General features: G+C 35.7%; 7 protein-coding genes and 1 pseudogene across 10 annotated transcripts; 4 read left to right on the plus strand and 4 right to left on the minus strand.

Moving 5' to 3' along the window:
• Positions 1-4,520: 4,520 nt before the first annotated feature.
• Positions 4,521-43,307, minus strand: LOC137399412 (ras guanyl-releasing protein 3-like). The gene is made up of 16 exons (XM_068085512.1): positions 43,201-43,307; positions 29,374-29,546; positions 24,501-24,763; positions 20,750-20,871; positions 19,925-20,091; positions 17,311-17,484; positions 16,886-17,002; positions 13,294-13,397; positions 12,047-12,317; positions 10,223-10,342; positions 9,575-9,693; positions 9,218-9,356; positions 8,305-8,479; positions 6,610-6,752; positions 6,059-6,226; positions 4,521-5,047 (listed from the first exon to the last, which is right to left on the minus strand). The coding sequence occupies exons 1-16, from the start codon at positions 43,304-43,306 to the stop codon at positions 4,925-4,927; spliced, it is 2,484 nt and encodes an 827-aa protein (XP_067941613.1). The 5' UTR covers position 43,307; the 3' UTR covers positions 4,521-4,924.
• A 5,767-nt stretch (positions 43,308-49,074) lies between these two features.
• Positions 49,075-100,170, minus strand: LOC137399820 (centrosomal protein POC5-like). Its single transcript, XM_068086054.1, has 10 exons — positions 100,033-100,170; positions 99,755-99,912; positions 98,947-99,066; positions 89,575-89,840; positions 87,485-87,555; positions 82,238-82,436; positions 80,881-81,060; positions 78,197-78,389; positions 65,364-65,541; positions 49,075-49,732 (listed from the first exon to the last, which is right to left on the minus strand). Exons 1-10 carry the CDS (start codon positions 100,107-100,109, stop codon positions 49,582-49,584), a joined length of 1,593 nt encoding a protein of 530 aa, XP_067942155.1. The 5' UTR covers positions 100,110-100,170; the 3' UTR covers positions 49,075-49,581.
• A 639-nt stretch (positions 100,171-100,809) lies between these two features.
• On the plus strand, positions 100,810-133,840 carry LOC137400720 (mirror-image polydactyly gene 1 protein-like). The gene is made up of 13 exons (XM_068087054.1): positions 100,810-101,000; positions 105,530-105,697; positions 106,320-106,456; positions 112,052-112,273; positions 113,456-113,583; positions 115,157-115,262; positions 116,545-116,674; positions 120,643-120,685; positions 120,970-121,116; positions 122,689-122,775; positions 131,371-131,465; positions 131,978-132,208; positions 133,343-133,840. Exons 1-13 carry the CDS (start codon positions 100,810-100,812, stop codon positions 133,413-133,415), a joined length of 1,758 nt encoding a protein of 585 aa, XP_067943155.1. The 3' UTR covers positions 133,416-133,840.
• A 14,490-nt stretch (positions 133,841-148,330) lies between these two features.
• LOC137399313 (forkhead box protein A2-like) lies at positions 148,331-153,774 on the minus strand. Of its 2 annotated transcripts, XM_068085370.1 has the most exons (4): positions 153,595-153,774; positions 152,165-152,363; positions 151,525-151,545; positions 148,331-150,088 (listed from the first exon to the last, which is right to left on the minus strand). In XM_068085370.1, exons 2-4 carry the CDS (start codon positions 152,361-152,363, stop codon positions 149,067-149,069), a joined length of 1,242 nt encoding a protein of 413 aa, XP_067941471.1. In that variant the 5' UTR covers positions 153,595-153,774; the 3' UTR covers positions 148,331-149,066. The 2 variants fall into 2 exon arrangements, with proteins under 2 accessions (XP_067941471.1, XP_067941472.1); XM_068085371.1 differs by lacking the exons at positions 151,525-151,545; positions 153,595-153,774 and having other exon boundaries at positions 152,165-152,460.
• A 5,539-nt stretch (positions 153,775-159,313) lies between these two features.
• Positions 159,314-164,565, minus strand: LOC137400056 (forkhead box protein A2-like; annotated as a pseudogene).
• A 4,483-nt stretch (positions 164,566-169,048) lies between these two features.
• Positions 169,049-189,877, plus strand: LOC137400207 (uncharacterized). Of its 3 annotated transcripts, XM_068086531.1 has the most exons (6): positions 169,049-169,226; positions 172,915-173,025; positions 174,283-174,357; positions 174,654-174,806; positions 181,738-181,895; positions 189,216-189,877. In XM_068086531.1, exons 1-6 carry the CDS (start codon positions 169,133-169,135, stop codon positions 189,651-189,653), a joined length of 1,029 nt encoding a protein of 342 aa, XP_067942632.1. In that variant the 5' UTR covers positions 169,049-169,132; the 3' UTR covers positions 189,654-189,877. The 3 variants fall into 3 exon arrangements, with proteins under 3 accessions (XP_067942632.1, XP_067942634.1, XP_067942633.1); XM_068086533.1 differs by lacking the exon at positions 181,738-181,895; XM_068086532.1 differs by lacking the exons at positions 172,915-173,025; positions 174,283-174,357.
• An 8,785-nt stretch (positions 189,878-198,662) lies between these two features.
• On the plus strand, positions 198,663-199,459 carry LOC137400721 (germ cell nuclear acidic protein-like). Its single transcript, XM_068087055.1, has 2 exons — positions 198,663-198,692; positions 199,133-199,459. Exons 1-2 carry the CDS (start codon positions 198,663-198,665, stop codon positions 199,457-199,459), a joined length of 357 nt encoding a protein of 118 aa, XP_067943156.1.
• Positions 199,460-218,733: 19,274 nt separating this feature from the next.
• Positions 218,734-245,329, plus strand: LOC137399571 (homeobox protein prospero homolog 1-like). Its single transcript, XM_068085749.1, has 11 exons — positions 218,734-218,864; positions 220,309-220,505; positions 221,867-222,063; positions 230,870-231,136; positions 231,593-231,800; positions 237,198-237,467; positions 239,104-239,305; positions 239,981-240,201; positions 241,151-241,305; positions 243,640-243,781; positions 244,595-245,329. Exons 2-11 carry the CDS (start codon positions 220,353-220,355, stop codon positions 244,775-244,777), a joined length of 1,998 nt encoding a protein of 665 aa, XP_067941850.1. The 5' UTR covers positions 218,734-218,864; positions 220,309-220,352; the 3' UTR covers positions 244,778-245,329.
• Positions 245,330-263,667: the final 18,338 nt, after the last annotated feature.

A 263,667-nucleotide genomic window follows, 5' to 3' on the forward strand; every position in this document is an offset into this window, starting at 1 on the left:
ACGGTCCCTTTCAATTGACCTTACTAGGAGCTTCCCACCAGTATTGTGGTTTATATATATATATATATATATATATATATATATATATATATATATATATATATATATATATATATATATATATACTCATGCTACAGACAGTACTGTTTCGGCTATTGAAGCCTCATCAGTGCAGCTCAGAGCTTAGGCAAGGGACAAAAATCCCATTACCAATGAGAGTTGACTTCCTGCCACGAAACAACTAAGTTGCCTCGCAGACTTTAAGAAAGTCAATGTGTTGCCACCTGCCATTCTACACCATCATGGCAGAGATATGATAAGGGCAGGATGAAAAACTGACAGCATTCAGTTTACTGGAGAACATATACATATGTATATATATGTATATATGTATATATATGTATATATGTATATATATATATATATATATATATATAAAAAATTGTTTCCTCACCCCGGATACCCCGTATGGGTGGTAAATTCTGCTCTAACTCGGGTCTCCTACCAGAGACCTGGGAGTTTGAGCACTCGTCTCAAGATCTTAGCTGTTCCCAATAGCGCACTTTTCTGCAACTCACCTGAGTTGATTGTTGTTGGTATTTGGGCAAGCCACATTTTATGCGCCGGTGTTATTGCGCCCAGTGCCCCAATGACTACTGGGATTACGGTTGTTCTTACATTCCAGCATTTTTCAATTTCTTCTCCAAGAGGGAGATATTTTTCTACCTTTTCTTTTTCTTTGCTGGCTATATTGTAGTCATTGGGTACTGCTATATCTATTATAGTAGCCCTCTTGTTCTCCTTGTCTACCACCACTATATCTGGTTGGTTTGCTAGGACATGCTTGTCAGTTTGGATGTAGAAGTCCCAGAGGATCTTAGCGCGGTCATTTTCATTGACCTTACCAGGAGCTTCCCACCAGTGTTGTGGTTTATTAAGGCCATACTCATCACATAGACTTCTATACACAATACCTGCGACATGATTATGCCGCTCAGTGTATGCGTTCCCTGCTAGCTGTCTGCATCCACTGATGATGTGTTGGATGGTCTCAGGGGCATCTTTGCACATATATATATACATATATATGTATATATATATATATATATATATATATATATACGTTTTTAAAGTTAAAGTTCAATATCAGAAAGCCTCGTTTAACCACAAAAACAAACAACACCACACAGAATTGAGCAAACACATTTGGAAGTTGAAAGAAAACAACTCAACATACAACATAACATGGAAAATATTAGCTCAAGCACAACCATATACAAACAAAACAAAACGGTGCAAATTATGTTTACTTGAAAAATACTTCATAATATGCAAACCACACTTAGGCACATTAAATAAAAGAAATGAATTGACTTCTAATTGCAGACATGCTAGGAGTTATCTTCTCGGTTACACTTAGCACTAAATTACATGATTAACACAGCGAGCCCATTTCTGATATTTTGGCACTTTCGGTAAAGCTTTTCATTTTAGTACTATTGCGTCTGAGGAGTGCTCGCACGAAACAAATTTGTAACGCAAATACTAAAAGTTTACTTTTTTCGCAATAATTTTTCAAATATTTCATACTCCACTAATAATCTCTTAGATTTTTAGTGTAGAGTTCTCTTTTTATATGCTTTTGCACTTGCTTTTAGTTAATATATATATATACATACATATGTGTATATATGTATATATATATATATATATATATATATATACATAAATATATATACATAAATATATATACATATATATATATACATATATACATATATATATACATGTATACATATATACATATATATATACATATGTATATGTTCTCCAGTAAACTGAATGCTGTCAGTTTTTCATCCTGCCCTTATCATATCTCTGCCATAATGGTGTAGAATGGCAGGTGGCTATCTATAGATAACAAAGTGAATGAGGAGCACCATGATATGTCATGTCTTATATCATGATGACATACATTTACATGAGAAAGCAAACAGTTCACACGTGTTGAGGGGTGTGTCACGATCTCAGCTAGTTTTAACTGCCAGAACATTGGACTATCACCTCTGACTAGCAATTAGATTCTTTATGAAGCCTCAGCAGTAAAACATCCGCCATGTGTTTTAGAGAGCTGCGAGTAACCCACACAAATACTTCACTGACCATGGGTTAATATCAGCTGCCAATCACCATATCCTGGTGGGGAAGATGAATACATGCTTTAAGTAACTGATTTATTGAAGACAGGATGAACATGAGTGGTGGGCAACCAACAACTGCTTCTGGCTCTTTACCATCAGGGACAATTACCGAGCTAATGAGTGGGCGCATGATAAAGCAACCAACATATGAACTGTAGATTCGGTGACCATGGGTTAAGAGATTTGTGTCTGTCTGTCAGCAGTAGTTCAGTGTCTTTCTAGCGGTGAATTGTTTCAGATGTCAACGTATTACCCGATCCATAAGACTTTGTAGGTCAAATGCAGTTTGTGTTTACGTTAAGCTATGATGATCATGCAAAAAAAAGTAAAAAATGATATTTAACAGATTAAAGATGTTGTTGTGACTTACAATTCAATGATAATTTACAAAGGATGTGTGCAATTTTCTACCGTTTGAACTATTAAAGAAGCTTTGAACCAACCTTATTGACAAGTTGTTCTATGTTGACCTATGTTGTTCTATGACCGCAGTCACCTGCAGTCATAGAACAACTTTGGGATATCTATGTTTTGTGTTATCACGTTTTGTGATATCACCCATATGATGAGGACTTATAGACAAAAAAAGTCTTTTGGATGCCACAAAACATCTTACTGCGCCCCTATCCTTTTATTCACTGTCAGCATTGATATACGCACTGTAAAACTTCTAATTGAATGTCAACTTTATATAAACGCCACTGCTATTTGACCGTCACTATAGGAGAAGGGTTGAAAAATAAAGCGCCCCCTTGAATTGACCGCACCCTCCATTTGACCGCCAAATTGACATTCTTTGATCTTTACGAACCCATAATATCAAGTGACCAGTAAAAAAGTGTCCACAAAATAATAAAAATAATACAGAATAATAGAATAATGACTTGGTTACATCAATAGCAATCGATTCTTTCATTGTTTCTGTTCATTGAATTCCATTTTCCAACTCTAAAGATCTTGTTTTTTTTTGTTAAAACTGTGAAAGCAACGCTGTAGAAATAATTAATAACTGTATTAGGCTAATACGGTAGTAGTTTGTTTGTTTGACGCTGTCTTGATACTTTGATGTATGTGAAAAAATGGTTCACATTTATGATGGTACATTAATGACTAGTTTAGGCTAAAAGTTATGCTTAGCTCACACGAGGCTAAAAGTTAATCATTATTTGTGTGAATGCCACTCGTAAAAGTTTTGCTCTGTTAAAAGAATTGTTTGGATGATGATATTGACTAGATCAGCGATACAGAAAAGGAGTTGAGGTCAGAAGGCATTGTGGGAGGTAATGAACAATCAGAAAATGTTCGTTTCATCGAAAGCAGCATTCAGAAGGCAACTGGCTGAGCAAATGATGCAAATATTTTTGTTTCTAAAATGTTAATTTTGGTTTTTGCATGTATTATAAGTATGGGTTGAGTCTTTGTTTTTGAATATATGTTTGTAGCATTTGATAAATTATTACATAGCTTATAAATTTGCGGATTTATAGCATATTATTTAATAGCATCATTGTCGTAATCCTAACTCGGCTTACAATGGATTGACGCTCATTAACTCTTCTATTGCACATGAAGAGACAGTTTTGGCTGCAAACTCTAGCAAACATATCAAAGAGTGCAATGAGCTGTTATGCAACATTGTTAAATATAGTTATAAAATAAAAATGTACCTTCAAATTAAAAATGAAATAAAAAATTGAAAGCTCCAACAAATTGCAAAGCAGGGCACAGGCTATAATATCATCACTGATTTATTAGAGCAATATAACTAGTAGAAATATTTTTTGGCTTCCCAATACATATTTATTTAGAAATCTACAACAAGTTAGAAGTAAGTTAGCAGATTTCCTGTATCTAAAATGGTTAATGTCGCTCTGATCGAAGGAAAGAGCAAAACATAGGCAACATCTGCTTCGCCTGTAGGTGGGTTAAATTTATCTTCCTAAAATTCTGATGAGCTATTTGAAAAATACAACACCAGCCTCTATTTAAATGTCACCTCCAATTGACTGTCACTAGAGAGGAAGGGTTGAAAAATTGAGCGCCATGGCGTTCAAATAGAAATTTTATGGTAGCTTGTTTTAAAATAATGCCTCGACATTAGTCCTTGGTTAACTACAAAATTGACAGCTGCAAAGATATCGGGCTGACAACTCCAACATAAAAACTCGAGGTTCCTATAATATGGTCCTGTGCAATTAGTATTTTGTTATTTTAAGCATAGCTTAGCTTGTAAAGGTTATGGTAGTCAAATTGGAGTTTGCGAAATGCACCCAAATGCAACTGAATATCTCATGAACACCGAGAATGCCCAGATTTCTAATGAATAAAAACTGCAGCGTGTTTAATGAATTTCGATAAGTAGGATTTACTGCTCATATAAATCAGTGCATGGGTAAGCGATTTGCACTAAAGAGGTAAAAATATCTACACTCATTCCTTGTTCAGTAGCAGGCACCTAGTTTGGTAAGGTAATTGCATCTGAAAAAGGAAAGCAGCATCCATTCGCAGAAAAAACAGGAAAAAAAACTAGGAAACCATAATACAAAAAACATACTCAGAAAAAACATAATAAATGCTTTATTAAATTCTCTAACTTCACCACTAGATAGTCGTCTCATTGCCGCAAAAATGACTCCAACAGGAAGCATGTGCCACGGATACTTTACGACAACTAGCACTGCTAAGGTCATGGGCAAAAAAGGTCACTCAATCCTCAGTTCCCTTCACGATTTAGCAGCGATTGTTTTCATTTCTGAAAGCTGTCGCTTTAAAGCCAGAATTTCATGACTTTGGTTGAGGCAGCGATCTTGCAAAAGCCGTTTCTCTTCTAGTTCTTTGTGAAGTTCCTGTGAAACGTTAATGGATACGTGTTAGAAAAAGGCATGCTGACTTGCTGTAATAGTTGGATAAAAACAGGCACACACAACCCAAGCTAAATGTTAACTGGTTTTGTATTCATAGTAAGCTGGTTTGAGAGTACGATGAAAGTAAAAGTGAAAACATTGTAACACAAAAATAAGCGCATGATGAGAGAACTACAAGCTTAGCTAATTACTTACTCGCTCAGCCAAAATGATAATTATTTAAACTTAATATATTTCCATCTTTTGAGCCTACTTTGTTTAGAATAAATAGGTTTTTTCTATAATGTAATAAAATAGCCGTTAATAGCACAGTTTATAAGTATACTGTTTATACGTATACTGTTTACACATATAACAAATGAGCAATTCAAAAACATATTTTTTGTAACATTTTCAGTTATTTTTTTTGCAATTTTAAAAGCATTTCATTTCCTAACTCACAAAACATTAAATTTTAATCAAAATCTGTTTAATTTTCCCCCAAAATAAAATCAATAAAGTTCACTAACAAAAATATTGTGTTGCTCTCCATTGTTATAAAAAATCACTCCCACTTGTTTCGAATAATCATTCAGGAAATCATTTTTTACTACTGTTTGTAGTACATTATACACTGGCAGTACACGCGCTGCGGGAGATTATCAGGCATGTCTATAAGGTGCAGAGATTAAGTATAATCTAACACAACAATTCTAAAATCCTGAACTGCAAGCAATTAGGGCAGTTGGTAGTGTGCCAGTCTGTCAATTCAAATGACATGAGCTCAAATATTTTTTCTCAATCTCCAACTGCAGTTTTGGACAGCTGGACGGACAGATGAACGAACAGATGGACGAACAGCCGGACGGACAGATGGACGAACAGCCGGACAGAGAGCCGAATGGACCGACGGAAAGAAAGCCGAATTCACAGCCGGATGAACAGACAGAGCTTTTCCTATAGTGAAGATTCTGGTATTGTCCAATCACACTTAACAAGACCATCAACTCCTACCTTATCCTTGGCAAAAAGCAAATGTTGGTATTCTGAAAGTTTCATTGTGAGAAGCTGAGAATCTGTTGCCATATCACTGCCAAGCTGTTGCAAATAGCTTTGAGACAATGAAGGTGTGGCAAACTCTGAAGTAGCTGTAGATCTATAAGTGCCACAGGATTCATCATTCTGGAAGATAAGGACAGTGGTTGCATGATCAGACACTATATCAACATTGCAATAATATCATTCTTATCATCATTAGTATTATTGTAATAGGAATTAGGAACATTTTATGTAATGGAGCAGCATACTAAATAATTGAACATCAATTTTACCTAGTAGAAATGCACATTTCTTAAATCTTTGTATGTGCTTGATTACGCCAAAATTGCTCTTATAGATTAATTTGTAATGAGTTGTTTTACTACAAAGAACAACACAATAAAGCAACACAAATAAAAGATGTGGTAATGTTAAACAATGAAATGAATGGTTTATATGATGCTGAAAGTAGTTGGCTGTAAAACATCATAAAACTGCTAATGAAACTGTCTTTTGCCAATACTTACCATGAGTGAAAAACAACTCTCGTCAGAAATTGGAGTAGCTGTAGCTTTGCAAGGTGAGACACCCTTAGTACTTAGTCTACTGAAAGTAAACCTTGGCTCAAGGTGGACAAGTTCTGGCGTAGAAGGAGTTTGCGGTGAAGAGGCTGTGAAAATGCATCCGGATGAATATTATATCAATATTTAGGTTTCCTTTAATCTAGACATGAAGCATCTGATTGGTGTATAACTTTGAATGCTAAGCCAATCAAGCAAGAGAGCAAACTGTTCCAGTTATTCATAGAGCTATCACTGTCTATCGCAATTCATCATCTATGAATAGTGTATCGAAAACCCCTACCTTTTAGCCAATGAACTCACTGGTCGCTGTTATTTGTCGACTGTTTAAACCTGCTAAGAATGAAATCGGCTGACTAACTTTTTTATATCACCAACGTAGTCTCTTCCGATTAACCTGCACTGCTGTACAATCAGTACACAACAAATAAAAAGTAACTCTCTTAGTAAAATTAGATATTTTGCATGATTCAGATGGTCTTTAATTATATGTAGGGTAGACTCATGCCTGTGTAGTTTGATCTTGCATGTGAGCTACTCTATATTTGCAACAATGCTAACGAAGTTAAACATCACCAACAGCCAAAGATTTTTTGCCTCGTAAACAGTCTTTTTCACTGCTACGTCTAATCCTTGGTGAGACTCCACTGAATCAACAAAAAATACTTGTTCATGTCTCAAGAAGAGCATAAGCTATGGTGAGAGGCAGTACACTACTAGCAGACTTGTTCATGTCTCAAGCAAAGCATAACCCATGATGGGACATGGTCGACTACCAACGGACTTGTTCATGTCTCAAGCAAAGCATAACCCATGATGGAACACGGTAGACTACTAACAGACTTGTTCATGTCTCAAGCAAAGCATAACCCATAGTGGGACACAGTAGACTACCAACAGAACTGTTCATGTCTCAAGCAAAGCATAACCCATGGTGACACACGGTAGACTACTAACAGACTTGTTCATGTCTCAAGCAAAGCATAGCCCACAGTGGGACACAGTAGACTACTAACATACTTGTTCATGTCTCAAGCAAAGCATAACCCATAGTGGGACACAGTAGACTACCAACAGAACTGTTCATGTCTCAAGCAAAGCATAACCCATAGTGGGACACGGTAGACTACCAACAGACTTGTTCATGTCTCAAGCAAAGCATAACCCATAGTGGGACACGGTAGACTACCAACCGAATTGTTCATGTCTCAAGCAAAGCATAACCCATGGTGGAACACGGTAGACTACTAACAGACTTGTTCATGTCTCAAGCAAAGCATAGCCCATAATGGGATACAGTAGACTACCAACAGACTTGTTCATGTCTCAAGCAAGGCAAAAGCTATGGTGGGCCACGGTAGACTACCAACAGACTTGCTCATGTCTCAAGCAAATCATAAGCTCTGGTGGGACACGGTAGACTACCAACAGAATTGTTCATGTCTCAAGCAAAGCATAACCCATAGTGGGACACAGTAGACTACCAATAGAACTGTTCATGTCTCAAGCAAAGCATAGCACATAGTGGGACACCGTAGACTACCAACAGACTTGTTCATGTCTCGAGGAGAGCATGCGTCATGGTGGGACACGGTAGACTACCAAAGGCTTGCTATTGACATAACAGGACTACCTACATACGTAAGGATAGAGTGGAATTCGATGCGCTGTTACAAATAAGAGCTGATGTGTTCTTTGGCTGCCCATTATTAACAGCCTTGGGTTTGCAATCCATAACGACTCTATCTTTGCAGGATTTGTGGGCATTTATCCCACAATCGCGACACTTCCAACCTTGTTTGATGAGTCCCCAAAGCTATAACAGCATTAAAAGATATGGTAGGAGTGAAATATACATGCAACTTTGCATGTGCCTCCATATTCTGTCTTCAAAAAGGAGGTGGAAGTTTTAAAAGGATTTGAAAATAGTTAAGAAAAAGTTATTAGTCTATGATTGTTTGTCATCTACACCTAGTTCATAATAAGGAATACTTTTGGGTAAGGCACAAAATACTGCATTCTTGCTAACTTTTGAATAATTATAAAAATATGCAACATCAAGTAATATCATTTAATGTTATTTAATCTCGTCTAACCTAAGTTTTTTGTCAATAAGCTCATGCATCTCACAGACCGAACCAAAAAAAAATTGCCACTACATAATGAATATGTCAGTGGAGAAATCTCTAGTTCTTGAGCATCCTCGTTAGTAAGCTACTCAAATTAAAGGCTTCCCATCCGACATTCAAACCACTTTTCTAAAGACAAGTACTACCAGACCTCTGCTAAGATGTAAGGTAGAGTTTTCCTCATAGGTTTTTACAGATTTACAGACAAGTTGAGATTTCTGCTTTCCTTTACATTTACAAACAACTGTTGTTAGACTAGCTGAAATTTAACTTGATCTTCCAAACGTATAATCACCTCAGTTGCTTCCGACAGTGTTTGAAAATAGATGATTGTACAAGTACATGTATAATAAGTTTTAATAAAGAAAGCTTGTAAATTATAATTACAATAGTAAAAGTATATGATAAAGGTGGTAAAAACTTACCAGACCTGAGCAGTGCTCACAGTATGTCAACTTAAAGTATGTTGTTTCAGCGAAATTATGTTTGAATGATCTCTTTAAAGAGCTGCATTTGGCTAGAATAAAGTATTTCTTGATCTCTCCTTCACTTAGCAGACCATTGCTAGTAAAGTAAGACAGCTTTACAAGTTGATGTGATCAAAACAGAATAAAATGCCTTACTAATAGGTTAAAGAGCTACTATCATAGTAGCTCCCATAAATAGTTTGTGCTGATACAAGCAAGTGAACACGATTCTAAATATAGTATCACAAATAGTAAAATAAATAACAAGAACCAACTTTTTAGGAATATCAAACAATAGAACAAAAAATAACTTACTCGCTGACATCCAAAATGCAAAAGGAAGATTCTATGAAAGGAAAGTTGCTGGAAATTGTCTCAAACTCTTCTACTGAGATGTAGCCGTCTCTGTCTAAGTCATAGTTTTTAAATATTGCCTGAGAAACATAACAATATGTGTTTCCTAATAACATTCACATGTATGTCGTGCTTTCATTTTTTCATCTAAAAAAAACTAATGCTGAAATTTTCTTTGATCAACAGATGCTACCATAAGTTGGGCTGTTTCCATCTCTTCCATAGTTTGCTAACGAAATTCATTAAAAAGCTACAATTCAAAACTTATACACAACAATAATTGAGGAGAATAGCTACTTCTTGTTTAAATAGAATATATTGAAGTAAATTCATTTAATAAATTTGAAGCACCAAAAAATTAACGTTATTCTGCATTTTTCCACTTAGTTTTTTTCACTCGTTATTTGTTCATTCACACATTCATTCATTCATTCATTCATTCATTGATAGGGCTATTATCTGTGTATTCATTCATCAATTCATTGTTAGGGCTATTATCTGTGTATTCATAAATCTATACATTTATTCATTCATCAACTCCTTCACTGGAATCTTTGAAGCAGAAAGTTTAAATCCTAAATTAGATACAAAAAGAATAGATAAACCTACTGTGACCATGTTGGACACATGCTTGCTGACTGTGTCTTTGTCAGGAGGTTTCAACCCTGTCTGCCATTCAGATAAGAGATTTTGCTGATCCACAGATTTGAGGTCTTCGCTCCCTCCAGCCTGTAATTGCAATATCACTTACATAAGTGGACATGTATACGTATATACATATATATATGTATATATATATGTATATATATATACATATATATACATATATATGTATATATATGTATAGATATACATATATATACATATATATATATACATATATATATATATATATACATATATATGTATATATATAGTCTGTGAGACAACCTAGTTGTTTCATGGCAGGAAGTCAACTCTCATTGGTAATGGGATTTGTGTCCCTTGCCTAAGCTCTGAGCTGCACTGATGAGGCTTCAATAGCCGAAACAGTACTGTCTGTAGCATGAGTATATATATATATATATATATATATATATATATATATATATATATATATATATATATATATATATATATATATATATATATATATAGATAGTAGAGTATTTCTACTGCATACATATACTGCTATATATATATATATATATATATATATATATATATATATATATATATATATATATATATATATATATATATATATTGAGCAAAGATGATATCCTGATGTTTCTCCTTTAAAGCTACCTGAGGCATCGACTATTTGTAGATGCTATTTATAGTATTCATCTTCAAAAACCTCCAATCAGCTGATGGACTAGATTCTGAATAGTAAGTTCACCAATTAGCTTATGAGCTTATTCCAGTCGTAGAAATTTTCCTTAGTATCGACATTTCTTACAGAACATCTAATCAGCACTGGCCTGTCGTCTAGAATTTAACTTCTTGCAAACAGTTTTGGATGTTATAACATTTGACATTGGTTGATTATTGCTTCTAGCTTTGAACTATTACCAGCTGCTGTTTAATCGAGTCTATTGCGATACAGGGACTGACTATCAGCTCTGTCTGATCGAGTCTATTGCGATACAGGGACTGACTATCAGCTCTGTCTGATCGAGTCTATTGCGATACAGGCACTGACTATCAGCTCTGTCTGATCGAGTCTATTTCGATACAGGGACTGACTATCAGCTCTGTCTGATCGGGTCTATTCCGATACAGGGACTGACTATCAGCTCTGTCTGATCGAGTCTATTGCAATACAGGGACTGAATATCAGCTCTGTCTGATCGAGTCTATTGCGATACAGGGACTGACTATCAGCTCTGTCTGATCGAGTCTATTGCGATACAGGGACTGACTATCAGCTCTGTCTGATCGAGTCTATTGCGATACAGGGACTGACTATCAGCTCTGTCTGATCGAGTCTATTGCGATACAGGGACTGACTATCAGCTCTGTCTGATCGAGTCTATTGCGATACAGGGACTGACTATCAGCTCTGTCTGATCGAGTCTATTGCGATACAGGGACTGACTATCAGCTCTGTCTGATCGAGTCTATTGCGATACAGGGACTGATTATTATAAGGTGTAGACAAATCTTCAACATTTAAAGTGAGTGTAAACGTAACAATTTTATTTTAATAACTCCACTTGCCTTGAGCGGTTATGTATTTTTGCTGAATATAGTATTTTTTATTTTTTGAATGTTCACGCAGACACTAAACATGAAAAAGATTCTCAGCTATAGATAGGTGTTGAACCTTTAGTCTACAGCTCCTGAAAATTATTACTAACTACTAGAACACACACTTTACCACACCTATTGCAATTCTTATAACAGATCATCGATCATGCGATATGAACACACTAATCATTTAACACTAACCGCTGTTATTCCAACATTAACTCTCGGCTCTCGGGCTAAGGAAAGCTCAAAGATCTCTTCTTCTGAGTAAAAGATGTCTAAGGCTAGCTTGAGGGTTGCTATAAGATCAGAGTTGATGCTGTAGTCAGGCAGGTTATCATGTAGCTTCGTCAAGCAGGAAATGACATTAGAAAGCTGCACAAACTTTGGAAAATTAATTAGCTGTGGCTCTCCTTCTACTGTATCTGGGTGCCCTGTGTGTATAGCTACTAAGTCTTTGAGGTGAACTCCTCTACAAAAATAACTTATGGTAGAAGCATCAGCAGCATACAATCAAGTTGTTTGACGGAATTCTTGTTATAAGTTTTAACTCACAACGACGCCAGGCTACACAATTTGAAAAGATTCAAAAACCATTTTGGTTTTTAACTAAATAATAAAATGCATTTGTGATTTTTAAATCAATATTTAAAAGTAAGCTGATGAATCTTAGAATTTTATAAAAATTTAACATAACAATTTTCTCCGTCATATATGTCGAAAAACATAAGTTCTATACTTGTCCAGGCAAAAAACAACTCAACCCTAACAGAGATTTGGAAAGATCTTTTACTAAATAAATGAGTTAACATGCGCTTTTGCCCTTGGGTAGGTGAAAACAACATTAATATAGTAATTAAGAATATAAACTTTACTAAACAGAGAGCACATATTCACAAAGTTTCCCGACAGCGATAGTGTGACAACTGGGCGCGTTGGTGCCGCAGCGTTACGCTGAACTGACAAGCAGATCATAATCCCAGATGGCCCTATAGTAGAGCAATGGGTGTACAACTTCATTTAAAACCTATGTGCGCTCATATGTGCAGCGACGCTGGTTGCTACGGCCATTTCCATCGCACAAAGATGGCGCATCACACCGGTGATTTACTTCCAAACAGTGTAACTGAATCACAACAGAATGAGCCACGACTGTTACCATGACAACAGAATGGGCCACGACTGTTACCATGACAACAGAATGAGCCATGACTGTTACCATGACAACAAAATGAGCCACGACTGTTACCATGATGGCATTGCAGCTCCATATGGGGGTGTGTGGCTATACTATCGTTGTATGGAAACTTAATACTTGTTACCTCTGAGCCATTGATAGCTGGTTTGGAAAAATTATTTCGCTTCAACTCAACTAATCTATCGACAAGCATAGATAGATCAGTGGTCTTAAATATCATAAAAGTCTCTCATTTATAAGAAGGACTTACATTATAGGAAGGCTGTAGGAATCATTTTCAACTTGACTAGCAGCTCTCCTGTAATTCTGGTAGTTATTCCTGGCAGATATCAGATTTGTCAGCTCTTCTAGTGTCTAAAGTATATATAACTAAGGTTATTCTGTTGGACTTGTCTAAGGTATATATAACTAAGGTTATTCTGTTGGATTTGTCTAAAGTATATATAACTAGGGCTATTCTGAGAGACTCGTCTAAAGTATATATAACTAAAGCTATTCTGTTGTACTTGTCTAAAGTATATATAACTAAAGTTATTCTGTTGGACTTGTCTAAAGTATATATAACTAGGGTTATTCTGTTGGACTTGCCTAAAGTATATATAACTAGGGCTATTCTGATGGACTTGTCTAAAGTATATATAACTAGGGTTATTCTGTTGGACTTGTCTAAAATATATATAACTAAGGTTATTCTGTTGGACTTGTCTAAAGTATATATAACTAGGGCTATTCTGAGAGACTCGTCTAAAGTATATATAACTAAAGCTATTCTGTTGTACTTGTCTAAAGTATATATAACTAAAGTTATTCTGTTGGACTTGTCTAAAGTATATATAACTAGGGTTATTCTGTTGGACTTGCCTAAAGTATATATAACTAGGGCTATTCTGATGGACTTGTCTAAAGTATATATAACTAGGGTTATTCTGTTGGACTTGTCTAAAATATATATAACTAAGGTTATTCTGTTGGACTTGTCTAAAGTATATATAACTAGGGCGATTCTGAGAGACTTGTCTAAAGTATATATAACTAAAGCTATTCTGTTGTACTTGTCTAAAGTATATATAACTAAAGTTATTCTGTTAGACTTGTCTAAAGTATATATAACTAGGGTTATTCTGTTGGACTTGTCTAAAGTATATATAACTAGGGCTATTCTGATGAACTTGTCTAAAGTATATATAACTAGGGTTATTCTGTTGGACTTGTCTAAAATATATATAACTAAGGTTATTCTGTTAGACTTGCCTAAAGTATATATAACTAAGGTTGTTCTGTTGGACTTGTCTAAAGTATATATAACTAAGGTTAATCTGTTGGACTTGTCTAAAGTATATATAACTAGGGTTATTCTGTTGGACTTGTCTAAAGTGTATACTGTATAACTGGGCTTATTCTGTTGGACTTGTCTAAAGTATATATATCTAGGGTTATTCCTGAGGCAGATGTGATGTTTTAGCTCTAATGATATGTGTATACCACATGAGAATGCAGTTAATAGATATGTGATGTTTTAGCTCTAATGATATGAGTATACCACATGAGTGTGCAATTCATAGAGATGTGATGTTTTAGCTCTAACGATATGAGTATACCACATGAGTGTGCAATTAATAGAGATGTGATGTTTTAGCTCTAATGATATGAGTATACCACATGAGAGTGCAATTCATAGAGATGTGATGTTTTAGCTCTAACGATATGAGTATACCACATGAGAGTGCAATTAATAGAGATGGGATGTTTTAGCTCTAATTATATGAGTATACCACATGAGTGTGCAATTAATAGAGATGTGATGTTTTAGCTGTAATGATATGAGTATATCACATGAGAGTGCAATTAATAGAGATGTGATGTTTTAGCTCTAATGATATGAGTATACCACATGAGAGTGCAATTAATAGAGATGTGATGTTTTAGCTCTAATGATATGAGTATACCACATGAGAGTGCAATTAATAGAGATGTGATGTTTTAGCTGTAATGATATGAGTATACCACATGAGAGTGCAATTAATAGAGATGTGATGTTTTAGCTCTAATGATATGAGTATACCACATGAGCGTGCAATTAATAGAGATGTGATGCTTTAGCTCTAATGATATGAGTATACCACATGAGAGTGCAATTAATAGAGATGTGATGTTTTAGCTGTAATGATATGAGTATATCACATGAGAGTGCAATTAATAGAGATGTGATGTTTGAGCTCTAATGATATGAGTTTACCACATGAGAGTGCAATTAATAGAGATGTGATGTTTTAGCTGTAATGATATGAGTATACCACATGAGCGTGCAATTAATAGAGATGTGATGCTTTAGCTCTAATGATATGAGTATACCACATGAGAGTGCAATTAATAGAGATGTGATGTTTTAGCTCTAATGATATGAGTATACCACATGAGAGTGCAATTAATAGAGATGTGATGTTTTAGCTGTAATGATATGAGTATACCACATGAGAGTGCAATTAATAGAAATGTGATGTTTTAGCTGTAATGATATGAGTATACCACATGAGTGTGCAATTAATAGAGATGTGATGTTTTAGCTGTAATGATATGAGTATACAACATGGGTAAAAAATTTTCTGATTCTCCAGGACATCTTTTTATTTCAAATGACGGCAAAAACCTTTGCAAACTAGTTTTACTTCACTTATTATCTACTTTAATAAGTAAAGTAAAACGTAAATAAGTGTAGTAAAATAAGTAAAAGTAAGTATATTTGTTTACTTATTTGTTTACTTTTTATAACAGGTCATATTTATTTGTTTATATATTATAATAGGTCATAATTGTTTATTTATTTCTCTATGTAAATCTCAGTTTTTGTGTATTAATCTTTCTGTTTTCATCTGTGTTTAAAGCTAGTGTATAAGATATAGGCCTAAAATACGCATACTAATGGTGAGTTACACGCACCGTCACTCAACCTAGCTTTCACTAAGCTTAGCAATACGTATACTAGATTACTCAAATTAGCTAATGGCAGCTATATTACTCGCCACTGTTTATGAGCTGTTTTTTATTACCCGTGCAACGTCGGACACTCATGTAGTATATTATAATAGGCCATCTTTTGTTTTACTTCCTTTTGAGTTGTAACCATCCCTAAAGACCGACGAAGCAAATCCACAACTTATTATTATTTTATCTCAGCTCAACGGACTCACTCAGTCATTTTGTGTATCAAATCATTACTTGAAAAGCTAGATTTATTCTACAATGCAGAATTGGCTAACAATGTGCATGCACTCATGGGATGACAACTCTTTACTGACATCCAAATACCGATAATCACTGCTAGAGGCAACCATTCAATGTTGTGGACCTATCCAGAATTAACGCCTGAGCAATAATATACATTGTAAATCTACTGCCTGGTTAGTTCATTTTCCCTGATACTACTGGTTAGAATTGTTACAATATGTTTGTCATAGTTGAGCTGGATAATGAATTAAAGAAGAATGTTGACTAACAGACACCCAGAGGCAAAGGTTTTCATAAGGTATAATTGGCTACTAGCAGATGGGGTTTACATGATCTTATTAGAGATACTAGGTGTTGCTGAAAATTCTAACATCTCCTACGAACTACAGCAGCTTCATTAATAAAGATGCACAGAATCGCAACATGGCTTAATCTAATACAGCTGGTACCATCCATATTCTAGCCTGTAAAAAATGTGAATCTATAGCGAGGCAGCAATTAATCTCTATTTCATTGTCAATTTGCTGACAGAAAATTATAGCAGGAAATTAAAGTGTAAAAAAGGCAAGAGGTAAGTAATTAAGTTGTAATTATCTACCTACTTACTGACAACTCACCTTGAGGGAATCGACGCTAATACAGCTGTAAGTCTTATGTAGTCTGGCTATACTGCTGTGACCGATGCCCCCAACCACAGCCATGCACGTGTTGAAAGATTTCAGGTTTACCAAGTGCTGTAACAGTTATAGTAGTATGGTAATAAAATACTACCTTCATCCGTGAAATGCAGTCAGCTAGCGACGCTGTTTTTAGTGATGCTTAAACTAACGTTGTCAGCTAATCTATTTCAGTGAGTCAACTTTCACACAGGTTAAGATCATTGCTAATAGCGAGTCAATTTTCACACAGGTTAAGATCATTGCTAGAGGAAAAACCTGTTTTAAAAATAGACAAATTAAAGCTTTCATTTGATTTTCCCAACAGGTCTGTAAACTCTTTAGAAAGTATTTTTGGAAAATCTTACAATCTTGCAAAATCTCACCTGAGAGACCTGAATAAACTTTGAGATTACGGCAGCACGCTGCCGAGGGTGTGTTTTGGACAGCACCATGAGCTGAACCCATTGGGTGAGACCATTGAGTATGGTGACAGACCTTTCGAGCTGGCTGCAGCCGGACATAAAGCCAGAATGAGCATACCGCTTGTATTCAGCCAACTTGAAATAAAACATCATTTACTCACCAACTATGAACTATGCAATATAGGTACTAGAAATTCCCCTGTCATACAGCCCACGACCAAAGTGATATTGGAAAAAAGAAAGGGTACTGCTGGTTGAGAAATGCAATATTAGCAGTCAAATGGCACTGCAGTGCAATAGGAGAACTGCAATGGTAGCTGCAATGGTAGCTGTAATGTACTGGGTGTTATTATGTACAACAAACAGCAATAATGAAAAGAAAAGATTATATGTTTATATCTTTCCCCTGCAATAGGAGAAATACAATAATATAAGTTTATATATAATTGTGTCAAAGCTTGTGTCAAATTATATATAGCTTGTGTCAAAGTGCAGACATTCAAATAAGCACTTAATTTGCAATGCTGTGACATGAACCAATTAAATTGTTGTATTACCATATATGTAGCTGGCCTTTATTGTTAAGCTACTCGATGTGTTTTTACGTACAGTCATATGAGCTTCAAATCATTTTAATTTTACCTGATGAATGGTAGCAACCATGAAACTTTAAGTTGTAAAATGTTTTAAAAGTTTTCAGTTCTTAATATAGTTTATATAAATGCTCTATTTTAATATTGAGCACTCTCTTCTAGTGAACTGCAACCTTCTTCTTCATCAGTATAATTATATATATATATATATTATGTAGCATTAGCATTCATGTGTGTCTGAAAGTTTTTTGCAAACTGGAGCAAAATGAAAAAATGGGTCATGATCACAGAAACCATGGTCAATTCGGATGTGTGAGATTTAGAGTTATCTACACTAGCAAAAGGAGAAAATTGTCAGTTATTTTGCAAACAAATTTTTTATTCCAGCTTAATTACAGCAGATTTTATGGTCAATATACTAAATGCATGTTTACCATTAGTGCGAAAACATAGTTATGAGAAAACTGGTGTTAAAGTTTGAGAAACAAAAACCAATGCACAATTTTGTTTACATTTCAAAACGTCATAGCAACCAATATCAAGAAGTTGTGATATTTGTCTAGATTTCAGTATTTATATCCAAAAAATTTTGCTGAATTTAAAAATCTATACAGATTTTAGCTGGTTGTCATAAAAATAGTTGTATATCTATAAGAAAATGTAGGCCTATAACTTAATTTTGCAGATATTAAAAACGGCTTGGCAGTTACTGCGATATTGGGCACAGCCGTAGTATCATCAACAAAATCTTTAGAAAAATAATAATAGTAACATATTGCCCAACATCGGTCACTATATACTTTGATTACATAAATTCAAATGATATAGTAGCGCTTAATTCATATAATTAAATCTTATAATAATCCCATTAAATCGAACAATTATTTTTATAATTAAATATTGTAATAATCTTATAAGAATCAATAAACAAATATCATCGTCATTTCTTTCACTTTCACTGCTTTGGACATCAGTTGGAATACCAAAGTACTTATTATAAGTGTCCAAAATGTCAGAGATAATTTTATAATTGGCAAAAAAGAAACGATTACTTTTCAGTACTTCTACATTAATTACAGAAACCTTCGGCAATTGGACAATGCCATAGACTGGTGAGAAGTCCACGTTTTTCTCGTGAAATGCACACTGCATAATAGTTCTACTATCTGTCGCACAGCTTTATTGGCATTTTGTTGGCCGGTCTTAATTTTGATTAGAAGAGGCTTGTCAGGCTTGTCAGCAATAATCTCACGACCAAACACTCGCTTCGCTCGTGTTTGGTCGTGAGATTATTGCTTTACAGACTGCTGGAGTTATGTGCTCATTATTAATTTGTATTCTACTTGGGAGTCTATAAAAGACATTTATAAAATATTATTTTATTAGTACAGCAGCACAGCAGTATACATTATGCAATAGTACAATACTATGCTATATAATATCAAAGACTAAATCAAAAATTTTAAAAAAGTTCTTCAAAATGTTTACATGTTTTTGTCATTCTCAGTTGCTTAACGTTTTATGATACTTTAAGTAGATGAGAAAAAACTAGAAGATATTTTTAAAGCAATTTTATATGTTTTATGTATACGTAAAGCGTTTACATATGTCGTATGCGTATGTCGTATGCGTATACGTACATATGCACTTCCATATGTATAGCACTCTTATTGTAGTATAAAACTAGTAACTCTTCAAGCACAGCTGAACAGATAAAGACAGAAGTTGGCACTCGCTTCGCTATTCGAAAAGACAAAGGGTATACCTGTCACGTTATTTTGAGAACAATACTTGAACAGTAAAAAGTATATCAGGTCCGTTATTTAATGAAATACTAAAAAAAATAAAGATATACCAAAAATAATCTCTCAGTGAAATATGAAAAGGTAGAAGAATGAAAGATATGTTGGTAAGGTTATGTAGAAATAATAAGTAAACAACTGAGAGGACAACTCCCAATTAAGACGATGCAAACAACTTACCGGGATGCGGCGACAGGCTTTATAATCTATATAACTGAGGTGCTTAGCTAGCTCCTCAGAGCTCAGATGATGAAACACCAAAGATATCTTATTTTGAGAATCTGTTCTCTGAGTACCAGAAATCTTTGCAGTTATCTTCCTCATCCAATCATATGACGGGATATCATCTACAGTAAAATGGTAAAGTCGAGTGTGTCATGTAATGTTGGTAAAATATTTTTAGGGCAAAAATTGAATATAGTAAGCATTGACCTTAAGCCAGTAAGAAGCAATTAAAATTGTCAATCTACATGTATTACTGTCATATTCACAGATATTAGGAATGCATTGAACAATTCAAACTATTTCTCCATAACAGATGTTATTTGATTAACGTGCAAACAGAAACTAACTCCTTGGTAGTCGGTTAGTTGAAGATCAATTGTAAAGGCAAAGAGAAAACTTCAAGAGTATCTTAGGAGTGAGTTGCGAAGAAACACGAAGGTTAAATCTTTAGAGCTATCTAATCATATAAACCTGGCTATCAATCTAGCCTTGGAGCAAACACATCTTCATCAATTCTATAACTTCACTTAAATTGCTCAAATTCTTGTTCGAAAGTCAAAGCTAGGAATTTCTTAGCAGTTCTGGAACCCATCAAACCCCTCAAGTATTCTTCCTGGACGCCTTTGGTCAGGTGACCTTCCAGGGTTCACCCAGCGATGTGGCCTCTGTAAACTACTCCGATCTAATTATGTCCAATATAATCAAATAGAAGAGCAAAGAACGAGGTCTAGACTCGAAGCTTTTTGCAAAACATAAACTATGCCTGGCTTCAAATAGTACCTGATGATACGAGCTTGTATAACTCAGATGATTCTTTTTGTAGTGTCTTTCGAAATCTCCTGGCCGCTTCAGAGAGTTCTGTTCCTGGCTCAAAGTGAACTGGAAACTTTTGCATCCAGTATCTAGAGATTGGAGAAGCAGAGACTGTCTTATACATCGATCGACAGACCACATAGTTTTTAAAGAACAAAAGCCTGTTCTCTGGTATTGATGTATCTTACAATAGGTTTCATTATGAAAGCGCAAGAGTTGGGCCCGCTCACTCATGCTTTTCATCACAGCAAAAAAACTGTTTTTAGATACCAAATGTAATGCCATGAACTTATAGCTGGTAAGGGAAGTTTAAGGGGGGAGGGTCATTCTGTTACATTGTATAATACAGCCACTGTTATATCTGTTACATTGCATAACACAGCCACTGTTATGTCTGTTACATTGCTTAACACAGCCACTGTTATGTCTGTTACGTCGCATAACACAGCCACTGTTATGTCTGGTACATTGTATAACACTGCCACTGTTATGTCTGTTACATTGTATAATACAGCCACTGTTATATCTGTTACGTTGTATAACACAGCCACTGTTATGTCTGTTACATTGTATAACACAGCCACTGTTATGTCTGTTACATTGCTTAACACAGCCATTGTTTATTCTGTTACATTGCTTAACACAGCTACTGTCATATCTGTTACATTGTATAACACAGCCACTGTTATATCTGTTAAATTGCTTAACACAGCCACTGTTATGTCTGTTACATTGCTTAACACAGCCACTGTTTATTCTGTTACATTGTATAACACAACTACTGTTAAGTCTGTTACATTGTATAACACAGCCACTGTTATGTTGAGTCCCTTAAAAAGCCTCACAATAAAATGGCAAAATATGTGATGTTTTCATATAAATAGTAAATTTGTAAGTCAGTAAAATAACCTGAATCAACAGTTCAGTTTAGTTCGGATGAATGCCTTTCAATTACTCATCTGAACCTCCCTCCGTTTTCAGCCACGAATCTTATTTGATATCTCTACTGGTAACTTGTCTATAAAAGCCTGCACTTTGTGTGTGATATCTCTACTGGTAGCTTGTCTATAAAAGCCTGCACCTTATGTGTGATATATCTACTGGTAGCTTGTCTATAAAAGCCTGTACTTTATGTGTGATATCTCTACTGATAGCTTGTCTATAAAAGCCTGCACCTTATTTGCGATATATCCACTGGTAGCTTGTCTATAAAAGCCTGCGCTTTGTGACAGTTTCTCAATAGTTTTTATGTGGACTGCTTATGATGCTGAGTTATAGCCAATTGAGTCACACCGTTTACTCATTACCCTTTCTTTTTTTCATTATTATTATTTCAATTAGCATTATTTTAGCATCATAAGAGATTTTTTGAGGCCAAAAGGGTTGAATTCTATCTAGAAACTGGAATTCGGTTGCAATTTTCTCGATTGCAATTTCTGTCAGTTGTCAGGGTAACACTTTGCAAGGCTTGATCGTTGACTCCCATAATCCTGATCGGCCAAGAAATTACAGCAGGCGTGTGGTAAACCAAACCTGCTACATTCACTGCCCGTAAACAAGACTGGAGGCTACATGCCCGACTTGTACAATTATACACTTCATTACACCGATTGCATTCAATTTCAGTTTTTAAGGAAGAGCTGATCTTTTCTACTAATGGTTTAAGCAATCAATATCAACTGTGTAGTCATTACCTAGTAGTATAGAATCCCTGACCAGCAAACAACACAACACAAGCAAGAGTACAACAGCAATTGCAATCAAAGTGTTAGCACAAAATGTTTCAAGGATATTTAGGAACAAAATTTAAGTGCAAAAACACTATGAATATAAAATACCGCTCAGAGTTTAAATTGTGAATACAAAAAATCGGTTTCCATTGCGAAGTTAAATTTTTCAAATACCAACACAAATTTAAAAAAGTTTTTTATGTAAAGTTAACAAATTTACAAAACAAGTTAAAAGTAAAATTGTGAAAACAACACTGCTACCAAGCGTCAGTCATTAAGCATATTACATAAGTATTCAAAGGAATATTGCCACCAGCAACTATGTTGTTATCAGGGTCGGAGTGACGGCAGAAATTTCTATTAAATTATATTAATAACTAGCTGTGCTACTTGGCGTTGCCCGGGTAATAAAAAAGTCTTTGCATAGAAAATTGATTTGTATTTAACATATAACAGCATTTGCCATTCTAACTTTCAAACTACATATCATGGGAAAAGTGTTTTGTCTTATAAACAATAAAAAGTAGTGAGAGTTGCTCGCTATTAGCCAGCGCGCTAAGCGCCAGTACGTTTAATAATGTGAGCGAACAGCTTCTCGTGACGTCATGCTATGACCTGCATCCATCGTATGCGAAGCCGTTAGTTATTTACTCTCGTATAATGACTTATATTGACAAGCTAGCAATTCAGTCTTTGTAGTACTGGGTAGGGTGTCGGACTAACAAATGGCAGGGTCCGTGTTCGAATCATCTTCGCTTTATGGAATCTTTATTCCAAGATTTTAAGATCTATATCCGGACAATCATACCTATGAATACACATACGACGACCAACTTTGAGAAATGTAAATATATATATTATTCGGTAGTTTTTAAATGAATTATTACTTTAATTAATTAATTTTGGGTTTGCAAATTTGCATTATTAATTGAATTAACAAATTATTTTGTTTAAATTCAATTAATAATTAGATTAGCAAATAAGCACAATCATGATTGAGTTAGTGAATTAACTTTTCTAAAAGCTTAATTACCTGCTAAATTATAAAATAAGTGTTTGAGTAAACTTTATTGAAAATTGATTTAATAATGTATTTGCAGGAAAAACCGCATGAATTATTAAATTTTGAATTAACACACCTAAGAATTCAGCATTAACTTAAATTAAACTGCTAATTGATAATTTAATGAATAACTTGATGCAATTATTATTGCTCCTTATTAATTGACCAGAAACCTGGTTGTCATATCTTTTGACTGTTTAGCAGCGCCTAAAGGTTTTACAAAGATGTCAAAAATATAGTTCCTAAAGAAACACAAATCAAAATCTGGTTGTATATAATAAACAGAATTTGAGTTATATGCCAATATAAGTAAGACTTGTGCTTTGACTTGAGCTTAATAAGGGCTGTTTTGCCTTAAATTAGGAAATTATTGGCATCACCTTGTAACGAGTTTTATCCTCTATCAACTCGTGTATAATAAAGCAACCAATTATAAAGCTGCTGCAAATGGAATGTATTTTTGTTTGTCAACATTGTGGTCTTTCCAGTCAAGATTATAAAAATGACCTGTTTTATTGGAAACTACCATATTGCTAGTCATATAGCTTGTTTGGTTCACGAGACCCTCTCATACACAGCACTGTGACTGGGCATGCTGTCAGTTGCTGAGGTTCTCTTGGCACATGTAACAGTTGAAAGGCAATACATTATTTGTGCAACAATACAGGGCTCTCTCAGGGATTGCCCATGCGTCAACTCTTCTATGACAATCAGAAACCATGCCCGCCATAACTGCAGTGTTGTTGTTATGTCCAGTTACCTTTCAAACGCAATTTACTGTGTGAATATCCGAGAAGTGCAATCATTTTCTAGTAACCTTTTATCCTGCTAATGTTTATGACCCGCTTGAAATCTGACTTTCTAGAAATTTGAAGTTGTATCACGTTAACCAGTATGCTCTGTAAAAATATCTTGTCGTACTCACTTTAAGGCAAAGCACACCTTGCGACAATTTGCTGGGTGTAGAGCGGAGCAGTATGCGGGACCACAGGTTAATGCTCCATTCGCAACACAATCATTGGCTGTCAGCAATAACTCAAAATTGTTCACCTCTGATGCCTTACTAAGAGTTCCAGTTGATGAGCCTAATGATGGTTCATCAGACATGATCCTGGACAAGTACTTGTTATTTCGTCTCCTTAGTTGGAGATCACTGCAAGTGCAGCGGATGCAGCTGCTGTCTGCCACCTAAAACATCATAAGCTGTGTTAAAGTACATAGATAGAGACTGTGTTAAAGTACATAGATAGAGACTGTGTTAAAGTACATAGATAGAGACTGTGTTAAAGTACATAGATAGAGACTGTGTTAAAGTACATAGATAGAGACTGTGTTAAAGTACATAGATAGAGACTGTGTTAAAGTACATAGATAGAGACTGTGTTAAAGTACATAGATAGAGACTGTGTTAAAGTACATAGATAGAGACTGTGTTAAAGTACATAGATAGAGACTGTGTTAAAGTACATAGATAGAGACTGTGTTAAAGTACATAGATAGAGACTGTGTTAAAGTACATAGATAGAGACTGTGTTAAAGTACATAGATAGAGACTGTGTTAAAGTACATAGATAGAGACTTTGTTAAAGTACATAGATAGAGACTGTGTTAAAGTACATAGATAGAGACTGTGTTAAAGTACATAGATAGAGACTGTGTTAAAGTACATAGATAGAGACTGTGTTAAAGTACATAGATAGAGACTGTGTTAAAGTACATAGATAGAGACTGTGTTAAAGTACATAGATAGAGACTGTGTTAAAGTACATAGATAGAGACTGTGTTAAAGTACATAGATAGAGACTGTGTTAAAGTACATAGATAGAGACTTTGTTAAAGTACATAGATAGAGACTGTGTTAAAGTACATAGATAGAGACTGTGTTAAAGTACATAGATAGAGACTGTGTTAAAGTACATAGATAGAGACCTTTCATAAAACCCTATCAACAGCTTATCTGTTTTTTTATTCACATCTTTTTTATTTGATGTATTCAGAAGATCAGTCTGATGTCTATTTCCTTGATGCTTTAATAACCCCCTCCTTAAGTCTTTAATAACCTCCTCCTTAAGTCTTTAATAACCCCCTCTTTAAGTCTTTAATAAACCCCTCCTTCCCTCTACTTAATGATTTAGTAACCTCCTCCCTCCCTCTCCTTAATACTTTAATAACCCCTCCTTAGGGCTTTTATAACCCCCTCCTAAAGTCTTTAATAACCCCCTCCCTCCCTCTCCTTAAAATGCTTTAATAACCCCCTCCCTCTCCTTAAAATGCTTTAATAACCCCCTCACTCTCCTTAAAACGCTTTAATAAACCCCTCCCTCCCCTTAAAATGCTTTAATAAACCCCTCCCTCTCCTTAAAATGCTTTAATAAACCTCTCCCTCTCCTTAAAATGCTTTAATAAACCTCTCACTCCCCTTAAAATGCTTTAATAAACCCTCCCTCCCCTTAAAATGCTTTAATAAACCCCTCCCTCCCCTTAAAATGCTTTAATAAACCCCTCCCTCCCCTTAAAATGCTTTAATAAACCTCTCCCTCTCCTTAAAATGCTTTAATAAACCCCTCCCTCTCCTTAAAATGCTTTAATAACTTTCTCCCTCCCCTTAAAATGCTTTAATAACCCCCTCCCTCTCCTTAAAATGCTTTAATAACCCCTCCCTCTCCTTAAAATGCTTTAATAACTTTCTCCCTCCCCTTAAAATGCTTTAATAAACCCTCCCTCTCCTTAAAATGCTTTAATAACTTTCTCCCTCCCCTTAAAATGCTTTAATAACCCCCTCCCTCTCCTTAAAATGCTTTAATAACCCCCTCACTCTCCTTAAAATGCTTTAATAACTTTCTCCCTCCCCTTAAAATGCTTTAATAACCACCTCCCTCCCCTTAAAATGCTTTAATAACCCCCTCACTCTCCTTAAAACGCTTTAATAAACCCCTCCCTCCCCTTAAAATGCTTTAATAAACCCCTCCCTCTCCTTAAAATGCTTTAATAAACCCCTCCCTCTCCTTAAAATGCTTTAATAAACCTCTCCCTCTCCTTAAAATGCTTTAATAAACCTCTCACTCCCCTTAAAATGCTTTAATAAACCCCTCCCTCTCCTTAAAATGCTTTAATAAACCCTCCCTCTCCTTAAAATGCTTTAATAACCCCTCCCTCTCCTTAAAATGCTTTAATAAACCCCTCCCTCCCCTTAAAATGCTTTAATAACTCCTTCCCTCTCCTTAAAACGCTTTAATAAACCCCTCCCTCCCCTTAAAATGCTTTAATAAACCCCTCCCTCTCCTTAAAATGCTTTAATAAACCTCTCCCTCTCCTTAAAATGCTTTAATAAACCTCTCACTCCCCTTAAAATGCTTTAATAAACCCTCCCTCCCCTTAAAATGCTTTAATAAACCCCTCCCTCCCCTTAAAATGCTTTAATAAACCCCTCCCTCCCCTTAAAATGCTTTAATAAACCTCTCCCTCTCCTTAAAATGCTTTAATAAACCCCTCCCTCCCCTTAAAATGCTTTAATAAACCCCTCCCTCTCCTTAAAATGCTTTAATAACCCCTCCCTCTCCTTAAAATGCTTTAATAACTTTCTCCCTCCCCTTAAAATGCTTTAATAAACCCTCCCTCTCCTTAAAATGCTTTAATAACTTTCTCCCTCCCCTTAAAATGCTTTAATAACCCCCTCCCTCTCCTTAAAATGCTTTAATAACCCCCTCACTCTCCTTAAAATGCTTTAATAACTTTCTCCCTCCCCTTAAAATGCTTTAATAACCACCTCCCTCCCCTTAAAATGCTTTAATAACCCCCTCACTCTCCTTAAAACGCTTTAATAAACCCCTCCCTCCCCTTAAAATGCTTTAATAAACCCCTCCCTCTCCTTAAAATGCTTTAATAAACCCCTCCCTCTCCTTAAAATGCTTTAATAACCCCTCCCTCTCCTTAAAATGCTTTAATAACTTTCTCCCTCCCCTTAAAATGCTTTAATAAACCCCTCCCTCCCCTTAAAATGCTTTAATAAACCCCTCCCTCCCCATAAAATGCTTTGATAACTCCTTCCCTCTCCATAATGCTTTAATAAACATGCAGATGCTGATGTCCTCAATCACTCTGATTGTTCTTCAGTCACTGTATCGATCTTTAAAGATTTGGTTGCGTCAAATTTGAGTTGATCGTAAATGAGAGCATTTTTTTCCTCTATCAGCTGATACATTGTTTGTTGTGTTAGGCGATTTCATTGCCAAGATATTTGAAGATTAAAATCGAAAAAATCTGATCGCGGTGAAAACGCTCAGACCAAAAAACATGCCCAGACTTGCCCAAAATGATGTCACGCTTGATATATCTGTCAATATATCTCGTATTCACATCGGCTATTTGCGATAAAAGTCTAGTCCTACGCGGCTCTATTGGCTTATATTTAATTTTGTATTTGCTCATGTTGGCTAGAATAAAATTTTAAACCCCGCTACAGATGCTAGTCTATTGATAACCTAAGCACTCGGCCACATTTGTATTCGATGAAAGATTTTTTTACAGACTTTTGGATTCTTCTGGCTATCTGGCGTATGTGAAACGAACACGGCTCCAGTCGCTTCAGGAAAAGTGATTTTTAGTCATAACCTCAATAGAAATTGTGGATTTTAGTAACATAAAGAAATAGTAAAAAGAACAGTACTTTAATATTATGATAGAAAGTGAGCAAAGGTGTGAAGACAAACGATACATCAGCTCTCCTATAACATATAGAACATATACTCTCCTATAACATATATAACATATACTCTCCTATAACATATATAACATACACTCTCTTATAACATATATAACATATACTCTCCTATAACATGTATAACATATACTCTCCTATAACATATATAACATATATAACATATATAACATACACTCTCCTATAACATTACAGGTGAGGGAAAGACTCTAATAAGTATTACAGCCTAAGAAATTACCAATGAGTATCCGGGCAATACAGTGCATACAGTGCAGGACAATACAGTCCATACAGTGCTTACAGTGCTTACAGTGCAGGGCAATACAGTGCATACAGTGTAGGGAAATACAGTGCATACAGTGCAGGACAATACATTCCATACAGTGCATACAGTGCAGGACAATACAGTCCATACAGTCTATACAGTGTATACAGTGTAGGGAAATACAGTGCAGGGCAATACAGTGCATACAGTACATACAGTTCAGAGCAAAACAGTGCATACAGTACATACAGTTCAAAGCAATACAGTGCATCGCGCAAAGCAATACTACAAATCTACACTTGATTACAATAACTTTGGTTTTAGGCGCAATGACTAAAAATGAAGGCTACAAACGATCTAGACGATTTGTTATCCGTGTTCCGTAATTATTTAACAGGCCCTGTCAGATAACTGTCAGATAACTGTCAGATAATTGTCAGATAACTGTCAGATAACTGTCAGATAACTGTCAGATAACTGTCAGATAACTGTCAGATAACTGTCAGATAACTGTCAGATAACTGTCAGATAACTGTCAGATAACTGTCAGATAACTGTCAGATAACTGTCAAATAACTGTCAGATAACTGTCAGATAACTGTCAGATAATTGTCAGATAACTGTCAGATAACTGTCAGATAACTGTCAGATAACTGTCAGATAACTGTCAGATAACTGTCAGATAACTGTGAGGTTTTTTACAAACATGATGTAAGAGTATAAGCATTGCAAGTTAAATGGAGAAAAGTTGAGAAGACCCTAGATTATGACGAGTCTAAGGATGATACCGATAGTAGCTTCACTAGTAGCTGTTACCTCAAAATTCTGTGCTGTTCCTATCCTTTTCTCATCCAAGTCAAACATAGCTAGCTGTGCATTTTGGGTGATGGTTTGGAAAAACTCCAGAGAAGTGGTAAACCAAGGGTGCATTTGCAGGATTATCATAACAAACGAAGCTTGGCTCGAATTTACTTGTCCGTTAACAGCATCTTTGGGTGAATAAAACAGAGCTTTTTATATCATGTTGAAGTTTTATAAAGGCAAAACAAAATCTGAAACAAAAGTATTTAGCTTGTATAGACATTTGGTAGCTCCAATTTGAACTACTCGTACAATATGTATAGTACTTAGTTTGTATAGACATTTGGTAGCTCCAGGTCGAACTACTCATAATATATGTACAGTACTTAATTTGTATAGACATTTGGTAGCTCCAAGTCGAACTACTCATAATATATGCCCAGGGCTGATACTCTGAAAGAAACACCCATCTGGATAGGCCCAGACTTAGATATTGTAACCCAATCCCCTGGTTGGTCAATTTGAATTTGGATATTGTACCCCCAATCACCCAGTTGGTCAATTTGAAACGCATCCCCTAAACACTGAGAGTTCCCTAGAAGGCGCCCAGGTTCCACACACCGCTAAACACCCAATATGATTCATGCATTAATAAAGCAGAAAAAAGCTAAAAACAAAATTCCTAATTTTATTTAAATACGTTTTTATTTCGGATTTTTCGTTTGTTTAATATTGCAAAAACGATCGTTTATTCTTCTGCAAACGGCTTATTTCTTTGTTGCTAACAGAGACCAATGTATTGTAGTTTACTATTGGTGAAAAAATTAAACAAAAAAGGCAATTAGCTAACCATAAATCAATTTTGTGTTGGTTCCTGCGACCAACACGTAGAGGCGACTGGGTCGGCTTACTCTACCGGTCTGCATTCACCCTTCACAGGGGCTGTGTACTGGTTTCCCGTGACCAACACGCAGAGGCGACTAGGTCGGCTTACTCCACCGGTCAACATTAACCACCTTACACAAGAGATTTGCACCAAAGAGGTTTTATACTAGGTCGACCGGAGGTCGACGAGGTCGACAGTGTTCTTATGAGTCTATCCCCACAGCACAGTCCATAGACTAGGTCTTTGGAGATAGCTATATGCCGGGGTGGTTCTGGTAGCGCTTAAGGTAGCAGAAAGAGTATGATTCAATTGTACTGCATGTATTGAACGAACATAAAGAGCCGAGGCCCTGCCTTAAGTACATCAAATTATGCAAATTAGATGCTAAGACCAGCCTCCCTTAGGGGCGTGGCTACAAAAGGATAAAAAGGGAACATAACTCCAGTTAGAAACTGTACAAGAAGGATAGAAACTTTGTGTTCCACCACACACGCCGCCCCTATAGACAGCAATCGGCTATAATAAAAAAACAAAAAAAAATAAAAATAATAAAAAAAACACAAACGAACTAGAATATACTACAAGATAGGGATGTGTAAATAATGGTTGCTAGGGATAGTCAATGTTTTTAACGGGATTCGTGTCGCAATCTTTCACTTGGTCGACATCTGGTTAGCCAACTCTTCCAGGCGACGGGCCATTCGTCTGAGGCTAGAGGCCTCCTCTCGAAGGGCGTCCACCGTGGCTCGGGGTCGGACATCTCCCAGTCGACTTTGGATGCTCCCCACCGTCGTTAGCGACTTCCTGGGAGCAGGTATGGGCTTCCCCTTCTTGAGCGGACTACCTTTCCGATCTATCCGCTTTTCCTTCGGGGGAGAGGGAAAGGGTGCCTGCGGTCCTCTCCTCACAGGTGGCTTCATCTTAACCGGACCATAAGGCATAGGTTTCTCGAAGGCCGGTGGGTTGATTAATTGGACCCTCCTGATCCATGTGGGATAGCTGGCGCGGTCGACCTCGTAGATCTTAACGCCCGTTCTGCCGTGGTTTTTTCCGGTTCTCCACGCCCTTCATCCTCGATTGGTGCTTGGCTATCGTATCTCTCGAGGTAGAATTTCTCCCACATTTGCAGAAGAACCTCGTGAAGTGTTGTGCAATGTGAATCCGGCGCCTTCAGGGGGTGGATAATGACTGCTGGCACAACGGACAGTGGACACCGTCTTTCTGACATAGCTTCATTATTTTCCTGGTCGTCTCCTCTGAGACCCACTTGGTCGGTAGTCGAGAGCTCGGGGAGGAATCTTCCTTTGTCGAGTCGGAATCCATACCATCCAACGTTTCATTGGGAGCCGGGTGTAGTTCTAATGGAATCACTAGCTCCGATAGCAAGGGTAGAGCTCCGGTAATTGGAGAAGCTTCCTTAATGGTCTCTTTAATCACTTCTATGGCTGGAGGGTGTAAATATGCGTGTGTGTGCATGTCGAGCTGATAACAAACAGTGAGAGAGCTTTCTTTGGTTTCCAAAATGCCCGCCCTTCGGCCTTGACCCCTTCTGGCCTCTCCTGATTGGACAGTATTGGTGTCGTAATCCGCTAGATACGCAGGGGGCTTTCTTATTCGTTGGGGCCGCGTGGTGTTTCCGGTCCCAGTGGTACTAGCCTGGACTCCTTCATTCCCCGTAGCTCTTGCTTCTTCGGTCGCCAATTCGCAGCCAGTGTCGAGGCCAGCCCTCGAGTCAGAGTTGTGTTCACCTGGAGAGACCAAAAAATCTTCGCTGGGGAGCCGAGGTGGTTCCAATCTTCCTGGCGATTGTGGTATTGGTAAATCTATTAATCGACTAGGCAGAAGTGATTCGGAAATAACAGCATCTGGATTACCGTTTTTCTGTGATACTCGTCTCCGGGGATAACCTCTCATGTTGGGACGTCGGGCAGGTTCGACTTCAGTTGGGGCTCGACCTTGTTGCACAGGGCTAGGGCGACAGAGCCTTAATCTTCCTTCGGCCTGAGTGGATCGCTGTCCATATCTTTCTACTTCGTACGTATGATTTTCGTGACTCCTTAGTACGCGATAGGGCCCCACATACTTGGCCGCTAATTTCGGATTTTCCCCTTTTTTTCGCCGCTTGCTTAGCAACCATACGAGGTCACCCTCATTGAACAGCGGAGGCTCTCTCACATCGGTTGATACAATTTCCTTCTGTCTATCTCGGAGGAGAGTATGAGCTTGTATCAACCGGTCGTGAACAGTCTGGACATACTCGTGTGTGCTCGTAAACGACTCCAACCTATTTCCATGCAGCAATTGGTCAGGAAGACGAAGCTCTCGACCCAACATCAAATAATTGGGTGTTTCCTTAGTGGCGGAGTGCAGTAGCCCTCGCAGCGTCCGCATGATCTGTGGCAATAGTTGATCCCAGTCCTCTTGTCCTCTGCCCAGTAAAAGTGCTCGTAGGGAGTCACCCAATACTCGATTGTTTCTTTCAACCACACCATTTCCTTCGGGGTGGTACGGAGTGGTCCTAGATTTGTCGACTCCCCACAAGTCACATAGCTCTTGAAGCAAAGAGGACTCGAATTGGCTCCCCTGGTCGGTGTGGATAATTTCGGGCAGACCGAAGTAACTGAATACTCTTTCATCCAAGACTTGGGCCACCGTTGGAGCTGTAGCGTCAGGGATAGCCAAGGCATCCGACCACCGAGTGAAATGGTCAGTGAGTACCAACACCCAGCTATTTCCTCGAGGTGTCTGAGGTAGGGGTCCCACTAAATCTACTGCTAGACGTTGCCATGGCCTCCCAGCGTACAACCGTTGTCGATTCCCGGAGGTTCGGGCCTTTCCCGTCTTAGCCCGCTGGCAAACTTCACAGGAGAGAACTGCCCTCCTGATATCTCCAGTCATACCCGGCCAGTACCAATCCAACTGGACGCGCTTCAGGGTCCTTTCCACACCGCAGTGAGTTTGTTCGTGGGCCTTCCACAGGATCTCCTGTCGCAGAGTTTGGGGGCATACCACCACCACCCTTTCTCGCCCATTCTGAATGAGATGAAGGGTCAATACACCTGATTCGTCAATCTGGAGCTGATGGAACATCCGGGCCAACCGCTGCAACTCGGAGCTGCCTACTTGCAATTCTGCCTCTTCGACTCTTTTCCGGTTCCTGACGGCCTGGTAAATTATCCCTAGGTCGGTAGCGGGTCTCTGTTGCAATGCTCGTACTTCATCTAGTGAAGTTTGTACTACTGTCAACAATTCTGGGACATTTGGGGCAGCTGGCGGTGAGATATCTAAACTCGTGGCTCTAGCGTCTGATCGTACTGTAACTTGGTCAGTCTCCACAACGAGTCCTGGCTCACCTGCCACCTTGATGGCCCGTAACCGAGGGTTTTGAGACTTTCTGAGGGGGTTGTCCAACACTCTGGGTGAACCCGCACCGCATGGCAGCCGTACTGGAACTAGGCTGGCTGGTGTGGGAGTCGGGAGGCTGGGCCCTGATGTATGTCTGCTGCTGGGTAGTCGAGGCCATTCGTCTTCGTCCAACTGGTGGGCGCTAGGACTGGGTCCTCCTGTACCTCTTGGTGGCTGTACTGGAACTTGGTCCACTGGTACGGTAGTTTCCCAATTAGTCCCTGGGGGTACTAGAGAGTCACACACTTGTGACCTAGTTGGCCCCCGATCCCGCTTCTCAATGGCAGCACACTGCCGGCAGTCGATGCACTGTTGTCGACTCAACCCATCGGCGTTACCGTGCTTAACGCCTTTTTGATGGATGATTCGATACTTGTGCTCGGCTAGGCTCTCTAGCCACCGGGCCACCTGGCAAGAGGGTTCCTTTCTCCGGTGCAGCCAAACCAAGGAGGCATGATCTGTCCGGATAGTAAACTCTCTGCCATATAGGTATGGCCGGAAATGTCGGACAGCTAGCACGACTGCCAGCAGCTCTCTTCTAGTCACGCAGTAGTTGCGTTCGGCAGAGGAGAGGGTCTTGCTATAGTAGGCTATAGGTCGCTCCTTGCCTTGCTGGACCTGGGATAACACAGCTTCGGTCCCTACGTTACTAGCATCAGTATCGAGTACGTAGGGTAAAGAGGGATCAGGATATGCCAGTACTGGAGCGTGCGTCAGTGACCACTTGAGCTTAAGGAAAGCTTCCTGTTCATCTTCTCCCCACTTCCAGGGGACCCCCTCGCTTGTCAACAGGGTGAGAGGTTTGGCGATCGAGGCGTAGGCAGGTACGTATCGGTGGTAGTACCCAGTGTAACCCAAGTACGATCTTAATTGAGTCACATCCTGTGGTGCTGCCCATTCACTGATGGCCTGAATCTTCTCAGGGTCGGTAGCCACTCCAGTGTCGCTGACTATGTGGCCCAGGTACTTGACTTGGGTCTGGAACAGACTGCATTTAGAGGGCTTCAATTTTAATCCTGCCTGCCTCAATCGTTCCAACACCTCTGCCAGCCTAGTTACATGACTAGAGAAGTCTGCCGACATGACGATGATGTCGTCTAGGTATAGCAGCAAAGTTTTCCAGTGTAGCCCTTGGAGGACGCGTTCCATTAGCCGCTGGAAGGTAGCCGGAGCGGAGGTCAGCCCAAAGGGGAGCACCTTCCATCTCCATAATCCACTGCGTGTGGTGAATGCTGACCGTTCCGGGGCCTCGGCAGAGAGAGGTACCTGCCAATACCCGCTCATCATATCCAGGGTACTGAAAAACTTGCTGCCGGACAAGGCATCTAAACTCTCGTCAATCCGGGGAAGGGGTAGGCGTCCTGGCGAGTGACACTATTGAGCTTTCTATAGTCCACACATAATCGCCACGCCCCGTCCTTCTTCCTCACCAAGACCACCGGAGAGCTCCAGGCCCCGTGAGCGGGCTCAATCATGCCTTGTTTCTCAAGAGCCGAAACCTGTCGCTCGATTTCGGCTTCTTTCTCATGTCCTACTCGATATGGGGGTTGACGGATGGGTTGTGGCTTTGGGAGAAGGGGGATTTCATGTTGTACCAGAGTGGTACGCCCCACGTCTTCGCTTCCTTGGCTGAACACATCCGCATAACAAACCAAAAGGTCTTCCATCCTTCTGTGCTCGGTAGGGGACGAGCAATGCGGCGCCGCTTGTTGGAGCAAGTCCTGCATGTGGGGGGGCACGCCTGAAGGAGAAGGGGGATGTTCCTTAGGAGTCTCGACATCCTCCTTTGCTGTCCAGGGAACCCCTATTTCGTCCGGCCCTACTCCAGTGTATTGTCCCACAATCGTCCCTGCCGTCACGCGGACTGGATGGTCGGTAGGATTCATACAGCGGATGGCCACTCTCCCCTTTTTACCAGGTTGATGTAGGCTGGCGGCCACCATATAACTGCTTCTTACTCCTTCGATTAACCCTACTGGCTGATAGGATGAGGACATGAGACGCCCAGCAACTAGGACCTTGGCTCGAGGGGGAAGCGTTGTGGCTCGCATTATCTGAACTCCACTTGTCAGGGGTCGACCCTCTCTGTCAGTGCAAGTCAATTTCTGCCCATTTAACACCAACGTGGGTTGCTGAAAATTCATCTCACAGTGGTGGTCGACCAAGAATGGCATGCCCAGGATGGCATCCTCCTTCAGGGCACACACCACTAGAGATACAGTGACTTGGACACTCCTGACTCTGACTGGGAGAGTGATGAGTCCGTGAAATTGCAGCCGTGTACCATCTGCCATCCGCCCATAGTCTTCTCGAACCTCTAATCGGCTCTTGACATCCTTGGGTAAGCGCTCAAAAACATGCCGTCCCAACAGATTAGACGTGCATCCGGTGTCCACGAGAAACTGGACAAGCTGCCCTCCGATGCGACCTGGCAAGAAATAGCTGCTATTATGTGGCTTCCACAATTCATCTCCATGAGTTCGTCCGGCTTCGCTCATTCTCTGGAGGCCTTTTTTGGAAGGCCGAGACGGCTTTGGCCAGACGTATGTTTCTTCCTTGGTTTCTGAGGGTGGGAGACCTGCACACTCAGGTAAGGGCTGATACTGGTTATGCAAGGGGACCGGTGGCGACCAGGGGGGAGCCTGTGTCGCCTAGTCCGTCGCGGCCGTTGCCACTGGTCTTGCATTGGTATAGTAGATCCACAGTCAGCACTTCCCCCTACTGCTGTGGATGGGAACCGTTTCCCGACCTCGTGGCTTGAGGTGGTTGTCTTTGGATAGCTTGAGGGCACCGGCGCTGTACGTGCCCTGTCTGGCCGCAGCCCCAACAGTTAGGGTCCTTTTTCTCCGCTCCTCGTCGCCCCAATCGGTTTCCTTCTTTTAGTCCATCTGTTAACCCTTTTATAGCCAGTAGGACGTCATTCAGGGTGGCTGATGGAGGATCTGAGTGGATGGGGGCAACTGTAGCAGGGGTAGTCTCTTCCTCCTCCACTGTCATTACTAGGGGTCGAGCACCAGGCCGAGGAATAGTGGGCTGAATTTGCAGGAACTCATTCCCTGTCTGCACCGCTTCCTCTAAGCTCTGGGCTCTTATTGCCAAAAGATGGCGTTGGAGGTGCGTGTTTCCTAGAGTCAGGGAAAACGCATCCATGGCCATGTTAGCTTGGTAGGAGTCCGGAAGGTCAGCGTATGCTATCTTCACTAGACGCTCCATCTCCGTTGCGTGTTCTTGGAGGCTAGTCTTTGGCTCCCTCTTGAGGTGGAGCCTACTCTTAGCCTCTCTCGGGGAGAGCCCGTACTTGGTGCGTAAGGCCGAGAAGATGGAGGCAGGTGAATCTCCTCGACTGCAACCTCTGGCCTCCTCTTTCAATGTCTCACGCAGGTGGAGGAGAGTGGCCTTCTCATTCCACTCATTAGCTTCTGCAACCTCTTCGAACTGGGAGATGAATAGTTCCACATCTTCACTCCCATCGAATTTTGGTGGCTTGAAGCTAGCCTCCCTCCTAGGCATTTGTAAGGCTCTAGTAATAGCCTCTGTCATCTGACCAATCTGGTCGACCTGTTGTAGCTCTGCCTCAGCCAGATGTCTGGTAGCATTCCGTCGGCTGCTTGGCATGGTTACAAAGGTTGTCTTAGAAGTCCGTGTTACAGCAGTCAGATCCCACTGCTGCCACCAGTGTGTTGGTTCCTGCGACCAACACGTAGAGGCGACTGGGTCGGCTTACTCTACCGGTCTGCATTCACCCTTCACAGGGGCTGTGTACTGGTTTCCCGTGACCAATACGCAGAGGCGACTAGGTCGGCTTACTCCACCGGTCAACATTAACCACCTTACACAAGAGATTTGCACCAAAGAGGTTTTATACTAGGTCGACCGGAGGTCGACGAGGTCGACAGTGTTCTTATGAGTCTATCCCCACAGCACAGTCCATAGACTAGGTCTTTGGAGATAGCTATATGCCGGGGTGGTTCTGGTAGCGCTTAAGGTAGCAGAAAGAGTATGATTCAATTGTACTGCATGTATTGAACGAACATAAAGAGCCGAGGCCCTGCCTTAAGTACATCAAATTATGCAAATTAGATGCTAAGACCAGCCTCCCTTAGGGGCGTGGCTACAAAAGGATAAAAAGAGAACATAACTCCAGTTAGAAACTGTACAAGAAGGATAGAAACTTTGTGTTCCACCACAATTTACAAAAACATTTGTGTGGCGACATAATAGTCGCGCTGCCCACTAACGTCAGTATCGCAAAACGACAAAATGTCGCCTATGCCTGCAAAAGGGTTAATAAAACTGATTCCACACATCAACCATCAAATCATCATTTTCATTTACAAAGGAAAACATAGTGAATATCAATGAAAGAAATATCATATCATTCGTTCTGAGTATATTGATAAAGGGTTGCTAAGATGATGCACTGTCGACTGTCTCTTTTCCCTTCCTTTTCCATCAGCAAGCAAGCAGCAATCTGCATTAAAATGAAGACTGGAATTTCGGTGAAATTTCTTGGTATTACTTTGGCTGAATAAAACCTTAATGAGCATGAGCCCTTTTACTAGCTTGGTTGTAGAAACCACCCCTAAAGGAGCAAATTCACTGACAGTGCCCCATGGTCTGAAACCCCCCCCCTAAAACGTGATTTTGGGCCGAACCTAAAGGGTCTTTTAGGGGGGAGTATCAGCCCTGGGAATATATGTACAGTACTTAATTTATATAAACATTTGGTAGCCCAAGTTGAACTGCTCGTACAATATGTACAGTACTCAGTTTGTATAGACATTTGGTAGCTCCAGGTCGAACTACTCATAATATATGTACAGTACTTAATTTGTATAGACATTTGGTAGCTCCAAGTAGAGCTACTCATAATATATGTGCAGTACTTAATTTGTATAAACATTTGGTAGCCCAAGTTGAACTGCTCGTACAATATGTACAGTACTTAACTTGTATAGACATTTGGTAGCTCCAAGTCGAACTACTCATAATATATGTACAGTACTTAGTTTGTATAAACATTTGGTAGCCCAAGTTGAACTGCTCGTACAATATGTACAGTACTCAGTTTGTATAGACATTTGGTAGCTCCAAGTCGAACTACTCATACAATATGTACATACTCAGTTTGTATAGACATTTGGTAGCTCCAAGTCGAACTAATCATACAATATGTACAGTACTCAGTTTGTATAGACAATCGGTAGCTCCAAGTCAAACTACTCATACACTGATCACTGATGCTACTGCATATTTCAGTAAAGTGCTATATGATCACTGACGCCGCTACATAACATAAAACCTCTAATTGAACGCCACCTTTATTTGAACACCACCTTCAATTGACCACCACCCAGAGAAAAGGGTTGAAAAATAGACCACCACTCTCCAATTGAACGCCACCTCCATTTGACCGCCACTTTGACATTATTTGATCTTTACAAGCCTATAATATCAAGTGATTAGCAGAAAAGTTTCCACAAAATCGTATTACCCTAGGACACTTATACACTTATATTTCGCTAGTATTTAGTTTCGTGATTAGCATACAGAGTAAAATTTTGCTGCAACTTAATTTCGCATCTTTGATGAGTGCAAAAATATAGTGATGTGAAAATAAATGCAGTGGAACAAACATAATTAGATTCCTCAGGTTCGGTTCACTGGTAAGAAAATTTTTTCAATTTGGAACTAGCTTGTAATTGTGAACCGCAGGTAGAATTGTGTGGACGAGATTGATAATGCAATTTGATCGCTTGCTGCCATTTGTTTCTTGGACTAACAATGAACAAAGCTATTTAATTCTGCGTTTTCGCTCGTTCGTTATGAAAGTTTAGTTTCGCTGATGAAATTTTCGCGAGAGGATGACTCCGTGAAAACGCGAAAGTTAGATGAGGCGAATACATTAACGTTCTAGGGTAATAATGAATTGCTTATATTAATATCAGCTAATTCTTTCATTGTCCAATTCCAAAGCTTTTTCTTTTTTTCGTTAAAACTTTGAAAGCAACACCGTACCAATAATCAATAACGGTCTCAGGCTAGTGGTAGCTCTCTGTTTAACTCGGTCTTTCTACTTCGAAGTATCCTACGTTTACTAAAAAAAGGCTCAAATTAACGATGTTAGATGAACTTTCACAGCAACGCTATAGAAATAATTACTGTCTCAAGCTAATAGTGGTTCCTTGTTTAACGCGGCCCCGATACTTCGAAGTAATGTTATAAAAAGTACAAACAAACGGTTTAAATTTACGATGGTAGATGTAACTTTAAAAGCAACGTCATAGAAATTACTACTAACTGTCTTAGGCTAATAGTAGATTTTTGTTTAATGTGGTCCTAATACTTCGAAGGACATGCATATAACACCGGTTCCAAAGTTTTTGACCAGAGGTTATGTTTATTGCGAGTAAAACTTTTGCGCTTTGCATTAGTGCTTAATGTAGTGCGTAAAAGTTTGCTCTCCCAAAAATAGTTTGTACGCTAATATCGACTAGTTCAGGTGTGCAGAAGAAGAGTTGAGGTCAGAAGATATTGTGGAAGGTATTGGACAACCACTGTAGAAGATGTTCGTTCCATCGAAAGCAACAATCAGAACGCAGCTATCCGAGCACATGATGGAAATATTTCTGTTTTAAAAACGTTAATTTTTGTTTCTGCATGTAATATAAGTATGGTTCTTTTATGTCACTTGTTCATAAATATATATTTGTATCATTTGATAGATTATTGCTGTATACCTTCTAAATATGCAAATATAGCGTTTTTGCATCCTTGTGGCTATCTTAACACCGCTTACAATGAATCGATGCTCATAACTCCACTTCCATTGCACATAAAAAGCTAGTTTTGGCAGCAAACTGTAGCAAACATATCAGTGAGTGCAATGAGCTTTTATTCAGCAATGTTAAACATGTAGAGAAATAAAAATGTCTTTAAATTTAGAATGAAATAAATTCTGAAAATGCCAACAAATAGCAAAGAAGGACACAGGCTATAATATCATCGCAGGTAAATTGCGAGCAGCAGATATCATCTGGTAGAGATATTTTTTGGTTTTTGATGCACATTTATTATGAGATCTTTGACAAGTTAAAGGTAAGTTAGCAGATTTATTGCAGTCAAAATGTCTAATATCAGTCGCCCGGAAAAGTGAGCAAAATATGGGCGACATTCGCTTCGCCCGTAATAGGGCTAAATTTATCTTCCAAAAATTCTGCCAAGCTTGTTGAAAAATAGACGGTCAGCCTCTATTTGAGCACCGTCTCTAATTGACCGCCACTATAAAAAAGGTTGAAAAATAGAGCGCCATGGCGTTCCATTAGAAGTTTTACGGTATCTCAGTAAAGTGGTGTATGATCACTGATGTTACTATATGTCTCAGTAAAGCCTGTTTACCCCTTGCCTAGCACAGCTAATGTTAGTAGTTAACACTGTGTATAGGTATGCTGTAGTTAACACTGTGTATAGGATACTGTAGTTAACACTGTGTATAGGATGCTGTAGTTCACACTGTGTATAGGATACTGTAGTTAACACTGTGTATAGGATGCTGTAGTTCACACTGTGTATAGGATACTGAAGTTAACACTGTGCATAGGATGCTGTAGTTCACACTGTGTATAGGATAATGTAGGTAACACTGTGTATAGGATGCTGTAGATAACACTGTTTATAGGATGCTGTAGTTAACACTGTGTATAGGATACTGTAGTTAACACTGTGTATAGGATGTTGTAGTTACCACTGTGTATAGGATACTGTAGTTAACACTGTGTATAGGATACTGTAGTTAACACTGTGCATAGGATGCTGTAGTTAACACTGTGTATAGGACACTGTAGTTAACACTTGTGTATAGGATGCTGTAGTTCACACTGTGTATAGGATACTGAAGTTAACACTGTGCATAGGATGCTGTAGTTCACACTGTGTATAGGATAATGTAGGTAACACTGTGTATAGGATGCTGTAGATAACACTGTTTATAGGATGCTGTAGTTCACACTGTGTATAGGATACTGAAGTTAACACTGTGCATAGGATGCTGTAGTTCACACTGTGTATAGGATAATGTAGGTAACACTGTGTATAGGATGCTGTAGATAATACTGTTTATAGGATGTTGTAGTTCACACTGTGTATAGGATGCTGTAGTTAACACTGTGTATAGGATGCTGTAGTTCACACTGTGTATAGGATGCTGTAGTTAACACTGTGTATAGGACACTGTAGTTAACACTTGTGTATAGGATGCTGTAGTTCACACTGTGTATAGGATACTGAAGTTAACACTGTGCATAGGATGCTGTAGTTCACACTGTGTATAGGATAATGTAGGTAACACTGTGTATAGGATGCTGTAGATAACACTGTTTATAGGATGCTGTAGTTCACACTGTGTATAGGATACTGAAGTTAACACTGTGTATAGGATGCTGTAGTTCACACTGTGTATAGGATAATGTAGGTAACACTGTGTATAGGATGCTGTAGTTAACACTGTGTATAGGATGCTGTAGTTAACACTGTGTATAGGATGTTGTAGTTCACACTGTGTATAGGATACTGTAATTAACACTGTGTATGGGAGAGTGTAGGTAGATTTGAATTGTCTATAACGGCACTAAATTTTTAGCCAATAGAATACACAAAGTTAAAGGTTGACTTGCAACAAAACTCACATTACCGTTATTTGATATGAAAAGATTCACCATGTCTTACTCTGTTGTGTTGTAGATGCAAAATATGTGGAAAGGCGATTACAAGCTCTTAAAAGCTAAAAAACGAACAGAAAATCGCAGCCATACGAGACTGCCGTAGTTTGGATTCCCTTTCCAAAACGGCTCAAATGTGATGTAGTTGTGAGAGATGGTTTCTGTTTACACTTTCATGCAACCTCATTCGTCGAAATATTTTCACAAATATACTTCACGCATTCAATAAAACCATGTCTAGTGTTCTTACAGGTCTGTTTTATCGTCATTGTAATGCTGTCACTTTTAGCGCTGATATCTTATAACTAAAAATAAATCTTAGAACTATAAAAATTCGTTTAATTTTTAAAATTTAGCTCGAAGGAGTAGGCTACATATCATTGTCTGATAATCATGACGAGCCTGTCGGTCACCTGTGATAATCGAAAAGTGCTGCAGAAATCATTTGCGAAGTAGTGAGTCACATTATCAGATTACGACTTGACTATTAGATCAAGCCGAAACAAAACTGTAAAGTAGCGAGCATCTATATTTGATACGGGGTCTTTGGTAAAACCCGAAGTGTTTGTCATAAACTAGTGCTACGATAAGTTTTATATCAGCTTTTTAATGGCCTTTCAACTTGCGTGAGAATGGTGAATCTTTTGATACCAAATAACTGTAATGTGAATTTTGTTGCAAGTCATCCTTTTAGCGTTAAATCATCAAGCTGGAACAATCAGGTACACGACTGAATGAGTCATAGAAATCGCTGTAGTTTTACATCCTCGCACACCATTAACTAACATAACAGTCCACTATACTTTGGGCAATCAGGTTAACTGATTAACTTACCAAATGAGTTTATCAATCGTTGTGCATAGAAATCTAGAGTTGCGGCTCCACCAATTGTTCCATAGACGCCCTGTAAACTATCCTGGAAGTCCGTGCTGTTGGGCATCCTTTGCTGGCTCAATGATCTTTAAGAGAGATGCTCTTCAGCAGTAAACTGTAAATACAATACGAAGACTTAGAGAGCACTTTTATACTCTCGGCATCAATATCATCAGAAGTCTAAACTGATACATGGCCCAACTGTTTAAAGCTTGCACACAGGCCTCTTAGTTGTGCATACACCTAATATAAAAAGTGTTTGCCTTGTTACAGCTTATAAGTTCTTCATACCATATAAGTAACGAAAGCCTCCCAGGCACTTGTTTCTCTACAGAGACTGTAGACACAACAGTCAAAATCATGACCTGCCAGCTCAACAACATGTTTGGTCGTATTTTAGTTGTTGCTCATGCCATAGCCTGAGATCTTAGCTAGCTTGAAGACAGCAAAATGAGGGAATATGTCTCTAGCTGTTACTAGTGGGAAACGCTTTAGATGTAAGCTTATAGTTCAAAGCATGGCAAGAAAGCAATGAGGTATAATTTGTAGTGTGGCACCTCATTTTATGAGTCAAGCAACTAATAATAAAGGCTAATAGACTAATAAAGGCTTGTAGACAATGCAAATAATTATTGTTGATGCAAAGAGCCTCTGGTCCCTCGACAATATAGAAACTTTAGCCTCTAGTCCCTTGACTATATAGAAACTTTAGCCTCTAGTTCCTCGACTATATAGAAACTTTAGCCTCTAGTCCCTCGACAATATAGAAACTTTAGCCTGTAGTTCCTCGACTATATAGAAACTTTAGCCTCTAGTCCCTCGACAATATAGAAACTTTAGCCTCTAGTCCCTCGACAGTATAGAAACTTTAGCCTCTAGTCCCTCGACAATATAGAAACCTTAGCCTCTAGTCCCTAGACTATTCAGGTGGAAGCCATGAAGATAAGATGAGACACTAAGACACAAACTTCATGTATCTGAAAACTGAATCAGCACTTGGATATGTATGCTTCTAGTCATAATATGTACATACTACAATCACTCCTGTACATAACATATACTTTAGTTGTCAGGGTTTACTCAATGGCTCTGATGCCAAGTTATGAAGGTTCAAATGATTGGCTAGATTTGTTTAACCAGATTACTTGCTCAAGGCAAAAACGCTACTAACTGAACAGTTACAGTTTAGACCAATTTAATCAGCACTTGAAATAGAATGAACAGCAAACTACGGGTAGATTGATTTTCCCAGAAGGTTTATGAGTAATCTAAAACCTAAATACACGGTTATTTGTCACAAAAACCAACTCGCTTCTGTCTGCCATCTTTGTCTAAGTAAATGTCCAACCAGACTGACAGCAAATCTTACATAATTAAGGAATTGCAGACACAAGACAAATCAACTTGCAATAAAGATCCATGCGAAGAGGATGAGTTTATCTGGCTGTCATTGAAGGCAGCTCTTTTATGTATATCCAGAGCTGCCACTCGGTAGGCTATTAGTATGTCTCATTTGTTAAAATGAGACCAAGGAGTTTATAACAATTACTGAGTAAAGGGTGTAGGCTTTACTTAATGATTAGAAACTATTGTTGGCACTTAGGAACTGCATGAACTAAACAGTGCGAAACTGGAAACAAATGAGAAAGACTTGACGTAAAGCAATACTTTCAATTTTCTCTTGCCGAAAAATTCTTGCAAATGAAAAAGAATGTTTATGGTAATATAAAATAATTACCAGTGCCAGGGCACAGGGTTAAAACTTGACTTAGGGTATTATCAGAAACAACTTAGGGTTGACGATTGCTATTTTTATCAGCAAAAAAACTTTTTTTTGTATTTTGTTTTATTATATAATGCGATGAACATGTGTCTCTTAGTATCTTATATGAGACACGTGTTCATTCATAAAGTGATGAACAAGTTTCTCCTGATATCTTATATTAATTCATAAAGTGATGAACACGTGTCTCTTAATATCTTATATTAATTCATAGAGTGATGAACACGTATCTCTTAATATCCTATATTAATTCATAGAGTGACGAGCAAGTTTCTCCTGTTAGTTTATATTAATACATAAAATGATGAATACATATCTGCTGCTATCTGATACTATTACATAAAGTGATGAACATGGCCATATATGGCTTTTGCATTATTACATAGAGTTGTCAAATTTAATCTTATCATTGCACCTCCAGAATATCTCCCTAGCAGAGCTTCAACACACTAAACTAGCAGCACTGATATTAGATACAGTCTCTAAATTATGTGGTATAGCACTTCCCATGAGACTTCTTATTACTGGTGCTCTATTACTGTAACGACCTTGACAGTTTGAAGTGCTTTTAAATGATAGCACACAGTTTAACTAAGCTTAGCTTAAACCGCTTGCTGTAAAATTATAGCTGACTTTATTGAACTGACAGCAGCACTACTGAAGAGTATTGGCAGCAGAGCAACGCTGCCTCCCGAGTGTAAAGAGAAACAAGTTACAGCATGAATAAAATTTACTTCAAGCCTCATAACAGTCTTTCTACAACTGATGCCATTTGTTCATAATAAGGGATAAGAAAGGCTGAAAATGACTACGAAACAATTCATCAAAATAAGCGTGGTTTACAAAAAGTACCTTTAAATATATTAAATTATATACAAATAAACTAAATCAAATATTAAAGAAGCAGAATAGATAAAGGGTGAAACATACTTGGAAAAATACTTACTTGTGTTTGTCTTAATGACTTAGCACATGCAAACCTATATGATTCTAATTATAAAATGATGTAGTTTTTCAATTGACTATTACAAGTATACATGTTCATATAAACCTGGATATCTCTAGAATTCTTATGTTATGAGTTTTTCGAGAAACACAAAAGAATTGTAGTTTTGGCAGGTTTTTTCTGTTAAATCCAAAACAAACTCAGCGACTTTTACTTGAGAGAAAGAGAATCATATGAACACCGATATGCTGCCAGTATTGAAAGTATTACCAGTTTAGGCAGTCACTCACAAATCAAATAACAGAATGTTTTATTCTAGTGAGCTTACCTACTATACAATACACAGCCCTATTCTCACAGCAGAAAACAAGGAGACTAGTTGAGATAAATGCGTGTGAGATGGGTGACCAGCACTCTTTGTTATTGCCTATTCGCCTCTCCAGTAACAGAATTATTTAAAGATTTAATGCAATTAATGGGATGAGCCTGAGGAACCAGGCACAATTTAGCTTGAGGAACCAGGCACAATTGAGAAGCCACAGCTTGCGTATCCATGAAGTGTATCCATGAACACGCTTATCTTGGTAAGAGGGGTGTTCTGTTGATGGACTGAAAGTGACCCAAGGGATCCAGGCCCACTGTCTAAAGATGCTGTAACACGGCCTCGTATTGAAGTTGAGAGTTCATACACGTAACCCAGTTGAGAGTACATATGCGGGCCTCCTGCGTGTGTATGAACTCTCAACTGAGTTCTGTTGACACGTACTATAAAATAATACAAAACATGATTGCTCAGTGATAGCGGCATTGAAGTCATAGCACAAAACTTTAAGCAGTGGTCTACAGTTTACACACATAATTAGCAGAGTGGTACTGATGCAGGTTACACAGGAGGCTAGTGTATCATACCCGCAATATAGCTTTCGTTTCAGTAGCTACCACACTTGTGGGGCTAATGTATTATACCCCCAATATAGCCCTTGTTTCAGTAGCTACCACACTCGTGGGGCTAATGTATCATACCCCCAATATAGCCCTTGTTTCAGTAGCTACCACACTCGTGGGGCTAATGTATCATGCCCCCAATATAGCTTTTGTTTCAGTAGCTACCACACTTGTGGGGCTAATGTATCATACCCCCAATATAGCCCTTGTTTCAGTAGCTACCACACTTGTGGGGCTATTGTATCATACCCACAATATAGCTTTCGTTTCACTAGCTACCACACTTGTGGGGCTAATGTATCATACCCCCAATATAGCCCTTATTTCAGTAGCTACCACACTTGTGGGGCTAATGTATCATACCCCCAATATAGCCCTTGTTTCAGTAGCTACCACACTTGTGGGGCTAGTGTATCATACCCGCAATATAGCTTTCATTTCAGTAGCTACCACAATTGTGGGGCTAATGTATCATTCCCCCAATATAGCTTTTGTTTCAGTAGCTACCACACTTGTGGGGCTAATGTATCATACCCCCAATATAGCCCTTGTTTCAGTAGCTACCACACTTGTGAGGCTAATGTATCATGCCCCCAATATAGCTTTTGTTTCAGTAGCTACCACACTTGTGGGGCTAGTGTATCATACCCGCAATATAGCTTTCATTTCAGTAGCTACCACAATTGCGGGGCTAATCTATCATTCCCCCAATATAGCTTTTGTTTCAGTAGCTACCACACTTGTGGGGCTCATGTATTATACCCTCTTGTTTCAGTAGCTACCACATTTGTGGCTGGCTCGTTTTATAGTGTTTCCATATAAAGTATGTGAACTCTAGGGCACAATAACTCAACTTCAAAATTGTCTTCTCCTTGCTTCCACACAATGCATCTTATGTTGATCTTATTAGATTCGTGCATCTAGCCTATAATAATTCAGTATGCAATATTTGCTTCTATTTCTCTCCTTGTCCTGTGAACTCCTTACCAAACCTGTACTCAAGTTTTGTTGCCTTCACATGAAGCTGTTGTGAAGGAGTATACACGAGATGCACAAAATGAAAAGTATTCTTTTAATTCATTCGACTCTGAACATTCCTATAACAGCATGAAATGAGGATATTTCAGGCCTCAAAGCATCATTTGCATTTGTTGCCCACTACGTATAATGCTGTTTCAGGGTTTGGCTGTTGCCCACTACGTATAATGCTGTTTTAGGGTCTGACTGTTGCCCACTACTTATAATGCTGTTTCAGGGTTTGGCTGTTGCCCACTACTTATAATGCTGTTTCAGGGTTTGGCTGTTGCCCACTACGTATAATGATATTTTAGGGTTTGGCTGTTGCCCACTACTTATAATGCTGTTTCAGGGTTTGGCTGTTGCCCACTACTTATAATGCTGTTTTAGGGTCTGACTGTTGCCCACTACGTATAATGCTGTTTCAGGGTTTGGCTGTTGCCCACTACGTATAATGCTGTTTCAGGGTCTGACTGTTGCCCACTACTTATAATGCTGTTTCAGGGTCTGACTGTTGCCCACTACTTATAATGCTGTTTCAGGGTTTGGCTGTTGCCCACTACGTATAATGCTGTTTCAGGGTTTGGCTGTTGCCCACTACGTATAATGCTGTTTCAGGGTCTGACTGTTGCCCACTACTTATAATGCTGTTTCAGGGTCTGACTGTTGCCCACTACTTATAATGCTGTTTCAGGGTTTGGCTGTTGCCCACTACTTATAATGCTGTTTTAGGGTCTGACTGTTGCCCACTACTTATAATGCTGTTTCAGGGTTTGGCTGTTGCCCACTACTTATAATGCTGTTTTAGGGTCTGACTGTTGCCCACTACGTATAATGCTGTTTCAGGGTTTGGCTGATTTAACTGCAGTTTGGCAGGTGGACATCGAACAACCAACTTGGTAACATACCATCTCCAGCAACCACCTGAATCTTGCTCAAATGATTTACCCTCGATGAAGAAACGACAAGAGTAAGGCAAGGCTGCCAGGGTAGGTGAGACAAATGAGTATTACGCACAAACGTGATTACAGTGAAGGCAGCTCTCTTACATCACACTGACCAATCACAGCAACATTATATGCTGACCCTTTAAATTGCATTACAAGCTGACGCAAAAAGGAAGCAAGGAAATTAGCTTATCATGACTAGCTGACTAGCTTTATTGTAACACCCAAACAGCAAGCTGAAATATCACAGTGAGAATATGACACAATCATTCAAAAAAGAATTGCCAAGCCCCATCCAATTTATCTGTACAAAATTTCTTTGTACAGATAAACAACCAATTGAAATAGCAAACACTTCACTAGTCTGTTACTAATCCAGTGTAAAATGTTTGTATTTGAGAATACATGAAACGTCAAAAACTGGAAGCTGCATCTCTGAAGGCGACTACCAAACAGATATCAGATATACAACTACTGTAAAAAAAAGCATCACCAAAAGCAGACACATGGGACAAGCACAAAAGGCGAACAATGCGAGAAAAAATCTTATCCGCTCACTATGAGATTTCTATGTTAAAAGTATGTTGACATCTAAAAATCTAAAATGGTAGCGAATGTTCGACATAACTCGACATAAATATGATAAAGCAGTTGACCTAAATAAATTCTAAGGGAGTCAAGTTTAGAGGAAAGAAGAGCTGTCTCTAGGTATCGCCGCTACCATTGTCATGTCTCTGTACTAAAATTCGTGGCTGACTCATCATTCGTGCCGTGTTTGGCTTGCCAGGCTTGCTGCCAGTTGCTGTCACTGTAGCTGACAGTTTCTTGGGAAGACGTCCGATATCCGCTCGTGCTCTGAAAAACCATCAAAAATAATTTTCTGAGAATACACTCCTTGTAATTTTCATAACAACGTATGACTGTGTCACAACAGGTGGTGACAAAACATAAGGATCTATGTAAACACCACATGTCTATGGAATTTACGGCCAGCAAAAGTGAATACTACAGAGGCCTCACTTTCATATTTCTTAAGCCAACGACCTAAGCTAAATTTGTGAAACCCCCCTTTCTTCAGCCTCCTCGAGTTCAACTGAATCAACCTTGACCTGTTACTGTGGCCACTTAACCTTGCTCTATCATTAAAATTTATCCGGAGCACGAGAAGGTGCTCTATCCTCAGATTACAGCCTTTGGACAGTGTTATAACCCTGCCAAAATAGCCTTAGAACACTGCCGTAACCCTGGTCTGATACTGATACTCTGGCCTGAGAACAGTTCTCTAATCCTCACAGAATAGCCCCAAAACAGTGTGTTATCCCTCTCTGTTTCAGCACACCGACGAAGGTAACTTCCAGAACACTGGCAGCGATCAACATACAGAGATATGAGCAATGTAGAGCAATTAACAGGCAAAACTATGCACTGTCATTCAGTTGGACAGCTCAGCAAGAGAACAGACCAGTGTTTGCAACAAGAGTGTTTATTTTTATTAACTCTGATTGGCAGATAAGAGTGCAGTCAAATACGATTATACACTTCAAATGCCTGGCCATGGAAAAACGTAATGGAATATGCAAGCTATTTCTGAGCAGCAAATGCAGAAGTGATACAAGCAACACCAGACGAGCTGGCGCCACGGAGCAAGTCAGGCGCATGTCATATCAAAGACTGGCGACAGCTATAAATAGGAATACGCTTCTCAGATCTGATTGGATCCAGTGAACCAGAGATGGAAAGCAACTGAAACGGTATAGCATAATCACAGTCGGGACAAAACATTCTGAGTGGAAAATATTATTAGTGTCACATCCTCAGACAAAACTGAAAGCATAAATCATAATAAAAATTTCTGAGCTTAACATGTATATAAACAAATATTTAGTGTTCATTAAAGCTGAAAACACATAAAAATTGTTAATTTGCTGTTGCACTCTGTGTATCTATGTCTGCCGAAATTAATAGGCCCTATAGGTATATTATAAGTATATAACATATATATATTGTATATAAACCAAAGCAGTAGTATTCTTTCCATAACATATTTTGAACACACTTTTATTAAAAAAGACATGTTCAAATGCTTTGAACCGATGTTTGACCCAATTTGGTGTATATATATATCTACTAGCTGTGCTACCAGGCGTTGCCCGGGTAATGAAACTGGGCTTATAAACAACGAGAAGTAATGAGAGTTGCCTGCCACTTGCTATTAGCCTGGCACATTGCCAATGCATATTTGACTAAACGTACTAATAGGAGCTACCCTCTCCGTGACGTTACGCAATCACCCTGTGTAGTACGCAAAGCCATTTGCTCCAATATAGTGACATATATCGCCTAGTTAAATTATCGAGCTCATGTGGCTGAGTTGGTACGCGTCTGACTGACGATTCGGAAAGTTCAAGATCAAATCTTCTGCAATATGGAATTGTTATTCCAAGATTTCAATAGCTATAGCTGAACATACAAACTTTGAGAGATATATATATATATATAGATATATATATATATATATATATATAATGTGTGTCTTCGGTTCGTCCAGCTATAGCTATTAAAATCTTGGAGTAAAAGCTTGCTGCGTGCTGGATTTGAACTCACAGAGATTGCATTAGACCGCTGAGCTACACAGCTTTTGCATTTCTTATTTTTTTAAATTGTTCAAAAACTAATGTTTTATTACTATTACCTATTTTTCAATTTGTAATTTTTAAATGAGCAGTTTTAATTCCAAATGTGCCGTTACACTATTATTTCTAGTTTTTCGTAAGTTTCGATTGCTAAATCGGTGAAGGCTAATACTTTTCACGCAGACAATCGCATTATCTTGAGTAGGAATAGCCTTTACATTCTCTCTCCGTTCGGTCAGACAAAGTACCAGACAAAGACAGTCTGATATCTAACTGATAGTTTGATAACTATCGAGATATACCAGTATCGTCGTATTCAAAGTTTTGACGGATAGCTTCCACTGGAATAGTAACTTTTTTACACACGCACACACGCACTTCTGTGCACGATTTGTTATTATTAATTCAACACATTCAGGATTTTTATTGTTTTCTCAGTTCATAATAATTGTATCATTACCAAATCATCTGTTATTGTAATCGTAACAAAACAGACTTAATTTAGCTATTCCTTGCTAATTATTTCACATTTACATTTAAACACTTTTATAGTTGTTTTATTTTGTTTCTTAATTTATTTGACCTGCACAAAGCATTTTCCTAATGGTATGAAGTGGGAAAGTTACAGTTGTTTGACAAAGTTTGAAAACCTTCACAGTTGTTTTATTTTTTCCCTTAATTTATTTTAATAGCACAAAAGCATTTTTTTCATGACATGAAGTTTGAAAGTTAGAATGGCAACTGTTGCTATATGTTAAATATGTTATGTTATAATTATGTTATATATATGTTAAAAAAAATTTTCTTGTGCAAAGACTTATATTATCCAGGAAATGCCTGGCATTCATCTAATATATATATACAGTACATTTTTTTTATACATATATACCGGAATGGGAAAACATCAGTTTTAACCATAGGATTTTAACATGCCTTTCTTGATAAAAGCATATTCAAAATATGCTCAAAATATGGAAAGAATACTACTGTACTGGTTCTAAATTGTAATTTTGATGAGGGAGTCTCCCAACCCTCCCTTACGTGGCTGGCGAGGAGGAATAGGCTTTAATAAATACTATGACAGTTTTACCAACAAAATTCCTACCAAAATTAGAAAAAGTGTTGCAGATGCTTGAAATTGACTATATTTAAAACTATTGTTATAAAAAAAAGATACAGAGGGTCACAAGCGGCCAGTGAGAATTAAACTTTTGTGTATACACAGATTCTTTGGAAAAGTTAAGGATAGAGGATTTAAACTCAACATCACACTTCTTCCCGAGTCTTGTGGAATTACGTAGCCTAAAAATACCAATAATAATAATACTAGGTCAGCTGCATCCGTTTAGACAAGTACTCTTTCACGTTGGGAAATTACAACAAGCAGCCGGAGCAACTGCAGCTCTAAATCTGACAAGTGAACTGGTTAGGTCATGCTCAATTAACTAGTGTTTAATTGGAAGACGTATCTTTAGCGAATAAAATATTCACTTTATTTTATAAAATAAAGTAGTAAATGAAACACTAAGCCTATTGTCATTCATGATTGCGCGTCGGCAGGAGGGTTAAAGTCAAAGAAATAGCGGGAACAACGCTTATTTATAGAGTTCGATTCCCGTGTGACTGTGCTTTACGACCAACGTTAAAGCGGTCGATCCAGCCCCGAGTGACAGTGCTTTATGACCTTCGCTTATTTATAGTGTTCGATCCATCCCCGCGTGACAGTGCTTTACGACCAACGCCTATTTATAGAATTCGATCCATCCCTGCGTGTCAGTGCTTTACGACCAACGCCTATTTATAGAGTTCAATATATCCATAAATTATATCAGTACTGTTTCAGCTTATTCAGGTTCTTCAATATCTTGGCTTTCAAATGAGCCATTGTTTGACATGGTGAGACAGACATTGGTTGGTGTTTATAGGATTTCCCCAGAGCTCTACCGCAGAAATGTTCAATGGTAAAGGCTCGCTTATTGTGATGTCACAATTTTTATATTCGGTGTTGTGCACTCTTACCGCTTATTTATCAACTACGATAATGACGCTAGTGGCAGGCGAAGGTAGGACAAATCCAGAAAACCAATGAAGATGACAAAGGAGTCAGTGTCATTAGCTCTTCCTGTACAGATTACTTCTATGATAAGTAGCCCAGATTCCAAGCACCATACTATATTTTCCTGATGATATTATGCACTAGCCCTCTCTTTTTATTGTGATGTTGACGCGCACGACTGAGGCTAATTAATTTCAAGCATTGGGTGATCTCGCAAGAGTGCAATTTACATATAGTCCTAGGGCCACGCCACAGCAGGTCACAATTGAGGTGATTTCATTACCTTTATCAATGACAGTATATTTATTAAGCATAATCATATTTAGAATGCAACTTGGAAAGCGATACAAATTCTTCAGATGATAATAATACTACTACTGCATTTCTGTATGGGACAAACGATGCCATCATATAAAACGATGTGATAATAATTACTATGTTTAAAATGAACGAAAGGATGAAAAAAGCAAACTTTAACAATCACCCGAAATTAATTAACCCAGACCATGTCTTAGTATTGGTCGGGCGTTAGCACAATCCCCGGGTATTGTTGATTATCTAGAATCCTAGTTTATTATTAGCGCTCTCTGAGTTTAAGAGCACCGATTGTCACAGAAAAGTGCAGCCTCAATGGCAGCAAAGGGATCGACGACCTAAGGCTAAATGATAATACGACATCACATTGTGGGCACCACAACCAAGTGTTTTTTATATTGCAGGACATACTTTTGACACCCTGTTGTTCATAGTTCTATTATTCTTTGTGTATTGAATATAGGTTCATTCGAAAGCCAATACTCTGAAGTACTAAAATATATGATAAAAGTACTGAAATAATTGACGTGCTTTAAATGTTTCTAGTTTTGGAAAAATTTGTAAGACTGAGCTACTAACTTTAGTTTAACATTTCTACTAATTTGAAAACGAATTTTGACTAAATATATTGTCGCCTTTAAATGTGTTGTCGTTGTTAGCCAAAGCTTTGAAGTTGCACGTATTATGTATCAAACTGAAGATCAGTCTCCTCTATTCAAATATGTTATCAAAACAGTCTTACTAATCAAAAAATTGCTGTTTTTTGTACTAATAAGCAACACAAGTTTGCACTTTGAGTAACAAACTAATTCAAATGTGTTTTTAATAACATATTTGAAGAGAGAAGACTCATTTTGATATATAATAGATGCAACTTCAAAGCATTGCCTAGCAACTACGACAACCTATTTACGAAAACTAGTCTAAATTCTAGGGCGGTCCATTTATTTTTCACACGACCGTAAATTGATGGTTGATAAATTGCTAAATTTCAATTTTAGTTATGCAAATATTTATGATAGCAACTACTCTTATCAAACTTACCGTCATTCAAGCTCCTTACAACAGTGCTTTATATTATGAGTGGTAAGACATTGCTGATGCCAATAAAACCGAACTCTACCAACTTTTCATAATGTTTATGGCCTTACAGCAACCTGAGTGCAACTCATATTTGCAGCAATGTGTTTCAGTGAAATCCTTCATCACGATGCAACAACATTTACATAACCATTACTTTCCAAATACAAGGAAACTCGGATAAATCGCCCTCGGATATATCGAACACATGGTTAACTCGAATGGATTTGCTTGGTCCGTTCCCCCGCAATGAAAAATGGCTTTAGATAACTCGACCGAAACACCGTTAACTCGAACAGTTTTTTGCCAAACGGCTACCGAGACGGTTGTTACTATCGCTTTAGAATATCACTTTATTCCAAGCCATAGAGATAAACATCGACTTTTAGTAGTTCTTAGGCCTCGTTATTACCAACATCGGCAAATATTTTCATTAACGACTTTTCTAAAGGTTTGCAAAAATCAAATTTTACCAAACATCCACTTAGCGATAAGCCCTCCGAAAGCAAGAAAAGCGAGATAAAATTTGAATAACTTTAAAGTATATCGGCAAAATCGATAATGGGTTTTTAATAGTAAAGCAGTTTTGTAATAACTGACTTACTGCAAAACTGATCTTGGTTAAAACGCTCGGCAGAAAAATACGTATGTATTTTTTTTGAGCGTTTTAACCGCGATCAAGTTTTGCCTATTATAATCTGAGAATGTCCTGGCAGTCACATCACCTAAAACAACAAACAAATCTCAAGTGATAGAAAAATATTTATACTTTCTGACTAAAAATATTTAAAACTTCACACGAGAGACCCTTTAACTTGCAACAAGCAATCTATGCTTTTGATTGATATATAGTTTGTATATGTACATGTATCTACTGATAAATACGTGCACTTATGACTGTCCTGATAACTTGAACGCTCTAATAACTCGAACACTTTTGCTAGGTCCCTTGAAGTTTAAGTTATCCGTGTTTCACTGTACATCCTTAGTAACTACTCCCTTCTCTACGTTCATACGAATAAGTGTTTCGGACACACAATTCCCAGAAAGCCAAACACTATATAATTATAATAGGCCGTAACTGTTTCTGTATCATATTAAAAAAACTTCTCAGTTACGTTAAGCCACTCAGAAATACAGCTTACCAGTATTTACTTGAAATATTATAACATAATATTGAAACGCCACCTGATAGTAACCATACAGCTTACCAGTATTTACTTGAAATATTATAACATAGTATTGAAACTCCACCTAATAGTAACCATACAGCTTACCAGTATTTACTTGAAATATTATAACATAGTATTGAAACTTTACCTGATAGTAACCATACAGCTTACCAGTATTTACTTGAAATATTATAACATAGTATTGAAACTCCACCAGATAGTAACCATACAGCTTACCAGTATTTACTTGAAATATTATAACATAGTATTGAAACTTTACCTGATAGTAACCATACAGCTTACCAGTATTTACTTGAAATATTATAACATAGTATTGAAACTCCACCTGATAGTAACCATGCAGCTTACCAGTATTTACTTGAAATATTATAACATAGTATTGAAACTCCACCGGATAGTAACCATACAGCTTACCAGTATTTACTTGAAATATTATAACATAGTATTGAAACTCCACCGGATAGTAACCATACAGCTTACCAGTATTTACTTGAAATATTATAACATAGTATTGAAACTCCACCTGATAGTAACCATACAGCTTACCAGTATTTACTTGAAATATTATAACATAGTATTGAAACTCCACCAGATAGTAACCATACAGCTTACCAGTATTTACTTGAAATATTATAACATAGTATTGAAACTCCACCAGATAGTAACCATACAGCTTACCAGTATTTACTTGAAATATTATAACATAGTATTGAAACTCCACCTGATAGTAACCATACAGCTTACCAGTATTTACTTGAAATATTATAACATAGTATTGAAACTCCACCAGATAGTAACCATACAGCTTACCAGTATTTACTTGAAATATTATAACATAGTATTGAAACTCCACCTGATAGTAACCATGCAGCTTACCAGTATTTACTTGAAATATTATAACATAGTATTGAAACTCCACCAGATAGTAACCATACAGCTTACCAGTATTTACTTGAAATATTATAACATAGTATTGAAACTCCACCTAATAGTAACCATGCAGCTTACCAGTATTTACTTGAAATATTATAACATAGTATTGAAACTCCACCAGATAGTAACCATACAGCTTACCAGTATTTACTTGAAATATTATAACATAGTATTGAAACTCCACCTGGTAGTAACCATACAGCTTACCAGTATTTACTTGAAATATTATAACATAGTATTGAAACTCCACCTAATAGTAACCATACAGCTTACCAGTATTTACTTGAAATATTATAACATAGTATTGAAACTCCACCTGGTAGTAACCATACAGCTTACCAGTATTTACTTGAAATATTATAACATAGTATTGAAACTCCACCTGATAGTAACCATACAGCTTACCAGTATTTACTTGAAATATCATAACATAGTATTGAAACTCCACCTGATAGTAACCATACAGCTTACCAGTATTTACTTGAAATATTATAACATAGTATTGAAACTCCACCTGATAGTAACCATACAGCTTACCAGTATTTACTTGAAATATTATAACATAGTATTGAAACTCCACCAGATAGTAACCATACAGCTTACCAGTATTTACTTGAAATATTATAACATGGTACTGAAACTCCACCTGATAGTAACCATACAGCTTACCAGTATTTACTTGAAATATTATAACATAGTATTGAAACTTTACCTAATAGTAACCATACAGCTTACCAGTATTTACTTGAAATATTATAACATAGTATTGAAACTCCACCTGGTAGTAACCATACAGCTTACCAGTATTTACTTGAAATATTATAACATAGTATTGAAACTCCACCAGATAGTAACCATACAGCTTACCAGTATTTACTTGAAATATTATAACATAGTATTGAAACTCCACCTGATAGTAACCATACAGCTTACCAGTATTTACTGGAAATATTATAACATAGTATTGAAACTCCACCTGATAGTAACCATACAGCTTACCAGTATTTACTTGAAATATAACATAGTATTGAAACTCCACCTGATAGTAACCATACAGCTTACCAGTATTTACTTGAAATATTATAACATAGTATTGAAACTCCACCTGATAGTAACCATACAGCTTACCAGTATTTACTTGAAATATTATAAAATAGTATTGAAACTCCACCTGATAGTAACCATACAGCTTACCAGTATTTACTTGAAATATTATAACATGGTATTGAAACTCCACCAGATAGTAACCATACAGCTTACCAGTATTTACTTGAAATATAACATAGTATTGAAACTCCACCTGATAGTAACCATACAGCTTACCAGTATTTACTTGAAATATTATAACATAGTATTGAAACTCCATCTGATAGTAACCATACAGCTTACCAGTATTTACTTGAAATATTATAACATGGTATTGAAACTCCACCAGATAGTAACCATACAGCTTACCAGTATTTACTTGAAATATAACATAGTATTGAAACTCCACCTGATAGTAACCATACAGCTTACCAGTATTTACTTGAAATATTATAACATAGTATTGAAACTCCACCTGATAGTAACCATACAGCTTACCAGTATTTACTTGAAATATTATAACATAGTATTGAAACTCCACCAGATAGTAACCATACAGCTTACCAGTATTTACTTGAAATATTATAACATAGTATTGAAACTCCACCAGATAGTAACCATACAGCTTACCAGTATTTACTTGAAATATTATAACATAGTATTGAAACTCCACCTGATAGTAACCATACAGCTTACCAGTATTTACTTGAAATATTATAACATAGTATTGAAACTCCACCTGATAGTAACCATGCAGCTTACCAGTATTTACTTGAAATATTATAACATAGTATTGAAACTCCACCAGATAGTAACCATACAGCTTACCAGTATTTACTTGAAATATTATAACATAGTATTGAAACTCCACCTGATAGTAACCATACAGCTTACCAGTATTTACTTGAAATATTATAACATAGTATTGAAACTCCACCTGATAGTAACCATACAGCTTACCAGTATTTACTTGAAATATTATAACATAGTATTGAAACTCCACCAGATAGTAACCATACAGCTTACCAGTATTTACTTGAAATATTATAACATAGTATTGAAACTCCACCCGATAGTAACCATACAGCTTACCAGTATTTACTTGAAATATTATAACATAGTATTGAAACTTTACCTGATAGTAACCATACAGCTTACCAGTATTTACTTGAAATATTATAACATAGTATTGAAACTCCACCCGATAGTAACCATACAGCTTACCAGTATTTACTTGAAATATTATAACATAGTATTGAAACTCCACCTGATAGTAACCATACAGCTTACCAGTATTTACTTGAAATATTATAACATAGTATTGAAACTCCACCTGATAGTAACCATACAGCTTACCAGTATTTACTTGAAATATTATAACATAGTATTGAAACTCCACCCGATAGTAACCATACAGCTTACCAGTATTTACTTGAAATATTATAACATAGTATTGAAACTTTACCTGATAGTAACCATACAGCTTACCAGTATTTACTTGAAATATTATAACATAGTATTGAAACTCCACCCGATAGTAACCATACAGCTTACCAGTATTTACTTGAAATATTATAACATAGTATTGAAACTCCACCTAATAGTAACCATACAGCTTACCAGTATTTACTTGAAATATTATAACATAGTATTGAAACTCCACCTGATAGTAACCATACAGCTTACCAGTATTTACTTGAAATATTATAACATAGTATTGAAACTTTACCTGATAGTAACCATACAGCTTACCAGTATTTACTTGAAATATTATAACATAGTATTGAAACTCCACCTGATAGTAACCATACAGCTTACCAGTATTTACTTGAAATATTATAACATAGTATTGAAACTCCACCTGATAGTAACCATACAGCTTACCAGTATTTACTTGAAATATTATAACATAGTATTGAAACTCCACCTGATAGTAACCATACAGCTTACCAGTATTTACTTGAAATATTATAACATAGTATTGAAACTCCACCAGATAGTAACCATACAGCTTACCAGTATTTACTTGAAATATTATAACATAGTATTGAAACTCCACCAGATAGTAACCATACAGCTTACCAGTATTTACTTGAAACATTATAACATAGTATTGAAACTTTACCTGAAAGTAACCATACAGCTTACCAGTATTTACTTGAAATATTATAACATAGTATTGAAACTCCACCTGATAGTAACCATACAGCTTACCTGTATTTACTTGAAATATTATAACATAGTATTGAAACTCCACCAGATAGTAACCATACAGCTTACCAGTATTTACTTGAAATATTATAACATAGTATTGAAACTCCACCAGATAGTAACCATACAGCTTACCAGTATTTACTTGAAATATTATAACATAGTATTGAAACTCCACCCGATAGTAACCATACAGCTTACCAGTATTTACTTGAAATATTATAACATAGTATTGAAACTCCACCCGATAGTAACCATACAGCTTACCAGTATTTACTTGAAATATTATAACATAGTATTGAAACTCCACCTGATAGTAACCATACAGCTTACCAGTATTTACTTGAAATATTATAACATAGTATTGAAACTCCACCTGATAGTAACCATACAGCTTACCAGTATTTACTTGAAATATTATAACATAGTATTGAAACTCCACCTGATAGTAACCATACAGCTTACCAGTATTTACTTGAAATATTATAACATAGTATTGAAACTCCACCGGATAGTAACCATACAGCTTACCAGTATTTACTTGAAATATTATAACATAGTATTGAAACTCCACCTGATAGTAACCATACAGCTTACCAGTATTTACTTGAAATATTATAACATAGTATTGAAACTCCACCGGATAGTAACCATACAGCTTACCAGTATTTACTTGAAATATTATAACATAGTATTGAAACTCCACCTGATAGTAACCATACAGCTTACCAGTATTTACTTGAAATATTATAACATAGTATTGAAACTCCACCTGATAGTAACCATACAGCTTACCAGTATTTACTTGAAATATTATAACATAGTATTGAAACTCCACCTGATAGTAACCATACAGCTTACCAGTATTTACTTGAAATATTATAACATAGTATTGAAACTCCACCAGATAGTAACCATACAGCTTACCAGTATTTACTTGAAATATTATAACATAGTATTGAAACTCCACCTGATAGTAACCATACAGCTTACCAGTATTTACTTGAAATATTATAACATAGTATTGAAACTCCACCTGATAGTAACCATACAGCTTACCAGTATTTACTTGAAATATTATAACATAGTATTGAAACTCCACCTAATAGTAACCATGCAGCTTACCAGTATTTACTTGAAATATTATAACATGGTATTGAAACTCCACCAGATAGTAACCATACAGCTTACCAGTATTTACTTGAAATATTATAACATAGTATTGAAACTCCACCTGATAGTAACCATACAGCTTACCAGTATTTACTTGAAATATTATAACATAGTATTGAAACTCCACCTGATAGTAACCATACAGCTTACCAGTATTTACTTGAAATATTATAACATAGTATTGAAACTCCACCTAATAGTAACCATGCAGCTTACCAGTATTTACTTGAAATATTATAACATGGTATTGAAACTCCACCAGATAGTAACCATGCAGCTTACCAGTATTTACTTGAAATATTATAACATAGTATTGAAACTCCACCAGATAGTAACCATACAGCTTACCAGTATTTACTTGAAATATTATAACATAGTATTGAAACTCCACCTGATAGTAACCATACAGCTTACCAGTATTTACTTGAAATATTATAACATAGTATTGAAACTCTACCTGATAGTAACCATACAGCTTACCAGTATTTACTTGAAATATTATAACATAGTATTGAAACTCCACCTGATAGTAACCATACAGCTTACCAGTATTTACTTGAAATATTATAACATTGTATTGAAACTCCACCTGATAGTAACCATGCAGCTTACCAGTATTTACTTGAAATATTATAACATACTATTGAAACTCCACCTGATAGTAACCATACAGCTTACCAGTATTTACTTGAAATATTATAACATGGTATTGAAACTCCACCTGATAGTAACCATACAGCTTACCAGTATTTACTTGAAATATTATAACATAGTATTGAAACTCCACCTAATAGTAACCATACAGCTTACCAGTATTTACTTGAAATATTATAACATGGTATTGAAACTCCACCAGATAGTAACCATACAGCTTACCAGTATTTACTTGAAATATTATAACATAGTATTGAAACTCCACCAGATAGTAACCATACAGCTTACCAGTATTTACTTGAAATATTATAACATAGTATTGAAACTCCACCAGATAGTAACCATACAGCTTACCAGTATTTACTTGAAATATTATAACATAGTATTGAAACTCCACCAGATAGTAACCATACAGCTTACCAGTATTTACTTGAAATATTATAACATAGTATTGAAACTCCACCTGATAGTAACCATACAGCTTACCAGTATTTACTTGAAATATTATAACATAGTATTGAAACTCCACCAGATAGTAACCATACAGCTTACCAGTATTTACTTGAAATATTATAACATGGTATTGAAACTCCACCAGATAGTAACCATACAGCTTACCAGTATTTACTTGAAATATTATAACATAGTATTGAAACTCCACCAGATAGTAACCATACAGCTTACCAGTATTTACTTGAAATATTATAACATAGTATTGAAACTCCACCTGATAGTAACCATACAGCTTACCAGTATTTACTTGAAATATTATAAAATAGTATTGAAACTCCACCTGATAGTAACCATACAGCTTACCAGTATTTACTTGAAATATTATAACATAGTATTGAAACTCCACCTGATAGTAACCATACAGCTTACCAGTATTTACTTGAAATATTATAACATAGTATTGAAACTCCACCTAATAGTAACCATACAGCTTACCAGTATTTACTTGAAATATTATAACATAGTATTGAAACTCCACCTGATAGTAACCATACAGCTTACCAGTATTTACTTGAAATATTATAACATAGTATTGAAACTCCACCAGATAGTAACCATACAGCTTACCAGTATTTACTTGAAATATTATAACATAGTATTGAAACTCCACCTGATAGTAACCATACAGCTTACCAGTATTTACTTGAAATATTATAAAATAGTATTGAAACTCCACCTGATAGTAACCATACAGCTTACCAGTATTTACTTGAAATATTATAACATAGTATTGAAACTCCACCAGATAGTAACCATACAGCTTACCAGTATTTACTTGAAATATTATAACATAGTATTGAAACTCCACCAGATAGTAACCATACAGCTTACCAGTATTTACTTGAAATATTATAACATAGTATTGAAACTCCACCAGATAGTAACCATGCAGCTTACCAGTATTTACTTGAAATATTATAACATAGTATTGAAACTCCACCAGATAGTAACCATACAGCTTACCAGTATTTACTTGAAATATTATAACATGGTATTGAAACTCCACCTGATAGTAACTATACAGCTTACCAGTATTTACTTGAAATATTATAACATAGTATTGAAACTCCACCTAATAGTAACCATACAGCTTACCAGTATTTACTTGAAATATTATAACATAGTATTGAAACTCCACCTGGTAGTAACCATACAGCTTACCAGTATTTACTTGAAATATTATAACATAGTATTGAAACTCCACCTGATAGTAACCATACAGCTTACCAGTATTTACTTGAAATATTATAACATAATATTGAAACTCCACCTGATAGTAACCATACAGCTTACCAGTATTTACTTGAAATATTATAACATAGTATTGAAACTCCACCTGATAGTAACCATACAGCTTACCAGTATTTACTTGAAATATTATAACATAGTATTGAAACTCCACCTGATAGTAACCATACAGCTTACCAGTATTTACTTGAAATATCATAACATAGTATTGAAACTCCACCAGGTAGTAACCATACAGCTTACCAGTATTTACTTGAAATATTATAACATAGTATTGAAACTCCACCTAATAGTAACCATACAGCTTACCAGTATTTACTTGAAATATTATAAAATAGTATTGAAACTCCACCAGATAGTAACCATACAGCTTACCAGTATTTACTTGAAATATTATAACATGGTATTGAAACTCCACCTGATAGTAACCATACAGCTTACCAGTATTTACTTGAAATATTATAACATAGTATTGAAACTCCACCTGATAGTAACCATACAGCTTACCAGTATTTACTTGAAATATTATAACATAGTATTGAAACTCCACCTGATAGTAACCATACAGCTTACCAGTATTTACTTGAAATATTATAACATAGTATTGAAACTCCACCTGATAGTAACCATACAGCTTACCAGTATTTACTTGAAATATTATAACATGGTATTGAAACTCCACCTGATAGTAACCATACAGCTTACCAGTATTTACTTGAAATATTATAACATAGTATTGAAACTCCACCTGATAGTAACCATACAGCTTACCAGTATTTACTTGAAATATTATAACATAGTATTGAAACTCCACCTGATAGTAACCATACAGCTTACCAGTATTTACTTGAAATATTATAACATAGTATTGAAACTCCACCAGGTAGTAACCATACAGCTTACCAGTATTTACTTGAAATATTATAACATAGTATTGAAACTCCACCTGATAGTAACCATACAGCTTACCAGTATTTACTTGAAATATTATAACATAGTATTGAAACCCCACCTGATAGTAACCATACAGCTTACCAGTATTTACTTGAAATATTATAACATTGTATTGAAACTCCACCTGATAGTAACCATGCAGCTTACCAGTATTTACTTGAAATATTATAACATACTATTGAAACTCCACCTGATAGTAACCATACAGCTTACCAGTATTTACTTGAAATATTATAACATGGTATTGAAACTCTACCTGATAGTAACCATACAGCTTACCAGTATTTACTTGAAATAATTTAACATAATATTGAAACTCCACCCAATAGTAATGAAGTAGTCAGTTTGAATGCTGCCAGCTAGGCTAAACACATTGTAGATGTCTCACAGTTGAAACAATAATGCTAAAAATGATAGTAATACTGGTTTGTGCTCACCTCGCTTTCCTAGCTGGCAGTGTTGTACACTCAGCGTCACTTGTGTATGCTGGTCCGTGTTGCACTGTATATGATCTAGATATCATAGGTGATGGCACTGACATATTAGACTGAGTCTTTGCCATAGACTCAGAGCGATGAGCAGAAGTTGGTGGTGGAGTCATATTCTCCCGATTTCCTGAAAACACGATATAGAGTTTGTTCAGCATAAAAAGAAGCAGCAATATTCTAGGTAAATCCGAAATGGGCCAAACATCTCACATCAATACTGAGTCAGTTGTCTTCCCATAGTCAGAATACTGAAAGGCAAAGAACTAAAACACACACCAGTCAGATTTTGCATAAGCTCTTGATTAGGAAGAACAAGCGGCAATGAAATTTCCCATCACTACTTTTTTAAATCAACTTTACAATCATATCCACAATATCTAATGTTTTTTAGTTTGCCATCTCAAACTGAAATGACATACGAACAAAAAGAAACACCTGTTGCACTATTCTAAAAAGTACATCCGTCATTAGACAACTCTTTGACCTGCACCTTAAAAAATTGTTACAATTGTGAATCGGACAAGTGAATTGGACAAGCATTCATGAGCTAAGGATTATAGTAGAGCAGGAACATAAACTTATCTTTCAGCCTTTTCCTTCAGAGGGTGGGCTACTCAAACTAAGATGTTTTATAGTCAGAAATTTATGCTGAATTCAACTGTTTCTACACCTTTGTGTTTGCACATTTCTGAGCTAGAGAGCACTTTCGAAATGGGAGAGGGCAAATCCCAAGTTTGACTGGAAAACCTTACATATTAGACAAAGAAAACTATTTTATAATCTCAAAAATTAATAAATGCTTTTATTTGAGATTAAGTGAGTCAATTCTCAGCATTCCTTAACCCATGCCAAGGATGCAGCAAGACCGCTTGTTTCGCTGTCTTGATTAGTCTGTCAATGAAACCCTAGTCGGAGTGACTAAACTTCAATATGAGACAGCCAAACAGTATTCAAACAGATGGTTGATATTAAAGAAGAGAGCATTCAATGTGAAATTGCTCAAAAAGTACTAAGCATTGAGAACTTCGATGAGAGTTCATACTTGTTGTCATTATGCCTGTTATAAAAAGTATTGTAACAAACTCGTTATGGAAAGAGCTGAGAAAAGACATGAGAAGAGACAGAAAGAATGTGATACAGCAGAAGAGGTGAGGTTAGATATTTATAGCTTTACAAATTCATGATGATTACTCCATGATGAAGGTATTTTGGTGGGAGAAAAAGAAAACATGTTAATTTTTGGCTGCACATTTTGTGAGCAGCAAAACTAACTCTTTGCAGTTTACATGACGTGTTATAGCCAACGATTTGGACATAAATTTATAGATAAATTACATGTATGATCCTTCCTTGGTTTTTTGCATATGACCACACAAACTACACATGCTATACTTACATGTATATGATATGGCATGATGTACTGATATGGCATGCTGTACTATGCAGAGATGACTAATCTGAAAGTATGGTGTAGCAAGGTGTATGAGGCCCTTATGAAGGAGGGGTATTTTACTTATCAATCACGACATCACTGTCCATTCAGCTCTATCGCTTGTGATCAATCTATTGAGCAAACAGTGAAAAGAGACTCAAAGTCTCACGGTGGAATCATAGGGTTTACCAGGAATCATCGGCCTCTCAATGCTGGACTCTATCTCACCCGGAACGAACAGCTGTACATACAGACATGAAGAAAATGCTAGTGCCTGGTGATTCGGATGCCGCAAGTTATGAGATGCGTGAAAAGACATGGAAGGCTGATGAGGAAATGAGGGAAGCCATGAAAGACTCATAACAGCAGGAATAAATCTGTTTGCGTTTCAAACCACCAAGCTATTACATATTACCAGTGGTGCAAAAGCCTCCATTGAAGCGAAGCAGGATCTTGAAATGGCAAATGTGATAGGAGAGAAACAGCTTTCAGAATTTGTCCAGAGGAGGTTAAGCACCCAAGAGATTGATTTCAATGCATCCATCAAGTCAAACAAGCTCAAAACCTTCCCCACATTACCATCGGCTAAAAAAAATCAAAAGAAAAAGTCCTAGAGTGTTCGCACAGACTGTTTGAGAATTTGTTGGTGTTCAGCCAACAGCGTAACTTGGATTTGAGAAAAGTGTTATCATTCTCTCTTGGCAACATCAGCTGGTCCCTGTCTAACTCTGATGGCTCTATATTGAAGACTGCCAAGTCGGCTCTGATGGCTGCTGTTGAGAAAGATGTTGATGATCAGCCATCAATCTATGTTAACAGGGATCAGCTACCAATCTTTGACGCTGTTGTGGTTGATGCTATAGCCGAAATTCAGACCCTGAAAGCTCCTCCAAATTTTGGCATGGTTGCAAGTCAACTTTTGCAACGGATAGTTAGTATTGCAAACGTATATCACACATGTCATGTGGATTTTGTTTGTGACACATACCCTGATATCAGCATCAAAGGAGGTGAGAGAAGTCATAGAAGTGTGAAAGGAAGGAAGAAGGTTGCTGTGTTTAGCCCGAACTAATCAGTGCCAAAAAGGTCTGAATTTTTAGCAGATGGCTAAAAAAACTGCTTTCGTGAAATTTTTAAAGGATACATGGAGGAAGTCAACTGTGAAGCAGAAACTAGATCTTGTAACAGCTTTTTCTCAAGAATGCCACATGATCAGCTATGACCTTGATGGATCAATCACTGTAAGCCAAAAAGATAGTTTGACGCTAGACCACGAGAAAGCAGATACGCGCATGTTATCACATATCGCAAAGATAGTGGAAGACAAACCCAGCTCAAAAGTTCTGGTCAAGTGCCAGGACACAGATGTTTTCCTAAGCTGTCTATCTCTAGTGGATGAGCTGCCATCACAAAAACTCATTTTCTGCTGTGGTAAGAAGCAGTTGAGATATGTAAACAGGCTGTCTGTCTACTGTTCTCACATCCAAACGATGCAAAGCACCGCTCGGGCTCCATGCTCTAAGTGGATACGACAGTGTAAGCGCATTCTATTCCAACGGAAAGACAACTTTCTTCAAGCTGCTAAAGAACAATCTTGAGTTCTGTAACACACTGAAATCATTGGGAACAGATTTTGAAGTTGATGGTGCAATAAGATAATCTATTGAGACATTCATATGCAGATTATATGGTGAAGAGACAAATTCCATCAATGAAGCAAGGTATAAGATCTTCTGCTCACTGTCTCGCACATCACAACCAAACCTACCACCCACACTAGATGAGTTAAATCTCCTTATATCTAAGGCTACCTATCAGGCCGCGATATGGAGAAGAGTCAAGCAAATCGTCATCAATGCCCCATTCCCCAGCAACATGGATGGTTTATGGAAGAAGGAGAGCTTAAAGCTAGATGGATAACACAACAACCAGCACCTCCTGATGTGCTCGTGGACATGTTTTGTCGATGCAAAACTGGGTGCCAGTCTCATCGCTGTCAGTGCAACAATACAAATCTCAAGTGTACGAACATAAGCAGAAGCAGCTGCTGTAGCAATAGAAATAAAGAGGATGGAGATGAAAGTAGTGATGCAAAAGACTCAATGACTGTGAATTAGAAGGTTAGTATTCGAGTGGTATTGTAACCAAAGGTGCACTTCATGTTTGATTAGAATACATATGTGTCACACCGTATAAAAAACTGACTAATTGCGATTTCACTCGCATAATAAAGTAAACGGTTCAACATAATAAGCATTAATGATGAATATATGTATACTAAAATGTTATATATACATGGTCTGAGCCTTTAAAAATACTTTTCATTTTGTTTTGCAGATCTGTAATGATATATGAGTTGCGGAATAACAAGGACAAACTGTAAAGCTGCCACAATATCAACTAAACTGGGAACACATAATATTATATAATACAATTCTAATATTATAATATTTGAAGAATAAATATTTTAATGTTATCAGAATTGATTCCAACTTAGGTTCTTGCTAATTATTTAGTATTTATATGCCATTTTCATTATTACATTGTTGGTAGAAGCACATGAAACATTACAGGCATTTATTTAAGTAAAATAATATATTAATTAAATTGCTCAAAAATGGAAAATCTGCAAGGTGTAGAAACCAGATATTTGAAATCAGCTCAAAATTCTGATCTAGATGCCACTCTTACCACATAGCCCACCTTCAAAAGGAATACATCACTTTTTTTGACAGCTTTTTGATGCCCTCCTGCTCTACTAATACAACAAAACAATGTAAAAGGTTGTAAGCCCTTTTTAATGATAGTTAAGATGCAACAGGAGGTAACCAATGATTACGTATTTTGAGGCTCGCATATGATGATTTGTTATATATACATGACCAGTTCACTAAAATGCTAAATGCAAATTTCCTGGTTTGCTGAACATTTGGTATACAAGTTATGAAGTTTTATGCTGGATCATAATAATAATCGGCAGCCAATTATCGAGTTCAGCATGAGAGACTAGAGATCTAGATCCATATATACGGTATGTATATATATATACATAGAATATATATGCAGTATGTATCTATATACACATTGTATATATACAGTATGTATATGTACATACCATATATATGCAGTATGTATCTATATACACCCTGTATATATACAGTATGTATATATACATACATACAATATATGCAGTATGTATCTATATACACCCTGTATATATACAGCATGTATATATAAATATATATATTGTATATATGCAGTATGTATCTATATACATCCCGTATATATACGTATGTATATATATATGCAGACTGTATATATACAGCATGTATATATAAATATATATATTGTATATATGCAGTATGTATCTATATACATTCCGTATATATACGGTATGTATATATATATGCAGTATGTATATATACATACTGTATATATGCAGTATGTATTTACACATAGAGCATATACATGTATATGGTATGTATATTCATACATACTGTATATATACAGGATGTATCTATATACATCCCAAATATATATACAGTATGTATATAAATATATACCATACATATGTGGTATGTATATATACATACAGCATATATATGATATGTATATATATACACATACCGTATATATATGGATATACGGTATGTATATATATGAAGACCACAATGGAAAAACCAGTGATGTCACACTTGCAGTTTTGAGAAAATAAATTTTCAAGTTTTGAGACTGGCTCATGCAATGAAAATACAGTTTATGACAAAGATAAGTAAATTTGTTGACAAATACATAGTTTGTTGCTTATAAAATAACATTTTTATCTCTAGATATTCGTTTTTTGTAATTCAGTTGTCAAAAATGAACATGCATGTTGGCAACGGACATGTTGGCAACGGACATGTTGACAACGGACATGTTGACAACGGACATGTTGACAACGGACATGTTGGCAACGGACATGTTGGCAACGGACATGTTGGCAACGGACATGTTGGCAACGGACATGTTGACAACGGACATGTTGACAACGGACATGTTGACAACGGACATGTTGACAACGGACATGTTGGCAACGGACATGTTGGCAACGGACATGTTGGCAACGGACATCAACTATTTTTCCATTTTAATGCACTAAAGAGGTTTTGCTCAATAAAAAATGATATCTTTTTAACTTTAAACTATATTTAACTATAATATAACTATAATATAAGTACTGTAACACAACCAGTAATTAATAGCAGTTTAAAGTTTTACTACAATGTCTAAATTTCATCACTATCTGCTGTCACAACATCACTGGTTGTAAAATTGTCAAAATATGGTTGATTTTCTAATTTGCAAAATTGTATAAGGACCTGCAAATCCTGGTGTTTTGCTTTGCTGATTGGCAATGGGCTGGTGGCAAATTGTCTGGTACATCTGTTTAAAACATTCTGTGTTATTAAAGAATTTTGAACTGTTAAGATGAATTACATTAAAGGGTTTAGGATATTTGCGAGCATTTTGAAACAACTTTACCCAATCAGACGGTAGATCTACATTTTACTTGCAATTGTCCACGCATTAGATAGCTATTTGCAATCTTGTTAAAAAGTTTTCTCATGCACAAGCCAATAAAAATAGTGAATGAGTGTATAGTTTTTGTTATCCATCACAGAACAAATCTCACTCCACTACTTCGGGACCAATGTGACTTTCAATGGGGCCTTCTTCTCTCCACTTTACACACAGTTATTAGTAAAGTAAGTAAATCGACAAGACAGCGTCTTGTCGATTCTTTGTGGTGTGAAATTGATTAAAATCAGTAAACAATTTTTGCCTGTCAGCTACACACACAATTTTAAAGCATTTTTATCGTTTGCATTATAAGCAATTTTCTCCTGTTGTGTGGCTAGAAGCCTTTTGCTTTTTAGCCTATTTTGTGAAATACCATATTATCTTTGTTTTCTAGGCTTTTCAGTTTATTCTGATTACTCAAATTTATCTCCAGATGCCATCATTATTCATAATAATTTAACGAACGAGCACGTGTTACGTGTTTATGCTAGCTAAGCAACATTAAACAATGCAAGACAGCATTAAAAGTTGACTTGCAACAAAATTCACATTACAGTTATTTGGTATCAAAAGATTCGCCATGTCTTACTCTGTTGTGTGGTAGTTGCTAAATATGTGGGAATGTGATTAAAAGCTCTTAAAAGCTCAAAACCGAACAGAAAATCGCAGCGACACGAGACTGCCCTAGTTTGGATTCGTTTTCCAAAACGGCTAAAATGTGACGTATGTGTGCCAGATGGTTTATGTTTACACTTTCATGCATCCTTATTCGTCGAACTATTTTCACAAACATACTTCACGCTTGCGATAAAAACCATGTCTATTGTTCTTAAGCGTCTATTTTATCGGCATCGTAATGCTGCAACTTTGAGCACTGATATCTCAAAACATAGCATAAAAATATGTTTAATTTTTTAAACTTATCTTGAACGATTGCATATCATCCTCTGATGAAAATGATGAGCCTTTTGGTCCGCTATGATTGTCGAAAAATTCTGTAGAAGTTGTTCACGCCATATGGCGGGAATTGTAAGTCACATGATCAGATAATGTTAGTTTCAGTTCAAGTTTGATCTATCGCAAATAACAGATACGCTTTCTCGTATTAAACATGTTAATTTCAATTCGTCATAATCTCTAACGCGCCACATCATGTTTGTGCAGCTGGCAAGCTGAGAAGCACCTTTTTTTCTTAGCCAAGAGCAGAGAAAAGACCAGACCTTCACCGGGCGTGGAGCAACTGGGTGAAGCTGGATGTGACAAACTATTTATTCGCCTGCTTACTCTTACCTTTGTTTTCGCCATTTAAAAGACGACATGTTTTCTAACCTGTTTGCATACTCCACATTCCACCACAGCACGTGAGTAATTTATTTTATGAACCACTTGTATTAGTAGTAGTAACTCGGGTTATTTTCTAGTATTCTCCTAATACTACTGTATTAATCTATATTTAATATTACAATATTAATATCATTTAATTGTAATATGATATTATTAGTATTTTATCTTTTTAATTACGTGTATTATTCTTATTATAATAACAAAACTAATTCATACTGCATATCTATCTGTAAAACGTAATATATTAATCTATAATTGATAAAATAATGTTATAAGTTTCACGATTAATTTCGCCAAATTTCTTAACCCCACTCACTTATAGATATGTTATATAAAATAGTTATTGTCATTTTCTGGTATCATCGTTAATAGCATATTAGTATTATTAGATGATTACTATTAGTATTAGATGATGAAGAGTTTGTGCCAACCACTGAAGACTGGGAAGAGTTTGAGCGCTATGTTGGCCAGCGTCAAATACTCTCCAATTACATGTAAGATAGAGCTGAACTTAACCAAACTTGACAAAATATAAAGAATATCCATAGAGTTATTACTCACATTTTTATGTTTACAATATCATGGATTCTGATGTCTTGTAAAATCTGTGTCATGATTGCATGGCTATATATTTATTCTTTTTCTGATCAAGCAAATATGATATAATAACAGGAAATGATGTTGTACAAATCTCATTGCAAGTCAACTATTGTGTTGTGATTTTAGACCCGAATCCTTCAAAGAGGAGAAAATAATAGTAAGTGTGACAGCACTCCAGCAACTATTTCACTGTCACGCCTGTGCCCTCCCTGCTCATTCACGATGGTTCGAGAAGGCGGATGGGTAGAGTTCAAGGTTACATGTGCCTTCTGTCACCAATCGTACACTTGGGAAACAACTGCCAGGGTGAACAGAGCTCACGTCATCAACCCCCTGCTGGCAGCTGCATCACTCTTTTCTGGCGGATGCCTTACGCAGAACCTCCGTTTTCTGTCGCTCCTGAACATCGCGATACCAAGCCACAGCGTTTGCCTCTACCAATAAAGAGAATACTTACATGGTGTGAGTGTTAATATTTACCCATAAACTTGGGAAATGTGAGTAAAAGCTAGGCACACTAACTGAATAACGACATGTAGAAACAATTTTTTTCTTGAAATGAAAATATGTTATCCTTCAAGCGAAATATATTATAATTTGAAATCTGATTCTTCATCATAATATAACACAAAAAGGGGGAAGAGCATTCTACATTCTTAGACTAATGATAATGATACAAATTAATCTTGTATAATGAAGTTTTACAATATTTTACAGTGTATTGCTGAGCAGTACACCCTGCATAACGAGGGACTGATGGCAGCAATCGATTGGGAGCTTGATTTGGCAGGTGACAGTAGATGTGATAGTCGGGGGCATTGCGCACTATACGGGGCCTACACTATGATGGATCAGAGCTGCGGTTCAATAGTCAGCCGCCATCTTGTCAAGGTAAAACTTTGACAGTTTTTACTTCACAGCCTGACAAAAACGAAATTGTTTAGTAGTTATTAATACATAAACATGAAGTTGCTGATCTAGCTAAATAATTCATTCAAACAATGTGAAAGTGATTGTTGGTCGTAACATTTTTACTTTGCAGTCAACGGAAACCACCAGTTCTGATGCCATGGAGCTGGAAGGCTTCAAGCGATGCCAGTCCGATCTAATTTTCCACGGCCTGAGAGTGAGGTCCATTACAACGCATGTTGTTACAAAGGTTGTGTGCATACCGCAAGCTTGTGTTCTGGCTTATGCCGCAAATTCGTCGCGGTGAGCGACGGCCTCTACCTGCCTGCTTGGTGTCTAAGATTCGGGCTCTTTTCCCACCAATGGATGATGAAGAAGAGTTTGCAGACTTGCAAACAAGATTTGCGGCATAAACCAAAACACAAGATTGCGGTATGCACACAACCTTTTCCGAGCATTTGGCGATGGCTCTCCAAATGGGAATAGATTATCTACCAAAACAATTATTGAAAAACAATAATTGCTGATCAAAATAATCTCGCTCTTTATATAATAAAATCATAAAACTAATACACTCTTTACTGTAGTAAGTGTACAAGCCAAATATAACAATTCTCCTTGTGTTCCACTAGTTCAGAATATGTGTGTTCAACCGATGCATTAAATGTGTAACACAAGAATTGTAGATAATGCATGACACATTAGCATAGCTTTGGTGTTATTGGCATTAAATGAAAATCCAACTCACTATGATATCGCAGGTAATTATTCCACCCCAACTCAAGGGGTGGCCGCCACAAGTTCGTCCACACCAGGATGCATACACAGGCATTCATGCTCCCCCCGGTCATGGAGACGATGCGCAAACTCAGCATCATGGCAGCACAAACATTCAAGAAGAGATGGCATGTTTTGACAGCGCTTGCAGACACACCACTCTGTAGCCGGTGGTATTAGCTCCTAAAGAAATGAACAGATATGTCTATGCAACCATAGCTAATACATCAGGTCGATGTTATCCAACAGTATATCAATGCAGCACTAGATTTAAATATTAAAATTGTTAATGTTGTCATTCGAGAAAATATTTTTTCGCAATATGAAGCGATAATTATCATTATTTAAATCATATACATATATATAATAATAATATTCGTTCTATCGTTCTCAAGCTAAAACTATTACTACTAGCTAGCTTGGCACATAAGAGCTGGCTAGTGGCGGTGCTTACTTGCTGGGAAGTTTGATTCTGTTGAGGATCTTCTTCAGATAGAGCATCAGGCTCGAAACGCCAGGGTCTTAACTCTTCAGAATTTGACATTTTTTATGATCGCAACTCGGACGCGTATGTTGAATAGTCGGACGAAATGACCAAGCTGAAACTGTAAAGTAGCGAGCATCTATATTTGATACGGGGTCTTAGGTAAAACCCGCAGTGTTCGTCATAAACTACTGCTACGATAAGTTTGATATTGAGCTTTGTATTGGCCTTTCAATTCACGGCCTTTCAATTGACAAGACAATAACCAAAATCCGCGGATACGTCATCGAAATCAAGAGATTCCAATCTACGGCGGCTTTTTGTTTTTGAGCTTTTAAGAGCGTTTAATCACATTTCCACATATTTGGCACCTACCACACAACAGAGTAAGACATAGCAAATCTTTTGATACCAAATAGCTGTAATGTGAATTTTGTTGCAAGTCAACCTTTAACGAGTGAAACGCTGTTTGAGTGGTTAGCTGATGGACTTATCCATATTACGGCTTGGACACCTCCTGTTTATTCATTTGAGCATAAAACTTAAACACAGATTTCCATTAGATAACACTGGTTTTTCCAACTTTTTAATTAACCATACAATTCTACAGTGCCAAAACTACAAATAGGCAGCAAAAACACCAAAAAAACCCTAAATGTGACAACACTGGTTTTTCTATTGTGGTCTTCATATATCTATATATATATATATATATATATATATATATATATATATATATATATATATATATATATATACAGTCAAGCATGGATAACTCGAACTTCACGGGACTGAGCAAAAGTGTTCGAATTATCAGAGCTTTCAAGTTATCAGAGCACTGTCACAAGTCCATGTATTTACTTATTTATTAGTAGATACATGTACATATGCAAACTATAATATAAATCAAAAGCACAAATGGCTTGTTTCAAATTAAATGCTTCTAATGTAAAGTTTAAAACGTTTTTAACAAAAAGAATAGAGATTTTGCTATCACTTGAGATTGGTTTGTTGTTTGAGGTAATGTTATTGCCGGGACGTTTTTTTAGATTGACATTGACAAAACTTGATCGTTGTTGAAATGCTCAAAAGAATCATTGTATATCACTCACACTTTTTGAATGGATACTTATTGAATGTACACACGTATTCTGTGTTTAGGTCAAACGATGAATAGTTTTTTTAGCTAAGTCAATGTATACGTTTAATTACAACAATTTTTAAGACGTTTTAAACATTCAACATTCCGACGTTGATTCAACACGGAATCAACGTCGGAAAACTATTCATCGTTTGACCTAAACACAGAATACATGTACGTTCAATAAGTATCCATTCAAAAAGCGTGAGTGATAGAGTGATATACAATGTACCGTAAAACCTCATAAAACTTCTAATTGAACTGCCTCGGAGTGTTGCTTTTAACGAATACTTTCCTCGCTTCCGAAGGGCGATCGCTAAGCGGATGTTTGGTATAAATCAAATTTCACCAAACCTTTAGAAAAGTCGTTGACAGAATATTTTGCCGATGGTGGTAATAACGACACTTATGAATTACGAAAGGATGAGGTTTACCTCTATGGCTTGGAATAAAGTGATTTTCTGAAGCGATAACATCCGTTTTGGTAGCCGTTGGGCAAAAACAGTTCGACTTAACAGTGTTGAGTTCGAGTTATCGATAGCAATTTATCATTACGTGGGAATGGACCAAAGAAACCGTTCGAATTAACCATCTGTTCGAGCTATCGGTGGGCGAGTTATCCATGTTTGACTGTATGTATATATATATATATATATACATACCGTAGATATACATACCATATACATACGTTTTTTTCCAACTCGCATTTTTCATTGAAACTTCGAACACAACACTGCAGACATGATTAATAACGGCCTCAGGCTATTAGTAATTCCATGGTTAATGCAGTTTTGATACTACAATAGAATACTCAGAGTAATCAGAAGTTTACTGTCTTTACAACGCAATATAATACTATTACAGTAATCAAAAGTTTAATGTCTTCACAACACAATAGAATACTATTATAGTAATCAAAAGTTTAAACTCTTCACAACACAATATAACACTATGATAGTAATCAAAAGTTTAATGTCTTTACAATGCAATATAAACTATTATAGCAATCAGAAGTTTAATGTCTTTACAACACAATATAATACTATTATAGTAATCAAAAGTTTAATGTCTTTACAACACAATATAATACTATTATAGTAATCAGAAGTTTAATGTCTTTACAACACAATATAATACTATTATAGTAATCAGAAGTTTAATGTCTTTACAACGCAACTGAACACTATTATAGTAATCAGAAGTTTAATGTCTTTACAACGCAATATAAAACTAATATTATAAAAGGAGGTTAACCACACGGACGAATTATATATAAAACTGTGGCAGTTATTCAATGTTAGTGCATAAGTAGAGCTGGTCAAGCTATGAGTAACTGTGGCAGTTATTCAATGTTAGTGCATAAGTAGAGCTGGTCAAGCTATGAGTAACTGTGGCAGTTATTCAATGTTAGTGCATAAGTAGAGCTGGTCAAGCTATGAGTAACTGTGGCAGTTATTCAATGTTAGTGCATAAGTAGAGCTAGTAAAGCTATGAGTAACACGAATCACACTATGAACAACAAGACAACCTACTCTGTGCAAAAGGGTGCAAATGAGTCTGAAGGTCAGCGCTGTCCGGATCGGGTTCATGGAACATGTTCATTGCCTCCATGTTGAGCGCGCAGACACCACGCATGAAGGCCTTCTTCATATTCTCCTCATAGTGATCTCTTTCTCGCTGCAGTGACATCACTTCCTCCCGGCTTGCCATGTACTTTTCATCTAGCTAAATAATGCAACACTCACTTTTACGAGGTTAATAATGCTTAGCATAAACTGCAAATGAACTAAATCGCTAAACTATTGTAATGTTATTGTAAAACGCTGACGAGTAGATAATAGTGAGAAAATACAGCAAAACCTCAGTTTATGATCCCTTCTGAATACAAACTCTTCGACCATCGGCGAGAAATTTAAGTGAATATTGGTCCCTACAGATGAAGTAAGTGCCAACACATAGCATCCAAAATTTCTTGAAAAGTGTTGCACGAAAGCATTAGGAAGTAAAAAGTTGAAGTATATTTAGGAAATCATGCTGCATCCTAGTATCACTTCTACCCATAGATATATATACCTATAGGTATATATATCTATGCTTCTACCACATTTCCTCTACTACTGGACTCGGGCATTGCCTAGCCTGCACTTCTTCTCACTAGTGTTTAACATATATTTATGACAACAAGCCTTTTTCTTTATCACTCACTAAATATATGTCCACTCAGTTTTGACATATAATCTTTTTGTAAATTTAGTTGCTTTGCATATTTTTATAAAGTCTAATTAGTTAAATGCTATGTGTTTAATGCTATGTGTTTAATGCCATGTGTTTAATGCCATGTGTTTAATGTTATGTGTTTAATGCTATGTGTTTAATGTTATGTGTTTAATGCTATGTGTTTAATGCTATGTGTTTAATGCCATGTGTTTAATGTTATGTGTTTAATGTTATGTGTTTAATGCCATGTGTTTAATGCTATGTGTTTAATGTTATGTGTTTAATGCTACGTGTTTAATGCTACGTGTTTAATGCTATGTGTTTAATGCCATGTGTTTAATGTTATGTGTTTAATGTTATGTGTTTAATGCTATGTGTTTAATGTTATGTGTTTAATGCTATGTGTTTAATGTTATGTGTTTAATGCTATGTGTTTAATGCTATGTGTTTAATGCTATGTGTTTAATGCTACGTGTTTAATGCTACGTGTTTAATGCCATGTGTTTAATGTTATGTGTTTAATGTTATGTGTTTAATGCCATGTGTTTAATGCTATGTGTTTAATGTTATGTGTTTAATGCTATGTGTTTAATGTTATGTGTTTAATGCTATGTGTTTAATGCTATGTGTTTAATGCTACGTGTTTAATGCTACGTGTTTAATGCCATGTGTTTAATGTTATGTGTTTAATGTTATGTGTTTAATGCCATGTGTTTAATGCCATGTGTTTAATGCCATGTGTTTAAATGCTATGTGTTTAATGCCATGTGTTTAAATGCTATGTGTTTAATGCTATGTGTTTAAATGTTATGTGTTTAAATGCCATGTGTTTAATGCCATGTGTTTAATGCCATGTGTTTAAATGCTATGTGTTTAATGCTATGTGTTTAATGTTATGTGTTTAATGCTATGTGTTTAATGCTATGTGTTTAATGCTATGTGTTTAATGTTATGTGTTTAATGCCATGTGTTTAATGCCATGTGTTTAATGCCATGTGTTTAAATGCTATGTGTTTTATGCTGTGTTTAAATGTTATGTGTTTAAATGCTATGTGTTTAATGCTATGTGGTTAAATGCTATGTGTTTAAATGCTATGTGTTTAATGCTATGTGCTCAATGCTATGCGTTTAATGCTGTGTTTAATGCTAGATGTAATTACTTGAAACCCATATCATTCTTTTTGGACTCTGAAACAAATCGAACAAAATACAGCATTCGTATGGAAATATTAGTTTCACCGAAAGACAATGCCGACATACAAAGCAATTATTAGAACAAAGCAACCTCGTTAATCAAGATTTGACTGTATAGCCAGAGCTTGACATACAAAGTTTATTCACTAAGCAAATATTCATATAAGAATTTGTTCGAGTCACTTCAGAGACCAAAATTGAATGTTGAGCAATTTAAGTAATTTTATATTGAAACAAAATCATATTACAACAGCAATGCGCAGAAGCGATGCGCAGAAGCGATGCGCAGAAGCGATGCGCAGAAGCGATGCGCAGAAGCGATGCGCAGAAGCGATGCGCAGAAGCGATGCGCAGAAGCGATGCGCAGACGCGATGCGCAGAAGCGATGCGCAGAAGCGATGCGCAGAAGCGATGCGCAGACGCGATGCACAGACGCGATGCACAAGAACTAACATTGAAAATTAATGGTCACAGACAATGCATAGATTTGTAATTTGTAAAAATGATGCTTGTGTAGGGTGGAACCTATTTTTTGCTTAAAAAATTGATGAAAAAAGCGTCACAAAGTACATGAGTATATCTGGTAATTCTACCAGAGATGCTTTTCAAGGTCCCATATCACATTGGTAAAGCGGGATAGTAATTCTACTCATGCCAAATCTTCATGTTTGAATCAAGAGTACACCTTTTTTATCAATGCACGGACATGCACACACACTCCGCCACCACTGCGTGAACACAGCATCCAAGTATACCAAGAATGAATAGTGAAGGAAATAATGAACAGCAAAGTAAATCATCTAACCGACTGCAGTTTTGTCTCATAATCATTTGTGAGCGATATACAGACTTCCTGTGCCTTTGCCTGACATGCCTTCTCGACACGCCTCCTCCACTTTTCTACGATGACCATGTGCCAGAGCCTCCAGCATCTCCTCTTCATTGTCATGTTATGGTGGTGCTTCGCCAGTTTCATGCCATAGCCCTGCAAACAAAAATATGTAATATCATGTTGACACACTATAATGTTGTAACATCTATGAACATACTCTATGACATGCCACGGTCACCCTATCATCACATGTGATAGTCACTCATAGACAAACATAATTACGCAATGATCAATCTAAGTGAATATGGCTCCATCGAAACAAATGTGCACATGCCGTAGCCACCCTTTAAAGTGTAAACACATAAAATAGTTGCCACAAACACTCATATATATCCAACAAAATGCACCTAAAGACAAGAGTGTACACAAATATGGAGATGGTGCAACTATGTGCAGCAAACAATGAGTACTCAAGACACTGACATTTCACTATTACCTTTAACACCTATAATACTACCTATAGAGACAACTAACTTTAACACTTATAATACTACCTATAGAGACAACTACCTTTAACACCTATAATACTACCTATAGAGACAACTACCTTTAACACCTATAATACTACCTATAGAAACAACTACCTTTAACACCTATAATACTACCTATAGAGACTACTACCTTTAACACCTATAATACTACCTATAGAGACAACTACCTTTAACACATATAATACTCCCTATAAAGACTACTACCTTTAACACTTATAATACTCCCTATAAAGACTACTACCTTTAATACCTATAATACTCCCTATAGAGATTACTAACTTTAGTACTTATAATACTCCCTATAAAGACTACTACCTTAACACATATAATACTACCTATAGAGACTACTACCTTTAACACCTATAATACTACCTATAGAGAGAACTACCTTTAACACATATAGTACTGCTTATAGAGACAACTACCTTTAACGCCTATAATACTACCTATAGAGACAACTACCTTTAACACCTATAATACTCCCTAGAGAGACTACTAACTTTAACACTTATAATACTACCTATAGAGACAACTACCTTTAACACCTATAATACTCCCTATAGAGACAACTACCTTTAACACCTATAATACTCCCTATAGAGACTACTACCTTTAACACCTATAATACTCCCTATAGAGACTACTAACTTTAACACTTATAATACTACCTATAGAGACAACTAACTTTAACACCTATAATCTTACCTATAGAGACTACAGTAAGTATTAAATATCGAAAAAGCTGCTAAAACACTCAGCTTGTTGACTATGACACATACTTCCTGTTTCTTTGCTGCAAACTGAATCTTCCATTCAGCAAATGTCTTTAGAGTGCTATACTTCTCCTTTTGGTTCTGAAGACTGCGGGTGAGGTTGGCGATGACTCCATCTTTACGCTCAATCGAGACCTCGTAAGTGCGAAGTAATTCCTTGAGACTCTCCAGCTCCGACTGGAGGCTGCTCATCTCTCCAGCATGCCTGTCATGATTGCATTTTTCAAAACTTATTTTCTACAAACCCTTGTTCTTGATGAGCTACTCTGTATGTAAAAATCAAGCCAGCTTTCTATGAATAGTAGAAACTTTATTTGCAGTGGATGTCATAGCAGGCAAATCTATGAATAGTAGAAACAATATTTGCAGTGGATGTCATAGCAGGCAAATCTATGAACAGTAGAAACTTTATTTGCAGTGGATGTCATAGCAGGCAAATCTATGAATAGTAGAAACTTTATTTGCAGTGGATGTGATGTCATAGCAGGCAAATCTATGAATAGTAGAAACAATATTTGCAGTGGATGTCATAGCAGGCAAATCTATGAATAGTAGAAACTTTATTTGCAGTGGATGTCATTGAGGGCAAATCTATGAATAGTAGAAACTTTATTTGCAGTGGATGTCATAGCAGGCAAATCTATGAATAGTAGAAACAATATTTGCAGTGGATGTCATAGCAGGCAAATCTATGAATAGTAGAAACAATATTTGCAGTGGATGTCATAGCAGGCAAATCTATGCATTCATAAGTCTTTATAGAACAGAAAAACTTGTTTTAAATCTGAATACCATTTAATAATCTGCTCTTTCTTATCTTATCATAGAACATTACTAACTGAATACCATTTAATAATCTGCTCTTTCTTATCTTATCATAAAATATTACTAACGATTATTACCACCAACTGCTAGCGGCGAAGAAAATGAAAGTTTTAAAAAAGCTTTTTACAAAGCTGGATTCCTGTAGTAAATATAGATATAGATACTATAAAATATAGACTACGGACAAAACTATAGATAGTGTTTTTTGTGAAGTTGCATATCATAAGATATCTGAGCATAACTTTTCTACATCGTTCCAATAATAAAATTTAAAAGTTTTTTTGTAGCAAATCAAATATTGACCATAAATTGTACCTTAATAAATATTCAGATACGAAATATATTTACAACAGTGAAACTTTGGTGGCTTTTTAAATGAGAGTTATAAATGTAAAACATGAAATAATTACTAGCATCACTAGTTCTTCCTTGAACTGTAAAATGAATGACTAGAGTTCATACAAAAAGAGCTTTTAAAAGAAACATTCTTATCTGAGCTTGCCACCGGAGCATTCCAAAAGATATATAGCCAATATCTAGTTATGATAATGTTGTGATACAATCTTTTAACAAATATTCAACCCTACATAAGACAGGTAATTTACCAAAGATGATGCACAAAGTTTACTGAATATAAGCTACAATATATCACCATGTCTATCACTGAATATAAGCTACAATATATCACCATGTCTATCACTGAATATAAGCTACAATATATCACCATGTCTATCACTGAATATAAGCTACAATATATCACCATGTCTATCACTGAATATAAGCTACAATATATCACCATGTCTATCACTGAATATAAGCTACAATATATCACCATGTCTATCACTGAATATAAGCTACAATATATCATCATGTCTACCACTGAATATAAGCTACAATATATCACCATGTCTATCACTGAATATAAGCTACAATATATCACCATGTCTATCACTGAATATAAGCTACAATATATCACCATGTCTATCACTGAATATAAGCTACAATATATCATCATGTCTATCACTGAATATAAGCTACAATATATCATCATGTCTACCACTGAATATAAGCTACAATATATCACCATGTCTATCACTGAATATAAGCTACAATATATCACCATGTCTATCACTGAATATAAGCTACAATATATCACCATGTCTATCACTGAATATAAGCTACAATATATCACCATGTCTATCACTGAATATAAGCTACAATATATCACCATGTCTATCACTGAATATAAGCTACAATATATCATCATGTCTATCACTGAATATAAGCTACAATATATCACCATGTCTATCACTGAACATAAGCTACAATATATCACCATGTCTATCACTGAATATAAGCTACAATATATCATCATGTCTATCACTGAATATAAGCTACAATATATCACCATGTCTATCACTGAATATAAGCTACAATATATCACCATGTCTATCACTGAATATAAGCTACAATATATCACCATGTCTATCACTGAATATAAGCTACAATATATCACCATGTCTATCACTGAACATAAGCTACAATATATCACCATGTCTATCACTGAATATAAGCTACAATATATCATCATGTCTATCACTGAATATAAACTACAATATATCACCATGTCTATCACTGAATATAAGCTACAATATATCACCATGTCTATCACTGAATATAAGCTACAATATATCACCATGTCTATCACTGAATATAAGCTACAATATATCACCATGTCTATCACTGAATATAAGCTACAATATATCACCATGTCTATCACTGAATATAAGCTACAATATATCACCATGTCTATCACTGAATATAAGCTACAACATATCACCATGTCTATCACTGAATATAAGCTACAATATATCACCATGTCTATCACTGAATATAAGCTACAATATATCACCATGTCTATCACTGAATATAAGCTACAATATATCACCATGTCTATCACTGAATATAAGCTACAATATATCACCATGTCTATTACTGAATATAAGCTACAATATATCACCATGTCTATCACTGAATATAAACTACAATATATCACCATGTCTATCACTGAATATAAGCTACAATATATCACCATGTCTATCACTGAATATAAGCTACAATATATCATCATGTCTACCACTGAATATAAGCTACAATATATCATCATGTCTATCACTGAATATAAGCTACAATATATCACCATGTCTATCACTGAATATAAGCTACAATATATCACCATGTCTATCACTGAATATAAGCTACAATATATCACCATGTCTATCACTGAATATAAGCTACAATATATCACCATGTCTATCACTGAATATAAGCTACAATATATCATCATGTCTATCACTGAATATAAGCTACAATATATCACCATGTCTATCACTGAATATAAGCTACAATATATCACCATGTCTATCACTGAATATAAGCTACAATATATCACCATGTCTATCACTGAATATAAGCTACAATATATCACCATGTCTATCACTGAATATAAGCTACAATATATCACCATGTCTATCACTGAATATAAGCTACAATATATCATCATGTCTATCACTGAATATAAGCTACAATATATCACCATGTCTATCACTGAATATAAGCTACAATATATCACCATGTCTATCACTGAATATAAGCTACAATATATCACCATGTCTATCACTGAATATAAGCTACAATATATCATCATGTCTATCACTGAATATAAGCTACAATATATCACCATGTCTATCACTGAATATAAGCTACAATATATCACCATGTCTACCACTGAATATAAGCTACAATATATCACCATGTCTATCACTGAATATAAGCTACAATATATCACCATGTCTATCACTGAATATAAGCTACAATATATCACCATGTCTATCACTGAATATAAGCTACAATATATCACCATGTCTATCACTGAATATAAGCTACAATATATCATCATGTCTATCACTGAATATAAGCTACAATATATCACCATGTCTATCACTGAATATAAGCTACAATATATCACCATGTCTATCACTGAATATAAGCTACAATATATCATCATGTCTATCACTGAATATAAGCTACAATATATCACCATGTCTATCACTGAATATAAGCTACAATATATCACCATGTCTATCACTGAATATAAGCTACAATATATCACCATGTCTATCACTGAACATAAGCTACAATATATCACCATGTCTATCACTGAATATAAGCTACAATATATCATCATGTCTACCACTGAATATAAGCTACAATATATCACCATGTCTATCACTGAATATAAGCTACAATATATCACCATGTCTATCACTGAATATAAGCTACAATATATCACCATGTCTATCACTGAATATAAGCTACAATATATCACCATGTCTACCACTGAATATAAGCTACAATATATCACCATGTCTATCACTGAATATAAGCTACAATATATCACCATGTCTATCACTGAATATAAGCTACAATATATCACCATGTCTATCACTGAACATAAGCTACAATATATCACCATGTCTATCACTGAATATAAGCTACAATATATCATCATGTCTACCACTGAATAGCAAGAATAGCAGAGTCTCCGTAGAGGAGTGTCTCCGTATTCAAAGTTTTTATGGATAACTTCTGGTGGCACAATAATCTTTGTTATACACACACACTTCTATGCAATAATTGTTATTATTAATTCTACATATTCAGGATTTTTATTTTGTTTTCTCAGTTTGTATTAACTGTATCATTACCGTAGCAAGACCGATTTAATTTAGCGAATACTTGCTAATTATTTCACATTTAAATTGTACATCTAAACCATTTTACAGTCGTCATTTTATGTTTTGTTTTTTAATTTATTTGACCTGTATACAACACAATCCTCACGATATGAAGAAATATTAGTTTAAAAGTTGTTTGACAAAGTTTGAAAACCTTAACAGTTGTTTTTATTTCCTAATAAATTATTTCAACTAACACTTTTCTCATGATATGTTGTTTGAACGTTAGAATGGCAAATGTTGTTATATTTTAAATATAAATCAATGTTCTGATCAAAGACTTTTTAATTACCCGGGTAGCACAGCTAGTATACATATATGGCTTGTGAGATATATATATAATATATATATATATATACATATATATATATATATATATACATATATATGTATCACAAGACAAAAGAGTTGTTCTTTCTTAAAAATTGCAGTTGTTGGGAAACAAAAAGAAACTAACTAACCATTATATCTCCTACATATAGGGAATATTCTGTTTCTATGGAGTGAACACACTTATATATAGGGAATATTCTGTTTCTATGGAGTGAACACACTTATACGCACACCTAGATTCCATGCATTCTAATTCCCAAATGCATATCTAAGTTTTTAACTGAACCAGCATAGCTACCTGGATTCGGTGGTCTGGATCTGGTGACGGGACGTCTCCACCAGTTTTATTTTCAGTCGAGAGATCTCATCCTACAACAACCCAATGAGAAACTTGACGCTTCTTCAAACCAAAACAAATACAGGGAAGTCGACACAACATACAAGTGGTAGTATAGTAAGCCCAACCAGCCAAGTGTTAATCTATGCAGGCAATATACATGTATATACATGTATATATATATTGATACTACCGCATGTGTTCAATCACTATTATACGGTCGACCCTCGCTATGCGACTTTAATTCTTTCCAGTGCTGACATCGTAAAGCGGAAATGTTGTACAGAGGGGTATATCAAAGAGGTATAAAAACTCATAGTAATTATTCACTGCAGACACCCATTGATAAAAGTCCCAAACATTTATTTACGTACTGCACATATTGAAAATTAGTACCTTTAGTGTATTTAGTGGATCTGCCATAAAATATAGCATTACAATGAGCTACCTATATGCAGTAAGTACTGTAGGGAGTTCTTACCTTCGACACATACATCTAACATGAACGTTGAAGTTAACTTTTGAACCCACTAAACGCATACTTGAAGCTAAGTTTTAGTACATATTTTTTAACTATTTGACTAAATTTAAACTTTGTCAACGGCTAAAATTTTATCACATATTTGTTTCCAGTTATGCTTTCATAATAACTTATAACGTTGAACTGAGAGAGAGCGAGCATCGTATCTCTTTCAGGCGTTCTAAGGAGCGATGTTGGCAAATAGCATATCGACATCTTCGTTATTTCGACTTATTCAGCACACCGACTACCAAATTTTAACTTCAAGAGAAATTTTTGTTCATATTGTATGGCAAAAAAATGTAGGAATAAAAAAACATGTTCCACAGCGTAAGTTGAAGAAATCATAGGACAGGGGCATGGTAACCATGGTAACCATGGTAACCCATGGTAACCCATGGTAACCCATGGTAACCCATGGTAACCCATCGTAACCATGGTACCCCATCGTAACCATGGTACCCCATCGTAACCATGGTAACCCATCGTAACCATGGTAACCCATCGTAACCATGGTACCCCATCGTAACCATGGTAACCCATCGTAACCATGGTAACCCATCGTAACCCATGTTCCACAGCGTAAGTTGAAGAAATCATAGGACAGGGGCATGGTACCCCATCGTACCCATGGTAACCCATGTTCCACAGCGTAAGTTGAAGAAATCATAGGACAGGGGCATGGTAACCATGGTAACCCATCGTAACCCATGGGCGCACTCTACAATGAAACCTCCATAAAAATTATATTTTAATCCTACAACATTGTATGATGTGGAGAGGGTGTGTTTGAAATTGACTGGAACCAGCTTTTAGCTAAACTGGTCAAACATGGTAGCTAAACTGGTCAAACATGGTAGCTAAACTGGTCAAACATGGTAGCTAAACAAGTCTAACATGATAGATAAACAGGTCTAACATGTTAGCTAAACAAATCTAACATGATAGCTAAACAGGTCTAACATGATAGCTAAACAGGTCTAACATGATAGCTAAACAGGTCTAACATGGTAGCTAAACAGGTCTAACGTGGTAGCTAAACAGGTCTAACATGATAGCTAAACAGGTTCAACATGATAGCTAAACAGGTCTAACATGATAGCTAAACAGGTCTAACATGGTAGCTAAACAGGTCTAACATGGTAAAATCTGCACATCAAAAATAAACAAAACGCAGCAGAAGAACAAATAAATAAAGGTAGCTGACGGTTGAGTCAGCGCAGGACAGATAATATAGGTAGCTTACGGGTGAGTCAGCGCAGGGCACATAATATAGGTAGCTCACGGTTGAGTCAGCGCAGGACACATAATATAGGTAGCTTACGGTTGAGTCAGCGCAGGACATATAATAAAGGTAGCTGACGGTTGAGTCAGCGCAAGACACATACCTAATATAGGAGACTAGGCATACCGTTACATTCTGCCAAAAATCTCAAATAAAATCTGCAATGCTTGCAATTTCTAATCAGCCCGCTAACAAAAGGACACACAAATGAGCCATTAAGTAACGTAAGACAAATCTTTCCCTTACCATGATGTTAGAGTTGAGTTGTCTGCTCCACACGTCAAGCTTCCTCTCTATGTCCGAGAGATCACTGCTGCTCGGGGCCATTTCATAAGAATGCTGCAAAGTTCGATTGAACATGCCCTCACTCTCACTCTCTCGATCACTCGCAACAGCATGGTTGTTCTGATTCTCACACGCTGCATTTGTTTCCGATTCAGAATCCGTGGATGGAGAAGATCTTGCTCGATGCTTGTATATAGGAGAGGAGGTCAGAGCTTCTACATCTGTTTCTATAAAATACCAGAGAAATCATGTTGAGACGAATAGCGCCACAAACTTGTATAGCTTAGATATGTTCCTACATAGTTTGTGTATGTCGGAGTTGACAATATGAATCACAATCAATTTAATCTATGTACAGTAGATACATCTTCAATATAAATAATCTATTCCGCGAACGTTTACGTTACAGGGATTTGATGTTAGACGAACAGTAAAATAGATGTTCCAAGATAGTCCTAACTCCTTCAATCCTACAAATCCTAATCCGTTCCAAGATAGTCCTAACTCCTCCAATCCTACAAATCCTAATCCGTTCCAAGATAGTCCTAACTCCTCCTTCAATCCTACAAATCCTAATCCGTTCCAAGATAGTCCTAACTCCTTCAATCCTACAAATCCTAATCCGTTCCAAGATAGTCCTAACTCCTCCAATCCTACAAATCCTAATCCGTTCCAAGATAGTCCTAACTCCTCCAATCCTACAAATCCTAATCCGTTCCAAGATAGTCCTAACTCCTCCAATCCTACAAATCCTAATCCGTTCCAAAATAGTCCTAACTCCTCCAATCCTACAAATCCTAATCCGTTCCAAGATAGTCCTAACTCCTCCAATCCTACAAATCCTAATCCGTTCCAAGATAGTCCTAACTCCTCCAATCCTACAAATCCTAATCCGTTCCAAGATAGTCCTAACTCCTCCAATCCTACAAATCCTAATCCGTTCCAAGATAGTCCTAACTCCTCCAATCCTACAAATCCTAATCCGTTCCAAGATAGTCCTAACTCCTCCAATCCTACAAATCCTAATCCGTTCCAAGATAGTCCTAACTCCTTCAATCCTACGAATGAAACAAAACTAAACCTAACTTTTTAATTTAATGATTGTTTAGTAAGAATTAGTATTTTAATCCTTGTGTGAAATAAGTTTTGTTCTGTTTTCTTTATGTGCTGTTTTCTTGTGGTTAATTATAATACAATGTTGCCACGAGCTTGTTTGTTATGCCATTTAGGTATTCATAACCCATTAACTCTGGTTAGTGTGGTATGAATGCCTAAGCCACGTTTGAAATATTTAAGATGTTTGCCAATCAAAAGAAATTAACCATTATAAGTCTTCAAATCTTTGCCAAATATGAAAAAAGTTACTTATAGTAATAAAACTCTTTTTTGTCTATATAATGATGCAAAAAACTAAACAATTCGTGCATTTATAATTTGAGGCCAAGCTAGCAAACTAAACTGCTTATATTGAATAATTGCGCAATCACTAGATAGTGTGGTTTGATTGCTTAGGCCAGTGTAGGCCTATCCTAACTTTGGTATTACTGGTTTGTATTGAAAACTTTTCTCTTTTTTCTCATCACTTTCACTTGGTTTAGAGGTCGTGATTACGGTGAGTTTATATCAAGTTAAGGGAAGTGCACGCCTTCAACGTCAAATTTAAATCGATTTCTTTCAATTTTTCTAGACAGCAAGGTCTAGTGCACAAGAAGATAAAAGTTGTATGTCTGAAGTAATGTAAAACAAAAATATATATTCACTATTAAAAGCAATGTCTGCCTGTCCGCCCATTTTTTTATATGCCAGGGTTAAAGGTTAAGATAGGAGATTGATTTCAATTAGACTCCAATTAATAAAACTCAGATTGGTAGACACTCTAAGACCTCCACCAATCAGCCACCTTTGTGTATTTCTGAATAATTGTGCACATACATGTACTTCTTCTCTTTGCTTTATCAGCACACCACATGGGAACGATTTATCATGTGAGGTTACTAGTATATATAATATATATACCTCTATACGTATATATAATATATATACCTCTATACAGCGCACCCTCGAGATACGATGTTAATCCGTTCTAAGGTTGACATCGTATGGTGAAAAAATCGTATATCGGGGTATAGAAACCATTGTAGTTATAAATTGCAAAAGGAAATGATAAAAATCGTCTAAAATTTTATAAAAATTGAAAATTAGTAACAAAATAGTATGTTAACTTAAGTAACTATAGTTACCTACAGTAGCTGCATTGTTTTAAGTGTACCTAGTGATTATGATCTGTAATACTGTAAAATGCAACATGATACATAATGTGTGCACGAAATGCAGTACGCACGGTAAGGAGTTCTTACCTTCAAGACCTACGCACAACATAAGCTTTCAATTCATTTCAAATAAGTTTAGTTTACTAAACACACATTTAAAACTGAAAAAAGTGGAGTTTTAGTATGTATTTTTAATTATTTCACTAAACTTCACTATAAACCTTAGCGAGTCTGGTTAAACCCTTTTCAACATAATTCGACCAGAAAAGTTGTGCGGTGCAATTCTCAAAAGCGGCCTCTCGTACACTTGACCATTTAATGGCCATCAAAAAATAAATTTTTATTCATGTACTTTCCAGTGCATGTAGTGTACGTACATACCTTTGGAGTAAGGTGATTTGAGCTGGTGCATGTAACGAGCAGAGAGAAAGCAAAAGCGTATCAATGCTAATTATGTGATTAAACTTGAAAATAAATTTAATACGTAATGAAGTTTACTAGCAGGCTGAATAAAGTTGTCTGGTCCTGTCAAGAGATCACAACTCCAAATTTTTTAATAGTTTTCAAACGAAGTTTGTTATTTTTGGGTCTTGAAAAGCAGAAATCGTCAGGAAAACACAGCTTTCCTGCTGGTACAGAGAGTGCTCGAAGAAAACAAGCTAACTTAGTGCAATATAAAAGACAGCCTATGTGATCACTTACTGAGGATGATGCTTGCTGGTGCATTGTAAATGCTGGTGCAATGCAGGCAGTTGCTAGCTAGCTAACACTTATAAAAAAAGATCCAGAGAACTTTGTAGTTTGTCTTGCATGAAATGTGCACAAGAATCAATGTAAACATACATACGGAAGTTTGTATGTATTTATACCCTAGAGGGCATGGCTATAGCAAGTTCTAGAAGGTAATTGTAGATGTGTCAGCTATCTTGAGTAGCTAGATGTAAATGAGTTTCATACGTACATACGATGATTTGTATTTATGTAGTAAAAATCAGGCCTGCCTGTCTGCAAACATGCAATAAAAGAAAAGCTAAATGAAGTAAACAAAACATGATTAAATATAAAATAGAACAAAAAGAAAATAAATAAAACATGATATAAAATAAAACAAACTGAAATAAATGAACCATGCATGACACACATGGATGATAAATAATGATATGCATTATACCTGCATTATACCGTATTGTTTACATGTATCATTCCAGATCAGTAAACTTGAAACTTAAAATTAAAAAATCGTTTTAAAATAATTAATCTGATAGCACTTCTTCAGGTGCTCTTTCATTTCTAGCTCTTTTGTTACATTTACTGTCATCATCTGTGCCTTTTAATACTTTTCTCTTGAAAAAATTTATCCAAACGAGTCTGTTTTTGACAATTCTTCAGGATGTTTCTAAAATAGCTCAAGCAAGTGTTGTTAACATTGTCCATAGCACGGCTTGTGGGTACTTTTTCGGGGTGTTTGTTTGCAATAAATCTGGTGAGGTTCTCATACCAACTTAATGCTTCCTTTATCTCTTTTCATCACCACCGAATTGTTGCTCCTCCTGAACTATGATGCTGTGCATTGCCTCTAACTCTTTTAAATCCTCTGTTGTGAGCTCTTCCCTGTGCTTCTCAATAAGGTTATCAATGTCAGCTTCATCTACAACAAGCCCCATAGCCATCCCGAGTGAAACTATTTCTGTAACATCACCCTCAGAGGTAGGATCTATGATGGCCTCTTCTTGAGAATCTTCAGCGTCTTGATTTGCCTCAACACCAGGCCACAGCCTTTTCCATGATGAGTTTAAGGTTTGCTTCGAAACCTCATTCCAGGCTTTTTCAACCACCTTCAGGCATTGAACGATGTCAAAATGAACCTTATAAAACTCACGCAGGGTGAGTTGAGTGCTTTCAGTAACTTCAAAGCATCTTCTAAACAATTGTTTTGTGTAAAGCTTTTTGAAATTAGCTATTACTTGCTGGTCCATAGGCTGGAGGAGTGGGGTGGTGTTTGGCGGCAGGTAGAGAACTTTGATAAAAGAAAAGTCTGAATGTAGATTTTCCTCCAGACCAGGAGGGTGAGCAGGGACATTGTCAAGTATTAAAAGACATTTCAGAAGGAGATTGTTCGTGTCTAAATATTCCTCCCTTACAGCAGGACCAAAGCAGACATTGATCCACTCAATGAATATGGCTCTTGTAACCCAGGCCTTGCTATTAGGTTTCCAAAATACCACAAGCTATCCTTTGTGATTTTGTGTGCCTTGAATGCACGAGGATTTTCTGAGTGGTAGACTAGTAGCGGCTTAATCTTCAAGTCTCCACTGGCATTTGCACAAAGTGCAAGAGTGAGTCTGTCCTTCATCGGTTTATGGCCAGGAAGTTTTTTTTTCTTCAGCTGTGGTGTATGTGCGACGAGGCAGTTTTTTTTCCAAAAAAGGCCAGTTTAATCGCAATTAAAAATTTGCTCAGGAATGTAGCTTTCATTAGAAATTAATTTTTCAAACTTCTTCAAAACGTTGTCGGCTTCTTTCTTGTCCGAACTGGCAGCCTCTCCATGCCTAATCACTGAGTGGATCCCAGTTCTCCTCTTAAACCGTTCAAACCAACCGTTAGAAGCCTTGAACTATGAAACAGTTTGATGTGACGTTCCTTCACCTCCACCGTCTCTTTGGGCTTCCAAGAGATCATCAAAAAGGGCTGTCGCCTTGTGTGAAATTGCTGACTGCGTGATAGTATCACCACGTATTTCCTTTTCTTTAATCCATAATAGAAGGAGCCTCTCCATCTCGTTGTGGATTGAACATCAATTACTGACAAGAACAGTCATGCCCTTGGAAGCTTTGTTTGCTTTAATAGATTGTTTGTTTTTAATGATAGTCAATCGTTGACTGGTTGTGACCTTACTCTTTAGCAATACTAATGATACGGGCGCCTCCTTCGTATTTGTTTATTATCTCCAGTTTCATTGCCATGAAAATCATTTTCTTCCTTCCTGTAATGTTTGTACTGGTCGCCGAATCCATTGCTAACGAATTAACTATGTACTGTATGTATATGTAGTTTTAAAAATATAATTATGCTGAGTAAAAATTTATAATAAATATGAGTATCACGTTAGAAATAAATATTCGCACTTGCTTGAGTTATTTTCACAAAGTTTCCCACGCGGAATGCCGACCTGAGAGAAATCGGTCATCATGTCTTTTCAAAACGCTGTAAAAATGTTTTCGGCGAACAGCATTTCGGCGTATTTGTAATTTCGACGTGCTTTATGAGCACACCGACCGCCAAATTTTAACTCGAGCGAAACTTTTCTCGAAATAGTATGGTGAAAAAAAATTCGTATAGCGAGGTGAAGATCTCACGATATTCAACTTTGTAAGGTGAAAAAATCGTATATCAGGGTAATCGTATCTCGAAGGTGCACTGTACGTGTATCTCTGCTTTATTAGCACTCTTGATGGTCTCTCATGACGCTTGACTGCCAGGGTACTAGTATATATAAAAGTATATAACTCGTACGCGTCATTTCCTCTCTAGTGCGCGACACTAAAGAAAATGATATTTTAAAGCACATCAATTACATAAGTACTGTTTTAGCTTATTCAGGTTCTTCAATATCTTGGCTTTCAAATGAGCCATTGTTTGACATGGTGAGACAGACATTTGTTGGTGTTTATAAGATTTCCCCAGAGCTCTACCGCAAAAATCTTCAATGGTATAGGCCCGCAAATTATGACATCACAATTTTCATATTCGGTGTTGTGTGCTCTTACCGCTTATATTTATCAACTACGATAATGACGCTAGTGGCAGATGAAGGTAGGACAACTCCAGAGAACCAATGAAGATGGCAAAGGAATCAGTGTCATTAGCTCTCCATGTACAGATTATTTTTATAATAAATAACTCAGATTCCAAGCACCATACAGCATTTTCCCGATGATCTTATGCACTAGCCCTCTCTTTTTATTGTGATGTTGAGGGGCATGACTGAGGCTAATTAATTTCAAACATTGGGTGATCTCGCAAGAGTGCAATTTACATATAGTCCTAGGGCCACGCCACTGCAGGTCACAAATGAATCGATGTGATTTCATTACCTTTACCACCATGGGTGTTTAACAACCAGGTATGTTGTTAGTAGTCATTTCCATTTTTGTTTAATTTTGTTGTAGAAGTCAATCAAATTAAATCAATCGTTGGAGAATAGAGAAGCCTACTGTAAATTACTTAATCTGCCTATAAGCTAGTATCATACACAGTGATTAATTTAACTGTCCAATATACCTGTTTTCTATTTTCCATATAATTTATTCGAATACAATATAAATATTTTAATTTTTATATTTTTTTCTTATTGATGTCTAATTACTAATTAGTTATTAATAAAGTTATTAATCATTTTTGCACCAGACAAATTTCTGTATGTCACATCATATAAAATGATGTGATATTAATTACTATAAATGTTTAAAGAATAGAGAAAGCATAATATTATTATGCTTTATTAGTTATCTTGAGGTGTTGACTGATGTTCTAAAAAAAGAATCAAGGAGATTGACCCACTAGAAGCTGAGATATAGCCAGCCAAACACAGGTCTACCTAATAAAGAATCAGAGGAAAACCCTTCGAAAATCCCGAGAATTGTGACATATGAAATCGACTTATTGGTCATGTGCCGGAGTTGCGCACCCTTACCACCGTTACGTATAATGATTGTTTTGGCTACGAGATGTGAAATGCTTCTCGTGATAGTAACGAATTTACAGACTAGCTCTGGTTTCTCAGGAAAATCAAGCAAACGTGTGGTAAAGGCATTTGCCCACAACCCCTCGCCATGATTTTTCAAAACAGAAGAGCAAATTTTGACTATTGTGCTTCAAATTTTAACTCGATCTCCACGGATATGCTCCGAAGATCCTCTGTTCAACGAACGGCGCGTGTATAGTCTATATGCGACATCCGCGATTTGCAGTTTGTTTAGAATAAGAAATGGGAATGTGAATTTTTGTTCATTCATTATTTTTCTACTGTGTACCTACTGCAGCATTCAGTTGAATTTCATGATTATCGTCACTATTAACAGAAGGTAAGTTCACTACAGCCATAATTTTAAAAAGAATAACTTGACCGTGCTGCTCTTGCGGTAAGAAAAGAAAACGATAACTTTTGATTTGATTTTTCTATTGATCTATTATCTTATCTATGATTATTTTTTATGATTAATATAATAATCATAATGCATGTTATACAAAATAATAATATAACTGCGTATAGAATCAATGATGTAACTAATATAATTAGTAGAAAATTCCAAATGATAACCGAGATTGATGGTTGATTTAATTGATTCCATTTATTAGCTATAGTTAAAAATATCTGAACACGTTAAAGATGAGTCTGAATAGGGAAGCTAAGTAGGAGAACAACAAAACTGAGCTGAACTAGCAAGAAAGCGAAATGTTGCGAAATAATAAATGTGTGTAATTATTTTATGCTAAAACTAATCTACACGTCAGAGGGACTGGTTCAGAATTCTCAGAGCAATGATTGTTAGGCCCAATTTGATTGTTCTATACTTCCAGGGATTAAACCAATTAAAACGCCGTGATTGTTATAGGAGAGCGCATTAGTTGGCTTAATTGACCAATGGCACACAAGTCGATTTCATGGTAGTCGATTTCATTCAAGTCGATTTCATGGATTTTTTGGTAGACCTGTGTTTCGCTGGCTATATCTCAGCTTCTAGTGGGTCAATCTCCTTGATTCGTTTGTAGAACATCAGTCAATACCTCAAGATAAATAATAAAGCATAATAATATTATGCTTTATCTATTCTTTAAAATGAACGAAAGGATGAAAAAAGTAAACTCTAACAATCACCCGAAATCATTTAGCCCAGAACATGTGTTTTTATTGGTCGGGTGTTAGCGCGATCCCCGGGCATTGTTGATTATCTAGAATGCTAGTTTATTATTAGCGCTCTCTGGGTTTAAGGGCACCGATTGTCACAGAAAAGCACAGCCTCAATGGCAGCGATAGGGATCGACGACCTAAGGCTAAATGATAATTATGACATCACATTGTCGGAACCACAACCAAGTGTTTTGTTTTTGCAGGACATACTTTTGACATCCTGTTGTTCATAGTTCTATTATTCTTTGTGTATTGAAAATAGGCTCATTCGAAAGCCAAGACTCTGAAGTACTGATATATACGATAAGAGTACTGATATAATTAATAAAAGTACTGATGTAATTGATAAAAATACTGATGTAATTGATAAAAGTACTGATACAATTGATAAAAGTACCGATATAATTGATAAAAGTATTGATGTAATTAATAAAAGTATTGATATAATTGATAAAAGTATTGATATAATTGATAAAAGTACTGATGTAATTGATAAAAGTACTGATGTAATTGATAAAAGTACCAATATAATTGATAAAAGTACTGATATAATTGATAAAAGTACTGATATAATTGATAAAAGTACTGATATAATTGATAAAAGTACCAATATAATTGATAAAAGTACTGATATAATTGATAAAAGTACCGATATAATTGATAAAAGTACCGATATAATTGATAAAAGTACCGATATAATTGATAAAAGTACCGATATAATTGATAAAAGTACATAAGTATTGTGGGTATATATATCTACATATTCAGGCTTCTTTAATTGAAAATGCATCTATAACATATTAACAATATTTAACAATATAAAATTGGGAGCAAACTTAAACTTAAATATTCCCAAAAAATAAAAATTTCAATTTTATATAAAAAACATTTTTTCATAATTTTTTAGCAATCACATCTGTAAACAGTCAACAGATAAATAAAAAACATCTCAGCACGTTTAACAAACATGTCCAATAATCATACATGTGAACACTGAATCACCTGACATCAAACAGAATGAAGGCAATGGTACTATTATTAATGATAAAGGTAATATTAAACCACCGACAGTATCCCCTAGATACCAACCACCTAACAAGCCAAAATCTGACTGAAACAGGGAGTATTCCCTAGATACAGATGGTATGCTACCTTTAATGAGTTTCCTTCTCGCTGGAGAAATGATCCTGCCCAACCCTTGCTTGACTGTTACAACTTGACGCAGCGGTCGGGTTTTTTGCGCAGCGGAATCAGGTTCTTCATCATCAGTATCTGCAAGTAAAGTAGCAAAATCCCAATCATCATAGTATATAATACAGAGTAGATCACGGCTAGCGAACATCATGATATAATTGAACAAATAAGCAAAGAATAAAGACTCAGCAAAGAATAAAAGGTGGATAAATGAGAACATAATCCTGGCTTCGAGTATTGCATCGAGTATTGCAAAAAACTCAGCATGACTCTCTGATGACACTATTGAGATACATGGTGAGTTTTGCAATACCTGTGCATTTATTTCACAAAAACAAAGCATCACATGAAACTTGTATTTGTTGTAAGGATTGAGCAAGAGTTTCTACTTGAGTTGCTATGATAAGAGAATTTATGCTAAATGATTCTTGGCAAACACTACAACTCCCCTCAGTTATTACCACCCCTAGTGCGGTAACACTACTACTTCCTACCTCCTACGCATCACGGTAAGACTAATTTCCATTCATCTCACACCCGTGAACTCTGCAGCACTAATGGTGCTACAAAACTCATAAAAATGAGAAGATTCAAATTAAAACAACAACAAACACTGCATTATGGGTAATTGTAAGAATATCATTAGGCATATTTGTCTCATCTTGAATGATTTCTCACTGAAATAGTATTAGTAGTATTACTTGAATGTGCAATCTTGATAAACTACAAATTTAGCAAAAGCTATTATGCAACTGTTATCATGTACCTGATTCACTAGTTCCAGATTCAACAATCGGAGAAGATTGCTTATATGACTGGGTAAGCGACCTCTTGCTATCAGCCAACACTCTCGGCAAATCATCAACATCAATTTTTGGAACAACAACCGCATATTTCAATAGCTCTTCGTACTCGTCTTGCAGTCTGCAAAAGGAAAAAATAGAACAAAAGGGCCTGACAACTACTTGCGGTTATTTCAATAGTAAGCACTGCTTGTCAAACCTCTAAATGCATTAGCAAATGTGAATCAAGATTCACTAATACCTCGAAGAAACGGAACTTCCAACAGATTGTTCCGGATAATCAGGAGGACCCGAATTAGTGTCACTATAAGTATCCATTTCAGTTGAACGTCTGTTTAACAATTATTGATAGTAGCTACTTCTTTCAAATCGAGAGTCAAACACGGCAGGTTTTTGTTTACTCGGATCCTATTGGGCGAGCATATTCATTGTAGCGAATAACGTTAGTTCGGTATCTTTTTATTTTTAAAAATAATAGAAATAGTTTCTATTTGCTAGTTAGCTTGGTAACACAAAACGGTAGTAGATCTGGATAGATATAGGGTACGTGTACCAGTAAATACCGGTATAAACTTTTTGGTGATTTAAGGGTACGTACATATATAGGAGTATTTCTTGTAGTCATGTGCACATAACTCACAATGTGAAAAGAAATGTGATTTAATATTCGATTTTATATACGATGGTTTAGCTATCAGGCGCAATAATTTAAAAATAAAGTACTTTTGTAAAATTAACACATGAAAAAAAATTGTTCAGAATGATTGGGAAAAGAGATAGCATCGATGTTACACTTGTGATGTGATCCTCGATAAGACGATTGTACGCGTTTAGGTCGATTAGCAAGCGACCTCACCGCAGTATGCAAAAAGTCTAATGCTCAAGCTAGTTGTTTTTAAAAAAATTGTTGATTTAATAATAAATTTTTTAATCTTTAATTTTTAATATTACTTACATTGTTTGAGTGCCGCCAAACGGCCTCAACATAGCCTCCACACTAAGTTGTTTACATGGTGTCATGGCGTCGAAAAGCGACGATCCAAATCAAGACGATCAGTATTTTAGAAGAATAGATAGGACCCCAGAGCGTGCAAGCAGTAATTTGGCTCGTCTTTCAAGTGATGATCGTAATAAAATATATGGTCTTCGTTCTGCTTTTGGAAACACAATTAGCAAGTTGCAGCAACTCCAAGAAAGCAACGATGAGAAGTGAGTCCCTCCTTGATTTATACGTGAAAGGGAACATATTAGCATGTGATACGGTACTAAAAGTTAACATTGCCACAGAACTAGCATTGTTTTAGTTTTGAAGTAATTTATAGCTTACATATATTAAGACCTAACTCTACGTTTCTTAGAATATCGGTATCGGTATAAATAGATCCTGCAGATATTCATATGAATATATTGTGCAGGCCTCAAGTTTGTACAATCAAAAGTATAGACTAAAATTACAACCTCAAAAACAAAAAATAAAAAAGCTTACTGTATGACATATATATCTCCGAGTTTCATATCTCGTATAGTTCTCGGAAGGAAGCTATTATGGTACTTGTTGTTATTTGCGGTTAAATTCATGGGCTGCGAGGCACGCTGACTTCTAGTGGTACAATGATCTTCATTTTTATTTTTACTAAAAAGCTCAGGAAACTTGTGTGATATTGCTCCTGGAGACTCGGAACAGGCGTCTCTGATCATTTTATATAACAAACATTTACGCAAGTTGGTTCTACGTTCCTCTAACGTCTCCAGGTTCATGTCTTTAATTAAGCCAGTTATACCAATATCGCGACCTTTAACATTGCAAATAAATCTTACAGCCTTTCTCTGAACCGCCTCAACCTGGTCAACCTCGTATCTCTTGTACGGGTCCCACACCTGGCATCCATACTCCAAAATAGGTCTAATAAAGGATTTATATGCAAGTAGTTTGAGAGCTTTAGGTGCACTAGATATAGATCTCCTTAAAAATCCTAGCATTTGACTGGCCTTTTTAACTTTGCAATCGATGTGATACTGCCACGAAAGGTCACTAGATAGCCACACTCCCAAGTATAGTGAATGGGTTTCAAACTGTAACAAACTTCCATTTAAAAAATATGGCAACTGGTCGTCAGAACATGCAGAACCTGAAAAACACATCACCTTACACTTTTCAATATTAAATTCTAGCTTCCACCTCTGAGACCAATCGAAGACAGCGTTTATGCTATTCTGAAAGTCGACAACAGTAAAGGAATTATCAATTGAGGCATAAACTATAGTGTCGTCCGCAAACAAACTAATATTACAATCAACACATTCAGACAAATCATTAATATACAATAAAAACAATTTAGGCCCCAAGACAGAACCCTGGGGTACCCCACTTGTAACACAACGACTCTCACTATTTACCCCTTTTATCGTAACTCTTTGAGTTCGCCCGGTTAAAAAATGTTTAATCCAGTCAACTAAAAAAGGACTAAGATTGTAGCGTTTCAGTTTATTAATTAAAAACATGTGAGGGACCTTGTCAAAGGCTTTTTTAAAATCTAAAATTAAAGCATGAGTTGGTACTTTTCTATCCAAAGCTTTTGCAATTGAGTGAATGGTAGATGTCAGTTGAGTCTCACAGGAGAGCCCAGCGCGGAAACCATGTTGAGAGGTGCTAATTATTTGATCTAGTTCGCTATTCAGTTTATGTAAAATGATGTGTTCCATAATCTTGCATGGAATGCTTGTCAGTGATATGGGCCTGTAATTCCCTGGAACTGTTCTGTCACCCTTTTTATGAAGGGGTACCACATTAGCCTCTTTCCATCTTGTGGGAACTTTACCAAGCCTTAATGACTCGTTAAAAACAATAGTTAGGCAGTCTGCAGTTTTTTCGGGCTGTAATTTCAACATATTACCATTAATACCATCTGGACCGGGGGCTTTTTTGATTTTAAGATCGTTAATCAATTTTAAAACGCCCAAGGCTGTAATATCGGCGGCCCAGTTTTCACACTGTTCGACATGCAACAGTTGTTCAGACTGACAAAATTGTTGCTGAAAAAAATCATTAAGCAGGTTTGTAATCTGTGGCAAGTTCTCTGTCAACTCGCCATTTGGTTGGGCAAGAGACTCAATGCTAGATGTATTGGTTTTCAAAGATTTAATATGTCTAAAAAAGGGTTTAGAATTACCCTGTTCCAATGGTGCAAAAACTTTAGTTTTTAGATAGTCATTTTTGGCTACTTGTATACTCTTTCTATACTTCCTTTGTTCATTTCTGTATTTCTGCAACAAAAAATTATCACCCGATTGTTTAAACCTCTTCCAAAGTCGTTTCTGATTACGAGATTTTCTCCTTATACTATAATTCAACCACAAATGTTTTTCATTCCTTATCTCTTTAGTTGGAACCGATAAGTTAATAGCTTGGATAAAGCTCTTTTCGAACATGTCCCATAGTTCATCAATTGAAACACTAGTGGTAACTGCATGTTTTAAATCACGCAAAAGATGATCAAGAGACTGCTCGAATTGAACCAAGTCACATTTATCATATAATAGGATGGTAGTCTTAGCAGCACTTTTAATTGATCTTGCACATTTGATTGAGAAAGTAATGATGTTGTGATCACTTAAGCTATTAGGGTATATCTCTAGATTTTCCACCATGCCTGGGTGGGTGGTCATCAGCAAGTCAAGAGTGTTTCCCTTAACATGGGTTGGATCAGTAACTAGTTGAGTATATCCTAATGAGAGTGTGTCACTGACAAATTTGTTGTGAAGAACCTTATTTGCGGTCTTTGGCTTCACTGAAGCAGGGTTTGTTTGCCAGCAAATTCCAGGAAAGTTAAAGTCGCCAACTAGCAAACTTTTTTCAATACCGCTACAATCCTCCAAAAAATTTAAAAAATCGGGATCGATGCAAGTTGGAGGCTTGTAGATACAAAACATTAAAAGCTTTTGCTCTGTGAATTCAATCGCTACTGCTTCTGTATCACAATTTAAAGAAACTGCTCTATGAGAGATTCCATTTCTGACAGCAATCAACACACCACCTCCATGAAGGTTTCGATCTTTTCGGTGAACAGTAAAATATTGACTATCAAAAAGTTCACTAGAATAGACCACGCTGTCCAGATGAGTTTCAGTAAAACATAAAATATCATACTCCATCGAAAGGTCCGATATATCGGCGGCTTTGCCCCTTATTGATCTAATATTGGTGTAGAAAATTTGAAAACAGTTTTTAGTTTCCCCTGGTCCAACACCTCCACAACTTCCCAGTTTTTTATTTTGAATGTCTTTTCCTGTGATTGTTGCCTAATTGCCTTCAACTTATCTACCAAAGCTCTCTCAGTTTTTCGTTCTTCCTGAGTTAAGTCAAGTTTCCCAAATACCCCTCCTGGCTTTATGGAGTTTAGCCTCCTTAAAAATGTCCATTTGTCTTCCTCACTTGGGAAGGAGACTTTTATTGGTCGATTATACTTGCTACTGTTTTGTGGCTTGCCACCAAGTCTCATGGCCGATTGAAATGTTTTGTCTAGTGACAGTTCATCTAAAAGTTTGTTCATCAGTGTTTCCACTGAATCACTGTGATCTTCCTTTACATTGAATACAATCGCATTAACCTTTCTATTCTGAACTTCTTGTTTGTTAACAGTGTTTTCTACCCTCTTCGCTATTTCATTGATTTGCTGAGTGGATTTCACCACTTCAGCGAAACTATTTGTTTGGACTCCAAGAATCTTTTCATCAAAGGAAGCAATAGTTTGTTCCTGATGATTCACTTTTTTTTCAATGTTTGCTACCATGGTCTTAATCTCTAATAAAGTGTCCTCATTGTGAGCTAACTTTGTTGCAGCTGCACTCGATTTAAAATTAGTATTCCTACATGTCTTGCATACATACAATACTGCATCCGATTGGCTGCGATGCATTTCTGCATACAGCTTAGCTGACACTCGATCATCACATTCAAGGTGGCACCAAAGGTCACAAAAATCACACAGCAATGCTTTTTGACTGGGGATGCAATGTAAATAACCGATGTCGTCGGTCAGATGCCCGCTCTAGACCACAATAACAGTTTAAACTGTTTAATATCTGTGCACTAACAAAATAGCAATTCTTTGTTTGGCTCTGATATAATTTTTGAAAATGCGGACAAAAATATTTAGTTTGCCACGTACTATAATGGAGGCTTTGTTCAGATTTATCTTTCAGTTTATAGAATGTATCGTAGTTTATTTTGGAAGTGCATTGTTAACACGTGAATGACAAACACTCTAATCTAATCTAAAAATTTCCCACGACACCCTTCTAGAAAAAAGGAAAGGTGTGGGAACTCTTTTATTACAAAAATTCTTTACTGAAAACCTCTCAGGTCTCGAGTTGTTCTCGGCCAAAAAGAATTAAAAAACGCATTTGTCCGGATTGTTGGCACAAACAGACCTGTTTTCTGTCGAGTGTTGTGGTGCTTGATAGTATTTTTAAAATCAGGGATCGTAAAGTTCCTTTCCACTGCTTTTAAATAAAATGCACACCTTTATGCACAACATTAAGCATTAAACGCTGAAACTTGGTTATATAACTCAAGTTCACGTTATTACTCGATTTCACATTGTAAATGTAATTGTCATGTATGCTATTTATATGCTGTTTACATTTTTCTATGTAATGTGTTGAAACAAAAATTGAAGAACAGAAAAGGCATTAGAGAATTGCTCATCTAATCAATTAAAGTTTTTGCTTGTTTGTAGAGATTTAATAATTGAACGCGAGAGGCAACTTAGAAAAGAACTGATGGAATCCAAATTAGTTGACATGTACAGTGATCCAGCAGTTAATGAGGAGTTGAACAGTCGGCTGCCACGGGCTGCAAAAGAGCGGATGTATTCTTTGAATCAGACTCCACACACAAGCAAAAGGTTAGTGGAATCAGATAAAAAATTTTTGACAATTGACTGTTAAATTAGTTGGTGCTTTTAAGGCTGAAAACATTGAAAAATGTTTTGAAATTTGAAAAAAATCATAATTTTCTTTATCCTGATAGATTAAGTCATATGAGAGGGAAAAGCTAATATGAGGAAACCAATAACAGTATTACAATTTTTATTGCAATATTTTTCAAGAATGATATTGAGTGCTTAATTCAGCATTGGTAGCTATTTAAAAAGACTCTATGAATGAGTACATTTATTTATAAATTTAGTTGAGAGCCAGCTTTATGTTGAAAACCAATTAATACTATCAAATATTATTCTAATGCCCTTCTTCTGGCGTCACAAACCCCAAAGTCAGCATTGGTAGTAACTTGGAAAAGATATAAAAGATTTACATGTATTTGCAAGAGTTGGTTTGAGATGCTAATTTCAAGCAATGACATCAAAATGTTTTTGTTGCCCATCTCCAGGATGCTGCAGATTATCAAAATCAGCTACAGCAGCAATTCTAAAAGTACAGTAACAAAAATTTATATATTTGTATAGTTTAAAGCTTCAGTTTAGGTGCCAAACAATGACACCTTTAACCTTAGCTTTTCTACTTAAGACGTGGCAGAGCAAAGAGGAGTGTAAGGAGCGAGGATGAACAAAGCTATTCTGATGAAGAGTTGAGGTGTAGCCATAAGCACCGCCATTCCTATCCAGGGGCAATGGCTTACCCACCCATGTTTGCTGGCAATCCAGGTAAATATTATTCTTGTCAGTACCATACATCAGTAAGCTACATCTATTAGGTTTTCATTTTATGTATGAAATAGTTATTTGCACAGACGATTTATGTTTGTATGAATTATTTAACCCATTCTACACTACTTGATTCAGAGATGAAAAAGTTGTTGATGAAAACAACGCAATTATGTGTGTAAATTTATGGCCTGTTATTGAATGTACCCTGAATCAATTGATAACCGAGTATAGAATACATCACATACAATAGCCCATCGCCATTAGTCATAATTCGAAATTGCTCCCGCTCTTTCATTTTTACTTACATTGGCAATAGAGATAACAACTCTCTATGTAATTCATTCATTTTCTCTCTCCTCCTCAGACTTGTCCGAATGCCGGTCCAATTTTAAAGTTTTTGAAGTCAGTCAGTTTAAATTATCTGTAAACTGCAACATATCTCATGTGACTTTCTCCAGTTTTTACTTATTTCCATCAGCAATTTATACGTTGAGAAATGCTTTTTTTATGAAATTGTATTATGAATACCATGTGTTCACTGACTTTAATTAATAATGATTATGAAATGTCTCTGAACTTTCACAGCTAAGAAGTATACAAAGATATGATAATATTATACGATAATATATGGTATATGCATGCTATAATAATCTACTATATAAACGGCAATCGTTGTCTGCGCGCGTGTGTGTGTTTGATTGAGTGTCCACCTTATAGAGTACCGTACTTTTTGGACTATTACCCGCTACTAGGTATCTAGGGCGCGTTAACGGGAATCTCCGGTTAGTACACACCTCTATGCATAACCTATTCATCGTTTTTACACAAAAACACGTCATCTCTGGTTAGCGCGTAGTAATTTACAGGCAATTAATATTTACCCCCAACGTGTACCGAGAAGGTCGCGTAAACGTTTGTTTCTTGCGGCCACTGGAAAAACGCAATTCTCACCTATTAAATTTCCACATTGAAAGGGTAAGTGTTTCTTATTCAATGTTGTATTGTTTATGAATTGCCACACTTTCAATACATAACCCTTTCACTTGCGTCCATGTACAAATTTAGCTGTTGGCCTACTGCCAGCCATTTTTCCGATATTGCTTCATGATATTCTTTTCAATTTTAAACTCCATCTAAAACGTTTGTTTTATCTGTGTAATTACAAAAATCTGAATTGGCTATAATGTCATCAACATGAGTAATTATTTGTTTTCTAACTCGGACACCTTTAATCAACTTACACAAAAATGTTCGTTTTTAAGTTGGAAATCCCCAAAGATTAAAATATTAAACATTAGGCTAATTTTATAGAGAACTTTTCAAATAACACTGTTACTACCAGAAAAGTATTAAAGACCGTTGGTTATGTTATCAACGAATAATAAAATTCAGTTACTAGCAATTGCTGATAAAGTCGCAAAATGCGTCTACGGCGGTCGACCATAGAAAACGCATAAATGAGTCTACTTCAGTGAAAGGGTTGAAAACGTTGGATTTGCCACTGTTTGTGATAGTAAACATGTTCATTTCCTTCTGAGTTACTTTTACTTTTTCTCCAGCTACGAGTACTACAGAACTACAGCTACTACAGAACTTGCACGGGTACTGCTACTGCGTTTTACCTACTAAATTTCTACATCGATGTTATTGCTATTTACTATGTTTTTGCTATTACTGCTATTGCTATTTTAATTATCTGTGTAATCACAAAATTCTGAATCGGCTATAGGGTCATCAACATAAGTAATTGTTTTCTAAACGGTGGCGTTTTCAAAACTTGCACAAAAAATTGTTGTTTTTCACCACTTCGGGTACAATTGCATAATCCAATTTCGCATTCAGGTACAATTAAATCATGATGCTCTACAGATTATGACATGGGTCAACAAAATGTCATTTTAACCATAGAAGCACTCACGTTTTCACATAGAACATCTACACTTTTTGGAAAGCAGAGAGAATACTGTATCTGATCGTATTATCTTTATTGCAAAAATTAAAAAATAATAAATGTTGAAAGTAGCATGAAATAGCGGTTTTATTGAAATTCGTGTTCTACGAACATATTTGACTAATAAGGGTAGCGTAAAAATGTATAAAAGTATATATGATAACAAGCAATTAAAACATTATACTGTGTATAAAATGCAATCTACAGTCTCTTCCATAGCTGTTAACTTATTTTCGTCACCACTCCACTGGAAGTTTGCCATTTCTATCGCTGAATTGAAGTCTATACGCATCCACTACCAGCTACTACGCGTTGTTACTAACTGATCGTGATGTTGCACTTTGAACGCAAATTACTCGAAATTCTTTCTTTTGGCCATAGCCGTTTGACAAGTCCAATGGCTGCAAACATGTCTGAAGGTCTTAGTTTTGTAGATATAGTGTAACTGTAAGCAGGCTCTAAATATAGATGGATGAGTAATGCAACTACGCAAAGCCTAAAAACCGGCTGATGAACTTGAAAGGAATATACTCGAAGCCGCTATAGCGGCGCATGCACCCGAAGGGGTTAAGTTGGAAATTCTCAAACGAAGATTTAAAATTAAATTTTAGGCTAATTTTATAGAGATATTTTTGGGCAACACTGTCACTACCATTAAAGTCTTAAAGATCGTTGGTTATGTTATCAACGAATAATAAAATTCACTTGCTAGCAATTGCTGGGAAAGTCGCCAAAATGTGTTCACGGCGGTCAACCATAGACAGCGCATGAATGAGTCTACTTCAGTGAAAGGGTTGTAAACGTTGGATTTGCCACTGTTTGTGATAGTAAACATGTTCATTTCCTTCCGCAGCTGAGTTACTTTTACTTTTTTTCCAGCTACGAATACTACAGAACTGCAGCTATTACAGAACTTGCACGGGCACTCCGAGCGTTGCGATAGGCGACGGTGAGAAGAAAGCGAGCAGCGTATATTACAAAAAAGCACACCATCTCATTCAATTTTAGAAATGCTTGAAGCAATACAATGCCTCCCAAAAAGCCTACTGCCCAAACGCAAGAACAGATTGATTCCCGTAGAGAAAGAGACCGAATTCGCAAAGCAGCAGCTAGACGAGCAGAAACTGCATAGCAAACACAGCTATGCCTACAACAAAACAGAATAGCTACTGCATCTACTAGAAGTGCAGAAACTGCAGAGCAAACACAGCTATGCCTACCACGAAACAGAATGGCAGCTGCTAGAAGAGCAGAAACCGCGGAACAAACACAGGTACATTGAGAGCAGGCCAAAATAGATGCTGCAGCCGCTAGAAGACTACTGAACCGACCCAGCAGTGACTCAAACGGCTCAGAGCAGCTGCTACATCGGCCAGACGTGCAGAAACCTCTGAGCAGATGCACGGTGACAAGAACATGATGCACTAGCTACAACAGCTGCTTGGCGAGCTGAATTTTCAGAGCAGATGAAACGGCGACAACAGCGAGATGCACTAACTACAGCAGCTGCTACCAGGCGCCGTGTATGGACAGAAAACTTCGCAGTTGACTACAGTTCTGCAACACAGTGTAGTGCCGAATTTTTCTATGGGACGAATGTCCAAAAATGCTCCAGATGTAATGCCTTACATTGGAAAGGCGAGAGGCCATATATGTAGTTTATATAGTAGATTTTATTGATAATAAATTTTATTAACAACCACATTACTGCTGCACAGTTTGTATATACCATGTCAAAACACAGGCTATAGACGAAGAACTGGTGAATCATGATTAGTGTTTTAAGCATGTAGAAGTCTCAATTCAAGAAATGCTGGCGATATATTTTGCTATTGCACTGCTAAGCTATAGCTTAGCAGTGCAATAGCAAAATATTTTCTAGAATTTCTTAAAATATGTAAATTTAAAATATGTAAAACTTCAATACTGCTAGTTTGAAGAACTTCAGTTTGCTTAGCAATGTTAATTTCATTATCAGTTCTGTGTACAAAATTAGGACAATTCCGATTTGAGTGGTTCGAGACTGATGCATTGTAGACTAGCTGTAAAACACATTGCATATTTCCATTGGTCTCTCCAACATTATTGACATGTACGACTGCATATGTGTATGCGGTCAGATCAGCACAAAAATTTCAGTAGATTGCATATTTGGAATTGTTTTACAGTATGAAAGACAACTCTCAATAAACCTTATGCTGCGCGTGAATCTGTTCCTGTAGGCGAGTAATGCAGTTAGTCTTTACTAAAACAATACCCGCGCTGTGGGCCAGCTTTATAATTGTCACGCATAACAGTCAACAGTGCTAGTAATTACTTTCAAGCAAGCGCTTTAAGTGTACCTTAACCAATGTAATGACTATTTGCCCAATAAATCCATTGTATTCTATGCGCCTTAATGGTTAAGTTCAGCGCCTTTAGATCTGGAGGTCCTGAGATCAAATTCTGTGCCGCGCAGATTTTTCGTTGCTGGATTTTAGTAGCTCTAACTGGACACAGGGTTTAACAAAAAGACAAACACTGAAATGTATATATATATAGATATACTATATTATATATCGTGTATATAAAATACTAAACTAGATTATAGTTGTGTGCGAGTAAAATGCATGTTTGGTGCCTACATTTTAACTGGATGCATGTTTGGCGCCTAGATTATAGTTGCACAACATTCACAATTGTAGAAGATTACATGTATACATTCTGATAGGGATATACATAGTATACATACTGATAGGGCATTGGAGTATACATAGTATACATACTGATAGTGATATACACAGTATACATACTGATAGGGGTATACATAGTATACATACTGATAGTGATATACATAGTATATATACTGATAGTGATATACATAGTATATATACTGACAGGGGTATACATAGTATACACACTGATAGTGATATACATAGTATATATACTGATAGTGATATATATACATAGTATATATACTGATAGTGATGTACATAGTATACATACTGATAGTGATATACATAGTATACATACTGATAGTGATATACATAGTATACATACTGATAGTAATATACATAGTATACATACTGCGAGCCATGACTGAGTTAACTCAGTTCCATTGGCAGTAGATCAGTTTGTGCCTCTCATGGTATTATAGGGTAACCATTAGTCTATATTTTGTCAACTTTAAAGTAAATAAACATTTTAATTATATTGCCTAATAACTAAATTGAAAAAAAAACAATACACAGATTGTAGAAGAAAGAATTTTTTTAGATGTTTCAGATATAGAAACACAACCCCTCTTTTGTCCTTTTCTGATGGACTTATCAAGGTCTAAAAGGATAATTTTTTTTCTGTGAAAGAAAGATGCTGTCACACGAGCTTTTTGAATGTACGTATATTGTTTGTGTCGTGTGTCCTGCATTTTGTTCTTTTTTTCTTCCACAGTTAGATACATTAGTTCTGGCAGCTGTTTCAGATCAGCGATATACAGTATTGGTCGCTACCCATCAACAGTATTTCTAAAACAATGTTTCCACAGTTCCGTTACTCTCCTTTATATTAGTTGTTATTAATAGGGACTTCTGCTTCTGACAATTCGTAACTATGACACAGTTCTTTTACTCTTTTTGGTTGATCATTAAATATTGTGTTGATAGGTTATTATGGCTGGCCTTCAGCACCTCCCATGATGCACCACCCAGCACCTGCTCAGCATTCCACTCCCATGATGCACCACCCAGCACCTGCTCAGCATTCCACTCCCGTTGTTGCACCCTACCCATGCCCAGTCTACCAGAGTGTAGCCAACCCAGGCTCTACTACTTGGGGACCTCCTAAAGGGTCCAGTCCAAATAGTGGTGATGCCAGTGTAAGCCAAGGTGCGGTATTGTGTACAGTAATAGAGTAATACAGTAATAGAGTAATAGTGTGATACAATAGTACACTTTAGATTTATATGATACATTTCATATACTCCTACAATATAGCAAAGATTGTAAATCACAAGGCTTATTTAATAAAATGATAAAGGCAGTCCTATCACTATACTTGTTATTATTATCATGTGTTACATCATATTACTAACTCTACAAGCATCTATACATTAACAACTCTATATGTTAAACCATACTACTAACTCTACATGTGGCTATAAAGTAACAACTCTATGTTATATCATATTACTAACTCTACAAGCAACTTTACAGTAACAACTCTATATGTTAAACCATACTACTAACTCTACATGTGACTATAAAGTAACAACTCTGTGTTACATCATATTACTAACTCTACAAGCAACTATACAGTAACAACTCTATATGTTAAACCATACTACTAACTCTACATGTGACTATAAAGTAACAACTCTATGTTACATCATATTACTAACTCTACATGTGACTATACAGTAACAACTCTATATGATACATCATACTACTAACACGGGGTGTATGAGAATACAAATGAAATACTAAATAAACAGGTTATGAAAGTTTCAAAATAGTTGAAAAACTGCATCACAGCTCTGATGCTTTGCAACATAATAATACGAGTTTCCTTGTATCATGGGAGTTGTTGTTTAATTTAACTTAGATAAATATTGCGATGACAACTTTTATCTATGTTGACAGTGCACCTGTGTGATGTAATATAATGATATTGTGAGCTAGTAATGGTATGCGCTCACTAATGTGTCACAAGTATGCCTCTTTGTTTCATAAGTGCATTACGGGAAATGAACTCACTTATCATCAGGAGGGTAATTTTAATATACCTTCGGTTGCTTGCTATTTTCAATGTGCAGTTATGTTACGTGCGATGTTCTTAAACAACCTTTCATAATTGAGCAAGCGTTGATTTGAATGAGTTTGCTTAACTATTCTTTTATGCGATCGATCATTATTCTTCCGACTCACATTGTGCCCAGCTTTATTTTGCGCCAGCAAGGCTTTCCTAGTCACTGTCATTGTTGAAACACATGAATTGTGCGTAGTTGCGGTCATGCTTCTCTGTGGTTCATCGGATAAAAAAGCGGTGAGCTAAAATCATCGACTCTGTAGGGAAAAGTGAGAAGACAACAGAAGCAGATGTTATAAAGGCAGCAAGCATGTTGAGTGCTGACAGCAAGGAAAGACAGCTTGCGAGGCTACTTCACGAGATAGATGTGCTCAAAGATCAGAACCGCAAGGTTAGTTGTTTGTATAAAAAGCTGAAAAAACTGTTGTGAATAAAAAGACTCTCACGGTAATGGGAGATATTAGCGACTTGTGGTGTGTGACACAGTTGAACTTAAATACTCCGGTGCAATATTTTCCTTCTCATGGTAATGGGAGATAATAGCGACTCGTGGTGTGTGACACAGTTGAACTGAAATACTCCGGTGCAATATTTTCCTTCTAATGGTAATGGGAGATAATAGCGACTCGTGGTGTGTGACACAGTTGAACTTAAATACTCCGGTGCAATATTTTTCTTCTCATGGTAATGGGAGATAATAGCGACTCGTGGTGTGTGACACAGTTGAACTTAAATACTCCGGTGCAATATTTTCCTTCTCATGGTAATGGGAGATAATAGCGACTCGTGGTGTGTGACACAGTTGAACTGAAATACTCTGGTACAATATTTTCCTTCTCATGGTAATGGAAGATAATAGCGACTTGTGGTGTGTGACACAGTTGAACTGAAATACTCCGGTACAATAGTTTCCTTTAGCATGCATCATCAAAAGTTCATACGGTTAAAAACTCTTGGAAGGAATTTTTTAAAGGGGTGATTCACATCTTCAAACATGAAGTACAATGAAGTATTAAGGTTTTGTGGTTTATATTTACCCGCTGTCAAGCATTGTCAGCTTCTACAGTTTAGTCATATTTAGTGGTCAGCTTTGATATTACTTTTGACAAATAATGACATCTGGGGACTTGGTAGTGATATTTAATAACAGGCTTTAACAACTAGTCATGGCATCTATTACGAGTTGATGATATCTAGTGACAATCTTTAAATTTGTGCTAGTAACTACATCTGACATCTGAAGGTCACTGACTTCATATATGAAATGTCAATCCAGCCAGCTGTCCGCTTGCAGAAAAATTCAGATACGTGTCAGATGTCTCATCAGATACGTGTCAGATGTCTCATCAGATACGTGTCAGATGTCTCATCAAATATGTGTCACATGTCTCATCAGATACGTGTCAGATGTCTCATCAGATACGTGTCAGATGTCTCATCAGATATGTGTCAGATGTCTCATCAGATACGTGTCAGATGTCTCATCAAATACAGAAATTATTGCGCTCCTCTATCATTTAGTAGTTAGTATCTTTATGGCTCTGTTGAAGCCAAAATAACTGCATCTCCTATCGTCGACTGGTTTCAGAGTTGCCCGCTGCTGTCAAATTTGCAGCCTACTGTTTCAATGATTCGGAGTTGTTCGATATAGATATTTTTAAGATTGGTGATATATCGATGATCTTTCACAGCAAATGCCTTTGCACAAATTCAGTGAAGCCAATTTTGTCGAATGGGTTTAGATTTTACCGTATCTATGATTCGGAGTGGAAGCAACTCCGAATACATTCAAAGCATATAAACAGTATATGACTACTGCTTGTAACCAGTAGTTGGTAATGCATGCCAAGAGAAGAAACTCCACTGGTGTATTAATATATGCCAGGTGATACTATTACCTTGAAGTGGCTATCTATGTCTATGAGACAAAAGCAAATGTTCCAGCATCTTATTTTTATCTTCAGATGTCCTCCGAGCTAGCTGATAGTATAGCTGAATGTAAACGGCTCGAAGTAGAGAATCAGCTGAGAAGTGTTAGTTCTGAGGAGCAAATATCTTCCAAGGTTTCAGGTGAGATCTCAGACTGCCACATCTTTTACATGCTGGAACAGATTCACTTTTTATTCTGATTCTTGGTGTTCGTCTTATTAACCTTTGTTTCTTATGTATACTATCCGTTATTATAGTAGACAGTTTATTTACCAATGCAACCAAGCCCAACCATAGTACCAGCCGTTGCTCGGTTGGCCGAGCCTGACACAAGCAATTGTCACAAGAAATATGCTCCTTTCTCTAAGTACTCACAAGTTATTTTTTCTCTTTTGTTAATCTCTTCCAACGCTTACAACTCTCTGTGACTCTCAAACATTTTTTGTTTGTGATCTAATGATCTAATGATCTACAATGTAATGCAAATTTCATCATGGCGAAGACTTGTTATATTCATCCTCGGACATTAGTGAGATTTTTAGATGATCTTGCAGCGTTTATGTTTTATACTCTGTGTAAACTCTATGGAAACAGTGTTTATGTGTTATACTCTGTGTAAACTCTATGGAAACAGTGTTTATGTTTTATACTCTGTGTAAACTCTATGGAAACGGTGTTTATGAAACAATTTTTATGTTTTATACTCTGTGTAAACTCTATGGAAACAGTGTTTATGTTTTGTACTCTGTGTAAACTCTGTGGAAACAGTGTTTATGTTTTATACTTTGTGTAAACTCTATGGAAACAGTGTTTATGTTTTATACTCTGTGTAAACTCTATGGAAACAGTGTTTATGTTTTATACTCTGTGTAAACTCTATGGAAACAGTGTTTACGTTTTATACTCTGTGTAAACTCTATGGAAACAGTGTTTATGTTTTATACTTTGTGTAAACTCTATGGAAACAGTGTTTATGTTTTATACTCTGTGTAGACTCTATGGAAACAATGTTTATGTTTTATACTCTGTGTAAACTCTGTGGAAACAGTGTTTATGTTTTATACTCTGTGTAAACTCTATGGAAACAGTGTTTATGTGTTATACTCTGTGTAAACTCTATGGAAACAGTGTTTATGTGTTATACTCTGTGTAAACTCTATGGAAACCGGGATAAGAAAAAGCAAACTAAAATTAGTGGGTTACGTCCTGTGTTACCGTATATTTCACGACAGTGCATTCGCATGTCAGTTATATTTCACATACCTCAAGTAATGTCTCGTCACACTCATGCATTAGGTATTGTCTTGCCGCACTCATACATTAGGTTGTGTCTCATCATACTCATACATTAGGTATTGTCTCGTCACACTCATACATTAAGTTATGTCGTTGTACAAAATATTAAGAGTCTTGTACGTTGCAGTGCTAATACAAGAGATCTACTGTAAACAGAAACAAAGAGATCAAGCTATGATGGGCAGATTAAAACTGGCCAATGATGAGCGAGATAAGGCACTGGTTTTGGCAAAAGCTCTCTTTGAAGGACAGATGATGTGAGTTATTTTTTACCTATGTTTTTATTTTATATATGAGTTATGATCCAAATTTCAATTTGACAATAAGACTGTATGAAACTTAAAGCCATCACATTTACATAGCAAGATATTTAAAAAATCTTTGGCTGTCAGTCTTTCAAAAAGGGCTGCAATTATTTCCTGGACGTATCTCATTGGTTAGTATGTTTGCCTGGCATATAACGGATCAGTTTATATATTTACTTGAATATGTGTGATCTAGTAATTAATGTCATTCTTGCATGTGTAATTGATCAATATGTCAGACTTGAGCTTATGTGATAGATTAATGGTGACTGGCTTTGATTCATATGATTAGTCAATATGTCAGACCTGAGCTCATCTGATAAATCAACATGGCTGACTTTCATTCATTTGATTGGTCAATATGTCAGACTTGAGCTCATGTGATAGATTAGCATGACTGACTCTGATTCATATGATTGGTTAATATTTCTGCTTCAAGTTCATGAGATAGATTAACATGACTGACTTTGATTCATGATTGGTTAATATTTCTGCTTCAAGTTCATGAGATATATTAAAAGGGTGGTCACACGAGCGCCGAACCGAACTAAAATGACGCAAAACGACGTCGCTCTCATCTGTAAAAAGTTCGGCCGAAGACATTTCTGGACGAAACGAACCATTTCGGTCCTGCTCGAAATTTCATGGCCGAACCCTTGCTCTTATTGGCTGGTTAAAATTCTAGAAATCTAGCAAGCACACGTCACATTTCTACTTACGTGCGTCTCAGTAATGTTTAAAAAGAAATGGGACGATACTTTTATTTCGTTAAATAAACAACATGAAGCAATTTACGACAAGGTTCACCCGGACTTGTGATTGTGTTGCATAAATGTAAGATGTTGCACTTGAGTTTTGCATAAATGAAAGAGAATGGTTGTGATTTTCTTTTGTGTAGAATATAAGCAATGTGTCATATTCATCCTGATGAAGTACCGTTGACTGATTTATTTATGTAAAACCACAGTACTATGATAAAGACTGTTTTTGTTTGTTATGTACACAGCATAGAAAAACATTGATATGTTAATAAAAAATATAATTATGTTGATTGGAAGGGCTGGCAAAATCTTTGTATCGAGTGATTTATTTTGAGCAGCTGAACGATCTTCTGACAAATCTGCTGTGTAATTATAATTTATAATTGTTCCTCAAAGTTTTTTGTTTACAATAGAAATATTTAACTCAAATACATAAAAACTACTAATGAAACCGTGTCCTGTCTCTAAACATATGGTATCTAGGAAGCGAAGTGACTTCAGATGCCGTGTGACATGTGCCACGAATCGAACTAGCCTCCGAACTGAACAGATCCTACATCGGTTCGGGGCTTGTGTGACCACGCCTTTATGCTAGTCTTGAGTAAATCGGATAGTTAAATCTGTCTGCCATCAGTCTAGTTTTATAGGTCAATATGATGATTTAGAATTTAAGTGACAAGTCGTTACGTATGCCTCAAATCAAAATACTCTGTCAGTTCAGGCTTGTGGGTTATTTCCTACCTACAAGTTATCCTGCAACATGCAATTTCCATTAAAGCACATAAATTACATAATTTTTGTTGTTATATATTTTAATACATCAGAGTCTTGGCTTTCGAATGAGCCTATATTCAATACACAAAGAATAATAGAACTATGAAAAACGGGGTGTCAAAAGTACGTCCTGCAAAAACAAAACACTTGGTTCAGGTACTCAAAATGTGACGTCATAATTCTCATTTAGCCTTAGGTCGTCGATCCCTTTTGCTGCCATTGAGGCTGCGTTTTTTTGTGACAATCGGTGCTGTTAAACCCGGAGATCGCTAATAATAAACTAAGATTTTAGATAATCAACAATGCCCGTGATCGCGTTAACGCCAATACAAACACATGTTCTGGGTTAATTAATTATGCTTCAATAAATGTACTGTCGTTGATAAAGGTAATGAAATCACATCGATTAAATTATGACCTGAGGGTTGCGTGGCCCTAGGACTGAACGTCAATCGCACTTTCGCGTGATCACGCAATGCTTGAAATTAATTAGTCTCAGTCGTCACCCTCAACATCACATTAAAAATAAAGAGCTAGTGCATAATATCATCAGGGAAAATATCGCATGGTTCTTGGAGTCTGAGGTACTTATCATAGAAATAATATGTACATGGAGAACTATTGACACTGATTCCTTTGTCATCTTCATTCGTTCTCTGGAGTTGTCCTACCTTTGCCTGCCACTAGCGTCATTATTGTAGTTGATAAACAAGCGGTAAGAGCACACAACAATGAATATGAGAATTGTGACGTCACAATTTTCGAGACTACGCCAGTAAACTTTTTTGCGGTAGAGCTATGGGGAAATCCTATAAACACCAACCAATGACTGTCTCAACATGGCAAACAATGTATGTTGCCATGTTGTATTGAAATACAACATGGCAACATGTATATTTCAATGTATTTCTGATGTATTGAAATACACAATAAAAAAATTCTGTAATTTATGTGCTTTAAGTGATTGTGGCTCAGAATAAGATTTTTAATGCAAGTTTATTATACACAAAAGTAGGTGTGTCATACTGCTCGGAAGTCGGTGTTTCATTAATGAAAGTTGGTGTTCCATACTTTGAGGTGGGTGTGTCGTTCTGTAAGTGAGTGTGTCGTTCTGTAAGTGAGTGTGTCGTTCTGTAAGTGAGTGTGTCGTTCTGTAAGTAGGTGTGTCATATTTTGAAGTTGGTGCATCATACTTGGAGGCGGGTGTGTCCTACTTAGAGGAGGGTGTGTCATACTTTAAACTGGTTGTATAATACTTGTGGAGTAGGTATATAGGCCTATGCCATAATTAGTGCTGCACAATATCTTTGCATGTACATTTGATTATTTGGTCTCTAAATATATCGAATATCGAAAAATATCGAACACTGGAGTCGTTTTCTATCGATATGTATTGTTATGCTTTAACATGAACAATATGAAAGGATATTGGTTAATATCGGTTGAAAGACAGGAGTTGTCCCTTTGTTTACAATAAGGAGAGAGGACAACTCCAGTTTTGCAAATGAAAATAAGCCGATATTTTGATAAAATATCATCTTTGATAGTCATATCGATTTGAAAACTGACCAAATATGAAATCATCCTTTGAAATATATCGTCACATCAAATGATATCGTTTTATCATGCAGCACTAGTCATAAGTGAATTGTCATATCATGAATTGGGTGTGCTTTTCTGTCATGGGTGAGTCACAAAAAAAGATGGTTTTGTCAGATATAAAGTGGTGTGTGTCATATATGAAGGTGAGTATGTCATATATGAAAATGGGTGTGTCAAATATGAAGCTGGGTGTGTCATATATAAAGATGGGTGTGTCATATATAAAGGTGGGTGTGTCATGTATGAAGGTGGATGTGTCATATATGAAGATGGGTGTGTCATATATGAAGGTAGGTGTGTCATATAATGAGTTAGTATCCATATTTCAATTCACGTAACATGTACAGATTATCACTATATAGTCATCCTTAAGTTTACTCCTCTCTTAATTTCTAACCTAAAAGCTCTGTTCACATAAATATTTAGACTGTTTTTGTTCATTATTTTCAACTGTCTGTTCTTCCTGTAATTGCATACGTAAGTAAAAAACTAAAACCTGCATTCTGTAGCATGACAGCATCACAAAGAATACATGTGATGCTTGGATAACTCATTACAACAATGTTTGCCCAATGTCCTTGACTACGCTTGGCCCCCCTTGTTGGGCTAAGATCAAACCTGAAGGCCTACTATTTCTTGTATTTCAGTGCCTGTCGCTTCAATTTTTATGCCTAATTAATATCTGCCAACCGATTTTAATATTTCTGTCCACATTTTCTCTACTTAATGTTAGTTTAAAGCAGTTTTAACGTAAATGTAGTGCATGGTATGTGTTCTTTGCAGGCAAGATGTACTATCAGATGAGGAAGAACAAGGTCAAGCTAAGGTTTGTCTTATTAAGGTATTAAGATTATTGTTACTAATGGCAACCGTATGCTCATTCTCCTCAATTACATAAATTGGAGAGATTATATTTGATACAGTTGACAACTATTAGACATCATACTGTTTCCTGTTCAATTAAACTTTGCTTTTGCTCAAATGTTTGTTTTGATTCATGTTATTTCACTTTTTGGTAGAAAATTAAAAAATTCTGAACTGCAATATTGCTTCAAAGCCTTGGTTTGCAAAGTTGTCTTCTCACTTTTTAATCTATGTTACTGTTGCTAGCTGAAAGGCACACTTTCTAGAGAGAGTATGATGCAGCAGACGAGCAGTCTCCTTGACAACATCAGTAGTTCTGTTCATAAATCTAGAGCCCAGCACGCTCAGAGACTTGAAGCTCTCACTACAGAAAGAGATACTGCTCAGCAAAAGGTAGGCTTTCTTGGAATCTAGGAATACACTCAATCCTGATATACTCGCCGCTATTATTACACAGTTTCATTTTGTAAGTGCAAGTAAAGAGACTGGTGCAAGTGAAGAGGTGGAAGTAAAACCCGGGAAAACCATAAAAACAGTAGAAATTATATGCTAAATCGGTCTAAACTTCACCCCGTCTACGTCCAAGTAACATGCAGTTTATCACTATCGCCGCCTCTACTTCCAATCTTACGATTTGCTATTTTTAAATTTCCTTTTGTGTTTCTCTAAGCTAAAATAACAATAAAAACATATTTTCTAGTATCATTTTATTTGACATTGAAACAATTTATTTTTGGACATTATGAAAGAGGAATTGTTTGCTCAATCTTTTGGGGAAGACAACTTTTAACTATCTCTGTTAGACATTAAATACAAAAAATCGTTCTAAAATTGACTCTTTGTTGGCAGATAATGTTTAAAATGGTAGACTTAGGGCATCATCATCATGCTCAGTTTGTGTAGGTGGCCCGCAAATGAAGCCTCACATATTCCTTACCAGATCTGTCTATTTCTTCTGTCTTTTTTATATTAGTGGTGATCCGTTTTTCATTCTGCCATATTCTTTTGTGTTAGTCTTACACAGGGTGATGCGACACATGATGGTCTGTTCAATTTCTTGTGCCTGAAGCGATTTGGTTCTACTAGGCATTAGAATGCGCTTTTGATACTCTAATTTTATAACGCTTTATCTTAAGTGATGGATGTACAGTCAACCCTTTGCTTCCAATTGTCTTGACTTACGACTTAATCAAAAGTGATGGATGTACAGTCAACCCTTTGCTTCCAATTGTCTTGACTTACGACTTAATCAAAAGTGATGGATGTACAGTCAACCCTTTGCTTCCAATTGTCTTGACTTACGACTTAATCAAAAGTGATGGATGTACAGTCAACCCTTTACTTCCAATTGTCTTGACTTAGAATTAATCAAAAGTGGTGGATGTACAGTCAACCTTTGCTTCCAATTGTCTTGACTTACGAATTAATCCAAAGTGATGGATGTACAGTCAACCCTCTGCTTCCAATCGTTTTGATTTACGAATTAATCAAAAGTGATAGATGTAAAGTCAACCCTATGCTTCCAATTGTCTTGACTTACGAATTTTTTAATATACGTCATAAATTTCTATCAAAAATTGAAATTGGTTGACTGAAACTTGTTTTCAGTCATTTCTATTTTTAAAATCTTTGTTTGTGATTGGTTCAAAAAATTTTCAACTTCAATTGTAAAACCAATTATGGTCAATATTCTTTTAAAAACTTGCTTTTAATTCATTATAATTTTTAAAAAAATTGTTTTCAAGGCAAATACATAAAATTGAACTCATTGGTTCTAATTTTTTCAAATTTGAAAGTTACAAAAACCTTCTTCGGTTGATGCATTTAGTCTAATCTCAATAATGATGTTTATATTTAAAGTTGGTAAAAGCCATTTTATGGGAATTAGTAATCTAAGCCTAGTTTAAAATTTGGCAGCCATTTTTACTACAGATTGCCTTTCAGCTCCCCTTTTGGCTTTATTAGGTCCAACAACTGGAAATAGAACTCTTGAGACTGCAGAGGGAGGTAGATGAAATGCTCCCGACCCAAGAAGAACTGTTGAGGGTCAAGGTGAGTGCTGCTGTGAGCTTTACAAGCTTTAGGAGACTTTTGGCATGCCTATGGCGTACTTAACCAACATGTAGGCGAGTCCGAACATCTTAGAGAGTAATCATTATTAAGTGTCAACATATTTTGCTTTGCCGATAAAAAATCCAGCTTCTAAAACATTGTTTGGTTGTGGTGAGGGTTGACACGCACCAGCAAGCATCACGATGAAACAACCTCTGTATGACGGTCTTATCTGCCATCTGTAAATTCACATTTGCAAATTACTCGTGTTTTATATAATAATTAGAAATGATTTTATTGTTAGCTCGGGGCTGTAAGCTTTTTTGTATTTTTAGACTGATTAGATGCAGCTCGGATGCTCAGAGCTAATTGAGTGCTCTAAAACAAACAAGCACAAATGATGTTGCTTACAATTGTTCACGCGAGTCGTTAAATGGAGTTGGCGCAAACCTGTAGATGTTTAAAAGGTATAGAATAAAACACCTCACTAATGTAAGGATGCTTTTTCAAGCACGAACTCTTTTGACAAGGAGACCCTTTTGCCATTACTAGCTATTAGAGCTACCGAGACTCGACTGCTTCAAAAACTTGTTCTTTGTCTAAATCATCGCTCGCCGTGTATATACATAATTCCGGTTGAAGACCATCAGCGAAAATCAATGTTTTTGTATTTTTCCTATGCATAAAATTGTTCATTAGACGAATGAAATGTCCAACTGCATGTTTTATCATTTAAAAGAAAGTCGTAGCATGTTCTGTTTTTTTATTCAATTTAGAAACACATTACTGGGCTGTTACAGTCCATAAACAAAATTTGTAATGGTTTCTTTTTCATGATACTCAGGGCATTTTTCCTACGCACTAGTAAGGTAAAGTTTTTTGGCATAGAGTCATGTCTCATTATTAATTGGAGTTAAAATAAAAGAGAACTTATAATCTGTATCTAATACAACACCAAATACCAAAATAATTACGGCGTTAAGGTTTTCATTTTATTCACATATAAATAAATTATGTTCCTTCACAAGCGTTTAAAATGACTTTCAAGGTATGCATTAAATTTTAAAAATTTGATGAAATGAAACAACTGCATGTTTACCATTAATTCAAGACAAAAGCAGATTTTTTTTCCAAGTTATATGGGAGATTATATTACATTTATTCTATTACCACGCTGCCAGCTGAGAGAGTGATTGAAGCAACAAAAGAACTTTTTATGGTCGATATTAACATAATAATATTAATAAAATTTTCTTTGCTTGAAAACTTGCTCTCTTGATTGCAGGCTCAGCTGTCATACATTTTGGTTGTATAAAAAAAAAATTAAAATATGTAACTATTTTAACTCTGTAATGTTTGTATAATAGATATTTTTTGTCTAAAACCCACATAAATGGGAATTTTTAAATAATAAAGTATTACCCATTATGGTTGTTCAAATAGCCATTGCTTGGTAACAGCAAGGCTTGGAAGGTTTCAATGTTGGCAACAATCTGTGCGCTGGATATGGCTGACCATGCCTAATAACACCATGATGATATCTCAGAGGGCTGAGTACGGCTCGCTGTACGTACTAATCTAGCTAGTTTGGATAGGTGGCACTTGAAGGCACTTGACTTCAGTACCACTATCAGCTTGTGACCGCGCGATACGACTCATTCCAGTCTCCAACTTTAAGTGCAGATAGAACCATAAATACGCTGGCAGACTGAGTGCTCTGCTTATAAATGGTAGCAATTTTTGTTTACCGTATATTTTATTTTAATGGACTTGAATTTGTTTATTTTTATGTAATTTATATTTAACAGAAAGTTAGTGATATCTGTGATGATAAAGTCTCAACAGTTTACATCACAGTTCTAAAAAACAAAAGTATTTAGGAAACAGAATGAGAAATTTTTGTAAAATTTTTTGTATAATTGACGACAAGAAATTATAAAAAAAACCTTTGTTTTTTTGTTTTGTTAATTGCAACTAGTTTGTCAGAGCTGAAGGAAAAAAAGCTGACAAAAATCAGATTCCTTTTTGTAGATTTATTATAATCTCACTTAGGATAAGAATATCCATTATGTTTGAATATTTTGCTTCTGCTATGCATAGACACACATTTTTTACAAAACCAAATAATAATTTTTTGCAGTTATTTGGCATAACTCGTTTTGAAGTCTTCCTATCCTTTTTTAAATACTCTAATTTTCAAATGAGCAGATGATGTGTTGAACTGTGCATTTACTTGCCAAGCAGCATGTCTCATGGCGCCTCCAGTCCGCTGTTATTTACCTTTCCTCATTCTTGCTCAGGAGAAAGTAAATATTATTATATTTGGCAAAACGTCACAGCGGTTTATCGTCAGGCAAACATAAATGTTTAGTTACATCTGGTCCACTAGAGCTCAAGCAAACAGTAGGGAAGGCTTGTTTGTGATCGGGCATAGAAGAGGGCAGCCTATGGTGGTGTAATAAATTAAAAAATCTTTTTCCAACTATTTTCAGTTCTGCCTCGGAGTGGCGAGGATGTTTGGCCTCATTTGCTGTTTAAACTCTCGTAGTTATTAGGTCAACATTGCACTAGACAAGCTTTCCCTCTTTTCACGTTACAAGCATTGAAACCTTAAATTCAAAAACTCGTTTTGATTACAAACGTATAATCTGAAACTGCTAAGTAAGCAGAATCAAAATGCTTAAAAATATCTGTTTTGTTAGAATGTAAACTCTATATCAACACGCGGTGTGTTTAGTATAATATTTTAATATTGTCGGTGATATGTTTGTGTGTATTTTTTCTCGACTAACATTTAGATAAGGCCGGTTTACATGGTCGTTCGTGATCAATAAAGCTCCAATATATCCAGTGCTGCGTGTTTGCATAAGGTGAAGCTAAGCTTTTGCTGGCGCCAGGCGTCTGGCCGCTTGACGTTCACAGACCATTGGTAAGATATCTTTCGCCGCGTAGCCCATGATTTCAGCGGTCTTAAATGATGTTGTCTAGGAACAATAGGGCACTGCGTCGACGAGATGCCGACGTTCAGCCATCTTGGCATGATGCATATAATATGTAGGCCTTTTGAAGGGTACCTCGGTGTGAAAGTGATACCTAACTATGCAAACGAGCTATATTGACAAACCTCTCACCTCAGCATTAGCAAATTGACAGAAAATATTAGTATTGTTTATGTGTCAGGCTTTCATCTCCTTATATTCCAGCTAGGCAAACACCGACCTCAATTCAGTTGCTCTACCATCCAATAGCCATATTCAAGGATTATATTCTACGCTTTTCCTATATTTAGAGCCGCTCACGTTTATCGTGTTTAAAACTTGAGTAGTTAATTCTGAAAATTCTCCGCTTGACAAACTTTCTGTTCGGATGTAAGAATAATACCTAAATTTTAGTTTTATGCTCTGTTTAAACAGAACTCAGTCTCATTCGACAATTAGGGGGTGTTGTGCATCCGCCCCTAGAGCTGTTTGTTTGGTATTAAAGTGATGTTATATTGGTTTGGTAAACAGAGGTTTGAATTTATACTACTATCACCTTCGAGTCTCCGTGTATGTCTAATCATCACTGAAGAAGATAAGGAACTAGATCATGCTTACCGCTTTTTTTTAAATAATATTTTAGTGTTTGCTTACAATGGCAGCGATTTATGGTCATCACTGCATGTAAGCTTCATCAAAAACACATATTTCTGTCACCTACATTTCTGTTATAGCTTATTTAATAGCATTTATTTACCTTAATATTTTAGTGGTTTTTATTAGCTTTCATTTTCTATCTTTAAAAAATTATTAATAAGTTTTTGTAATAAAATTATTTTTAAAGAAATAAATAGAAATCTATAAAAATCAAAATGGTTATATTATTGGTGAATTTTAAACAGATAAAATATATTTCCCTAGATACTTGTTCTCACAAAAATTTAACTGTCAAAAAATAGTTTAGCAAATTTAAACTAAAAACATGTAATTATGCAATAAAAATGATGAATTTCATTTTAATTTCAAGTTGGTAAAATTTACTCAACGGAGATATGTAATAAGTGTATTTCCGTCAAATGACATCATTATTTTTCCGCATCATCATTGGCAAACATGTCTTGGTTCGACAACTCAAGCTGTTTGCATTCACCCTAGGTGATTCAAGCGAGTGATTGTCTTTATTGCGATGCCGCACGCACGCAGTTTGAGGGTTTCGGGAGGTTATCAAGGAGCAACGCTGGCAGGCAGGAGATAGTGGTCAGTGCATGATGATAGTAACTAGCCATGCCTAACTACCTTGCAGTTTTGCTATTTAGCGATAATAATTTTTTATCATAATAATACATGCCAAGCCCGTGATTCAGCATCTCTTTCCCTTTCTCGCTCGCGCACACCTGTACATTACAGACAAGCTCATAACTCGCTAACAAACTAATGGAACATGTTACGCTAAAGTTACTTCTACTCAAACTTGAAAATATTTGTTTATTTGAGCCACTTTTTGCATACATCTTATTTTTCAAGTCAAGAAGGAATTGGCCTTCATTTCTATTCATACTCAAGATCAAACTTGACTCGTCAATGTTGAGGCTGAAAATATAATTAAGAAAGAGCGAATAGTAAAGAAGTCTATTACAATACACTAACTCTCCTGGGTATCTCTCCAGAGTCCACCAATTGCACTTGTGTAAACTCCCCACGAGCTAGTTTATCAAACAACTATTACCGGATGGGCAGCCGAGATATTAAATATTAAACGTAGCAACGGTGAAAAGGAAGAATCTCAAAAACTATTATCTATTTTCCAGTTTATAAGCTAGGCGATGGTTAGTTTTGTTATGGACCAGTCATGCAGAGGTGAATTCCTTATTTCTGTAAACAATAGTAATCGTGTGAGATGAGAGTAGCTAGGTAAATAGTTTGAGATGTATTGCTGGAAGTGGGGCAAATAACCTTGACACCTTGACACCGTAATCATTTGTGTATTTGTAAACAGAGAATGTATGCAGATCAAAGATAATTTTATGTGCTCTGCTGAGTTACATCAACTAAATGCTCCTTGTACAAATGTGTACATTTTGTAAAATGCACACATTTGTATAACAAACAAGTGTACACTATCTATTATATTTGTATTACGAATGAAGAAGATGACATTGCGAGCTGTTGACTTACTCGATGTTACTCGGTGCAAATGTTATCTCTGAATACATAGATACATAAACTAGGTAAATTCTCTGGCGAGCTCAGCTCTTCTTAAAAGAGTAGTAGTCGTGTGCAGTCAAACGGCAAATAGATAAACAGATTCTCAACAGGCTGGCAAATATAGAAAAATGGACTTTATCGATCAGAAAACATAATGAGTGTATAATGGAATCACTTGAAACAACAATCTTCATAAAATATTCATAGAGCAAACCATTCAATTGCTTAACGGAATAAAAAGAAAAATATATGAAAACAATATAGTAGATGGAATGTTTAGCCACAGAAGTTTGATAAGAGGCAATACAATGGCTGTCCATTTGCCTCTAGCTAACAAAAGCCCGGTATATGCCATAGAAAATATCTTTACCGGCGCCTTACACAGCCAACAATCATCTTTTTTGCTATGAAAGATGGATGCGTTGTGCGCGGTGAAAGAAGTCGTTCTATCGAATGAATGACCTGCCTCATCTCATTGTTAAATGCCTCATAGCATTTTCTTTACGTCTAAAACATGTTTGTATATTTTACACGTGTTGTCATTATTTTAGGGACATGTTACAAAGACAGCTTATGAAGAAATAACAGTCATGCCATTAGCTCAATGCGTTAATGGCATGTTTTTCTAATGCCTATCATATTTTTTATCATTACACCGCGCTTGTAAAGGTTGTATTGTCGACTACACATTAGCTGGCCTGACAGGCGTGGGAGGCCACCAATCATATTCCTAGTGAATCAATTCTCTCCCTAATCTATGTCAGGTGTTAAAAGCTTCTTTCAATGTCAATCACAATGTCCCATAAGCGAATCTTTTAACAGAGATAATGTTGGTTAGCTAAAATGCTTTTACTAAAATGCCATATCAGTTGTACATTATGGGCAGTTGTTGCCGAATCATAAACTGACTGACTATATGAATATTCTCAGCCTCTTCAGTGTTTCCATTTGGAGGCTGAGCTTATGTGTCAATACTGACTTTGGGAATTGTGATGGCTAGAGTGCCATCTCATATGAGAGTGGGTGTTCCTCAATATTATTGTTAAGGATGCACATAATACCTCCATCTAATTATTCCTTCAAATATTTGCCTATGGCATTGTTATCACATACATGTAGTTAGCGGATAAACACACAGTCCTCTGTCACTCCGAGAAGCCTGTTTGCATTCATGCTTGTCTACAAGGATGTTCGACAAGAACAGAAAAGTTTTGTGAAATGATCTTTACACTCAACTTATTTTTTCAACAAACTTCGACACTCGTGGTTTGTAAGATTTTTTATGTCGTTTACTTATCAGAAAGAAGAAACTTTTTTTGCAAAAATATGTATGTCCAAAATGCCTTTTCGATTCTCTCGCTTAAGACACCAGGAGGTAAACTGGTAAAAATGCGATCTTATCAACGGTGTGGTATTGCATTGATAAATGTTCACCTCAGTCATTGTCCCGCCACAGTCAGCTCTGATAGCGTGGTCTACCCCGGTAGCTCTTCGATTCTAGCTTCAACGGTTTTTTAGAACTTGTCCTCGACTTCATTGAATCTTTGCTAACCGCAGTGTCATCCTACAGGCCATTCGATTGAAGACATTTAGCAATGAATGAATTTTTTGTTCAGCGCTATACTGAATGACACGAGATAACAATAGACTTCTAATCTGTGTGTGAAATAGACTGACAGGTTTTCTGGAAATAAAGTGCTAGATAAACAATGGACACAGCTATCCGGAATATCAACATTTGGGCGTTTTAAAAGATGCTTTGTATTAATTTGAATGAAAATTTGAAAGCTTTACACTATCACCAAGAAAGCCCTTAGTGTGTTCAGCATGCCTTCTCTTACCTTCTGCTATGCTCAAAGAAAGGACCCTTTTTTAGAAATGTTGTCTTAAAATCAATCATGGCTTATTTTATTTTAGGCAAAAATATTTGCAGTTTCTGCATTCTTAATTAACTTTTCACTTTTGGCCATGGTTAAGATTTTTATGATGAGAGCTATCAACTGCTTGAATGGTTTGATTGGTTGGATGTCTATAAGTGTTTTAGATTCAACGATTCCTGTGTGTGACAGATTGGCAACTGGCAATACGATTTGATGATTCCTGTGTGTGACAGTTTGGCAACTGGCTATACGGTCTGATGATTCTTGTGTGTGACAGTTTGACAACTGGCAATACGGTCTGATGATTCCTGTGTGTGACAGTTTGGCAACTGGCAATACGACCTGATGATTCCTGTGTGTGACAGTTTGGCAACTGGCAATACGATCTGATGATTCCTGTGTGTGACAGTTTGGCAACTGGCAATACGATCTGATGATTCCTGTGTGTGACAGTTTGACAACTGGCAATACGGTCTGATGATTCCTGCGTGTGACAGTTTGACAACTGGCAATACGATCTGATGATTTCTGTGTGTGACAGATTGGCAGCTGGCAATACGATCTGATGATTCCTGTGTGTGACAGTTTGACAACTGGCAATACGATCTGATGATTCCTGTGTGTGACAGTTTGACAACTGGCAATACGGTCTGATGATTCCTGTGTGTGACAGTTTGGCAACTGGCAATACGATCTGATGATTCCTGTGTGTGACAGTTTGACAACTGGCAATCTGATCTGATGATTCTTGTGTGTGACAGTTTGGCAACTGGCAATACGATCTGATGATTCCTGTGTGTGACAGTTTGGCAACTGGCAATACGGTCTGATGATTCTTGTGTGTGACAGTTTGACAACTGGCAATACGGTCTGATGATTCCTGTGTGTGACAGTTTGGCAACTGGCAATACGACCTGATGATTCCTGTATGTGTCATTTTGGCAACTGGCAATACGATCTGATGATTTCTGTGTGTGACAGATTGGCAGCTGGCAATACGATCTGATGATTCCTGTGTGTGACAGTTTGACAACTGGCAATACGATCTGATGATTTCTGTGTGTGACAGATTGGCAGCTGGCAATACGATCTGATGATTCCTGTGTGTGACAGTTTGACAACTGGCAATACGATCTGATGATTCCTGTGTGTGACAGTTTGACAACTGGCAATACGATCTGATGATTCCTGTGTGTGACAGTTTGGCAACTGGCAATACGATCTGATGATTTCTGTATGTGACAGTTTGGCAACTGGCAATACGATCTGATGATTTCTGTATGTGACAGTTTGGCAACTGGCAATACGATCTGATGATTCCTGTGTGTGACAGTTTGGCAACTGGCAATACGGTCTGATGATTCCTGTGTGTGACAGTTTGGCAACTGGCAATTAGCTACTTGTAACATTGTTGTTTGTCAATAGACTTGGGTAGTCGTAATTTTACTCATTTAAGAGTAACTTTCAGATTTACCCCAACTTGTTTTGCTATAAAATATAACATCAATATTATCGGTCTACTTACTTTGCAGCGCCAGCTGTCAACCACTCAGGAGGAAAGAAACTTGTCATTGAGCAAACTGCGAACATTAGAGGAAGAAAATGGTAACTTAAAGATATACTACGGGTTTGTATTCCAACATTCTAACCAGTATTATATAACCTCAGTTCCTCATTTACTCTGCCGAGGATTTTATGAGGGCTTGCTTTCTCACCTCGGATCCACAAGCTGAAAAATGTTGAGTTAATTCTATTTGGTGCACTCGCATATTTGTGTACTTGATGATTTTGGTATTTGGTAATTTTTACAATTTATTGATTACCATATGTAATATTTTATATTACGTGTTGAGTAGATCTGTAGGGATCTTTATAAGGCGGTCCGGTACAATATTCTTTTTGTAGTTTGTTATCGTAAAAGGAATGTCACTCAGTGATGATAGAATCTAAATTATGATAATGCTTGTATATCCGATTATAAGTTGTTTAGGAGTTGTGTTTCATGCGCGCAATGTGTTTCCTTGTAATTTGATCAGCATCATGACTTCTTTCCTGTTTGGCTACTGCAATGATTTTAAGGGTTTCTGTGATTACTATTGGTTGGTGAACTTGCTACACAGAAATACTATGTAATTGTAGTCTGCATAAGTCACTGTCAAAAGAGCAGAGTTGGAAGGAACAGTATAACAATTCCCTGAACCAGATGCAGGAGTTGATCGCGCAGAGAGATGGAAATGTACTGGATGCACAAAAGCAGACAAACAGGCTGCAGGATATAATTCGAGATTTGAGTGAAGAGAGAGACATGTTGAGTCAGCAGATGGAGAAACTGCAGGCTACTGAGACAGAGCACCAGAGAACGAATGAAAAGTGTGTGGACTTCATTCTGAGTATTTAGGTCCTCATAACAAAAGTGTGTGGACTTCAGTCTGAGTATTTAGGTCCTCGTAACAAAAGTGTTTGGACTTCAGTCTGAGTATTTAGGTCCTCATAACAAAAGTGTGTGGACTTCAGTCTGAGTATTTAGGTCCTCATAATAAAAGTGTGTGGACTTCAGTCTGAGTATTTAGGTCCTCATAACAAAAGCGTGCGGACTTCAGTCTGAGTATTTAGGTCCTCATAACAAAAGTGAGTGGACTTCAGTCTGAGTATTTAGGTCCTCATAACAAAAGCGTGTGGACTTCATTCTGAGTATTTCGGTCCTTATAACAAAAGCGTGTGGACTTCAGTCTGAGTATTTGGGTCCTCATAATAAAAGTGTGTGGACTTCAGTCTGAGTATTTAGGTCCTCATAACAAAAGTGTGTGGACTTCAGTCTGAGTATTTAGGTCCTCATTACAAAAGTGTGTGGACTTCAGTCTGAGTATTTAGGTCCTCATAACAAAAGTCACATAGCTACCATTTTTAGCATGCGTTTGTAAAGCTTTGTGAATTTGCATATTCAAGCGCGGATGACTCGTGTTTCCGTGTTTCAAACAGGCAGACAAACAGACAGACAGAATGCAGACTGGCATTAGAGTGTTTAATAAATAACGTATTTGCATAAAAACACAGAATTCATAAAATTGACTTCGAGGCTCTGCCACTCTGGCAGTAGATGTAAATGGAAAATCTATCTACACTTGCTAACTACAATAGCTTTTTATAGCTCTATTGTAGCTATATAGCTTTATTGTAGCTGCAGTGCAATTGTAGCTCAAATAGTTGCTGTTCTGTACTTTACATATAAAGTAAACTTCCAAACCTAAATATTGTTCAGAATTTATAATACTTTTTAACTCCTGTATGATTTATAAATAACTTTTGACTAACAACTCAGTAAACAGTAGCAAACAAGAGGATAATAAAGGTTGAACAAGTGCTACGTACGTTTTTCCTTGTCAGAAACTCTTGAGCTGTTTAGATCATTGGAGAGGCAAAAAAGATGTGTATTTAATTGTTTACTCGTGATTATTGTTTTTTATAAATATTTCATTCGTTGTCATATGAAAGTGTATACTTTAGACTTCAACGACATGTGAGTGTACTGCAGAAGAAGTTAAAGAAGATTTCACAGGTCGATCATGGGACGGTGTAACGCGTCTCTACATATCTTCAGTAGGATCTAGGGCTTTAATGGACACTGTTTTATACCGAGCATCAAGGTCTCGCGATATATATCTGCTATCCAGTCAGGCTTCTTCCTCGGAGGACGGAATTGTATTTCTCATGAATTATTTGCGCCTTCAGTTGGTAATCACAGAGCACATAGAGGATATATATAGCATATCATATAGAGGACAAATACGTGATATTACTGAAGAATTACATGGATATGCATAGATAAGTTTCTCTCCGTTTCTAGACATAAATATGCAAGCTTTCATAAAACCTTGAATCTCCGGAGCCTCGGTGTGATGTATCTTGTAGGCCATAGCTTGACTGCTCAACTCTCTTTCTTAGCAATGTATGTGAGCAACTGCCAACTGCCAGTAAATTATGCATTTATGCTATGAAAATGTTTGCCTGATTTTTATAAATGAATTATGATATTTGTCATTTAATTAGGTAAGTGAGGATATTTATATTTGTCTGATTTTGCCAAATAAAATAATCAATTATAAATTGATAGATGTGATTGCAAAATATGTTATAACATTTTTTATAACTGCCAAAGTTTAAATTTTTTAAATACTTTTCAAGTAAATTTTAAAAAAAAGTGAAACGTTGATTAACAATGCAGTTTTAGCTGGTATTATGACATAATAATTTGAATTGGATTAGCCTTTTAAACTGTGACAGAAAAGGACATAATGACATGGACAAAAACAATGACAACTGCTCTGTCAATGAAGGCATGGACGAAATTATAACATGGAGGAAAAGTCAGATATTTTAGTATAATATTTGCATGTCTAGCTAATTAAAACTAGTTCAGTGTTCATTTTAATATAATCATAGCCAATAAGAATGCAATATGCACCTCATTACTGGCTTAGAAAGCCCCAAGTTATGGCTTTTTACTCATAACTTTAAATGTAATTTAATAAGACATACTGACACCGAAATTCAACAAAAATTTTTCACCGTTAATGATTCAATCATATTAAATGAACTAATGAAATTCACTGTGATATAAATTTAATTTTATTAAATGAAATTTGATGCGTAACGCATCAAATTTAATAACGTATCATGAAGTTGTGAGTATGGAATAAATAATCTTTAATTAATTTTGTGTATCAACAAAAATGCTATAAAATTAATATTAGCTACAGCCTGTAATCAGCTTAATACACAAACAAGCTATACTCTTTTATAATGGCATCCATGAAACGTTTCAAAAGCATCATTATCTGATACTATTTGATGACTCCATCTCCCTGAAATTTTTCTTTTAACAGGTAATATGTGATCGGTGTTGGCAAACTTCCTGACAAATATAAGATCATATAACACATTGTTAAACTGGAATGTTTCTGGGCGTGATGGTGTTGCCATGCAGCGCCCTGGTGTGAAATGGATGGGGGTATAGAATTACACGATTCTTTTGTTACGGTCTCATGGTGCTGCAGTTGGGCTTACATCGAAAGCCGATGAGTAAACACTGAGATGGTAAGCCTTGTGCGCTTTCTATGGTGTCCAAGACTCGGGCAGCGAGGCAGCGCAGACATACGATATCCACTCATAGTCGTAGCGGCCCTTGATAGTACAATAGAAAAGGTTAAGTGGCCCATATAAAGCCTATCAATGAAAACTGAGGCCTCGCCCTACAATGTTGCTGTTATTTTACATCGGATCTGCAGAATCTATTTGTATAACACATTATTTTAGTGGCAATAAAAGGAAAATTTGTCAATTGATAATGTCAACATTGCATTTTTTTCTTTTAGCTAGTAAAACAGTTAATTTTCAATAGCAATAGTTTTTTATTCTTGAAGATTAATGTATAAAGTTAAAACAAAAAAATACAAAATATGTCATGTAATAAAAATATTTTTAGTATTGACAGATTTAAAACTGGTTGAAAGGTTAACCACCTGACTTAAACACCGAGTATTATTAAAAACCTATTAGCTAAAGTCTTCGAATTTAGTTTTCTTGTAGACAAGTATGAAATATTGCATGTGGGTGATGAGGGTTTTTTAAAAAGCATCTGGGTGTATGGTGAGTCAGAGATTGGCATCCTGACATTTTACCATTTTGGTGGGGAGGGAACTTCACATATGGGCTGATAGGAGACCAAACTTTGTTATTATTTTTTAACCAACAGAGGGTAAGCATGTTGGCAGCAGAAGCAGATGTTGGCAGCAGAAGGGTATTTAGCAACAAGTAACTGGAATATTACCCTTAGTTATATGAATAACTAGGGGTAAAATAATAACTGCTAAAAAGTTCAACTATCATTCCACAACAAAGCATTTCTCTTGTTTACTGGTATAATTCAAAGATGCCCTCACAAGCTCTCCCACGCAGCTGTCAAATAAAAGAGAAAGTGTCATGAATGGCACAGCTGACAGGCGTGTGTAACTTGAGGATCCAGCGAGAATCCATCTAACTTTATACCGTTTCAACATTCTTATCTTATTTCGGTGTCAGCAGAATAATAGCTGTTTTAAACAAGCGCATGGCTAAAGTGATGACTCACTCTACCCCACTGTACCGGTAGAAATATTACACCATGTTTGAGCATTATTGTCAAATACTGAAGCATTGTTGTCAAATACTAGTTAAACGGAAGAGTCACCTTCACCAGTGTTTCATTCACAAGCGTGTAGAAAGCTTGTTAATACGCAGGCTGTAAGACAACATACATGTACGTAAGACAACATACGCCATTTGTTTGTCGAAAGGATGACTCAAGAATTAAGCGAACATCAAGTGTGTCAGGGTAGCCTCTGAAGAGCTGCTGTTTAGTTTCAACGAACGCGAAGTTTAATGACAAGGCAAACGTAAACTGGAAAGTCGGAAGCTTCATGAGCAACTAAAACAAAAAACTTTTAAGTAAACAGCTTCGAGCATGTTCCATCTAGCTCAGGCTGCAGCTAAAAAGTACTGGTGTAATTAAATGATTTACTGGTAACAAATACAAATGTTGGGTGCTTAATATTTGACCATCACGTGATTCACTTTCTAGAGTAAAACTAAGAAATACTTGGAATGATGTAACTTAATCAAAAGAGCAGCTACTTTTGATAATTAAATAATTACGTATTTGCTAAAAGTACTTTGGATTTGAACTTCTATGGCTATTGATAATGACTTCAGTTGCTTCAGTCCAGGTATGCACACTTCGGTTGTCTCAGTTCAGGTATGCACACTTCAGTTGCTTCAGTTCAGGCATGCACACTTCAGGTATGCACACTTCAGGTATGCACACTTCAGTTGCTTCAGTTCAGGTATGCACACTCAGGTATGCACACTTCAGTTGCTTCAGTTCAGGTATGCACACTCAGGTATGCACACTTCAGTTGCTTCAAAAGCTTTAGTTTGCTTGTAACCTAATCATTTATTAACACTTACTTTTAAAGGTTGACTTGCAACGAAATTCACGTTACAGTTATTTGGTAGCAAAAGATTCACCATGTCATACTCTGCTGTGTGGTAGGTGCAAAATATGTGGAAATGTGATTACAAGCTCTTAAAAGCTAAAAAGGGAACAGTTAGTCGCCGCCGTCACTAAACCGCCCGATATTGGAATCAGTTTATTTCTTTGACGTAGTCAATCCATTTGATTATTGTTTTGACACGAGATGTTATCACGTGAATTGAAAGGCCAACAAAAGGCTCAATATAAAACCTTTCAAATTTTTACGGTAGGTTTTGAGACATCAGTACTCAAAATGACAGCATTACGATGATGATGAAATAGATGCATGAGGACAATAGACATGGTTTTGTTGAATGCGACAAGTATATTTGTGAAAATATTTCGACGAATGAGGTTGCATGAAAGTGTAAACAGAAGCCATGGTGTTCAGCTACGGCCCATTTGAGCCGTTTTGGAAAGCGATTCTGATTTATGGCAGTTTTGTGATGGCGGCAATTAACTGTTCGTTTTTGAGCTTTTAAGAGCTTGTAATCACATTTTCACATATTTTGCACCTACAACACAACAGAGTAAGACATGGTGAATCTTTTCATACCAAATAACTGTAATGTGAATTTTGTTGCGAGTCAACTTTTAAAGTCAGATCCAAAGTTAGACAAAAAGTAATTGTACGGTTTTATTGTTCTCATTAAGGTTAGATACGGATATCAACTCTCGTTATGTTGAATGCTGAATGATTAATACCTACCAATATAACCAATATCAACTGTCGTTATGTTGAATGCTGAATGATTAATACCTACCAATATAACCAATATCAACTGTCGTTATGTTGAATGCTGAATGGTTAATACCTACCAATATAACCAATATTAACTCTCGTTATGTTGAATGCTGAATGATTAATACCCACCAATATAACCAATATCAACTCTCGTTATGTTGAATGCTGAATGATTAATACCTACCAATATAACCAATATTAACTCTCGTTATGTTGAATGCTGAATGATTAATACCTACCAATATAACCAATATCAACTCTCGTTATGTTGAATGCTGAATGATTAATACCTACCAATATAACCAATATCAACTCTCGTTATGTTGAATGCTGAATGATTAATACCTACCAATATAACCAATATCAACTCTCGTTATGTTGAATGCTGAATGATTAATACCCACCAATATAACCAATATCAACTCTCGTTATGTTGAATGCTGAATGATTAATACCTACCAATATAACCAATATCAACTCTCGTTATGTTGAATGCTGAATGATTAATACCTACCAATATAACCAATATCAACTCTCGTTATGTTGAATGCTGAATGATTAATACCCACCAATATAACCAATATCAACTCTCGTTATGTTGAATGCTGAATGATTAATACCCACCAATATAACCAATATCAACTCTCGTTATGTTGAATGCTGAATGATTAATACCTACCAATATAACCAATATCAACTCTCGTTATGTTGAATGCTGAATGATTAATACCCACCAATATAACCAATATCAACTCTCGTTATGTTGAATGCTGAATGATTAATACCTACCAATATAACCAATATCAACTCTCGTTATGTTGAATGCTGAATGATTAATACCTACCAATATAACCAATATCAACTGTCGTTATGTTGAATGCTGAATGATTAATACCTACCAATATAACCAATATCAACTGTCGTTATGTTGAATGCTGAATGATTAATACCCACCAATATAACCAATATCAACTCTCGTTATGTTGAATGCTGAATGATTAATACCTACCAATATAACCAATATCAACTCTCGTTATGTTGAATGCTGAATGATTTATACCCACCAATATAACTACTTTGTAAACATTTACAACCAAAATCTAGTTTTAGACAGCCTCCTTAAGCGATTATTGTGAATATAGAGATAGTTATAGCTGTTTCGCCCGAGTTATGACCTCGCTGATACGCTAGCAATCCAACTTTGAAGAGCTCCTGGTCTTTGCTGGGCCAATGCTTCTCTGATTCTTGCCACCCTCCAATTTTCGCTTCAACTCTTTAGAACACGATTTACTGATCCTCCATTTTAATAGCCAAAAAGTGTTTCTTGAACTTTTTATACAGTTTATACTGTAATATATACGGTATAAGTTGTATATACAGTATATACAAACATACAGTAATATACAGTATTACTGTAACTTACTGTATATTACTGTAACTTACCGTATATTACTGTAACTTACCGTCTATTACTGTAACTTACTGTATATTACTGTAACTTACTGTATATTACTGTAACTTACTGTATATTACTGTAACTTACCGTATATTACTGTAACTTACCGTATATTACTGCAACTTACCGTATATTACTATAACTTACTGTATATTACTGTAACTTACTGTATATTACTGTATATTACTGTAACTTACTGTATATTAAATAATACTTGAACAAATATTTTAGTTTAAATTGTAACATTCATAAAACCTACAGAATGTCTGGTCTAAAGTGTGTGTGATATTAAAATTTCAATTTGTCTCGGAGGCTTTCATAAATGGTTTTGGAAAATCATGAATGTGTGTGAATGTGTCACAGTGGAGTGCTCCACTAGAGTGTCTAAAACACGGATCAAGTGTCACATTTATTTATTCTCGTTGAGCCGCGTAGCTTTACCTCTTCACGTCTATTGTCTATTCACACAGAGATGTCGCACCTGTACCTATTTTTGGTGAAAAAGAATTGTGGAACTGGCTTCTGATTTGCTAGAGCTTGGAGCTGTTGGTGTCTGATCAAGCGTATGCGAGTGTAATTGGTATCAGATGAGCGGCTTTATGTTTGTTGACGGCGTTACGTATGAATTTCCTTTAAAATGATTCTCTTGCATTGAGGGGGATATCCATTTAATGTTTGCATTAGGAAATTGCAAATATGATAGCATGTAAGATTTTGCAGTCACAGTTCATGGGAAAAGAAGAAAAATCTATATATCTGTCTTGTTCAATAGACTCATTGCATCTTTATATACAGTTCAGTCTGAGCTTGAAGACTTAATGAGAAAGTTTAAAATATCTACAAATCATGTAAAATCACTTTAAGGAAAGTAAATCAGATAATATCAGGAACCTTCGGATCTTCCAGAAATCAGGAATATTTAATTCTTAAATTCTCATTGCCACGGTCTCAGAACATTGCATAACCTTTTGCTTTGCTATACCTTCATCTAACTAATGGCTATTAGGTCATAGGCGTGAAATGTGCGTTACTGTAAGATCGTGGTTAATGAATAACACTGACTGCATTAAACGATTCTCAAGATATTTTACCAAGTAGAGTGCATAAATTATGCACAAAGTAACTAAACATATAGCGAAGCCATTTTCATTTGTTCGACATGAGCATGATGTAGAAACTGCCAAGAACTGTTTGTACAGTTAATATACACACATTTCATGAGTTTAAAAGCATTTAATCGAATAAAGGACAGGTGTTGAACACGCACTAGAACTTAACGGAACTTATTCGACATGATGCATTATGTTGGCATAGATGTTCGGCACAAGACTCGAGTTTACAAAACTGAAAGCTCTTGTAGCACGGCAAATATTAGCTCAGCTTGAAACGACTTGCCCGACTTATTTGCACATTAGTTTGGTTTTTTTGCCTTTCACACTATCACTACTTTTAAAGTTTGCTGCTGCAGAGCTCTGTTTATTTAAATGAATGCATCACTTACTAGCAAAATGACTGAAATTAGACAAACCTCATAAAACATCAATGAACCTAACATGATGCCCAGTCTATGAGCTTGTAGCAATTAAAATGATAATCAAATGTTGTATATTACTACAAGAGGCCGTTAGTGTTTATAATCAAATGTTGTATATTACTGCAAGAGGCCGTTAGTGTTTATAATCAAATGTTGTATATTACTGCAAGAGGCCGTTAGTGTTTATAGTTTTATATTCTAAATATCTGAATTGCTGTTATCAGCCCCACCTGTTGGTACGATATTTCCAGCTTTCATAATAAGCCGCTTACCAGGTAAAGAGGCTTGACATCTAGCATAGGGTTTTGTTTCCCTAGGTTAGTAAGAGTAGTAGCTGACTCTACGGATGATGGCGGTAGCGAAACATCATGGACATAAAACTGAACATTCGCATGAAATAAGTTCGTTGTCATGAACTTTTGCAAAATAGTTAAACTATCACAAACAATAGTTAAAACTATCACTTACAGGCATATTACGCTATATAGAATAATCATCTTTACATGTGCTATTGAGCATTTTGAAATTCTCACAACATGAATAAGATAAAAATACTATTGATGTCTTAGCTTTTTAAGAACTGACATAAAAAGGCTTGGATTCATCAGGTGTTGCTTACTGAGATATTCTAGCCTTGCCCTCCAGCATTGTTCATGTTCTGTCATGCTCTCTAGCGAAAGCTGACTCTAGAAAATGATGCTATGCTAAATCATTGAGTAAATAAAACTCAGTATAAGCAATATGTAAATTTTAAGAGCGTCTTCAGCTTATTTCTTGAGAACTTTTATTTTCTCTACAAGACAATCGTATCTATTATCTCTGATCACAGCTGTTAACGGAAACTAAACACAATCGAGCTGTAGTCATAACAAATGAGATATAGTTAAACCTAACTACGGGTAGGGACAGAGTATGAAGCTCGCAGAGCTGGTCCTTTCTCACCTTTGAATAAATATGGATTCACAGTAAAGCTGATGAGTAACAGTGTAGGTCTAGCTTAAAGAATATAGTAGAGAGTTGGTACTCTGTGGTACTGACAATTTATGTGATGACTACATACTAAACAGCGTTGTTTAACCGAAATGACTTTGCCCAGCTTGTTATATTCTTTTCTCAACATATGGAAAGAACCTAAACACGACTCTATGACAATCGCTAAAATAAGTAAAACTATAATCAAGCAATGTGAGGAAGATACTGAACTTCCGACGCCAGCGGTAACGTCTTGTTATTACTCGACTGCCTGGTTACGTCAAACATAGCTTTATCATGTTTGGAAGTAATTCAGAGCAACCAAGACAACTCTCGCCACTAATTATTTTTATTATCAATCACGTTGCCACATTGGAGCATCAGCTGAGAAATCATAATCCTTAAAATAGATAATATCGGGCTGATTCTCTTGAGGTTTGGAGATAGAAAGCATCTTAATGTAACTCAGATATGACAATTCTTATCTTCTCAGTTATGAATAATGAACTTCTACAGGAAAACAGTGTCATTAATGAGCAACTTGTCTTTCATTATCTTCGTTTATTACAAAATGGAGAGAACTGCATGATAAACATTACTTGATTTCACCTTGGCTGCCCAACCCATAAAGATCCCTGCGTGGGAAGTACATATATAGATAATTTGCTAAAAAACTGCATTGGCCTAAAAAACTCTTTTGTAGCAAATTAGCTATTCTTATAATTAGTCTCTTCAGTGCCATACGACAAAATTATTTTATGAAGATGCGCAATTTTTTGAATAAGAATTCACAAACTGCGATATAGATCAATTTTATAAGTACCTATTATTAGGAATTATCTTATCTACATTTTGTGCAGTCTGTGAGGCAATACAAAAATCCTAATGCGCGAACTATTTTTCAGTTGAATACTTCAGCAATTATTTAAAAGATCATTTACGCTATGCTTGATGTCCAATAGCAATTCTTTGTGCAAAGCTGTCTCACCTCAAGGTTTTGCAAAAATTGGGACCTGTCTTCTGCGCTATTAGACACAGAAAAAATACATCATTGACACAACAAATAAAATGTAGCTAAGATGAGAAATGCTTTAAAACGTGTTTTGAAGTTGCATCAGCTACCTTTAAACTGCAGTTGCAGTTTTCCTTGTTTGCTGTCAGCACTCATTTCAATAAGGCGATACTAAACTGAGTGTATGGTATAGCTCATCGTTATAGCTCTCCGTTATAGCTCACCGTTCTAGCTCACCATTATAGCTCACCGTTCTAGCTCACCGTTATAGCTCACCATTATAGCTCATCGTTATAGCTCACCGTTATAGCTCACCGTTATAGCTCATCGTTATAGCTCACCGTTATAGCTCATCGTTATAGCTCATCGTTATAGCTCACCGTTATAGCTCACCGTTATAGCTCATCGTTATAGCTCATCGTTATAGCTCACCGTTATAGCTCACCGTTATAGCTCACCGTTATAGCTCACCGCTCTAGCTCACCAATATTATAGCTCTACAGTCACTCAACAATCCTACTATAATATCATAATATGGCTTGTTTTCATTAGTAGGAATTTTATTTCAATTCTTTCGGTTCAGACCGACAAGCGATGCTGTTTTCTAAGAAAGGACAAGGCAAGTTTCAACCTTCCTCTCAATCATTGATCTAATTAGTAAGAATAAATAGATTAGGCATTACATGCTGCTGCTGCTACTTAATTGACTCTCGCATACACTATCATTAATTATACTCCCTTATTAATTGTTTAATCATATTCCCTATCTAGTCGTGAGGGTATTTTTGCTGCCATCGTATCCTACCCAGTGCAGTCTTGCCGAAAGCAATAATGCCTCCAAGAAACTTTAGTGTCTACTTCTGTGTCACAACACTAAATTAGGCTTTAATGAAACTCTGGAAGCTTGTATAGTCATAAAAATTGAAGTTATTTTATTGTTTTTTGGTAAATAATAAATTTTTATAACATATTTTTGGGGCCGCATGTCTGGAAGTTCTAGTAATAGGCCCTTATAAAATAAGCTATCATTTTATAAGCTATCATATCAATCAGAGATACTGTTAGCTGTGTCAGTATTGGGGTGTTTGGGAAACACTATAAAAACAATACTGGCTGCTGTGTAAATCATATATACTGACTTATTTGATTTTTATGAGACAATTCAATAAGCAAATTCAACGATTCAATTAGTAAATTCATGTTAGCTAAAAAGTATCACAATAAATAAGTACTAAAAGCATGACTTATGCCTAATTCAAGTATTGTAAGAGTAAGACAAATACGAACTCACCATTACTCGCTAATATGCCATGTTTTGTTTAAACAAAACTTGGTACATAATTACTATCTGTTTTACTCAAAGTTGGAAAGCAGAAAAAAATCGTTATATCAGTAACATACTAATAGAGAAGATTTTCTTTATTCTGACAAACAAACCAAACTTCTCAAGGATGTCTTCAAGTTGAACTAGAAGTTTTAAATATAGAATTCTGGATATTCTAATGGCGCAGCTTTAATCTATTGCGTAAAAAGCAAGAAAGGTGCCGAGTCATCCCGACTGAGGTACTGATTCAGTCGCTCGAGAGAGTGATAAGTCTAAGCTGGCGCCATTAAGAATAACTTCGCTATCTTTTAGGTTGGCGTCAGTAAGCCGGACTTTTATCTTACTCCATCCTCAACCGCCGAGTCCTAGCGATAAAGATAGTCACATTTTCTTTCCTCTGCCAAACACTTAAATGCCAGAATAGTCAACAAGGCACTAAAAGCTTTGAGAACTGCTAATGAAAATATGAATAACTTTTTGGCTGGTCAGCATTTGATGGTGAATATTAACAAAGTATATTTAACATTATGGTGCGAGAGTTAAACATTATAACTGATACTGAACCAACTAAACCGGCCACAGTTAGAGCTAACACTGACGAAGAAACCCTTAGCGACAAGAATTATCTCTTTTGTATTTATACTGACTTTGAGTTGCATTTTTTCAAATTAAACTTTCAGCTTAAGAACATTTTGAGTATCTGCAATTTTACTTATAATAGGAATTTATACCATAGCGTTAAATTTATTTATACTAATTATTTTAGTAACACTATAAAGTAACAGTATGATTGCGTTACAAACATTTAACAAAAGACCTTTTGTTTTTACATTCTGAAGGGCAATTGAGAGTGGCTCTTTTAAAAAGTTTACACTCTCTCAACAGCAAAATTCACATAATAATAATAGTAAGGAAGTTTTTAGCACCGAGGGTTTTTAGAATGCATTTTATGCGAGTCCAGCTAGCATAAAATGAAGCACATCAGATTACAAATGAATAAATAAATATTTTAGTAATTCACATTTTATCTTATGTACTCATAGCAGAGGATCGGGGCTCGCGTCTCTGTGCAAATGAAATCTCATTCGTTTGCTTACCCATCGCCGCTGATATGAATACAATGTTTGTGATCATATTGACATTCTGTTACATTGATCAGAGCATTATTCAAACTTATGTTTTGCTGAGTAAATTTACTGTGCCGCATCTTATCAACAGTCCGGAATCTTAGATGATCTATGGAAAGATGGAGACGGTAGCAAGGGGCTCCGAACTAAAGAGTGGCTAGAGCTGAAGCTATTGTGACGTATTAGATATGTAATGGACAGATGGTGGAGTCTAGTGAAGACTGACTGTATCATAGCATTTAATATGCACACTTGACTATTTCTAGGGTGCTTGTACATACTGATAACTGTACAATAAATGTCCAAATCCGCGGTATTAATTCAGACAGCCAGGATAGGGAGTCATTCAGCTTGACCGCCACTCACTAGCTAGCGATGAATGCACCACCGTTTGTGTGAGCGATCTCTCGAAGATCGAATAGTAGGCCTATGTCTGCTTAGATTATTGATAGCGGAAGCTGTTGCTGTTACAATAGTTTTGCGATCTTAGTAGGACATGTGTGAGTCGGTCGGTAAGGGAACCTTGACTACTGCTTTCACCAGAATATTGTGTTCTTCACAAGATTGTTAATGCTAATTTTTACCAGTAGGCCTAATTGTAATGTAGCTAAACCTTGTGGTTCTACAGCCTTCCCAGTTTTGAATGGTGTTCTTCACACAGTTTGTTTGTATTTCATACACCCATTATTTTATGGATTTTCTGAGTAATGTCAGGTGTTAGCAGGTGTTGGGCTGTGTAAACGAAATGACTTTTGCACCAATGTGTGAACGGGACCGAGCTTTAAGATCCTTCTGATCTGGGAAATGATAACACACTGAATGATTAGACCTTCTTCTCCGTTAGCGTGATTCTTAGATTGGGCATATTATTATGAATTGTGAAAGATGCCATCGCTCATTGACTTGAATTCAGTTGGACAAAAGATGGCTGTAAATTTGTGTGAATAGGCAAAGGCCATCCTGATTTTTACATCCACAATAATTATTATTCAATCTAAATTGAATAAGATTTTAACTCGACTTTACTCAATTATTTTTGCCACCTGTGCATAGAATTTGTTTTGTATGTAACTCGATACTTTACCATTGTTACTCTCATCGCACATCTCTGCGTAGAATAGGCCTTTATCCACGAATGAAAAACTGAGATAGCGTGTTAGCGAGTGCTAGTGTGACAGCGCAAGGCCATTGCTGTTGCCTGTTTATTTAGGCTATAGTTACATATGTTTAACACGAATGCTTGCAATATTCTGTTTATATGAGCCGTATTCAGAATCGCTGATATATTTATTAAATTGTTTTTTAGTTGTATTGGCAATAAATAGAGCGTTAGCACAGTAAATACTGAATATCATTGCGCAGGTAGCCGCTGCAGCATTATGCATACTTGGAACCTTTCAATAGATTTAAGTTGTTTATCCTCACTATTGTATATGCATTAACACTCTATGGGTTATTATCTTATCTTTAAACTTTGTCTTGTTGAAGATTGCCAGAAGCGATATGAATATTTGACCAGAGAAAGACTAGAGGTATCAAGTATGTACGGTGTAAATATTGGGCGCACAATGTCAACTTTGAAAGTGTCATCTGTAACACGTGTCTTATTGTGAGGTCCGCGTGAGTGAATGAAATGTACAAGACAGACAGACAGACCACCGTGACTCGAACTAAAAATTCATGAATAGTTTTCTAAAATGACAAGAGACATAATCTCGATTAGTAGAAGGTTGATTGACAAGAGCATAGATGCCACAAATCAAATTAATAGCGGCTCAAAGTAGAAGACACCAACTTATTTTCTGAATATTCTATTTGAATATTTTGTGAGATATACTCGGTTTTCTCTACATATACTTGCAAGCCTCCATTTATTACTTACTATATACAATATATGTTATATATTTTATATGTGTACTATATCCACTCAAGAGTGTAATTTGAGAAATGCTAGACATCTACTATGATTGTACACCGTTTAGTGGCCATAAACGTCTTCTATCAACTATCCTTAACCTAACTCGGCCTTGAAACATCTGAATCCGGCTCTAAGCTATTGTAGATGATATAAAAGATGACTCACATATAACGCACAAAATTTTTGGTCATTGACTCATTCTTAGTTATTGAATTTGCTTAATTTGACTGGATCAGACAAAGCATTCTGCTTGAGCGCCTCAACTTTTTTATTGTTAGATTTTTTTAATGTTGTGCAGTAGTGATATTTACCTAGAGTAGCGCTTCATGAGAGGCGACACTCAAATAGAAGAGAATACTGTATTGTTCGACTAGCTCGTCAGAATTTTAGGAAGTTAAATTTAACTCTTTTATAAATGAAGCGATGCTAATGTCACCTCTATTTTGCACTCTCCTTCGGGCATCAATGTCAGCATTTTTGCTAAACGGTTTTTTATATACCTCAAAGCATTAGGCCGAGTTGAACAAGGAACAGTTGTTAATTATTTTGATGGTGTCGTTTGATGTGCCATAACAATAGCTGCTATTACCTCGCATAGCGCTCCTGAAAAGTGTTCTCAGCGTTCATCTAAAAATGTCAAAGTGGCGGTCTAATAGAGGTGGTGTTTGATTAAAGGGTGGCACTGTATTTTTCAACCCTTCTCATAAAGCGGCGTTCAAATAAAGGTGGTGCTCAACTAAAGGTGGCCTTCACATAGAGATTTTACAGTATTCTGTAAAATGAACACAACTTTGTGAGCCATAGTGTCTTTTTCTTTCCGCTTTTGTAATGTTACTTATTGGCTAGTAGCTGATAAAATGGTTAGTAAACAAATTTGCATTCACATTCTATGTAGTATGACCAAGTCCATTTTAAGGTTTACCATTGTTCTACAGATGATCTAACCTCAAGAATAGTTCAACCTCAACTTGATAAATATACACTAGGAGCAGTTAGAAGCCATTTCATACATCCTTTAATATTACGCCGACAGTTTATTCTTAGCTGACTTACCACTATCTACTACCAAAGTCCACAAAAGTAAGCCACGATAAGATTGCCAAATACTCATGAAACTTTTAACAAAGAAACTGGTCATAGAAGACTAAAGATATTGCTTCAAGCACTAGAGGAGAAAGAAGATAAGCCTCTACGGGCAAGTTTTATCGCGCTACATGTAATTGAAGCCATCGCCCATCGTGCCTCTAGTCCAGTTATTTTAAACTTGTAAAAATGAGAATCATCTGATTTATGCATTGGAAAAAGACGAATATAAATTACAATTGTATATTTCACATAAGTCTTTCATTTATTTTCAAAATAACACTCTGATGAAATATCACTGAGATAAATACTGGTATATCTATACCGCAAAGTTAAACTCTAGCTATAAAGGCTCTTGAATTATCGGCATGTAAACAAATCAGCTATTAGGACCTTTTGATTTTCCCAAAGATTCAACAAGGATTGAGGGAACAAATGGTGATTCTATTTAACTAAAGAGAAAATAAATGTCTATTCTCCATCCGATGGAGAGAATCACAAAAGACACCAATACTTTAAGATAATATAAATACTATACAAAATGGCAATATGGAATTAAAATAGTCAAATGCAAACACATTTTACACTATTTTGTACAAAAACCTTTTTAATCCTTTCAGGAAAATGTACAAAAGATGCGTTAAGTTATATACACATTCCACCAAATGGTGGCAAAAATAATCGTAAAGAATCATAAAACAAATTTTTGCAACTGACTTTATAAGATAGAGATAAGGTAACTAAAGCAATGCTAACATCAGCATTGCTAATGCAGCGACTCTCAAACAATGAGAAATAACTGAAAATGTTGAGAGAACCTTTTGCTAAATAGGTAATATCTTGTCTTTGGAAAATTGTTTGGTATAAACTTAGTAATGCACTCATAGGCAGTATGAAAATGAGATCTGAATGTGGAATGCGTAGACTAAGCTGTGTCATGGCAAAGAGAATACCAAGGGAGACTACTAGCAAGGGAGACAACTGGATACTAGAGAGCGCTGACACTAGTACTGTGGGGTACGTATTGACCTACACCACGATAATAGTCTGCTTGTGAGATTGGTGCGACACCATTAACATCTTTAGCATCTACGGGTGCGACCATTCCGGGGTACTGATATTGCATCTCAGGAGCATACATTTTCATGTCCAACTTGCCCCCTTCAGCATTCATAAGGCTATTTATTGAGAAAGGATGGGAAAAGTTGTTCATATTTGGATGAGCTAACTGCGGCATATACAACTGCTGCTGCTGATCATGCGTTAGATGAGGCAGCATATGAGAGGCTGGTGGCGCTGCCTGTGTTTGCTGCTGTCTTTGCTGTTGGCCTAAGTCGAGTTGTTGCTCTTCTGTTTTAGTTTGCGGTTGGCTGTGAGGCGATTCGACCTTGACTGATGGAGAAGATTGCTCTTCAGCGGTGTTAGGTTTAATATCAACAGGTTCATACTCTTCACCTTCCTCATCACCACTTTCCATGTCGTCTCCGCCTTCACTTCCTTTATGCTCCCCTTTTCGTCTTTGCACCTTAAACCTTTTCTGTCGACGTAAATAGCAACCGTTTTCAAACATGTTTCCAGAATCGGGATGTAGAGTCCAGTAACTACCTTTTCCGGGTCTGTCAGGGGTTCGTGGCACTTTCACAAAACAGTCATTGAAACTCAATGAGTGTCGAATGGAATTCTGCCATCTTTGCTGATTTTGTCGATAAAAAGGAAATAGTTCCATAATGAATTGATAAATTTCGCTGAGAGTGCACATCTTATTAGGGCTCTGTTGTATCGACATAGTAATGAGCGATATGTAGCTATATGGTGGCTTGGCATGAGTATACGATCGACGATAGGTTTTTTCGCGTGCCCTGTTTATTGCTTGAGCTCTGTTCATGTCCATTCTCATTGGTGTCATAACGGATTGGTTCATAGGTGACATGGGTCCGGCATGCATAGAAGCCATTGGAGGCATTGCTCCCATTTGTGTCATGGAGTTCATATGTCCTGGCATGCTCATTCCTAAAACATGAACAAACTAATTAAAATGATGTCATAACGGCCAAAGAGAACATGGTTTACTATCTTCACTACGCTGATGCATGCTGACACTAGTAGGAATACACGAGCTTGGTCTCAAGAAGTATTAGGTGACAGAACTAAATCGACATCGGAAGGGTGGCGTATCAGGTTTAACTCGCCTCTCAAGATAGTCATGTGTTTCCCAAGTGAGATTCTACTCAATTGCAGAACATGCTAATAGATTCTTTCAGAAAAAATACAAAGACTGAATGGCTGTTATTGACTCGTAGATGCATCATAGTGAAGAAAGCTTGAACATAGCTCAATCAGCCACTGCCGGGAATCGTATAGAAAACAATTATCTCTTCTTGGCATTGGCTCCGCACTGAAACTGTGGACAATGCATTTTAGAAATTGCTGTGGCGTCTTATTGATAAATATTTTTGGACAAACTTTTGCAATTAGATTTTTAAGTCGTTTAAAGACGTTTGTCTCGTTTACTCGCTTCCTGCGGGACATAATAGCAGGCTTTCTTAGTAATGAGGATGTTTGATGAACAAATTTATTTAGGTGATAATCAAACAGTTCCCATTGGTAATACAAACACAAACAAGGTAACATACAGATAAAGAGGTGTTTTGAGTAAGATTCGCATCGGACACATTTTCAAACCTGCCAAACATTAAACTCCAATAAAATACAAACAATAAAATACAAATCTGAACAGTTGTAGTAATCAACATAAAAATATTCCAATTTACACTTGGGAATATTTTTATGTCAGCTCTTATGAAAGCCAATTGAAAGCGTATCTGTTCGATTTATGGAATGAAAGCGCTAGATCAAGGGTTACCACTAATTTGGTCAAGACAGAGGTGTCATATTCAAGATTGGTCAACGTAAATAAAGAAATACGTGAGACTCAGTTGCGCAGGTAAGAGCTTGGAGGGCTTTTATTAAAGAGTTGCACCTGATGCGAGCCTCAACATAGCTGCTCTCCTTGAGACTTGATATTCAATGGGAAACCTCTTCACGACACTTCAATACAACGTTTAAATGTAGTGTTAATATCAGCTCGGTCACTAGCAAGAAATTAATGGGAAACAGCACCTGCAGCCTTATTTTCTTGCCTACTCTGAAAACTGGCACAAATTCAAGATCAGTTCTAGATTTGCACATTAGAGGTCTAGCCATGAGCCATAAAATGAGCCATAGCCTGATTCTAACACTTTCATATTTTAAAATGAATTGGTGGGAGAATCTGGTTGATGATCAAAAAATACTATATTTTAACAAGCTCATTTTTTAGACCGTCATGTGCAATCAATCCTTTCGAGTATATAGAAAAATGATGAAATAATTTGAAAGGAATCAGATGGTGAATAGTGAATACATGACAAAGATAGCAGCATGCAAGCACAAATCATAGCATGTACCCGCTAGGCTGATAAACTTTCCTGCAACACATGAGGTGAAAGTGATATATCAACATATTTTTAAGAACGCTTTCACGTCAAGCTTGCATAGTGACTGAGCACAGTCCAAAATTTATCAGCTCCCTGGAAATCGAAGCGTTTGATCGATTATTAAGGCTGGGTGGCCTTCCCAGCCGCACATCGACAAGAAATGTTGCTTAGAAGCCTTCATAAAAAAATCACTCAATTAAAACTGCCCCTACAGCAGTTCATAAACACAACGCTGCCTCTACAGCAGTTCATAAACACAGCGCTGCCTCTACAGCAGTTCATAAACACAACGCTGCCTCTACAGCTGTTCATAAACACAACGCTGCCTCTACGCTTCTATTCCTAAACTCAACGCTGCCTCTGCAGCAGTTCATAAACACAACGCTGCCTCTACAGCAGTTCATAAACACAACGCTGCCTCTACAGCAGTTCATAAACACAATGCTGCCTCTACAGCAGTTCATAAACACAACACTGCCTCTACAGCAGTTCATAAACACAATGCTGCCTCTACAGCAGTTCATAAACACAATGCTGCCTCTACGCTTCTCTTCATAAACTCAACAATGGTAAATAAATATCTATAAACTCTTGACTCGAGGTAACTTACCGGAATACATCTGCGGATGCATAGCTGTGTGCATAGGTGCTGCCACCTGCGGAGTGTATGCCGCCATCGAACTATATACTGGCATAGCGCTAGTAGAAGCGACAGGCATCTGCATGTCACCCGCGTATGCTGACTTGCTCTGCTGTAACATGCTCATACGTCCTTCAAACGTCGATTGATCGTCACTCAAATGCATCATCTACCAAGATAAGGATTGGTATGCGTGCGTAAAGATAAACTTAAAATATAATGAAATATATGCAGAGTTTGAATGTAGACAATCGTCAGCACGCTGACATCCTATTTCCATATAGTAATTGTGACAGAGACATATTGGCTTTATATGCGGCGTCGAGAAGAATTTGTATATTTTTCAGTATAAGCTCCTCCCACCGAGGCTGTATTTAATTGTTGTACTTATGAGTTAATAAAGGGTCGTATAGGTTGGTTGTCACATGTAGGAGAGACCTAACAATCTTATATTATATCTTTGACAAACAAACTCGCTTCCACCTTCGTGTCAATCAAATGTGTTGTCGAAGAAATGCTTGCAACCATTAATCCGTTGTTAATAGGTTGAATTGTCTAACAATGAATGAAACAACAGAATAATCACAAGTGGGAAAAAATATGCAAACTACTAAAATTCCATATATTTTAAAATTGCTAAAAACAAATGAAGCCACAAACTTCTACAATTACTTGCAAATATCAGACAGACTTGACAAAACCTGGTGATTTATAACAATTGTGAGATCAGTGTAATTGTTCGGATAGCTTCGCCAATATCCTTATGTTAAACGACTAATATTATATTATTACTTATAGTATTTAACAATAATTAGTTTAACAGCAATTTAGTATTTGCCAAGTTAAAAAAAATCAGCACTTTGCTGATGGAAACTATTTTGCACATCATCAGAGCAAGAAAACATTTTGTTTCAAACTTTCTGGACTTCGGTTAACCATGGCTAAAGCTGGAGCTAAGGCTGAATATTTACAACTATTTGCTATGCAGGAAAGTTTTATTTGGTTTTTCAATGACAATGAAGTGTTTAATTATTAAAAATTTTAAATTTTAGTGACATTTTTTAAAGACAGCTATAAAATTAATACAATTGTGAAGCAAATAAGCATAACAATAAGATAAAAGTAATTTATTACAATAGTCAATGCCATCACAATTATTATAACAACTAAAATAACTGTGAGAATAAAATTGTTAAAGACGCTGCCATGATAACAACTATTCAGAAGGTGCATACATTTTAAACACCAGCCAAGACTAAATACTCTCATATAGATTAAATATTTAACTTCGCTCGTTAAAAGTTATCATTCATTTCTATGTTCTACTTGATAGACAGCTCTATTCTTGAAAAGATCAAGCTGCTATTGCAAAATCTAAAATGTTGTACAATAAAGCATACCTGCGTACCCGCGCAGAAGCAAATAGCTTTTCACGCCCATTTCTTCGAGTTGACTGTGAATCTACGAGTGAACCAAAGATAAATATATGTATTATCATAAGAATGTAGCGATTCGTTATGTACGCTCGCACCAATGAGAATGTGATTAAGTTATGAATCTTTTGTTATCTGTTTACACGCATTAATAGACTTCTTTATTCACTTAATGAAACAATTAGAATTACCTTCTAGGTTCTCAAATTGATCTTCTTTCGCTCTATTTTAACACCTCGAGTACAAGAGACAGAAATGAAGACGTTGTGTCACAAACCTTTCTCAGACACAGTTGCTCGAACTGAGCTGACACGTGTGAATACAACTGACAATTGGCGGCATGCGGAGAATGCAGAAGATTAGCTAAACCAATTACAACATGCTACATATGACAGTGGCCCAAATGCTAGACAAGTTAAATCTCAAAACCTTGAGGAAACTTTGAACCTGAATAACGCCGTGCTTGCTCCTTTGAAAACTCTACAAGTAGAATGTACTAGTGTTATAGCTGAGATAAATAGAAAAAATAAAAACATCAAGCTTGCCTTGACACGCTCGAGAATTCACCAAAATATACAAAGTTCCATAAAAACTCAAAATCTGAAAATTTCAATTACATTTGGCAGCACCATCACTGATACATTTAAAACTTTATTTGAATGTTCAATTAGTATACTTTAAGTAATATGTATTTTATATTAATATTCTCTTACCCCTTTCTATTCATTGACAACCAGTGACCGCTACTATACAATAGGAGTGCGTGTCAGCATTTCAGCTAAAGTAATACGATGAAATTTTGACGCTAAGTATTTCCTATAGAACGCACACACCTGCGAGCTCTATAAAAATTGTGTGAAATGTCAGAGGATTAGCAATAGAAAACAATGAAGTGTACACTTTAACCCCTTCAGAAAATAATTAACTTTGCAGCATTGATTCTCAAAAACCACAGTGCCAGCCAGTGGCGTGGATGACAAACCCGAGGGCCGTAACACCAGCCCAGATGTGCCAGTCGATATGGAATGAATTTGTGCCTTTAGTTAACTTTATGACAAATAGAAATGTTTTTTAATAATGCATAGATATTGATGAGCTCGTCGAACACGCTTGCTCTAAGCTCATTTATCATGGATCTTAAGCCAATTCCTGGCAGCTAATGTTGATAGAGCATTATTCCCCGGAATTGTGAACACAAGAGAGAACATTCTACACAATAGAAACCTGAAAATACTGAATCCACATGATATCAGATGCCATTTACTGCTAAAACAGACGCTACTCATCCGAAACAAGTGAGTTATAATTTTAAACAAGCCTGACTCCCATAGCAGCCTGACATCAGTTTGCAGGTATTTACCATAAGCTCATAAGTTTTTGTAAACACAAAAATAATGCAAAAAAAGATTTCATTTTTGTAATATAACATAAAACTTGCAGACTTATTTCCTCCCCTTCAGACTGAATAGCTTTGGTATGGATGCAGGAATGAAATAGTCACAAAGTTGAAAGAGAAGATAACTTCAAACTCTAAAAGAGTAACAATTACCATGTTGGCAAATCAATGTATTTGTAGGGTGAATAAAAATGAAGAAGGCAGCAGGCGCAACAGAACAGTCCTAGTTTGTTTTCGCAAGACTCTGGTTAGATTTCCTCTACTTCAGTCCTTTAGTATCAAACTGCCTTGTTGAAAGAAAGTTGTTCATCATTAGCACTCTTAAGTAAATATATCACTGATACAAAACAATATCGATTCTATATGAAACAGTATACAAACTCAGTAAAGGTCAAAGCATTTTTTTCGTAAGAAATCAATTTTTTAATATCAGTTCCTTACATGATTGTTGAAATTATGAAGAAATGATGCCTCGCTGCAGGCTAGTGGAAAAACTCAGCCAACCAAATAACAAAAGAAAGATATACGGTAACATATTTAGCAACATATAATATATATGTAACATATTTAGCAACATATCATATATATACGTAACATATTGTCACTTTTATTAAATGTTCTGCTTTAGTATTACTAATCATCAAGTAAAGTTAAAAAGAATTAAGGCAGAAATACTAAAATCAGCAGTGGAACCTTCTCTATGGTACTTAAAGTATGATTTTATGAGCTTAAGACAATGACATTTCAGGTTTAAAAACATGAGTAGGAACTAATTGTCTGCCCACCTTTGTAGCATGCGTTCCAATCACATTGAGTGTAATGTAACTTTTACAGGTGACGTTCAAAATAAAAAAAACAATTGCACACTTAAAATATAATATATAGCTTTAAGTACAGATGCCGTAAAAACCTCTAATTGAATGCCACCTTTATTTGAACGCCACCTCGATTTGACCGCTACTATAGAAGTAGGGTTGAAAAATAGAGCGCCACTTTTTAATTGAACGTCACCTCCATTTGACTGCCGCTTTGACACTCTTTGATCTTTACGAACCCATAAAAGCAAGCGATCAGTAGAAATGTCACAAAACATCGTACTCATAATGACTCTGTTACATCAATTACAAATAATTCTTTCATTGTTTTTCTTCGTAGTGATGTCTGTTTTCCAACTTCAAAGCTTTTCGTTTTTTTTTCGTCAAAACTTTGAAAGCAATACAATATAAATAATTAATAACTGTATCAGGCTAATAATAGTTCCTTTTTCGTTACTTTGACGTATGTGAAAACTATTGCATTTTAAGATGGTATACAAAAAACTAGTTTAGGCTGAAAGTTGTGCTTAACGCCCATCCGGTTTAATGTTTATCATTATTTGTGCGAAACGTAACACGTAAAGGTTTTGCCCTGCTTAAAAAATTGTTTGGACGCTAATATTGACTAACTCAGCAGTGCAGAAAAAGAGTTGAGATCAGAGACATTGTGGAAGGTATGGAACAGCCAGAAGATGTTCGTTCCATTGAAGCAACAATTAGAAGGCAACTGGCCGAGCAAATGATGCAAATATTTTTGTGTCAAAACTGTCAATTTTTGTTTCTGCGTGTTTTATAAGTTATTTTTATCTTTAGGTTCATTTATCTCTCTTGTTCATGAGTATATATTTGTATCATTAGAAAGACTATCATTATATAAATTTGCAGATTTATAGCATAGCATATTATTTGATAGCATCTTTGTGTTTATCTTAACTCGGCTTACAATGGATCAATGCTCATAACTCCTCTTTTATGTAACATTGTTAAATATAGTTAAATATAGATATAAAATGCAACATTGTTAAATATAGTTATAAACTAAAAAGATGCTTTTAAATTTAGAACAAAATATAAAAATTATAGCTCCCACAAATTGCAAAGCAGAGCACAGGTTATAATATCATCGCAGGTTAATTGCAAGCAATATCAACCGGTAGAGATATTTCTCAGCTTCCAAATGCATATTTATTTAGAGATCTTTGACAAGTTGAAGGTAAGTTAGCAGATTTGTTGCTTCAAAAAGGGTTAATGTTGCTACGCTCAGAAGAGAGTGCAAATTATAGGCAACATTCACTTCGCCTGTAAAAGGGTTACATTTATCCACCCAAAATTCTGACGAGTTATTTGAAAAATAAAACGCCAGCATCTATTTGAATGCCACCTCCATTTGACCGCCACTACGAGAAAAGGGTTGAAAAAAAGAGCACCATGGCATTCAATTAAAGGTTATATACCTACATAATTGTAGGTATATAACTTTGCAATTAAGTTTTAGTAGTTCTAGAAAAATCTAACAATTTAATCAACTTCAATTTTTCTTTGAAAACAGAAATTTAAAAGAATTAGCTCATTTAGAGCCAAGGTAACTTATTGTTCAAAGCCATTGTAAAGAAAACTAAAAAATATTAGGATGGTTGTGCAGATATAATCTACCTATTATGCACTGTGACTTATTATGCAGTGTGACTTATTATGCACTGTGACTTATTATGCACTGTGACTTATTATGCACTGTGACTTATTATGCACTGTGACTTATTATGCACTGTGACTTATTATGCACTGTGACTTATTATGCACTGTGATTTATTATGCACTGTGACTTATTATGCACTGTGACTTATTATGCACTGTGACTTATTATGCACTGTGACTTATTATGCACTGTGACTTATTATGCACTGTGACTTATTATGCACTGCGACTTATTATGCACTGCGACTTATTATGCACTGTGGCTTATTATGCACTGTGACTTATTATGCACTGTGACTTATTATGCACTGTGACTTATTATGCACTGTGACTTATTATGCACTGTGACTTATTATGCACTGTGACTTATTATGCACTGTGACTTATGTACTGACTTATTATGCACTGTGACATGCACTGTGATTTATTATGCACTGTGACTTATTATGCACTGTGACTTATTATGCACTGTGACTTATGTACTGACTTAGTATGCATCATCTATGTAGTTATTTTTACCTGACCTAATGAGACAACACTCACAGAGATATAAAATAGACTGCCATAACTAGCGCTGTCCTAAATAGATTACATAGGCAAAATGTTCCAGCCAGCATCCTAGACTAGCATCTTGTAGCTTAGACAAATCATAAGCATTGAATTAAAATCTGTTGGAATTGTGTCAAATTAAACTGTTTGGGTAGGTTTTATGCAAAACGGGTTAGCGCATTTTGTCAGGTTAGGTATATATTTAGGTTCTATTTTAAAGACTTTCTAGCTAATGAAAAGACTTTGTTTATGACCCAGCAACTTGGACACTGGTCCTCCATAATTACTCTCCAGTTGGAATGCCCTTTATAACACTATTTTGACCAATCAACCTGTTGACCTACTTCAGATATTCTATAACGCTGCCACTACAAATTAGCCTAACACCATGCAATGCGATTTCATGTAATAGCACAGTATATTCTGTCATTCAAATGTGAAGCGAGTATCACTCTTCCCTTCTCATTCAGCCAAGACAAAGGAAACGATTGACGATCGTAAGATACTCAAATAAGGAAAGTTTCATAGCAAATGAGACTTTTTGTTACCATAATCAGTGACACTTGTGCGGGAAGATAAGTTGCTCTCAATTGGTCTTCAGTGTTTTCTATTCTCTCTCTATATATTCAATTGTATCTGAGAGAGCCCTATGTCAGAGTGATACGCATAATGAGCCTCGGTGTATAATATGTAGTGGTTTAAGGACCGCGACAGACAATAACGCCCCTAACCCGGGGCATTCTTGTACTCGCCTCATTATTTAGATCCTTGCTGCGGCGTAGCTAGAGGGGCAAGCACCTGTGACACACAATTCTAGACATGGCCATCATAGGCTATAAGATCTGCAGGAGTAAAATCAAATTAAATTGCTGTATTTTATAATCGGCAAAACACAGAAGCACAACTTTTAGGCAACCTTAAAAAGAATGTGGATATAAAGTTCTTTAAGTGTGTTAAATGATAACCATCACTGTTGGAAATTTAGATAGTTTTTGCTACAATATACCTAGATGCAGGCTTTTAGCATCTCATTCAAAACTTGGAACTTAGTGGAGTGTCTTTCTGTTGCTACAGCAGCAAATAGTAGACTCAAGACCTTTAAGTTGTAAACTGCTGCTCAATACAGTCACTACAATGACCCATGGCACCCTTATATGTATGGGAATTGTGTTCTGATGGTGGAACGTAGTATAGTTATATAAATGGCAGAAATAGTTAATCTGCAGCTTGAGTCGGTCTTCATTCTACTAAAAATAATCAAATGGGCAACAGGTAATCATAAAAGGGTTGCTGTAAAACATAAACAAAACTGTGAAGATATAATTATTTATTATTTATTTTAAATTTAACCAATGCACTTTAGCCAAAATGAATCCAAAAGTTATAGCTTAGAGATTGAATCAAGCGGACAGAGGAAGACTATTCATTCAAGCCATGAAGTGGAGAAGATAGGGGATTATGACTATGTCAACTTAGATGTTCATTTCCTATAATATTTTCCATTTCACAAAATCCCAGCGATATGAAATGTTATGACATCAACGCGTTCAGTTGAAGGCTTAAACACTGGAAAGAATAGCAGAGCCATTAGCAGGTTTCTTGCCTATGGCAGGAAAGTGTGGAGTGTTTTTTTTACAATGAGATGAATACTGCGAGAGGCTGTGATGGGGGTATCACACAATACACATTATTTTCTCGGCTCATCTTTAGGAACATAAAGCCTGCAGCGGATAGTCTTCAAGTGGAACTAAAATGGCCGCCCCACATAAGAATTTCACCACAAATTCCTTGCTTAATGAGATGGCTTGCAACAATTATGGTTAATTAAAATATTCTTCATCGTTCAAATCTGAATGTTGCAGAAAAAGGTTTTACAAACAGTATCCGCTCGAGACGCTAAACTTTATGAAAAGAGATTATTAAATATCAAAATGGGGTCTTACTAGACCTATTCTAACACCTTGTTGATAAACCATTCATGGCAACCATTTATTAATTTACTTTTCAAGTTAGTTTTTAATGGCAATAAGCATTAGCCTTAAAAATTAAAAACTTATACTACACAACACATTGTACTATTATACCATATTATACCATGCCAAGTTCTACTAGACATGTATATCATACCGTATTATCCTATACCATATTATACCATTCTACACAATATTATACTAAATGATACTGTATTAAACCATACCATACTATATAATTTTATATGCCAATACTTTTGTTTGGCTTGCAGTAAATAAGGAACAAAAAAGATTGAATGCATTTAGCACTGTAGCTGTCACTACAGTAGTCGGTAGTGTGTTGCTAGGAAAGTTGACCAGATTCTTTGTGGATGTCCCATTAACAGTAAAAATAGCCTCCTTTGTGCACAATTCTAAAATATTTTATAATTAGTGGTGTGGGTGTCTTGCAACGAAAAAAGCCATTCACGACAGGAATAACTTAAATATTCTACATGTATATTGTCTCTCAGCAACCATTGCAAACCCTACAATGTTCAGGTAAAAACACGTCGAACAAAAAAATATAATATCAGCCAAAATTAACCATGTAATTGCTTCACATGCGATAGGCATTAAAGATGACCATCACAATGTTTTTGAGCATACGTAACATGCTAGTGTGTACATGTATAATATAGTACTATGCTTAAATGTTTCAGCATACGTAACATGCTAGTGTGTACCTGTATAATATAGTACTATGCTTAAAGGTTGACTTGCAACAAAGTTCACATTACAATTATTTGGTATCAAAAGATTCACCATGTCTTACTCTGTTGTGTTGTACGCGCCCAATGTGGAAATGTGATTATAAACCCTTAAAAGCTCAAAATCGAAAAGCCGCCGTAGATTGGAATCTCTTCATTTCGATGACGTAGACACGAAATTTGGTTATCGTCTTGTCACATATGTACTCACGTGAATTGAAAGGCCAATACAAAGCTCAATATAAAACTTATCGTAGTACTAGTTTATGACAAACACTTCGGGCTTTACCGAAGATCCCGTATCAAATATAGATGCTCGCTACTTCACAGTTTTGTTTCGGCCTGGTCTAATTGGCAAGTCGTAATCTGATCATGTGACCCAGTACTTCGCTAATAATTTCTGCAGCACTTTTCGATTATCACAAATGACCAACAGGCTCGTCATGATTATCAGACAATGATATGTACTCTTTCAAACTAAGGCTAAACAATAAAACAAACTTTTACGGTAAGTTATAAGATATCTCTGCTACAAGTGACAGCATTACGATGATGATAAAACAGACGCGTAAGAACAATAGACATAGTTTTATTGAATGCGTGAAGTTTATTTGTGAAAATATTTCGACGAATAAGGTTGCAAGAAAGTGTAAACAGAAACCATCTCTCACAACTACATCACATTTGAGCCGTTTTGGAAAGGGAATCCAAACTACAGCGGTCTCGTGGGGCTGCGATTTTCTGTTCATTTTTGAGCTTTCAAGAGCTTGTAATTGCCTTTTCACATATTTTGCATCTACAACACAACAGAGTAAGACATGGTGAATCTTTCCATATCAAATAACAGTAATGTGAATTTTGTTGCAAGTCAACCTTTAAGTGAGATTGTCTAAGCATGCGTCTGCCCAGCTCATCAAAAAGTCTCGCTGAAATATTTGCAAAGTACAGATTGTTTTACAGATACTCAGCTAGATGCTCATTAAGTACCAATTACACATACAAATAACAAATAGTGGGAGTTGTCAGCTTTTATTATTAATAGTGGGTGCATAACTTCTATAAATGCTTGCGTGGACTATTGACGTATAAATGCTTAACAGTAAAAGCAGCTCGCAAACTGTTAAATAAAGAGGCCATCTTTTTATGTTGCGCAGGCAATTGAATACTTATTTGCACCATTTTTATGAACATACACATATGCAGTTCCAGGGTAAGAGCTTCCAATGGCAACACCAGGGCATTACATTATACAAAGGCTGGATGACAAAATGAACAGAATCAATATAAAATATACAAAAGAACACAAAAGAATTTCATTTTTATTACTAGCACACCTAAAGTAATTTTGTGAAAAATAAAAACTCCTTTCATTTAAAATTTAACAACGAAGCAATAGAAGACTAACATGACAACAATTCACCTGTGTGAGCCTGTCCGGGTTGTTGCTCTTCTGTTTTAGTTTGCGGTTGGCTGTGAGGCGATTCGACCTTGAGTGATGGAGAAGATTGCTCTTCAACGGTGTTAGGTTTCATATCAACAGGTTCATACTCTTCACCTTTTTCATCACCACTTTCCATGTCGTCTCCGCCTTCACTCCCTTTCGTCTTTGCACGTTAAACCTTTTCTGTCGACGCAAATAGCAACAGTTTTCAAACATGTTTCCAGAATCGGGATGTGGAGTCCAGTAACTACCTTTTCCGGGTCTGTTCGTGGCACTTTCCTAAACCAGTCATTAAAACTCAATGAGCGTCGAATGGAATTCTAGCATCTTTGCTAATTTTGTCGATAAAAAGGAAATAGTTCCATAACGAATTGATAAATTTCGATGAGAGTGCACATCTTGTTAGGGCTCTGTTGTATCGACATAGTAATGAACTATATGTAGCTATATGGTGGCTTGGCATGAGTATACGATCGACGATAGGTTTTTTCGCGTGCCCTGTTTATTGCTTGAGCTCTGTTCATGTCCATTTTCATTGGTATCATAACGGATTGGTTCATAGGTGACATGGGTCCGGCATGCATAGAATCCATTGGAGGCATTGCTCCCATTTGTGTCATGGAGTTCATATGTCCTGGCATGTTCATTCCTAAAACATGAACAAACAAATTAAAATGATGTCATAACGGCCAAAGAGAACATAGTTTACTACCTTCACTATGCTGATGCATGTTGACACTAGTAGGAATACAGGAGCTTGGTCTCAAAAAGTATTAGGTGACAGAACTAAATCGACATCGGAAGGGTGGCGTATCAGGTTCAACTCGCCTCTCAAGATAGTCATCTGTTTTCCAAGTGAGATCCTACTCAATTACAGAACATGCTAATAGATTATTTCAGAAAAAATACACAGACTGGATGGCTATTTTTAGAGTGGAACACATGAAGGTGAATTAATGAGATACATAACTAAACAAAACTCTATAGATTTGAATAGACAATAATTACAAGCAAATATTGCCTGTTAAAGTTATGAATGCACGTTATGTAATATTGCTGAAAAGTTATGAATGCCATACAAAAATGTTGAAATATGTTCTATATACATGTAATTTTCTATTGCTCATTCATACAGACACGAGTTTGGAGTTCAAACCATAAAGTTTAGCCATTATTTAAAAAACTGCCAAACATAGGAAGCGCATAACAATTATGCTGATTTCTAGCATCTTCAAAACAGTAGTTCAGTTCACACGACAATAAAACGCAAAAAGTAGTTTTCCATGTCAACTTAGATATTTACATTTTTCAAATGTAAATTTATCCGTTGCTAGTAGTGGAAGATTTTCATTCTCCCCTAGCATAGAAGTTATAAGGTATTTATTATTTAATCAGAGATAAATTTGGGCTTTTCCTTTTTATGATGAGGTTGAAGTAGTATAGTTACCAGGCATTTGAAAAAAATTATACCGATCCTGTTAACTGTTTGTAATTCTCCTGATCAGACAGGTTTTTTTCTCGACGTTTTATTTTTTGTTGTGACTTAGTTTTCAGAGCAGTGTTTTGGAAACTTCCCATTTTTTAAAATTTCTGCAAGCGTTTTTAAAACAACCAAAAGCTGCATCTGTTTTCTTTTTTGTTACAAATAAACAGGAAGAGATATAACAAGCATTCTTCAAACAACAAGAGCGAAAAAATGAATAAAATTTCTTTTGAGGGAATGGCATATAAAGTGAACCAAACGACCTATGGCGCATAGAAGGCAATGATAAATTGAAAAGGTATGGCTTCTATCTACATTGCTGTATAGACAAGTTTAGCAGCGAAAATTGTGTAGTGACTTGTGACTGTAGGAATAACGACCCCTAACTTGTTGTGTACCACTTTTTGAAGATCATTTCTTAACACGCATGGAGGGTATACCAAAGATCGAGACACAGAAGCAGCCAACTTTCAAACACTGCCGTTCACAACAAATTTAAATTTACTCTGTGCTATTGAATCAGCTGGCTTGTTAGAAATGCCAGACCAATTAGGAATAGAGTATCTTTTTAGAATGATCGAAAGAGACCTTAGTTTAAGAGTTTGGATCTGAGGCGAGCACTGATATGAGAAGTTCTCTTGTACCTTCAATTTTTTTTATACACTCACCGTTCATTTACTGGCCACAAAGATCAACTTCAGCCCATTGGCATAATGTGAATGAAAACAGACCGACACTTCTGTCATATAAAAAACTATTATGCCAAAAACCTTTATTTAGAAGTTGAAGAGTGGCTCTCCATGACATGTTAGAAAATCTCTGGAAACTAGCAGGACTTAGTTCAGACGTTGTATGTTCATCTGCTCTCTTTAAACTAGCAGGACTTAGTTCAGATGTTGTATGTTCATCTGCTCTCTATAAACTAGCAGGACTTAGCTCAGACGTTGTATGTTCATCTGCTCTCTATAAACTAGCAGGACTTAGTTCAGATGTTGTATGTTCATCTGCTCTCTTTAAACTAGCAGGACTTAGCTCAGATGTTGTATGTTCATCTGCTCTCTTTAAACTAGCAGGACGTAGCTCAGATGTTGTATGTTCATCTGCTCTCTTTAAACTAGCAGGACTTAGCTCAGATGTTGTATGTTCATCTGCTCTCTATAAACTAGCAGGACTTAGCTCAGATGTTGTATGTTCATCTGCTCTCTTCAAACTATCAGGACTTAGCCCAGATGTTGTATGTTCATCTGCTCTCTTTAAACTAGCAGGTCTTAGCTCAGATGTTGTATGTTCATCTGCTCTCTTTAAACTAGCAGGACTTAGCTCAGACGTTGTATGTTCACCTGCTCTCTTTAAACTAGCAGGACTTAGCTCAGATGTTGTATGTTCATCTGCTCTCTTTAAATTATCAAGACTTACATGTAGCTCCAACGTTGTATGTTCATCTGCTCTCTATAAACTATCAGGACTTATCTCAAACGTTGTATCTTCATCTGCTTTCTTTGCTTCTTACAATCTAAAATATTTTCTCTTTAAGCATAAGATTTAACATGTAGTATTTTATTTTTTGAATTAATGAAATCAAATAATTATAGTCTGATTGAAGCCATAACTGAGAGTTCAATATATAGTATAGTTGTAAAGATTGTATGAAGGCAGAAAATGTGACAAGTAGTTTTGCCAAAACATGATGCAAAACATTACTTTTAATAGAAGGCCAACCTACTTTATATAAACAATTATTGGACTTTCCGCATTGTAAGGCGAATTTGAAAGCCTAAAACTTTACAAAAAATCAACTGTGTGCCCTCTACTACAGTGCGCTCTGTGTGTGGATGGAGTTGTAAAATCTGTTGCGTGCCTTCAGTAAGTGCCATACGATACCCACTCAGCTGATCATTTCTTGATATAACAACAGAAACTCTTGCTTAGTATGCAGCAGCGGTACGCTGCTAATTGCTAATCGGTTGTTTAAAAAACCTAAAATGACATCATCGAGCGACACGCTTATTAGGCTCAGTTAACGCTGTGAGGCAATGGTGGGCAAGTTATGCCACCATATGACGGTTGAGTGTGGATGCATGGGCTAAGGAAAAGCCAACCTCTATTGCCAGAACTTTTGCGAAAGCCGTCGCCAATGTTGACCTGCAACCAGCTGGCGAGTCTGACTCGCCAGCTGTGGCCCAGTCAAATTTTTTATATTAACTTACCCAATAAAGTTATCTAAGTTTACTGTTTCACTTTTATTGCTGGTTGTACATATGCTTTAAAATGTGCTTTATAATATGGTGGGGTTTATATATTGATTAACCACAAAAATAGACAACGGAATTGAGAATGCCAAAACGTATGATACAAAAAAGGTACTATATATGTATGTACAAATCTATTTTAAATTGATTCCATTTTCTCTTTAAACTGTTATGTACTGTCGAAGTCCCAGGCAACATCTGTACTATGCCACCATCTAAGTTTTTTACTAGATTTTTAGACCCGGTCAGCACTGAAGGAAACATGTTACAAAAATGACATCGATATAGCAATATTCCTTGTTTGAAAAGTCCAATTTGCAATAAGTACTTTTTTTGGTAGCAAGATACAAAAATGGAAAAGTATATCATCTCCAAAAGAAGAGCCTTGACATTCTCTCTCCGTTCGGTCAGACAAAGACAGTACAATATCTCATTTTTACATTCGTACCAGTATCGAAAGGTACCAGTATCGCCGTATTCATAGTTTTGAAGGATAGCTTCTGCTGGAACAGTCACCTTTTTTACACACACACGCACGCACTTCTATGCAAGAATTGTTATTATTAATTCAACATATTCAGGATTTTTATTTTGTTTTCTCAGCTCGTATTAATTGTACCATTACCGAATTATATTTTATTGCAATCGTAGCAAAACAGATTTAATTTAGCTATTACTTGCTAAATATTTCACATTTACATCTACACCTTTGTATAGTTGGTTTTTAATATATATATGACCTGCGCAAAACATTTTCCTCCTGGTATAAATTTTGAAAGTTACAGTTGTTTGACAAAGTTTGAAAACCTCTACAGTTGTTATTTTCTCTCTTAATTTATTTAAACTACACACAACACTTTTCTCATATGTAGTTTGGAAGTTAGAACGGCAAATGTTGTTTTATGTTAAATACAAATTAATTTTTTGTCCAAAGACCTTTATTACCCAGGCAAAGCCGGGTTGTACAGCTAGTCTTTATACAAATGTCATAGCCTAGATCTTGCATCATGTATGTAAATAAAAGTATCTAAGCTAGAGGATCACACCTTCTACATTGCCATGTTTGATCCACTATTGAAAAGATCAAAACCTGTGAGTTTTACAGTCACGCACTGACCATGAAACCCCTCACTGCACTTAGGACTTGAGGAGACAAACTTAGACTGCAATTTTCCATAGTCATACGAGCATGATCTGCTGTTCCTCTTGTCCGAGTTGGGTTTCTCTTCTTTTCAACTGTCTGTTCCAGGCGTGATCACGCTTGAAAACACATAGTAGAACTTTTCTCCCTAAAAAAGTTCCATACCCTTTCTGAAGCTTGAAATGTTGTATCTATTGCATTTATTGTAAACCTGGCACCTGATTCTCCACGACAGCCATATAAATTCATTTTTAGTCTCAAAAGGTTTATATCAAGCTCATCATAGGAATGTTCAAAGCAAATTATGATTAGGCTGCCATGAAAAACAGTCACAAAATTGTGGCTTAGCGGCGGGAGAGTTCCACGATGGTGTGCCAAGCCAGACAAGCAATTGATACTAATATTGACGTGGTTTTTGCAGATACAAAAAATCCCAGTTACCAGTCACATGGCTAGTGAAAGTCATTGTTATTATTTACTTGATCAGTTTTCGACATTGTTTTACAAGGTGTAATGCCACATTAGTGAGTTTCAGACCTACAATAGTATATGCCTGAACCCCAACATAGCCCCACTTGACATTTCTCGAAACATACATGCACTGTACATACATATCTTTACAAGCCACATGCCATGCCCTTACACCTATCACTGAGCTATTTCCAGTTAGTCAAGTGATTATGATTTAGAGATACATTAAAAATGATAGTCCTCACCTGAAAGAGGCATTCAAAAGCAAACATCCATGTCTGAGCATAACCTATGATCCAATACCTTGGCAAACATACTGAACTTCATTTCTTCAAAATATTAAAAGCTTTTTGAATGGCTTCTCTGGTATCATACATTGTTATGAATATCGTTGCAACCTGCATACAATTAAAAAGCTTTCTTCATTGTTTAAGATGTCCAACTAGTGTGCTTGTATTAATATGTCAATTTTGGCACAATTACATCACAAAAAGGAGTGTTGCCACTTTTGTGACACAACATTTTGAAGTACACCTGTTTGCAAAAAGGCATATACAATATGACAATAAGTGTATAGGCCAGATATAAAATAACATAATTAATGCGCAAACGATGTGCAAATTTATTTATAACACGTGTATAAACAGTGGGCACAATATGGGCACACTATCAGGCTTCATAAATCTGCGCAGTCACAATCGAAAGCCTACCACCACAATCGGCCTGTTACAAAGTAAGCGATAATATTAACAAGGAAAAAGAGAGGTGGAGTTTGAGATGTGAATACTTCGTAATACCTGTAAAATAATTATGATAAATAGGCCTAATGAGCAATAAAAACACCCAGAAGAAACCAGTCCATCACAGAAGGAGAACACAAAGTTCAATAACAATTGTTGCTGAACTTGGTGTTCTCTTTCTGAAATAGACTAGTATGTATGCAAGCCATGCAAGGGCTTCTATACAGACTAGTGGTGCACTGGCTGCTGTTTAATCAACTCACAACAATGCTCCACTCAACAACTACTCACCTCAGCTCGGGCTGGCGGTGAAATGATTATATAATATATTACTCAACGATACACCACTTCAAGCCAACAATACACCGTCCAAACTTAACAATATACCACGCTTAATTAACAATAAAAATGATGCATTATGCAATCTACGCATTAGTTATGTATGATCATTATTTTCGCAATCCTTTCAGTACTTGCAGGTCGGACGAGAAAGAAATACGCGGGTTGTAGCGAGTCAGAGAGGAAAAACTTTTAGGACAAAAACGGGAAATTTTCTACCGTATACCGTAGCGCCCACGGGCTAACCGAATTCCAACACGCAAGGATTTTCGCCACGCACATACAAAACAAAAACAACATTTTGTTGTTTTTGTTTTGTATGTGCGCGGCGAAAATCCTTGAGTGCGTGACCCGGCTAGCCCGTAGTCCCGCCTTAAGACTTTTCAGATAAGAACTATATTTTGTCGAGTGAGCAGAACGTACCTGGAACGGATACTCTATTGAGTACTAATTAAAGAGAATCCTGAATGGATTTATTAGAATGTGGCAAACAGCCTTCATTTCTTCTCTATAACAAGTTGCTTATAGCCTACATACATCGAACGGTTGCCGTGAAAAATGGTAACAAATGCTATCACTCACTCAACTCATTTGTACTGTTAAGTATACAAGTTTATTTCTTTACGGCATATATAAAAATATATATTTGGGTCTATTTTGCAGTTGCTACTCATACTCCAATGAATTCTAGCAAATTAAGTACATATTTGAATTTTGTACTCGAACAAAGTAATAGAAAATTATTGGTATAATCCATGTATGTCCAACATTCACCTTGTTAGGGGCATACCTGCCAACTCTCACACATTGGGCGTGAGACTCACGCAATTGCCCCATGCCTCGCGCATCTCACTCCCGTGTCACGCAATTGTCCCTTTTACCCAAGCAAACCTGCTTTTTGCCCCAATCTTCAAGTAGTAATCATATACTTACTACTAATAAACAACTTTGTATAAACATATTTGTGGCATTCTCATCTATCAATAACCTCCACCTCCAGGACATGTAGTTTCTATATGGAGTTATATTATCTTTCGCTGTGGTGTTTTTATACGCTATGAAAATTTACCCCATTTATCAAATCCTCACATTTTCATTGCCTCCAAAATAGACTCTCACTCCTTTCCCCACTCCAGGGTTGGCAGGTCTGTTAGGGGGGATGTGGAGAAATTATGTTATGCATAACTAATCTGAATTCATGCACAACATCAGTGTTGAAATCGCTTGTCATATTATTCTACTTTGACTATGTTTAGTTTGTGCACTTCTGCACTAAACTAATTTAATTACCTATTACTGGTTCAGGTATAAGTAAAGGTGTTAAGCTGTTAGAAGCAATACTGATATTTACCAGCAAAATTTATTTCTTTATTATATAAGTCCAACAATTAAAATAAACAACTAACAAAATTCTGAACAATAATATGACAAGAGGTGATGACAAGAGGTGACAACAATAATGACAAGAGGTTAAACTTGCTAATAAAAGTTACACTCTTACTCGAACGGTGTTTGCTCGGTCTATACGGCTGTGAGTTTCGATAATCAGATGAGAGTCATGGCAGTCCTTATATGTAGAGGCTCAGTAGTTGAAATAGAGAGGTAAAAGAGGATCAGCTGATGATGGCGAAGGAGGCTCTATAGGTAGAGAAAGGGTAGAGGCTCCAGAGGCAGAGGAAAGAAAGATGAAGGCTCCAGAGGGTGGGGAGAGGCTCCTCAGCAGGCAGAAGAGCGAGGGTTCAAGGAGGCCCTCAGGAAGAGAGAGGGATGGAGATAGAGATGCTGAGTCATTGGAGCTGTCCTCTTTTGTAGATGACTGGCATGTGGGATGGCTAGCCTGTGGGTGTAGGTGGAGTGTTAAGGTTCAATGCTTTATGTTAGGAGTGTGAAAATATCTTGTTTGCGTAAGTATTCAGCTGGTACGCGTGATGTTGACATGTAGGGTGGAGCTGGTGACTTATTTCTGGTATCTAGGTCATGTTTGACAAGAGTGGCAGATCTGTATGTGACTCATTTGATTCGTCTCTAATGTTTCTCTGGTTGTTTTTTGGTGATGGTGGTTGGTAGGTTTAATTGCATTGACTTCCCTTTGGCATGTTCTCCATCTGGTGTTGACGCAATTTCTATGATTGATTATTCCAATTTTGAAGTTTCTAATTTGCTTTTGACATTTTCTAATTATTGAATCTTTTGATGACTTTGGGCGTCTTGCTGTTTGTACGTATGATATGCTTATCCTGTGGTCTGGCTGCATTCCCTATTGGTATGTTTTTTTTGCAGTATTTTCATACAACAACCTTAAAGGTTTACTTGCAACAAAATTCACATTACAGTACACATTACAGTCGCCTTGGTTCAGGTATGCACACTTCAGTTGCTTCACTTCAGGTATGCACACTTCAGCTGCTTCACTTCAGGTATGCACACTTCAGGTATGCACGCTTCAGTCGCTTCAAAAGCTTTAGTTTACTTTTTACCTAATCATTTATTAACACTTACCGTACTTTTAAAAGTTGACTAGCGACAAAATTCGCATTACAGCTGTTCGGTATCAAAAGATTCACCATGTCGTACTCTGTTGTGTGGTAGGTGCAAAATATGTGAAAATGTGATTACAAGCTTTTAAAAGCTCAAAAATGAACAGGTAATCGCCACCATCACGAAACCACCGTAGATTTGAATCAGTTTATTTCTCTGACGTACTCAAACATTGTGGTTATTGTTTTGACACATGATGCTATCACGTGAAATTAAAGGCCATTAAAAGGCTCAATGTAAAATGTTTCGTAACGCTAGTTTATGACAAACACTTTGGGTTCTATAGGGAAGCACTGTCAAATATAGATGCTGCTACTTTACAGTTTCGTTTCAGCCTTGTTTAATCATCTAGTCGTAATCTGATCATGTGACCCATATTTCCTGCCAAATGGCGCGAACAATTTCTGCAGCATTTTTCGTCTATCACAGGTGACCAACAGGCTCTTCATGTTTAGCAGAGGATGATATGCACTCCTTTGAGCTAAGGTTAAAAAGTTAAAACAAATTTTCACAGTAGGTTTTCAGATATTTGTGCTCAAAATGACAGCATTACAATGAGGAGGATGAAATAGACCCATAAAGACAATAGACATTGTTTTATTAAATGCGTGAAATATATTTGTGAAAATATTTCGACGAATGAGGTTGCATGAAAGTGTAAACAGAAGCCATCGTGTTCAACTACGTCCCATTTGAGCTGTTTTGAAAAGGGATTTCAATCTACGACGTTTTCGTGATGGCTACAGTTAACTGTTTGTTTTTGAGCTTTTAAGAGCTTGTAATCACATTTTCACATATTTTGCATCTACAACACAGCAGAGTAAGATGTGGTGAATCTTTTGATACTAAATAACTGTAATGTGAATTTTGTTGCAAGTCAACCTTCAAGATGATAAGCATCGTCTTAGCAAAATACAAGCAAAAATATTAGAGTGAATCAAATTAATTCCTTGGCATTGATGGCTATTTTGATTTTAAATGGAGTTTGCCCTGGTTAGGGGCGGACAATTCGAACTTCGGTAATCGGGTTCTTTTCCCAGTGATGATCTAATATTATTGTCTTATGAGCCTACTTTAAAGATTCAGTAGCAATGATCAAATAATATGACCACAATTATGATCAAGACAACTTTAATTATTAGTAAACACCGTAAGAATATAAAGGTTATCTTGCCACTAGTGTCCTAATCACCAAATATTTATTAAAATACAGTACAGAATTAGGTTAACACAGATAGCAGATACTGAGTCACAGTATAAAGTAAATGCGCACATCCTGTCGACAAGAAACTGTTTAGACCCTACTCGACTGCCAAACTCTTCACCAATATATCCCAATCCTAATAACAACAAATCAGACCTAGCTTTTGTGAGACTTTCTTAAGAAAGCTAGCCTTATTTCAAAAGCAGGCTGCTGCAGGGGCAGTGTAACCAACCAGTGGTTGTGGGCTCACGGCTAGCAATCTACAAAACCGAATCTCATTGACTCGCTAAATCCAGAAATTCATACATACAGCACAACATACATGCATATGAAACTCATACATACATCACAACACACATGCATATGAAATTCATACATGCATCACAACATACATGCATATGAAATTCATACATACATCACAACATACATGCATATGAAATTCATACATATATCACAACATACATGCATATGAAAAGTTAGTTTTTCTTATTTTCAATACTTGCATAGGACTTCACTTCACCGTACCCACGACGAGGAAGCCCATACACAAAGTAGAGGTCGTTGGTTTGATTCGCAAAATTTATGAAAACCCAGATGACAAGTTTAAGGTGCTTACTGGTAAGTTAATTTGAAGCCGTCCATCAAATTATTGATTTTATGACCGGGAGATATTTAGGTGGTACTAATTGTTAACTTGTGAGCTTACCAATGGTATAAGCGTTCTTACATTAAGCTGAATTTCCTGTGAAGTTAATTTTTGGGGAATAGCCATAGAAGGGCTGGCAGCTACCGATTCTATTACTAATTTTAAACCTGGTAGGGTTCAATTCATATTGTACCGACCTTTACTAGAACTCAGGTAGTAGTTTGTTTGCTAGATATTTTATAACAATATGCTGTCCGTTCAAGAGTTTGGTGGTACCTCAGTATTGGCTGTTCAAGATTACAATAGCATCACAAGATGTTGGCTGTTAAGAATTGGTGTGATATAGTGAGTGGAGTGTCTATTCAGGACCATTCATACCTGCTGTTAAATTACTATAATTCTATCTATGACTAGAATACTTACATGAAAATCTTCTTTAGTTTATACTTCAGGTTTTTAAACTTCAATGAGGTCAAAATTCATTTTCTGTTGGATCTCTTTTAACATTCTGCATCACTATTCATGATATTTAAATATATATCCCACAAAAAGAGTACTATCTATCTATATATATTATATATATGTATATATATTTCTCAAAGTATATATGTGCGTCCCTTCAGCTATAGCTATTATTAGAATAGCTGTAGCTGGACAACGCTGACGCAACATCATGGCGTACTGTCATTAAAAGCCTATCGCTTATTAAGCGCCTGTAGCTTACTGGAATTCTCCATTGGCAATATGCCAGGCTAATAGTAAGTGGTGGGCAACTCTCATTACTTCTCATTGTTTATAAGTTGATTTTTAATACTATTTTCCATTGGCGATGTGTCAGACTAATAGCAAGTGGTAGGCAACTCTCATTACTTCTCATTGTTTATTAGCTGACTTTTAATACCCGGGCAATGCCGGGAGGCATAGCTAGTTTGTAATAATGACAAATCCCTCTACTCATCAAAAGATTTTTAATAGAACATTCTCAAAACTCCACAATAGTTTACAAGTGCAAGATGCGAAGCTTGCTTAGTTGGTTTAAATTGATGTTTTAATGTGTTATGAATTATAAATAAGTTTTGCTCTATTCTCTGCATTTCATGAATTAGTAAAACTTGGTATACACGAACAAAAAGATAGCTTTCTTGTCACTGGTATTCTACCACATTCACCGTATCTGAGATTTGCATAGTGCCCATTGTAAATTTTAGGAAATTGTTTTTGTTATTCAGTGGATGATGGATCAGGCTGCATACAGTGCATGTGTTCGACTAGCATCATTCGCAGGTCACATCAGAATTGTCATTGTAAGTAAGGGTGTCTGTAGGTGAGCCAACTGTTGACAGGTTTGCTCTGATTGTCTCATTAGTGACTCACCAGAGTATACCAAATCAATGTTTGAACATCTTTAACTTTCTAGTTGACATGTCAATTTTTTGGTTTTTGAGAACCTTTGTCACTACTTCAACATGATTATTGATCAAGTCCGCGTTAACTATTTGCTCTTTTGTTTATTTATTTTTGTTTTAGTTTCTAAACCTGGCTGTCAGTGCACCTCTTTTAGTACTTCTCGGTTCACTCACGTATAAGAACCTATTTGCAGCTGAAGATTTTGGAAAGCTGCTCAACGCTTTAGACAAGTCTCTGCAACAGCCACTTCCAATGATTGGTCACATGATCAAAATCCGAGGAATAATCACTCTAACAAAAAATACTGAGGACCATATGACAAAACAGATCAAGGTTTTGGAGTATGGTGAGGACTTGCTCATATCTATAAAATATCTATACAATAACCTTGACATTCAAAGTTATTCTCTTCCAATATTTTTTTTCTATATTGGAGCAAATATTCTCAAAAACATGCACCGAATTTTATATAATTTGTTGCACAACCTACAAACAACAATGATTACTTCAACTACTGTAATTACATATAACATTAAGTATATGAATTAGACCTATATCAAACTTTGTAAAACAACTAAATGTAATAATACTAAAATGTATGCTAGAACATAAATTCATATACGATAAAAAAGGTTTTTGCTGCAACGGTACCTTTTTGGAACAGACAGGTAACCGGATGCTTAGCCCTAGCAATACTATAGATGGGTGGTTTGTAGGTGTAGTTGGTGATAGGGATATGGGGCTAAGGGAAATAATTAAATATTTGGTAAAAATAAATGTTTTGACAATGGCGCATATAATTTGTCATGATTTTTGGTTGTGATGATTTTTGAAGCACGAAGTCCACGAATAAGATTTTGATAGCATTTTGATAACTCAATCAGCATAAAACTTTACATCATCTGGTGCCATCAGAACAAGTTTTCAAAGGTCTTGTCGAATGAGCTTGCACTGTTTTTCAGTCCTTTTCTCCTCGTAGCATGCGTAACAACTTCAGCATGCCAGAAGAGTTATTTATCCCTATGATTATTACTATTATTATAGGCATCATTATCATTACCATTAGAAATAAAATGATCACTGTCTCTTGTACTATTACTCCATAAAGCATCATGCGAGGTTCGATTTGTAAAGCCTCGGTAGCTGCGTCTGACAAGGTAGCTGCGTCTGACAAGGTAGCTGTGTCTGACACGGCTAGTCACTGCAAAGAAGAAATGGCAATAAAAATTTAACATTTTGGCAAAGTAAAACTCAAGTATAAACATGTTTTTCATTGGCTCAATGTAGCCAGCAGATTGTTTCCTTTCGTTTAAGTACAGATATGATAGGCTAATTAATTAACTACTCCTCATCAGAAATGACAGAAGATACATATAAGCCTACTAAAAGTTCTCTAAAAGTCTAAAACCATACGTCATGGTTCTTGACCTTGCGCAAATACTATGAGTTGAACGAGTTAAATTAAAAAAGTTTTTATATAGTTTTTGTATTTGACATTTGTTATGTTGTATATTTAATTGTAATGTCTAGTCTCTCCCTTTTCATTCGTTTCAGGTTGACTTTGATTTGCATCACTTTCGGTTTCCTCATCACCATAGTTACTACACAGCTTTCTTTAAGGACAGCGTTTGCTTCTTCCTTTTTCTATTACTTTTACTATTTCCAGAACTAATCTTTTAGCATCCATTAGTTAAAAATAGTGAAGAAGGTAAGAAGCAATGCTTAATTTGTTGAAACACCGTAGAGCCTTTGAGCTATATGAAAGAGAACTGCGTACACATGTATGTACGTACATACACACATACATATTGATTTGCAAAACTTTCCATGTCATATGTTAGCAATTACTTTTGATATTGGAAAAAGTCCCTTTTCGAATTTTAGATCCCAATTTGAAATTTTCTGTGTTAAGATGTGAGTGAGTTGGTTTGACTATACGGATGTTTGTTTCTTCATTTTTCTCTAATCTCTTCAGGTTTAGCATAATTTATATCAGACTAGCTGCATTACCCGTGTTCGGGAACAGATTTACGTAAAGCAATAGTTTTATTGAGAGGTGTCTTTCATACTGTAAAACAACTCCTAATATGCAATCTACTGACATTTTTGTGCTGATCTGACTGCATACACATATAAAGTTGTACATGGCAATAATGTTGGAGAGACCAATGGAAATATGCAATATGTTTTACAGCTAGTCTACAATGCATCAGTCTCGAACCACTCAAATCGGAATTGTCCTAATTTTGTACACAGAACTGATAATGAAATTGACATTGCTAGGCAAACTGACGTTCTTCAAACTGGCAGTATTGAAAAGTTTTACATATTTTAAGAAATTTTAGAAAATATTTTGCTATTGCACTGCTAAGCTATAGCTTAGCAGTGCAATAGCAAAATATATCGCCAGCATTTCTTGAATTGAGACTTCTACATGCTTAAAACACTAATCATGATTCACCAGTTCTTCGTCTATAGCCTGTGTTTTGACATGGTATATACAAACTGTGCAGCAGTAATGTGGTTGTTGATAAAATTTATTATCAATAAAATCTACTATATAAACTACATATATGGCCTCTCGCCTTTCCAACGTAAGGCATTACATCCGGAGCATTTTTGGGCAAAAAAATTCAACCCTATACTGTGTTGCAGGACTGTAGTCAAGTGCGAAGTTGTCTGTCCATACACGGCACCTGGTAGCAGATGCTGTAGTTAGTGCATCTCGCTGTTGTCGCCGTTTCATCTGCTCTGAAAATTCAGCTCGCCGAGCAGCTGTTGTAGCTAGTGCATCATGTTCTTGTCGCCGCTGCATCTGCTCGGAGGTTTCTGCACGCCTGGCCGATGTAGCGGCTGCTCTGAGCCGTTTGAGTTGCTGCTGGGGTCGGTTCAGTAGTCTCTGCACATCTAGCAGCTGCAGCATCTATTCTGGCCTGTTCTCGATGTACTTGTGTTTGTTCGGCGGTTTCTGCTCTTCTAGCAGCTGCAGTAACAGTTCCGTTTCGTTGTGGGCGTAGCTGTGTTTGCTCTGCAGTTTCTGCTCATCTTGCTGCTGCTTTGCGAATTCGATCTCTTTCTCCATGGGAATCAATCTGTTCTTGCGTTTGGGCGGTAGGCTTTTTGGAAGGCATTGTACTGCTTCAAGCATTTCTAAAATTGAATGAGATGGTGTGCTGTTTTGTAATATACGCTGCTCACGTTCTTCTCACCGTCGCCTATCACCAGGCTCAGAGTGCCCGTGCAAGTTCTGTAGTAGCTGTAGTTCTGTAGTACTTGTAGCTGAAAAAAAATGTAAAAGTAACTCAGCTGTGGAAGGAAATGAACATGTTTATTATCACAAACTGTGGCAAATCCAACGTTTTCAACCCTTTCACTGAAGTAGACTCACTCATGCGTTTTCTATGGTCGACCGCCATAGACACATTTTTGCGACTTTTCCAGCGATAGCTAGTAACTGAATTTTATTATTCGTTGATAACATAACCACAAATTTTAAGACTTGTATGGAGTGACAGTATTGTCCAAAGATTTCTCTATAAAATTAGCCTAAAATTTAATTTTAAATCTTTGTTTGAGAATTTCCAACTAAACCACTTCGGGTGCATGCACCGCTATAGCGGCTTCGAGTATATTCTTCTCAAGTTCATCAGCCAGTTTTTAGGCTTTGCATAGTTGCATTACTCATCCATCTATATTTAGAGCCTGCTTACAGTTACACTCTATCTACAAAGCTAAGCATGATCTTCAGACATGTTTGCAGACATTAGACTGGTCAAACAGCTATGGTCAAATGAAAGAATTTCGAGTAATTTGCGTTCAAAGTTCAACATCTCGATCAGTTAGTAACAACGCGTAGTAGCTAGTAGTTGATGCGTATAGGCTTCAATTCAGCGATAGAAATGGCAGACTTCCAGTAGAGTGGTGACGAAGATAAGCTAACAGCTATGGAAGACACTGTAGATTGCATTGTATACACAGTATAATGTTTTAATTGTTTGTTATTATACATACTTTTATACATTTTCATGCTACCCTTATTAGTCAAAAATGTTCGTAGAACACAAATTTTAATAAAACCGCTATTTCATGCTACTTTCAATATTTATTATTTTTAATTTTTGCAATAAAGATAATACGATCAGATACAGAATTTTCTCTGTGCTCCAAAAAGTATAGGTGTTCTATGTAAAAATGTGAGTGCTTCTACGGTTAAAATGACTTTTGTTGACCCATGTCATAATCTGTAGAGCATCATGATTTAATTGTACCTGAACACGAAATGGGATTATGCAATTGTACCCGAAGTGGTTAAAAACAACCATTTTTGTGTAAGTTTTGAAAATGCCACCGAGTTAGAAAACAATTACTTATGTTGATGACATAGCCGATTCAGATTTGTGTGATTACACATATAATTAAAATAGCAATAGCAGTAATAGCAATAACATAGTAAATAGCAATAACATACAACAACACTAACCTTTTCGATGTAGAAATTTAGTAGGTAAAACGCAGTAGCAGTACCCGTGCAAGTTCTGTAGTAGCTGTAGTACTCGTAGCTGGAAAAAAATAAAAGTAACTCAGAAGGAAGTGAACATGTGTACTATCACAAACAGTGGCAAATCCAACGTTTTCAATCTTTTCACTGAAGTAGACTCATTTATGCGTTTTCTATGGTCGACCGCCGTAGACACATTTTGCAATTTTACCAGCAATTGCTAGTAACTGAATTTTATTATTCTTCGATAACATAACCAACGATCTTGAGGACTTTTATGGTAGTGACAGTGTTGTTTTAAGATTTCTCTATAAAATTAGCCTAAAGTTTAATATTTTAATCTTTGGAGATTTCCAACTTAAAAACGAACATTTTTGTGTAAGTCGATTAAAGGCGTTCGAGTTAGAAAACAAATAGTTACTCATGTTGATGACATTATAGCCGATTCAGATTTTTGTGATTACACAGATAAAACAAACGTTATAGATGGAGTTTGAAATTGAAAAAAATATCATGAAGCATTATCGGAAAAATGGCTGGCAGTAGGCCAACAGCTAAATTTGTACATGGACGCAAGTGAAAGGGTTATGTATTGAAAGTGTGGCAATTCATAGACAATACAACATTGAATAAGAAACATTTACCTTTTCAATGTGGAAATTTAGTAGGTGAGAATTGCGTTTTTCCAGTGGCCGCAAGAAACAGACGTTTACCGTAAGTCCTCATGCTCAAGCCGCGCGGCTTGTGCTCAAAACCAGATGACTCACGAAAGAAAAAATAATCCTTCAACAAGCCGCGTATGCCCATAGACCACGGCTAATGACTGAGGTTTTGTCGTTGACCCCTTCAGGAGCGAGAGTGTTGAGAAGAGTTTTGCTATACCCCCCATCCTCTTGAATTAGAAAACAGGCTACATCCGTACCCGTGAAAAGAATTTTCTTTTACTTCCAAGTTCGAATTAAAATTCCTAAACCCTTGTATCAAGAACTTACTTGCCATGTCTCAGCTAGATTTGTATTGCACTGTTAGAGGCTTAGTTTATGGAAAGATGCGGTCAGGAAAGAAACGTTTTAATGACCTATGACTGTGGTGAGTTAAACATTAGCGATAAATTCTTCGTTAGTCTAGAGTATTCCTAAACATGACCTTGAAAATAAACGAGTAGCTTGCCGAAATCCCGTACATAAAAGTGTATCATGGCTGCGATTCTATGGTTATAGCGCGAAACTGAGCAGAGACCGCATTTATCGAGAAGCCGCCCTAAGCCTCACGTAAGTTTTAAATACTTGGCTTTAGCCGTGGCCTATGACTTTGAACCAGTAGCCGCGCCCAACGACAAGCCGCGCGGTTTGAGCATAAGGACTTACGGTACGCGACCTTCTCGGTACACATTGGCAGTAAATATTAATTGCGTGTAAATTACTACGCGCTAACCGGATATGACGTGTTGTGTAGAAACGATGATTAGGTTATGTATAATAGAGACGTGTATTAACCGGATATTCCCGTTAATGCGCCCTAGATACCTAGTAGCGGCTAATAGTCCGAAAAGTACGGTACTCTATAAAGCGGACAGACAGATAGATAGACAGACAACGATTGCCGTTTATATAGTAGATCAGTTCTTTTATAAGTTTAAAGGTTGACTTGCAACAAAATTCACATTACAGTTATTTGATATCAAAAGATTCACCATGTCTTACTCTGTTGTGTTGTAGCTGCAAAATATGTGGAAATGTGATTACAAGCTCTCAAAAGCTTAAAAACGAACAGTTAATCGCAACCACACGAGACCGCCGTAGTTTGTATTCTCTTTCCAAAACGGTTTAAATGTGACGTAGTTGTGGTAGATGGTTTCTGTTTACACTTTCATGCAGCTGTATTCGTCGAAATATTTTCACAAATATACTTAACGCATTCAATAAAACATGTCTATTGTTTTTATGCATCTGTTTTATCGTCATTGTAATGCTGTCACTTTTAGCAGTGAAATCTTATAACTTACCGTAAAAATTCATTTAATTTTTTAACCTTACCTCGAAGGAGTACAAATCATTGTCTGATAATCATGGCGAGCCTGTTGGTCACCTGTGATAATTGAAAAGGGCTGCAAAAATTATTTTCGAAGTATTGGGTCACATGATCAGATTACTACTTGATGATTAATTCAAGCCGAAAAAAAAACTGTAAAGTAGCGAGCATCTATATTTGATACGGGGTCTTCGGTAAAACCTGAAGTGTTTGTCATAAACTAGTGCTACGATAAGTTTTATGTTGAGCTTTTTATTGGCTTTTCAATTCACGTGAGGACATCACGTGACAAGGCAATAATCAACTGTAATGTCTACGTCAGAGAAATAAAGAGATTCCAATCTACGGTGGCTTTTCGTTTTTGAGCTTTTAAGAGCTTGTAATCACATTTCAACATATTTGGCACCTACAACACAACAGAGTAAAACATGGTGAATCTTTTGATACCAAATAACTGTAATGTGAATTTTGTTGCATGTCAACTTTTAAAGTTTTTATGAAGACTTGTTCAAAACTTCAAATAGTTGTGGATTTCCAATGTGTAGCTCTTAAAAATATGAAACGGTGCAAGCTTTTGTATTTTGCTATCTGAATCGTTTAGACAGCCAGCTACATGTATGAAATGACAAATTGTCTGCAATTGAAAATATCCATATGTAAAGTGTAGGGCATGGGGCCAAGTTTAATTTCTCTCGGCGTAAACCAGATGATACATATTTGTTGTTTATTCTTCATCGCTTCCTTAAAGGTATCAACATGAATCCTAACTCATTTGTTGATTGGATGGTAGAGGTATCAGATGTATGGAATAATATAATCTCTGTGGGTGGCAGCGATGAGCTGTTTAATGACAGACAACCTTATCTTTGGCAGCCGGCAAAAATAACACTGGAAACAACAGAGCAGGTAATGATCGCTAGGAATTTAGTGTTCTACTAAAATAAGGTACGCTTTCATAACTATGAATATGAACAAATCATTTATGTAAAATGATTTTCTATGGCCTGCTACATATATACATGTAAACCTTGACATAAAAAGAAATTTATTTTTTTCATATGTTTTATTCTTTCGCTACCAAATTGTTTTTTTAACGGGACCCAATTAAATAGTCGAAAAACCCAACAATATTTGACAGTGGCAAACATAAGTTTTTATAACATTTTCTCTCCACAGTCTATGCAAAAGTTTTTGATAGCAAATTAATTAGCATAACATTTTACATCAATTGATGCCATAGAAATATGTCCAGACACTTTTTATCTTTATGCTACTACCATGGGTAACCATTTGAGTTATGAACTGAGTCATGTTTTGAGTCATATTCTGAGCATGTTCTTCCTGTCTTCTCCTCAGTTGATTGAACATTGTTGTTATATACCGTACTGCGTATGTACTGTGTTATGTACTGCATACAAGTAACAGTAATAAGTTCACATACATGTAGATAAGCAATAAAGTACTTTTTTCGTTGCTTCCTATCCATAGATGCATATGTTATGTATTTTGACACAATAAAAACAGTAAGTAAAACAACATATTAAAACATAATGATCGCCATTAGCATGAAAAGAATATTTCAAACTCATGATATCACTCACCTGTTGTCATCACATTTCACTAACAAAAATTGTGACAATTCTGATTCAGGTAGAAAATATTGCCTTGTTTGTGTTATGAATCCGCTTTTACTACAACACCTTCTCTCAGAGCAGACAGTGTTGGAATAGACAGTACCCTGATAGCAAGCCTAGAGGCATTTGTACTATTTTCATATTATTAGGAATTATATCATATACTAACTGTGCTACCCGACGTTGCCCGGGTAATAGAAAAGCCTTTTGGGACAGAAAATTGATTTGTATTTAACATATAACAACATTTGCCATTCTAACTTTTAAACTTCATTTCATGAGAAAAGTGTTTTGTCTTATAAACAATGAGAAGTAGTGAGAGTTGCTTGCTATTAGCCCGGCACATTGCCAATGGAAAATTCCAGTAAGCTAGTTAATAATGCCGGTAGGCTTGACGTTGTGTCACACCGTTGTTGTCCAGCTACGCTACTCTAATAATAGCTATTAGAACAGCTGAGCTGGACAACAATACAGACTCAAAGTCATGGATTACCCTCATTGGAAGCCTAACCTTGTTAATTAGATTAGTGGAGTTTTCCATTGGCAATATGCCAGGCTACTAGCTTAAACGGTACAGTTGTTTGACAGTTTTAAAACCTTTACAGTTGTTTTTATTTTTCTCTTAATTTATTTCAACCACACTACACACTTCTCTCATGATATGTACTTTGAAAGTTATTATGGCGAATTTTGTTATATGTTAAATACAAATCAATTTTCTGTTCAAAGACTCTTCTATTACACGGGCAATGCCGGGTGGTACAGCTAGTATTACCTATGTATATTTCTCAGTCTGTCGAAATCCCGCTGTAGATCTTTACATCTTGGAATTAATATTCCGCACCAAAGAATATTCATCTCAGACCAAGCCATTCACCAGTCTTACGCCTAGCCCACGAGACTACGGAAGTCGATTTGATAGCCTGCCAATATAAGTCACTATATCAGAGCAATACCTAACTGCTTTATATCAGTGTCGTATAGTTTCACAGAGTCTCGTCACCGAAAACCGGAAACAAAAACGCTCGTTTCCAAACAAACCCGATCGGCATACTGATCTCTAATGGAATTTTTTTACTTTGCTATCAATACTTCACTTTTTTGCAAAGAAAGAGATCGTGGATTTAGACCTGTACAATACCATTTAAATAAGCAAAAATTTTGCTTTCTAATCATATACAAGAAGTGTGGTTTCCGACCATTTTAATCTGATTAATACCTGTCTAAACAAGAACAGGCGCCAAAATAATTTGCAAGGCACATTCGATCTTTTGCCTCGTAGACGCGATTGCGGTTTGTCTATCAAAATGGTAAATTGCTGGGCAGTTAAGTGCACAAACCGATCTGAAGCTGGTTTGCAGTTTTTTCAGTTCCCTCAAGACAGTTCATTAAAAAAAATATGGGTTCAAAATGTCAGTAGGTTGGACGCAAGCAGCAACCCAAGAGCCCCTAAACTTCTAGAGCCAGGCAACGCAACTGTAATCTGTGAGGTGAGTCTCCCTTTTCGTAATAATAAAAACAATAATAATTCTGATTTTTTTCTACTACTTTTTTTTTGGAACAGTAATGACATTTAGCTAGTTGGTGTTTTAGGCTAGAGGGAGATTAAAGAAAGAAATGAGTTAAGTATCATTGATTTGGGTCAATTGTAGATTAAAAACAAGTCTTTATCACCACCACTATGATCATGACATGGATCACATCAATATATGTTTCAAGAAGAAAATCAAGCAGCAGCCTTAGGCCTGCAATCATACTGCTTGTACATGTACTTACTGGCCTGATTTTATGTGTGTACCGAAAATTATATGATATACATGTATTATGTATGATATATGTTTGATAAATATTTAACAGAAACATTTTGAAGAGCATTGGTTTACTCTGACTAAGATTGAGAAGAGACGTTTGAAACCCGGAGCTATCCCTACTGTATTTGCTCACAAAAGACCACACCCTCAGACAGAGAGAGCCAAGAGGCACAAGGCCATAGAAGGCCGACACCAAAGCAGTAGCAGCCATGCATCTCATTCAGTTGCTTTACCCACGACTAGCTGCCTTGATTTTCATGAGTCTGGCAGTGTTGGACAGTTTGGTGAGACTTGGTGGAATTTTAATCAAATTTCATGTTACATTTTAACCTGTTACAAAGATTTCCTCATATTGACTACAATTTATTGGCATACTCTATTTTTTCACATGCAGCCAATTCAGCAAAGTGGTACGTATTTTAAGTGTGTAACTGCTGTGTGTGGTAGATAGCGGCATATGGTATTGCTAATGTAGTATTGCACGTGATTCATCTGTTTCAGTAATAGATTTCTGCTACCATCACAATTAACACTAATATGGGTTGTGCCTTACTGCATCCTAATATGCATGGAATGGCTAACATATCACCAAACAGCTAACATTTTTACTATTGTGTGTCTGGTTGAAGAAATACTAACAAAATGATGCTAACAAAATACTAACAGCTGTGACATTTTTGTCATTCAACCTTTCATCTACTTTAAACATCACCCTTAGATACGAGGGTGAGAAGCACAGGACAGCGTGAAAGCTGAGTAATTGAATATTTTAAGTTGTTTTAAAGAAGCTTAATGTCTATTCCTCAATGTTCATTTTCCTTTCTAGGTTTACTCCGTGATACCGGTGATTCGGAGGTCGACCAACTCAAACGCAAGGTTATTGACCTTCAAAAAAGACTCAATCAGGTAATTACATGTATATACACTATATATACATACTGCCGTTTTTCTGTAAAGAATAACATTTTTGTCCAATTGTTACAGTGGGTGGTGTTTTTGCACATTGAATCATTCATGTATTTCTGTAATATGTGTCTTAAAATACTTCCGTTTGCTTGGGTTGTGTTCATAATTTTGTTGTTTTAAGCACAGAAAGAGAAAAGGGCGGGTGAAGCCAAGCTTAGACAGCACGAGATGCAGATGCGCATGTTATTTAACAAGGACCAGCTATCGGCATTATCTCGACAAAGCACTCGTGGTCTTGCTTGGGAGCACTAAAAAGTCTTTAAAGCTACGCTTTGCATGTGGAACAACGGGCTACACAGAATTGTTAACCATGGCATTTCCTCTTCCTTCCATACGAACTCTACAACAGCGTGCGCAACATATAAACTTTTCTCCCGGTGTGCTGCGCTCAGTGTTTGAATATTTGAGCCCAAAGGTATATATATATATATATGTTATGTTTTCTAGACAAGTCTTGATCCAGCAAAAAAATCATAAATAAGTTGCAAAAGTTTTGTTTATTGTGAACATATGAAACTGTTGGCGTTCGCTCCTATTTCATGTTTGTTAAAATGTACCCAGTTGTCAGAGATCGATTTTATAAAGTCCAAAGATGTATATATATTAAGATAATTTATACATTAGATCTTACAGTGATTATTGTATGCTACTTTAGGTTGCTTCTATGAGAGATGTTGACAAGCTCTGTTGTCTCACCTTTGATGAGATGGAACTGAAGAAAGCTGTAGAGTATGACCCTAGCAGCAAGAAAGTATTGGGCCAGATAACACTGCCAGGCCATCAAGGGGAGGCAAATCATAGATTGGTCTTCATGCTGGGTGGTAAGAGCATGTCTTCTGATTGATAAAGAATAGTGGTTTAGTTCATAGATGTAAAGGAGACAGTAGCTAGCTTTGTAACTACACATTGGGATCAAGCTTTTTTATTGGATAGATTTTTGGTTTTCCCTGTTGTCGGCATATTGTTTTCGGCCCTGTTGTTTATATACATGATTTTCATGGCTTTCTTAGAGTCCAAGGGTTGTTTAGAACTAAACAGTGATAGGCAATACATCATTTATTTGTATTTAGCTTGATTCAATTTATCCTTCAATTTCATTATTATCACAAATTCAAACTATACCCATTTATTCTTTCACATTTACATATGGGTGATTTTTGCAGGCATAGCCAAAAGATGGAAGCAGGTGGTCGGGTATCATTTTACTGGTCGCTCAATGTCAGCTTTGAGCTTAAAGATCACCATAATAGATATCATTGCCAAGGCGAAAGCACTCGGGCTGAATGTCATAGCAATCACCTCAGACATGGGTCCTGGTAACCGGAGTATGGGGAGACAGTTTGGAGTCACCAGCAAAATTAACACTCTAGTTACATCCGCGGTAATTGAAGGCAGAGCTACTGAGTTCATAGCTGATGTGCCGCATGTCATCAAAAACCTTGCCAACGCTTTTCTCAATCACAGGACAATAACTCTCTCTGCTACCACAGTCAACAAACATCATCTGCCTGCGAATACAGTAGAGATAGGTCACGTCGAGGACCTCGTTAGATTCCAGGAAAATAAAGATCTTAAACTGACACCATACCTTAAGTTAGGCGATCTGACTAACAACGCTCACTTTAGAACGATGAATGTTGGCAAGGCACTGCACATATTTAGTAACTCAGTCGGTGCAGGCCTACAGTATTTCGTGGAGAAGGAGGGACGACCTGTGTCATACCTGACCACAGCTTGGTTTGTCAAAGCCGTTGACAAATGGTTTGATCTGATGAGCAGCCGCCATCCTGTAATGGCTCTCTCCGCGAATAACCCTGCGATGTATACTGCTGCACTTGCATTTCTTGAGATCTTGTGCGAAGAGTTGGCGTCATCAGTTAACTCTTAGCTTAAAGCGTCTGTTGAGGAGCAGAACTGAAGAGCGCCTTCTAAGCCGAATATTCTTTTCATTACTCGCTCTGTTTATATTTTCTTATGCTTAATATTTTTCAGCTTAATATATTGTCAAAATATTAGTAGTATCCAACTGCTCACTTGAAACCAGTGTTGCGAATGCAGCATTAACAGAATTCCAAATTTTACTGCACTATTATTTTGTTTTTGTGGTTTGTCACTGCTACATAAATTATATTTTTATTTAGTCCCGTGCAGATGATCTTAATATCTGTAACTTGATATTAAGATCATCTGCTCCTTTGATCCTAATAACAAAGGCATATATTGCCCGAGCCTGGTTTTTGCATATGTATTGCGATACTATATGTATATACAATATGTTTTGCTTAATTGATCTTCAGCTGATAGTACCTTGGTGTTTGTGAGACGGAGAATTGAAGGAAATGTATCCGCAAGCATTATTCAAATGAATATTGCTTGTGGATACATTTCCTTCAAGTTTAATATATTCAAATGAATATTGCTGCCAGCCACTATGTCATATCTGATTAGTCGCGGTATCCATGGTTTTTACACAAAAATTAAAACGTGATTCCTTTAGAAACCCAAACAGAAACTGGTTGCCGATACAAAATCTATCAGTACTCGAGCTATAAATCAATTTAGGTAAGATGTTTTTTTAATTTAGGCATTGAAAGGGTTAGTTTCTTAAATAGAAAAAAATTATCAATAGCTTCTTGTAGGGAGTTTTGTCCTCTTTCAAATGGTTTATAATGCAGCCATCAATTTTAGAGCGACTGCCCATGGGAGTGATTTTTTGTGGTTAATGTTGCGGCCTCTCCATTATAACTTATATAAAAATAGTGGGCGGGGCTGGTTTGTTTGGAATCGTATACGCTTCTGTTGATCACGGGACTCTGTGAAACTATACGGCTCTGCTTTACGTATGACACGGGTCATAGCATAACGTCACGAGAAGCTGTTCGCTCACATTATTAAACTGGCTAATAGCAAAACTCTCACTACTTCTCATTGTTTATAAGACAAAAAACTTTTCTCATGATATGTAGGTTGAAAGTTAGAATAGCAAATGTTGTAACATGATAAATACAAATCAATTTTCTGTCCAAATACTCTTCTATTACACAGGCAACGCCGGGTGGCACAGCTGGTATAGATATATAATGTGGTTCTACTGCTCGAGATGTAGTAACCCTAGAAACCATGACAGTATAATTCACAAGTAATTATTATGTGATGATTACATACCCTACAGGATGAAAATATTCGTTGGTTATAAAAATTCGCGGTTTCGCAAACAGTCAATTCCGCGAATTATTAAATTCCGTGAATAATTAGTTCTATTTTTAATCACAAGGGAGAATAACTACTGCATCAAATTAAAAGCTAGCTGCTAGGCTAGTATCTTGGCTGGTCATGTCTGAGTCCAGTGGCAAGGGAACTTGAACGACTGAGGACTTGAACGACTGGAGACTTGAACGACTGGAGACTTGAATGACTGGAGACTTGAACGACTGGAGACTTGAACGACTGGAGACTTGAACGACTGGAGACTTGAACAACTGGAGACATGAACAACTGAAGGTGCACAGAACAGTTCAAGGTTGAATGCCATTTCTGTCAGCACCAGTGATCTTTTTGGGAATTCAACTCGGCTACTAGACGACTGCTCCTCGCAGTCAGGTGTCAGTCAGTTACTGAAAGTCTTGCAAATATTATGTTCCCTTAGCTTTTACTCCAACATTTGTTTATGACTCAGTCAATTTTTTGTAACCTCAAATACGAGGGTAAAAAGGCTATGTTGTTTTTAAGATTCCAGTCTGTATCATCGTCTGATGGAGCTATAGAGTTGCCTTTTTTTTAATTTACGCTTCAATTTCATTTATGTTTCGTTGTAGGAGTTTTGTTCTCTTGCCACTGTCATTGAAGAGTATTTCTTACAACAAACAACCAAATGTGAGCCTATATGTCGAAGTTCTCTCACACAAGTTTGCCAAGAAGCAGCTCAATCTCTCTCACAGAATGAGCTTTGTGAGAATCTTCAATCTGATTATTGCTTATGGGAGAAGTTTTTATCATGTCTCGTTAAGTACGGCTATGTGTATGGAGACGGTTCAGACAACCATGTATTGTCGGTATGTCACACTCGGCTACTCATGTCAGTAGAGGGTGCGGTTAGAAAACTAAGATATGAGCAGGCTGTCATTAGTAACGTAACTAAAAGGTTTCGCTGCAATGAAAAGACAGTAATTCGTGTATTAAATCATTTGGAACAAGAAAGTCGGATATATTCTTTTCTTAGTGATAAAGGTAAACATATTTATCAGGTTTTGTAAAGGTTTTATGAGTGCAAACTTTGAGCACTGTATTTAGACTTATTTATTGTTTTATTGACAAAGAGTCAACTCGATGGCTATTTGGTTGAATAATTCAGTTTTGTAATTAATATTGTTTTTTTGTTGCAATTGGTCATATGACATGTCAGATGACATGCCAGATGACATGCCATGACCGGAGGATAGTCACCAAGGGAATTGTTATTTGAAATATATACAATGCTTGCAAATGCGCGTTCTGTTGTTACAATGTGTTGTACGGGGAAAATTTAGCTTCCTCGGTATTTATCATATTAAAACACTGAGTTGTTAAACATTCATAGAGTATCAGCAAGCAAAGACAATTCAATGTAATGGGTATAAAGCAAAAAGTGATTTATACTCTGTCAGCTAAATAGTGTCTGTAATACTCTGTCATGTTTAGTGGCTAGAAAGAAGAAAATGATAAAAGGGATGGAGTGTATGGCCATACTGCAACCGATACAAAAACTGCAACCGATACAAAAACTGCAACCGATACAAAAACTTTTAAATTGGGCATATCTCGATTGCAGCAATCAAATTTCGCAAGTAGTTTCCCGTGGTTCAAAATCAAGCCCAAAGTAATTTGTTGAGAAAGTAATGGGGTACAATCGCTTAACAATATACCGGAAATGGCAGGTACGATGTGTATATTATAAACATCATTCTAGGTATTTCCCGTCCTATTGCTCAATGATTTCACTTTGTTATTTTCTGGATATCATTAACAATATTACTTGTCCAATCAAATGGAAGCACCGACTATGCTTGGTTACACAAAATATAACATAGCATAACTGAAGCCATCCAGACAAGCTTTAGGGCTTTGTTCACTTTTTCTCAACTCCTTTTCTTAACTGGAGCTATTGATGTCAGCAAGTGTGTTTGTCATATGGCTAGCGCTTAAGAGGCAGAATAAGAGTATTAGGGTATAGCGAGTAGGCCTATAAATAAAAATCGTCCCAATTCAACTGGTAATGTATATTGGTGAGACAAAGGACCCCACCAGAAAACACGTACAGGCAAAAAGAAGTGTACAGCGAAGAAACTTATGAAGTTTATATAGCCGGTAAACGTTTTGGTCTTAATTTCAAAAATACCACATTACATGTAGTTCTTATTTTGTAAACATTTCAAAGCATATTATGCATAGAATTTACTAAGCGTAACTGAAAGAAAACCTCATAGTCTCAGATTTTGATGATTTTTAATATGTTGTTGCCCATGTTGAAAAATGCTCAAATTCCAAATTTTGATCTTTTAGGGTCATCGGTTCAGGTGCTAGCGCATCTGAACATGCTGATCCGCATCGTGATCGGCATAGCGCATCTATCTGACTTTAGACTCATATAAATTCAAGATTATACAAGTTAGAGGTCTAGATTATTTTTGTGCCCACACAATTTCTATATTTATCCATATACACTTTCACGACTGGTTGATGAAAAATGTATGCTACAAGGATACAAAGTTGGGAAGACTGATGACCAATGTGTTACCAGCAACACCTTAACACCTCAACACCTCAACCTGGACAATATCTGGCCAGTAGATATGATGGTCGGTGGTATATGGGGATGGCAATTGGCTTTGATCGATAGAACAATGATGTTAATGTGAGATTCATGCACAAAGGCTCAACAAACAGTTTCACATGGCCAAAGTGAGATGACATCTGCTGGGTACCACAAGAGCATGTTCTATTAGCTGCGGCGCCGCCATCTACCACCACCTCGGGCGAAACATATGCATTTGAAGCTACAACAATGGATAACATTGAGGAATGTAAGTTAAAAAAATATTTTAAGGCTTGCTCATTACTGTCACAATCACAAACCACAAGCACACAGCAAATTTGAACTTGATAGGATAATAATCAGCAAAGTTAAAGCTTGACAAGGGGAGATAATCTCATTTAATTAAGGCGATTTACAAAGGTGTTTGGAGGGCATTTGGAACTCAATTTTAAGCATTTTACAGTCTGAAACACAAACTTTTGATAGTTTTAATGAAATTTTCATATGTTAAATGGTGTAAAACATAAAAAAAATGTGTGACTTTGTTGAAACCACAGGTTGACCTTGACTTCTACTTTTGCAGTATTTCGACAAAGATGTTCGTTTTGTATGGATTCTAGACGCTGACCCGATGTATCTACAGAGAAGATGAGATTAGTTTTGAATAGCCTAGACCTGGAGAAATTCAGAAATTTTAACAGAGACAATGGCAAATTATATGTTAGGAGTGATAATTGCTTTTGAATAGTCGCTAAAATAGCATTTTCGGTCATTTTTGGTCGGAGTTATCTCCCACATTATTCATTCGAAAAATTTCAAACTGATTTGTTTGTGTAAATATGGAAATTGTGTGTAAACACAAAATAATCTAGACCTCTAACTTGAATATTCTTGAATTTATATGAGTCTAAAGTCAGCTAGATGCGCTATGCCCTCAAACTCGGGCAACAAATGGTCAAAGTTCAAATCTTCATAGCACCTGAACCAATGGCCCTAGAAGATCAAAATTTGGAATTTAGGCATTTTTCAACATGGGCAACAACATATTAAAAAATCATCAAAATATGAGACTATGAGGTTTTTTTTCAGTTACACTTGGTAAATTCTATTCCAGTTATGGGCACACAGTACTGAAGCAGCTCATATGCTGTATATATTATATATAATCCAATATATTTTGCAATATTATATGAAATATTTTAGTCATAATTAAAACATTGATATAAAGCAAAATATTATTTAGTGTCTTATTTCCCATTCATTCAGTTGCTTTTTCATGCAACCAATTCGTGTTTTTTTCTAGTGCTACATAAAACCATCCTCTATTCTAGTGCTACATAAAACCATTCTCTATATTAGTACTACATAAAACCATACTTTATTCTAGTAAAAATTTCACGTAAGTAGTGAAAATATAATTCAAATTATCATATAAATTATTGTTCTTCTGTAATCATACCTTCTTCATGATGAACTGCGTTTTGGCAGCGTAGCATCGTTCTAAGATGATTTATCCTTTCTTTTGCTGGCTGTACGTAGAAGCGTTAACCATGCCATGAACTGTACGTAGAAGCGTTAACTACGCCATGAACTGTACATAGAAGCGTTAACTATGCGATAAACCGTACGTAGAAGCGTTAACTATGCCATGAACCATACGTAGAAGCGTTAACTATGCCATGAACCATACGTAGAAGCGTTAACTATGCCATGAACCATACGTAGAAGCGTTAACTATGCCATGAACTGTACATAGAAGCGTTAACTATGCCATGAACTGTACGTAGAAGCATTAACTATGCCATGAACTGTACGTAGAATCGTTAACTATGTCATGAACTGTACGTAGAAGCGTTAACTATGCCATGAACTGTACGTAGAAGCATTAACTATGCCATGAACTGTACGTAGAAGCATTAACTATGCCATGAACTGTACGTAGAAGCATTAACTATGCCATGAACCATACGTAGAAGCGTTAACTATGCCATGAACTGTACGTAGAAGCATTAACTATGCCATGAACTGTACGTAGAAGCGTTAACTATGTCATGAACTGTACGTAGAAGCGTTAACTATGTCATGAACTTACGTAGAAGCATTAACTATGCCATGAACTGTACGTAGAAGCGTTAACTATGTCATGAACTGTACGTAGAAGCGTTAACTATGCCATGAACTGTACGTAGAAGCATTAACTATGCCATGAACTGTACGTAGAAGCATTAACTATGCCATGAACTGTACGTAGAAGCGTTAACTATGCCATGAACTGTACGTAGAAGCGTTAACCATGCCATGAACTTACGTAGAAGCATTAACTATGCCATGAACCATACGTAGAAGCGTTAACTACGCCATGAACTGTACATAGAAGCGTTAACTATGCCATGAACTGTACGTAGAAGCGTTAACCATGCCATGAACTGTACGTAGAAGCGTTAACTATGCCATGAACTGTACGTAGAAGCGTTAACTATGCCATGAACTGTACGTAGAAGCGTTAACTATGCCATGAACCATACGTAGAAGCGTTAACTATGCCATGAACCATACGTAGAAGCGTTAACTATGCCATGAACTGTACGTAGAAGCGTTAACCATGCCATGAACTGTACGTAGAAGCGTTAACTATGCCATGAACCATACGTAGAAGCGTTAACTACGCCATGAACTGTACATAGAAGCGTTAACTATGCGATAAACCGTACGTAGAAGCGTTAACTATGCCATGAACTGTACGTAGAAGCGTTAACTATGCCATGAACTGTACGTAGAAGCGTTAACTATGCCATGAACCATACGTAGAAGCGTTAACTATGCCATGAACTGTACGTAGAAGCGTTAACTATGCCATGAACTGTACGTAGAAGCGTTAACTATGCCATGAACTGTACGTAGAAGCGTTAACTATGCCATGAACTGTACGTAGAAGCGTTAACTATGCCATGAACTGTATGTAGAAGCGTTAACTATGCCATGAACTGTATGTAGAAGCGTTAACTATGCCATGAACTGTACGTAGAAGCGTTAACTGCGCCATGAACTGTACATAGAAGCGTTAACTATGCGATAAACCGTACGTAGAAGCGTTAACTATGCCATGAACTGTACGTAGAAGCGTTAACTATGCCATGAACTGTACGTAGAAGCGTTAACTATGCCATGAACCATACGTAGAAGCGTTAACTATGCCATGAACTGTACGTAGAAGCGTTAACTATGCCATGAACTGTACGTAGAAGCGTTAACTATGCCATGAACTGTACGTAGAAGCGTTAACTATGCCATGAACTGTACGTAGAAGCGTTAACTATGCCATGAACTGTATGTAGAAGCGTTAACTATGCCATGAACTGTACGTAGAAGCGTTAACTATGCCATGAACTGTACGTAGAAGCGTTAACTATGCCATGAACTGTACGTAGAAGCGTTAACTATGCCATGAACTGTACGTAGAAGCGTTAACTATGCCATGAACTGTAAGAAGAGAGTTGAGAGCAGTCCAGGCGGTGTAATAAATATAGTATCACGCATTGGAGAGCATTTCCTAGCATCTATTAGCAATTAGAGGCCACACAGTCATGTGCTTTATTATATTGGGGAAAGATTTTCTTGGGCCGGGCAACTTCTGAATCAAACTGTTATAACCATATTGTCTGTATTGAGCTAAATCGCTTTGACAAAGTTACCCATTCTTTCAAAAGGTTCTTTTGAAGGGTTCGTACATATGATTGAACTGTTTTCAAAATGCTCTTTTTAGCTTTCAGATTTAAAGTGAATTTTGTTATATTTCATGAAGATAAATACAGTATTTATAATATTTTTAAGTGTAATACTCCAGAGTGGCTGCTTTGCAACTGATGAGTGTAGCCAATGGATAAATAGTTCATAAACTCTCTATAGAAGCTCGGAGTTATCAAACCTTATCCTAATAGGTGGCAACTCCACTAAATTCTGCCATCTTACTGCAAGTCACACCGATCCATGCAACCATGATAGGTAATAGCAACATTGAGAACATTAAGGAGTTTTTGCTTCATTTTACAACTGCTTGTACAGATAAGGAGAATCATGGGCTGTTAACGAATTGACAGAGTCAGATGCAGTAAACATGTGTTCTCGAGGTCAAAAGAGAACTTGTATGGGCAATGGGTAATATTTTATATGTAAATGAATGAGAAAAATACATTATTCATGGGTAAATGCACTGTGCTGTGCAAAAAAATCTACATCTTTAAAAGGAAACAAAAATACTACTTTTAATTATTAGGTTGCCGTTTTTACGATACTATGAAGCGCCTAGTGAACTTGTTACTTGATACAATTTTTAATTCGTCTCTAGACTTTAGAAATGAATCTCAAGTCTGTTACTGTTAAGTCTTGATAAGTGTGCCTATATCTGATCTAAAGTACATGAAGTTGATAAGTGTGCCTATATCTGATCTAAAGTATATGAAGTTGATAAGTGTCTCTAGATCTTATCTAAAGTATATGAAGTTGATAAGTGTGCCTTTATCTGATCTAAAGTATATGAAGTTGATAAGTGTGCCTATATCTGATCTAAAGTATATGAAGTTGATAAGTGTGCCTATATCTTATCTAAAGTATATGAAGTCGATAAATGTGCCTATATCTGATCTAGAGTATATGAAGTTGATAAGTGTGCTTATATCTTATCTAAAGTATATGAAGTTGATAAGTGTGCCTATATCTTATCTAAAGTATATGAAGTTGGTAAGTGTGGCTATATCTGATCTAAAGTGTATGAAGTTTAACTTCTAACAATCAACTAAAGGCTTAAGATATTTCTTTTGTATTTCATCATGTCGAGAATTAGTCATTTTTGTAATGTTATTATGATTACTATCTGTTGAATTTAATGATAGTCAACCTGTAAATAATGCTACAAAATACGTAAATCCATAAATTAAATAGACTCAATGTTTAGTAGTTGATAACATTTAATAATCTGACAACTAGCTTTAAAGCGGCAAACCTCAATCTATTGTATCAAACTTGGAGTTGTCTTCTTGCTTTTTTGCCAATGGTTTATTTTACATATAAGTAGATAATTCATTAATTCTTTTAGTTGCCCGTTACTTTTTGTTACTGAGCTCAGTCATAGAAAGTTTCACAAACATGGTTCAAAGTCAATCATAAAGTAGTAACAGATTACCTAACAATTTTTAAGGCATTTATAAGCCTCTAGCTATAATTATGAAACAAAATGAAAAGGTATCTTTAACTTGAATAACAACAAATAGAAGAGCAAGTTGTACACAAAAAATTAAACATGACACCTTTTTTATACTATACTTTATGCTCCAATGGTTGCTTCAGACGGCGAGAAGTAATCTTTGTTAAATATTCTTTTTGGGCATTGATACATGCACACATGATTATTGGCAGGCCTAGTTTGTGGCTCCGGAAACTACTTGCTATCGAAACGCATTACTAAACACATAATAGATGCTACTTAACTTAAAGATGTGATTGGTTCAAATTTTAGTTAATCTTAACAGAAAGCATCGATGTTTTTCTATCATTTGAGATATTGTTTGATGTTTTAGAGGATCTCACTGTCAAGATATCGGAGGATCAAAATCGAAAAAAATTGATCGCGATAAAAATGATCAAAATATAAAGATTTGCCCAGATTTGCCCAGACTTGCCCAGACTTGCCCAGACTTGCCCAGACTTGCCCAAAGCAATGTATATAGTGAAACAGCCTGTCCTCTATCTTTTGTATTCACATCGGCTATTGCAATAAAAGTCTAGTCCTACACATCTCTTTTGGCATGTATTTTATTTTGTACTTGTCATGACTGCTAGAATAGAATGTTAAATCTAGCTACAGATACATTATTATAAATTTCTCAAATGCCTCAAATAAAGATAATCAAAAATTTGTCATATTAGTTTTCTTTAAATGTTATGTAAACATCTGAGTATCGTCTACGATTCTGCCAGTTTGCGGTAATTAGGTTGTCGAGTTAACTTATCTCATTGCGGCCTTTGTATCAGCGAAGTTCTCAGTTGCTATCTACATTGGAAACTAATTACTAGATAAAATAAGCAAGTTGCATCTTCGAGAAGAATTTGTTCGAATATACGGCGAAACCAACTGCATCCCTAAAAGTCATGTATAGTCAACATCATCTAATCATTATTAGTATCAATTTGTAGAAAAGAATTTACTGATCACATTTGATTAGTTAATTCAATTACAAAACAAATGGTTTTTGAGTTGACCAAAATAGTGAATGCAAAACAACATCAATATTTTTTAAAATCAATTAATCCCCAAAGCTATCTGGCAAAGGGTTAATAAAGCCATTTTTGCATCTGGTTGGTGATTTGTGGCATAGATTCACCTGTTTTCACTTAGTAGCGCGGAGCATGAAATTTTTTTAGTAGCTCTTAATATTTGGTCCATTGGAATTGAGTCGAGCAATGCAAAAGTACCTGTCAATACAGCTCTGATTACATTTCATAAATCCATCTATCAGAAAAGATTTCAGCACAGGTGGCAACGAGGCTATGATATATTCAATATGTTCTGTAAATCATGTTTGGCATTATCTTCAACATTATTATTTTATTATATAAATTTTACAAACCAAAGTATTTTCATCTTAGCATAAAGTTTTTATTAAAAACATACATCCAAATCGTGGCCACTCACATAGTTTTAGCTCATATAATAGGACAAATTACTCTACTGCAGTAAGCTCAAACAAAACATATCATGGTTTGTGCAACACACGTTCATGTCTCCACTGGTGGCACCACATAAACATCCTTTAATCAATAAAACAAATGGAATAAATATGTGTCATTCATCGATATGTCATTCTAATGTGTATCTATTGAAAGCTGGCAATTTGGAAGTTAGATAGATTGAGAATGTAAAATTAAAAAATGAATAAATGTTTAACAGAAGTATAAGTACGCCAAGCCAACAATTCGAAACTTTGTTTTTGGGAGTTAGATATGAGCATTGATCAATTGATTTTCCTCATTTTCTACAAGCGGGCATTGAACATAAATTCTAATCATAAATCTAATTTACTAGCTAAAATTGCTAAAGAAAATTTAAAGCAAATATTATAGCTACATGTAAGTGAAACGATAAAAGAGTTATGAAACAATGATTGCTGATAGCAAAAAAGTTATCATTTTATCAATTAGTAAATGTATTCATGAGAAGTAAAATCATTACCTTTAGTATATATAGGAGATTAGAAGTTAAAGGTAAATTTAACTCCATTATCCTATCTTCCTCTGCAGCATAACACTGCTGATACCTGTCAGCTCCAACGATAAGTTGTCTGCCACAATCTTTAGCCATATGATGCTCAGAAAACTCTGGGTCACCTTTGATGGAACTGAAAACACTGTTACAATTCTGTTGTTCGTCAATAAAACTAGTTGACATGTGCGATCTGGTAATTGAGTAATTTTCCTAATGGCGAGAATTGTCGATATCACGGACAAGGCATTTTACTAGTTATAACATGTATTACAGCCTCTATAAAAGTTTCGTGCTGATGATTGGCTAAAGAAGACAGTATATTGCTCACTGACTCTTTCGTATATGATAACTATCTACATCACGAATAAAACAGCCTCTTGAATCTGAGCGTTTCAAAACATAATCTCATCCAAATGCTAATCTGGACAGGGCTAGTCTAACAAGACAAAAATGACATTAAATTTTAGCTGTTGTTTTAGCCTTTTATTGGTCTTAAATTCATTTGAATGACTTCAATGGTGCAATCACATCTTTAACGCATGCCACTTAATATCATTAGCGTGCTATATATGTTATTAGGTCAAGATAAACAACCTAAACATAGATACTAGCCTGAGACCAGTTGATATGCTAAGTCTGAGATCAGTCGATATGCTAAGCCTGAGACCAATTGATATGTTAAGCCTGAGACCAGTCGATATTCTAAGTCTAAGACCAGCCGATATGCTAAGTTTGAGACCAGTCGATATGCTAAGTCTGAGACCAGTCGATATGCTAAGTCTGAGACTAGTCGATATGCTAAGTCTGCAACCAGTCGATATGCCAAGCCTGAGACGAGTCAATATGCTAAGCCTGAGACGAGTCGATATGCTAAGTCTGAGACCAGTCGATATGCTAAGTCTGAGACCAGTCGATATGCTAAGCCTGAGACTAGTCGATACGCTAAGCCTGAGACTAGTCGATACACTAAGCCTGAGACCAGTCAATATGCTAAGTCTGAGACCAGTTGATATGCTAAGTCTGAGACCAGTTGATATGCTAAGCCTGAGACCTGTTTATATGCTACAGTTGTTTCTACTAACAGACTTACAGATAAGAGGGAAAAAAATAATGGACTCGTCTCTTTGTCTTCAGCCTATGTCTTTATTGCGACATGAATTTAAAGTAGCGAGTGTGTTTCATTGTTTTGCATTCTTACATTTTTTATTTAACTTTAAATGTGAGTCATAGCAGCTGATTGTAACAACGAGCTTAAGCTGCAATCGCAACTTCATAAGCAGTGATAATAACTTATTGCTAATTAGTGATTGCCAATTTTTATTGCTCAGTATTTTTAAATCTCACGCGTTGCATATCTCCTCCCCTTATGTATGGGTGGAATTATTTAAATGGTGTATGCCAAGGTTACTGGCCAGTACTCCAAATATATTAATGAGATTTTTATGCATATCAATTTTTTGCCGATGTCCTCTCCTATGTACCCATTCAAGCTTTGCAAGGCAACTAGGACTTGATGAAGGCCACTCTATCAAGAAAAGCTTCAATACTTGTATCATGCTCTCATTCAGTCACTCGCTCACTACTTTTTTCTTTCCTTACCCACTCCTTACTCACCCACTCCTTGCTCACCCACTCCTTACTCACCCACTCACTCTACTAATCATTTCGCTGGTCGCCTCCTTCCAAAAAATAATCTTACCTTAAGAACTATTTATGTTGTTTAACTACATGTACTTTGCTCAAAATACTAACATACATTAATTAGACAGTCTCAAATTATATTCTAAAACTCAAACATGCTAGAAATCTTTTTCCTACAATGACCTTTAGTTTAAACAGCCTATTTATTTGAAATAGTATACAACAATATGGGAGTTGTCTATCTATATTACAAAATATCTTACACGGAAAAAGACAACTTCACAATAACAAAAATGCTATACACTTATTAAGTGACAGCCGTAGATTTATTTTTGTGTGTTAAATCTACTGAATCGAAATTTCTAAAAACCTATTCAAAGTTTTCCCATTTTAATAGCCTTCGTGGTAAGACATATTTTAATACAAATTTCCATCTAGGATCAAAGGATTAAAACCATTAGCCGTTGTTTGAGAATCAAAGTTTCGTGAAAAGAATTTTAAGTACAGACACCTTAGCTTAGGCTACCTCAAAATGCTGGTTTGAATCTGTTTGTTAGGAAAAATGCAGTTGGAAAACACAGAAGTAATGCTTTACAAAGGTTGCATATGAAACAAGTTAATTGACAGATATATACATATGTGTGCATTGTACGCAACTTAACGACAATATGGGCTTATGCGGATAGGGCTGACTAGTGGCAGCCTTCTGTTTATAAAACTTCCAAAATTAGTGAGCATCGGTTCTTGTAGTTAAATAGTTAGAAAATTTTAAAATATGATGCTTCGACAAATTGTCTTTTTCCTTCTAAACGTAATGTAAAGCAGCAAATACAATGACTCTGCGATCTTGGCTGGACATTTCTGAGTCCAGTGGCAAGAGAACCTTAAAGGTTGACTTGCAATAAAATTCACATTACAGTTATTTGGTATCAAAAGATTCACCATGTCTTACTCTGTTGTGTTGTAGGTGCCAAATAATTTATGTGGAAATGTGATTACAAGCTCTTAAAAGCTCAAAAACAAAAAGATGCCGTAGATTGGAATCCCTTTATTTCGATGACGTAGCCATGAAATTTGATTATTGTCTTGTCACGTGATGTTCTCACGTGAATTGAAAGGCCAATAAAAAGCTCAATATAAAACTTATCGTAGCACTAGTTTATGACAAACACTTCGGGTCTTACCGAAGATCCCGTATCAAATATAGATTTTTACATATTTTTATATATAATTTTACAGTTTTGTTTCGGTTTGGTCTAATCGGCAAGTCGTAATCTGATCATGTGACCCAATAATTCGCAAATAATTTCGGCAGCACTTTTCGATTATCACCAACAGGCTCATCATGGTTATCAGACAATGATATGTACTCCTTCAAGCTAAGGCTAACAAATTAAACGAATTTTTACGGTAAGTGATAGGATATCACTGCTAAAAGTGACAGCATTACCATGACGATAAAACAGACGCGTAAGAACAATAGACATGGTTTTATTGAATGTGTGAAGTATATTGGTGAAAATATTTCGACGAATAAGGTTGCAAGAAAGTGTAAACAGAAACCATCTACCACAACTACTTTACATTTGAGCCGTTTTGGAAAGGGAATCCAAACTACGGCGGTCTCGTGTGGCTGCGATTTTCTGTTCGTTTTTAAGCTTTTAAGAGCTTGTAATCACCTTTCCACATATTTTGCACCTACAAGGCTACAACGCAACAGAGTAAGACATGGTGAATCTTTTCATATCAAATAACTGTGATGTGAATTTTGTTGCAAGTCAACCTTTAATGACTAGAGACACGCTCAGTTTCGGAAAGCAATTTTATGTTGGATTTCATTCCTGTCATCACCAGTGGTTTTTTGGGAATTGCGGCCCAGCTCGTTGTCTGCAGTTCAAGCGTTCTAGACCAGTAGGTCACAGCTGCTCTAAAAATCTATTACCCAGGTAACCCAAACTATGAATAGAAACCCAAACTATGAATAGAAGCCCAAGCTATGAATAGAAGCCCAAATTATGAATAGAAACCCAAACTATGAATAGAAACCCAAACTATGAATAGAAACCCAAACTATGAATAGAAGCCCAAGCTATGAATAGAAGTCCAAACTACGAATAGAAACCCAAACTATGAATAGAAACCCAAACTATGAATAGAAACCCAAACTACGAATAGAAACCCAAACTACGAATAGAAACCCAAACTACGAATAGAAACCCAAACTATGAATAGAAACCCCAACTATGAATAGAAACCCAAACTATGAATAGAAACCCAAACTATGAATAGAAACCCAAACTATGAATAGAAGCCCAAGCTATGAATAGAAGCCCAAATTATGAATAGAAACCCAAACTATGAATAGAAACCCAAACTATGAATAGAAACCCCAACTATGAATAGAAACCCAAACTATGAATAGAAACCCAAACTATGAATAGAAACCCAAACTATGAATAGAAACCCCAACTATGAATAGAAACCCCAACTATGAATAGAAACCCAAACTATGAATAGAAAATCATTATTGAAGGCAAAATACAAATAAATAAATGATTATAAATAGGAAGTTAGAGTTTATTCAAAAGGTCTGAAGATTGCTATCAAGCTGAGCATACAGTAGAAGCAAGACAAGCAGTTTTATGTTTAGTTGAACAAGAGAGGCTGACTAATATATTAATATTGTTAATGTTATAGCGGAGTTATCAAACATCATACACTACGTTAATAGTTGGTGGCAGACCAAAGTTTTCAATAAGTTTAACGAGAAACTTGGATGTAGGACAGCCTTCTTTAGTAGTAAACTGATTTAAAGGCTCTAGTTTATAATAGCAAAACAAAAGGGGTATTTAATGTTATCACTCATAAATACTATAGGCATTTCAAACAGAGGTATCTGATCCATAAACATAAATATACTTTGTTTCATCAAAGAAGCAATAACTATTAAAACCGAAGAGCTAAACAACAGAATAAAACATAAACTTAAATATCTTCAAACATCTAGACAACTTGATCATTCAATCATTGATGAGAGATCAGCTTAAACTAAGCCATAAATCTAGAGCTACTTTTATTGATTGTTTTAAACAAGAGTATTGATCTGTCCGCCTTCAGAAGAAATCTCGGAGACTACGCAGCTTTGACTTTGGCAGTTTTACAAACAAGGTGATATTTAAGCCCGCGTAATTCAGTAATGATTTTGACTTTCTCAAGTACGTAGTCTGATAACGCCAGGAAATGGCTAGCGACATTGCACACCGCGCAATGTTTGCTCGCCTTTGCCAAGTTCTGGTATACAAGTATCGGTTGCATGCCCTAAGGAAGTGGCTGATTACTTGCTGCATTAGCTTCTCCAATCTTAAATGCTTGGTAAACAAAGACTGTGAAATCAAGTTTGATTTTTATTTACTTTGGTTTAGTAAGTGTCATTGGAATAATCGGTGGTTTTAAAGATCAAGCAATTGTTTGCTTTATGACTGAGGCCTTTATAAGTATCAATAAAATTATAGAAAATAACCGATGAGGTAATTTAAGAGTCTCTCTTCAACTCGACTGTAAAAGATATCATCTAGTCTAATCAATAGGCAAGCTTAGGTTGATGAAAGTAGCTGAAAAAATGACTTCTTTGTAAAAGTTTAATCAGCAGAATTTGAACGGCTACTGACAGTTTTATTTAGCAGCAGTTTTCTGAGCAGCACAGAAAACTGCTGCTATAAAGCAGCACAGAAAACTACTGCTATATAGCATTTAATAGCTAAACCTGATGACAACATGAGATGGCCTACCTCTAATCGAGTCGATGTAACACAGCTTACCTGCCCTTCATTTCTTCAAACTTTCTTAATAGTTCTGTCACTCATGATTTTTTTCTCGTCATAAAACATCTCCACTCTTAATCTCAAGAAAAAGTTAACAATCCTTAAAAAATCATATAATGTACAAAAGACAAGATACAAATGCTAGGCACTGATGTTATTGCATACGCATACACTCAAATGGATTTTTTCTTTCAAATCTTGATGTAACTTTTAAATTATACTGGAATCTTTGTATATTGTATCCTGATTCTATTATTTCAAGGGTAGACAATTTGCAATTTCCTGATTAAGTGATCTTGACATTATCTCTGTACGTATATTTAAACCTCTGCAATTACCAGAGTAAATGTCACCCTAATCAAGTTGACTGAAACATTTGGCACAGAGGAAAGTGGTTTTGCCACCGGGTGACCCCATAAGAAGATGAGCTACTACACAAGGGATTCAAGTGAATTAATTAGGAATTATCAATGAACAAGAAAAGTTACAAGAAATGTCAAAAGCCATTGATTTTCTCGCTTTCAAAGAGTGCTGACTTGAAACGTTGAAAATGTCCTCTAGTAGGACTGATCGTGATTGGTTGTTTGTGCTAACATTAATAAGATGGAGATGCTTTCAAAATGTCAAGTTAGAACCCTTGCGACTTTTCCTATTCTTAGATTATTTGATATTTTCTTTGCCGCAGTCTAAATGTTCTCCTACATTAAGCATTGCCACAGGTATTTTACATCATTTTAGTACTTTGCAACCTTTGCTAAAAACAACCAAAGGCTAAAAATGACTCGAGTTCAATCTTTTAAGGCAAAAATAATGTTTATGTACCAACTTGTTCAAATCTTTTCATTTGCTTGAGCCATGGTATCTGGTCACTGCATAATGCTTGAGCCATGGTATCTGGTCACTGCATAATTATGATATTCTAGCATCTTATGCTTATACCTACATGCATCTTCTTTGTATAAATGTGGCTGATGTGATGGTCAGAAATTTGTCAAAATCCCATCCAGTTCAGCTCAAATACTTCACAAATTTATGAGTGCAAATCAGATATAACCAATCGCAGCTTTTCTACTTGTATATATTTTAGTAGTACTAAACCACTGATTGGCTGTTGAGGCAGATGCGAGGTTCTTTGACTAGAATACCTTTTGTTCAGTTTGTGATCGCAAGCATGCTATTTTATACCAGCAGATCAGTACAGCAGATATGCCGAGAGAACTTTACTTTGGTCTAAATTGTCAGTAAAGAAGCAATGCTTGTCACTTAGACCTATTTTGCATACTCCAAGCTCTAATCAAAATAATTGTCTTTACTTGTAACTTACTCTATAGATGCTTCTCTTGTCGACGAAAGATGCGTAACATTTTTTAAGATTGCACAACCCGATTCAAACTGACATCGCTTCTTTCTCAAGCTCTACATATTTTGACTTCAGAAGAATGTTATCTAATACGAGAACAACGTGGCACATCTTAAAATGTCCCCCAACACCTGCTGATGAGTTTTAGATTTAAAACTTGTCTGAAGGGAATTGTGAATAGAATGTTACTTGATTTGGCAAGACGCCTGAAGAGAGCTGAGAATTATTAATACAAAACTTCTTGAAAAGCTCATACGTCCATACTGACAACGGTGTAAGGGTGTAATACCGACACCATGAAATATTAATTTAATGAGAGAAAAGGTTTTGCTGTTTGGTCGTAGATACGCTTCCCTTGGCTCGGAATATTTAATCAGCGGGTTGCGTCTCACAATCTGTCAAGAACATTGAGAACGTTAGTCTTTTCTTTATTTCTGTGTAATTCATCATCACAGCCCGAGCTGTAGACATCAATTATGGATGCGCTTCCTAGAAAGATAACTTGAATAATTCATAGCTTCAGGTAGACTTGACCCAATTGACACTATTGGCTCCTAGATGTTCATTTCCTCAGCTTGTTAGGGAAGGTTAGCTTATTGGCTATGTCTCCATCATGCGTCATCTGCTTGATAGAAACAGCAAAGATCTGCAAATCAAGCGAGTTTAGTCACAATTTTTAATGAGTATTTCATGCTTGCGAAAGATGGAAACAGCACTTGTTAATGTTGCTCATGAGCAAAGCTATTCCATTTTAAATATTTTTCACACTTTGATCATTTTTATTTTGTTTCAAGCAGTTCCAAATGTGCTATTATGACCTTATGACCTTTGGCATAAAAATCTTTATTGTTTTAACACAGCGCACGCATTAATCCGCATCATACGAAGGTGTATGCAAAAGTTCCTTGACCAGAAAATTGATATAACATAATATATAATATAGCATATGTAGTATAAGGAATTAAGATATTCATGGCAGGGGACAAAAAGAGTATGGACAACAGGCTCAACATATATAAACTATGCTAAGGGCTAAATTCATAAAAAAGACCTTTCGACTTTTTTCAAATAATTGCTGCCCTTTCTGAAAATTATTCTTCGGATAATTATATTAGATTTTATTCACAACCAGAAATTATTACTTTTGAGTCAGGAAAGAAATAGAAAATAGAAAAGAAAAAAGAAAAAGAAAAAGAAAAGGCGAGAAAAGAAAGAAGAGTAAGAGAAGACTAAACCGCTAGATCAAAGGCATAGAGCTCACTCTACTATATTGAAATTGACTGAGAGAATGTGATCTGTCATGCGAGTCATGCCATTGTCAAATATATTATAAAATTTACATACCCATTTAAATTGTTTTTAAATATGATGAATGAGCTGTTGTAAAAAGCCTAAGAGATGACACGCGACCATCTTGAAGCTGCATCGCTTCAGTTGAGAGTTGAATTGTGGCAGCAGAGACATAAGCATAAAATGTTGATAAGATATTGCGGCTTTGAGTTCAGATGTCTAGAGTCACACTCTCAAACCGCTAGTCCATCTATGGACAAACATTGATAGTTGTAATTGACACAATTAATACAAGTTGTTAAATTGTTTTTGAAAACCGTTGTAGTAATTCGACAATATTTTTAATACAAAATAAAAAAAGGTGATATATAGAAACATGGCTTTATGGTGTCACCTTTACACTACATCATTGTAGTTGCTAGGCGTGGAGTTACCTAGTTACTAGGACCTCGAATGGACAAATATACACTTCTATTAAAAGATACATGATAGCGGCAACATGAAGCTCTTTAACGAAGATTATGTTCTTGCTTTGCCAATAGGCCATCAATAACCAGATCAATAGATTCAGTTACCATTTTTAGAAGAAAAGACCTATTTAATGGCAAAATTAACAAATGGTAAACTGGGTGATTTGACCTTCTTTTGAAGCCTTCAAGTTTTCATGAAACATGAATAATGGTTTATAGATCACTTTTAGACAAACTAATGAAACTAACTAGCGAATAACGAAAATATAAAATGTATTCGAAGTGGCTGTAAAAAGGGAAAGCGGTCATATCATATATAAGAAATACCCCAGCTGCGCTTTAGAATGTAAGCAAATATCACAGAATCCGATGTCATTTTTTTCAAATACAAAATATACTACAAAAAAGCCTTGTTCATTCAGCCATTTGTTTGTCCCCATCTAACCATCCATTTGTCCCCATCCAACCATCTATTTGTCCTCATCTAACCATCCGTTTGTCCCCATCCAACCATCCATTTGTCCCCTCTAACCGTCCATTTGTTCCCATCTAAGCACCCCTTTGCCCCCATCCAACCATTCATTTGTCTCCATCTTAACGTTCGTTTATCCACATCCAACTATCCGTTTGTCCCCATCCAACTATCCGTTATCGCCATGCAATAGTTCGTTTGTTTCCATCCAACCATCTGTTTGACTCCAACCAACCATCCATTTTTTCCCACCCAAACGTCTGTTTGTCTCCATCCAATCATCCGTTTGTCCCCATCTAACCGTCCATTTGTCTCCATTCAACCATCCGATGGTCCCCATCCAATCATCCGTTTGTCTCTATCTAATCGTCCGTTTTTCTCCATCAACTATCCGTTTGACCCCATCTGACCATCTATTTGTCTCCATCCAACCATCCGTTTGTCTCCATCCAATCGTCCATTTGTCTCCATCCAACCATCCATTTGTCCTCATCCAACCATCTATTTGTCTCCATCAAACTGTCCGTTTGTCTCCATCCAATCATTCGTTTATCCTCAATCGACCATCCGTTTGTCCCCATCTAATCATCTGTTTGTCCCCATCCAACCATCATTTTGTCCCATCTAACCATCCTTTTGTCCCCATCTGACCGTCTGTTTGTTCCCATCTAACTGTCCATTTATCTCCATCCAACCATCCGGTTGTCCCCATCCAACCGCCCGTTTGTCCCTATCTAATCGTTCGTTTATGCGGGTTTGTGACTTTAATAACTCCAGCGAACCTTCTGAAATATACTTTGTTTGAGAATAACACTTTGCAACATGTTTTTTGGCAGGCATCTGTTACAATTTTAGTGCACTTTGTAATTATAGAACATTATATGATGGTATTTTAGACAAAATCTAATTTTATAGGTTTGTAGACAAATCGGCCTCACTCTCGCTCTCATTTCTTCTCAGTTTTTAAAGACTTATCAGGTAAACCAGAGGCAACTTTTAACCAATCCATTACTACCAGCTACTGTTAGCTGTGCACAAGGAATAATAAACAAGTGCATGTGGAAGAATTACAAAAGCTGCGCCTAAAGTTCAAACAATACGACTAAAAACTAATTTGTCGTAATCGTAGTAACATAACACATATAATTTTAAACTTTTAAAAAACTCTTATACTCTTTGGTAATTTTTAAAAGAATACAAGAAGGTGATTTTTGTATAATGATAATAATCTCTAGTTTCCTATCATTCCATTGAGGAAATGCAATTGAAGGTTATAGGTAGAATAGTATGTGTCGTATTCTGTGTTTCTTATACAATTTCTCTTTGTCTTTTTCATCCTGCTAGTTATTTATACATTCCGAAAGGCAGTCCTCAAACCATTTAATTACAACATTTGTAAGCATGGTTGATGTCTAGAAAAGCCATATTTCTGAGTACAATATCCTTGCATTAATTTGGCTCATCATTACATCAAAATAGTTTTGCTGAGCTTGACGAACCTGCAAGTATCTTTACTAGACTTAAGGGAAGAGTTCAAATCTGTGATCCACATTTAGAAACTCTATAAATATGCCTCTATGAAACGACTGACCGTGTTGCACATTTCAGCTCTGAACTTTAGATATGCAGGTAAGATATAGCTTTAAATATGCAGGTAAGATATAGCTTTAGATGTGCAGGTAAGATATAGCTTTCAACCTTTCAAAGGGCTTTCATAAATACACAACTCGCCATGCAGATGAGTGCAAAAAATCAAAGTGAAGAGTCTCGTATTTAAAACTACACCAATGTGTAAGATCTTATAATCTTTGTCTTATTGAAAACTGCCATCTTATTCTCTTACATATTGATTGCAATACATTTCTGTCTTTATTCAAAGCACAATGAGCCGCAAACAGCTGCACGTGTATTTGCTTTGGATTCGAAGCACTATTCGTGATTAGCATCTACTTAGAGGTGATAATCATTGTGGTGCTGACCTGAGACAGCATAGAACACTCGTTAGCGACAAAAAAGTATTGCTGCTTAAAAGACAAACCTCTGACCCTATTGCATCATTTATCTTCTGCGGTACGTTGGTGACTTTTTAGGTAAGTTATGCTAACACTTACTAATGAAATTATTTCAAATGAATCATAAAGTTGCTCACCTATAAGAATTAGCTGCCTAACTAACTAACTAACTAACTAACTAAAACATGAAGTTGCACACTCGGTAGTGTCTACTAACGGCAAGTTGTATTTGGTTCAGCGGACACCATAATATTGTACAATTTAGTAGAAAATATTTAAGATTTTATTCCAGCTCAACGTCATTCTCTAGTCTTTCAGCGGTATGTAAAAAATATCTTTAATCTTCATGTATTCATCATTCGCTAACCCTGCCATACTAATAGATTATTGCTTTTTATGTTGCGATTTCTTGCGGTTTAGTAATGCAATTTACTCTACATTTGCAAAAGACAAAAATATACTATATAGTCAAACAATAAACAATGTAAAAATATTTTATTTTAACTAAAATAAGAGTGTGTGCTTGCAAGCATCAGTGGTTTAAAAGTGGAGTGTGATCTAATCTAATATCAATGAAAATTAAAAAGGCAATAACCCACTTTAATTTTACCGATAATATAAAAACACTAATATATCATTCAATACACATTTAGATGTTTATGAAACCATGTTTAATCATGAGGAATTATTCAGATACATGAAGCAAAGTGTATAGTAATAAAATTTTGTTTAAAGGTAGAGATGTAAATGAGATGTAAAATCTTAGGTTTAGCTTGCTGAGAGTTTGTTCTTTAATTATTGATTTGATATTTGATTCATCTTAAACAACTTAACAACTTAACAACCTAACACCTTAACAACTTAACAACAACCTTAAACAAACTCTAAAATTATATGCATTTGAGTCTTTCTTTATACTCATGACTCCAGTTTAGGTCAATGTCACTAAGCAAATCACAAAGTTCAAAATGGAATATTCATATTTAAAACTTGCACTTCATAAGTGAGCAAATATATTAAATATGAAAGTATAGAAAGATTTGTTGTTCGGTTACACTGTACTTAAATGTGTGGAAAAGAGGGAATTGTGGGCAACATATTTACATAGTGTAAATTTCATGAGCCCGCACAAGTTTAATATTTTACTAATGGTGAAATAACAGCAATTATATGACTTACAACACAGCATATTATCAAAACACTTCAAAATATGGAAATAATAATAACAATTATGTATTCTCCAAAATGCTTGTTGACATCATGAACCCAGCTCCGTTTCCAGTTTGAAATTCTAGTCTGAGCTCAGGGATTTCACAAACAATTTTGTGTGCTACTGGATATGGGTGCACATATATATTACACACATATCCAGTAGCACATTAAACATGAGTCATAAATATTCGCCAGAACCAAACATATTTGCTTCTTTGGCATAATCTTCAGAGCTTTAGAAAACTTGTCATCAAGTGTGTAAGTGATGTATGCATGCTGATAAGGAACTGTGCTCCTCTTGATAGCCCAGAGAGCCGGTGCGTGAGAATCTCATATAGCAAGCTTTCTTATCTAAAGTTTTTGGCACACACTTCATAATCAACGAGAGCATAAATTTCAACTTTGGTCACGCCACAACTTCTATCCAAAAAAGACCGAAAAACATCAAAAGTATGTCAAAGTTTAACACTAGTTGACAATTTTAAGTGTTTTAACTGCATAAGGGGTAGTTGGCTGATCTAATTTGATGTCAACAACAAGGATATTTGCCAGCATGCTCACTCGCTAGACTCTCAAAAAAATAATCATTTACTATTTGATTGTAAAACTGTTTTCGCTATTAAAATGACTCATATATCTCCATAATTTAAAAGAAATGAAAGTTGCATTAATTTGAGTGGTTTATTTGTTCTACTTCAGGGCTTCTTATTAGTACTAGAACAACATATTAAACATGACAAAAAGGAAATACAATTTAGGAAGTTTGGCAAATATCCTTTACTTCCCATAACATAGCAGACGTTGAGGCATTCACTGATCTACTGGCCATCGAAAAGCAATTGTAGACGTATTTGAACAGACCATTACGCGTTATTTGGGTAGGAGGCTAAGGCAAAAGAGCAGCCTGTAACATAACAATAAGAGATCTGCGATATCTATTGTATTCCTTTGTAATGCATGAGTTTCCCAGCTTGGCTTAGTAATCTGTGAAAGAAGGAGAGGAAAGATAGATGTGATGTTGAACATAATTGCCCGTGACTAATGTCTTCAACTTCCCTGTGATGGTGACAATCTTTATCCTGTAAGACATCTCAATATTCACAGGTTTAACCCTTTTATCGTCGATGGTTTCGCCCCAAAAACTTTTAACCTTGTAGCAGCACCACCTTCAGCCAATGGAAATGATGTGAGGGTGGGTGGCCTTACTTATATATGCTAATCAAGTTTTAGAACGATTTGAGTCGGTAAAAGGTAAGTAAGAGCAGGGTGTCAGGGTGGTCTAGTGGTAGAGTTTTTGACTGTCAGCCATGGATTTGGTGGTTCAAGCCCTGCCTAATGCCGATCTGACAAAAAGCTCTCAGCAGGCTTTCAACCCTAAATTGCTGGGTCTTTTTTATCTAGGCCATAACTTGGAGGCCCCATGTACCACACTGACAATGGGGGCACTACCTGGTTTTGTCAGACTGGACGTGTTGCAAAATGCATCCCTTGGGGTAATCTGACAGTTCTAGAAAAAGCCCTTGATAAGTGTTAGGACCACCAAAGGTAGCTTGTAAAAAACTAGTACTGATGGTGTGTTTCTCTCCTAGAAGATGAGAACACCACATGACAGAAGCATGCCATTACTACTTACTACTACATGCATAAGAACAACTCACCTCTCGTCCAAACATAAAGACTTCATAATCTCTGGCGAGCTCGCTTTTTCTTACGCAACCTTTTATCAAAGCGATAGCATTAATATTTTTCTGAAAAGTTGTGCCTATCGTTAAATATAGTACTACGCAGTGCATGGAAGTTTATTCAGCGTTGTATGCACAATGAGCTTGTCATCTGTGGCTGAACCTACCAACCTTGACAGAGGCTGACATTCTCTGAACACTGGCTACTGTTTTTAATAGAAACAGATGTTGATCTTTTATGTTCAACAAAAGAGCTTGTGCAAGATATCTCATTATTCATAACTTTTCTAGATATTGGTGATGCCTGAATCAGTTGTGACTACTAATAGCTAATACCTGAGTTGAACCAACTGAAGCTCAGCCTTATTGCGCATGACATACATGACATACATGACATACATGTATATACCTGACATACATGTACGTACATGACATACATATATATGTACATGTATGACATACTTATGCATATCTGACATACATGTACGGGCATGATGTATATGGACATTCAAGATATGCATACATCGCATTCAAGATATGCATACATCACATATAAGAACATACATCACATACATGTACACGCGCATACATGACATACACTACATGCATGAACATACACTAGTGATAATTTGCTCTTTGATTACACTTTTTCTACATTGAATTATTTTCATCAAACCTTTTCGATTTCTTAGTTCTCCTCTACAACATTGAAGGTAGTTTGTAAGGCTCTGTTTATTGTCATTGTGTCAGCAGTTTCAACTCAAGCAAGAAATTAAGCTAAGATAACTAGATGTCATGAACTAAAGGGCATTGTTGTAAAAAAAGCAACAAGTATGCATGAGACCAAAAATGTGATGTGACAAAGCCAGTTTTTTGAGCAGACATGCGTTAAAAAACAAGATTTACTCTTTGAGCTCTAGAAAGAAACCCTGACACTCTTTAGCAGTCTTAAAAGCACATACCTGCGGTGGATGTCAACCTGGGCTCTAGTTATGCTTTGACTTGTGAAGTGAAAAGATGCTATATTTAAAATAATCTATAAATTTGAAGTTTGAAAGTACAAAATATGTTTTAGTGCTAAAATTACCAAAATTGTAATGATGTTTTTTTGAGGAATTTACTGGTTTTCTACAGGCTGATGATATTGTCACAATCATAGCTCCCAAGTACTTCTATTATAGGGCATAGTACAACTCTTTATAACTTTGAACATCTTCTCATAAAGATAGGAAATCTGAAGTAATATTAAGCATTAAGAAGTGGAGGTGGGGCTGATATCTGCCTGGGAGAATGAGTGCCTCAAGGAATCTCTAGTCCAGCTCCCTATCGAGCAGTTGGTCACTTGAAAACAAAGTCTGCTAGATAGGAGCATCTCAAGCATTTCAAATACTTCAAGTGCTTTTCAAGGCATGCGCAGCAGATTGCTGCTCATTGTGGCTAAAGACAATCTTTCAGAATTAACAACCAAAAGAAGTTGTTTTTTATACATATATATATAGAAAAAAAAAAAAATATATATATATATATATATGTATAAAACGATCGTTGATGACACAGCATTGATGACACAGTTGATGACACATCGATAGAACAAGCAGTTGAGTTTGTGAACTGATTCTTAGGGAAGTGGCTACAAGATACGCTGATTGAGCCCTTGATGACCAAATGTGTTAAAGTTTATAAGGGCATTTTAGAAATACTAAGAGTGATTGATGGTTTTTGTCTATTACCATTGTTACATGGCCCGTCTGGCATGGAGCCAAATTGGCACCCACCACAGTGTGTGTCAAATGAAAAGAATGTTTTTGGAAACCCTTTGATGGGACCTCCCTCCTTTGATAGGACCTCCCATTTTGGGAACCAGTAATGAACTGCTTCGTATGAGAAGCAAATGGTGGAACTAGTTACCCGTACTTTTTAGCTTGAGTCGCTACTGCCTGCGATTTCTTTTTGCAATCTCAGTTGAATGGAAATAATAGGAAACATAATGAGGCTGCATTATTGCAATGGAAAATGCCTAACTACTACTAAAAATAGGAATCTTTCTATGCCATGGACTAGGCTAGTTTGATAGTGGCCCACACCTATTGTGTGACAGCCAATAATTGACATAACCAGAAATTTGTTAAATGGCATTATCTGGAGGCTACTCGCAACAAAATAAGATCCACTATAAGATCGAATTGACCCAACACAATTAGAAAGTTATGCAATTCTTTGCTTTCAGTTGAGTTTTCAAAAATTACGATTGTTGCGAGTTAAAAGTTTTTTCCAGAAAAAGATTGTGATTTTATCAAACAATGTTCATTGCAAGCGTCCATACTTAATTTGCTATACCAGTCGGCCTATGGATGAAGACAATGCATCAGCAAGCTAATGCTCTCATTCATAACCCCTAGCGCTTCAAGGTCACAACTTCATAAATAAGAAGTCCTGTAAGTGAGGGTGGAACCATCTGAGGGAGACAGGGTCATAGTCTGCCACTCCTTTGACTGCGCAAAATGTCTCTGACAGCCATGCTGATGACAGCCTGAAGACCCGCCTTATTGTTATACATTCACACTGGCACTCCTCCACTTCTACAATTAGTTTACCAAAATGTGTAGTCAAAAATCAAGACGGAATTTTGAAAGAAGATGATTAGAAAAACACTATGAATATTATCCTTACTCATTATACTCTATATCAACGTGTAAGAGGTCAGCATAGGGACAGCATTTCAAGATTATGCAACATAGCATGGAGAAGCAATGAAAGTCTCCATGTTTTGTGAGATTTAAAGATAGCTTATAGATTGCATATATTTCTAGATTTGTATATTTATAGATTTATAAGTTTATAGATTTATAGATTTGTTCACTTCAGATTTATAGATTTATATATTTATAGATTTATAGCAGGCTTTTAGATTTGTGATTTGCAGATAGCTTGCTATCGATCCTGTTTATGGTTTGGGTGAAAGAACCCGATTAAACACAGAGAAAAGTTGTTATTGGTAGTGGATTTGCAGAATGTGTGTTTTTGTGTGCCCTACAAATCTAGATAGTTTACTTGATCAATAATTATCACACGATTGCCTTACCGTCATGTGTAATGCACAGGTTTGGCTTCTCGTAAAGTTGTATGTTGATAAAGGCCTGCAGCGGTGCCCATTCTATCGTCTACACATATTTGATAAGTTGAAGCCACTAATATGTTGAAACACATCTGAAGTGACGATATGCGGCTAATGTTTATCAAAGAAAGTGAATAAATTTACTGAAAAGATGGGTAAACAAGCTCAGACTGAGATATATGTAGCGTTTTAGTAAGAGCTATTTATAGGCATTAGCGAGTGTCCCGCTAAGGTTTTTCACAGCTCCAAGATAGCTTGCGCAATCTTAAATGCATGTTTTCTGCCAACTAATCACCACAATATCTTGGCGACGCTCTACTTGCGGTGCCAGAATATGTCTCAGAAGACAGGAGGCTTGTTTGTTGTGTTACTGAGCTGGTAGGAGTGAGTCAGTAGGCTATTCCTTAGGCTGTCGACGTTACACAATAGAGGGTGGGTATGCGTGTCGAATAAGGAGACATTATTTCATAGTTTTAAGAGCAGTTATACAAGTTTTTAAGTATTGAATGCAACATTAATTGATACTGATGAAAAGTCAATGGGGGCTTATGTATCTATGATCCGAGATTTATCACCTGTGTTTATCACGCTTGCCAATCCAATGAAAAACTCAACTTTTAACTATTGACTATTAACTATTAACTATTAACGAATTGTAATTTACAGCCTGTGATGTATATGTTAAAGAGTTTTTGAGGGACTTGTGCCAATTTTAAAAAGGTAGCCATGGAGCTGTCCAATGCCTGTGCATGACATAATTGGCTCAATCTCAGCACCATAAGCTGTTAGTATCATTCGAATGAGAAGTGAACTTTTACAAGAATTTTTGACTTTACTGTTTAGCTTGACACCACAAAAGTGATAGTCATAGATGTGTATTTTCATCAGTTGCAGATACAACAGCTCTATGAAACCTCCCAATAACTAGATCGTTAGTCTACTGCCCTGAAGATCTTAGCTACAAATCTAGATCAAATGTCATGAAGACTAATGTAGGTGTATGAATTACTGTAGGTATACGATTTACTGTAGGTGTATGAATTACTGTAGGTATACGATTTACTGTAGGTGTATGAATTACTGTAAGTGTATGAATTACTGTAGGTGTATGAACTATGGTAGGTGTATGATTTACTGTAAGTGTATGAACTACTGTAGGTGTATGAACTACTGTAAGTGTATGAACTAGTAGTAAGTGTATGAACTACAGTAAGTGAATGAACTACTGTAGGTGTATGATTTACTGTTAGGTGTATGAACTACTGTAGGTTTATGAACTACTGTAGGTGTATGAACTACTGTAGGTGTATGAGTTACTGTAGGTGTATGAACATTTTGGCTGCTGTTTGCGTAAGTGTTTGACATAAAATACAACTGTTTCATTAAGGCTGCTTTTTATCGACTTCTATATAAAATGCAAGAATACTCTAGACTTGTCTTGCTTCAAGTTGTACGTTCATGACCATACCTTGTTACTATAAGCTGAGTGGTCACACCGTTTTACCTAATCAGATTATGTATTGATAGATGAACCGACATAGCGTAAACTCGGCAACAATAAACATCATTCGTTCTATAACTGGCCAATGATACACTTCAATAATACTAGAGTTAAGCGAGAAGAACTTCCAATAAACCACCCATATCTTCCAATAAACCACCCATATCTTCCAATAAACCACCCATATCTTCCAATAAACCACCCATATCTTCCAATAAACCACCCATATCTTCCAATAAACCACCCATATCTTCCAATAAACCACCCATATCTTCCAATAAACCACCCATATCTTCCAATAAACCACCCATATCTTCCAATAAACCACCCATATCTTCCAATAAACCACCCATATCTTCCAATAAACCACCCATATGTTGCAAAAACAGAGCCTAAAATACTCACTGAAAATAAAATCACTCATCTATAGCTGATCAGTGTATTGACTTTCAGTTTTTCTAGTCCAAATTGATGTTAGTGCCTCCTTCCTGTTTAAACTCAGACCCATAATACATAATGCGAATGGAACTTCGTAATCATCGCACCACTTTCATCATCAAGTGAAATAGTTGGTTTTATGAACAAACTTATTATGACATTAAACCAACTTGTCACCTCGTGCTGCCAGTTTGCTTAGCATTTTACAAAACTTTCACCTATGCAGACGGTTTGTCTCATGTCTGTTGAATTATTGTTGGCAATGGCAGTTCCCAAAAGGTCTTGAAATGGATGTATTTGTCATATATTTTATTAGAATATTTCATCACAAATTCTTTTACCATTTCATTAATAATTATGATCATGTAATGATCATTGCTACTAAACAATCTTTCAAGAAGGCCTTCTAGAGAGCTCCGAGAGCTTTTCAGTTGTCTTACACTGGTCACTGAAGCTTCCAACTTCCATTGGCTCAACATCAGCCTATTCTAAACATGATAAGTCTCTATTATAGATGATATGAAATAGAGGATTGCCCTAGCTCCGTATGGCACAAAAGTTTTCATTAGTTTCATGTAGAATTACCTATGGAGCTGCAGGGGAACTTTGTTATGTTAGACTGCTTAATTAATAAGACTAATACAGTAATAATAATAATAATAGTAATAATAACAATAATAAGGTTAATGCAGTAATAATAAGAATAATAATAATAAGGCTAACCCAGTAATAATAATATTAATAATATGCTCCAATGTTACTCTGCGATGCTATTAATACTGTAAGAGCCGTGTCCGTCTGCTTAGCTGACCAAAGCTTTGGTTGGAGGCTGGAAACAGGTTATAACAGGTTATATATATATAACAGATTACATCATATAAGATTCAAACACGTCTGTAAAACATTAATTTCATTGCATTACACGATATTACGGAGTGTAATATTGTGTTTATTTAATAACTAACCGTTGTTAAATGGCTCAGGGTGAAAGCCTTTTTGCATAGCATCGGTGGTAGAAGCTGGAGAAGCTAGAGCAGGCGTAAAGTAACCACGCTACCTCTAAGCTCACTTCTCTCTCAAAATAATACCAATCGCTTAGCCGTGTATCCAACAACCACGCTTGACAGTTCAGAAAAGCTTGTGGTCACAGGCTACTGCTTAAGATTGTGATTGGTTGGTTTTATTGGCTTCTTATCTCTTTAATCAGTTGCTGGACATCGGAATACATTATGTTAGAATAATAGAGAAGATTATTTGATATTCGCTGTCAGATGGCACTGTGATAACTCGGCTATGTGTGTCTGTTTCTCGTAAGCTTCGCAAGACTGCTCTAAGTGTTCTGTTCTTCAAAGAAATAATCAGTTAAATCGTGTCTTTTGAGAGTCTTTTAAAAGAGAAACTGTAAGTACTATCATACCACGTTGTTGTCATAAAGTTACTAGATTGTCTATTGCTAAAATATTGAATACTAGATTAATAAGGAGTGAGAAAGACTTGAGTAACTGATATTGACCATGGTAACATGTAATACTGGTAACATGGTAATATCCGATGCTCTTAGCTTTGAGTAACTGATACTGACCATAGTACATGGTAATATCGGATGCGCTTAGCTTTGAGTAACTGATACTGACAATAGTACATGGTAATATCAGATGCGCTTAGCTTTGAGTAACTGCTCCAGTGTTATAACTTTTGTTACAGGTTATTTAAACACATTCTAACATAAATTAGCCTTGTATTGCAGCATAAAAAACATGCCTGTTGATAAGTTTTGCTAAAACCGAAATATGAATTAAGCCAATATAATCCCCAATATAATTTCACAAGTATGTAACATGCAAACCTTACATCAAACACTCATCACATGCCTATTATGAAAATTTAGGTACAATTTATTTTTTCCACATGTCTTCATTTACTTTTCCTGGCATTGGTGATAGGTTAATAGGTTAATAGGTTATTAGGTTAATAGGTTAATAGGTTAATAGGTTAATAGGTTAATAGGTTAATAGGTTAATATGTTAATATGTTAAATAAGGTTAAATAAAGTTAAGAACAAATCAAACAACTAAATAGAGTTGATACATTAAGACTTGCTGGGCTTGACAATTGCGATGTTACATTTGCATAAAATGACGTAAAACTTAAAACTGAATGTCTTTTAAAACAACAGAAAATGTAACTTTTGTTTGTTTTACAAAACTTAAATCTAATCTAACCTTTTTGTCTTGTACTATTGTTCTCTACATTTGCTGAACATTGTCAAGTTTACATACAACACGCAATCATTTGATTTGAAAAATGGCAGTCTTTTTGGCAATGACGAACTAAGCAGCTGTAGAGTATAAGAATGGTTGACAAGTTGTGAGATGTATGGTCGTACTCATGGTACTTATGGTCGTACTCATGACTTGCTTTTTATAGTTTACCATTGCTGTGCTCAGTGGCAGTGGCAAATCTTACCTTAACATTGAACAGTTTTAGCTTACATCGCCTTTTAAATGTAAGTAAATATTACTAATGCAGGGAAATTTGAATTTTATAAAAGCTATAAGTTTTTGCAATATAATTAGATTTAGAAACAAAGCCATAAACAAAAAACTAACAATAAAAATGTTTTTTTCTTCTAATTTGTCTAACAAACATTGAAGCTATTTGTGAAAAAATTAATTGTTTTTTCATATGGGAAAATTTGATAGCATAGAAATTTTTTATTTGTATAACAAATTTTAGCTGTTATTCTTGTCAACTTATCAGTACAGCTTGCAGTAATCTATACATTATGTTTCTCTAAGCAGCACTTGCAGTGAAGGGCTGCTCAAATTTTGCATGATCTTAACAGGTTTATCTGGATATCTCTATTGAATTGGAAATTTCTGCCATTCTATGCAAGTCGATAGCAACCCGATGGTTGCCATGACCTTGCTATCTGATTTAGACAAGCACCAGTACAAGCAGCGTAGTCAGCACATATCTCATCACCAATCACCGTCATCTCTAGAAGTCAATGAAAAACGACCTCTCAGTTTTGAGTCTCAGGTAATAATTCATCTAAAAGAGTTGAAAATAGAAAATTGTGTTTAATATTTGATTTAATTAAGTACTTGCCTTTGAGGCATTTGAGGCATTGTTACTAAAGAAACGCGCCCAATTAAAATTGAAGTGACAACTCTAATAGGAAAGAATATTGGTGTGTTTTGTCTCACAAATACCAATATACTAATTCTTTTGTGGCAGAATTCTTCATTATTTCTTTTGACAACTGTTATTTGATTTTTATTTTGTAATTTGACATTTAATTTTTTATCGACATTGGAAACTTAAGTCTCATACTAAAATTCGCTATAATTTTCAGCCATGCTAGTATAGGAATAACTATTCCCTAGCCTATTCGCTAGTTTGTTCAAAGACAACCTTATTATAATCTTTGAAGATTTGTCCAATATCTCAAGCTATTTTACAGTTATTATTCCATTTTATAAAATATGAGTTCTTAACTCCTCTACTTAATGAGATGTACCCTAGAGCAGCTTTTTATGTTTAGTAGGGATGAGCAGCCAATCACCTTGTTCAGCTCAACTACTACTAGTCAAGACAAACGCCCTCGATACGTCTGCTCCAACTTCACTCGCATCTGTCTGTTTACAAGTAGCTTGTCATCCGAAATGCGGATATATTACTTAACATATGTTCCATTACAAAATTACTCATTCCGTCTTTTTGTTTATGCCACAAGCTTAAGATGGAGGAATTGATAAATGAGTTCTATTTGCAAATCTTCTCAAGTGCATATGGAGGTCACGGATAAGAATTTTGAGGTTGTAATTAACATGATGTTGTGGCACTCGCTTGCCATTCGCCGTGTTAATTTTGCTCATAGAGCTTAGGCATTCTAATCAAGGGGCTTACCACAATGTATGAGTTAATTTTGCTTAAAATTCAACAAAGATTTTTGTGGAAAAATTAATTAGCTTTTAAAGATGCTATTGAATAAATTAAGGCCTGAAGCTTTTGCCACAAATTTGTTTATGATCACAACAAAACAGCTATTAATATAATATGATATTTACATTGCACAAGCAACATTTGTCATATTCATTAAATAGAATATAATAAAAAAAATTGGTGTTTTATTTGTACAAGTGAACAAAGATCTTCAACCAACTTTTTTATAAAATAAATAATGATTTCATTTTTAAAATTGTTGATTAATTAATTCATTGATTGATTTAATAAGCTAGTTAATGTACTGTACTAACCAGAGTAGCTGTTGCCATTCTTGATTGGTTATTGACAGGCAAGCATTTTAAGTTTTATCTGAATATTATTTTTTATAGCAGTGAATGACCTCGGGCTTTTTTCCTTGCTCATTTAAAAAGTAAGCATGTAATTAATTTTAGTCTACAAAAACAACAGACGATTCCCCAGAAGACTTGAGAGTCTGTCCAAGAATGGATGAAATAACAAGATCTCCAATCAAACCAGCTTTAAAAAGAACGTTATCTGGTGAAGACACGAATGGAAACATATCAGAAGAAGGAACAGAGAAAAAGCGGCAAAGGGTCGAAAATATTGTGACAAGTATATGTCAACCAAGGTTAGTGTAGGATTTATTTCGGATGAATTCATGGTTAGACCCTGGGTTCAAGACTGGTTAACAGGCAAACAGAGTTTCAATAGAAAAAAATTAAAAAACTAAAGATCTCTGCATGAAAAGAGTTATTCTAGCTAAAAGGTTTATTGCATATGGCTATTTTTAAGCTAACGCTAAAAGAAAAAATGTTTTCTGAGCAAATTTCTAAAAATTTTAGGCGGCCAAACCACTTGTAAATTGAACTAAACCTTTCCTACGATGAACTCTGATTAAAATTTCAGTCACTCCTTGCTATAATTCCTGTAGTAATTCAGTCACTCTTTGCTATAGTTCATTTAGTAGTTCAGTTACTCCTTGCTATAGTTCCTTAGTAGTTCAGTAACTCCTTGCTATAGTTCCTTAGTAGTTGAGTAACTCCTTGCTATAGTTCCTTTAGTAATTCATTAACTCCTTGCTATAATTCCTGTAGTAATTCAGTAACTCCTTGCTATAGTTCCTTTAGTAGTTCAGTCACTCATTGCTATAATTCCTTTAGCAATTCAGTAACTCATTGCTATAGTTCATTTAGTAGTTTAGTAAATCCTTGCTATAGTTCCTTTAGTAATTCAGTAACTCCTTGCTATAGTTCCTTAGTAGTTCAGTAACTCCTTGCTATAGTTCCTTAGTAGTTCAGTGACTCCTTGCTATAGTTCCTTAGTAATTCAGTAACTCCTTGCTATAGTTCCTTAGTAGTTCACTCCTTTTTGCAACAGTTCCTTGGCTATTGTTGACAAGTTTTGCTACATTTTTGTTATTAGGATTTCTTTATGTTGCTCTCTCCCATTATAGTTCATTCCTCCTTTTTTACCAGTTTAATTTGTTACAAATTAAAATCTTAAAAACGTTAAATAAATAGAACTAACAATATTTAATTAGCTAATAAACAGTCTGACTAGGTGAAATACTAGAAACAGCGACTAATTATCTACACTACTAAATAAAACTTGTAAATATCATCAGCAGAAACGGCTGAGGAGTGTTGCAAGCAAGACTCCCAAGTGTGTTCAACACTTCTCAATTTTGTTATTTCTTTGCCGTTTTGTCTTTGTTATTGTTTTCCTTTCTGATTGCTTTCATTTTCGCTTGCTTAAATAGCATTTGTTGATAAAGATGTCTCATTATATTTTGCACTTGACTTATTTTGACAAACCAGAAACATTTCCCTATATAACTTGTTTTGATTGGCACTGGGCTGAGTTCATTTTCATCTATAAGGCATTCGGACTGTTGCTATTTGAGTACTGCGTGAAGATGGCACTTACTCCGCGCTTGCTCTCAACTAAATTGCCGTGTTTTCAATGTTTGACTTTTAATCTATACAAATATTCCCAATAATTTTTAAAAAAGTATTTTTGGTAAGAAAAGTCAAATTTCTGAAACTATTGCACCAGTTCCATCATTCTTGTTGGGGAGCCAAGAAAGAATCACCATTCATCGTTTCCTCTGACCTCATGGATTTGAATGGCTTTATTGAACTGTATTCCAAACATTGGTGCGGCGTTTTTTCAGCTTCTTTGTGCTAGTTGGTAACTTCAGTAAACTATGCGAGTGATAATGATCTGCTGAAAACAAAATATTAGGAAACAAAGGGAAAATTTCTCAATATTGTTTGATTCAAGATGCCATGCATAACATACCGGTACCCTTATAAAATATTATCTTCTGGCATTGACAGGCTCTCCGCGGGTCTGACTGCTCATTGCCTTAGGAGTAATGGCCCTCATGTTAAATTTCAGCGAACAACTTTTCCTTTCTAGTTATTTCTAGATGCAGCTAGCTTTCCAGAGGCTCTAGTGGTTTACCTAAGCACTTATTTCACTGAGGAAGCAAATGTAGTCTTCACTAAAAGTTATCATCATTTCTGATTATTCATAGCCTCAAAGTTTGCATTTTGCATAATAAACATAAACATGTACATGTAATTGTGTAATTCTTGCCAGAATTATACATCAAATGTAGTTCCAAATTAGAGTTAAAGATTTGTTATGGAGAAATACAATTTTCTTAGAAACATCAGTTTTGTGAAACACAATTAAATAGCTGAGAGGTACAAGTTCCTGAATTTACAATTTGAAATGTTTTTGTTATCCTAGTGGAAATATGACTCTTTCGTGTCGTCTATCATTCTCAATATAATCGACTGAGCAAACAATCATTCGCAGACGTTACCAGTCTGTGTCATCTCTAGGACTCCATAAGATTATGCAAGAATCAATGCATTTGGCAGAAGGAGACTCTGTCGACAGCGCTATGGTTAGCTTGAATAAAGTCTCTTGAATAAATCACAAGCTAAACTATGCATGGACTACAATCTTTTCAAGACAGCCGAATAAAAGGATAGCGATTGGTCATATTATTCCGTGAACCCGGTTTAGCAGATGAAGCTCTACAACTAATTATTTGACATTTTATGGAACTGCGAGTGGACTGCATATTCCAAAATACTGAAATCTAGAACCATTAATCACCTTAAAAGGTTTTAAAATCTGGACCGCTTTCAAACAGTTTCTACATCGACTTAGACTTGTGGGATATCTTTGAGGCCAGGGAGTTGGCAAAGATGGAGCTTGGTAAAGGGTTCAAACACCTGGCTTAGTCTTGGATGAGACAAAAGAAACTATCTCAACCAGCCGATAGTTTGGAAGTAAGCCAAAATGTTTCGTGCCGTTATTTTCACATAATCTCTGCCACTACCAAAGTCAAAACTAATTTTATGCGTGTTTTGTGGACTATACATAGGTATTACCTTAACGTCTGCTGCGTTCCTTAAAAAGCTTATGCTACACGGTAGCCGTTATCACATAGCGTTTGGCGCTTTTAAATGTGAAAGCCAACATTTTTTTAGCGTTTTGCATTCAATCAAGTATGCCAACTATAGTCATCTCATAATAGATATTGTCATTAGAGTTTTACAGCCTTTAGAGTTTATCGGGCAGATGTTTCTTTCCAGTCAAATTTTAATTGAAATTGCATTACGTTCTCAGATTTTGCCAACAAAGACTACATTTGAATTTTTTCCCTTAGCGTCAAAAAACTTTCGTCTATCCTCCTTCAATATCTTAACCTTTAATCATATCTTTTTAGTTTCCAGTGTTAAACAAGAACTTGCTCTGCTTTGTTAATAGGCAATTAGCCGTACCATTGTCTTTCAATGTCTATACAATACAATGAGATGGGGGAGGAGAAGAGATTTAGAACAAAGTATGTTATATTTGGATGACTCCTGAATGACCTGAGCATGATCATATATGCTGTTTGAAAATGATTAGATGGCAGCATTCTCGACCCAGTTGTTGCCTTCATTCATCAAGACGTTGCTGCTGATTTTTTTTAATTTTTCCGTTTAATATTTTTATTGCATTCTTTAATCTATTTTTCAGCTTAAAGACCCTTCTTTTTGCTTGCAAAAAATACTAGTTGTAAAATCAAATTCAATTTCGTAAAGTTGGCTAAATTTTTGTACCGTTTCAATTTAGTACAATTTAGTATAATTTAGTACAATTTAGTACGATTTAGTACGATTTAATACAATTTAATACATGGGGCAAGCTAGATGATGCTCATTAAAATACTAATTTGCTAATATATTTTGAACCATCTTTGTAGTTGTAAACATAAACTTGAACAATACGTTATATAATAATTATAGTTAAATTATAAACAGAAATATGTTAAAAAACACTACTTAATGGACCGAGTATGCCAAAAAAGCAAGAAACAAAAATTAATGAACTATATGAGGCAAACATTCCATTGCTTATTAAATGTTAATTTTCATAACTTTGCTTATGCAATAATAGTTGATATACTTTGCGCTGTCTTTATACGTACACGTTTAAGGTAAATAAAAGATAACTTTACCAGCCAGAAATAATAAAAAGGAACTTCGTTGTAGTTTCTCAAGTAAAAAACATGAAAGATATTTTTTGACTAAAATAGGACATGGCGGGGCTAAAAGTAAACATTCTAATGGCACTGAGTAAATTTTTTTTGATATAGGCCTACGTAGAATAATAAAATTGCCTTTTGACTTACTGTGTAGGTATGTATTGTAGGAGGTTAGTCGATCAAATATTTTACAGCTCCTGATCAACAGATTCATACAGTGGCTTAATAAAACTTCTATATTAAAACATATTAAAAGTTTAATAATTTGTAGCCTAGACTAGTTAAAAAGAGACATGAGAGTATTAAAGAGCTGCCAGGCTGCCAGGCTGCCAGGCTGCCAGGCTGCCAGGCTAATAAATAATGATAATAAATATAACTGTGAGGGACTGAGAATTTGTGAGATGTGAAGATATGAAACAGAACATAAAGAATTCTGTCACACGTAGCCCCATCTCAATCAGTCTCAGTTATTAATCAATCAAAGTTATTATCGGGAACTGCCGGAAGAGAGTTTCTGTTGATAACCGAGTCCACCTGTACAACACCGCTATACCCAGAGCTGAAAGCATAAAATACCTTGGTGTGAAACTTGACCGTAAAATTCAGTGGCAGTCCCATATCAATGGCACCGCCACCAAAGCGAACTCTACCTTGGGTTTTATCAGGCACAACATCCTCACAACATCCTCACAACATCCTCACAACATCCTCACAACACCTTCACAACACCCTCACAACAACCTCACAACACCCTCACAACACCCTTACAACACCCTCACAACATCCTCACAACATCCTCACAACATCCTCACAACATCCTCACAACATCCTCACAACACCCTCACAACATCCTCACAACACCCTCACAACACCCTCACAACACCCTCACAACATCCTCACAACATCCTCACAACATCCTCACAACATCCTCACAATATCCTCACAACATCCTCACAACATCCTCACAACATCCTCACAACATCCTCACAACATCCTCACAACATCCTCACAACATCCTCACAATATCGGAGAAGGTTGAAATGACTGGGTACAAACAGCTTGGGCATCTTGTGCTGGAACATGCCTCAGCATCTTGGGATTCTGCACTAGACAGTACTTCTGACAAACTGGAGGCTGTGCAGAGGCAAGCAGTGTGTATAGTCTGTGGTGTTAGGAGAACTGATAGGAAGACCAGTACCACCAGTCTCCTCCAGCGACTGCAGCTACTACCACTATACGAACACCGATCTGAAAGACGACGTAAAATCTTTAGTATATTTCACCACTAAAACTCGGTAGTGTTGCGATACATCAAACGTTCTAGTTTCTGCTCATCACGTAAACATCATCACCAGTACTTCATACCACCGTCCAACACGCTACACCACCAGCGCTCATTCTTCATTTGTATGGCAGGAGCTTGGAACTTCCTACCGTCCAATAGCAATCTTTTAGTACCGCCTGACACCAAGTTTGCGTGTATTGTACTATAATTCCAATTTTGTGGCCAACCGAAAACGATGTAATCGATACTGAGATAATGTTTTCTAAGTCACAGCTTTTGCTGGTGCCGGAGACTGTACGGACACAGGTAAATACGCAGGTAAATAGTCTCTTGGCAAAAATTTGGAGTTGTTATGAAAGATTTCACACAAAAAATATGTAGACACGCTGGAAACAATTTTAGTAAAAGTATCTTTACATTTTTGATAAATTTCTAATTTAGTTCATCACCTTGTCAGTATACATATATTTAGTTCATCACCTTGTCAGTATACATATATTTAGTTGATGGTAAGTTAAATTGATGTGCAGTTATTATTGTAAATTTAGATGTAACATAGTAGGCTATAATTGAACCTTTAAACACAACCTTGGTGTCAACCTACCTGCTAGACTTAGTTTCTTGACTGATATGCCAAATAAATATACAAGAACAATCAAGTAACAATTGAAGCAATTCAATTATCTTTGACTCTCTAACGAGAACCACTGAAATGAGCTTTGCAAACTTTTTAAGTACAGCCAACTCTTGTTTGTTTTGATGAATATATACTGCGCCATGTCCAGACCACAAAAAAGTCCAGACTTTAAAAATTGTGTGTCGTACCGTATTTTAGTGTACATTAAACAGCCCGTTGTCTCGCACACAGACTCCTAGGCTACAATATGCTACAATATGCATATACAGTATACATGAGAGAGTAATATAGTTATACCTGCAATAGGTAGAGTATACATGAGAGAGTAATATGGTTATACCTGCAATAGGTAGAGTATACATGAGGGAGTAATATGGTTATACCTGCCATAGGTAAAGTATACATGAGAGAGTAATATGGTTATACCCGCAATAGGTAGAGTATACATGAGAGAGTAATATGGTTATACCTGCAATAGGTAGAGTATACATGAGAGAGTAATATGGTTATACCTGCAATAGGTAGAGTATACATGAGAGAGTAATATGGTTATACCTGCAATAGGTAGAGTATACATGAGAGAGTAATATGGTTATACCTGCAATAGGTAGAGTATACATGAGAGAGTAATATGGTTATACCTGCAATAGGTAAAGTATAATGTTAATAGTGGTAATAATAGCAAATAGAAATTACAGTCACTCATATGCAAGAGCCATCTATCGGTCAATGTTGTCATTCTTTGGACAGACATGGCTGCATCGGACAATCGTACGCAGCCGGGACATTGTCCGAACAATTAAAAGTTTGGTGAAGTGAGGTCCAAAGAAAAAAGGTATTGACTGTATAATCGCTCAGCACTCTTGTTCACAAGCTGCGACACAAGTCAGTCACATACCAGAGGTCCGAAGAGGAGAGTGTTGACTGTGCTTAAAACTTGACCAAAACTGAATGTTTTGAATAAATTTCAGAAAAAAGTTTATTATTGGCTGGCTAAAATTCTTCAAACAATTGGCCAATCTGCAATTTGAAGCTGCGACAGCTGAGACAACTAATCGGAACAGATTACGCACAGTTCAATTTTTTACATAAAACCGGCCAGCATTGGCTAACAAGAAATAAAAGTAATAAGCGTATGTCCATGCACGTTATCAATTGACAGTAGAAAGATTGTACAATGCCCTTATTTTTGAAGCATATTGTTAGTTACAAAAACCAACTGAAAGCTACCAAGAAATGGTCAAGTAACGTAGGTGCAGTTTAACTTTCTATGCTCACTAATTTGTAAGCTAAAACCTAACAATGCATTTTTCACTTGTACCAGAAAGGCCCAGAAAGGCCCAGAAAGGCCCAGAAAGGCCCAACTACAACGTGAATCATCAAACTTTCACGCTAGCTTTTGTAGCTAAACTTCAAATACTTGAAAACTATCAAATTTATGGAATTTATGGGCCAGAGATATGTTTATGTGTGATGAGTAAGCAAAAGAAAGAATGATGCAGATAGTTTTGATTCATAATTTCAAAAATTTGTTGCCTTAACTAAAAATATGAAATTAGTAAATTATGACTAGCACTGTAATTATTTTTCAAGTTTTTCTGGAGAATAGAAAAAATCCCCAATTCGTTAATAAGAAATGCATGTGAGAGGTTATAGCGTAACCACTTTAGAATGCCATTTCTAGACTTTCAGTATTTTTTGTTGCTATGGTAACCATAAATATGGCATCTTAGTCTATTAAGCCACTTGACAATACTGCCAAATTTCTTTAGACTTGATTTAAATTCCTAATCTATGAAATGCTGTATCGTTAATAGCTTCCTTTCTATTGATAGCGCATTGCTGACAAGTGCTGACAAGTGCCTCCCAAATGGGGATGTCACTATTTTATTAGCTGACCTACAATATCTACCTGCTAGCTTCTGTAAAAACTATATTACAAGAATTTCTAATCTGAAGACTTGGTCAATATCATACGTCGATGTGGCAAGGTATTGTGAGCCTTGGATACATTGGCTGGCTTTAGGTTAAATGTATTGACCAGCAGCAGGACTTAATCTTTCTCATGAGGGGCTGGCCAGCTGCAAAGTAGTCTAGCTCCGGAGTTGGTAAACACTCTGACTAGAAGTGAAAGTTTGTTTGTGTACATTTAAATTACTATTAGGTCAGATTTAAATAATTCTTTCACCACTTTTAGCCAATGAGGAATAACGGCTGCTAAAAATAGGATTTTCTATAGTTTAGTGAGTGAAATAAGAAAAAAGTGAGTCAGTGGGATTGTTCCCATCGAGTTGGTTGGCTGGTGTAGTCATGCAAAACCAACTGCTAGTGCAGTTCATCTAGCAAATCAATCTGCACTTACAATTAGATTTATTCTACGGTATGCAATTTATTATTCTAGGGTGTTAGAAGATGTTTAAAAAAAACTTGGTCTAAGCTGCATACTTCATTTGCTCTAACCTCTCGGCGTTGCACAAAAGTGCAGATGTTGCCACACAGTCAAGACAACTATAGACAGTCTGTGAACCTTAACTTTGCGATTGTGTTGAGCCAAAAAACCTTTGTTAGCTAATGATTAATATTTTGACATTTCACTTCTCGAACCATTTGTTAGTGAGCGTTGTTAACCAACTAAAGTTTCGTGTTAAATTTATGTGTTAGTACCTCCGAATTTAATGTTAAACAGTATTTAAAAGTATACACCTTGCTTTAAGTAAGTGCCTCTTGTTCAGTCATTGAAATAATGTATATTTTTAAACAAGAACATGTGAATGCATTTATTGTATCTACAGATTTTGTAATCAGTTCTGATAAGTTAATATCAAATATTTTACTGCTAATTGTTTAAACATAGACATTCTAGAAACAGAAAAATCAACTGAGCACAGCAAATTGTAGCAAAAAACATAATAAAGAAAAAAGCAAAAAGCTTTAAGTCTGCGCCATTATTTATGTTTAAGGTCTCCAAAGTCCCAAGATCTCCATTCCACTTTTGAATCACAAAAGAACAAACGAAAGCAGTTTGTTCCGCAGCAGCATGGCAGCCTAACAAATGGAGACGTCCTAGTTGATGTTGTGTCACCTGATGATAAAGATGGACAACCTCTCCTCAATAACAATGATGAATACGCTCGCAACAATCAATTGTCAGAAGAAAAAAAAGAAAATGCATTACTAAAAAACCAAATCAAAATCATGAGTGATCAACTCCAAAAAAACCAGCAAATGTAAGTGTTTAAAACTGAAGATCTTTGAAAAAGCATCATTTCTTGAACAGGATTGAAAATTCTGTTTGAATCCTGCTTCTAACTAGAGTCTCCTGTTGACCTGAGTCACAGGGGCTAATATTGCGCAAGTGGCATTATGAATCTGCTATTCATTACACATTGTTGACAAGGACAAAGTATACTCTGATCCAGCCAGTTCCTTTACAGAAGGGGTGTCCTGTTCACAGACTTGCACAAATATTGCTCAATTTTACCCTTTTATTACAAATATATACGGTAACCTATATTACCCAAGCTTCAGCGAGTTTCATGATTCCAGGAAACCAACTCGTGTGGTATGAATTACAATGAATGCTTGCCAACTCTCTTCTCTTTATCCAGCAAGATTTCACACGCTCTCTGCTTAATGGTGTATGATGCTGGCTTCATCTTCTTAATACCACTTCACTTGTACAGCACACAAGAGCTAACAGACAAGATAAAGATGGAAAGATATGAGCTGATGACAGCACGGTTGGCGATGCACCAACCACAGTTTGAGATGGAGTCTTGCATTCGAACTATCAGAACTGAAATCAATCAGGCAGTCAAAACGGCGTTTAAAGAGGCCTTTGAGAAACACTCTTCACTTAGTTCCCAGCCTTCACACAGCAAAGATAAAGCGGTATGCTAAATTCCTTCATATTCTAAAACATCTGCTACCAGGCATCACTATTTAAAAAAATTGAGCACTTTTCGCGGATACCATTAGCACTCCTACATATATATATATATATATATATATATATATATATATATATATATATATATATATATATATATATATATATATAACGTACTCCTATAACGTACACCCCTTTTCACATAAATTCTGCATTACGTGAATAATTTATAAAGTCAAATTTCTATAACGTAAATGTTCTTGAAATGGATTATTTATGTCATAGGAGCCGCTACTGCTACTACCGCTACTGCTACTACTACTACCGCTACTGCTGCTACTGCTACTGCTGCTACTGCTACTGCTACTGCTACTACTGCTACTGCTACTGCTACTGCTACTACTACTACTTCTACTGCTGCTACTACTACTACTGCTACTACTGCTACTACTGCTACTGCTACTACTGCTACTACTGCTACTACTGCTACTACTGCTACTACTGCTACTGCTACTACTACTACTGCTACTACTGCTACTGCTACTGCTACTGCTACTGCTACTACTGCTGCTACTGCTACTGCTACTACTGCTACTACTGCTACTGCTACTGCTACTGCTACTACTGCTGCAACTGCTACTGCTACTGCTATTGCTACTGCTACTGCTACTGCTACTATTGGTTTTAAAGCGGTGCATCATGAGTTGTATTGCAAGGTGAAGCCCTCTCTAAAACACTTATTTAGCAAGTTGAAGCTGTTGCAGCACTTCATCTCATAAGCAGAAACTATTTTGACAGATGTAGACTTAGCCTATATTAGCCTAGGTCGTAATTTTGATCATTCTTCAACAAACTAAATATTCGAGCTAAGTCAAGCATGATACAGTAAAGATTCTGTTTTAATTACAAATAAAATAAATCTAATTATATACGAGATAAAAATTGACCTCTAAACTTCGGCTTATGGTAACATCAAAGCAGCAATATTTGTTCGTATGGTCTACTACAACATCGCTTACTTTCACTGTTACTTTTTCAAAGGTCCCCAGTAACTGGTATCGAGGCAAGGCATACTCAAGCAAAGCACAAATAATATTTCTAGTTGATAGTGCGCGTGTTTAGCCCGACTAATGCGATGCCATCGGTGACAGCTCATTTCATAATGGCACCATAATACTACATGTACCCTCAACTCTACCAATAATGACACTTGGTAAATTGACACCCAACACACCTCATGTTCTATAAGCTCTACCGCTTTATGCGTTTGCTGATTTTCAACAATATAAAGGACATTTTGAAGTAGCTGACACTTCTGCATTGAACAAATTGTAGCAAATAAACCAGTTTGTCTACTACTACGAAAGGCTGTAGAATATTTGACCATGAGAAAATCTAATGCTTGATAATTTAGCTAGCATAGCCAAGCATGTAATAGACAGTGAAGGGCATAAAACAAGTCAATGAGCAAGAAAACAGTCATTGTGAGGTTCGTAAAAATGTAAATTTTGTTTGTGAAATAGTTTAATATTTTTGCACTGGTTCAACTATTGTCAGAAAGACTACCTTAATGCAAATGCATGCAGCAGTTTTTATAAACAAATACCTTGTAAACAGTTTTTGTAAAATAAATTAGAAATCAGGAGTTGCTAAAATTAGTAAATGATATAAGTTAAAGAAGCGCTCCACAACCAGACAACCAGGTCGGTTTTATAATGTAATGAGCGTCTAATGGTTGTGATCTATTTCTTGGTCACACCCATCTGTTCAAATCATTTCATTTACTCCATTTTGCTTCCACCCTTCCGAGGAAGCTGACAGATTATGGAGTTAATCAATCGCTGATCAAAGGAAAACTATAAATAGAGAGTATTTGAATGGCCTTGCTGCTGATTAAGAGAGGATACAGTTTCTAAAACGTTTCTGCGAAGTAGTAATACAAATCATGGTATCAAAGGCTAACAACAATTTTAAAGTTTTTTGTTTGAGATATTTACATTCAGAATCTATAAACAATATATGGGCATCCTTTTTCTGAGATGTTTAGATCTAAGGCTAACAACAATTGATGGCCATCTTCTCTGAGATTTTTAAGCTCTAAATGTTATCACTGAATGATAAGAAACTGCGGAGGTGATAGGATTATAAGTTGATATCGTTATATTTAGTGATAAGATGACGATTGTAGAGCAGTGAGAAGATAAGCAAAATTGGTAAGACATTATTGGCACTTGGAACAATAGAGGTAGGATAAGGAGCATCACTCACAGCCATGTCTGTTTGTTCTATTGTCTCTAAAGATTTCGGCTGAACATCGGAAGGCATTTACAATTGTGGGAATGCGTAAGCCGTGATAGCTGTCATTATATAAAACTTCTTAGCCCAGCGCTGACCCCACTTTGACCTAAAGCTAAAATGTTTAAAGAGCCTCGACATGTTGGCTCTCACAAACTTATTATTAGAGTTTCTTTAGGTGAAGACAAATTATTAAGGATTCATTACAGATAATTTCTTGTGGTAAGTAAATAGGTAATAGGAAGTAGGTATAGGAATTAGGAAGGTAGGTAAATAGGTAATAGGAAGTAGGTATAGGAATTAGGAAGGTAAGTAAATAGGTAATAGGAAATAGGTGTAGGAAGTAGGAAGGTAGGTAAATAGGTAATAGGAAGTAGGTATAGGAAGTAGGAAGGTAGGTAAATAGGTAATAGAAAGTAGGTATAGGAAGTAGGAAAGTAGGTAATAGGAAGTAGGTATAATAGGAAGGAGGAAGGTAGGTAAATAGGTAATAAGAAGTAGGTATAGGAAGTAGGAAGGTAGGTAAAGAGGTAATAGGAAGTAGGTATAGGAAGGAGGATGGTAGGTAAACAGGTAATAGAAAGTAGGTATAGGAATTAGGAAGGTAGGTAAATAGGTAATAGGAAGTAGGTATAGGAAGGAGGAAGGTAGGTAAATAGGTAATAGGAAGTAGGTATAGGAATTAGGAAGGTAGGTAAATTGGTAATAGGAAGTAGGTATAATAGGAAGGAGGAAGGTAGGTAAATAGGTAATAGGAAGTAGGTATAGGAATTAGGAAGGTAGGTAAATAGGTAATAGGAGGTAGGTATAGGAAGTAGGAAGGTAGGTAAATAGGTAATAGAAAGTAGGTATAGGAAGGAGGAAGGTAGGTAAATAGGTAATAGAAAGTAGGTATAGGAAGGAGGAAGGTAGGTAAATAGGTAATAGGAAGTAGGTGTAGGAATTAAGAAGGTAGGTAACTAGGTAATAGGAAGTAGGTATAGTAAGGAGGAAGGTAGGTAAATAGGTAATAGAAAGTAGGTATAGGAAAGAGGAAGGTAGGTAAATAGGTAGTAGGAAGTAGGTATAGAAAGTAGGAAGGTAGGTAAATAGGTAATAGAAAGTAGGTATAGGAAGTAGGAAGGTAGGTAAATAGGTAATAGAAAGTAGGTAAAGGAAGGAAGAAGGTAGGTAAATAGGTAATAGGAAGTAGGTGTAGGAATTAGGAAAGTAGGTAAATAGGCAATAGGAAGTAGGTAAAGGAAGGAGGAAGGTAGGTAAATAGGTAATAGGAAGTAGGTGTAGGAATTAGGAAAGTAGGTAAATAGGCAATAGGAAGTAGGTAAAGGAAGTAGGAAGGTAGGTAAATAGGTAATAGAAAGTAGGTAAAGGAAGGAGGAAGGTAGGTAAATAGGTAATAGGAAGTAGGTGTAGGAATTAGGAAAGTAGGTAAATAGGCAATAGGAAGTAGGTATAGGAAGTAGGAAGGTAGGTAAATAGGCAATAGGAAGTAGGTAAAGGAAGGAGGAAGGTAGGTAAATAGGTAATAGGAAGTAGGTGTAAGAATTAGGAAAGTAGGTAAATAGGCAATAGGAAGTAGGTATAGGAAGTAGGAAGGTAGGTAAAGATGGCATGTTAGATGGGATTTGGAATATGAAAGCGTAAAATTTCTTGACTGACGACTACTAAAGAGGAAGCACACCGCTGAAATTTATTTTTTGATTTTGAAAGCGGTCTTATACTTTTTCCTTTAAGATCCCCACAATAATATAATAATAAATAGCGTATAAAGTCTATTCAGACTGATGTTTATTAAATGTATGTAATAATTTCCTGAGCAGTACCCTCTAGAGGAACTCATAAAAACTCCAGAGGCTATTGAAGAATGCTTACTCAGTTAAAGCCTGTTACACAATGTGGAAAACTCATAACTTTCTTGAAGCATTCTTGGCAGTAATCAGTCTGACTTATGCAAAAGGCCTTTCACTCTGTTTGAAATTATTATACAGCTGGCAAGGAACTTTCTTATGCATTTTAAATTATCTCTATCGATAAATACTTTGGTGCCTGGCTTGTCTGGAGCCTTGTCAATAGATTTCCTCTGATATATCGGTGATCGACTTGAGCCCTGTAGAAACCCTGAGCACTGAGTAATATGTCAGGAGGGCTTCCATTCCCTAGTGGCAGCAGCTTTTCACGCTGTAATGTGTGTCTAGAGGCACGTACAGCAGCATTCCAAAGGGTAGTGTTAGCAGTATCCAAGTCTTTAGGATGAGAAATCTTGCTCTTTTTGGAAGTCTATTAATCTAGCTTTACCAAATGGTTATGACTAATACCATAGTTTTCTCCTTTGGTTCATGCCTGATCAACATCACTCCTGCTACTTAACTGAGAGAGCAACTAGAGCAGCTAGACTGTTAGGGATCCATGTTGACTAAGTGGTTAATATACCTTCCTTTTATAATATAATTATTAAGCAAAGCTTCTCCAGCAGAATTTCGGCGTGTAGAATAAATTGAGACTATTAAGATCTAACGTAAGCTATACACAGCCGCTCCGCAGGCCCAGGTGTGTGAGGTCAATAATCCAATCAGATCCTATCACCTTCAGGAGTTACCCCCTCTGACTCTATAATTTGTGAAGTGCAGTAAGTAGCGTCTCAGTGTCTAAGACATCAGATTCAGGTTCCTTTTCTCCAAGATTTTCTTGTAGATGCTAGGAAGGGGATCTGACCTCAACCTTTCACCTCGCATTGCTTATTTAACAGTCTAGTGGCCCTAAACATGTATCTGCCAAAAAATGAAAAAAAAACCAGTAAGCTATATATTAAAAATGATAGATTTTCTCAGCAAATAGATGCATTGAATAAAATATCCACATGCTGAAAAAATTTAGGCAATCTGCAAATTACACATCAACAGGTTTCAGCAAATTGAGCAACATGCATCAGCATATTTAAAAAACTATTTGATACATATTACATATCAATTGTTTTTCATTATGTTTTGGCTATCAAGTGAAGCGAAATAATTATATGTTTAATGAAATTGCTGTTTAGATTTGTGCATAAATATCTCTTTAACCATTACCAATATTTATCATGAAATGATAAATTTGTATCGCAGACATCTACAATCAGAGAAACAACACAAAGGGAGACAGCTCCTCAGCATTCGAGCAGTAGCAATAGCATACTTTATGTGCCAGACCAGATAAAGCGTTCCAGCTCTACCCTTCCGGCAGTACCATCTTCTCATATTCCTCCAGTTCCACCCGTGCAGCATGCCTTAGCAAACTCTCTACTACCTCTACCACTCTACTACGGGCAGGCCTTAACTAGCTCTTCACCTTTTCCGTCCACAAATGCATTGACCTCTCAGCTAAACAACAATATGGTGAGTTTAAATATTTGTTCAACTTCTGGCCCTACCCTAAGGTCAAATAGCTACTGATGAGACGTGATGAATCAATTCCGCAGCCCTAAACCTTTACATCACTTTCTATTTTCGATTGAAGGTATGAATATGGTAATTTGTAGTATGTTAATCCTGTTAGACTTGCATGTAGCTCAAGTTTGTCAAGTCTGTCAAGCAACTCAATCGCTGACAATAAAATGTCTTCACAAGATTTTTTCTTGTTGTACATTTAGAAATAAAGTAATTCGTGCACACCCTACTATAGTGAGCTTGAAGCTATTTAAATTTACAAACAATGTTCACTTGTTTTATAAGATGAGCCTGAATTCAGTTATGAGTTGTACGATGTCTTATAAGATGAGCCTGAATTCAGTTATGAGTTGTACAATGTCTTATAAGATGAGCCTTAATTCAGTTATGAGTTGTACAATGTCTTATAATATGAGCCTGAATTCAGTTATGAGTTGTACAATGTCTTATAAGATGAGCCTGAATTCAGTTATGAGTTGTACAATGTCTTATAAGATGAGCCTGAATTCAGTTATGAGTTGTACAGTGTCTTATAAGATGAGCCTGAATTCAGTTATGAGTTGTACAATGTCTTATAAGATGAGCCTGAATTCAGTTATGAGTTGTACAATGTCTTATAAGATGAGCCTGATATCAGTTATGAGTTGTACAATGTGGAACAAACCTGTTTAAAGAAGCCATGTTGCTTGACCTTTGAATGAACTCTTGATCTTCTCATGTCACTTTTATCGTAACCTTTTGTCTACTAAACATCTGAGGGTTTTATAATGCAGTACAACTAAGGTTAACTGTTATCAGGCAGGTTTAATTGATGTTGCCAGAATACAGGCATGACACACAGTCTCCTACGATTATAAAAATAACAAATATTTCTTAAAACCTATTCTTGCCATAAATATGTGTCACTCAGAGACAAGCATTCCGTTTATGCAAACTGAACCCATACAGAATTTCATGATCTTTTAAAGATCTCATCTGCATATGATTAGGTTTGTTTTCGTGTTATTGAATGGTGATTTATGTTCCCTCAATCCAGTTGATGAGAACATATTCTACTGCTTTAAGTCAATCTTAACTGGCACAGAGTTGTATTTTATCGTAAAAGACCACAATTAATTATCTTAGACACACCCATTCTTTGGCCGTTCATAGGATTAGTGGGACTTCTTTTGTCAAGTTTAACCGCGATTTTCCTAAACTTTAACAAACCGTGACACAAATCAAATGCATGCTCCAGTTTTTTATCTCCTTCAAATAAAGTTTTTAATATATTCATGACCACCTGTAGCAAATGTTTCAAATCAAGATGTTTGCTTTGAAGAATTCGAGTTATAGTTCATAGTTTGCACCATTTGGTCTTGTCCTTTGCTGATTTTACTACACTATAAATTAATCAAAACAAATTTACTATGATCTAGTAGGGATGATTTCACAAAAAAATTTTGTAATTTTTTTAAGATACGTCAATATCGGCTACAAAACAAGGATAAATTTTTACTAGCAAATAACTGTTTGGTTGCTGCGTGCGGGTGAGAGAAAGTTCAAAAAGATTTCACTTCTTTCTAATATGTACTTTGTATGCTAGATGTCGGCTCAGCTCTTCCAGGCAGCGATGGAGAATGAGCTAATGGAGAGTCAGCTCTACAGAGATAGAGAAAGTCAGCTGAACAAAAAGAAGCGTACAAAAGTTACTGACACACGACTTTCTCCGCGCAACTCTAAACCTGGCGACAATGTCTCTCCGAGTGGCAAGCAAGAAGTCATAGATGCTAATAAACTGTTTGATGGTAAGTTGATTTAGAAGGATGCTGAAAACATCTATGGTTATAGAAAAATGTGAAGAACTCGCTAGGCCTTCTTTTTGTTACTTTCGGAGAATGTTCAAAAGCTACCGTAATCTGCAAAAAGTTCGGAATCACAGTTGAAACTGAACCCATATAGTCAACCTTATATTCTCTAATGGCGTTCAACTGTTAGATTTTTAAGACTATACCATGTCATTTTGAAGACTGCAAAATTTTGTTGGGCTACCATTCCTAAAAATTAAAAACAATTGAAAAAGCTATTTAACTGTTTTTTTATAAGAACTATGATAACATATTATTTTTGAGAAATACGCAAAGTTTTTAGCAACTATAATATTTGTAGGAATGTGACATTATCATATTAAATATAGCAGTGCTATTAAATACTTGACGCATTTTTTTCTTATCACTATTTTTTCTTATTCATTACGATGCCCGTCTTTGTTTAAATTGAGCCATCAAGCTTGTAAACTTGCTGGCCTGGGCATCCAGGTCATACTGAGTAGACCTTTCATAACACATTCATCGTGTCTCTTGAATAAATCTTCTTTTTTAACCTTTTTTTTATAAAACCTCTTTTTTAAGAATTCAATATAATAGCTTTGAAAGAAAAACTAAAAAGCTAAAAATGGCCTGTTCTATTTGTTCCATTTGTAGCCTATGGCTCCAGCTCGTCTCTTTTTCCTCCCATGAATGCTAGCAGCGTAGCAGCTATGCAAAATGCTTTACTGAGTGGGTTCTGCGCACAAACCCCTCTAGAAGCTATGAGGGGAACTGCTGGAAATGGGGCTAAATCACCAACAAATGAAAGTGACACCAGCGAGCACCCTTCTTCTCCGGATCTGAGTATCTCACTACACCCAGCTCTTCCTGGACAAGTATCCTTTTTCATCACCTCAAGTCTTGGCTGTTATTTAAGTTGATTGACTAGCTAAAAAACAAGGATATAATGTTTGTAAATGGAACGATTAGCAATAGACTTTATCATACTTACCTGTGCAAGTCAAGAGGCGTAAATGTTAAAACTGTAGTACAGCTACAATATGACTCATAAAAAAGTAAATACGGAAGGTCGAGTACACATGTACAGGTCACATTGTTTCAAGGTCGAGTACACATGTACAGGTCACATTGTTTGAAGGTCGAGTACACATGTACAAGTCACATTGTGTGAAAGCTACGGTAAACATAAATTCCCACCTTGATATCATCTGGCATATTAAGTCAGACCTCACAACTTTCATTAGGCTTTATAGCCAGTAGCTCATTGCATCTTTCTTATATATTTATTAATTGTCAAATGCTAGCAATATTTTTTTATGTTATAAATATGGTTGCAAAAAAATTGAACCAAAATTATATTTGATTATATATGATTATTGTAAGAAAGACTATATGACATATACACTATACATTTCTAAAACAACAGACTTGAAAATTATCAAATCGCCAGCGGAGTGTCAGTAGAGGGTAAAACCTTTTGTATTTTTACATTTATTTTTGTAAAAGAAACATTTTATCTTAAGTTCTTACCAGTAATTATTATGCATAAACTATTGCGAGTTACTTTCTCAGGAGGAGAGAAACCTAATGAATGAGCTCCCGCAATGAACCAAACCTTTAAACATAAATAAGGCAATCTCACATCAAGCTTTTTTTCTTCATTTGCAAATGGATGGCGGAGCGCACATCAAGATATAACAGATTGAGTAGACAGAATTTGGTAAACACAAAATTTGGCAAATGTAAAAAACCACTTAATGAAACATTCTCATGAGCTAGAGAACGCCGTGTCCTTCCTTTACCATTCCTTAACCATTTGAGTAGAATGTGACGCTGACTCCGCTACACCTGAGGAAGGCCAAGCTAATGTTTTTCTACGTCAGGTATCCCAGCTCTATGTTGCTCAAGAACTATTTCTGCGATGTTCACTTCAACAAAAACAACACGGCTCAACTAGTTAAATGGTTCAGCAACTTTAGGTGAGCTCTGGTCTTTGCCAATAGCATCGCGTATCAAAATTCAAAGTTATAACTTTTTTTCTAAAACGCTATACAGAGAACATTCTGAAATTAAACCACAAATATGCAGTTACAAAAATTTTTTTTTGAATGTGTTTAGTGTTTGCGCTTGCTGTGAAGTTTTTAAAAGCCAGCTTTAGAATATTTTTACTATTTTTGAATACATAAAACTCGAGGTAAAGTAAACTCCAGCATTAAAACAGTGGTTCATAATATAGGTTCATAACCTGGGTTTTTAACCTGCGTTCAATCAAACTCTAGAGGTTCAGTGAGTCAGTCTCAGGGATTGGTGAAGGTCTCTCAAAGGTAACAGTAGAAGTCACACTGATTTGTAAGGTCATGGCTTTATGAAAAGTTAATAATATATAACTTGTTGTAAGTTCAGGCGTTGTATTGATTTTGTTCTTTGAACACAGTGATGTTAACATACTGAGTGATGTTAACACACTGAGTGATGTTAACACACTGAGTGATGTTAACACACTGAGTGATGTTAACACACTGAGTGATGTTAACACACTGAGTGATGTTAACACACTGAGTGATGTTAACACACTGAGTGATGTTAACACACTGAGTGATGTTAACAAACTGAGTGATGTTAACACACTGAGTGATGTTAACACATTAAGCTCATTTTGTGCACCAGCAAAAACCTAAAACTGGCGAGGCTCAGCACTTTCAACGAAGTTATGAAACACTGCACTAGAGTTTAAAAAGTATTGCATGTCAATTATTATAAACAGTATTAATATATCATATTATATTCAATATAATATGGGCTAATTTTGTGTGAGCTAAAATATAAATATATTTAATATAAACCTGTGAGCTTAAACAGAAACTGACAAGGATTGATTGATTGAATCAGTAACAAAAGATTTATGCATCCAAGTTCAACAAGTGACCAATCAGAGCATTTGTGAGCAGTTCTAATTAAAGACTTTTCGATAGAGCACACAAATTTTCAACTGCACCAAAAGAATTGGTTGCGGTATACCTCAGATGCTAAGAATTTTGTTTTCCTTCTGTTTGTCTACTATGTTTGTACACATGTTAATAAGCTTAGCTTACCATTCTATGATTAATGGTTTGGCAGGTGGGTGGTGGTAACAAGCAGACAAACTTGAGATACGAGTTTACACTTGAACTCGCTCTGACAAGTAGTGATCTCAAACATAAATAAAGCGTATACAATGTACAAAGAGATTATTAATCATGAATCATTTATCTTAAGCACTTAAAAGTTTACAGATAAATAAAACTATTATTTCATAAGTTGAAGTAGTTGTGATAACATAAAAGTTAATAAACAACTGGCAATAATTTGAAGAAGGTTCAGAAGAGCCTAAATGTCGATGTTATAATATCTGACCGATAAACTGGAGCATGTCTGAAGGCTTTGAAGCTGATGGGTTGCCATGGCAATCATTTCCTGATCAACCACCCATGTTATACGACGTCTTATTAATATTTCATGCTTTGATTTCTGCTCTACTCTATTGTATGAGATCTATCAGGTATTTGGCCTCTTTTCAACGTGTTTTAATAAATTCAAGCTGCTCTTCTACATCTATGTCAATCTTCAGTACAATAGCCTCCTTCAGTTGATGGATGTTCTTGTATGAGCCATAGAATAGAATTTCAGGCTGTCTCTCTGTAATAACACTCTGAGCACATGCCAACATAAATTTACATCTTCGTCCCTCCCAAGAATCTCAGCGAGCGTAAAGTTTAAGCTCTTGACAGCATAGTTGGCAAGAGAAGTAGACATTCACTCGGAAAAATGATAAATTATTTCGCAAAAATTATTTATAAGTCTGCCTAGAATATAAGGCCAAAATATCTTGGCAGTTTTCAAACTTCCAAAAGTTTCATCTAATTGAAAATAGATCATGATTAGGAAGTTTTTTATGTCAACATATTCTTTCTTGCTAGAAAAGTTTCAAAATCTTTGATTAGATTTTTAACATGTTTCAATAATAATATCCTCATATGCATGGTCATTAACTGCATGATGAATGCTTTTTACTACAATAAAAATAAAAACTTCCATAAAATAGTAAAAACATAAGTAATAAATTAAAACTTCTATTATAAAAAATTTACCACTTTTTACGACGTTGCTAAATTATTTTTAGTCTCACAAAATAAAAGTTTGCTGTAGGCAGTGTATTAAATATATGTGTACTTTTATTTCCCCGACAGCAGTTTTGACAAAATAAAGTACGAGCCTCAGGTGAGCATCATTTACCATTGAAGCGTATTTTATTTATCAAAATTCTTTTATTTTAGAGAGTTTTACTATATTCAAATGGAGAAGTATGCCCGACAATTCATAGCTGAAGGCATGTCTGCTGAACAGGTGGAAGTAACTCCCGATTCCGAACTTTACAAGATTCTGAACCTACACTACAACAGAAACAACCAAATAGAGGTCAGAGTTAATCACGCTTTAAAAATGTCAAAACTATGAACAGACGAGCGAAATAATTCAAACATCTTGGCTACAGTCTAAAAGTTTAATGAACAAAACACTATAAACATAACTTATCTGAAATGTAAAAGTTCAAATACATTCCAAAGATAATGACACGTTCTTTGTTCTTTAGATAGACAAGAGGTAATAAGAGTTTTAATTCAGTTTTAATTGAATGCCAGTTAGTTTGACCTCTAAAGTTAGCAATATGGGTTCAGGTAATTCTAAAATTACTTGGTCACATATTTACATAATTTTGCTTCCATAACTTTGAGGTTGGGATGCATTAGGATTTGTACTATGAATAACGTTTGTAATGTAATAGTAACACATAATTATAACTTTAGACCAAACTGTATAAAAATTTAGCTTAGATTTAGCTAAATCTAAGCTAAATCTAAGCTAAATCTAAGCTAAATCTAAGCTAAATCTAAGCTAAAAAGTAAAGATTTAGCTTTTCAGTTTCAAAAACTGAAAAGCATAGTTTTTGTTGTGTATACATTTATTTAAAAAAAGGCTTGAATAGTTCCACTTTGCTAATAAAGAGATTTGCATCACATTCTTAGATAGTCAGCATGTTAGATAGTCAGCATGTTAGATAGTCAGCTAGATGGAATAATATGCTTGATCAAAATAATAAAACTTTTTTACAAATGAAATACTTTGCGAGAAATTGCCAGCTTTACTTCTAAATCTTTGTAAAATATATTTCGGAAGAGGAATTGTGTAAAGAACCTCCAAGTTTTTCATTTTAAATTTTACATTTTACAGGTGCCACGCAGCTTCCTAGAGACGATACAGACCACATTGAGAGAGTTCATCAAAGCAATCATTCTTGGAAAAGATAGAGAACAATCATGGAAAAAGCCTATTTATAAAGTAATCGCGCGATTGGATGATATAGTGCCCGAGTACTTCAAATCCCAAGACTGGATGGAGCAGCTTAGTGACTAGGAGTTGTCAACACCCTGACACAATTTTAGTTTAGGAAAGACAACTGCTATGATAGTAGATATATGATATTACAATTAAAAGGCTGTATCTCCATTGTTTCAAAAATTAGTCTTTATACAGTAATAATTTTTAGTTTACAGGTTTATCCTACAGCACGCCTAATCAAAATATAATCATGTTGCATATTAATTTATATTTTTATAATAATTCTTTGTGAATTTTATTAAAGCAACTTAAGCCCACAATGTCTTGAAAAGGTTTTTCGTTGCACACAGTTGTTTGAATTAATGCTGTTTCATTTTAGTTTTGCTCCTCTACAGCTCTATTATTTTTAAAACAACCTAAGGCTATTCTAGCTGCGTTACTTCATGCGAATGTCTAACCAGAGTACCAGAGTTTTTTTTCAGTCTAGTCCAAAAGTAATGTTTCTATTTTTAGCCATAAGACAGTATCGTGATATATAATCCTATATAGGTTTGTAAGGCTAGTATTTCTGTTGTACAGGTTAGTCTATTGTGGGACTGTATAAATAATCTAAAATTTTCATTCCAATTACACTCATCCCGAGGCAGAGCCTAAATGTCTGCATTATTCTTGTACAAAGTGTATTTTCTAACTCTGCATGTGGATAACCTCTATGAGCTTATCTGTATCTGCGTGTGAAGTACCTCTATGAGCAATTCTATTTCTTTATTCGAGTTACCTCTATGAGCTTCTAAATCATTGTAATATATTGTTGTAATTCATGAATACCAATAGTTTTAATATGTTCTGAATATTCATTACTTGTTCTTCAAACCAGTTATGAGCTAAAGATGACCAGAATTAGTAGATGTGGAATACTGGTAATGCTGGTTGCACTAGCTATGAGCCACTTAAGTAGGTTTACAAGCAAATGTTTGCTATGTGTTCTCTAAATGTTGCATGTTTCTCATTGCTCATTGGTTAAAAACAGGGTTTTGTAACCAATCACAAGTTGCCAATGTCAAACGGACTGAAAGAATTATGTTCTCAAGTTGAAGTATGAAGATGGAAATGTACTCGTATTGCGGTATTTGGCTTGTATCACAATCCAGTCTAGACTAACGAATGGCCAAATAAAATACTAATACATGTACTTCTTATCAGGCTGAAACTGATAGTATCTGCAAGCTAGCCTTAGTTCTAGTGGCTATAGTGAGGGTGTGATAGAGGTTAAATACCAATGCTAATACCGCTGCCAGTTTTATAAGCTTAATCTTACTTGAAACACAAAGCTTCTGTATTTCTGCCGTTCATACCCTTGCTTTTTTTGAGTCTCTTGTTATATGCCGTCGTCAGAACCCATACAACTGAGGAAACTTCAGCATCATCAATAGATGCTTGTGAACCGCCGTGACAAGTGCTTGTGACAGATAAGAAATAGATTTTTTTCAAATGTGAGATAGTAGTTAGATACCCACCTCAACCAAGTATTGCCATCCCCCGCTGTCCTCCTAGACTCATACTACCACTTTTTTGTGAAGAGTTTTTTGTTTTAGAATTTTGAAGGCCACTCATTGACTAAAAGTTATATAGTAAATAATAATACTATTAAACAATATAATTTTAAAGTAACAACATGAGCCCTTACTAGCTTTAATTTTACTGTGTGAGTCAATACCAAGTATCAAGTATGGTACTACATACTATGTATGTCATACTACATACATAGTATATAGTATGACATAGCTATGTCATACTATATATTATGTCATGTTTTGACATAGTTATGTCAAACATGGATGACATATGTTTGACATAGCTATGTCAAACATATGTCAACCATGTTTGACATGTGTGTTGAGTGTTATGAGTTTGCACGAAGAGGCCTGGACTCATAAACTGAAGTCCGGAGCCATATTTGATGCATGAATAAGGACTGATTTGGCTTCTTCATTGGTTAGAGACAGACTTAAATAGGGAGCCAATAGAGGAGTTCTCAGAGTATCTCAAGCAATCAGTTAGCATGTTTTACAGTTATTATGTACATGTACTATGTATTATGTATTATTAGTTACTAACTTATTATGTTATTATGTACAGGGTACCTGCCAGGGTATCCTGGCAGGTACCCTGGCAGGTACGCCTGGCGCGGTAACACGGAGTCACTATGCGTATTTTAAACCAGATAATGACTCATATCACCTTAGTTTTTATTGCATTTCACGCAGCTTAATGGGTTAGGCTATCGCCTTGTGAACGAGAGGTCCCGAGATCAAATCTTTTGCGATACGGATTTTTCGTTGCTAGATACTAATCGCAATAGCTGGACAGACGACAAACTTTGAGATTTATATATATATAATATATATATATATTATATATATATACTGATGGAGAAGAAGGTTGCAGTTCACTAGAAGAGAGTGCTCAATAATAAAATAGAGCATTTATATAAAATATATTAAGAACTGAAAACTTTTAAAACTGTTTACTACTTAAAGTTTCATGGTTGTTACCATTCATTTTAGTTTTACCTGATGAATAGTAACAACCATGAAACTTTAAGTGGTAAACAGTTTTAAAAGTTTTCAGTTCTTAATATATTTAATATATATAAATGACTTTAAGGAAAATATATAAATAAATATATTTTATATATATAATTATATATATTATATATATAATATATATAAATATATATATGTATATGTATAAATACTCATGCTACAGACTACTGTTTCGGCTATTGAAGCCTCATCAGTGCAGCTCAGAGCTTAGACAAGGGACACAAATCCCATTACTAATGAGAGTTGACTTCCTGCCATGAAACAACTAGGTTGCCTCACAGACTTTAAGAAAGTCAATGTGCTGGCACCAGAGTGCTCAAATCACAAAAGGGATGATGTATAATTATCCCTTTTGTAATTAATTAAATGTACATTTATATGTATAAATATATATTTATATATATACATATTTATAAATATAGTCATAAATATATATATCTTTTTAAATATGTATATAGGGCCTACATATTTATATATATATAAATATGTATATTTATATAAATAAATATATATATATATTTATAAATATGTATATATATTTATATATATACTGGGGATGCTGGTTCTTGCATGTAATCATGGAGGTCAATCATTGTAAGTGCTATCATAATTCTTCTACAATATTGAGAGCTAGATGGTTAGAGACGTCTTAGGTAAACACAATAGAAATACTGAACTGTTTCTTGTCAGGAAACTTGAGAATGCATCTTGGAGATCTCCTAAGTACACAACTATGCTTTTTTGCATGATATTTACTCACTTTTTCCCAGTTTCAGCTAAAACATATCCTCTGTACAGTATGTTACATAACGCAGAAAACCAATGCTTCAAATAAACTGCATTTGAATATCTGTTCAGATGAATATTTAAGTCACACTGGTTTCTATTCCATAGTTGCAAACTAATGACTTCAGGAAGTTGTTACTAGTTAAACTTGCTTTTCCAGCTTATATAAATGGTTATAGTTGTTACTAGTTAAACTTGCTTTTCCAGCTTATATAAATGGTTATAGTTGTTACTAGTTAAACTTGCTTTTCCAGCTTATATAAATGGTTATAGTTGTTACTAGTTAAACTTGCTTTTCCAGCTTATATAAATGGTTATAGTTGTTACTAGTTAAACTTGCTTTTCCAGCTTATATAAATGGTTATAGTTGTTACTAGTTAAACTTGCTTTTCCAGCTTATATAAATGGTTATAGTTGTTACTAGTTAAACTTGCTTTTCCAGCTTATATAAATGGTTATAGTTGTTACTAGTTAAACTTGCTTTTCCAGCTTATATAAATGGTTATAGTTGTTACTAGTTAAACTTGCTTTTCCAGCTTATATAAATGGTTATAGTTGTTACTAGTTAAACTTGCTTTTCCAGCTTATATAAATGGTTATAGTTGTTACTAGTTAAACTTGCTTTTCCAGCTTATATAAATGGTTATAGTTGTTACTAGTTAAACTTGCTTTTCCAGCTTATATAAATGGTTATAGTTGTTACTAGTTAAACTTGCTTTTCCAGCTTATATAAATGGTTATAGTTGTTACTAGTTAAACTTGCTTTTCCAGCTTATATAAATGGTTATAGTTGTTACTAGTTAAACTTGCTTTTCCAGCTTATATAAATGGTTATAGTTGTTACTAGTTAAACTTGCTTTTCCAGCTTATATAAATGGTTATAGTTGTTACTAGTTAAACTTGCTTTTCCAGCTTATATAAATGGTTATAGTTGTTACTAGTTAAACTTGCTTTTCCAGCTTATATAAATGGTTATAGTTGTTACTAGTTAAACTTGCTTTTCCAGCTTATATAAATGGTTATAGTTGTTACTAGTTAAACTTGCTTTTCCAGCTTATATAAATGGTTATAGTTGTTACTAGTTAAACTTGCTTTTCCAGCTTATATAAATGGTTATAGTTGTTACTAGTTAAACTTGCTTTTCCAGCTTATATAAATGGTTATAGTTGTTACTAGTTAAACTTGCTTTTCCAGCTTATATAAATGGTTATAGTTGTTACTAGTTAAACTTGCTTTTCCAGCTTATATAAATGGTTATAGTTGTTACTAGTTAAACTTGCTTTTCCAGCTTATATAAATGGTTATAGTTGTTACTAGTTAAACTTGCTTTTCCAGCTTATATAAATGGTTATAGTTGTTACTAGTTAAACTTGCTTTTCCAGCTTATATAAATGGTTATAGTTGTTACTAGTTAAACTTGCTTTTCCAGCTTATATAAATGGTTATAGTTGTTACTAGTTAAACTTGCTTTTCCAGCTTATATAAATGGTTATAGTTGTTACTAGTTAAACTTGCTTTTCCAGCTTATATAAATGGTTATAGTTGTTACTAGTTAAACTTGCTTTTCCAGCTTATATAAATGGTTATAGTTGTTACTAGTTAAACTTGCTTTTCCAGCTTATATAAATGGTTATAGTTGTTACTAGTTAAACTTGCTTTTCCAGCTTATATAAATGGTTATAGTTGTTACTAGTTAAACTTGCTTTTCCAGCTTATATAAATGGTTATAGTTGTTACTAGTTAAACTTGCTTTTCCAGCTTATATAAATGGTTATAGTTGTTACTAGTTAAACTTGCTTTTCCAGCTTATATAAATGGTTATAGTTGTTACTAGTTAAACTTGCTTTTCCAGCTTATATAAATGGTTATAGTTGTTACTAGTTAAACTTGCTTTTCCAGCTTATATAAATGGTTATAGTTGTTACTAGTTAAACTTGCTTTTCCAGCTTATATAAATGGTTATAGTTGTTACTAGTTAAACTTGCTTTTCCAGCTTATATAAATGGTTATAGTTGTTACTAGTTAAACTTGCTTTTCCAGCTTATATAAATGGTTATAGTTGTTACTAGTTAAACTTGCTTTTCCAGCTTATATAAATGGTTATAGTTGTTACTAGTTAAACTTGCTTTTCCAGCTTATATAAATGGTTATAGTTGTTACTAGTTAAACTTGCTTTTCCAGCTTATATAAATGGTTATAGTTGTTACTAGTTAAACTTGCTTTTCCAGCTTATATAAATGGTTATAGTTGTTACTAGTTAAACTTGCTTTTCCAGCTTATATAAATGGTTATAGTTGTTACTAGTTAAACTTGCTTTTCCAGCTTATATAAATGGTTATAGTTGTTACTAGTTAAACTTGCTTTTCCAGCTTATATAAATGGTTATAGTTGTTACTAGTTAAACTTGCTTTTCCAGCTTATATAAATGGTTATAGTTGTTACTAGTTAAACTTGCTTTTCCAGCTTATATAAATGGTTATAGTTGTTACTAGTTAAACTTGCTTTTCCAGCTTATATAAATGGTTATAGTTGTTACTAGTTAAACTTGCTTTTCCAGCTTATATAAATGGTTATAGTTGTTACTAGTTAAACTTGCTTTTCCAGCTTATATAAATGGTTATAGTTGGTGATTACTCACCTGGCTTGAAGTTTATGTGAAGTAAAAATTGTTAGATGCCCAAACCTCTAGTTTTTACATTGTACCAATTCTTCTTAAAGGTTTTGCATGTGCGCTATTAGCGCTATCATCCACAACTGATGCCACTTGCTATCACCCACAACTGATGCCACTTGCTATCACCCACAACTGATGCCACTTGCTATCACCCACAACTGATGCCACTTGCTATCACCCACAACTGTTGCCACTTGCTATCACCCACAACTGATGCCACTTGCTATTACCCACAACTGATGCCACTTGCTATCACCCGCAACTGATGCCACTTGCTATCACCATAGATGAACAAGAATAAAGGTGGCGGTTAATAATAATCAAAACTTCAAGAGCTGATGGGCTTACTTTTTACAACTGGATACGTATTGTTCAACAAACAACTGTAAATACATTCAATACATTTATTTGTGTTATCGCAAAAAAGAGTTTTAGTGAAGTGAGGTTTAACTTAATAAAGACCAAAGGCATTCATTTTAAAAGGTTTGTACCACTTAGTAAATTTTCTAAAAACACTATTGCTTGAGGCAGCAAGCATATTGCTCGAGGCAACAAGTAATATTGCTTCAGGCAACAAGTAAGATTGCTTGAGTCAGCAAGCAATATTACTTGAGGCAACAAGTAATATTGTTTGAGGCAACAAGTACATGTAATATTGCTTGAGGCAGCAAGCAATATTGCTCAGGGCAGCAAGCAATATTACTTGAGTCAGCAAGCAATATTACTTGAGGCAGAAAACAATATTGCTTGCTGCTTCAAGTAATATTGCTTGCTGCCTCAAGTAATATTTTTTGCTGCCTAAATAGCTTATCTACCTTTCAGAAAAGACTGAGACTATTTTGAAGGCTAATTTTAGATAATGGATTATAAGACACCCATCTCTATCATTCTAAATCGGACTAAACATCCTTAACTTCCGTTCCTAAAAAGCTAGGCTTCGTCACATATTTATGGGTGGAGCTTGTTATGCCGATTGTGTTGTTTTCGAGACGGATATTATAACGATTTAAAAAAGCCTTCATGACTTTGAAAGTTAGTGGACCAATCTTTATTTTGAGTACAAAATCGGAATCAGCGTGTCTGGTTTACCTAGGATATACGATTAAAAGTTGGACATGGTAGTTATGGTTTAATTTATAGGAGTAGCCCTAAATCACTAAGTATTTGAAAAACATAAAAAAGAACACGTAGTAATTGCTTTAAAAACTGAGTCTCTTTGCACAAACACAATTTTCCTATGGGTGTAAGTATTATGAGAGTTGTGTCATTGCGCATGTGAAGATAATTCCGGTTTCTGTTTTACTAAAAGACGTTGTGTTAGTGAGTTGGTGTGTATGTGCACAGCTATAGTACCTATATTTTTCCTGTTAAGCAGTGAATGAATATAGATATCATAATATAAGCCTTTTAGTGTAAGTTGCACAAGAACTTACCTTCTAGTGTTTTATTTCTGCAATTTTTTCACAGCTTCAACAATTGCATAGTTGATTTTAATATCATGATGTCATTAACATGAAATACCTTCTCGAAGTCTTGTAAGCTAAAACTAGCTATCGTGTTTTAAAGCGTTACGAGTACGCATGTTCAGATTGCAGTTGAAATATGTACAACTTTGAAGTTTGTTGCGTCTGCAGCCCGATCATAGCCCGATCATAGCCCGATCATAGCCCGACCATAGCCCAATCATGGCCTGATCATAGCCCGATCATAGCCCGATCATAGCCCGACCATAGCCCGACCATAGCCCGATCATAGCTCGATCATAGCCCGATCATAGCCCGATAATAGCCCAATAATAGGCCAATCATAGCCCGATCATAGCTCGATCATAGTATCCCTATAGTAGATCCTAGGCTTAGACTTTATTGTTATCTCTACCTTTATATATCCTAGGCTTAGACTTTATTGTTATCTCCACCTTTACATATCCTAGGCTTAGACTTTATTGTTATCTCTACCTTTATATATCCTAGGCTTAGACTTTATTGTTATCTCCACCTTTATATATTCTAGGCTTATACTTTATTGTTATCTCCACCTTTATATATCCTAGGCTTAGACTTTATTGTTATCTCCACCTTTATATATCCTAGGCTTAGAGTTTATTGTTATCTCCACCTTTATATATCCTAGGCTTAGACTTTATTGTTATCTCCACCTTTATATATCCTAGGCTTAGAGTTTATTATTATCTCCACCTTTATATATCCTAGGCTTAGACTTTATTGTTATCTCCACCTTTATATATCCTAGGCTTAGAGTTTATTGTTATCTCCACCTTTATATATCCTAGGCTTAGACTTTATTGTTATCTCTACCTTTATATATCCTAGGCTTAGACTTTATTGTTATCTCCACCTTTATATATTCTAGGCTTATACTTTATTGTTATCTCCACCTTTATATATCCTAGGCTTAGACTTTATTGTTATCTCCACCTTTATATATCCTAGGCTTAGAGTTTATTGTTATCTCCACCTTTATATATCCTAGGATTAGACTTTATTGTTATCTCTACCTTTATATATCCTAGGCTTAGATTTTATTGTCATCTCCACCTTTATATATCCTAGGCTTAGACTTTATTGTTATCTCCACCTTTATGTATCCTAGGCTTAGACTTTATTGTTATCTCCACCTTTATATATCCTAGGCTTAGACTTTATTGTTATCTCCACCTTTATATATCCTAGGCTTAGATTTTATTGTCATCTCCACCTTTATATATCCTAGGCTTAGACTTAATTGTTATCTCCACCTTTATATATCCTAGGCTTAGACTTTATTGCTATCTCCACCTTTATGTATTCTAGGCTTAGACTTTATTGTTATCTCCACCTTTATGTATCTATAATTTGCACAATGATGGTTAGCAAGATTTTTCTTTGTAACTTTCCGACTAACTACATCGTGGAGCAAGTTTATGATTCCATAAAAAAGTTTTTACTTTTAGCTGGAAATCTTGCAGTAAAAAAAGATTGAAACATGTGGCTGTATAAATGTGTAGAATTAGGATACTGAAAAATAATAAAAAGGCCAGCTATTAATTCTAACTATAACATTCCAGGATAAAATGCACACCTATAATGTCGCACTCAGCCATTTGAAACGTGTTTATACCGATGTGCTGTTCTTTGTTGGCAGATTACTAACCTATACATATGCATACATAGACATACGTATACATATACGTATACGTATACGTATACGTATACGATACGTATACGTATACGTATACATACATAGAAAAGTTCATCTGTTCTTCGGTATTGTGCAGACTTCAGACTCTATGCTTAGTCACTTTAAGACCAATTAGTTTTTTGAAAGTTATCTCTTGAAGGACTTCAAATTCATCCTTATTCGTGGCTGTTTTTTCTTTTTTTTGCCGGACTCTGCTATGATCACAATATGACTTTGCTATGATCACAATATCTTTAGATTCCATACTCCGGACTCTGCTATGATCACAATATCTTTAGATTCCATAATATAGAGCTTAATAAGTAGCATTTGAGTCAAAGATGTCTAAAAAAGAATGCGCTATGACCGTCATCTCAAAGAGACCAATTGACATAGTTTAATTTATATGTCAACAGCATGTGGCCTAGTAGTGGGCATTTAGAGATTTAGTCATAGCAATGTTTATGGTTCAATAGGTCAATAGTTTGACCTATCGAACTATTGGACTTGCATAACTGTTCATAAATGATACAGTATCTTGTACCGTAATTAGCTTTTAGTTATTTTTACATTTTCAAAAATCCACCCAGATTAATGTTTTCTGAGACAGATTGCTATTTGGTAGTTGTCTACTCACGCTTTTTTTTAGATTTTGCAGCTACTGCAAAATATTTGAAGTAATGCATTAATGTTACCATTGTACTGAAGACAATCTTGAAGCATTTAGGTGTTTACTAGCTTTTTCTGTGTTTTAGCTGCTATTTAAAAACTTCAAGCGTTCTGTTACAAAAACTGTAGTAAATTGTAGTAATTAATTACCACATTTTTAACAGTGACAAAAATGTGCAACCGATTTGAAGCACTTGATTGTAATTGTATTTCAGATTAGGAAATTTAGTTTTTGAGACTACGTAATCCCCAACTTACCAAGAACTGATGTCCAAATATTAAATAAACATATGCATGAACCTACATGCATATGGTGATCTTTTTCCTATTAGTTCATATTTATTTAATTAGTTCCTTAAATGATACTTAAATTTGAAGATACATCTTATAGACAAGGCTGAAGACTCAAATATACATATCTACTAACCCTTAGTAATTTCATTGAAGATCTACATACATTGTATATGTATGAACCAGTACCCCAAGTTTAAAGTTTAAAGGTTAAAGGTTAAAGGTAATGAACACCATCTCCTTCACGATAGAGCGGTAACTAGAAGTCTATCTCCAAAACAAAAAGCTAAAAAAATTATATAATGATTATACGAGTAAAAGTAGTATAGAAGTTTAATTTGAATATTCAACAGCTCTCCTTAACAAGGCCTGCCATAGATATCCTACTCATGCGATTATAAACAACAGCCATTTGTAAATAAATAGGGCTTTTTCCATATGTATGTAAAAGTGTACCATGATTATTTCTACTGTCAGTTAGACTTAAATGTATAAATAGAAATGTTATACAAAGCATAAACTTCTTAATAGCCTTTTTTGCGAAGCAGCTGTTTTTGTTATGCATGTGTTTACAGTGTCTCGTAGCATTAGCACACTTTCAGGTATAGACTAGCTAAATTCCTGGCGTTGCCCGGGTAGTAAAAAAGTCTTTGCATAGAAAAGTGATTTGTATTTATCATATGTATAACAACATTTGCCATTCTAACTTTCAAACTACATACATGTATCATTAGAAAAGCGTTTTGTGTAGTTGAAATGATTTACGGGAAAATAAAAACAACTGTAATGGTTTTCAAACTTTGCCAAACAACTGTAACTTTCAAATTTCATGTCATTAAACAAATGTTTCACGCAGGTCAAATTAATTGAAAAAAATAAAACAACTATAAAAGGGTTTAGATGTAAATGTGAAATAATTAGCAAGTAATAGCTAAATTAAGTCGGTTTTGCTACGATTACAATAAAAGATGACTCAGTAAGCATACCATTAATACGAACTGAGAAAACCAAATAAAAATCCTAAATATGTAGAATTAATAATAACATATCTTGAATAGAAGTGTGTGTGTATATAAAAAGGTTACTGTTCCACCAGAACCATCCATCGAAACTTTGAATACGACGATACTGGTACCTCTTGATACTGGTACAAATGTAAAAGTGAGATACCGTATTGTCTTTGTTTGACCGAACAGAGAGAGAATGTCGAGGCTCTTCCTATGGAGATAATATAATTGTCCTCGTGAGAAGAATTGGCCTTGACCCTAGATATAGTAATTGAACTTTGCGAAAGATATTTCTTAACAGAGGCATTGTAACACGTGGGCGCAGTGACACGTGGGCGCAGTAATTTGTGGGCGCAGTGGTAAAAGAGTTAGCGTGTGGATATGGTATGCGGAATATGATAACTACATTGATCAAGATGCCTTATGTAGCTTAGGGGTAGAGCGCTTGGATAAAAGTCTTGCGAATGCAATCATCGGTATAATAGCTCTCATCAGAGATAGTCTATAATAAAGATACTTTATGGATAGATATAGCTCTCATCAGAGAGAATCTATCATATAGATACTTTATGGATAGATATAGCTCTCATCAGAGAAAGTCTATAATATAGATACTTTATGAATAGATATAGCTCTCATCAGAGAGAGTCTATCATATAGATACTTTATGGATAGATAAAGCTCTCATCAGAGAGAGTCTATAATATAGATACTTTATGGATAGATAAAGCTCTCATCAGAGAGAGTCTATAATATAGATACTTTATGGATAGATATAGCTTTCATCAGAGAGAGTCTATAATATAGATACTTTATGGATAGATAAAGCTCTCATCAGAGAGAGTCTATAATATAGATACTTTATGAATAGATATAGCTCTCATCAGAGAAAGTCTATAATATAGATACTTTATGAATAGATATAGCTCTCATCAGAGAGAGTCTATAATATAGATACTTTATGGATAGGTATAGCTCTCATCAGAGAGAGTCTATAATATAGATACTTTATGAATAGATATAGCTCTCATCATAGAGAGTCTATCATATAGATACTTTATGGATAGGTATAGCTCTCATCAGAGAAAGTCTATAATATAGATACTTTATGAATAGGTATAGCTCTCATCAGAGAAAGTCTATAATATAGATACTTTATGAATAGATATAGCTCTCATCAGAGAGAGTCTATCATATAGATACTTTATGGATAGATATAGCTCTCATCAGAGAGAGTCTATAATATAGATACTTTATGGATAGATAAAGCTCTCATCAGAGAGAGTCTATAATATAGATACTTTATGAATAGGTATAGCTCTCATCAGAGAAAGTCTATAATATAGATACTTTATGAATAGGTATAGCTCTCATCATAGAGAGTCTATAATATAGATACTTTATGGATAGATATAGCTCTCATCAGAGAAAGTCTATAATATAGATACTTTATGAATAGATATAGCTCTCATCAGAGAGAGTCTATAATATAGATACTTTATGGATAGGTATAGCTCTCATCAGAGAGAGTCTATAATATAGATACTTTATGAATAGATATAGCTCTCATCATAGAGAGCCTATAATATAGATACTTTATGAATAGGTATAGCTCTCATCAGAGAAAGTCTATAATATAGATACTTTATGAATAGGTATAGCTCTCATCAGAGAAAGTCTATAATATAGATACTTTATGAATAGATATAGCTCTCATCAGAGAGAGTCTATCATATAGATACTTTATGGATAGATATAGCTCTCATCAGAGAGAGTCTATAATATAGATACTTTATGGATAGATAAAGCTCTCATCAGAGAGAGTCTATAATATAGATACTTTATGAATAGATATAGCTCTCATCAGAGAGAGTCTATAATATAGATACTTTATGAATAGATATAGCTCTCATCAGAGAGAGTCTATCATATAGATACTTTATGGATAGATATAGCTCTCATCAGAGAAAGTCTATAATATAGATATTTTATGGATAGATATAGCTCCCATCATAGAGAGTCTATAATATAGATACTTTATGGATAGATATAGCTCTCATCATAGAGAGTCTATAATATAGATACTTTATGGATAGATATAGCTCTCATCAGAGAAAGTCTATAATATAGATACTTTATGGATAGATATAGCTCTCATCATAGAGAGTCTATAATATAGATATTTTATGGATAGATATAGCTCTCATCAGAGAAAGTCTATAATATAGATACTTTATGAATAGATATAGCTCTCATCAGAGAAAGTCTATAATATAGATACTTTATGAATAGGTATAGCTCTTATCAGAGAAAGTCTATAATATAGATACTTTATGAATAGATATAGCTCTCATCAGAGAGAGTCTATCATATAGATACTTTATGGATAGATATAGCTCTCATCAGAGAGAGTCTATAATATAGATACTTTATGGATAGATAAAGCTCTCATCAGAGAGAGTCTATAATATAGATACTTTATGAATAGATATAGCTCTCATCAGAGAGAGTCTATAATATAGATACTTTATGAATAGATATAGCTCTCATCAGAGAGAGTCTATCATATAGATACTTTATGGATAGATATAGCTCTCATCAGAGAGAGTCTATAATATAGATACTTTATGGATAGATATAGCTCTCATCAGAGAAAGTCTATAATATAGTTACTTTATAGATAGGTATAGCTCTCATCAGAGAAAGTCTATAATATAGATACTTTATGAATAGATATAGCTCTCATCAGAGAGAGTCTATAATATAGATACTTTATGGATAGGTATAGCTCTCATCAGAGAGAGTCTATAATATAGATACTTTATGAATAGATATAGCTCTCATCATAGAGAGCCTATAATATAGATACTTTATGAATAGGTATAGCTCTCATCAGAGAAAGTCTATAATATAGATACTTTATGAATAGGTATAGCTCTTATCAGAGAAAGTCTATAATATAGATACTTTATGAATAGATATAGCTCTCATCAGAGAGAGTCTATCATATAGATACTTTATGGATAGATATAGCTCTCATCAGAGAGAGTCTATAATATAGATACTTTATGGATAGATAAAGCTCTCATCAGAGAGAGTCTATAATATAGATACTTTATGAATAGATATAGCTCTCATCAGAGAGAGTCTATAATATAGATACTTTATGAATAGATATAGCTCTCATCAGAGAGAGTCTATCATATAGATAATTTATGGATAGATATAGCTCTCATCAGAGAGAGTCTATAATATAGATACTTTATGGATAGATATAGCTCTCATCAGAGAAAGTCTATAATATAGTTACTTTATAGATAGGTATAGCTCTCATCAGAGAAAGTCTATAATATAGATACTTTATGGATAGATATAGCTCTCATCAGAGAGAGTCTATAATATAGATACTTTATGAATAGATAAAGCTCTCATCAGAGAGAGTCTATAATATAGATACTTTATGAATAGATATAGCTCTCATCAGAGAGAGTCTATCATATAGATACTTTATGGATAGATAAAGCTCTCATCAGAGAGAGTCTATAATATAGATACTTTATGGATAGATAAAGCTCTCATCAGAGAAAGTCTATAATATAGATACTTTATGGATAGATATAGCTCTCATCAGAGAGAGTCTATAATATAGATACTTTATGAATAGATATAGCTCTCATCAGAGAGAGTCTATAATATAGATACTTTATGGATAGATATAGCTCTCATCAGAGAAAGTCTATAATATAGTTATTTTATGGATAGGTATAGCTCTCATCAGAGAAAGTCTATAATATAGATACTTTATGGATAGATATAGCTCTCATCAGAGAGAGTCCATAATATAGATACTTTATGAATAGATAAAGCTCTCATCAGAGAGAGTCTATAATATAGATACTTTATGAATAGATATAGCTCTCATCAGAGAGAGTCTATCATATAGATACTTTATGGATAGATAAAGCTCTCATCAGAGAGAGTCTATAATATAGATACTTTATGGATAGATAAAGCTCTCATCAGAGAAAGTCTATAATATAGATACTTTATGGATAGATATAGCTCTCATCAGAGAGAGTCTATAATATAGATACTTTATGAATAGATATAGCTCTCATCAGAGAGAGTCTATAATATAGATACTTTATGAATAGATAAAGCTCTCATCAGAGAGAGTCTATAATATAAATACTTTATGAATAGATATAGCTCTCATCAGAGAGAGTCTATCATATAGATACTTTATGGATAGATAAAGCTCTCATCAGAGAGAGTCTATAATATAGATACTTTATGGATAGATAAAGCTCTCATCAGAGAAAGTCTATAATATAGATACTTTATGGATAGATAAAGCTCTCATCAGAGAGAGTCTATCATATAGATACTTTATGGATAGATAAAGCTCTCATCAGAGAGAGTCTATAATATAGATACTTTATGGATAGATAAAGCTCTCATCAGAGAAAGTCTATAATATAGATACTTTATGGATAGATATAGCTCTCATCAGAGAGAGTCTATAATATAGATACTTTATGAATAGATATAGCTCTCATCAGAGAGAGTCTATAATATAGATACTTTATGGATAGATATAGCTCTCATCAGAGAAAGTCTATAATATAGATACTTTATGAATAGATATAGCTCTCATCAGAGAGAGTCTATAATATAGATACTTTATGGATAGATATAGCTCTCATCAGAGAAATTCTATAATATAGATACTTTATGGATAGATATAGCTCTCATCAGAGAAAGTCTATAATATAGATACTTTATGGGTAGATATAGCTCTCATCAAAGAGAGTTTATAATATAGATACTTTATGAATAGATATAGCTCTCATCAGAGAGAGTCCATAATATAGATACTTTATGAATAGATAAAGCTCTCATCAGAGAGAGTCTATAATATAGATACTTTATGAATAGATATAGCTCTCATCAGAGAGAGTCTATCATATAGATACTTTATGGATAGATAAAGCTCTCATCAGAGAGAGTCTATAATATAGATACTTTATGAATAGATAAAGCTCTCATTAGAGAGAGTCTATAATATAGATACTTTATGAATAGATATAGCTCTCATCAGAGAGAGTCTATCATATAGATACTTTATGGATAGATAAAGCTCTCATCAGAGAGAGTCTATAATATAGATACTTTATGAATAGATAAAGCTCTCATCAGAGAAAGTCTATAATATAGATACTTTATGGATAGATATAGCTCTCATCAGAGAGAGTCTATAATATAGATACTTTATGAATAGATATAGCTCTCATCAGAGAGAGTCTATAATATAGATACTTTATGGATAGATATAGCTCTCATCAGAGAAATTCTATAATATAGATACTTTATGGATAGATATAGCTCTCATCAGAGAAAGTCTATAATATAGTTACTTTATGGGTAGATATAGCTCTCATCAAAGAGAGTTTATAATATAGATACTTTATGAATAGATATAGCTCTCATCAGAGAAATTCTATAATATAGATACTTTATGGATAGATATAGCTCTCATCAGAGAAAGTCTATAATATAGTTACTTTATGGGTAGATATAGCTCTCATCAGAGAAATTCTATAATATAGATACTTTATGGATAGATATAGCTCCCATCAGAAAGAGTCTATAATATAGATACTTTATGGATAGATATAGCTTTCATCAGAGAAATTCTATAATATAGATACTTTATAGATAGATATAGCTCTCATCAGAGAGAGTCTATATTATAGATACTTTATGGATAGATATAGCTCTCATCAGAGAAAGTCTATAATATAGTTATTTTATGGATAGGTATAGCTCTCATCAGAGAAAGTCTATAATATAGATACTTTATGGATAGATATAGCTCTCATCAGAGAGAGTCCATAATATAGATACTTTATGAATAGATATAGCTCTCATCAGAGAGAGTCTATAATATAGATACTTTATGAATAGATATAGCTCTCATCAGAGAGAGTCTATCATATAGATACTTTATGGATAGATAAAGCTCTCATCAGAGAGAGTCTATAATATAGATACTTTATGGATAGATAAAGCTCTCATCAGAGAAAGTCTATAATATAGATACTTTATGGATAGATATAGCTCTCATCAGAGAGAGTCTATAATATAGATACTTTATGAATAGATATAGCTCTCATCAGAGAGAGTCTATAATATAGATACTTTATGAATAGATAAAGCTCTCATCAGAGAGAGTCTATAATATAGATACTTTATGAATAGATATAGCTCTCATCAGAGAGAGTCTATCATATAGATATTTTATGGATAGATAAAGCTCTCATCAGAGAGAGTCTATAATATAGATACTTTATGGATAGATAAAGCTCTCATCAGAGAAAGTCTATAATATAGATACTTTATGGATAGATATAGCTCTCATCAGAGAGAGTCTATAATATAGATACTTTATGAATAGATATAGCTCTCATCAGAGAGAGTCTATAATATAGATACTTTATGGATAGATATAGCTCTCATCAGAGAAAGTCTATAATATAGATACTTTATGAATAGATATAGCTCTCATCAGAGAGAGTCTATAATATAGATACTTTATGGATAGATATAGCTCTCATCAGAGAAATTCTATAATATAGATACTTTATGGATAGATATAGCTCTCATCAGAGAAAGTCTATAATATAGATACTTTATGGGTAGATATAGCTCTCATCAGAGAGAGTCTATCATATAGATACTTTATGGATAGATATAGCTCCCATCAGAAAGAGTCTATAATATAGATACTTTATGGATAGATATAGCTCTCATCAGAGAAATTCTATAATATAGATACTTTATAGATAGATATAGCTCTCATCAGAGAAAGTCTATAATATAGTTACTTTATGGGTAGATATAGCTCTCATCAAAGAGAGTTTATAATATATATCTTAGATGAGTGTAAGCATCCTGTTTTTTCTAAGTGAAATGGAGTATAAGTAAATATCTTATTCTTTGTTAGTAGAGCTACTAAAACTCGCTTGGCAAATATAGGATGAGTTGAAGAATCTCTCCATGAATGCGCCGTTAATCTTACAAGATCTGTTGTGTCGCAATAATTAGAGGAGCTCTTGATGCAACGTACAGGTAAGAAAGCTGACACAGCCAGAAATAGGTTTTTATACAGTCCTCTTCATACACATATCAAGTAGCTCTAATTATTATCAAAAATTAGCCATCTTTTTAGCATGTGAATAAATACAGCGATGAGGCTATCTTTGACTAAGTAAATGTACTTATTGGTAGACTGACCTGTTGACCTTTAGCAGCATCTTTGCTTCTTATAAGAGCGTCAGACAATATATTTCATTCCTGGTTTTTATGCATATTTGTTTTTGTAGTGCCTTCAGCTCTTTGAGATACCAAATATTTGATTCATATCTAATGAACCATTTTGATTAAATTCCTAAATTCTTTTGAGGGAATTGGAAATAAAAGTTCAAAAACATGTTCTACGTGATTTTGAGGGCATCAGCTACAATACCACATTCGCAATACTACAATATGGATACAAAGCATGCTTGTTAGCATTGGGTTACAATAGAGATAAGCTGACCGACAGCATAGAGTTACGACTGTAGCACACTAGTGTTCAATAATTGCTGGTATCTGTTGAGTAGATTTTACAGAACCGAAGGCTGGTACAAAAAATTTATGATAGTTATCAGCTAGACTTTGATACTTCTGTTGCTGATGTCGTCAACAAAG

This window comes from Watersipora subatra, chromosome 7 (genome assembly GCF_963576615.1).
Source record: "Watersipora subatra chromosome 7, tzWatSuba1.1, whole genome shotgun sequence".
Taxonomy (NCBI): Eukaryota; Metazoa; Bryozoa; class Gymnolaemata; order Cheilostomatida; family Watersiporidae; genus Watersipora; species Watersipora subatra.

Coding starts and splice junctions, on each gene's coding strand:
- LOC137399571 (XM_068085749.1), top strand. CDS start 220,353: ATGCAAGTCGATAGCAACCCGATGGTTGCCATGACCTTGCTATCTGAT. Junction 231,137..231,592: donor CTCCAAAAAAACCAGCAAAT/GTAAGTGTTTAA, acceptor TCACTTGTACAG/CACACAAGAGCTAACAGACA. Junction 239,306..239,980: donor TGCTAATAAACTGTTTGATG/GTAAGTTGATTT, acceptor TTCCATTTGTAG/CCTATGGCTCCAGCTCGTCT.
- LOC137399313 (XM_068085370.1), bottom strand. CDS start 152,363: ATGATGCATTTGAGTGACGATCAATCGACGTTTGAAGGACGTATGAGC. Junction 151,546..152,164: donor GCATCCGCAGATGTATTCCG/GTAAGTTACCTC, acceptor CATGTGTTGCAG/GAAAGTTTATCAGCCTAGCG. Junction 150,089..151,524: donor AAAGTTTATCAGCCTAGCGG/GTACATGCTATG, acceptor TTCATGTTTTAG/GAATGAGCATGCCAGGACAT.
- LOC137400721 (XM_068087055.1), top strand. CDS start 198,663: ATGGCGAGAATTGTCGATATCACGGACAAG. Junction 198,693..199,132: donor TTGTCGATATCACGGACAAG/GCATTTTACTAG, acceptor TGATATGTTAAG/CCTGAGACCAGTCGATATTC.
- LOC137400720 (XM_068087054.1), top strand. CDS start 100,810: ATGGCGTCGAAAAGCGACGATCCAAATCAAGACGATCAGTATTTTAGA. Junction 101,001..105,529: donor CAAGAAAGCAACGATGAGAA/GTGAGTCCCTCC, acceptor GCTTGTTTGTAG/AGATTTAATAATTGAACGCG. Junction 120,686..120,969: donor AAGAACAAGGTCAAGCTAAG/GTTTGTCTTATT, acceptor TACTGTTGCTAG/CTGAAAGGCACACTTTCTAG.
- LOC137399820 (XM_068086054.1), bottom strand. CDS start 100,109: ATGGATACTTATAGTGACACTAATTCGGGTCCTCCTGATTATCCGGAA. Junction 82,437..87,484: donor ATCCAGACCACCGAATCCAG/GTAGCTATGCTG, acceptor CAATCATGACAG/GCATGCTGGAGAGATGAGCA. Junction 78,390..80,880: donor ATGAGACAAAACTGCAGTCG/GTTAGATGATTT, acceptor TGCATTATTTAG/CTAGATGAAAAGTACATGGC.
- LOC137400207 (XM_068086531.1), top strand. CDS start 169,133: ATGGATTTATTAGAATGTGGCAAACAGCCTTCATTTCTTCTCTATAAC. Junction 173,026..174,282: donor CAAGTTTAAGGTGCTTACTG/GTAAGTTAATTT, acceptor TTTGTTATTCAG/TGGATGATGGATCAGGCTGC. Junction 174,807..181,737: donor GATCAAGGTTTTGGAGTATG/GTGAGGACTTGC, acceptor GCTTCCTTAAAG/GTATCAACATGAATCCTAAC.
- LOC137399412 (XM_068085512.1), bottom strand. CDS start 43,306: ATGCCCAACAGCACGGACTTCCAGGATAGTTTACAGGGCGTCTATGGA. Junction 12,318..13,293: donor TCCTACAGCCTTCCTATAAT/GTAAGTCCTTCT, acceptor TTATTTTTGTAG/AGGAGTTCACCTCAAAGACT. Junction 10,343..12,046: donor TTAATGTTGGAATAACAGCG/GTTAGTGTTAAA, acceptor TTGCAATTACAG/GCTGGAGGGAGCGAAGACCT.